The sequence below is a fragment of the Salvelinus alpinus genome, chromosome 30 (genome assembly GCF_045679555.1).
Source record: "Salvelinus alpinus chromosome 30, SLU_Salpinus.1, whole genome shotgun sequence".
Taxonomy (NCBI): domain Eukaryota; kingdom Metazoa; phylum Chordata; class Actinopteri; order Salmoniformes; family Salmonidae; genus Salvelinus; species Salvelinus alpinus.
The window spans coordinates 29,045,494-29,333,851 of record NC_092115.1 but is presented as its reverse complement, the minus strand read 5'-3'; the positions used below and the strand labels follow the sequence as shown (position 1 = coordinate 29,333,851).

General features: G+C 43.8%; 3 protein-coding genes across 16 annotated transcripts in view; 1 reads left to right on the top strand and 2 right to left on the bottom strand.

Annotated features, from left to right (window-relative positions):
* The window catches only part of LOC139560621 (apoptosis regulator Bcl-2-like), a 52,832-nt gene extending 12,669 nt beyond the window's left edge, over window positions 1-40,163 (top strand). Inside the window, exon 2 of one of the 2 annotated variants that reach the window (XM_071377554.1) lies at window positions 38,629-40,163. In XM_071377554.1, coding sequence (XP_071233655.1) covers window positions 38,629-38,763 — 135 coding nt within the window. In that variant the 3' untranslated portion in view covers window positions 38,764-40,163. Of the gene's footprint in view, window positions 1-902; window positions 2,117-38,628 lie in introns of those variants that run through there. The other variant, XM_071377555.1, reaches the window with a different exon arrangement.
* An 8,161-nt stretch (window positions 40,164-48,324) lies between these two features.
* Window positions 48,325-110,575, bottom strand: LOC139559726 (5'-AMP-activated protein kinase subunit gamma-2-like). Of its 9 annotated transcripts, none has more exons than XR_011671816.1 (17): window positions 94,831-95,206; window positions 94,607-94,651; window positions 94,170-94,241; window positions 89,440-89,713; window positions 67,683-67,921; window positions 60,087-60,147; window positions 59,469-59,575; window positions 58,742-58,823; window positions 53,745-53,803; window positions 53,579-53,624; window positions 53,441-53,495; window positions 53,165-53,291; window positions 52,760-52,925; window positions 52,600-52,637; window positions 52,317-52,463; window positions 52,045-52,243; window positions 48,325-49,287 (listed from the first exon to the last, which is right to left on the bottom strand). XR_011671816.1 is itself a non-coding variant. In XM_071375982.1 (17 exons), the coding sequence occupies exons 1-17, from the start codon at window positions 95,035-95,037 to the stop codon at window positions 49,256-49,258; spliced, it is 1,851 nt and encodes a 616-aa protein (XP_071232083.1). In that variant the 5' UTR covers window positions 95,038-95,198; the 3' UTR covers window positions 48,325-49,255. The 9 variants fall into 9 exon arrangements, 7 of the variants coding, with proteins under 7 accessions (XP_071232083.1, XP_071232087.1, XP_071232086.1 ...); XM_071375982.1 differs by having other exon boundaries at window positions 52,150-52,243; window positions 94,831-95,198; XM_071375986.1 differs by having other exon boundaries at window positions 52,150-52,243; window positions 94,863-95,195.
* A 2,578-nt stretch (window positions 110,576-113,153) lies between these two features.
* On the bottom strand, window positions 113,154-263,682 carry LOC139559962 (histone-lysine N-methyltransferase 2C-like). 5 transcript variants are annotated; one of them, XM_071376447.1, is made up of 61 exons: window positions 262,670-263,682; window positions 258,760-258,984; window positions 248,166-248,290; window positions 244,751-244,916; window positions 242,165-242,401; window positions 240,371-240,599; window positions 234,185-234,347; window positions 233,822-233,993; window positions 233,321-233,435; window positions 229,635-229,810; window positions 229,079-229,512; window positions 213,958-214,038; window positions 213,299-213,673; window positions 212,275-213,014; window positions 209,712-209,846; window positions 201,057-201,173; window positions 199,776-199,880; window positions 199,538-199,642; window positions 198,942-199,123; window positions 196,705-196,869; window positions 196,489-196,595; window positions 196,284-196,358; window positions 194,947-195,159; window positions 176,556-176,678; window positions 175,960-176,085; window positions 175,665-175,795; window positions 170,353-170,566; window positions 170,145-170,237; window positions 168,508-168,555; window positions 167,559-167,693; window positions 167,405-167,437; window positions 167,116-167,247; window positions 163,114-163,264; window positions 162,633-162,880; window positions 162,411-162,484; window positions 161,808-162,041; window positions 159,566-161,554; window positions 159,037-159,323; window positions 157,013-158,634; window positions 156,634-156,812; window positions 156,459-156,522; window positions 156,039-156,271; window positions 153,989-155,722; window positions 153,266-153,469; window positions 143,112-143,276; window positions 141,873-142,002; window positions 141,497-141,644; window positions 140,698-140,885; window positions 140,339-140,478; window positions 139,668-140,007; window positions 137,542-137,681; window positions 136,137-136,262; window positions 135,417-135,959; window positions 134,592-135,201; window positions 134,132-134,268; window positions 129,830-129,972; window positions 129,551-129,725; window positions 126,818-126,934; window positions 126,604-126,677; window positions 115,061-115,169; window positions 113,154-114,968 (listed from the first exon to the last, which is right to left on the bottom strand). In XM_071376447.1, the coding sequence occupies exons 2-61, from the start codon at window positions 258,981-258,983 to the stop codon at window positions 114,876-114,878; spliced, it is 15,873 nt and encodes a 5,290-aa protein (XP_071232548.1). In that variant the 5' UTR covers window position 258,984; window positions 262,670-263,682; the 3' UTR covers window positions 113,154-114,875. The 5 variants fall into 5 exon arrangements, with proteins under 5 accessions (XP_071232548.1, XP_071232549.1, XP_071232550.1 ...); XM_071376448.1 differs by having other exon boundaries at window positions 141,873-141,999; XM_071376449.1 differs by having other exon boundaries at window positions 143,112-143,273.
* Between the last annotated feature and the right edge of the window lie 24,676 nt (window positions 263,683-288,358).

Sequence of the window (288,358 nt, the reverse complement as noted above, 5' to 3'; positions counted from 1 at the left end):
CTGGCCCCTGTATAGCTCTTAAGTTTGTGTTGTGTTGTCCTGTCCTGTCTTTGTGCCTTTTTTGTCCTCCTATTTTCACCTGGATAATTTCACTATTTCCTGTCTTTTGTGGCGAGAGTAATTGCAGCTGGTTAAAAGGGCCTTTATTTTGATTGGATAATAAGGTCTCTGAGCGAGACAGACAGACAGGGCCACATACAGTAGACATAATGTTTGGGCCCTGTGTCCACCCACGTGTGGATGAGGTACACCTGTGTTTATTTGTGGGACTTTCAGTAAATAATGAGCGATTGGATAGTGGCGCCCTGGATGGCAGACGACTGCCAACTTCCTTCTGAATTGACACACTTAACCGCAGGGAGTAGTCTAGCTGAGGGGGTGGAGGGCCAAAATGTACTCTGCTAAAATATAACACAGGTCACACCGCTTGTCCAGGCCTACAGTTAACACAGTTGCAACAATAATGGGTTAAGCTTAACATAGGCCTATGTTTTTTGGGTATTTTTTAAAGTCTGGTTCACAAAAGGTTACGAGTTTATTTAAAGACACTGAACTCCACTCTCACTTCTTTTTATTTATTTTTTTATTTCACCTTTATTTAACCAGGTAGGCTAGTTGAGAACAAGTTCTCATTTACAACTGCGACCTGGCCAAGATAAAGCAAAGCAGTGCGACACAAACAACAACACAGAGTTACACATGGAATAAACAAACATACAGTCAATAATACAATAGAGAAAGTCTATATACAGTGTGTGAAAATGAGGTAGGATAAGGGGGGTGAGGCAATAAATAGGCCATAATGGCGAAATTATTACAGTATGGCAAATTAAACACTGGGGTGATAGATGTGCAGAAGATTATATCACTTCTAATTACTACCTTTGTTTTGGGTTTTACAGTAGGAGGAGAGGTAGAGGATGGATGAGAGCACCTGGAAGACCCATCATGAGGGAGTTAGAGGCAGGTGATTGGAGGGTGGGAGACAGGAAGAAGTCACCCTGGCCAGTCCAAACACCACGGACGGGTCGTCTAAGGAGTACTGTGAACCAGGTGGTCTTGTCTAAGGGCAGGTGTTTGTTATAATAATGTAGAACAAATTTGACTGGGTCAGTCCTGGAGAGGGTACTACCAAAATGAGGATAAGGGGGTTGAGCGGGGAGGTGTTGCTAGGATACTGTGCTGCTGTGGGCATATGGTCTGTCTGCTCCCCTTCTTCTCTTCCTCTCCCTTTCCCCCTCTGTTCGGGGATGAGGGGAACAGGGACAGTTGGGAAGTCATTAATCTCCATCAGGGTGACATGTCTGCACAGGATGGAAGGGAGAATCTGTTTCTCCTGCGCCGAGCTGTCAATGGAGACCTGGGTGCATCCCAAATGGAATACTATTCCATAAATAGTGCACTACTTTTGACCAGGGCTCTCGTCAAAAGTTGTGCACTATATATGGAATAGAGTGTCATTTGGTGCCATCGGCCATTCATCCTGACAGATGGGTTTATAGAGTCCATTCTTGCCCATCCAAGCCCCAGAGGACTGCAGAGGTTGATACGTTTTAGGTTGATGTCATGGCGGAATGGGAACGTACAGCCATTAGCCAGAGATGATCGGTGGGGTTTCAGAAGCCTGATACAGCTATCAACAGATCCAGATGCTTTCTAACCATAAATCAACCCCAAAACTATTGTTAAATGTTGGGATGATGTGGACTTGTGGACTATAGGACTGGGGTTGTATAAGGGAGATTTAAAAAGCATGTATGAGCTTTGCCGGAGCAGCCAAATTTACCCCCTCTGTTGTACCCCTCTGCGGAGTGTAGTGCGGAAAGCAGAGTTTGATTGGGCATCAGTCGCTCAACATCTGCCACTCTGTTTACACTCATCATCAGAGAGAAAGAGAGAGAAAGAGTCAGATGCTGTAATCTCAAAAACATTTCGCACTGATAGAGCCAGGTCTCTCTGACATGAATACACCCTGTAAAAAACTGTAATGCATCAAGCTGCAATAGGATTGTGAGTTTGCTCAACATTTGGGCATATAGTTGAACCAACATAGAATTTTATGTTGAGTGAACATACAGTTCAATTTGAGAATAAATTCTATCTAGGGATGCACCGATAAGATATTTTTGGCCGATTCCGATATCCGATATTTTCCTTGCCAAAACATCCGATACCGATAACCGATATTGAACATTTTAGCAGCCTTTTAAGCATTCTAGTATAGTTAAATAGTTGAAACGCACACACACACACACACTGACCAAAAAGTTATTTTGTTGGCATTTACGTATGTCCCCATTACCAGTAAAACATAATCAAAACCTATATTTTTTACTTACTTGCTGTGCTGTTTCGTTGTTCATTTGTTCAGTCATTTCATTCTCAACCAGGATTTCATCATACATGTCAAGCAGTGAAGTTTCAGCTCTGTCTGTCTGTGGCCTCTATTCCACGGTGCGCACCCTCACTGTGTCCATTTCCATCTTGTCCAGCTCAGCTGTGTCTAACATTTCACGTAAACCCTGTTTTCTTGTCTGCATCGAAGTAGCGGTCCTTGTACCTAGAATCGAGCATGGTGGCGACACAGTAAAGAGGCTCAGAGAGAATGCCACCGAATCGCTTGTTCACAGCAGGTATTTCAATGCCATGACAGATGGTATCATGTCTGATGCAGTCACAGTTGACGAGCTTATTTCTCGAGTCAGTTGTCCGAATGGAGCTAGGTGTGTGTTCATGTTTCCAAGTTTCAAACATGTTCTCAAATGCCATTGAAATGGCAGCAGCGGTATGAGAACCAGCACATTCTTGAGCATGCAATACGGCTTTCATCAGTACGAATCCTCATCGACTAACTGTCCTGGCAGACTCAGCATGCTCATGGGGCTGACATCTCTGGTCCAAATGTCAGTCGTGAAGCTAATAGCAGTGACGCCCATAGCAAGTAGCTCATGGATGTGAGTTTCAACAATACTGTGTAACTCCGGTAGGGCAACATCTGAAAAACAGCGCCTACTTGGTAGTGTGTACCAGGGCTCGAGGTACTCGACCATTCGGCGAAAGCCAACATTATCCACGACAGAGAATGGTTGATTGTCAAAGGCAATAAATTCCATTATCTTGGCGTTAATGGATTTTGCCTTTGAGTTGTCTTGCTGAAATGTTCTTACTCTTTCAAATGACTGCTTGACTTGTTGACTGCTCGATCCACACAGCAGACATTGTGGGCTAGGTTAGGAATGCTGTGTTGCACGTGTAGCACTATATTTTTCCGTGGCGTTATTACGTCATCTACCTATGTTATATACAGTGGGGAGAACAAGTATTTGATACACTGCCGATTTTGCAGGTTTTCCTACTTACAAAGCATGTAGAGGTCTGTCATTTTTATCATAGGTACACTTCAACTGTGAGAGACGGAATCTAAAACAAAAATCCAGAAAATCACATTGTATGATTTTTAAGTAATTAATTTGCATTTTATTGCATGACATAAGTATTTGATCACCTACCAACCAGTAAGAATTCCGGCTCTCACAGACCTGTTAGTTTTTCTTTAAGAAGCCCTCCTGTTCTCCACTCATTACCTGTATTAACTGCACCTGTTTGAACTCGTTACCTGTATAAAAGACACCTGTCCACACACTCAATCAAACAGACTCCAACCTCTCCACAATGGCCAAGACCAGAGAGCTGTGTAAGGACATCAGGGATAAATTGTAGACCTGTACAAGGCTGGGATGGGCTACAGGACAATAGCCAAGCAGCTTGGTGAGAAGGCAACAACTGTTGGCACAATTATTAGAAAATGGAAGAAGTTCAAGATGACGGTCAATCACCCTCGGTCTGGGGCTCCATGCAAGATCTCACCTCGTGGGGCATCAATGATCATGAGGAATGTGAGGGATCAGCCCAGAACTACACGGCAGGACCTGGTCAATGACCTGAAGAGAGCTGGGACCACAGTCTCAAAGAAAACCATTAGTAACACACTACGCCGTCATGGATTAAAATCCTGCAGCGCACGCAAGGTCCCCCTGCTCAAGCCAGCGCATGTCCAGGCCCGTCTGAAGTTTGCCAATGACCATCTGGATGATCCAGAGGAGGAATGGGAGAAGGTCATGTGGTCTGATGAGACGTTATTTATGTTTGTGTAGCATAAGGTTAATCAACCAATCAAATTACATGCAAAAACAGGTAGTGAAACAAACAATTATGAAAAATCTACCTGCAAGAGAGCATGCTGGGAAATATGATAATGATGGGCATTGTTTTCAGTTGTTTTGAGCAAACATTAATTATTAATTTTACTCAACAAGCTTGTTCAAATTCGGCTGACTCAAACAGAGTGTGTTGAGTAAACACACTTTAAAACATCAGTTCAAGTTCTCGTCCTTTTGAAGTCTACTCAACTCACATAATAATGCTGATTAAATAATTGGTTTAGTTAGGGCTGGCACAATTACTGTATATCCATGTAACTGACGGTTATGGATGAAGACCATCATGAACAACGGTGATAACCGTTAAAAAAAGGAACGTTGTTGTGTGGAATGAACAGCTGACTGTAGAAGGGATGGCCGGGCATTCGTGCGTTTGAGTCTGTTTCTGCCATAACATGGACTCTTAACAAAGTGATAAAACTTTGTTGCTCCTTGCTGAAACAAACAAACGAGTCTTCGGTTGCCTAGGCAACAAACACCCCCAACAATGCAGCAGCAGCACACATAGAAATAGAATGAATAGAATGAATAGAACTTGGAACCTCTAACCCTGCCAATTTCACTGTTAAAGTCACGGGTACACTCGCAATAGATGTGGTAAAGAGGTCAATCTAACTCGACCAAAACAGTGGAATTGCAATGGAAACCCATATGGGAAAGGGCCATGGGGGAAAGATCCCAAGTCTACTCATTGCCTTCAAGCAAAATTAGTCTACATTTAGGCTATTGTTTATACAGTTGAAGTCGGAAGTTTACATACACTTAGGTTGGAGTCATTAAAACTCGTTTTTCAACCACTCCACAAATTTCTTGTTAACAAACTATAGTTTTGGCAAGTTAGGACATCTACTTTGTGCATGACAGAAGTAATTTTTCCAACAATTGTTTACAGACAGATTATTTCACTTATAATTCACTGTATCACAATTCCAGTGGGTCAGAAGTTTACATACACTAAGTTGACTGTGCCTTTAAAAAGCATGAAAAATTCCAGAAAATGATGTCATGGCTTTAGAAGCTTCTGATAGGAAATTAGGCAATACCTCCGAAAAATAATTGGAGACCTCCACAAGTCTGGTTCATCCTTGGCAGCAATTTCCAAATGTCTGAAGGAACCACGTTGATCTGTACAAACAACAGCACAAAAGTATAAACACCATGGGACCACGCAGCCGTCATACCGCTAAGGAAAGAGACGCGTTCTGTCTCCTAGAGATGAACGTACTTTGGTACAAAATGTGCGAAACAATCCCAGAACAACAGCAAAGGACCTTGTGAAGATGCTGAAGGAAACAGGTACAAAAGTATCGATATCCACAGTAAAACGAGTCCTATATCGACATAACCTGAGAGGCCGCTCAGCAAGGAAGAAGCCACTGCTCCAAAACCGCCATATAAAAGCCGGACTACGATTTGCAACTGCACATGGGGACAAAGATCGTACTTTTTGGAGAAATGTCCTCTGGTCTGATGAATCAAAAATAGAACTGTTTGGCCATAATGACCATCGTTTTGTTTGGAGGAAAAAGGGGGAGGCATGCAAGCTGAAGAACACCATCCCAACTGTGAAGCACGGGGGTGGCAGCATCATGTTGTGGGGGTGCTTTGCTGCAGGAGGGACTGGTGCACTTCACAAAATAGATGGCATCATGAGGACAGAAAATTGTGGGGATATATTGAAGCAACATCTCAAGACATCAGTCAGGAAGTTAAAGCTTGGTCGCAAGTGGGTCTTCCAAATGGACAATGACCCCAAGCATACTTCCAAAGTTGTGTCAAAATGGCTTAAGGACAACAAAGTCAAGGTATTGGAGTGGCCATCACAAAGTCCTGACCTCAATCCTATAGAAAATTTGTGGGCATAACTGAAAAAGCGTGTGCGAGCAAGGAGGCCTACAAACTTGACTCAGTTACACCAGCTCTGTCAGGAGGAATGGGGCAAAATTCACCCAACTTATTGTGGGAAACTTGTGGAAGGCTACCTGAAACATTTGACCTAAGTTAAACAATTTAAAGGCAATGCTACCAAATACTAATTGAGTGTATGTAAACTTCTGACCCACTGGAAATGTGATGAAAGAAATAAAAGCTGAAATAAATCATTCTCTCTACTATTTTTCTGACATTTCACATTCTTAAAATAAAGTGGTGATCCTAACTGACCTAAGACAGGGAATTTTTACTAGGATTAAATGTCAGGAATTGTGAGAAACTGAGTTTAAATGTATTTGGCTAAGGTGTATGTAAACTTCCGACTTCAACTGTACATGTATTTCACTCTATGTTGAGGTAAAAATCGGAGTATAATGGTTTTATGGATGTCAACCCCAACACATGTTCATGACATCATTACCAATCAATTACATTACAGGTAAAAAAAAACACCTTTGAATACCGTCAACGATTTCTGTATGCTAGCTATGCCAAGCATATTATACGATCGGGAGTTAGCATTTAGCAGTCACTTCTTCTAAACCTGAAAAGGGATAACTTCTACATGTTATGCAGCAAAAACAGCCAACTATATCCAAATCAGACTTAACCCAGCTAGCAATGAGGAATCGGCCCAGAAGCGGCCCTCTTCCGGGGGGCCGGAACTGATTGAATCGGCCCGGAATCGGGTGTCGGACTCGGCCCAGAATCAAAATGAATGACTGCCCAGAATCAGCCCAAGTACATCAGGCATTTTCCGTCTACCAGAATTCAGCCGACTTTGCCAGCATCTTACCAGAATCTCCCCAGAAGTGGCCCGATGCAAATTTAAATAAATCTATACAAAATTACCTGATTTACATACAATACATACAAATTATACCCATCCACAAAAAAAACATTTTGTGTCAAAGGAAACACCATACATCTGGTGACCGTGTCAGGCCTGCCATAGGAGTGACTACAGCACGATGGGACTCTCCGCCGGAATCGGCCCAGATCCACTGTGCTAGCTGGAAAGTAAGCAGATTGTGGGCCTGTTAGATCCCGACCGGCCAAACCCTCCCCTAACTCAGACGACGCTGGGCCAGTTGTGCGTCGTCTCATGGGTCTCCCGGTCGCAGTCGGCACAGGTCTCAAACCAGCATTTGTAGCAAAGCAGTTTGCACTGTGATGCAGTGTCTTAGACCGCTGCACCACTGGGGAGGCTCCATCCATAAAGTTTTTAATGCTTATCAATTGCCTTGCACAAAGTATCAAAATACCAAAATACTACACAGGATTCTTAAAGAATTTCATTGAATAAAAAAAAAAAAAAATGTATCACAGAAACAATGAGACAATATGGAAAAATAACGAATCAAATGTTAATGACATAAAGCAGCCCGTGTAATCATCTGCCAGAGAGTAGCCACAATCGGCCTGAGCCCCAAGTAATACATTTGGGCCAGATAACTCTCACCGGAATCGGCCCAAGCCCCAAGTAATACATTTGGGCCAGATAACTCTCTCCGGAATCGGCCCGAGCTCAATCCCCGCATCCTAGCCATAAGTAATACTGCCAAAGGTGGCCCAGACTCGGGCCACATGACGTCGGCCGAGTCTGACTCTCAGCCGAGTGCCCCGACTCTCAGCCGGAATCGGCCCAGATCCACTGTGCTAGCTGGGATGTAAGCACATTGTGGGCCTGTTACAATACATAAATCATGACAGATTTAACGAATATCGACTTTGTTAGATCAGATTTGTTGACTGGTCAATGGAACGTTCCATTGACTCCTTTACCACATCAATGGCTGCCTGGTATTGTGACGCAATAATTTCCATGGTAATGTAGAATGTTCATTCAAATGATGTTAACAGATGTGGCTCATGCAATGGAATGTATTTTTTCAAATGTCGGTTGAGTTGAATTAACAGATTACAGCACACATTTTAGCACATATTTTACTTCCTGCTTTGCTCCTATGGGTACAGTGGTCATCAGTCCACCCATTATGCCATCATTGACTTGAATGGGGATGCCCTTTCTATTAATTATATTTAAATTCCAGTCAGGAGCGGAGGAGAGGAGAAAATGTAGGAAAGAAATGTATATATATATATATATATATATATATATATATATACAGTACCAGTCAAAAGTTTGGACACACCTATATAATAATAGTGAAGACATCAGAACTATGAAATAACACATATGGAATCATGTAGTAAAGTGTTGAACAAATCAAAATATATTTTACATTTGAGATTCTTCAAAGTAGCCACCCTTTGCCTTGATGACAGCTTTGCACACTCTTGGCATTCTCTCAACCAGCTTCATGAGGAATGCTTTTCCAACAGTTTTGAAGGAGTTCCCACATATGTTGAGCACTTGTTGGCTGCTTTTCCAAACCATTTCAATTGGGTTGAGGTTGGATGATTGTGGAGGACAGGTCATCTGATGCAGCACTCCATCACTCTCCTTGGTCAAATATTCCTTACACAGCCTGGAGGTGTGTTTGGGTCATTGTCCTGTTGAAAAACAAATGGTAGTCCCACTAAGCGCAAACCAGATGGGATAGCGTATCGCTGCAGAATGCTGTGGTAGCCATGCTGGTTAAGTGTGCCTTGAATTCTAAATAAATCACTGACAAGTGTCACCAGCAAAGCACCCCTACACCATCACACCTCCTCCTCCATGCTTCACGGTGGGAACCACACATGCGGAGATCATCCGTTCACCTACTCTGCATCTCACAAACTTTAACACATTAACTCAAATGTTTGTCCTTTTGAAGTCTACTCAATTCACAGAATAATGCTGATTAAGCAATTGGTTAAGTAGCCATTTTTACAGTGCACTCTCAGGCCTGTTGAAGTCACTCTCTTTCTCTTTTCTCCTTACTACCCTTTCTACTGCTGTTAGGAGGGGCAACAAGCCCTACTGGGTTTGTCACTGAGTGATAAAGTTGCATATATTTCCCCTGACATGACTTCACTAACTTCTGCATGACGTAATGCTACATAGTAAATCAATCAAAAACATAGAACTGTTTGAAGGACACCTTTTTTTCAATTTATGACAGTCACCCGAGCTCCAGATTAACTCTCTGAGATGAGCTCTCATATATAACCTACACTTTCTATCTAACTGTGAATGGGTATTACTGTTAAAGTGACTGTTTCTATAGTCATGTTTAGGGCATGTTAAGAGTGAGAGGATATGGCCTTTGGTCCTTTGCCTCCTCTCTTCTCCCCCAGGCCCTCCACACCCCTCCTGTCCTGTGCTTATTTCTGGCCCTTCTCAGGAGAGTCATTGGAATGTCTGCAGCTCAGGAACTGACTACATAAATAATGAGAGAGGTCCTGGGTGTAGCTTTCCTGAGTGACCAGAACAGCCAAGGGTGTGGACGGCCCTGGACGGTTTGTTCATTCGTGGACAATCGCTTCAGGCCAGGCCATGAATAGTTCATATACAGACCACCAGAGCAGTAGATTGTGTGTCTGTTTCCGTGTGTGTGTGTCAAGAGCACTATGTATTTAAAACCTCTTGAAGCTAGGGGGCAGAATTTTTATGTTTGGAAAAATAACGTTCCCAATGTAAGCTGCCTATTTCTCAGGTCCAGATGCTAAAATATGCATATAATTAGGATATAATTAGCACAGAGTAGGATAGAAAACACTCTAAAGTTTCCAAAACTGTCAAAATATTGTCTGTGCGTATAACAGAACTGATTTTGCAGGCGAAAACCTGAAAACCTTTATAACCTTTTGATATAAAATAATCTTTATCGAACAAAAGGAACATTTATTGTGTAACTGGGAGTCTCGTGAGTGCAAACATCCAAAGATCATCAAAGGTAAGCGATTAATTTTATTGCTTTTCTGACTTTCGTGACCAATCTACATTGCTGCTAGGTGTTTGTAATGTTTTGTCTAGTGATCGATAAACTCACACAAACGCTTGGATTGCTTTCGCTGTAAAGCATATTTTCAAAATCTGACACGACAGGTTGATTAACAACAAGCTAAGCTGTGTTTTTCTATATTGCACTTGTGATTTCATGAATATAAATATTTTTAGCAAATGTTTTTGAATTTGGCGTTCTGCAATTCAGCGGTTGTTGATGAAAATGATCCCGCTAAAGGGATCCGTGCATCAAGAAGTTTTAACCTGGTTGTTTATATGTCCTTGTGTCTATTGACCTATTGTTCCATTATGCTGTGCTGTTCTGCTCTTAGGCACTACCATAGATTAATAATATATGGGCACCATAAACTCTTGACACTAAATGGATGTCCATCAAATAGAGCCCCAGGGCTGCTGATGTAGTGATGGGGAGATACCTTACACACACACACACACACACAAACACACACACGCTTATTACCTCAAGACCTGGCTTGCAGTATCAGGTGACAATAGAGATCCTTGAAAAATGCAGGGCCATGTGAGAGGCCTCTAAATATAGATGTGCTGCTATTACTGCTATTCTATTACTGCTCCCCTTCGCACTTTAATTGTATGAATTAAACACTGCACGGTATCGTGGCACCACTACCACTAACAACACAGAAACCCTACCTACTTAAAATAATCTATGTGCCTTTAATTAACTATTTGAAGTTGGAGATAAAAAGATTGTTCTATATTTCTAGCTACGCTTGGAACTAGATAATGAGAGGTCTATTGAGACGCAAGTTGACTTTGCCACTGGGCAAACTCCAATGAGTCCCATTATATATCAATGTGGGGAAGGTTGAATGGTTCTGCCCAGTAGCTGGCTACGCAAGATATTTTGGGACCTGTTCCAAAAAGGCTGGCAGGGAAAATGTCAGATTTTTCATTATTTCTAGGGCAACAATGGCTATTGGCTACCGCTGTACAATGTACAATCAATAATGTGTGCCTTATCATAGTCGTTCCATGATCTCTCAGGGACACAATGGCATGAAGAGTGAGCCAAACAGTTGTTGAGGTTCACTGACCAAATAGTAGCCGTTCACACACACATAAAACACACACACACACAGAAGCGGATGTAGTGGTGTGAATCAATAATGTTGTCTTGTCACAGAGTGACATGTGAGCCATGGGGGGGTGGGGAGCAGATGGCCCCATGGCGATACAGCTCCAGCCACGACAGCCCAGTCCAGCCTCCACTGCTGGGGAAATCCCACGAGCCACTGGGCAACACTGGCCATTACCAAACAGCATGGCATTATTGACATTTCCTTGAAATACTGAACAGAGTATGCCTCCAAAAGACATTGGAGTGATTGGTAAATTAACACCGTAGTGTTGTGCAGTACATGGACATCTGAAGAAATCATTTTCTGCTCTTTCTCCATGTGATTTCATGAAATAGAGGAAACTCTCCTCCAGAAAATGGATTATTGTTGATGGCCAAAACTAGGTCAATCACTGACTTTTTAGGTGATTGACTGATTGACTGCTTAATTGATTGATTTGACAACTTGAGAGATTAATGTTGGTGTCATTAAGGAGGATGCATCTAACCTTGCAAAACATTCACCTTCAAGTTGTGTTACACAGGAAGGTTAAATGGAGGCTAGAACGATCCCTTTTTCTCCTTCGGACTGAAAAAAATACAGAGGAAAGAATGTCAATGCTTGTATTAGAAAGACCTTGGGACCGGTAGATGAGCATTTCAGCACTTTTAAGCTGGCAGCTTTGGCATGGTGACAGTAGCAGCTTGTGATTTCTGACGGGCTTTCCCCCCTCCCCCCTCTGGCAGTAACCTCTGATGGCGGCTGATTGGTTTTGAAGTGTGGGGAAAATGATGCGCGTGTGATGTCAAAGAGATGAAAGCTTGCTGGGGCAACGTTCCTACGTACGGTACAGGTACAGTACACCAAGTTATAGTACAGAGATCAGGTAAACTCCACTCACGTAAACTTCTCGTGCATGTCTTTGCTCACCCACAGTACAAGTAGATCCTATCAGATTGAAGAAGAGAACATTCCTTTTGTTGGTACCCTCAGGCTCTTAGAAGATGTCTACTGCATTTAGAGCAACTGATGTGAATCTCTCCCCTATGCTATTGTGAAGGGTCTATATTATGTTAAATTTGCAATATGTAAGTAACTTTTTGGGCAACCCAACCCAATCCTCATAGAAATGTGAGTTATAGATATGTCATTCTAATTGAAAGCAAGTCTAAGAAGCAGTAGATCTGTTCTATGTGCACTATTTCTATGCTTCCCACTCTTAGGTTTTATTTTTGCGTCTTTTAATTTCGGGTTTTGTACACCAGCTTCAAACAGCTGAAAATACAATATTTTTGCTTATAGAAAATATATTTGACAGTGGTTTAAATGGTGCAATGATTTTCTACACTATACTTGCTTGTTTTGCCACTTAAACTGAAATTCGGCGAACTATTAGAATTTTAGAAACCGGGAAATGGCAGAACAATTTCTGCATAGTGCATATTTAATCTAGGACTCTTGCCATTGTCAAGAGGAGGGTGGAGGAGTGGAGGGGATAGACTCTGCCACTGCAGTATTATGATGATGGCAGCACTACCTGTCCCTTCTATGTTACACTGGTCTGTTCAGCATGCGGCTTAAGACACAGAGAAACTTCATACAGCCTTGTTATGACTAGATCCAGTTATGAAGTGCTCCTGTTTGCTTGTTAGGACCAAACAAGAAGAATACGAACAGCCCATAGACACGTCTAGACAGGGTTTACGGCCATGAATATTACCAAGACAAGTTCATTAAGTCAGTAATAAGACCCATAAAAGGGTTTAATTTATATTCTCAGCTATTTTATGACACTTAGTGGTGAGCAGCAGTGTTTCAAAGGAAAAACAACCAATGTAATGAAGAAAGAACCCAATATCCTTTCTCTTTTAAATGTTGTTGACTCCCCAGAGGGCCCTGCGTTAGGTCACAACTACAGAACACTCAGTACAGAACACTCAAGAAACTCATGACACATCTTTTGATTTATATTCTGACTAGAGAAAACACACAGCATCAGTTGGCTACTCATTTGGCTTGTTCTATCATCCCTCTATCTATCCATCCATCCTGACGTTCATAGTGGCTTAATTACAGGACCACAGGGTAAACAGGAGCTCCATCCTCCACCACATCACACAGGCACTGTGGTCCTCTGGCCTAGGGAGGGGCAGCCCTCTGCCAAGCATCCAGACACACAAGCTGCGGGACCAGAAAGAGACAGCTTGTGCCATGCCAGGGCAATGGGTGGCATGGCCCGCGAGAGATGGATGGCTTAATACCAGGGTAAAGGTTTGGCACAGCCAGAAAGGGACGACATATAGGTTCAGGGTAAATGGTGGCAGAATATGGTTAACTGATGCCAAACAGAGTATTGGAACACACTTCTCACTGAGCACAGACGTAAATTCATTGTCTATACAATGGTATGACGTGGAAACAACATTGATTTAACCAGTGTGTGCCTAGTGGGTTGTGTAATGCACTGTATGTCCAACTTGTTTTTCAATGTCAAAAGTCATCTGACACGAGTCATCTGTTTCCTCTCAGTTTCATCTGCTGATAACAAACTGGCAATAATTACATAAACACATTATGACATATAATCAGAAAATTGATTGTGGTCCCAATGCAGTCTCAATTTCAGTTTTCCAAATTTGTCAAGCAATTTGAATTAACACTTGGTCTGAGAAAAGCAAACATTTTAGTTGAGATGTTTTCAGTTTTAGCGCTCTTTATTTGGCCTCTAAATAGACAGCCAATAGGCAGTTTGTTGCCAGTCCATTGACATATCCTGTGGATTCTTATGTGTCTGACAGGGAGCAGGGAGCTGTTGAGAAAATGCTTCAAACCTCACTCTATTGTGAAAGTGACACCCACCCTGTTAGCTAGCTCTCCACACTTCTTCACACCAGACTTATAATGTCACAATAGACCATTTATTGTCCTTCATCAGACGGGCTGGGCCTGTTTCCGTTATGACTCTCTTCACATAGACATTGAAGGTCACTGTCCCGATAGGCTCCTTTAAATTGTGTTATGCTCTCTCCAATGAGTAGTTAATGGAGAAATTGCTAACCAAAGGGAGAAGACTATTCAGGTTTTTGGTTGCAGCAGAAGAAAGTTGCACCAGGGCTAAAGAAATTAGAGTCAAATATGTACTCAGTGTAGTGTGTCTTTCTGTCCTTGCTGCTTTTTATTCTCTTGATACATCAAACCAGACAATCGAGGAGTGTTGGCCTGCCTTAGCGAAGCGATGTTCTTCATGGTAGCTAACTCATCTGAGGGAGGAAGGCAGTAAGACTTGCTTATCTAAAGGGTGAATAGTTATCATATCAGCCCCCTCAGCTCAGACACACAGTGGAGTTGTTTGTCTCCTCACATCAATGCATTTTTCTCATTCCTTTCCCTTGGCCTGGAATTAAAATCAGCTGGTTGCTGAAGACAGAGTGAGAGGGGTAGAGAGAGAGAGAGGTTGTTGAGCTTATGCCTTGTTTCCCAGGCGGAAGGCGAGGGGTATTTTGTTTTAGCAGGGAACATAGAATTTGTTTGCTTTGGCGTTATGGACATCGTTTGCACTGATGTTAACAGAGTTTCTGTCAATATTGGACAACTGAATAAGTATTGCTTTGGTCAAGCTTATGTCTTTCCAGATAGCATAGAAAGAGGGGCGAAGGGCATAGCAAACACTGGGAGGTTGAAACTCAGTCTGAAGATTGTTTTATGTGAAACACATTCTTACTCCCCCATCCCCCCGTTTAACTATGACCTCATGTTCCGAGAAGGAGAGACAGCTTTGTCACGCATTCCAGAATCCCAGTCTGCGGTAAATCGCCAACTTCTGTGGGCAGACCCTCAGCTTTCCGTAATTCCCTTCCCTTATTCCTAGTGCACTACTTTTGACCAGGGCCCGCACTATATAAGGAATAGGGTTCCATTTCAGACCCAGGCCTAGTGAATCTCAGCTCATCTCCTCACCACTTCAAAGCAGTTCCAGAGGGAGAGCCTACTTCATGATGATTATTGTTTTACCTGACAATAACTGGTCATCTGAGATCCTAGAACCTCATCCTAGACGGTGGCCTCTCTCATTTACAGATCCCAAAAGGTGAACCTGAAACCACAGCCTCATGTACACCAGTCACATCAGGTAAACTGCTCCCTCTGCTATCTTGTTGCCAAAACTGACGAGAGATCATTACAGGCTTGCTCTGCATTACAAGACATCGCTGTAATGAAAGGAGACACTCAGTGATACAGCGGCTGTCTATCTTTGATGTTCTAGCTAATACTTTCTCCTACACTGACTTAGAAGTCTCTGTTGGATGATGATCATGTGGGCTACTTACCAAACCTCATAAACGGAGGGGGTATAAGTAACTCACTCTTGATTTCATTTATTATGGTAAGCAAACACCGCACTACCTTTTGAGTGTGTATAAAAAACATACAGTACCAGTCAAAAGTTTTGACACAGCTACTCATTCAAGGGTTTTTCTTTATTTTGATTATTTTCTACATTGTAGAATAATAGTGAAGACATTAAAACTATGAAATAACACATATGGAATCATGTAGTAATCAAAAAAGTGCTAAGCAAATTTAGATTCTTCAAAGTAGCCACCCTTTGCCTTGATGAAATCTTTGCACACTCTTGGCATTCTCTCAACCAGCTTCACCTGGAATGCTTTTCCAATAGTCTTGAAGGAGTTCCCAAATATGCTGAGCACTTGTTGGCTGCTTTTACTTCACTCTGTGGTCCAATTCATCCCAAACCATCTCAATTTGGTTGAGGTCGGGTGATTGTGGAGGCCAGGTCATCTGATGCAGCATTCCATCACTCTCCTGGAGGTGTGTTGGGTCATTGTCCTGTTGAAAAACAAATGATAGTCCCACTAAGCGCAAACCAGATGGCATGGCGTATCGCTGCAGAATGCTGTGGTAGCCATGTTGGTTAAGTGTGCCTTGAATTCTAAATAAATCACAAACAGTTTCACCAGCAAAGCACCCCCACACCATCACACCTCCTCCTCCATGTGTTACGGTGGGAACCACACATGCAGAGATTATCCGTTCACCTACTCTGTGTACACGGCGGTTGGAACCAAAAATCTCAAATTTGGACTTGGACAGATTTCCACCGGTCTAATGTCCATTGCTCGTGAATCTTGGCCCAAGCAAGTCCCTTCTTATTATTGGTGTCTTTTAGTAGTGGTTTCGTTGCAGCAATTAGACCATGAAGGCCTGATTCACGTAGTCTCCTCTGAACAGTTGATGTTGAGATGTGTCTGTTACTTGAACTCTGTGAAGCATTTATTTGGCCTGCTATTTCTGAGACTGGTAACTCTAATGAATTTATCCTCTGCAGCAGAGGTAACTCTGGGTCTTCCATTCCTGTGGCGGTCCTCATGAGTGCCAGTTTCATCATAGCGCTTGATGGTTTTCGCGACTGCACTTGAAGAAACGTTCAAGTTCTTGACATTTTCCATATTGACTGACTTTCATGTCTTAAAGTAATGACGGACGGTCGTTTCTATTTGCTTATTTGAGCTGTTCTTGCCATAATATGGACTTTTGTATACTATCCCTACCTTGTCACAACACAACTGATTGGTTCGAACACATTAAGAAGGAAATAAATTCCAGAAATTAAGTTTTAAAAAGGCACACCTGTTAATTGAAATGCATTCCAGGTGATTACCTCATGACGCTGGTTAAGAGAATGCAAAGGGTGTGCAAAGCTGTTATCAAGGCAAAGGGTGGCTACTTTGAAGAATATCAAATATAAATTATATTTGGATTTGTTTAACACTTTTTTGGTTACTACATGATTCCATATGTGTTATTTCATAGTTTTGATGTCTTCACTATTATTCTACAAATAGTAAACAATAAAGAAAAACCCTTGAATTAGTAGGTCTGTCCAAACTTTTGACTGGTACTGTATATTACAAGCTGTTTGTATTAAATTGCGTAAGCTATCTTTGAATGTGAACTGCATGTGTAGTCTATTTGCAAGCCTCACTGGTTATAGGTAGGCCTACAAACCCTAAACACTCTAGCAGATCATAGCCCACCCTAGCTCGAGCTCACTCCAGCTGTGCCTCCACCCTTTCTCCATGGTATTAGTTTGAGTGTTTAGCTAGCCTGGAGGCCTCCCTTAGTTACAGGAACATATTACAGCCTCTTTGATTTGGCCATGGATCATGGCTGGCTTATTGCAGCAGAGAAACCATACAGCCTCAAACCAGACAGTGATGTCATCTCCACACTTGCCCCACAGGAAGTGATCTCACAGCAAATTATCTACTGAGGGTTTAGCCAGGGGCACCCTTAGCGGAGTTGCTAACACTCGGATGCGTCCGGTTTTCAGGAATACAGCTAATTCAACTTAGCTTCCTTTTCCACTGAAAACCGGATGTGGGAACTCCGCTTATTTTATGCCTGCTAAGTTAGATTAAGCCAGAGAACACTTATTGTTTCCCATAAGTCAGGGGCCTCGAAATAGTGATTTATTTTAGGTGTCCACATTTAGCACTGTTACTGCTTATAAGCTGTGTAATAAGCATCAATGACCATACAAGAGAAGCCTACAGGGGCGGTGTGCTGTGTGGTCTGAAGGACGGACCAGGATCAGAGAATAAGTCCTTAAAGGCATGAGGAGAGTGTGGTGGAGCCCCTGTCACAGGAAATGAACTTCTCCCACAGGGCGTACTTGTCACAACGGAAGCCACAGGCCACCTGGGAATCTTCTAGTTCCCACGGTCTGTGAGGCCGTATCAGGCCCTCCATCTGAACTACACTGGGGCTTGGCCATGGCTGGGGGGGCTCCCACGCTCACTCAGTTGCCACGGTGTTGTGTCAATCATTTTGGATCCAGCCCCCTTGTTGTGCTATCGTTCCTTAAGAACTGAATTTAGGCTGATAGCGAGTTGGCAGGAAATGAGGAGTGCAGAGTGGAACTGGGAACAAGCAGCTCTAGCTCTAGAACCTTGTTTCTAATCATCTCTAGAACAATTTATGACGTCTCGTGATTCAGATACCACACATACCACTTTGGTGTACTAAGTACCTCTTTCAAAGATTGCCTTCACTTGTCCAAGTGAACGATAAAAAATAAAAAATAAGTTAGGCATAATCTTTTCATGCTCCTAACCCAGGCAAAGAGACCATAGTTGACCGATTTTAGGTGGTTCCCATGGTTTGATTGTAAAAGCAAACAGACGTCATCGCAAAGCAAGCTATCAGTCCATCCACTCTGCTGGGCATCCAGCAAAATACACAAAAGTGGCAGTCTTCCTGTACTCATGCCCACACCACCACCCCCAACCTCACTCATCCTCCCCCCTCTCCCGGGGGGAAGTACATGGTGACTCAGCTACCCTGTTCTGTTCCATTTTCTCCTTTCCTCCTCACACGTCATCGCTGGCCTTTTAAACAGCCAAAGCTCCAGAGATGGGGAGATGAGAGAGAGCAGCTTTATTAGATTGGGCAGCAACTGCCCTCAGCCCTGACCTGGCCATCCAGCCTGCTGTTATTTATAGCAGTCGAGAGAGACTAGCAGTGGCATAGCTGCAGGAAGTAGGGGTGCTGGAGGTGCTGCAGCACCCTCTGATAAATTGAAATACATTTGTACAGAAATCAATACAGTTATTCAAAATACTAGAGACACAATTTGGGAAGCAAGCGCCATAGAAATATAATCCATAGAAGGGCCTCGGAATCTCTCACCCTGGCAATTTGACTGGTAAACTCAAGAGTACACTCGCAATGGCTGCCAGTCCTGACTTGATGGGCACGTCCGTTCTATGGATTATGTTTCTATGCTTGCGGATGTCAGTGAACAGCAGCTACAATCGGCTTTTCGCAAATTTCTAAATACAGTCGCGGGAAAAAACGTTGTTTGGAAAGCAAATGCCTATTACTGAAAAGAGAAGACTAGTCTAATCTGTCTGTAGAAACTACCAAAACAGTTTTCATAGTAGCCTAGAGATATTGGCATGAGCACATCACTCATCACCAGTGAGAAAACGTATGCATATTCATGCTATCTTTGTCTTTGGGTGAGTCAGTGTCACTGGAAGGTTTATTTAGTAGCCTATACTGTTAATAGCCTATTATATTTCCACCTAATATTGTATAATCTGTGTCTCCCCTCTTTTCATTGGTGTTTTGCGGGTACTATTTAAAGAAGCTGCCAGTTGAGGACTTGTGAGGCATCTGTTTCTCAAACTAGACACTAAAACAAGGACATTTCGAAGTGACCCCAAACTTTTGAACGGTAGTGTATATATATTTACTGTATATATATACATATATATATATATATATAGGGTCCCAGCTGTCTATGGCACCTCATCACATTGCTGAGGCGCCACTACAGCCTGGGGTTCCCAAGCTGTGCCACAGCCTACCGTTACCGGGATTCCCATAGGGCAGCACACAACTGGCCCAGTGCCATCCAGGTTAGGGGAGGGTTTGGCCTGAGGGCTTTCCTTGGCTCATCGTGCTCTCGCGACTCCTTGTGGCGGGCCAGGCACCTACAAGCTGGCCTGGGGACTTTCCTTGGCTAATCGTGCTCTCGCGACTCCTTGTGGCGGGCCAGGCACCTACAAGCTGGCCTGGGGACTTTCCTTGGCTAATCGTGCTCTCGCGACTCCTTGTGGCGGGCCAGGCACCTACAAGCTGACCTGGGGACTTTCCTTGGCTAATCGTGCTCTCGCGACTCCTTGTGGCGGGCCAGGCACCTACAAGCAGTAGTCATCAGTCGAACGGTGTTTCCTCTGACTCATTGGTGCGGCTCACATCCGTGTTAAGCGAGTAGTGTGTTAAGAAGTAGTGTGACTAGGCGGGTCATGTTTCGGAGCCGATTGAGGAGTTGCAGCAATGAGGTCATAACTACCAATCAGGGAGAAATGTAGGTTAAAAAGCACACCAAAAAATGATGCACTCATATATTTATGTTCTGACTGTATCTTTTTTTTTTGTTGCATATATTTTTTTATATGTGCCTTATTTGCATAAATACCTGGGTGTATGTGCATATATGAATACCTTAACATAAAGGGGAGGAACAGGGATGCAACCACCAAACACTTGCTCTGACTACCTTACCTGCACACACCTGCGCTGTCTAGACTGCCTCATTAATTACTGTTGTCCCGTTCTCTTGCATAATTAAATAAGTGTGTCAATAGCAGGGTACCCTCGGATTAATAATCAACACGCTTGGCTCTAGATTACACCTATCTAAACATACCTTGCATTGTTTGAGAGATCAAACATAAGGTCGCTATAATCGGAAGTTGCTTTCATTTCAGCGCATCTCATTTTAAAATAATTCAACTGTATCAAAATAAAGGTATCTTTCTTCTCTTTCTTGTAATGTAAGTGTCGAGACGGTGCGATAAATCCTAGATTGAGTTTTAGCGTTCTTAAAGATTCAACTGAAAGCCAATGTATCCCATTGAGCCCATTTCAGCCATTACGGGGGGGTGTTTGATTTCATTACAAACATTTCCACGGTCGTAAAGTTAACAGGAAAAAACAACAGGCACAAGCAATACTATGAAAGAGTCGCAGGAGTGAAATGAAATCAATCAACCCAGCAAGATTTAAGTGACAAGTGGGTTTTGCACTCCTCAAACACAGGAAATAGATGGATGAAAAAGACAGATCCTCAGTTTGGTGGGGCATGCACGTTGCTAACCTTTCAGCCACTTCCTGCTCCTGAAAGTCTTCCCCAGTGAGGACAGACAGCATAGGCTCACAGCTGATGCCTTCCTTGTGTTACCTTACTAAGGGGAGGCTTTTAATGTGATGGGAAACGCTTGGTCTAGGTTGTTTGTTTGTGGGATATGTGTTGTATTGGTAAAGCTGAATTCTAGTCTGGAAAATTAGATTGTAGTACATTTGGATGGCCATAATGCTACTGAGAGACATCTTTATATGGTCAGACAGACTATAAGAAAAAGGTATTGTCTGACTTGCCACGCATGTCTTTTATCTGTACTTGTACTGTATATTCAGAGACTGTCTCCCACAGTACCTGTAAATTATATGCTCTCTGAGCTCTGAGCATAGGCTAAGGTGTGCTGCAGAGCGACTGTAAGTCAATCCACCCACCCTGGACAGGAGAACGTGGGAAGCAAACCAATCAGAGAGGAGAAGCTGTCCGTCTGCATCCACCCACACTCAGTCCCCTGGGCCCACATGGTCACACTGCTCAAATATGTCTCATACAATGGGTTCTATAACGATACAGGACCCACTATAATCAAATTATACTGGAGTTCAGTCAAGGGTAATAAAGGTTATTTGTAGAAATACATTAAAAAATATATTTGTACAATTCCAGTGGAATAAATATTGTCGATATAAATGTTTTTCCTCATAATCCTGGACTATCGGACCACCATTTTATTACGTTTGTAATTACAACAAATAATCTACTCAGATGCCAATCAAGTATTATCAAAAGCCACGCTATAAATTCTCGGACAACCCAAAGATTCCTTCCAGACTCCCTCCACCTACCCAAGGACGTTGCAGTACAAAAATCTATTAACCACCTAACCAAAGATCTAAATGTAACCTTGCGTAACACCCTAGATGCAGTAGCACCTCTAAAAACAAAAAAATAACATTTCTCACTTGAAATTAGCTCCCTGATATACAGAAAATACCTGTGGTCTGAAACAAGCTTCCATAAAATTGGAACGGAAATGACGCTCCACCGAACTGTAAGTCTTCCAACTAGCTTTTAAAGACTACTTTTCCAACCTAATTGAGGATAATAAAAACAATCCAAAATGTATTTTTGATACTGTCGCAAAGCTAACTAAAAAGCAGTATTCCCCAAGAGAGGATGGCCTTCTCTTCAGCAGTGATGAATTCATGAACTTCTTCGACGAAAAGATCATGATCATTAGAAAGCAAATTACGGACTCTTTTTTGAATCTGCGTATTTCTCCAAAACTCAGTTGTCCTGAGTCTGCACAGACCTGCCAGGACCTAGGATCAATGGAGGGACTTAAGTTTTTTAATCCTGTATCTCTTAACACATTTACGAAAATAGTCATGCCTCTAAACCTTCCAGTTGCCTACTATTCCAACTAAACTACTGAAGGAGCTACTTCCTGTGCTTCAGCCTCCTATGTTGAACATAATAAATGTCTCCCTATCCTCCTGATGTTTACCAAACGCACTAAAAGTGGCAGTAATAAAGCCTCTCCTGAAAAACCAAAACCTTGACCCGAAAAATTTAAAATAAAAATAATGGATACAAAATGCTCCAGTCTGGTTTTAGACCCCATCATAGTACTGAGACTGCACTCGTGAAGGTGTCTCTCTCTTTGTCTCTACCTCACCTGCTGTCTTGACCTCTGAATGCTCAGCTATGACAAGCCAACTGACATTTTACTCCTGAAGTGCTGACCTGTTGCACCCTCTAGTCTACAACCACTGTGATTATTATTTGACCCTGCTGGTCATCTATGAACGTTTGAACATCTTGAAGAACGATCTGGCCTTAATGGCCATGTACTCTTATAATTTCCACCTGGCACACCCAGAAGAGGACTGGCCACCCCTTAGAACCTGGCTCCACTCTAGGTTTCTTCCTAGGTTCCTGCCTTTCTAGGGAGTTTTTCTAGCCACCGTGCTTCTACATCTGCATTGCTTGCTGTTTGGGGTTTTAAGCTGGGTTTCTGTACAAGCACTTTGTGACATCTGTCCGTGTGAAAAAGGGCTTTATAAATACATTTGATTTGATAAGATAATGAAAGAGCCAGCTATGTCTGTCATCCACCTACCTTAATAGGATCTGATTTCACTCTTGTTTTCTGAGCACTGAACAACATAAATCCAGAATGTGCTTTAGGCCTAGAGAGTTATTCCTCTCCTGACTCCCGTAAAACAATATGTCACATGCATAAAGCGTAGAAAATAGATTTCTCCTGGCCTGCTGGTGGAGTTAAAAGATTATTAATGGAGATGATCAAAATGAGAACTGTCATTGACAGACTCATTACTGGGCTATCACGTTACATGTTCCAGGAGAGAAGGAAAAGACCCGTGGGTGCTCACTGTTTTGTAAACACACCGATGCTGCTGACACATATTTGAATATTTATGAGAATCAGCAGGGCCATTTGCAGGTTATTTTGGAGGCAGGAGAGAGTTTTTTTTAAACCTTTATTTCAACAAGGAACACAGACTGAGACCAAGGTCTCTTTTACAGCTGGGCCCTGCGTATACATGTTTACACATACAGTTTAGGTACAATGATTAAAAAACTAAACAAGACAAACAAAACGATCACAGATAACACAAAAAAATACAGCAACAGATTACATTTACACATAGGTTATTCCCCTAACAGCACAAGAACTTGCATTACACGAAACAGTTACAAGCAATACAAAAATAAAAATCCTCCAATAAATATTTAAAATTTGCGACAGGGGGAAAAGAGTCTCAAGTTTAAGTTTAGTCTGCAAGCTATTCCATAGGCAAGGAGCGTAACAGGAAAAGGCAGCCATACCCAACTCTGTGGAAATCGCATGGACCTCAAGTGTAATCCATGTTGAGACCTGGTTTTGCGCATTGATAAGTGCGCATTGATAAGTAGCATCCAGCGATTTAAGTGTTGATGCCGTAGCATGCATGTAAATAATATCCCAATAATCTATAACAGACATAAAAGTATCTTGTACAATTTGTCTTCTATTTGTAGAGGACAAACATGTCCTGTTTCTATAGAGGAAGCCTAGCTTGATTTTTAGCCGTTTACAAAGTTTGTCAATATGCATTTTAAAAGACAGTTTATCATCCAACCACATCCCTAAGTATATATATGCAGAGACCTGATTAATTCGAGAACCATCTAAGCTCGTAAGTGCAAGTGTATTTTCATCCAACTTTTTGAACCTATTAAAAATCATATAACATGTGTTTTCTTTGCATTTAGAACACATTTCAGCTGTATAAAAGACCCTTGTAATGTCTTATCTGTCTCCAATAGTGACAATGCTTGGTCAGCCGTTGAAGCGATAGAGTACATGACAGTGTCATCAGCATATAAATGAATTTGACATTTTCTTATCTCATCACCGATATTGTTTATGTAGAGCGTGAACAATAATTGACCAAGTATAGAACCTTGTGGGACCCCTTTAACCAACTCCAATGGCTCCGACTGGATGCCGTCGACTCTAACAGCCTGACTCCTATCCTTTAGATAGTCATGAAACCAATGACAGGCATCCAATTCTAGTCCTATTGACGACAGCTTACCCAAAAGTATCGCATGGTCTACAGTGTCAAAAGCTTTAGATAAATCTATGAACAAGGCGGCACAGTACTTTCTATTATCTAGGGCATTAGTAATATCATTTACAACACGTACAGTGGCCGTAATAGTACTGTGTTTAGGTCTGAAGCCAGATTGATTACTAGAAAGAGTATTGTTAACTGTCCCAAAAATGTTTTGTTGCCTATTCACCAATGACTCTAGAATTTTAGCCAAACAGGAGAGCTTAGAGATGGGCTGATAATTATCCAATTCACTACCATCACCTCCCTTGAGGAGTGGTAAAACAAAAGCTGTTTTCCAAGATTTAGGAATCTTTCCTACGACAAATGTTTGATTAAAGATATGTGTCACTACACCAGCAATAATAGGTGAGTAACTTGAGTAAATATGGATCCAGATTGTCAGCGCCTAATGATTTCTTAGAATCTATAGCAGATAGTGCAGATAAGACCTCATCTTCTGTGACTTTTTGAAAATTAAAAAACGGCTTACTGTTTTCCACATCAGCTGAAGGTCAAGGGGCTGAAACAATAGACTGGTCAGGAGCATGTTGGCCATTTTTTCTTTCAAAAAGAAAACCAGCAGAAATAAAATGCTTATTAAAAACATCACAAATTTCAGTTCGGTCACTGATGATCCCAGATTCCGATGTAATTTGCTTCGGCAGGGAAGTCAAGGAGTTTCCTTGTTTAAGTGAGTTAACAGTTTTCCAGAATTTAGCGGGATCACCAGCAGACTCTGTCATAGCATCAAGAAAATACCTAGATTTTGCCTTTTTTATTCCTCCGGTCCATTTATTTCTCAATTGCCTAAAAAGCAGCCAATCAGCTGTTTCACCAGTTTTCCTCGCCAAGGCCCATGCTTGATTCTTTTGCAGAAAAAGGATTTTCAAACCACAGGAGAACCAAGGATTAGTTTGATTTTTTTACCCTAAGTCGCTTTAACGGGACGTGTTTATCAGCCATGAAGGTAAAACTTGATGAAAAGAAAGAGAAGGCTAAAACTGGGTCCATTATGCAGTTTACGAATAAAAGCTCTGAATAATAAAGGTCAAGGCTTACTCTGAGAAGTGTTTATAATTTCTCTTTTGAATTATACGTGGGTAATTTTTTTTGTTGCCTAGTATCTCTGATACATGCAATAGGGCAGTGGTCACTGATGTCATTAGCAAATAACCCACTAGCTATATATTTGTGAGGTGTATTTGTTAAGATAAGGTTTATTAATGGAGATTTTTGGGGGGTCTTTTGGATTAGGACGGGTAGGTATAGTTATTAGTTGAGTAAGATTTAGTTCGTTACAAATGTCTTTTAATTTAAACGATGCTGGCATCAGCCAGTCCAGATTGAGATCTCCGATAATCAATAATTCATAGTTTGCATAATTAGACATTAACTCAACAATTTGCATAGAGCAGATACCGGAGCTGAGGGTGGGCGATAAACTCCCGCTAGCATTAATAGTGCATTATGACCAAGGACCACATTTAGAACTAAGCATTCATACTGTTTCGGAACAGAAGTTGAAATGGACACAGTGACATCTAGGTTGCATTTAACATATATGGCAATACCTCCACCTCTACCCACTCTGTCTGCTCTGTAGACATTACACCCAGCTAACAGAACATCTGAGTCTACCTCTACCCACTCTGTCTGCTCTGTAGACATTACACCCAGCTAACAGAACATCTGAGTCTACCTCTACCCACTCTGTCTGCTCTGTAGACATTACACCCAGCTAACAGAACATCTGAGTCTACCTCTACCCACTCTGTCTGCTCTGTAGATATTACACCCAGCTAACAGAACATCTGAGTCTACCTCTACCCACTCTGTCTGCTCTGTAGACATTACACCCAGCTAACAGAACATCTGAGTCTGGAACAGAGACACATAGCCAGGATTCAGATATAATCATTATGTCAGCATGTGATTGTGAGACCAGTATTTCAATCAAATCTAGCTTTTGGATCAAGGTTCTAGCATTCAAATGAATAATTCCTAGGCCACTATTTCGAGAGCTCATATCAGATGGAGCATTCAAGGTAATATTAGATGAGCGACGTTTCCTCGTGTAGCTACTGACAGGCCTGAGTTGGATGGAGACGAGATTACTTCTAACAATACCCCTCTGCCTGTGCGAGGAAGTGGCAACACGGTACCTTGACAGTAGTGTAACAATAACATAAAGTCCATCAAAAGTTTCATCCATGTTAGCAGCACCTGTAGAGCTATTTAAAGCTATGGGGGGGCAGTCAGTATAGTCTGATGGGGAATCGACCAATTCCGAGTGTCAACCCCCATGCATATATATTGTCAATTCTCATATGCCCTGTATGAGGCTATAGTGAGAGCCAGGTTTGAGGAGAAAATGCTTGTACCATACCTATTCAGATGTAATCCATCCCGGAGAAATACATTTGGTCGATGTAGAAAAGCTGTAAAATTGTCCACATATTGTATGCTTATTGAACAACAATAACCTTTAAGCCAGATGTGTAGCTGGCGTATACGACGGAAATTATTATCCGTAGAGCATGGAGACGGGAGTGGACCTGAAATAATGCATTGTTTACCTGATTTAAGTACAGTATGAATCAGTGATTTAAAGTCCTTTTTAAGTTGCTCAGATTGCTGTAATTTATTATCATTTGACCCTACATGGACAGTGATAGCTGAAGCAGTCGGGCGTTCACTAATGAGTAGCGGGATCATACAGTCAACGTCCTGGATCCGGGCACCCGGGTAACAGATGGTCTCTGCTTTCCTAACAGAACAACAGAATCCGGGGAGGGGCCAGCTGAGTATGAGATCTGCATATAAATGAATGAGAGGGCTTCCTACTGCCTGAGCTATGTTGTTGATGTAAATTGAGAAGAGCGTGCAGCCTAGGATTGAGCCTTGGGGTACTCCCTTGGTGACAGGCAGTGACTGAGACAACAGAATTTCTGACTTTATACACTGCACTCTTTGAGAGAGGTAGTTAGCAAACCAGGCCAAAGACCCCTCAGGTACACCAATATTCCTTAGCCGGCCCACAAGAATGGAATGGTCTACCGTATGAAAAGCTTTGGCCAAGTCAATAAAAATAGCAGCACAACATTGCTTAGAATCAAGGGCAATGGTGACATCATTGAGGACCTTTATGGTTGCAGTGACACATCCATAACCTGAGCGGAGACCAGATTGCATACCAGAGAATACTATAGACATCAAGAAAGCCAGTCAGTTGATTATTGACACGTTTTTCCAACACTTTTGATAAACAAGGCAAAATAGAAATAGGCCTGTAACAGTTAGGATCAGCTTTATCTCCCCCTTTAAATAAAGGACAAACCGTGGCTGCCTCCAAGCAATGGGAACCTCCCCAGAGAGGAGAGACAGGTTAAAAGGTCAGAGATAGGCTTGGCGATGATAGGAGCAGAAGAAAGGATCTAAACCATCTGACCCAGATGTTTTTTTGGGGACAAGTTTCTAGAACTCCTCTAGCACCTAGGACTCAGTGACTGCCTGCAGGGAGAAACTTTGTATCGGGGCAGGGGAAAAAGAGTGAGAAGCTTTTGGGATAGTCGCATTAGAAGGGGTGGGAGATGAGGAAATGTTGGATGGGCAAGGAGGCATGGCTGAGTCAAATAGGAATCCTGACTTAATGAAGTGGTGATTAAAGAGCTCAGCCATGTGCTTCCTGTCAGTAACAACATCATCAAATTTAAGGGACATGGGCAGCTGTGAGGAGGAGGGTTTATTCTCCAGGTCTTTAACCGTTTTCCAGAACTTCTTGGGGTTAGACCCACAGAGAGAGAACTGCTCCTTAAAGTAACTAACTTTGGCTCTCCGGATAGCCTGAGTGCATTTATTTCTCATTTGCCTGAACGAGAGCCAGTCAGCCTGAGTATGTGTGTGCCGAGCCTTTTGACAAATGCAATTCTTGAGGTGGAGTAACTCTGCAAGATCACGGTTGAACCAGGGGTTGAACCTGTTTTTAATTCTCATTTTCTTTATGGGGGCGTGTTTGTTCACAATACCACTGAAAATATCAAAAAAGAAGGCCCAAACGTCTTCGACAGAGGGGATCAAGCTGATTCTATACCATTTTACAGAGGCCAGTTCATGAAGGAAGGCTGTGGTTCCTGAGTTAATTAAGCAATTAACATTCAATCATGTTTAGGGTCATGTATAAAAATGCTGAGCAGGCCATTACTTTGGCCATTATTGTGGCTAGCATGGCTAAACCCCCATAGGATGACAAGGCCCCCATTCACAGGGCACAAGTGGTCACTGAATGGTTTGATGAGCATGACAATTATGTAAACCATATGCCATGGCCGTCTCAGTCTCCAGATCTAAACCCAAATGAACACTTATGGGATATTCTGGAGCGGAGCGTTTTCCACCACCATCAACAAAACACCAAATGATAGAACTTCTTATGGAAGAATGGTGTTACATCCCTCCAATAGAGTTCCAGACACTTGTAGAATCTATGCCAAGGTGTTGAAGTTGTTCTGGCTCGTATTGGCCCAACATCCTGTTAAGAAACTTAATGTTGGTGTTTCCTTTATTTTGTCAGTTACCTGTTTATTGTCAAATCAAATCAAATGTTATTTGTCACATGCGCCGAATACAACAGGTGTAGACCTTACAGTGAAATGCTTACGTACAAGCCCTTAACCAACAGCGCAGTTTTAAGAAAAAATACCAACCCCCCAAAAATACCCCCCAAAAAAGAAAATAAATAAAAGTGACAAATAATTAAAGAGCAGCAGTAAAATAAAAATAGCGAGGCTATATAAAGGGGGCACCAATACAGCGTCAATGTGTGGGGGCACCAGTTAGTCAAGGTAATTGAGGTAATATGTACATGTAGATAAAGTTATTAAAGTGACTATGCATAGGTAATAAACAGAGAGTAGCAGCAGCGTAAAATAGGGGGGGGGTGCAAATAGTCTGGGTAGCCATTTGATTAGATGTTCAGGAGTCTTATGCCTTGGGAGTAGAAGCTATTTAGAAGCCTTTTGGACCTAGACTTGGCACTCCAGTACCGCTTGCCACGCGGTAGTAGAGAGAACAGTCTATGACTGGTGTGGCTGGGGTCTTTGACAATTTTTAGGGCCTTTCCTCTGACACCGCCTGGTGTAGAGGTCCTGTATGGCAGGCAGCTTAGCCCCAGTGATGTACTGGGCCGTACGCACTATCCTCTGTAGTGCCTTGCGGTCGGAGGCCGAGCAGTTGCCATACCAGGCAGTGATGCAACCAGTCAGGATGCTCTCGATGGTGCAGCTATAGAACCTTTTGGAGGATCTGAGGACCCATGCCAAATTTTTTCAGTCTCCTGAGGGGGAATAGGTTTTGTCGTGCACTCTTCACGACTGTCTTGGTGTGCTTGGACCATGTTAGTTGTTGGTGATGTGGACAACCTGCTCTCAACCTGCTCCACTACAGCCCAATCTTGAGAATGTGGGCATGCTCGGTCCTCCTTTTCCTGTAGTCCACAATCATCTCCTTTGTCTTGATCACGTTGAGGGAGAGGTTGTTGTCCTGGCACCACATGGCCAGGTCTCTGACCTCCTCCCTATTGGCTGTCTCGTCATTGTCAGTAATAAGGCCTACCACTTTTGTGTCATCTGCAAACTTAAGGATGGTGTTGGAGTCGTGCCTGGCCATGCAATCATGAGTGAACAGGGAGTACAGGAGGGGACTGAGCACGCACACCTGAGGGGCCCTCGTGTTGAGGATCAGCGTGGCGGATGTGTTGTTACCTACCCTTACCACCTGGGGGCGGCCCATCAGGAAGTCCAGGATCTAGTTGCAGAGGGAGGTGTTTAGTCTCAGGGACCTTAGCTTAGTGATGAGCTTTGAGGGCACTGTGGTGTTGAATGCTGAGCTGTAGTCAATGAATAGCATTCTCACAGAGGTGTTCCTTTTGTCCAGGTGTGAAAGGCAAAACAGTCCTGTAGCTTAGCATCTGCTTCATCTGACCACTTTCTTATTGACCGAGTCACTGGTGCTTCCTACTTTAGTTTTTGCTTGTAAGCAGGAATCAGGAGGATAGAATTATGGTCAGATTTGCCAAATGGAGGGCGAGGGAGAGCTTTGTACACGTCTCTGTGTGTGGAATACAGGTGATCTAGAGTGTTTTTCACTCTGGTTGCACATTTAACATGCTGATAGAAATTAGGTAAAATGGATTTGAGTTTTCCTGCATTAAAGTCCCCGGCCACTAGGAGTGCCACCTCTGGGTGAGCGTTTTCCTGTATACTTATGGCTGTATACAGCTCATTGAGTGCGGTCTTGGTGCCAGCATCAGTTCGTGGTGGTATGTAGACAGCTACGAAAAATACAGTTGAAAACTCTCTTGGTAAATAGTGTGGTCTACAGCTTATCATGAGATACTCTACCTCAGGCGAGCAAAACCTCGAGACTTCCTTAGATTTAGTGCACCAGCTGTTGTTTACAAATATACATACAAATATACATACAAATATACATCGACCCCTTGTCTTACCAGAGGCCGCTGTTTTATCCTGCTGAAAAAGCTTAAAACCCACCAGCTTTTTGTTTTTCATGACGTCGTTCAGGCACGACTTGGTGAAACACAAGATATTACAGTTTTTAATGTCCCGTTGTTAGGATATTGTCATAATGTCATTGTCCTCAGCAGGCATCTCTACAGTAGCATTCTACAGTAGTTATTTTCTTACCATTAAATATTCTCTCTATGCCTAGTTAGCTATGCAAAAAAAATGGTCTTAGTTATTTTGTTGTTACCACCCCAACTTTAATGTGGATTTCTGACTGATCGACAGATAGCTCACATCTTTTTTTGTCACTTTATATAGCCAGGCTATCAGTTTGCTTCTGTGTGTAATATCGATGCTATCCAAGGACTCAGACAGTGTCCCTTGTTCCTGGGCCTGTGCTGCTGACGCTAGGGGATTTTCTGGGTAATGAGTGTGTGTCTGAAAAGTCCTCAGTCATCTGTTTTCCAGCAGGCAGCAGGTCGATGGATGACACCAGAGACGCTACACACGCCGAGCAACCTTGTCGCCGCAGACTCAAGGTTGCCATCTTGTCACCTATTGTGTCTGGATTGGACAGGATAGTATAGGGCTGCGTCTGTTTAGGTTAACAGAACTAGATAGATACATGCAGGATTTCCTGCTTGATCAATAAACAAATGTTGCACAATATTCAATGAGAGATTCTCCCCTATAGGCTTTGTTATGGTTTCTGTTTTTCTGTATTTCTACACTTACCCTACTTTGACTCTTTTTTTTTCTCTGCCCCCCTTCTTTTAGTAAGGGTTTTGTCTTAGATGGATTAGCTTGGGGGTAAACAGCCAGATCCTCCGTAGAGAAGACACTGTAGGAGCTGAGAGGTGTAGTGTGTCTGAGTGTGTCTGCAGTGTACTAAACAGTATGTTTACGGTGTGGTGGTGTAGACCCACAGCATTGGGACACGCTTGGTTTAGCGGCTGTTGCTCTGAAGCCACAATATATAGGCACTTTAATTCATGTCTGAACTTTAACCCACATCCCTCCTCCTCACTCCTCTTATCCCTCCTCCTCTCATCCCTCCTCCTCTCATCCCTCCTCCTCTCATCCCTCCTCCTCTTATCCCGCCTTCTCTCATCCCTCCTTTTCTGTGGTCGTAATGAGGAGAGGAGAACTCCCAAGCTGGCCATAATTAGCCAGTGAGCCAAACAACAGAGATAACTTGCCTAATAATTTATCTGTTTTGGCAAAGGCCTTGCTGCCTGGTGGTGTTTTAATCAACTGTCTGAGAGGGTGGAGACTAGAGGCCAGCCAAGCATACAAGGCTACTCCTTATCTCCCACACACAAGGCAAGTGTAGGCAAATTATCCATTCACAATAACGAACAGGAGAAGCCCAGGATACCCAGGACTGGAGTGGAATTTCGGAATTTCCTGTTCCCCTCTTTGGGAGAGTAGAGTTAAACTCAGTCTAGAGGGACATTCTCTACGAGACAATGCTGCATCTCTGTATCATGAGAAAAGCAAATCAGAGGTCAAGAAAAGACAGCCCTGCTGGTGGGAAAAGTCAATCTCAGGTCGTCAAGCTTATATTATAGCATCAGGAGATGTGGCAAGCTACAGAGGTAACCATGACACTGTGGCTACATGGTGCCGCCCATGCCTGTGGCAGCCAGTGATCCTCTCTTCCCCTCATTTTGTTTCTCTGCTTTTTCCCAGAGAGTGCTGCTGTGGGTCTCCAAGGGATTTGTTACATGACAATGTGAATGTTGTCATCAATATAAAGCAAAAAAGATTTACTGGGTCTGATAGAAGGTTGGCCTGGATTTTTGTTTGATTCTTGGCACCCGTGTGTGTTGATCAACAAAGCACTCTAGGTGAACTTCAGCGCTGAAAGACTGTATGTAACATTGGACTGATTCCCCAGTCACTCACCTCCTTAAGCTAGCAGATGGTCTTGGTGAAGGGCAAACTACTTGTCTTGTTTTTGTTCTTGCATGGATAGCAGAATGATATTTCACAATCTGAGTGTAAGCTAAAGGCCCTTTCCCTGTCTCCTCTGACCTTGCATTTGGCAAAAGGACAGAGAGAGAGAGAGAGAGAGAGAGAGAGAGAGAGAGAGAGAGAGAGAGAGAGAGAGAGAGAGAGAGAGAGAGAGAGAGAGAGAGAGAGAGAGAGAGAGAGAGAGAGAGAGAGAGAGAGAGAGAGAGAGAGAGAGAGAGAGAGAGAGAGAGAGAGAGAGAGGAGAGAGAGAGCGAGAGAGAGAGAGAGAGAGAGAGTGAGAGAGAGAGCGAGAGAGAGAGAGAGAGAGAGAGAGAGAGAGAGAGAGAGAGAGAGAGAGAGAGAGAGAGAGAGAGCGAGAGAGAGAGAGAGAGAGAGAGAGAGAGAGCGAGAGAGAGAGAGAGAGAGAGAGAGAGAGAGAGAGAGAGAGAGAGAGAGAGAGAGAGAGAGAGAGAGAGAGAGAGAGAGAGAGAGAGAAACTGACCTCTAGTTGTTGTTTTTCAACAGTAGTCACATGTTATCTGTAATGGTGAGAAACTAACTGGTGTCTGGGAGCTGACCTAGAGAATTAGAGCATGATGTACCACGCCACGGTCTCATGATGTCCACCTGACTGACCCATCAACTCCATTACCCATCAACCCCTGGTGCTCCCTGTCTCAGGTTATTACACAAAGTACCATTCTGGGGTTTTCTAAATGGAATGTCTAGTCAGTTGTTGCATTTGAATTATCCATTGTTCGGAACCCGACATGTTATATAATTTATTGCTGCTATAGATGCACATTTCGTTTTTGCAATTTTGTCTAGCTATCCATAATATTATCATGCCATGGTCAGGAAGGTATCATGCAACGGCTAGTAGTGGCAACCGGTGGCAACCAGTCTGTGTTGTCGCAGCAAACAGTTTTTCCTGTGGTGGGTAGGTGGGAAAAGAAGGGCAACAGGCAGCCAATGTTTTTAGCAGAGGAGCTGTACTACATTCCTCACAGTAGGAGGTCTGACTGAGGCACCCGCACACTAAATAATACCTGTGCTGAGAAGGATGGAAGGGTGTGTGTGTTGGTGGCTGGATGGGTATAAAATGGAAGCAGTTTTACGGGCGCTGGTCTGTGCATATTTGTAAACAACAGCTGGTGCACGAAATCATAGGAAGTCTCTAGATTTTGCTCGCCTGAAGTAGAGTATCTTATGATAAACTGCAGACCACACTATTAGCCAAGAGAGTTTTCATACTTTTTGTGTCTGTTTATTTACCACCACAGACGGTTGCTGGCACTAAGACTGCACTCAGTCAGCTGTATAAGAAAATAGGCAAACAGGAAACCGCTCACCCAGAGGTGGCGCTCCTAGTGGCCGGAGACTTTAATGCCGGGAAACTTAAATCAGTTCTACCTAATTTCTATCAACATGTTAAATGTGCAACCAGAGGGAAAACAATTCTAGATCACCTGTACTCCACACACAGAGATGCGTACAAAGCTCTCCCTCGCCCTCCATTTGGTAAATCTGACCACAACTCTATCCTCCTGATTCCTGCTTACAAGCAAAAATTAAAGCAGGAATCACCAGTGACTCAGTCTATAAAAAAGTGGTCAGATGAAGCAGATGCTTAACTACAGGACTGTTTTGCTATAACAGACTTTAATATGTTCCGGGATTCTTCCGATGGCATTGAGGAGTACACCACATCAGTCACTGGCTTTATCAATAAGTGTATCAATGACGTCGTCCACCACAGTGACTGTACGTACATACCCCAACAAGAAATCATGGATTACAGGCAACATTCGCACTGAGCTAAATTGTAGAGCTGCCACTTTCAAGGTGCGGGACTCTAACCCAGAAACTTATAAAAAATCCTGCTATGCCGTCCGACGAACCATCAATCAGGCAAAGCGACAATACAGGGCTAAGATTGAATCGTACTACACCGGCTCCGACGCTCGTCTTATGTGGCAGGGCTTGCAAACTATTACAGACTACAAAGGGAAGCACAGTCGCGAGCTGCCCAGTGACACGAGCCTACCAGACGAGCTAAATCACTTCTGTGCTCGCTTCGAGGCAAGCAACACTGAGGCATGCATGAGAGCATCAGCTGTTCCGGACGACTGTGTGATCACGCTCTCCATAGCCGACGTGAGTAAGACCTTTACACAGGTCAACATTCACAATGCTGCGGGGCCAGACGGATTACCAGGCATGTGCAGATCAACTGGCAGGTGTCTTCACTGACATTTTCAACATGTCCCTGATTGAGTCTGTAATACCAACACGTTTCAAGCAGACCACCACAGTCCCTGTGCCCAAGAACACTAAAGCAACCTGCCTAAATGGCTACAGACCCATAGCACTCACGTCTGTAGCCATGAAATGCTTTGAAAGGCTGGTAATGGCTAACATCAACACCATTATCCCAGAACCCTAGACCCAGTCCAATTTGCATACCGCCCAAACAGATCCACAGATGATGCAATCTCTATTGCACTCCACACTGCCCTTTCCCACTTGGACAAAAGGAACACCTACGTGAGAATGCTATTCATTGACTACAGCTCAGCGTTCAACACCATAGTGCCCTCAAAGCTCATCACTAAGCTAAGGACCCTGGGACTAAACACCTCCCTCTGCAACTGGACCCTGGACTTCCTGACGGGCCGTCCCCAGGTGGGGAGGTTAGGTAGCAACACATCTGCCACACTGATCCTCAACACTGGAGCCCCTCAGAGTTGCATGCTTAGTCCCCTCCTGTACTCCCTGTTCACTCATGACTGCATTGCCAGGCACGACTCCAACACCATCATTAAGTTTGCTGATGACACAACAGTGGTAGGCCTGATAACTGACAACGACGAGACAGCCTATAGGGAGGAGGTCAGAGACCTGGCCGGGTGGTGCCAGGTCTCCGATCGTGGACTACAGGAAAAGGAGGACTGAGCACACCCCCATGCTCATCTACGGGGCTGTAGTGGAGCAGGTTGAGAGCTTCAAGGTCCTTGGTGTCCACATCACCAACAAACTAGAATGGTCCAAACACACCAAGACAGTCGTGAAGAGGGCACGACAAAGCATATTCCCCCTCAGGAAACTAAAAAGATTTGGCATGGGTCCTCAGATCCTCAAAAGGTTCTACAGCTGCAACATCGAGAGCATCCTGACTGGTTGCATCACTACCTAGTACGGCAACTGCTCGGCCTCCGACCGCAAGGCACTACAGAGTTTAGTGTATATGGCCCAGTACATCACTGGGGCTAAGCAGCCTGCCATACAGGACCTCTACACCAGGCAGTGTCAGAGGAAGGCCCTAAAAATTGTCAAAGACCCCAGCCACACCAGTCATAGACTGTTCTCTCTATTACCGCATGGCAAGTGGTACTGGAGTGCCAAGTCTAGGACCAAAAGGCTTCTCAACAGTTTTTACCCCCAAGCCATAAGACTCCTGAACAGGTAATCAAATGGCTACCCGGACTATTTGCATTGTGTGCCCCCCCAACCCCTCTTTTACACAGCTGCTATTCTCTGTTTATCATTTTTGAATAGTCACTTTAGCTATACATTCATGTACATACTACCTCAATTAGCCCTACTAACCGGTGCCCCTGCACACTGGCTACCCGGACTATCTGCATTGTGTCCCGCCACCCGCCAACCCATCTTTTACGCTACTGCTACTCTCTGTTTATCATACATGCATAGTCCCTTTAACCATACCTACATGTACATACTACCTCAATCAGCCCGACTGACCGGTGCCTGTATATAGCCTCGCTACTGTATATAGCCTCGCTACTGTTATAGCCTCGCTACTGTATATAGCCTCGCTACTGTTATTTGTCTGTCTTTTTACTGTTGTTTTTATTTCTTTACTTATCTATTGTTCACCTAATACCATTTTTTTTACTTAAAAATTGTGCTGTTGGTTAGAGCCTGTAAGTAAGCATTTCACTGTTGTGTTCGGCGCACGTGACAAATAAACTTTGATTTGATAAATGAGGGGGGAGAGGGGCATTTAAGGAGACAGAGAATGACCGACATGCCTTTTCAATTAGCTCCTTTTTTATTTTGTGCTAATTTCAGCAACAACAAAGAAAATGCTAATAATGACAACAATAGGAGAAATGTCTGTTGATTTAGTGAACAGTATCTGACTAGGAATGGTTGTGTGTTTTGATAACAGAGCACCTAAAGTGAAAAAACTGCTGATCTGATCCTGACTCTCAATGGCCCCTGGCCTTAGGAATGCTACAGGAAGGAAAGGGGGAGAGAAGAGGGAGGCAGGAAATACTTTTGTCTTCCGTAGCCATTTGAAATAGATTGCCTTTTTTAGTCATCCTGTGAGGCTTGGTTTGCTGGAAATATTATCTTACACTCCCTAACAGTGTGACACTATTCATTGAAGATGGCCCAGTTTATCTTTCTATTTGATCAAGGGCAATTTTGAAACAAATATAGTTGTCTTGCTCTACAAATAGTAAATAACATACTTTCTGTAGGTAAATGTAGCCTTGATCTAATCAAGAAAGACTGAAAAGAATTTGGCCCTCAGGGGACTAATAATGTAGAATTGAATTGAATTGAACTTAACAATTGAATTCACCCATAATCAGGTTACCAGCCATACTACAGTAGTGCTCCACTATTGAGGTGATGGGTGTGTGTTTTGTACCTATAATCCATTGTATCTCAAATGAATTGTTTATATGATTATCAATGTTAAGGGAGTCTAGGTTTAGGGTTAGTGCTACTGCTGTAATGACAATGTATTACCGGTCTAGGTTTAGGGGATTACTATAGGGCAGGGGCATAAACAACATGTCCCCCCTTCAGCTCTGAGGAAAACACTACAATACCATGTGTCCTGCACCCCCCAACCCTCAGACCCCTCCTATATACAATGGTGCACTCCTTCTTGGGTTGACCAGTTTGATACAGGTTAATCAAAACCAACCATTTATGGGGTCTTCAAGGGGAATCTCAATACTCTAACTTCCCATCTAGCTGTTCTCACTGTCAAGGCCTGAAGGCTTCTAAAATGGACGTCTTGATTTCCTCATACAGCACATGGGCCATAAATACATTAAGCCAGGGTGAATATCCTACTGTACACGATACGGACAAATGGGATCATTTTATAACAGCCTGTATTCATTGAGATTATGAAGAAGCAGTTGCACCAGTAACAGACTGTTGTAGGACCATGCAGCATCTATGGAGCATCACAGCTGTTATGCAGTGTTTTCCATTAATGAATGACCATGTACAGTATACTGTAGCTTGCATCAAGACATCAATAGGACACAGTGTATGTTTTCATGTGGAGTGTTTGTCTTGGGTTGTGTCCATGAGTACTCTAGGCTGTGTGTGTGCGTTCATTCGTGTGTGTGTGTTTAATAGGGGCCCTCAGAGTTTTGCAGGGGTGAGCACGAGGGGTGTTACGGGTGTGAGGGGAGCTGGTTTGAAATGGATCTGGCTTCCTGCATGTAATAACACTGGAGTTGGATGGCATCCAAGGGGGTTTAGATATGCAGGCACTTCCAAAGGAGACCCCCCAGCTAGCTTTGAACACAAGAATATACACACACACACACAGAGACACACAGACACACAGACACACACATACACACACATACACTGCTTGTATTAACTCTGTCTCTCTCTCTCTCTCTCTCTCTCTCTCTCTCTCTCAGGAGGCCTTTGTTGAGCTCTATGACAGACAGAGGGACTCTGTGTTCTGTTCGTGGCCGTCCATCAAGACCGTCTTCGGCCTGGCTGCACTGGGGGCCGCAAGCCTTACCATCGGAGCATACCTTACACAGAAGTGAAGGAGTTCTCCTTTTCTCGCCCTCTTTTTTTGTCCTCCCTCCCTCTCTTGCTACTTTCTCTTTTCAAAGGCCGCCCTGCCCCCTCCGAGATGATCCCGAATCCCCAACATGCATGTCTTCAAAGCCTCTTTCTCTCTCTCTCTCTCTTTCTCTCCCTGTTCTCGAAAAAACTCCCTCTTTCTTAACCCTCACTTCATAAAACCAAGGCGCAAATCAAACAACAGCAGAAAACAGAGTCACTGCCCACACAGAAGAAAACATGTAATGAAAGCCGCGCCGTTTAACTGTAATCACAGAACGTTTGGAGAGACAACTGAGGGCTTGACAAGAGAGGAGAGGAGGGGCGGGTTGGCATGTGTCGTTTTTGTTGGGCCTGCTTCAGTACTAGTTGTAGCATGAAACCTTTGTGTGCTCGTGTAGATTTGTGTAGCATGTGTCGGTGTGGCAAAAGAAAGCAGATACTGCACCTGAGTCCTCCCTTGAAGGATTTACTAATGGGAGTGCAAGGACATTGATGATTCAACCGCTTGCACCAAGGTGATGGCCCCGACCCTGGTTGTTAGGGCGAGGACCCCTTTTTGAACTGTGTGCACTCGGTGTACCCCCTTCAACCCACCTTCAAAGGACTTCCTCCACACAACAGCAGCTCTGAATGTATAATGGAAGGAGTTCGCCACTAACCAGAACGGTGTGTCTGTCCACCCACCGCTTCTACAGTGCAATATACCAGGAGCATCACTCAACTCTGACCATATAGCATCGTTATACATACATGTATAGATACAAGGTCTCATCAGAACGTCATCTAGGTGCCACAGATGCAGCTTGCTCTGCAGAGATCTGAGAGAGAGCTGTTGGACTGTGCAATAGAGCCTCTTTTTTGCATTTGACCCATATGAAATGTAATAAGAGAGGATAGAGGGAGGCATTGAAGAGAGGATAGAGGGAGGCATTGAAAGAGTGAAAAGCAGGTTAGTTAGAGCTTTTGGCAGCCCAAACCCATGTTTTATCAATCAAATCAATCAATCAAATGTATTTATAAAGCCCTTTTTACATCAGCCGATGTTACAAAGTGCTTTACAGAAACCCAGCTTAAAACCCCAAACAGCAAGAAATGAGATGTAGAAGCACAGTGGCTAGGAAAAACTCCCTAGAAAGGCCAGAACCTAGGAGGAAACCTAGAGAGGAACCAGGCTCAGGGGTGGCCAGTCCTCTTTTGGCTGTGCCGGGTGGAGATTATAACAGAACATGGCCAAGATGTTCAAACGTTCATAGATGACCAGCAGGGTCAGATAATAATAATCAGATGTTACTGACAGAAAGTGAAAAATATTATCCCACCTAGCTGGGTTTCTGGCTTAGTCGAGATCAGAGAGGGATAGAGGGATAGAGGGAGAGAGGGAGAGAGGTAAATACAGAGAAAGAAAGAGAACGTGTGAGAAATAAAAAGAGGGAGCAAGAGAAGAGAGAAAGTCAATGTGGGTACAGAGAAAGAGAACAAGGAGTTTTAGGAACATACAATGCTTGGGGACAAACATAAGAGGCGGATTCATTCCATAGGTTCAGTGACAGTGAGCCTCCCCCTCCAGAAGCTAGACACTCCTCTACAGCCTCATCTGCAGGAAGAACTGACTCTCCCAGAAAGGCATGGATCAGTTTGGCCTCACGTCACTCACTCACTGTGTCAGCATTTTGGATGTCTCTGACTGCCTCTCGTTGAAGTACTCTTTATCTTTCTCTCTATCTCTCTTGGTTTCTCTCTCCCCCTCTTGCCTGTACAGTATGTCTGACCAGAACTCATGGCCTCACCCAAGCCAAGCCATTGCTATAAGTGGACTGAACCAAACCGCCAATTCTCCTAGAACATGTGTCCTCCAGCTGCTGCTGTTGCTGGGCTCTTAGCTAGGGGACAAAGAGGCCCTCCCCACAGGCCACGCTAATGGTTGATTCCACATTTAAGACGACCATGTTGGAGACACAGTAAATCCCAGTGTGCACCTCTCACAGTATCTCGAACCGTATCAAACTCTCACAGCAAGAAAAATCCCTGTTGGACACAGAGACTCTATACTGTGTTGGAGTGAAGTGGTGTCCATTGTATACCCGGTAACTGAGATATTTGAGCACCCTTTGCGAGGTTGGCACCGGCTGGCACAGAGCACAACATCGCTTCAGATGAAACAATAATTTCCAAGAATGTTTTATGTGTTTGTCTAGCGTCTCGGGAAATTCTTAGGGCTCTATTCAATCCGTGTCGCTGAAGCGTTACAGATGGCGTGACAGAAACGTAAAGGTCATTTCTGATTGAGCCGACATATACAGCGTTTACCGTGAATGCAGTCTCCGCCAATGCGGGAACATTACCTTTAAATTTCAATTGGGCTTTCGCGCTGAACTTTGGAGATCTGGATTGAATATAGCCCTTACTATCCATAATATGTACTCTCTTGCTCTCTCTTTCACACACACAAGCACACGCACACACACACACACACGCAAGGGCACACACACACACACGTATGTTTATGTAGATAAGTGTAAAGAGCATGTTGTTGAATCATCTAAATTATGTGTAGACTGTCATGTGTAGACTGTCACTTTTGTTTTAACAAAAAATCCCAAAAGATCTCATTCTTCGTTAATGTCTTCTTACATCAATGCAAAAAAAAAAATGAATCTGAAGTTTTCCCAGAATTAATATTCACTATGTATACCCATATTTACTGTATATCAGAATAGGACAAATGTTACACATACCAACTTCTGATTTTTATTTATTGAGAGGTACCAGAACACAGATATTTAAATCATAGATGGGACAACAAGTTAAGATCATGGAGACACTCAAGTGTCTAGAGAAATTGTATCTTTAGTTTTATTAATGGAACAATACACTATTTGGGGCTGCTATTATATCGAACGTAACATTGAATAGTGGCTTTCTGTGTAAGACGTGTTAATTTTGGCTTAACGCTGCTATACTGTATAGTCCTGATTTAACTTAACTCACAGCTTCAAACTGCCACACAGATACAGTATCGTTATAGAAAGCTGTAAACCAAAGTGAACCTGTAAGTAACATTGTGTTAATAGGATGTGAAGATGTAGCATGAAGAGATAAACACATGCCAATTCACTTTCACTCCTTTGAAAGAATGTCAGAGTCAGATTTTGCAGGGTTGTTGTAAAGACATTGTATGCGTCCCAAACGGTAGCCTACCCCCTTTATAGTGCATTACTTTTGACTAGGGCCCGTGGGGCTCCAGTAAATAGTAGTGCACTATGTAGGAAACCGGATATCATTTGGGGCACAGTAAATATTAGCCTGCTTGGTGTTGTTCATAATGTTTCAGTAGATACTGTAGCACCCGAATGCACCCAACTGTATATATGGTAACCTGTGCTTTAATGATATGTATGTATGGTAATTGTTAACATAATTATGAATTCCTTCTCAAGTGTATGTAGTGGCAGAAAACACATCTTGTGCTTTTTACCTGCTAGATTATATCATCATAACCATGGGCACTATTATTTTTCTATAATAACATTAGTTGTGAATCCCCCTACTCATGATAACCCCTCAATGGATATGTACATAGAAAAATAGAAAAACATTTTTTTCAGTACTGTAGTCTTGTCCAGACCTTTAGATAATTAGTCATTAACTTGTTCATAATTCAAAGATGTGTAATGGTTTCTCATATTCCCTTCTGTAATTCTGTTTAAATGATTGTAGGCGACATGACACCATGGTTGTAGCGTTGTAAATAGAATCCTCAGCCTGTGGCACTTAAAAGGTGAAAGAAAATGCGTTACTATTGTTTACTGCTAAGTATGTATTCACAATAAGCTAGCTGGGATCATGTTGTTCCCAATAAACCACATATTTCCTGCAGTCTGAGATGTGTGTTTCTGCATGTGGTCTGGTATTGTTTTGGATTGTGATATACAGCACACTGAGTGTATAAAACATTAGGAACACCTGCTCTTTCCATGACTGACCAAGTTTCAAGTTTTAATGTCACATGCACAAGTGCAGTGAAATGCCTTTCTTGTAAGCTCTAACCCCAACAATACAGTTATCAATATCAATGTAATACTACAAATAACAAGGTAGAACAAAAACACACAAGATGTAAAAATAAGAACAACACAAAAAAGTAAGTAAGCATACTATATACAGGGTCAGCTCCAATACCATATTTACAATGTGCATGGATACTGTATCGATAGAGGTAGATGTGTGTAGGGTTAAGGTGACTAGGCCACAGGATATATTGATAAACAGAGTAGCAGCAGCGTATATGATGATTGTATGTGAGTGTAGAGTCAGTATAAATGTATGCATATTATGTGTGAGAGCAAATGATAGAGTGAGTGTTTGTATATGTGTTGGAGTATCAGTGTGTGTAGTTTGTAGGGCCCTGTGAGTGTGCATAGAGACAGTGCAAAATTAAGAGTAAAATACAAAGGTCAACTCAGGTGAATCCAGGTGAAAGCTATGATCCCTTATTGATGTCACTTGTTAAATCCACTTCAATCAGTGTAGATGAAGGGGAGGAGACAGGTTAAAGAAGGATTTTTAAGCCTTGAGACAATGGAGACAAGGATTGTGTATATGTGCCATTCAGAGGGTGAATGGGCAAGACAAAATATGTAAGTGCCTTTGAATGGGTTATGGTAGTAGGTGCCAGACGCACTGGTTTGAGTGTGTCAAGAACTGCAACACTGCTGGGTTTTTAACGTTCAACAGTTTTCCGTGTGTATAAGAATGGTCCACCACCCAAAGGACGTCCAGCCAACGTGACACAACTGTGGGAAGTATTGCAGTCAACATGGGCCAGCATCCCTGTGGAACGCTTTCAACACCTTGTAGTCCATGCCCTGACGAATTGAGGCTGTTCTGAGGGCAAAAGGGGATGCAACTCAATATTAGGAAGGTGTTTCTAACATTCTGAATATATTGAAAGATTGGGTTGTATTATATTACATTTATGGAATAACTCTGTGACACATTTTTTTTTTTTTTATTGTCTCAAATATTTCATCCACCATGTCTGTGCACTACTACATCTATCGATCGAGAGAGACAGAGAGGGAGGGAAAGAGAGGGAGAGAGACAGAGAGGGAGGGAAAGAGAGGGAGAGAGAGAGGGAGTGGGAGGGAAAGAGGGAGTGGGAGGGAAGGAGAGGGAGAGAGGGAGTGGGAGGGAAAGCAAGAGTGAGAGGGAGTGGTTGGGAAAGAGAGGGAGAGAGGGTGTGGGAGGGAGAGAGAGGGAGAGTGGGAGGGAGAGAGAGGGAGAGAGGGAGTGGGAGGGAAAGAGAGGGAGAGAGGGAGTGGGAGGGAGAGAGAGGGAGAGAGGGAGTGGGAGGGAGAGATAGGGAGAGGGAATGGGAGGGAAAGAGAGGGAGAGAGGGAAAGAGAGGGGGTGGGAGGGAAAGAGAGAGGGAGTGGGAGAGAGAGGGAGTGGGAGGGAAATAGAGGGAGAGAGGGAGTGGGAGGGAGAGAGAGGGAGAGGGAGGGAAAGAGAGGGAGAGAGGGAGTGGGAGGGAGAGAGAGGGAGGGAGGGAAAGAGAGGGAGAGGGAGGGAAAGAGAGGGAGTGGGAGGGAAAGAGAGAGGGAGTGGGAGGGAAAGAGGGAGAGAGGGAGTGGGAGGGAAAATGAGAGAGAGAGGGAGTGGGAGGGAAAAGGAGAGAGAGAGGGCGTGGGAGGGAAAGATAGAGAGAGGGAGTGGGTGGGAAAGCGAGAGAGAGGGAGTGGGGGGAAAAGAGAGAGAGAAGGGGAGTGAGAGGGAAAGAGAGAGAGAGAAGGAGTGGGAGGGAAAGAGAGGGAGTGTGAGGGAAAGAGAGGGAGAGAAGGAGTGTGAGGGAAAGAGAGGGAGAGAAGGAGTGGGAGGGAGAGAGAGGGAGAGAGGGAGTGGGAGGGAAAGAGAGGGAGAGGGAGGGAAAGAGGGAGTGTGAGGGAAAGAGAGAGAGACTTATCAGAGGTGTGATCATAGTGCTTTTCCCTGTCTGTGTGGCTGTGTGCTGTCTAGTCAGTGCATACGGGTGGCTGGGTCGACATGGCTGTCTGAGACCCACATCCTCCCATTCTTAGGGGCTCTGCAGAGGAACAGCAACCGCACCCCACAAGACATCAAAGCCGACCCTCCGAAACCTAGAGCTTGTCAGTCCTCGCCCTCTCCGACTGCTCTTTCGTGCAGCTAAATGCGACGAGTGTAAAAATCAAATGCCCCGAGGCCTGGCTTTTACACACTCTCCCCTCATTATTCATATCACATTTGTCTTCAAAGGCCAGGGTCATGTGCTCCTTCACACAATTACTGAAAAGCATGATGCAGTAAAACGAATGCTAAGAGAGAAAAAGACAGAGGGGGAGAGAGAAAGAATGAAAGGAGAACTATCCTCTCTCTCCATGCATATAAAATACATGACACTCCGAAGAAGGAGAATTTTAAATCACCCATACACTTTCAAGGGAACGTCCAGTGTGTGTATGTGTGATGGGCTGTCAGTTCAGGAGGGGGCCAGCAAGCCGATAAGCCCTCTTGCTTTAAGGCTACAAGGTATTGGCGAGATTTCATCCTCACTGCTGGTTAGTAGAGGGGGGTAAAACTGATCTAAGACCAGTGTCCAGAAAAAGAATAGTTTTACCTTTGTAGTAAAGTCCAGAAGATCCATTGAGATTACAGTACCATTCTTACTCCACACACAGACTAGCAGATGCCTGTATCTACTGCCTGGTAATACATGGCATGTCATTTCTATAAATAAATACAGTTTTGTTGATGAATTTGGAGCAAAACATCTTGTCTCATTTGGAGTGCCATGAAACGACGTTATACTAACCTTCACCAGTGTGTCTATCTATCATACAATCACATGGTGCTTATGCTGCGTTCATAACCAAGTGGGAAGGTGATACAGTGCCTTTGGAAAGTATTCAGACCCCTTGACTTTTTCTACAATCTACACACAATGCCTCATAATGACAAAGCGAAAAGTTTTTTTGAATTTTTTGCAAATCTATTAAAAATAAAAAACAGAAATACCTTATTTACATAAATATTCAGACCCTTTGCTATGAAACATGAAATTGAGGTCAAGTGCATCCTGTTTACATTGGTCATCCTTGAGATGTTTCTACACCTTGATTGGAGTTCACCTATGGTAAATTCAATTGATTGGACATAATTTGGAAAGGCACACACCTGTCTATAAAAGGTCCCACAGTTGACAGTGCATGTCAGAGCAAAAACCAAGCCATGACGTCGAAGGAATTGTCCCTAGAGCTCCAAGACAGGATTTTGTCGAGGCACAGATCTGGGGAAGAAATGTCTGCAGTATTGAAGGTCCCCAAGAACACAGTGGCCTCCATCATTCTTAAATAGAAGAAGTTTGGAACCACCAAGACTCTTCCTAGAGCTGGCCGCCCGGCCAAACTGAGCAATCGGGGGAGAAGGGCCTTGATCAGAGAGGTGACCAAGAACCATATGGTCACTCTGACAGAGCTCTAGAGTTCCTCTGTGGAGATGGGAGAACCTTCCAGAAGGACAACCATCTCTGTAGCACTCCACCAATCAGGCTTTTATGGTAGAATGGCTAGACAAAAGCCACTTCTCAGTAAAAGGCACATGACAGACTGCTTGGAGTTTGCCAAAAGACACCTAAAGACTCTCAGACCATGAGAAACAAGATTCTCTGGTCTGGTGAAACCAATATTTAACTCTTTGGCCTTAATGCCAAGCGTCATGTCTGGAGGAAACCTGGCACCACCCCTACTGTGAAGCATGGTGGTGGCAGCATAATTCTGTGGGATGTTTTTCAGCTGCAGGGACTGGGAGACTAGTCAGGATCGAGGGAAAGATGAACGGAGCAAAGTACAGAGAGATTCTTGATGAAAACCTGCTCCAGAGCACTCAGGACCTTAGACTGGGGTGTTTCACCTTCCAACAGGACACAGCCAAGACAACGCAGGACAGGCTTCGGGACAAGCCTCTGAATGTCCTTGAGTGGCCCAGCCAGAGCCTGGACTTGAACCTGATTGAATATCTCTGGAGAGACCGGAAAATAGCTGTGCAGCAACGCTCCCCATCCAACCTGACTGAGCTTGAGAGGATCTGCAGAGAAGAATGGGGGAAACTCCCCAAATACAGGTGTGCTAACCTTATAGCGTCATACCGAAGAAGACTCGAGGCTGTAATCGCTGCCAAAGGTGCTTCAACAAAGTACTATGTGAAGGGTCTGAATACTTATGTAAATTAGGTATTTCAATTTTAAATTAATACATTTAATACATAAAGCATTTCTAAAAACAGTTTTTTCTTTGTCATTATGGGGTATTGTGATGTCATTATGGGGTATTGTGTGTAGATTTATGACGAAAAAAACTATTTTATCAATTTTAGAATAAGGCTATAAACCTAACAAAATGTGAAAAAGTCAAGGCACTGAATTACCAGTTGTGAAGTCGTAAATACCAGTTGGATGCATTCACATGCTTTGAACTCGAGAAACGCTGATTGGCTAATGGCCAACAAGTTGCGTCGACTATAAACTGAAAGTACAGCTATTATGCTTGTAAACAAATGAGGGTTCATAAACTATATTAATATTTTTTTTTAATCATAAATAATGTTTTGTTGTTACATTTAACTGCCGAAATGCTGTTATCAATGGTAATTTAATTAATAGGTGACGTCAGAGATCACTTTTTGAGAGAAGTGGGAGCTCAGGGATGATAGACGAGTTAGCCACTAGTAATTACGATTTGGAGTGGCGTTGAAGTGGATTTTCCCAGTCGTATGTGGTAAACTTGGTTATGAATGCAACATTAGCACCTCATACTGCTTATATTACACTGTCATCTTGTGGCTGGTGTTTAATAAATGCTTTGAATTTTTTGGGGAGAATCCTTTGCTTGAAAGCTGAAGAGCTTTTGAGGGGCACCTTGGTGGTGTTTGCTGATCTGTATATGGCCCGAAGATATTTTGTTTACTTTAAATATTAAAATCATGGTTTACACATTAGGAAGTTGCTTCCATTTCAATTTGTCATAGGAGCCCTCCAATAGTTCCTAGCATGAAGCTTCGAAGACAAGAGGGGGAAAACACAAACTGCCATTGGTCTCCTCTGAGCCTCACAGACTAAATATGCTTATGGTGCCATCAAAGTTAAGTGTACTCTCAGGACACGCGTGATGGTCAATCATTGAACAGGTGCAGATATGCCTGCAGTGCAGCTCCTAACCACTAGATGGTGGCAGTGTTCAGACATCCAATGCCACGATGATTATCATTGAAGGCATTATAGCCATGACCGTCAAATAAGTTCCATCAAAGAGCATAAAACATGTGTTATACTGTATGACATTACATGATTCATGTGTATGGCGGTTATCAAAATGTTACATCAATCAATGTATTCAGGATTATCATTATATCAAATGTATTTACCTAGGCACTTTTAATTTGGCTTTCTTGCTAACACAATAAAATATAGTTAAATATGTGGTGAAAATGTACCATAAAAAAGAACATATGCAGCAACACACATTACATAAAAATACAGTGTCATTGTTTATTTTGCTGCTTTTAGAAAAGTAAAGAACAACATTTATAACTGTTATAGTGTCATTTATCGCTTGAACATGTACAGTCCATCTTTGAATACAACATTTTACTGCCACGTTATATTTACAAAAATAATATTAAACTGTAGTCAGTTTAACATAATTTGTTTTAAACTTAGATTTAAAAAAAATAAAGCTTTCTCTGGCACTTTTCTTCAAAATGTTGTTATTTACAGTAATAGAACAGAGATGAGTTTTGTCCGAGTTGTGTTACTCTGGCCACAGCACAGGAGAACAGTTGTGAGCAGTTCAGAATCTGCCATTTTCCTTTGCAAGTACATAAAGCAGGCAAAACACGTCTTAAAATATGGCCTTTTATATGTTCCGTCTCTCTTCACAGCATATTACTCATATAAAAATACAGACCCTTCCACCATTACAAGGTAAAGCATGAAAACCTGCCATTTATCCTAAAGTGTGTATCATCAAGTCTAAGACGCTTTGACCATATCTGTCAATCTTCTTGTTCCTTGAAGGTTTAAAACTTATTGGGAGTGACTAGGCACTGTTGCTGGAACAACGACAGAGCAGTAAGATAGAGAGCAAAACCAAAATATACATAGCTCTCATATACATAGCCACAGACTCCAGACTGGCTCAACCTCACCCTGCGTCATCATTCCACCCTACTATAACCCTCCCACAGTGAATGAAGCCCAGTTCCAATTAGACAGAGAGATGCTGGTCCTCAGGCATTAGAGCCCTTTACATCCCCGTATCAGTCCAGCCCAGCCTTTTGGTTTCAAAGTCTAGAGCATCAATACCAAGGGCTCTGGGCCCCATGTCTGAAGCCATAGAAGTAGAATACTAAGTTTTATGACAGCCTTCAACCTCAGTGGTCCCCACAGCTTTTCCCCTCTCACTCCAGCAGGCCCTCCTCTCTGCAGGCATCTAGGGGAGGAGAGGACAGACATGTGAGGTGAGAACACATCCCACTAGGTCGGTCTCAGATCTTATTGTGCTGTAAAGCCAACTCTTATGGTTGTTGTTATGGCATAGGATTGACAATAGGTGTTGCCTATACAGCACCAACAGATCTGGGACCAGGCTAATGCCCAACATAACAACAGTAGGCTTCTTTGCTTCAGGGAGAGAGTTGTGCAAGATGCTTCATGTTTCTTTCTCATCACGTCTCACATCTGAGTTGATGATGAGTCTTGCTCACTGTACTTTTCATTCTGGGAACTGATGCACCAGCAAATTACAAATGCATTATGACAGCAGCAGCAAATGCATTTCCTTCCAAAGCACAGAAATGCAAACACTTTATCTTACATCAATTATCATTCTTCTTTATTATTTGAAACTATAAGCAGACAAAATACCAATACAACAGAGGAGCCCCCCCCCCCCCCCCCCCCCCCCCCCACGCTGCTGCTACTCTCTGTTATTATCGATGCATAGCCACTCTAAAACTCTACCTACATGTACATAATTACCTCGATTACCATGACACCGGTGCCCCCGCACATTGAAACATTGACTCTGTACCGGTACCCTCTGTATATAGCCTCCACATTTACTCTGTACCGGTACTCCCTGTATATAGCCTCCACATTGACCCTGTACTGGTACTCCCTCTATATAGCCTCCACATTGACTCTGTACCGGTACCCCCTGTATATAGCCTCCACATTGACTCTGTACCAGTACCCCCTGTATATAGCCTCCACATTGACTCTGTACCGGTACTCCCTGTATATAGCCTCCACATTGACCCTGTACTGGTACTCCCTCTATATAGCCTCCACATTGACTCTGTACCGGTACCCCCTGTATATAGCCTCCACATTGACCCTGTACCGGTACCCCCTGTATATAGCCTCCACATTGACTCTGTACCGGTACCCCCTGTATATAGCCTCCACATTGACTCTGTACCGGTACCCCCTGTATATAGCCTCCACATTGACTCTGTACCGGTACCCCCTGTATATAGCCTCCACATTGACTCTGTACCGGTACCCCCTGTATATAGCCTCCACATTGACTCTGTACCGGTACCCCCTGTATATAGCCTCCACATTGACTCTGTACCGGTACCCCCTGTATATAGCCTCCACATTGACTCTGTACCAGTACTCCCTGTATATAGCCTCCACATTGACTCTGTACCGGTACTCCCTGTATATAGCCTCCACATTGACTCTGTACCGGTACCCCCTGTATATAGCCTCCACATTGACTCTGTACCAGTACTCCCTGTATATAGCATCCACATTGACTCTGTACCGGTACCCCCTGTATATAGCCTCCACATTGACTCTGTACCGGTACTCCCTGTATATAGCCTCCACATTGACCCTGTACCGGTACTCCCTGTATATAGCCTCCACATTGACCCTGTACCGTAACACCCTGTATATAGCCTCCACATTGACTCTGTACCGGTACAGAGCCTCCACATTGACTCTGTACCGGTACCCAATCAATCAAGTTTATTTTATATAGCACTTCGTACATCAGCTAATATCTCGAAGTGCTGTACAGAAATCCAGCCTAAAACCCCAAACAGCAAGCAATGCAGGTGTAGAAGCACACTGTATATATATATATATGTATATAGCCTCCACATTGACTCTGTACTGGTACTCCCTGTATATAGCCTCCACATTGACTCTGTACCAGTACTCCCTGTATATAGCCTCCACATTGACTCTGTACTGGTACTCCCTGTATATAGCCTCCACATTGACTCTGTACCGGTACCCCCTGTATATAGCCTCCACATTGACTCTGTACCAGTACTCCCTGTATATAGCATCCACATTGACTCTGTACTGGTACTCCCTGTATATAGCCTCCACATTGACTCTGTACCGGTACTCCCTGTATATAGCCTCCACATTGACCCTGTACCGGTACTCCCTGTATATAGCCTCCACATTGACTCTGTACCGTAACACCCTGTATATAGCCTCCACATTGACTCTGTACCGGTACCCAATCAATCAAGTTTATTTTATATAGCCCTTCGTACATCAGCTAATATCTCAAAGTGCTGTACAGAAACCCAGCGTAAAACCCCAAACAGCAAGCAATGCAGGTGTAGAAGCACGCTGTATATATATATATATATAGCCTCCACATTGACTCTGTACTGGTACTCCCTGTATATAGCCTCCACATTGACTCTGTATTGGTACTCCCTGTATATAGCCTCCACATTGACTCTGTACCGGTACCCCCTGTATATAGCCTCCACATTGACTCTGTACCGGTACCCCCTGTATATAGCCTCCACATTGACTCTGTACTGGTACTCCCTGTACATAGCCCCACTATTGTTGTTTACTGCTGCTCTTTAATTATTTGTTTTTCTTATCTCTTACTTTTTTAAAGGTATTTTCTTAAAAAACGGCATTATTGGTTAAGGGCATGTAAGTAAGCATTTCCCTGTAAGGTCTACACGTGTTGTATTTGGCGCATGTGACAAATACAATTTGATTTGATTCGATTCGATTTTAATCTGAGGGTAGGAGGAAAGGACAGGACATGGCCCAGAGTCAGGACACAGGACACACACACAGCCAAGCCCATACTACACAATAACGAGTTGGCAATACAGGACAGCTCACGAGCACAGGCACGTGCCATCCGCATGTGGATGCCAAGCAGCAAGGGCCAGAGTTTGTGTTTGTGTTCTACCTGTGTGAGAGGTACAGGGCGGGGCAGGACAGGGTGGGGAGGGAGGGAGGGAGCTCAGGGTCCAGGTGTAGGACGAGGGTGGTTAGGAATGCTGAGCGTCTATACCTGCTGGGCTGAGCACCAGGGCCTGCAGGATGTCAGACAAGGAGATGATGCCCTCGATGGCCGAGCGATCATCCACCACCACCAACCGATGGACCTGACACACACGCACACAAAGTTAGAGAGAAAGAGAAAAAGAGAGGAAGAGAGGCGTGTGTGTTAGAACTCACCTCTGCTTTGACAATCCTGTCCACGATGGTCTCCAGTGTGTCCAGCTTGTGGCACTGCATGACCCCCTCAAAGTACTGCCAGCGATGCCTCAGAGCCTGGGTCACGGTGATGTCCAGGTTATTATACGTCTTCTCTGCTGCCAGGTTCTATACACATGATACATAGACACACTCATATGGATGTATTTTTGAAGGAAAATATTCACAATATATTGTTGAGGGGGAAGTCACGTGATTACCAAGCTGTATTAAGATCATCAATATTTAGTAAACCACCACTTACTATGACATCAAATTTGGAGTAAATATCCACCACTTTCCCTGTGAGGATATTGAAACATAACCATTAGGCTTCACCGCGAGAGTTAAACTGAATCTAAATCAATCAAATTACCCTTTAAAGCATCTTTGAACAACAGTTGTCACAAAGTGTTTTCCAGTACCAGATACGTCCACCACAGGCAGGGCAGACACCCTCCTCTCTACGAAGATCTGCAGGGCCTTGATGATGGGTGTGTCAGGGTGGATGAAAGCTATGTTCTTGTAGGTACCGATGCCCAGCTCCCCCAAGGTCTGCTTCATAAAGGCTGGCTTGGGCATCTCGCGCACCTGGAACAACACAACATAGCGAGAGAGACACACTCAGTTTCTATTCACCTTCTTCTCCAACTCCAAGGACAGTGTTCAAGTAAAAGCAGAGTTGTCAGTTTATTGTCCAACTCCAAGGGCAGTGTTCAAGTAAAAGCAGAGTTGTCAGTTTATTGTTTCAAGAAAGACAGTCCCAATGGGACTAGTGTGTATGATCATAAAACCTAACGTCAGGTTGTCAGTAATGGTTTTAGACTTACAAAGAGCTGTAGGAACTTGAGGATCCTCTTGTGTGTGAGGATGTAAAGTGGGTTTCCCGTAACAGGGTCGATGACAGGCAGACGGTGGATCTTGTTTTTGATGAGGGAATACACTGCATCAAATATGCTTCAAAGACAGACAGACATAAAACACACATTAAAAGAAAATGCAGGCGTTTTCTTTGCAGGTATGTATATTCAAACCACATACACGGCAAACAGTCGTACACACATTCACAACTGTATAATAGCCATTGTTATGCAGTAACAACTTACCTTGATTCAGGTGATATGTTCACTAAAGGTTTGAATGTCTCTTGCAAATATACTTCTGTGGAGAGGGAAAACGAGGCGAGTTCAATGTTCGATACATGTCATTTAATGTTATAATATAAACCAGAGCTTGTTACATACCTCTCCACGTCTCAAGCTTATGATCTTCCAACTCATATATTTGCACCTATAAAACAACACAACTGTATTGATATCTAAAAAACACACTAGAGAACTACAGAAATCCATCATAGGTTTCACATGTCGAACAAATATAACGCAAATGGTTTTGTCCACTCAAACTTACCAACGGTGACTTGTAGTATCTGTGTAGTATGATGATGAAGTCTGTGATTGTCAACATTCCTGAAATGAGAAGACATGTACGCCTTTAGAATGACTAACAGTTGTCATGAAGCTGTCATAAAGCATTAGGTTGCTAACGGACTTCATGTCAACAAATCACGCTCGACTGGCTATGACTCATAACAAAACTGACTAACGTCGTATTTAAATCTGGAGATAATTGTTATCTGGGTGGTTCCACCAAATGAGTATACCTTTTGGGCAATATAGCTTCATCTAAATAATAAATATTTCACCAATTCTGTACATTCTGTCATAAAAAGCGCACGTACAACTTAATTAAAAAACACGTTTTCCCATCTCAACAGGTTAAATAAAAATTACTATAGTAAGTGCCTAAGTGCCAAATAAATTGTCCGGGTTGACCGTAACAGGGTTGACAATTTCATCTTAAATCAGCCATGAGTTCCCTCGTGACAGGGGGAATGGAAGCTTGTTATGTGCAACAGGGATGGGCAATTGAATGCAAACTTAACAAAAAAATGTATTAATAAAACATTTGTAGCCTGTCTAGCTATGGGTAACAGGGAGTTGACGTGGTGTGCTCGACCCATTCAGTTTCACACCACAAAACACCAGAAAATGGCCAAAAAGAGTAGAACCAGTTCACCGGTTTTTACACTATAGTTTGACTATTAGATGTTCAATGTTTCTTTTGAAAAAAACATTTTAAAATAAATAATTTCACCATATTAAAAAAAGAGAGTTCAGTTCACGTAACAGGGTTGACATTAAAATTAGGGACAGACATTTCATGTGATTAGATCAATCACTAATCATATGAAATAAATAATAATAATCTTCAGAAATTACATTTTCAAGCAACAAAATAACTAAGGCTTTAGAGTGATGGTGACAAGTTGGAGAAATGTTGGGGTTAAGCGGGTTAAAATCTTCATAGAAGTCACAGAGGGTGCACAGAGGGACATGCCAAAATGGCAATTTAGCAAGTTTTATTGAATTTTATTTATGTGGTCTAAATTCATGTGGTATATAAATCTAATCAAATAAAACTTTATTTGTCTCGTACACATAATTAGCAGATGTTATCGCAGGTGCAGCGAATTGCTTATGTTTCTAGCTCCAACAATGCAGTATACAGTACCTAACAATACAAAACAATACACACAAATAACCCAAAATGTAAGAAATTAAGAAATATCAGAAAGAGCAATGTCAGAGTCCGGAATATATATATATATACATACAGTACCAGTCAAAAGTTTGGACACACCTACTCATTCAAGAGTTTTTCTCTATTTTTACTATTTTCTACATTGTAGAATAATAATGAAGACATCAAAACTATGAAATAACACATATGGAATCATGTAGCACCCAAAAACGTGTTAAACAAATCTAAATATATTTTAGATTCTTTAAAGTAGCCACCCTTTGCCTTGATGACAGCTATGCACACACTTTGCATTCTCTCAACCAGCTTCATGAGGAATGCTTTTCCAATAGTCTTGAAGGAGTTCCCACATATGCTGAGCACTTGTTGGCTGCTTTTCATTCACTCTGCGGTCCAACTCATCCCAAACCATCTCAATTGGGTTGAGGTCGGGTGATTGTGGAGGCCAGGTCATCTGATGCAGCACTCCATCACTCTCCTTCTTGGTCAAATAGCCCTTACACAGCCTGGAGGTGAGTTGGGTCATTGTCAAATCAAATCAAAGTTTATTTGTCACGTGCTGAATACAACAGTGAAAGCACCCCCACACCATCACACATCCTCCTCCATGCTTCACAGTGGGAACCACACATGCGGAGAACATCTGTTCACCCACACCGCGTTTCACAAAGACACGGCGGTTGGAAGCAAAAATCTCAAATTTGCACTCATCAGACCAAAGGACAGATTACCACCGGTCTAATGTCCATTGCTCGTGTTTCTTGGCCCAAGCAAGTCTGTTCTTCTTATTGGTGTCCTTTAGTAGTGTTTTTTCCCCCAGCAATTCAACCATGAAGGCCTGATTCACACAGTCTCCACTGAACAGTTGATGTTGAGATGTGTCTGATACTTGAACTTTATTTGGGCTGCAATTTCTGAGGCTGGTAGCTCTAATGAACGTATCCTCTGAAGCAGAGGTAACTTTGGGTCTTCCTTTCCTGTGGTGGTCCTCAAAAGAGCCAGTTTCATCATAGCGCTTAATGGTTTTTGCGACTGCACTTGAAGAAACGTTCAAAGTTCTTGAAATGTTCCGGATTGACTGACCTTCATGTCTTAAAGTAAGGATGGACAGTCGTTTCTATTTGCTTATTTGAGCGTTTCTTGCCATAATATGGACTTGATCTTTTACCAAATAGGGCTATCTTCTGTATACCACCCATACCTTGTGACAACACAACCGATTGGCTCAAACGCATTAAGGAAAGAAATTCCACAAATTAACTTTTATCAAGGCACATCTGTTAATTGAAATGCATTCCAGGTGACTTCCTCGTGAAGCTGGTTGAGAGCATGCAAAGCTGTCATCAATGCAAAGGGTGGCTACTTTGAAGAATCTCAAATAGAAACTATATTTTGATTTGTTTAACACCTTTTTGCTTACTACATGATTCCATATCAATTATTTCATGGTTTTGATGTCTTCACTATTATTCTACAATGTAGAAAATAGTACAAATAAAGAAAAGCCCTTGAATGAGTAGGTGTGTCCAAACTTTTGACTGGTGCTGTGTGTGTATATATACACTGCTCAAAAAAATAAAGGGAACCCTAAAATAACACATCCTAGATCTGAATGAATGAAATATTCTTATTAAATACTTTTTTCTTTACATAGTTGAATGTGCTGACAACAAAATCACACAAAAATGATCAATGGAAATCAAATTTATCAACCCATGGAGGTCTGGATTTGGAGTCAAACTCAAAATTAAAGTGGAAAACCACACTACAGGCTGATCCAACTTTGATGTAATGTCCTTAAAACAAGTCAAAATGAGGCTCAGTAGTGTGTGTGGCCTCCACGTGCCTGTATGACCTCCCTACAACGCCTGGGCATGCTTCTGGATGAGGTGGCGGATGGTCTCCTGAGGGATCTCCTCCCAGACCTGGACTAAAGCACCCGCCAACTCCTGGACAGTCTGTGGTGCAACGTGGCGTTGGTGGATGGAGCGAGACATGATGTCCCAGATGTGCTCAATTGGATTCAGGTCTGGGGAACGGGCGGGCCAGTCCATAGCATCAATGCCTTCCTCTTGCAGGAACTGCTGACACACTCCAGCCACATGAGGTCTAGCATTGTCTTGCATTAGGAGGAACCCAGGGCCAAACGCACCAGCATATGGTCTCACAAGGGGTCTGAGGATCTCATCTCGGTACCTAATGGCAGTCAGGCTACCTCATGGAGGGCTGTGCGGACCCCCAAAGAAATGCCACCCCACACCATGACTGACCCACCGCCAAACCAGTCATGCTGGAGAATGTTGCAGGCAGCAGAACGTTCTCCACGGCTTCTCCAGACTCTGTCACATGTGCTCATGTGCTCAGTGTGAACCTACTTTCATCTGTGAAGAGCACAGGGCACCAGTGGCGAATTTGCCAATCTTGGTGTTCTCTGGCAAATGTCAAACGTCCTGCACGGTGTTGGGCTGTAAGCACAACCCCCACCTGTGGACGTCGAGCCCTCATACCACCCTCATGGAGTCTGTTTCTGACCGTTTGAGCAGACACATGCACATTTGTGGCCTGCTGGAGGTCATTTTGCAGGGCTCTGGCAGTGCTCCTCCTTGCACAAAGGCGGAGGTAGCGGTCCTGCTGCTGGGTTGTTGCCCTCCTACGGCCTCATCCACGTCTCCTGATGTACTGGCCTGTCTCCTGGTAGCGCCTCCATGCTCTGGACACTACGCTGACAGACACAGCAAACCTTTTTGCCACAGCTCGCATTGATGTGCCAACCTGGATGAACTGCACTACCTGAGCCACTTGTGTGGGTTGTAGACTCCGTCTCATGCTACCACTAGAGTGAGAGCACCGCCAGCATTCAAAAGTGACCAAAACATCAGCCAGGAAGCATAGGAACTGAGAAGTTGTCTGTGGTCACCACCTGCAGAATCACTCCTTTTTTGGGGGTGTCTTGCTAATTGCCTATAATTTCCACCTTTTGTCTATTCCATTTGCACAACAGCATGTGAAATTTATTGTCAATCAGTGTTGCTTCCTAAGTGGACAGTTTGATTTCACAGAAGTGTGATTGACTTGGAGTTACATTGTGTTGTTTAGGTGTTTTGAGCAGTGTATATAAAATTAGGAACTCAGTCGGGGTCTCAACTTGAGTTAGAATAGTAGAATACACAAGGTGCAATTTCAAAACATGGATTTTCATCAGTTTTCCTCTTGTTATGTCACTCACTGACAGTCATTCAATTAGCCCATGTCAGTTAACATGTTTTAGATTGGTAAATTAGTCCAGTGAGTCTAGCCAGCTATCTAAACTTGTAGTAATCATGGACGAATTACCGACAGGGCCTGCAGGGACCCCATTGATTTTGTTAGTCACTCTCACTCAGATAAGTCATGGCAATATGTGTAGAATTGTAGGAAATTAGCTGTAAAACTGCAACAACAAAAAACGTTTTAATTCCGGTGCTTAGTTAATGTGAGTTAATGTGTAGTGGCTAACTGTATAGCTAACAGGCTATGTGTTTATAGATCGACTGAGGTGAATGAAGCTACAGCAACCAATGTGATAATGGCTAGGGTTTTGCTTGTTTTTGCTGTTCTTTGAATTAGCATTTTAAGAATTTTTTAATTGTATAGAAATGCATTAAACGAGCTTCAACTTTCTTCCCGGACCTGACTAAATCTCAGACCCTGGCTACGGCCCTGATATGCATTCATTGGTGAATATAGGTGTTTGCATCAGTGAATGCATTAAGCATGAATGCATTTCATGTGAACGTGTGTCATACACAAAAGGCGTTTCTTACCCACAAAACACTGCCTCTCTGAGTCCCACAGTGGAGCAGCACGCACCCCATTGGCCACTAAGGCAAAGAAAGCCTTCTTCACCTGTGAGAAAAGACCACAATCATACACAAAAACACATGGATGGCAAGGTTCTGAAGGTGGTATTGTACATATTGTACAAATGTGGAAGTGTTCAATTGAAATCCAAATCAAACACTAAAGCATTCTGGTTTTAAGTGGTTTCATACTCAGATAAGGGAACTAAAACCTTGAGTTTAATAGATTCAGTGGCTGATTACTGTTTAACCATTTTATGAGGCAAATCATTAGCACTAGCAATAGCACTGCTCTCCTCATGGAACATTAACCAAACGGTTCTCAGTGCCTTTCAAACCAAGGAGACACTTCAATAGCCATAAGAATGTCCCTCAGTGGACAAACCTAGTAAGATAAACAAAAGCTATACTGTAGCTCAATGTTAGGTTATAGTCAGGCCTACTCAAACGTATTTATACATAGTCTGAATTCTGGGCCTGGGCCTGGGCCTGGCCAGAAAGTGTCTCAGATTGCTGATCTAAGATCAGTTGCCCCGTGTCCATGTAGTCTTATCCATTATGATCTAAAACACAAAAATAATCCTCAATCAGCAATTCTACTTTGAAGCGCTTTTTGAATATGGTCCCTTATCCATGATAGCTCCATCGTGATGTCAAAGTGTAGTCATGTGTAGGAGCTGGGCTTACTTACTTGCAGTCCAGTGTCAAACACAACCAGCTTGGAGCTGGTGGGAACGATGTCATAGCAGCTATGGGACTTCATAAAGCGCATGTAAATATCACTGTCTGGTTCAGCAGCTGTAAAGACAGACACACAAATATTCACACTAAATGTGTATATCGGATAATCTCAATATTCATACTGAATCAATGATGCCACCTCTTGGGCTGGGGGAATCCCTTATTCCAGCAGCACATGCTGACAGGACTGCAAAAGGCTTTGCGCTATCACCAGGCAAAAACTGGGTTATGATCAAAACACATCCTGCATAATAAGACTTAAATGTGAAGGATTGTGATTTTGCAATCAGGATGACACTTGTTGTATTGGTGAAATAAGCAAAACTGGAGTAATTTATCTTATGAAGCGTCATATTCTGCGAATAGCAACCGGTGTCACCAATGTAATGGAATTAATATTCACATTACAATTCACACCAGCACTTTACAAATCAGCATCCTGCATTCCATATTGAGCCCTGGTCTTCAACTATAAGCGAAACAATTGCAAAAACGTCAAATAAATGGCTATGTAACACCATCAAGTAAAATGAAAATGTAGACTAGTCTACTAAGTAAATGCACTTACCAACACCATCATCGTCTAGTTCAAGTTTCTCCAGCATGCCTTCGAATAAACCGTAGAAATTCTGTAAGAATATGAGACAGTCAAGAACGCGCTCCAAACCTACCACAATATGACATCAGTCGCACGCTTTCAGGCGCACAACTACTCGCCGTTTGGCAAAGTTAAGATTAAAATAACAATATACATTCAATAACTGCTGGCACTTTACACCATGACAGAATCATCTATCTTTTTGAGAGACTGACAGTAGGCTAAATGTCCTTGCGCAAAGCCAAAATTAAGAAAAGCAAGCCCCGTCTGTCTGACAATGACAAAATACGTACTGCGTGCAACTCATTAAATTGCCCTTGTCCAAGTTTCTACTGTAGACTGTGGGCAATTCATATCTGGAGCTCTGTGCCTGCCAGTAACTGTAATGGCACATTATTAGTAGACTACACACCCCTTAACTCTGTATTAGTGGAACATTCCTAAATCTATTTTGCTGCAATCAATGCAGCCAATGCCTACAGTAGGATCATACTACTGAATAAAACATAGGAGTGTACAACTCTTCCGGATAAAAACCGACGCAAAAATATTTTTATTTAAAAAAAAACAGACTGACATAGCGTGACAGCGTATCTGCTCGGAAGCATATGTTTTTCTGCGTATTCTCTGGATTGTGAACGACAGGGGAATTCGTTCAAGTTTAATTTATTATTATGATCACGCACTAGAATCCTACATGCGAAACAACCAAGGCTTTTCACCATATTAGGAAATCCCTTATGTTGCCAAGCAGCCAGAAGCCAAGGATTCCCTGTCCTTCTCTATGCCCATAACTTATTTTGCAGGACATTAAAATGCAACAATTTGCACAATAGAGAACTATTTACGTATATGGAAAGTGCATAAAAAAATCCATAAGGCAAGGGATGAATGGGATGAAGTAGGCTGGCTGCTGCACAATTAGCCCAGAGACAGAGGCTGTGCTGCAACAAAATAATCCTATAACAAAATAAGTCTGTGTACAGCACTAACATGCAAATGTCAATGAGGTAAGTTGCCTTCCTCCCTATCCTACAAAACACTTCATCATGGCACGTACCATGAGCCAAGCCATATGCCATACTGGGCTCTTTGTAGCATATGAGGATTCAAAATCCTTTGAAAAAATGTTTTTCTTCATCTCCCCTAGCCCCTTGATTAGACCCTAATCCAGTGCAGTAGAAGAAACAGCCCTGAAAGATCACCCCTGGGATGTCCAACCAACCCCCCAGAGTCACCCTATACCTCATCGTGACACAGCAATTTTCAGCCTAACCCCGCATCAGCACGGGCATGAATCCCATCCCAATCTGCTGCTGCTGCACTGCCACAGGGAAGGGAACGTGCTGTAGGTAAACACGGGGATGTAAATTAGAGATGGAGGGCTGTTTCATTAACACGCTTCCAGATTGGAAGTGGCAGAGAAGTCATTCCTTTGATTATGGTAAGAGGAGAGCCTGGTGTGTGTTGAGAGAGAGAGAGAGGTGAGGAGAGAGGAGAATAGAGACAGCGTGACAAATTATCAATATTAGAGATAGAGAGAGATACTTATGGCTCATATAATCATGAGGGTTAGGGTGTAAGAAGCAACAACAAAACCAAAGATGGTGATGAAATATTGACTTACACTGTCAGGGTAGTGTGTGCTATAGCTCAACCAGACAGACACAGACAGTTACTTGAAGTATTAGTTTTAAAAATATATATCACATCCTCAATCAATCAAATACAGTGCCTCCTGAAAGTATTCATACCCCCCAACATGTCGTTGTGTTACAGCCTGAATTCAAAATGTATAAAAAAAAAAACATTCACACATCTACACACAATACCCCATAATGACAAAGTGAAAATATGTTTTTTGAAATTTTAGCAAATGTATTGAAAATGAAATACAGAAATATCTCATTTGCATAAGTATTCACACCACTGAGTCAATACACGTTAGAATCACCTTTGGCAGTGATTACAGCTGTGAGTCTTTCTGGGTAAGTCTTTATGAGCTTTACAAATGTGAATTGTACAATATTTGCACATTATTCTTTTTTAAATTGTTCATGCTCTGTCAAGTTGGTTGTTGATGATTGCTAGACAGCAATTTTCAAATCTTGCCATAGATTTTCAAGATGATTTAAGTCAAAACTGTAACTAGGCCAATCAGGAACATTCAATGTTGTCTTGGTGTCATGATCGTGTGGAGGAGAGACGGACCAAGGCGCAGCGGGATATGAATACATCTTCTTTTATTAGAACGACGAAGATGAAACACGAAACGAAACACTTATACAAACTATACAAAACAACAAACGACCGTGAAGCTACAAACGAAAGTGCACACATACAAGCTACTTACGTTCAACATAGACAATTACCCACAAACACCTAAAGCCTATGGCTACCTTAAATATGGCTCCCTTAAATATGGCTCCCAATCAGAGACAACAATAACCAGCTGTCTCTGATTGAGAACCAAATCAGGCAACCATAGACTTTCCTAAACACCTACACTCAACCATAGACATACCTAGACACATACACTCAACACAAACCCATACACTACAACCAACACCCCCTATACCATATAATCACCCAAAACACACACACACCCCATGTCACACCCTGACCTAACTAAAATAATAAAGAAAACAAATAATACTAAGGCCAGGGCGTGACACTTGGAAAGCAACTCCAGTGTATATTTGGCCTTGTGTTTAATGTTAATGTCCTACTGAAGGTGAATTTGTTTCCCATTGTCAGTTGGAAAGCAGACTGAACCTGGTCGTCACCGACGCTCGTTTAATGTGAGCGGGTCAAAGGCGCATTTCGTCTTTGAGCAGTCCCAGACGTCCTGATATTTTCAAACAGGTTTGATTTTAATTGGCACAAAATCTGAAACGCTCTTGTAGTGTGAGATATGCAACGACATGTTTTGAGAACGGTGATCAGCAATAGCCAATGACAGCTCACCAGAGAAGAAGGCAGTGAGATGACGTTGCTTCGCTTCACCCAGAATGTGTAGACTCTCGAGCAGGAGTGATGACTACTACTAGTATGTGTTTGTACTTGCCTTCAAACAAAGCCAAAGTGACAAATCGTTACACCTCTGAAGTTCACAAGCAATGCTATTCAATTCAAAATGTTTGGCTAGATATTTCAACGCTGTATGGCAAGCGTGAATATCTGACTGAATGTTTAAGAGGCTGCTTTGAGCAAAAGCTTGTAGCTACGTAAATCGAATCACATCATAGATTTTGCCAGACAGCATGGTATCGAGAATCCTCACGACCAAGTGAACAATCTTGTAGTGTGTGATCACCGTCTGTGCCAGATCGTTTAGTGTGCGCACCAATACGTAGGCAACACACAAAAAACTACAGGAATCACGGTCTCCGCAGCCGATATGAGTAAGACCTTTAGACGGGTCAACATTCACAAGGCCACAGGACCAGACGGATTACCAGGATCTGTACAGCGAGCATGCGCTGACCAACTAGCAAGTGTCTTCACTGACATTTTTTATATTTTTTATCTTTTACATTTTTTTTTCTCCCCTTTTCTCCCCAATTTTCGTGGTATCCAATCGCTAGTAATTACTATCTTGTCTCATCGCTACAACTCCCGTACGGGCTAGGGAGAGACGAAGGTCGAAAGCCATGCGTCCTCCGAAGCACAACCCAACCAAGCCGCACTGTTTCTTAACACAGCGCGCCTCCAACCCGGAAGCCAGCCGCACCAATGTGTCGGAGGAAACACCGTGCACCCGCCCCCCTCGGTTAGCGCGCACTGCGCCCGGCCCGCCACAGGAGTCGCTGGAGCGCGATGAGACAAGGATATCCTTACCGGCCAAACCCTCCCTAACCCGGACGACGCTAAGCCAATTGTGCGTCGCCCCACGGACCTCCCGGTCGCGGCCGGCTGCGACAGAGCCTGGGCGCGAACCCAGAGACTCTGGTGGCGCAGCTAGCACTGCGATGCAGTGCTCTAGACCACTGCGCCACCCGGGAGTTCACTGACATTTTCAACCTCTCCCTGTCCGAGTTTATAATACCAATATGTTTTAAGCAGACCACCATAGTGCCTCTGCCCAAGAACACTAAGGTAACCTGCCTAAATGACTACCGACCCGTAGCGCTCACGCCTGTAGCTATGAAGTGTTATGAATGGTTGGTCATGGCTCACATCAACACCATCATCCCAGAAACCCTAGACCCACTCCAATTTGCATAACGCCCCCACAGATGTAGCAGTCTCTATTGCACTCCCCACTGCCCTTTCCCACCTGGACAAAAGGAACACCTATGTGAGAATGCTATTCATTGACTACAGCTCAGCGTTCAACACCATAGTGCCCTCAAAGCTCATCAATAAGCTAAGGACCATGGGACTAAACACCTCCCTCTGCAACTGGATCCTGGACTTCCTGACGGGCCGCCCCCAGGTGGTAAGGGTAGGTAACATCACATCCGCCACGCTGATCCTCAACGAAGGGGCCCTTCAGGGGTGCGTGCTCAGTTCCCTCCTGTACTCCCATGACTGCATGGCCAAGCACGACTCCAACACCATCATTAAATTTGGTGATGACACAACAGTGCTAGGCCTGATCACCGACAACAACGAGACAGCCTATAGGGAGGAGGTCAGAGACCTGGCCATGTAGTGCCAGGACAACAACCTCTCCCTCAACGTGATCAAGAGAAAGATGATTGTGGACTACAGGAAAATGAGGACCGAGCATGCCCCCATTCTCATCGACGGGGCTGCAGTGGAGCAGGTTGAGAGCTTCAAGTTCCTTGGTGTCCACATCACCAACAACTATTCCCCCTCAGGAAACTAAAAAGATTTGGCATGGGTCCTGATATCCTCAAAAGGTTCTACAGCTGCACGATCGAGAGCATCCTGACTGGTTGCATCACTGCCTGGTATGGCAACTGCTCAACCTCTGACCGCAAGGCACTACAGAGGGTTGTGCGGACGGCCCAGTACATCATTGGGCCAAGCTTCCTGCCATCCAGGACCTCTATACCAGGCGGTGTCAGAGGAAGGCCCTAGCAATTGTCAAAGACTCCAGCCACCCTAGTCATAGACTGTTCTCTCTGCTACCACACAGCAAGTGGTACCGGACTGACAAGTCTAGGTCCAAGAGGCTTCTAAACAGCTTCTACCCCCAAGCCATAAGACTCCTGAACATCTAGTCAAATGGCTACCCAGACTATTCGCATTGCTCCACACCACTGCCACTCTCTGTTGTCATCTATGCATAGTCACTTGAATTAACTCTACCTTCTACCTACATGTACATACTACCTCAACTAACCGGTGCCCCCGCACATTGACTCTGTACCGGCACCTCCCTGTATATATTGTTATTTTATTTTTTACTGCTGCTCTTTAATTACTTGTTACTTTTATCTCTTATTCTTATCCGTATTTTTTGAAACTGCACTGTTGGTTAGGGGTTCGTAAGTAAGCATTTCACTGTTGTATTCGGCGCGTGTGATTAATACAATTTGATTTGATTTGAGGAAAGATGGTCGTTTAAAGTAAGAGGCTCAGCAATGTTAGGATTTTGAAAGTCGTGTAGTGTCCACCCGGCTTAGTGGAACAGCGGGGACTACGAAGAGACACACACAGGCATAGACACACGCATACACACACATGATAACATACGCACATGTACACATGGATTTGTGATGTAGATATGTGGTAGTAGAGTAGTGACCTGAGGGCACACACTTAATGTGTTGTGAAATCTGTTGTGAATGTATTATAATGTTTTTAAAATTGTATAACTGGCTTCATTTTGCTGGACCCCAGGAAGAGTAGATGCTGCCTTGGCAACAGCTAATGGGGATCCATAATAAATACAAATACAGTCACTGTCTACCTCTACTGTACCTACACAGTGGAAATCCTCCTGCATTGTGCCTGTTCCCAAAAACACCAAGAGACAGGGCCTAAACAACGTCAGGCCTGTTGCACTCACTTCTCAGTTGATGAAGGTGTTTGACAGAGTGGTCCTTGCGCAACTTAAGCAGCAGGTGCAGGAGTTTCTTGACTCCCTGCAGTTTGCCAACCAGGCCAAGATAGGTGTGGAAGATGCACTGCATGGTGCATAAAGCATATGATCACATGGAGAGAGCAGTCCGCATTATGCTATTAGAGTTTTCCAGTACATTCAACAAATATCCAGGCCGATCTTCTAGCCCGCAAACCACAGGTCATGCAGTTACATCCTTCCACCATCACCTGGTTCATGGACTACCTCACTGACAGGCAGGGTCAGACAACAGAACCACTCGGTCTCAGAAACCATCATCACTAACACAGGTGCCACAAAAGTGAAGGTTCTGTCACCATTCCTCTTCACCCTCTACACAGCAGACAGCCGGCACGCCCATGCCTCCTGTCACCTACAAAAGTTTTCAGATGATTCAGGAATTGTAGGCTGCATCACGAAGGATGATGACTCCCTACACAGGGAGGAAATATCCTCATTTGTGGCATGGTGCATCTAAAACCACCTGGAGCTTAATGCGTCTAAAACCAAAGAGCTGGTGATATTCAGGAGGAAGGAGTGCATCTCCTGTGATCATCACAGTGGAAAGGGTGGACTCGTAGAACTACCTGGGGGTGGTGATTGACGATAAGCTGCAGTGGAAAGAGAACACCTCCATGGTTTTTCAAAAAGCTCAGTAAAGGCTATTCTTTTTAAGGAAGCTCAGATCCTTTGATGTCTGCTCAAAAATGCTCCAAATGTTTTTTTAATTGCGTTGTGTCTAGTGTCCTGTTTTACAGCGTAATCTGCTTGGGGGGGTAACATCATTAGAGACAGGCTAAACAAAATCATCAAGAAGACTGGATCTACCATTAGCACCCACCAGGACAATCTAGAGCCCATCCTGGATAAGAGGATCCTCTAAAAGCTCAGCAGTATAGAGGCCAACACTAGCCACCTCTACAGTATCTGCCTGGAGCATTGCAGTTTGATGGCAGACAGATTTTTTTTACCCAGGTCCAAAACAAAACTTTTTCGGAAATCCTTTTTACCATATGCTATGAGGCTTTTTAACACGAACACTTCGTTTTTATATTCATTGATGATGTGCTGCTCTTAGTGTCTGTGTTTTCTTGTTGTGTTTTTATGGTGTATTTATTGGTAATATATGTATTGGCTGGTGCAATAAAAATGTTCCTCTGGGGGATTAATAAAGTACTATCTTACCTCTTATCTTAAAGACATTAGTCTTGTTAAACTATGTTGAATTTATTTTCAAAACAACATTTTCCTAGGTCCCTCAAATAAAAAAAACTCAAGCTGGTGTTGTATTTAATAACAATAATCCAAAAGGGGAGGGCATAAAACAATGTGAAAAAGGGGGCCCTGGGGAAAAAGGTTGGGAACCCCTGGTCTAGGAGACTCACAGAAAATCACCTCAGCTTCTCCCTTACACCACTTTTCCTCGGCAACCCTGCAATATTGCTTCACTGCACAATCAATTATCACTGCCACTAACAAACAGCCTAAACCAGCAGTTGGTGTAGTAGGTAGTAAGAGGTATCACTCACTGGCTGTGAGGTAGCTTGGGGCAGTGGGAAGGCGTACGGTATCGGAGAGGACGAGGGCATGGGGGGCTTGGCAGAGGCGGGCAGGCTGAGGCGCTGTCCGGTGTCTGGTGGGGGTGACGAGAGGGAGCGGCCCAGACGTCCAGGGGCACTCTGGTGGACCTCCTGGGGGAACAGCATGGACTGGCTTGGGGCCTGGGTGGGGGTGCTGGGTGGGGTGGGGGAAGACGAGAGGCCGGAGACTGTGGAGGAAAAACAAGGACCAGAGAAAGGATTAGCAGTTAGCACTAGTCTACACAGGCCTGTCATTTATACATGGAGTTTCCCTAGACATCTCCTGTAGTGCTGTTGCTATGTTCACAATCAATCTCAACTCAATTGTGGCCTTTCTGATTGGGATATACTGTACCCTTTCAACAGAGTATGTGCTTGTCACATGATACTGTAATAGTGGAGTGGCTCCCCAAGATATTTTGCTTTTCAGAACAATATTGATTGGAATATCATTAAGTATCCTCATTTATCATCAGCAAAGCTGATGGGTCAATAATACTTGATTCATCCAGATGAATCATCTGAGTTGAGCTTGCTGATGGGATTTTCCATTCACATCATGTGTGGTTAAGTGCTGCCAGGGCCTGGAAACCTGCCAGGAAAATAATTAAAATATCCAGCCCACCCTGTCCCTAAAGAACAGCAATCAATTGATTTCAGTGGATCACTGCAGTGCAAGCAAAGCTTGTGAGTCCTATGACAACTACAGTAGACTTATTTGAATGTACTGCAGGTTGTCAGGAACGGGTTGGACCAACACAGTATCAGAGAACATCTTCGAATACCTAAAAAATGTTTCCAAAGCTGGTTCAAATTTCAAACAAATCAATCAAATCAATGTGAAGAACATCTATATTCTGGCAATTAACAATAGAGTGGAATATAGTTATCAGTCCTTCCTTCCTCTATTTTTTATTAGCTTCATGTACTAATACCACTGTGCCATTACCCAGCCTTGATGATGTGTATCATATCATAAATCAGTGAAGAGATACATGTAACTGCCAAAATAAAGGAAACACCAACATAAAGCATCTTAATAGGGCGTTGGGCCACCATGAGCCCCAGAACAGGTTCAATGCGCATTATAGATTCTACAAGTGTCTGGAACTCTATTGGAGGGATGTGACCCCATTCTTCCACTAGAAATTCTATCATTTGGTGTTTTGTTGATGGTGATGGTAAAACGCTGTCTTAGGCACCATTCCAGAATCTCCCATAAGTTTTCAATTGAGTTGAGATCTGGTGACTGACTGACACGCACACACACACACCCTTTAAACCCCCTATTTTCCTTTGAGACCCCTCTTTCAAAGTCACTGACATCTCTTCTTCTATGGTAGCCAAAATAATGGGCAACTGGCCATTTTTATACATGACCCTAAGCATGATGGGATCAATATACTTTGTATCCCTCATTTACTCAAGTGTTCCCTTATTTTGGCAGTTATCTGTATCTAGTGTACAGTATACCATACAGTACTAACAGTGATATATCATTCAGCCTGGCTATAGTATTGGACAGCTGTCTGAGAGGCTAGCAGGCTCCTGTTCTGGCAGTGTCCGTCAGGTCGAGGCTGCCGCTTGATCACATGACAGCCCTCACATGCCCCTCAGCAGTCACGACCCAGCACGGGGAACGGGTTGACATATGACACCCACACACATGGCCCTGGCCCCACCCTGCTGACATATTTCTGAGGCCATACTTCCAGTGACGTGGGTGATGCGTACCGAGTGGTTCACATTTCCTCCTCTAGACCATGGGACTCTGCTCATCTCCAGTAACTTATCAACAACTTCACTTTGACATTCAAGTCACCACTCACTTATCGAACAATCACCTATAGAACTATAAGTCATAACTGCCTTATGAAGGGACACTGTCGTAACAGCGGAGGTGATTAGGGATTACTTGAACCCAAATGTAAATTGTTGATGCAAACTAAATGATGTTTGATCTGAAAAACAACCACTTCCCAGGTTGCATTACACAGCAGAAACATAAATAAACAGTTTTTTTGCTATATGACAGATTCATCTATCAAATAACTTTGCTTGCATTATTTCTGATTACCATTTTTTTTTTTACCAACCCCTCCACTGGTTGGAGGATCTGGTGGAAAACATTGCAATTCAATATACAGTTGAAGTCGGAAGTTTACATACACCTTAGCCAAATACATTTAAAAACTCAGTTTTTCACAATTCCTGACATTTAATCAGAGTAAAAATTATCTGTTTTAGGTCAGTTAGGATTAACACTTTATTTTAAGAATGTGAAATGTCAGAATAATAGGAGAGAGAATGATTTATTTCAGCTTTTATTTCTTTCATCACATTCCCAGTGGGTCAGAAGTTTACATACACTCAATTAGTATTTGGTAGCATTGCCTTTAAATAGTTTAACTTGGGTCAAACATTTCGGGTAGCCTTCCACAAGCTTCCCACAATAAATTGGGTGGATTTTGGCCCATCCCTCCTGACAAAGCTGGTGTAACTGAGTCAGGTTTGTAGGCCTCCTTGCTCGCATACGCTTTTTCAGTTATGCCCACAAATTTTCTATAGGTTTGAGGTCAGGGCTTTGTGATGGCCACTCCAATACCTTGACTTTGTTGTCCAAAAGCCATAACTTTGGAAGTATGCATGGGGTCATTGTCCATTTGGAAGACACACTTGCGACCAAGCTTTAACTTCCTGACTGATGTCTTGAGATGTTGCTTCAATATATCCACATAATTTTCCTTCCTCATGAAGCCATCCATTTTGTGAAGTGCACCAGTCCCAACTGCAGCAAAGCACCCCCACAACATGATGCTGCCAACCCCGTGCTTCACGGTTGGGATGGTGTTCTTCGGCTTGCAAGCCTCCTTCTTTTTCTTCCAAACATAACGATTGTCATTATGGCTAAACAGTAGAGGTCGACAGATTAATCGGAATGGCCGATTAATTGGGGCCGATTTCAAGTTTTCATAACAATCGGAAATCGGTATTTTTGGACGCCGATTTTGCAGTTTTTTTTTTTTTTACACCTTTATTTAACTAGGCAAGTCAGTTAAGAACACATTCCTATTTTCAGTGACAGCCTAGAAACGTGGGTTAACTGCCTTGTTCAGGGGCAGAACGACAGATTTTTACCTTGTCAGCTCAGGTATTCAAACTTGCAACCTTACGGTTAACTAGTCCAACGCTCTAACCACCTGCCTCACGAGGAGCCTGCCTGTTACGCGAATGCAGTAAGAAGCCAAGGTAAGTTGCTAGCTAGCATTAAACTTATCTTATAAAAAACAATCAATCAATCATAATCACTAGTTATAACTACACATGGTTGATGATATTACTAGTTTATCTAGCGTGTCCTGCATTGCATATAATCGATGCGGTGCGTATTCGCGAAAAAGGACTGTCGTTGCTCCAACGTGTACCTAACCATAAACGTCAATGCCTTTCTTAAAATCAATACACAGAAGTATATATTTTTTAAACCTGCATATTTAGCTAAAAGAAATCCAGGTTAGCAGGCAATATTAACCAGGTGAAATTGTGTCACTTCTCTTGCGTTCATTGCACGCAGAGTCAGGGTATATGCAACAGTTTGGGCCGCCTGGCTCGTTGCGAACTAATTTGCCAGAATTTTACGTAATTATGACATAACATTGAAGGTTGTGCAATGTAACAGGAATATTTAGACTTATGGATGCCACCCGTTAGATAAAATACGGAACGGTTCCGTATTTCACTGAAAGAATAAACGTTTTGTTTTCGAGATGATAGTTTCCGGATTCGACCATATTAATGACCTAAGGCTCGTATTTCTGTGGGTTATTATGTTATAATTAAGCCTATGATTTGATAGAGCAGTCTGACTGAGCGATGGTAGGCACCAGCAGGCTCGTAAGCATTCATTCAAACAGCACTTTACTGTGTTTTGTCAGCAGCTCTTTGCAATGCTTCAAGCCTTGCGCTGTTTATGACTTCAAGCCTATCAACTCCCGAGATTAGGCTGGTGTAACCGATGTGAAATGGCTAGCTAGTTAGCGGGGTGCGCGCTAATAGCGTTTCAAACGTCACTCGCTCTGAGACTTGGAGTAGTTGTTCCCCTTGCTCTGCATGGGTAACGCTGCTTCGAGGGTGGCTGTTGTCGATGTGTTCCTGGTTCGAGCCCAGGTAGCGGTGAGGAGAGGGATGGAAGCTATACTGTTACACTGGCAATACTAAAGTGCCTATAAGAACATCCAATAGTCAAAGGTATATGAAATACAAATCGTATAGAGAGAAATAGTCCTATAATTCCTATAATAACTACAACCTAAAACTTCTTAACTGGGAATATTGAAGACTCATGTTAAAAGGAACCACCAGCTTTCATATGTTCTCATGTTCTGAGCAAGGAACTTAAATGTTAGCTTTCTTACATGGCACATATTGCACTTTTACTTTCTTCTCCAACACTTTGTTTTTGCATTATTTAAACCAAATTGAACATGTTTCATTATTTATTTGAGGCTACATTGAATTTATTGATGTATTATATTAAGTTAAAATAAGTGTTCATTCAGCATTGTTGTAATTGTCATTATTACAAATAGATAAAAATAATCGGCCGATTAATCGGTATCGGTGTTGAAAAATCATAATCGGTCGACCTCTACTAAACAGTTCTATTTTTGTTTCATCAGACCAGAGAACATTTCTCCAAAAAGTACGATCTTTGTCCCCATGTGCAATTGCAAACCGTAGTCTGGCTTTTTTATGGCGGTTTTGGAGCAGTGGCTTCTTCCTTGCTGAGCGGCCTCTCAGGTTATGTCGATATAGGACTTGTTTTACTGTGGATATAGATACTTTTGTACCTGTTTCCTCCAGCATGTTCACAAGGTCCTTTGCTGTTGTTAACTGATTTTGATTTGCACTTTTCGCACCAAAGTACATTCATCTCTAGGAGACAAAACGCGTCTCCTTCCTGAGCGGTATGACGGCTGTGTGGTCCCATGGTGTTTATACCTGCGTACTATTGTTTGTACAGGTGAACGTGGTACCTTCAGGCGTTTGAAAATTGCTCCCAAGGATGATCCAGACTTGTGGAAGTCTACCATTTTTTTCTGAGGTCTTGGCTGACTTCTTTTGATTTTCCCATGATGTCAAGCAAAAAGGCACTGAGTTGGAAGTTAGCCCTTGAAATACATCCACAGGTACAACTCCAATTGACTCAAATGATGTCAATTAGCTTATCAGAAGCTTCTAAAGCCATGACATCATTTTCTGGAATTTTCCAAGCTGTGTAAAGGCACAGAGAACTTAGTGTATGTAAACTTCTGACCCACTGGAATTGTGATACAGTGAATTATAAATGAAATAATCTGTTTGTAAACAATTGTTTGAAAAATTACTTGTGTCATGCACAAAGTAGATGTCCTAACCGACTTGCCAAAACTATAGTTTGTTAACAATAAATTTGTGGAGTGGTTGAAAAACGAGTTTTAATGACTCCAACCTAAGTGTAAGTAAACCTCTGACTTCAACTGTATGTATGTATGTATGTATGTATGTATGTATGTATGTATGTATACATACACACACACTGAACAAAAATGTAAAAGTTATATTCAAAGATTTTACTGAGTTACAGTTCATATGAGGAAATGTCAAAATGAGAAATATGAGAAAAATTCATCTATGGATTTCACATGACTGGGAATACAGTCGGTCACAGATACCTAAAAAAGAAAATGTGCCTCACTGTCACGGATTGCCCCGGTACTGCTGTTCATTCCGTTCACCAGTTCGAGGTCTATGTCACCATCTTTCTAGACGTCACTGAACTGGATCATCACCACCAACCCCGGACTGTCTTGTCTCATTACGCACACCTGGTTCCCATTCCCCCTGATTAGTATGTGTATATACGTGCCCTCTGTTCCCCATTGTCCTTGTTGATCATTGTTCCATGTCCGTCAGCTTGTGTGTTACCGTGCGCTTGTTATTACGGGTCTCTCCCTGTGTATTTATTAGAGGTTTACACCTCGCTCTTTGTTTGGGTCACAGCCCTGTGTTATATACAGTATATCACAAAAGTGAGTACACAACTTCTTTGGTCGACCATGGCGAGGCCTGTTCTGAGTGGAACCTGTCCAGGTAAACCGCTGTATGGTCTTGGCCACCGTGCTGCAGCAATCTTCTTATAGCCCAGGCCATCTTTATGTAGAGCAACAATTCTTTTTTTCAGATCCTCAGAGAGTTCTTTGCCATGAGGTGCCATGTTGAACTTCCAGTGACCAGTCAGTATGAGGGAGTGTGAGAGCGATGACACCAAATTTAACACACCTGCTCCCCATTCACACCTGAGACCTTGTAACACTAACGAGTCACATGACACCGGCGAGGGAAAATGGCTAATTGGGCCCAATTTGGACATTTTCACTTAGGGGTGTACTCACTTTTGTTGCCAGCGGTTTAGACATTAATGGCTGTGTGTTGAGTTATTTTGAGGGGACAGCAAATTTACACTGTTATACAAGCTGTACACTCACTACTTTACATTGTAGCAGGGTGTCATTTCTTCAGTGTTGTCACATGAAAAGATATACTCAAATATTTACAAAAATGTGAGGGGTGTACTCACTTTTGTGATATACTGTATATATACACGTGTTTGCTTTGGGCTTCGTCCCATTCATGTTCATGATGTACGCCATTTTGGATAGTGAAATAAAAAAAACGTTCATATTCCTGCGCCTGTCTCCAATCATTATACAACGTGACACTTACAATGGACCTCAGGATCGCTTCACAATATTGCCATCGATAAAATGCAATTGTGTTCGCTGTCTGCAGATTATGCCTGCACATACCATAACCCCACTGCCACCATGGGGCACTCTGTTCACAACATTGACATCAGCAAACCGCTCGCCCACACAACGCCATACACATGGTCTGCGGTTGTGAGGCCAGTTGGACATACTGCCAAATTCTCTCCAAAAATGACATTGGAGGCAGCTTATGGTAGAGAAATGAACATTAAATTCTCTGGCAACAGCTCTGGTGGACATTCCTGCAGTCAGCATGCCAATTGCACGCTCCCTCAAAACTTGAGACATCTGTGGGATTGTGTTGTGTGACAAAACTGTACATTTTAGAGTTGCCTTTTATTGTCCCCAGCACAAGGTGAACCTGTGTAATGATCATGCTGTTTAATCAGCTTCTTGATATGCCACACCTGTCCGGTGGAAGGATTATCTTGGCAAAGGAGAAAATGCTCACTAACAGGGATGTAAACAAATTTGTGCACAAAATTTGAGAGAAATAAGCTTTTTGTGCGAATGTAACATTTCTGGGATCTTTTATTTCAGCTCATGAAACATGTGACCAACACTTTACATGTTGCGTTCATATTTTTGTTCAGTGTACATATAGCCTCCTATTTCTACAGGACTCCAAGTACGTCGTCAAATCAACCAATCCCTCTAATCTTAATTCCCCCCACAGATATCCACAGACGAACACATTTTCCCTAGTATATTACCATTTTCCCCATTTTATTTTGCAATACATCCTTATATTTTACTGTCTTACGGGGGTCTTGAACCTCTCTACTCGTACCATTTCTACAGAGATTGCCCTAAAAATAAATACTTTACTTTTAAGAGTATAATCATATTTCCCAATTGATTGAGCATGGTTTTTCAGATCTCCTTATAGTATTGTTGTAGGTCCATCTGAACACAGACATGACTTAACCCCTTCTGGACGAAAAGAGATGTTCCATTGATTCTGTTTCCTCGTGGCAGAGTCTGCACAGGGCTGACTGTTCAATGCCCAATATATTGAGCATTATTTCTGTAGCGAATATATATATAATAATTTATATTGAAAAGAATGGATCGATGCGTCAAATGTTGTTTTGTACATCAGTTCATAATCCCGATGCCATGGTATTGGGACAACAAAAATGTTCCCAACTATCTTGAATTTTACGCGGTATAGTTGTCAAACCTCTCGACCTTAAGTGAAACTGATACATTTTACGATTTATACTAGTCATTTTAAGCCATGCATGGTTTTGGATTGGCGGCATACAAACTAATTCACTACCTTCTCATTTGAGTAATTGTTATAATTCTAATTTTATGGCTGTGTATAGAACCCTCTAGTAAACCATACAGCACACACACTGACTTCTGCTTCTACTGCGTTCAAATAAAAGGGACTGAATACTAAATGGCAGTTACATTCAACAGTAAATAGTAAACCTATATGCCATCTACAGAAAGCTCAACTTCATTGAAGAGGATAAATCTGCACAGGCATTCATCGTGTCACAAAAACACACCTGCCCAGTCCAGCTATCTCCACTATCTCCTGACATTTAGCTGGCTAATACCAGCCCTCTCTTCAGTCGTTTTGGTGTCTTATTTTAGCTACGCTGTTGTGGCACATTCCGCAGGAGAAGATAACACAGGGGGACAGCAGGGAGGGAGGCCCTCCTCACCAAACACACAGGGAGGGGAGGGGGAATACACCACATGGGGTACTGGAGTCATCTATACCAGTGTTTCTTAACCTCTCCAGAGGTGGGCAATTCCAGTCCTCCAGGGCCTGATTGGGGTCACAGCTTTGCCCCAGCTAACACACCTGACTCCAATAAATCACCTAATCATGATCTTCAGTTTAGAATGCAATTTGATTAATCAGCTGTGTTTGCTAGGGATGGAGAAAAAGTGTGACACCAATCAGGCCCTCGAGGACTGGAGTTGCCCACCCCTGCGTCTAGTCCATCCGTGTAGACACTAGTCCATTGGATTTTGCAGACTGGCCCCTCAGTTGGTTAACTGAAACACCCAACAATCGACATCTAATTCAGCATGTCAGATTGTGTCGCACTACATTTTGAAAACACTGAAAAGCTTTGTGTATAAAAGGGCAATGGTGAACTAAGATTGTGACGGCATCATATTGGCCAATGTTCTTTCCATTAAGTCTAAGGAGGAAGGCAGGTGTCACAATACTGCTGGGCCTCAACATGAAGCAATCAGTGTTTCTGATCTGCAGTGGTGAGTGGCAGATTTCCCTTAGGAGTTTGAAAGGGGTGACTGGGCTGTCAGCCATGTTGGGTTATGAGACTGGTTTTGAGTGTATCAGCAATATGATCTGACCTGGCTGTCTGATGTACAGTGCATTCGGGAAGTATAAAGACCCCTTGACTTTTTCCACATTTTGTTACGTTACAGCATTATTCTAAAATTGAATAAATAAAGAAAATCCTCAATCTACAGTATGGTGCTATACTGTACGTGCTGTAGTGTAGACAACTCTTCTATTGTTGACATGTCAAACTCTTCTATTATTGTCATGTCCTAACCATAAAAGACTTGGCAACAGCACATACAGTATGGGGCCAGACCAAAATAAACTGAGCACCACATATGGGTTTACACATACAGGTTCACATCATAATGACAGTTGGGCCTTGACCTCTTCCTCCACTGATCCCAGGTCAGACTAGGGCTAAAATTAGGAGCTGTGGAGTTCATGGCAGTGTCACTCAGGGCCACCGTCCGTACGCCCCAAGCATCCAGTGAGATGTCCCAAAGGTAACATTCCTAAAACCCCATGTATCCAGTGTGATGACCCTGTCCCTGACACTCCTGAAGGAGACACCGTCATTTTCATAAAGTTTAACGTTCCAAATCAGAGCAGCGATGATTACAGAGACTAACAGATGTGGGTCAAAAATAACAGCGTCGTATTATCACCCAGCTCAAGCAGCAGGACTATCAATTACCATTCTATGTAGCACGAGAGTACTCTTAAATCACGATGAATTAGATTGAATGAAAAAACATGCAAACATGTTAGTTTACCGTCTCATATCCTCACTGTACAACGTACAATTTCACAAATGTTTTTGAGGGACACCGGCCATTAAGACCTCCGAGCTGTCAGCAGCCCCTATATGTAGCTGCAGTGCCAATTACAAAATGGATGCTCTGTTTTTACTGTCTGGATCAGCAGGGGGTCCGGGTGATGTCTACCTTACTGTACTTGTTACAAAATGGATGCTGTTTATACTGTACTACTACTGTATCAATAGAGGATCCATTTAACTGCTCCGATAATAAACATTTATTTTGATTGTGATTGTTAATCCATGATGGCTGTCTGATACGTCAGACTAGACATCATGTTCTGTCGCCGTCTTCAATTACAATTAAAAGTTAGCCAACAACTATACAGATACAGTGTACAGCCATGACATCTTGTGAGTATACTTGTGTATCTGGTAACACTACGCCATTTTGCAGTGGAATGGTTAGAATCTAAAGAGACCTTGAGGGAAGGATAATATATTCAACATATACTGTCTTCAGTCTTGTGGCCCGTCATACACTGAGTGTACAAAACATTAGGAACACCTGCGTGTATCAAGAATGGTCCACCACCCAAAGGACATCCAGCCAACATGACACAACTGTGGGAACCATTGGAGTCAACATGGGCCAGCATCCCTGTGGAACGCTTTTAGCACATTGTAGAGTCCATGCCCCAACTAATTGAAGCTGTTCTGAGGGGAAAAGGGGGTGCAACTCAATACTAGGAAGGTGTTCCTAATGTTTTGTACACTCAGTGTATACTACGCAGTTAGACACTTTTATAGACAATTGAAGTGGTGTGATCATGTGAACAGCACAAGACATTACCAGGCAGACATGGTGGCTCTGACTGTCGTCTTCCTTCCGCTAGCAGGTCCTGCTCCTTCCGCTTCTTACTCCTCCTCAGGCTGCCAAACCTCTTCATGGACACAAGCGGGTTCAAGCGATGGGTTCAGCACCCAATATGGACCATGACCATCCAGGACAGGGACCGGTCACAACTATTGGGCACCACCACCACTCCCCAGAAGAGTGGCGAGAGAGCTACTCCTGCTACTCCGCCTGATGCATGTTTGTAAATACAATAAAGTTAAAGATCTGTGTCAAAGATGACAAAATCTGTGCCAGAATGAAACTGAAGATCTGATCGGAGAAGGGTTTTTCCTAACCAGTCAGGTGCTTATTGAATCAGTCGTTTGAGCGAGGCTACTCTTCCAGCTCTGGATGGCCTTGTGTTAGTCTTCTGGAAAGAGCTGGACCTTTCCAAGGAAGAAGTGGAGGGCCCTCTTCAGTCGATAGGCTCTTAGATGAAGGATTGTCTTTATTCTCATGAGCAGATCTCCTCTACTGGTTAAGAGATGCCTCTTCTCCGTTCAATTGATGTGTTATCTGTTATTTCGACACGGCCGTCCTTCATGCTTGTATTTCTCGGTAAGTTAAGGATCTGTTCTTTCTGTTACCTCATCGAGAAAATGTCTCATCGAGTCCACAGAGCCCAGCAGAGGCTGCAGGTGAAGTATGCTCCCCTCTCAGGGAATTGATGTCTGTGGCAAATCACACGTTTGCTGGAGAACACGAAGGGAAAGAAAGCTGGAAATTCCACACGTCCTCTGTGAGACGAAGTCCAACACTCCCAAGTGATGATGCACAGTGTAGCACAGCGCACACAGGCAGAATCTCTCTGCCTCCCCTTCAGCTCACTCAATATCTCTCTGGTCTCCTATCTCTCTGCTGAATTTCACTCTGCTCCTCCTCTCGCTCTCCCTGCTCTATTTTGCTCTCCCTCTGCAGAGCCCTAGTAGTGGCGTTGGTTGCTGTAAATTGTCAGGTGCAGCTGTGGGTGGTGTCTCTAATATAGCACGGGTGTCAGCAGACTGTAAAAGGAGGCCTGCCCGGGAGGGCCACACAAAGTGATTGGCTAAGAGTCTACTTCTCGCTGCCCAACACATTCAAATCACCATACCCACATCTGTCTCACTCTGTCTTCGTATACACACTCACACTATATATCTCAATCCAACTAAAGACAGTAAGGTGACATAAGAATTCAAATCCCCATCTACTTATAGTGGAACACCCTGAGAAAGACTTGAAAGATTGTTAGGGTTGTGACGGTAATTGAATAACTGGAACCGCCATGAAAATAAAATAACCGTCAAATACATTTAAATAGTCCTACATTCATTAATTTATATATATATATATATTACCTAATAGCGGGTGTGTTTACTAATGATAATAAGCAATTGTTTTGCTAACTTAGTCTGTCTACATCGCTTCCTCTTTCCAACTGTAATTTGATGTTGAGCAGCTAATCTGCTAGATATGTGGGGGTGTAGAATTGCTAGCCTATAGGCTATTGCTCTTCAGGAAAACATCTTTGATGTGTGGACTTTCATTTATACAATGTACATTTTCATTGCTTGCCAGTAAATAAATAAATTGGTCTTCTTATAAAACAGGTTGGATGTGTCTGACTTCATTAATTATTCAACAGCAATCGGCAAGGTTGTTCTGGCTCTGAGGCCTAAAATGCGTTAATGTTGTGTCAAATGTACAATGTGCCAATCCTATTCAACCGGGCATAAATAGAAAAATATACCAGTTTAATTTGAGGACAAAAATGTTGACAGCTGCGTCATACCGGTTTCAAAATAAATGGGAAGAGATTTTTTGATGTACCGATTCCATGGCACATGGTTGATGAACTGGTACAAAAAACAACACTTGATTCAACACTTTAAATTATTATATAAAATTCTACAACAGACGCCTCCAAGGAAGAAGTGGAGGGCTCTCTTCAGTCGATAGGCTCTTAAGAGTCCTCAACTGGGAGCTTCATTAAATAGTACCCACAAAACACCAGTCTCAACATCAACAGTGAAGAGGCGACTCCGGGATGCTGGCTTTCTAGGCAGAGTTGCAAAGAAAAAGACATATTGCAGACTCTCCAATAAAAATAAAAGATTAAGATGGACAAAAGAACACACACTGGACAGAGGAACTCTTCCGAGAAGGCCAGCATCCTGGAGTCGCCTCTTCACTGTTGACGTTGAGACTGATGTTTTGCGGGTACTATTTAATGAAGCTGCCAGTTAAGGACTTGTGAGGTGTCTGTTTCTCAAACTAGACACTCTAATGTACTTGTCCTCTTTCTCAGTTGTGCACCAGGGCCTCCACTCATCTTTCTATTCTGGTTAGAGACAGTTTGCACTGTTCTGTGAAGGGAGTAGTACACAGCGTTGTATGAGATCTTCAGTTTCTTGGCAATTTCTCACATGGAATAGCCTGAACAAGAATAGACTGACGAGTTTCAGAAGAAAGTTCTTTGTTTCTGGACATTTTGAGCCTCTAATCAATTAGTCTTTTAAAATGAAACGTGGATTAGCTAACACAACGTGCCATTGGAACACAGGAGTGATGGTTGCTGATAATGGGCCTCTGTACGCCTATGTAGATATTCCATAAACATATATATATATATATTTTTTTTTAAATCAGCCATTTCCAGCGACAATAGTCATTTACAACATTAAAAATGTCTACACTGTATTTTACCCCCAAGCCATAAGACTCCTGAACAGGTAATCAAATGGCTACCCGGACTATTTGCATTGTGTGCCCCCCAACCCCTCTTTTACGCTGCTGCTACTCTCTGGTTATCATATATGCATAGTCACTTTAACTATACATTCATGTACATATGTACATATTACCTCAATTGGCCTGACCAACCAGTGCTCCCGCACATTGGCTAACCGGGCTATCTGCATTGTGTCCCACCACCCCCTCTTTACGCTACTGCTACTCTATGTTCATCATATATGCATAGTCACTTTAACCATATCTACATGTACATACTACCTCAATCAGCCTGACTAACCACTGTCTGTATGTAGCCTCGCTACTGTTTTTCACTGTCTTTTTACTGTTGTTTTTATTTCTTTACTTACCTATTGTTCACCTAATAGCTTTTTTGCACTATTGGTTAGAGCCTGTAAGTAAGCTGTATTCGGCGCACGTGACAACTAAACGTTGATTTTATCAATTTGATGTTATTTTAAATGGACCAAAAAAAAGAAGCTTTTCTTTCAAAAACAAGGAAATGTCTAAGTGTCTAAGGTATAATTAGTTACGGAATCTTTTCATAGTTTATGGACTAATCAACGCTGATAGATAGGCTATGGACATGTTGCCTGTAGGCCTTTTTTGTTTTTGTTCTGTTAATTGTTCTGTAAATTGGAGGTAAATGTTTTGGACTTGGTGTGAATAGTTTAGTGCGTCAAAATCGGAAATATGTATTTTTTCGGAATTCCTCTCCAATCTGACATTTCTTAATTAATATACTAGACTAATAATATTTAAAGGTAATAACTTGATTAATAATAATGAATTGCTACTGGTAATAGTGAAGTTGCAGAGAAAAGCCACGTGCTTCTTTTGAGTGTGATACGCGCCAATCCTCCCCCCAACGGTTATGTCGGTGACCGTGTAGATTGGCCTGGCCAACTACTGCATCCCAGAGATTCCCAAACTCGGTCCTCGGGACCCCAAGGGGTGCACGTTTTGTTTTTTCCCCCGGACACTACACATCTGATTCAAATGATCAAAGCTTGATGATTAGTTGATTATTTTAAATCAGCTGTATAGTGCTAGGGCAAAAAACAAAACGTGTACCCCCTGGGGTTCCGGGGACCGAGTTTGGGAAACCCTGCCGTAACCTCAAATTCCATGACAGTCACAGCCCTACCTGTCGTGACTCATGGAGGTTGTGTAAGATCTGTCAACTCCCCAGACCACGTCAACTGCCTAACAGAGAGACAGCTAGGTCAGATCACTGTCCCAGTACTGTAGCTAACTCATTAAGACTGACCTTTAAAGAGTGCTGAGCCAAGTCACAAATTCCCTCAACCATCCTCAGCTGACTAAAGGTAGGCCCCATGGTCTCTCCCTGGGCTGGCAGCTGTAGATTTATCTGATCAGACGGGTTCCACTCAATACACTAACACCCCCCACGACGCCCTGCGATGACCCAGTTAGTTATGACACTATTGACTGCCTTCGCCACTACCCCAGATCCATTCAAAATGGTTATGCAACTGATCAGCCCAAACAAGTCAATAAACAGTTCAGCAGAGCATGAATGAGGAGATGCAGTCAGGGTGTTACCTTTGACTTCCTGTTCCTCTGTTTACCTATGACACCGCCATTGATTTTACGCTTGGCTTGCATAAACTAGGGAGAGAAATACTTCATGAGCATTTCTTCTTCTTTCTCTAGACTTCTCTTCACTTTCAATGTAGTCTCTTTCATTTTATACGATATTGTCATGGGTCTCAGTGAATTGAGGGCAATTTATAAAAACTACCCACTTCCTTAATTTACTGACCATATTATACAGTACGCAGGGGAAGGGGAGACAGAGACAGAACTTGGGAAAGAAAGATGCAGACTGCCTGCCTGCCTGAAGAGCTTGATACAAGTCTGTTTGGGCATTACCGGATAAGGGCATGAAAGAGCTACAGTTGTCTGCCACGGGGAGGGAGTGACAATGTCCAGACTATGGTAAACAACACATGTAAAAAAAAAGCTATAAAACTGGGGGACATTCTGATTATATTTGCGGAAGACAAATGCAGCCAGGATGGCATTGGAACAAACAGGCATCAACCTGATTCAATGACAACATAAATCATTTTTAAATGACCTTGAACGACAAATAGCTTATTATATTATAGCATAAAACCAAAATATGGACCCATATGGACCCATAGAGAAAATATATTATTCTTGACATCCAAAACACATTCATGGTTCCAGCTCCAAACAACTTCTCATAATGTGAGGGATGGAACAGAGCAAGGAAAGAACAGGGGATATAGCACACCCTTGTGGCGACTGGTTGCCATGAACCTTGAAGAGTAGTGTCTACAGTCAGAATATGAGTTTCAGTGTGGTTGGTGACCCATATCAATCTTCAGGAAGAAACAGAGCTTGCCCCAAGCTAAGGCCCCAGATTAAGCATTTCACTATAAACTGCCAAACAAGCCACTTCATAGAGGCTTTTTGCATAGTCACTTTACCTCTACCTACAGGTTAGTCGAGGTACCCCCTGTATATAGCCTCTTTATTGTTATTTTATTGTTTTACTTTTAATTTAATTGTTTACTTTAGTTTATTAGCGATAGGAGCTGGGAAGAATGGGTGAATCCCAGCCAGGGAAAATGATTCACCTTTTAACCAAAGTATTTCTATGCACAACAGACTAGTTTGCATTAGACAATCAACTATACCAGTACTGTCAATGAAGAGCTTAATAAGGGCAATTCCGCCACTTTTCAACCTCATATTCATTATCTACAGCATTGGTTCCCAAACCTTTTATAGTCCCGTACCCCTTCAAACATTCAACCTCCAGCTGCGTGCCTCCTCTAGCACCAGGGTCAGCGCACTCTCAAATGTTGTTTTTTGCCATCATCGTAAGCCTGCCACACACACACTATACGATACATTTATTAAACATAAGAATGAGTGTGAGTTGTCACAAAGAGCTCTTGAAGGACCAGGGCACAAATAATAATTATCAATAATTGTAATCTTTATTTAACCATCTTAAATATAAAATGTTATTTGTTCATCGAAAATTGTGAATAACTCACCACAGGTTAATGAGAAGGGTGTGCTTGAAAGGATGCACATAACCCTGCAATGTTGGGTTGTATTGGAGAGAGTCTCAGTCTTAAATCATTTTCCACACACAGTCTGTGAACAGTCTGTTCATGCTAGGGAGGGCTGAGAATCCACTCTCACATAGGTACATGGTTGCAAAGGGCATCAGTGTCTTAACAGCGCGATTGGCTAAGGCAGGATACTCTTGAGCGCAGCCCAATCCAGAAATCTGGCAGTGGCTTCTGATTAAATTTTCACAGAACCGCTTGTTGCAATTTCGATGAGGCTCTCTTATTCAGATATCGGTAAGTGGACTGGAGGCAGGGCATGAAAGGGATAAAGAATCCAGTTGTTTGTGTCATCCGTTTCGGGAAAGTACCTGCGTAATTGTGCACCCAACTCACTCAGGTGCTTCGCTATATCACATTTGACATTGTCCGTAAGCTTGAGTTAATTTTCATACAAAAAAAAATCATACAATGATAGAAAGACCTGTGTGTTGTCCTTGTTAATGCAGACAGAAAAGAGCTCCAACTTCTTAATCATAGTGCAACGTCTGCTTCCAACTCGCACCCTCAAACACGTAGATCCCCCGAACGCAGATCACCTTCCAGCCCTCTTTCCAAGTCACACCCTCAAACACATAGATCCCCTGAACGCAGCTCACTCTCCAGATCCCAATCACCTGAACTCTAATCAACTTTTGACACACCTGTATGTCATTATCACACACTATTTAGTTCAGTTCTTTGCACCCCATCACTGTGAGGTATTGTGACTTGTCTTTAGGAGCTCTGTTTTTCCTGTGAATGATAAGTGTTTGCCTGCCTCACTAACGACGCCCTTTGCCTATTCCCTGCCTGTACTTTAGCCTATTTACCTATTGCCTGACCTCCCGGAATACGTTACTAGCCTTTTCTCTGCCTGTACTGTTGCCCTTTTGGACCCCCTGTGTATGACCTTCTGTCTGCCCCTGGACCCAGCTACCTGCCTCCTCCTATGGTCCTTTGCAATAAACACCTGCTGCGCCCTGCGCTTGAAACCAGCTCTCGGTCTCCCCTCGTGTTCATGACACAGCCTCAATTTTGTCCCGCACATTGAATATAGTTGCGGAGAGTCCCTGTAATCCTAGACCCAGATAGGCCAGTCGTGTGAGAAACTCGTCATCATGCAAGAGGTCAGACAAGTGAAAATGATGGTCAGTAGAGAACTTTAAGCTAGTCTCTCAATTTAAAAAAAAACGTGTCAATACTTTGCCCCTTGATAACCAGCGCATTTCTGTATGTTGCCTAGTTAAATAAAGATTAAATGAAGGTGTAAAAAAAAAAAAAAAATTCATCGCCGCCCAAAAATACCAATTTCCGATTGTTATGAAAACTTGAAATCTGTCCGATTAAATTGGGCCGATTTCAAGTTTTCATAACAATCGGAAATCGGTATTTTTGGGCGCCGATTTAAAAAAATATAATTTTTTTTTTACACCTTTATTTAATTTTTATTTAACTAGGCAAGTCAGTTAACAACACATTCTTATTTTCAATGACGGCCTAAACGAGGCAGAACGACAGATTTTTAACCTTGTCAGCTCGGGGGATCCAATCTTGCATTGATTACATTGCACTCCACGAGGAGCCTGCCTGTTAGCGAATCCAGTAAGCTAAGGTAAGTTACTACCTAGCATTAAACTTATCTTATAAAAAACAATCAATCAATGACTGTCATTGCTCCAATGTGTACTTAACCATAAACATCAATGCCTTTCTTAAAATCAATACACAAGTATATATTTTTAAACCTGCATATTTAGCTAAAATAAATCCAGGTTAGCAGGCAATATTAACCAGGTGAAATTGTGCCATTTCTCTTGCGTTCATTGCACGCAGAGTCAGGGTATATGCAACAGTTTGGGCCGCCTGGCTCTTTGCGAACTAATTTGCCAGAACTTTACGTAATTATGACAACATTGAAGGTTGTGCAATGTAACAGGAATATTTAGACTCATGGATGCCACCCGTTAGATCAAATACGGAACGGAATAAACGTTTTGTTTTCGAGGTGATAGTTTCCGGATTAGTCAAAGGTATATGGTTTAGAGAGAAATAGTCGACGCGTTATAATTCCTGTAATAAACTTGCGGCTGAATTTGAAAGGGGTTCCTTCGTTATTTTACCGTTCATGTCTTCCATAGAGAATGTCTTGATCTACTTCAAATAAGGTCTGTGTTTCGTGCAGGCTTAAACCGCCTCGACGTTTTGATACCCGTGTAAATCTCACTAGGATAAGGTAACGTTTGTCAACACATTTTCATAAATCCACTCTACAATTTTTTTTATCTTCGCTTATATTTAGCCAATATTGATCAGAGTTACCTTGTCCTATGGATATCTACACAGTTATAAAATTGGCATGGTGATGTAAGCCTACACGAAACACAGACCTTATTTTAAGTTAATCTAAAAATATCCTATGGAATAAATGAAGGAACCGCTTTTCAGATTTTGCTAGGTGTCATGGGAATTATGACTCGCACTTTGGTTGTCAATTCTTACCATGCCCATTATTAAAATAGGATTTCCTGCATATAGAAATTAAAGTTTTTGTTTTCAACATTCATCACAGGTAACTTAAACTATTTTTATTCAAACAGTTGAGAGTATTTGTCTCCTAAGCAGACTCTTCAGTATCATTGTCACTTCAGAGCTGTGTGCGTGTGTGTATTTATGTATTATATTAAGTTAAAATAAAAGTGTTCATTGTTCATTCAGTATTGTTGCAATTGTCATTATTACAAAAAATGTGTGTGTGTGTGTGTGTGTATGATATATATATATATTAATTTTTTTTAAATAAAATTAAAATCGGCCGATTAATCGGTAATCTGCTTTTTTTGTCCTCCAATAATCGGTATCGGTATTGAAAAATCATAATCGGTCGACCTCTAATCTGGACCACCAAACTCCATTTGATGTCACAAAGCTGTCCAGTACTTTAAAAATATTATTTTATGTTGTCCTGGTTTCCAGAAGATGTCTTCCTTAATTGACCCCCATAAACGTAACATATACCAGGAGCTGTGCCAGGCCCGCAACATCTGTCTCATCCAGCTGTAACGCATATAATTCACTGGCTTGTATGCGAAGCAGTAATTGTTTCAAAACATCTCCTGTCATGTCACTGATGCGTCATGAAACAGTGTTTGATGAAGGCATTGTCTGTATAGTTTTTTTGGCCTTTTGTCCCAGCCATATCTGCGGCAGCAGGAAGAATTAAGTCCCCTCTCCAATAGTATCGGTAGCTCACCATATAAGATGCTTTCAGCCACTTCTTATTAATGGTATCTGTTACTTTTATACATGTTTTACTACTCGAAAGTCGTCTTTAATCTCGCTCTACCTGTATTTGACATTGTGTTGTTATTTCGCTGAACACTAGATGGTTTGATTTAATTTTTGGCAGTGAAACGAGGCTACTCGGGCGAGGTGGAAAAAAACCTCACAAATGTATACCCCCGTTGGAAAATATAAATGTACCGTTTTATTTATTTTAAAATATAATTTATTTTGTATTTTTTGTTGTTCATGTGAATCACATTTTTATTTGGCGTACCCCCGATGGTATTGCGCTGTCAGGCATTCCCAGCAAGGGTACGCGTACCCCAGATTGGAATATCTGATCTCCAGCATCATACCAGTGTATACATATGTGGAAATGGCGCATTTCTATTATCTGTGGTTAAAGAAATAAAATGCTTATCGGTGACATCACAGGGTAGGATTAAAAGAAACTGATTTTCAAAACCTGCAATACATTTCTAGACAGAGGGAGGGTATTTTCTTGCTACCCATGTCACCACAAATTTCAGCATTTGAAATTCATGTTTTTAAAATGTTTTAGCTTTTGATGATGTCAGCAGGAATAACTTTTGAACTTAAGATTTTTTTTAGTAGAAATGCATCGTTTTCACATACAGTGCCTTCAGAGAGTATTCACACCCCTTGAATTGTTCCACATTTTGTGTTACACCCTGAATTTGAAATGTGTTATATTGAGATTTTGTGTCACTGGCCTACACACAATAACTCAATGTCGAGGTGGAATTATGTTTTTAGAAATTTGTAAAAATGAAAAGCTGAAATATCTTGAGTCAATAAGTATTCAACCCCTTTGTTATGGCAAGCCTAATACACTACCGGTCAAAGGTTTGGACACACCTACTCATTCAAATACTTTCTATTTTCTACATTGTAGCATAATAGTGAAGACATCAAAACTATGAAATAACACATATGGAATCATGTAGTAACCAAAAAAGTATTAAACAAATCAAAATATATTTTATCTGAGATTCTTCAATTAGCCACCCTTTCCCTTGATGACAGCTTTGCACACTCGTGGCATTATCTCAACCAGGAATTCCCACATATGCTGAGCACTTGCTGCCTGCTTTCCTTCACTCTGGAGTCCACTCTCCTTCTTGGTAAAATAGCCCTTACAAAATTACTACCATTGTTTTGTGTTCTTGACTATGTAATTTTGTAATTATAACAATATAATTTTGTCCTTATGAAAATTCTATTAACATCAGCTAGAAAAAATGTGCTTGGACTCTAGTTCAATGAATCCCAGAGGCCAGCAGCACAATATATTAACACAATCTGACATGCTTGCTTTAGAGTTTCTATTTGTTTCTGTCACTTTCTATATTTTTACCCCAAGAAGTTGGTGACAGCGACACTGATGATACGAGTCTAAACGAGGAAGGAAGCCCATCTGTCTAGTCCTCTAATAATATGGTATGGCCCTCTCTAAACTAAAGACCCAGAATACTCTCAGGACAAGGCAATGAGATTATGTTTGCATTGTTTGCTTTCCAGGAGGGGACTGCTGCCCCATACAGCTCTTGCAGGGCTTTTTAGCACTAATGTGCTGTGACTGTATAGGGTTTTAGTGTTGTGACCATTTTCTTTTGAAGAGCTACCTGTGTTTGCCATGCTATTTATTCCATATTATTACAACAGTGCATCTGCACATAATTCAGCAATAGATAATTCTGTCAGAATCAAATTCTAAGATCAAAATAATGCTGATAACTTCCTGTCTTGAGGTTTTTCCGCATGTAAATACTGGAAACCACAGTCGGCTCTTTGAAATACATTTATTTGTATTACCTTTCCTTGTCCTAGAGAAGAGCTTGATGCTAGAGTTGGACGATGAGTTGGATGAAGAGCGGAAGATACCACTGAAGTTGAGGCGGCAGGGCGACTTGGGCGGTGAGCGGTCCTGGTGGGTGGAGGGGTAGGGGAAGATGGTTCTAGATGAGCCCGGACTGGTCCGAGACTGGGAAGGGGAAAACATAGGACTAGATGGTTGGCTGACACCAGCAGCACCACCCCTCACTAAGAGTCCTTTAGTTAGGCTGGCAGAGTGGCAGCAGACCTCTCCCTGAGATAGAAGAAAGGAGATGAGGGAATTTCATTTACATACACTCAAGCAAATACCTAGTTTATTTGTGTACAATGTGTCACTATACAGCCAGGCGGATGACACCTGGAAATACTATGACAGAGGCTTTATGGACTACAGTCAAAGAAACCACAAAGTTCATCATCATCATAAAATGATTCACAAAATGTCTCTGCTGGATGTATTTTGCATTAGAAATTCCACTCAGGCTCTAAGGCTTGATATCAGCATCTGTAGGAGAGATGTTCAGGGCTTGGGTGAAGCCACTTCTCTTTGTGTGAGATATGAAACCATATGTAGTCAGTGCTATCACATTACAGTGTTTCCCCTTTATTCATTTAGCAGCGACTTCTTGCGAAAGAACGTGTTTAGGCAAGCGAGTCACCTTGGAGAGTTTTATCAGCAGATCTATCAGCTCATTCAAAACACGAGGAAAGACAGGTGGTTCATTCACTACATACAGTATACTCTGGACAGTTGAAAAAAAGAGAACAATCAAATCCTAAGAATTCGTAGAAAAGACTGAGGTTGTTGGGAAAATAAATAAGTGAAAGGACGAAAAGACTGACTCAGACCATGTAAAGACAGTGAGGAAAGAGGAAGCTTGCTTTGCAGGGATCAATTTCCTGTTTTTGATCCGACCATGTCTGGAGACTGTGGGTGGGGAAGTGCAAGGAGGCAGTCTAAGGAGTTGGTAGAAAAAACATGATAGAAAAAGAACGAGGTAAAACCAAATCACTGCCAAACTCTAGCCAGAGCTTGCACAACCAAGAAGTTGTCTAAACATCTCTGACAGTCTTTGACACTTAGCATACTTTCTACTATTTTAAATAAGTCAAACACCCTGTCATAGACTATTCTCTCTTCTACCGCACGGCACCGATAAACCAAGTCTGGAACCAACAGGACCCTGAACAGCTTAAATCGTTAACCAAATAGCTACCCTGACTATATGCATTGACCCTTTTCGCACAAACTTTTGTTTTAGTCATCACATACGCTGCTGCTACTGTTCATTACATATCCTGTTGCCTATTCGGTTATATGCACATACAGTGCATTCAGAGAGTATTCAGACCCCTTGACTTTTTCCACATTTTGTTACAGCCTTATTCTAAAATGTATTAAATAGTTTTCCCCCCTCATCAACCCATATAATACCCCATAATGACAAAGCAAAAACAGTTTAGACATTTTTGTAAATGTATAAAAAAAAAAAAACTGAAATATCACATTGACATAAGTATTCAGACCCTTTACTCAGCACTTTCGACAGCGATTAGAGCCTCACGTCTTCTTCTGAGGTCCTGAGCGCTCTGGAGCAGGTTTTCATCAAGGATTTCTCTGTACTTTGCTCTGTTCAGCTTTCCCTCGATCCTGACTATTCTCCCTGTCCCTGCTGATGAAAAATATCCCCAGAGATGGTTTAGGGATGGTGTCAGGTTTCCTCCAGACGTGAGCCTTGGCATTCAGGCCAAAGATTTAAATCTTGGTTTAATCTAGCCAGCTCTAGGAAGAGCTGTTGGTGGTTCCAAACTTATTTCATATAAGAATGATGGAGGCCACTGTGTTTTTGGGGATCTTCAATGCTGCAGAAAGTTTGTGTTACCATTCCCCAGATCAATGCCTCGACACAATCCTGTCTCAGAGCTCTACGGACAATTCCGTCGACCTAATGGCTTGGTTTTTGCTCTGACATGCACTGTCAACTGTGGGACCTTATATAGACAGGTGTGTACCTTTCCAAATCATGTCCAATTAATTGAATTTACCATAGGTAGACTCCAATCAAGGTGTAGAAACTTCTCAAGGACGACCAATGTAAACAGGATGCACCTGAGCTCAATTTCGAGTCAGGTAGCAAATGGTCTGAATCTTTATGTAAATAAGGTATTTCATTTTTTTTTATACATTTGCTAAAATGTCTAAAAACCTGTTTTCACTTTGTCATTATGGGGTATTGTGTATAGAAAGATGAGGAAAAACGTTAATTTAAATCATATAATATAATTTTCATGAAATGACAAGTCCAATACAGCAAATGAAAGATAAACATCTTGTGAATCCAGCCATCATTTCCGATTTTTAAAATGTTTTACAGCGAAAACACAATATGTATTTCTATTAGCTAACCACAATAGCAAAAGACTCAACCGCATATTTTCACAATTTTTCTACCGCAGAGGTAGCTATCACAAAACCGACCAAATAGAGATATACTTAGTCACTAACCAAGAAACAACTTCATCAGATGACAGTCTTATAACATGTTATACAATACATTTATGTTTTGTTCGAAAATGTGCATATTTGAGGTATAAATCATAGTTTTACATTGCAGCTACCATCAAAAATATCACCAAAGCAGCCAGAATAATTACAGAGAGCAACGTGAAATACCTAAATACTCATCATAAAACATTTATGAAAAATACATGGTGTACAGCAAATGAAAGATAAACATCTTGTGAATCCAGCCAATATTTCAGATTTTTTAAGTGTTTTACAGCGAAAACACAATATAGCATTATATTAGCTTACCACAATAGCCAAACACACAAATGCATTTATCAGCAGCAAAAGGTAGCGATCGCAAAAACCAGCAAAAGATATAAAATTAATCACTAACCTTGACCAACTTCATCAGATGACAGTCCTATAACATCAGGTTATACAATACACTTATGTTTTGTTCGAAAATGTGCATATTTTGAGCTGCAAACCGTGGTTATACATTGTGAATATGTAGCATCGATTCACCAAATTGTCCGGAGATATTTTGGACACTCACCTAATCTGACCAAAGAACTCATCATAAACTTTACTAAAAAATACATGTTGGGCAGCAAATGAAAGATACACTAGTTCTTAATGCAAACGCCGTGTTAGATTTAAAAAAAATAACTTTACCATAACAAACAGCTTATGTTATAGCGACAGCGCCCGCAAATAGGACGGAAAATAGGACTCAACATTTTCCACAGAAATACGAAATAACATCATAAATTGTTCTTACTTTTGCTGAGCTTCCATCATAATCTTGTACAAGGAGTCCTAGGTCCAGAATAAATCGTTGTTTGGTTTTAGAATGTCCTTTTCTCCTGTCGAATTAGCAACCTTAGCTAGCCATGTGGCGCGAACATGCCCATCTTCTCCTGACGCAAAGGAAAATTCCAAAAGTCGCAATAAACGTTGAATAAACTGATACAACTCGGTTGAAAAAAACTACTTTATGATGTTTTTATCACATCTATCAAATACAATCAGAGCCGGAGATATTCACTGTGTATACCGAATGCTTTTCAGAAGCCAATGTTGATGTCCTTCCCGCGCCTAGGTAGAGAAAGGAAATTCTGGTCACGTCATTCCAAGAGCTCTTGTTCGACCTCAGATCAAGCTAGACACCCCATTCCACCTTCCACTGCCTGTTGACATCTAGTGGAAGGCGTATGCAGTGCATGCAAATCCATAAATATTAAGCAATTGAATAGGCAGGCCCTGGAACAGAGCATCATTTTCAGATTTTTCACTTCCTATCTGGAAGTTTGCTGCCAAATAAGTTCTGTTTTACTCACAGATATAATTCAAACAGTTTTAGAAACTTGAGTGTTTTCTATCCAATAGTAATAATAATATGCATATTGTACGATCTAGAATAGAGTACGAGGCCGTTTAAATTGGGCACGATTTTTCCCCAAAGTGAAAACAGCGCCCCCTATTCACAAGAAGTTTTAATCCATTTTAGAATAAGGCTGTAACGTAACAAAATGTGGAAAAGGTAAAGGGGTCTGAATACTTTGCGAATGCACTGTATCTACCTCAATTACCTCGTACCCCTGCAAATTGACTTAGTACTGGTACCCCGTGTATATAGGCAAGTTATCGTTACTCATTGTGTATTTATTATTACATGTCATTACTTTTTTCTATTATTTCTCTATTTTCATTCTCTCTGCATTGTTGGGAAGGGCCTGTAAGTAAGCATTTCACGGTTAGTCTAAACCTGTTGTTTACAAAGCATGTGATGAATAAAATGTGATTTGATCAAATTTAATTTGAAGATTACCTTCCTGTTTGGTTTGATCTGTCAGTATAACCCTGAGCTTCTGCAGAGCAACCTTCATATGTCCAGAAGGACCTCTACCATGACATCTACAAACCCACTGTCATGTGAGATCTATCTTCACAGGTGATTGTCAGACGTCCACCCCCTTCTTTAGCAGTACCACGACACTCCCTCCCCTCAGCCCTTTTCATTACAGCAGAGGGCTCCGGGAACAATGATTGTCTGACTGTCTCACTGCCTGTGTCCAAACACTATGCTCAGATAACTTAAAACTAGAAAAATGAAAGGTAAAAGGTGAGAATCACAACGCTGTTAGTCAAGAGTAACTTCATTGTGTGTAAACATGAGTATGAAGAGAAGACAATTTACCTTAGGAGAGCCATCCTTTTCCGAGCCACCAGACTCTGCATCCAGTATGGGGGAGGTAAAAGCCCTAAGGTCCTACAGAAAGACAGGGAAGGCTTGTGTCAAACTGTCAATGAGATAATACTAAAGGCTGATCACTTAACATTCAGGACATGCCTCAGAAAAACAAACTGGCATGTTATGACATGCAGCATTTCTTTCTCAACACCATCATCAATACGTTTTGTCAACAAGTTAAGTTTAGTCAACATTTTAGCCAATTTTGACTATCTTTGTTACGCCCAGACCGTGATTGATTGGCCCATTTACTGTAATTTACAGGTTTAGGTTCAATCTTTAACACTTTAAAATTTGCTTTCGCCAAGACACGTTAACCTCTAAAAGAGGTTAAACATGTTAAACCACTACTGGGGCATGACATAACCAGGAAATATATTTACCCTATATTCTTCCTCATAGCAAGGATTGGATTTCCTCATACTGTACTGTATTAAAAACAACAACAACAAAAAACAGTTTTAAGTGAGAAGTAGGCATTGGTCTGAAGCCAAAAAAGAAAGGAAACTCACATTAGCATCACAATGCTAATGTGTTTTCCAGCACACAGCTTTGACCTACTACAGTAGCTACAGTAGATTTTAAGTATTGATAGTGTGCGAAGTACCATGTGTACTGGGTGCAATTGAATTGGCATACGTCGTTTCTCAGCTCCACATGGAACAGCTTGCATTTCTCCGTGACAGGAACATGACCACAATCCGCCACTCTGCCATAAAGCAGTGTCCCTGCGCAGTACCATAGAGATGGCGTGCATCGACCTCTTCCTTGAGAATCTGAGAGCGGGTCTCCCCTCCGTTCTAGCAAAACGCATGCAGTAGTTCACACCACCACACCCACTGCCACTTCACGAACCGAAAGGTTCTTTTAAGAGCCACCTAATAAATTAAAATAAGTGTGTGTGTCGGGAGGCGGCTGTCAAAACTATGAACAAAATAATGGTAAAAATGTATCCTACGGGAGGCGAACCCACAATCTTCAAATCCACGGAAGGAAACTCTAACCATTACACTACGAACTCTGTTCCTAAAACATTGACTTCGACAGAGCATTTAGATGAACAGTCTGGAAGTGTTCGTTCCAAAATTATTTTGTTAATTCACTCTGAATGTTTATTGCTCTTGCTTGGTTTAAATATAATAGTCTAAAACAGTTGACTTGTTGAAAAATACAAATTTAATTACATAGCTAACCAAGTTAGCAAGCATGTCATTTTCTTTTGACTGTGCATAGCATCGCACACAATTTAAGCAAGCAGAGAGCGGATTCGATTAATCTGTCCCGGGGTACACCGGGCCATGGCCAGTCACGTCTTCGGGCGAAAGCGAGAAGGGAAGGCAGATAAAGCGTTTTTATCAAAAGCAATACATTTTGCATGTATAAACACAAATCCTACTCATTACTGCACGTGCTTAATTACATCCCTTGTTTTGAGCCAACTTCATCGTCGGACAGAGCGGGGTACCTGGCTCACGCCTGGGAGGCAGCCCTGTTCCAAATCGAATGCAATCGATTTACAACTGGTGCAAACACGCCTACACAGGCGCCCGGGCGAGATTAACTGAACCTCAATGATTCTGATTTTGTTTTTCCCTGGATGCACTGTGACTACTTTTTATTTGTGGATGGCAATTTCAGATTATCTGGGAACACAGTGAAAAAAATGTCTTACGACCCTAATGCTAACGACCCTGTTAAAAATCCGGTATGTGGTTCTCAGTAATGGACTGACAGCTCATGACGAGAGGCAGGGAGTGTGTGTAGCTCCAATCAAGTTGTTTTGGTGTCATATTGGTTTAGATATGATGGTAGGGAGATTTTGATAATTGTATATCAGTGTAGAGCATTCAAGTAGTGCATGCCAATCGTCAGGTTTCAAAGGTGAAAAGGAAATATTTCGTAGCAATAAACCAATATAATTGCATGGAAAAGCAGATGTGTATATACATGTCTAGAGGTATTTTTTAATCCATACATTACTCCTGGAAGGGCACGGGACTGCTCCAACGATGGATCTCATCCAAATAATACCTACATGAGCTGCAGCAACATGCACCAGCACCCGCAATAACATGAGCTGCAGATGTTGGGTGACATTGCCTTTACACAGAAAATGCTAGCTTAAATAATTCAGACCGTTTACTCAGTACTTTGATGAAGCACCTTTGGCAGAGATCACAGCCTCGAGTCTTCTTGGGTATGACGTTACAAGCTTGGCACACCTGTATTTAAGGAGTTTCTCCCATTCTTCTCTACAGATCCTCTCAAGCTCGGTCAGGTTGGATGGGGAGCATCGCTACACAGCTTTTATCAGGTTTCTCCACAGATATTAGATCGGGTTCAAGTCCAGGCTCTAGCTGGGCCACTCAAGGACATTCAGAGACTTGTCCCTAAGCCACTCCTGCATTGTCTTAGCTGTGTGCTTAGGGTCGTTGTCCTGTTGAAAGGTGAACCTCCGCCCCAGTCCAAGGTCCTGAGCGCTCTGGAGCAGGTTTTCATCAAGGATCTCTTTTTGCTCTGTTCATCGTTCCCTCGATCCTGAATAGTCTCCCAGTTCATGCCACTGAAAAATATCCCCACAGCATGATACTGCCACCACCATGCTTCACCGTAGGGATGGTGCCAGGTTTTCCTCCAGACGTGATGCTTGGCATTTAGACCAACAAGTTCAATCTTGGTGTCATCAGACCAGAGAATCTTGTTTCTCATGGTCTGAGAATCTTTAGGTGACTTTTGGCAAACTCCAAGCGGACTGTCATGTGCCTTTTCCATCTGGCCATTCTACCATAAAGGTCCGATTGATGGAGTGCTGCAGAGATGGTTGTCCTTGTGGAAGGTTCTCCCATCTCCACAGAGGAACTCTGGAGCTCTGTCAGAGTGACCATCGGATCTTGGTCACCTCCTTGACCAAGGCCCTTCTGCCCCGATTGCACAGTTTGGCCGGGCGGCCAGCTCTACAAAGAGTCTTGGTGGTTCTAAACTTCTTCCATTTAAGAACGATGGAGGCCACTGTGTGCTTGGGGACCTTCAATGCTGCAGAAATGTTTGGATACACTTCCCCAGATTTCCAAAGTCTGTGCCTCGCAATCCTGTCTCGGAGCTCTACAGACAATTCCTTCGACCTCATGGCTTGGTTTTTGCCCTGACATGCACTGTCAACTGTGGAACCTTATATAGACAAGTGTGTGCCTTTCCAAATCATGTCCAATCATTTGAATTTACCACAGGTGGACTCCAAGGATGATCAATGGAAACAGAATGCACCTGAGCTCAATTTCGAGTCTCATTGCAAAGGATCTGAATACTTATGTAAATATAGATTTTTATATAGATTTGCAAAAATGTCTAAAAACCTGTTTTCGCTTCTGGGGTTATTATGGGGTATTGTGTTTAGATTGATGAGGAAAAAAATGTATGTAATCCATTTTAGAATAAGGCTGTAACGTAACAAAATGTGGAAAAGGTCAAGGGGTCTGAATACTTTCCGAATGCACTGTAATTGCAGCATGCAACAATTCCAAAGATTCTACTGAGTTACAGTTCATAAGGAAATCAGTCAATTTAAATAAATAAAGTCCTCATCTATGGATTTCACATGACTGGGAATACTGATATGCATCCGTTGGTCGCATATACCTTAAAAAAAATTAGGGGTGTGGATAGGGCTGTGGCGGTCATGAAATTTCGTCAGCCAGTGATTGTCAAGCAAATAACTGTCGGTCTCATGGTAATTGACTGTTAATTAACATAAACACATGTAGCATCTCCTAGCTAGCCCACTGATGCAGACCTTTGGAACATCTACATTTTAAAAAGTCTAATAAATCCATGTAATATAGCCTACACCATCACAATAAATCCCTTATTCATTTTAGACAGGTCTAAAAAAAAAAAAAAAAAAAAACATGATATGAAGAAAATGTAGTCTATTTCAGATGAACAGAATAGCATACTGTGAGTTGTCTTTATGTTAGGTCCTGATCTGGCTATGCCAATTGACTGTAGGCTACACTAGTTAATTTATCCGACAAGATTTTCTTAGAATTCTGTGGCATTATTTTATAGTATGAAGAATACAATTGAACAAAGCTGAATAAAATAGAAAATATATTTTTCCCAAACAATGAGGGAGTGCGCACATGCGGATATTCTGTGTTGAGTGGTTAACAAAGAAATAGGTATTCATTCCTCTATGCTTCATTTTGAGTTATTAATGTAACTTTAGTTGTTCTACAAACGTTGGGCTATATGTTTAGATGTTTATACATTGTAAGGCGGCATCATGCGACTCTAATAATGATTTGAAAAAAGTAGCTTGAAAGGCATGAGCTCTGCTTTGTATTTTTCAGGACGTACACACTACATCAGTTACTCATTCACAATTTTACAAGCACTTGATAATGCCTAGAATTTCCCGACTGCACCCCCCCCCAGGCCGTATTGCACCCTAAAAAAATCCATGCCTTTTGTGAGCACAACGGTGATCAGGTCATTCTCACAGGCTTCTAGTGAAGACAGACACATCCGGGACGCAACTGCGCGAGTCCTTATCCGAGGTGGATATTGGAAGAATGGTCCACATTCACTTTTCGTCAGCCAACAAGATGAGTAGACCTAACCAACAGCAAAAGCACTGGCCTATGTCAGTCTACTATCCCCCAGAGTACAAAAATCGACCTATTCTGTTCTGTGCGAGAAATAAATATTGCAAACATAGTCTGGGACAGTTGTGGGATGAGATAGATCCCAAATTAATACAACCGCTAGCATCAAAAAAACTTTTTTTACGCAATGTGGCTGATGCAACAGATTAGAACGTTTAGTTTAACATGTTGATAAATGATTATGCTATTTCTTCACATTATAAGTGCAGCAACGTGCACATGGTAGTAGGCTATAAACTTGAATGTTCCATTAGCGGAAAACACCATTATCAAAAGTGACCGCAAATGCAATTATGCATGTAATGCTTTTATTATAAAAGGTGCATTTTCATGGTGAAAATGTTCTTCCCCAAACTTGAAACTCACGTGCTGCGTATGTATGCCAGTTAGGCTCTACACCCCTTGTAAAGCAGATTAATGTACTTAATTTAATTTGGCCAGTTTAGTTGTGATACAAACCTTATCAAAACAAATAGGCCTATGGGCTAGGCTACATGTTAATGACTATGATTCTAAAAAGTGGCAAAACAAGGCATTGTTTCTTAAATTGGGCATCATTCACAAGTGATAATATATCATTCACAAGTGATAGGCTAATAGCCTCCCAACAGACTATTCTTCATTTAATCTTTACATATTATTATTTAGTGTATGTGTGAAATTTGTTTGGATTTAGAATGGACCATTATCATGCACCAAAAAATACATGTAATCTATGCATTTAAATAACGAATGGAGGACGCTCTTCCCGTGGTTAATTTTCATGCCAGCCAGGTAGGCTATATTCCTGTTGTAAATATAAGCAATGTGCTTAATATTAGGAAAGTTGAGAAATAAATATAGTAGGGCTAGCCTATAGAAAGCTGATGGGATCCTCCTCTTTTTAGTAGAGGCCATCACTCTGTTTTCTTGCGCAATCTTCTGACAAATCAACTGTAAATTTCAGTGTTCCTCAAGGTTCCATTTTGGGACCACTATTGTTGTCACTATATATTTTACCTCTTGGTGATGTCATTCGGAAACATAATGCTAACTTTCACTGCTATACGGACGATACACAGCTGTACATTTCGATGAAACATGGTGAAGCCCCAAAATTGCCCTCCCTGGAAGCCTGTGTTTCAGACATAAGGAAGTGGATGGCGGCAAATGTTTTACTTTTAAACTCGGACAAAACAGAGATGCTAGTTCTAGGTCCCAAGAAACAAAGAAATCTTCTGTTGGATCTGACAATTAATCTTGACAGTCATCTCAAATAAAATGGTGAAGGACCTCGTTACTCTGGACCCTGATCTCTCTTTTGACGAACATATCAAGAATATTTCAAGGACAGCTTTTTTTCCATCTTCGTAACATTGCAAAAATCATAAACTTTCTGTCCAAAAATGATGCAGAAAAATGTATCCATGCTTTTGTCACTTCTAGATTAGACTACTGCAATGCTCAAATTTCTGGCTACCCGGACAAAGCACTAAATAAACTTCAGTTAGTGCTAAACACGGCTGCTAAAATCTTGACTAGAACCCAAAAATGTATCATATTAATCCAGTGCTAGCCTCTCTACACTGGCTTCCTGTTAAAGCTAGGGCTGATTTCAAGGTTTTACTGCTAACCTACAAAGTATTACATGGGCTTGCTCCTACCTATCTTTCCGATTTGCGCCTGCCGTACATACCTACACGTACGCTACGGTCACAAGAAGCAGGCCTCCTTATTGTCCCTAGAATTTCTAAGCAAACAGCTGGAGGCAGGGCTTTCTCCTATAGAGCTCCATTTTCATGGAATGGTCTGCCATATCCATGTGAGAGACGCAGACTCAGTCTCGACCTTTAAGTCTTTATTGAAGACTCATCTCTTCAGTAGGTCCTATGATTGAGTGTAGTCTGGCCCAGGGGTATGCAGCTGAACGGAAAGGCACTGGAGCGACGAACCACCCTTGCTGTCTCTGCCTGGCAGGTTCCCCTCTCTCCACTCGGATTCTCTGCCTCTAACCTTATTACGGGGGCTGAGTCACTGGCTTGCTCGTGCTCTTCCATGCCATCCCTTGGAGGGGTGCGTCACTTAAGTGGGTTGAGTCACTGACGTGATCTTCCTGTCCGGGTTGGCGCCCCCCTCGGGTTCGTGCCGTGGGGGAGATCTTCGTGGGCTATACTCGGCCTTGTCTCAGGATAGTACGTTGGTGGTTGAAGATATCCCTCTAGTGGTGTGGAGGCTGTGCTTTGGCAAAGTGAGTGGGGTTATACCCTGTCTGTTTGGCCCTGTTCGAGGGTATCGTCGGACAGGGCCACAGTGTCTCCCGACCCCTCCTGTCTCAGCCTCCAGTATTTATGCTGCAATAGTTTATGTGTCGGGGGGCTAGGGTCAGTTTGTTATATCTGGAGTATTTCTCCTGTCGTATCCGGTGTCCTGCGTGAATTTAAATCTTTATTTTTCTTTTCTCTCTCTCTCTTCTCTCGGTGGCCCTGAGCCCTAGGACCATGCCTCAGGACTACCTGGCCTGATGACTCGTTGCTGTCCCCAGTCCACCTGGTCATGTTGCTGCTACAGTTTCAACTGTTCTGCCTGCGGCTATGGAACCCTGACCTGTTCACTGCTACCTTGTCCCGGACCTGCTGTTTTGGACTCTCTCTGTACCGCACCTGCTGTCTCTAACTCTGAATGATCGACTATGAAAAGCCAACTGACATTTACTCCGGAGGTGCTGATCTGTTGCCACTGTGATTATTATTATCTGACCCTGCTGGTCATCTATGAACGTTTGAACATCTTGGCCATGTTCTGTTATAATCTCCACCTGGCACAGCCAGAAGAGGACTGGCCACCCCTCATAGCCTGGTTCCTCTTTAGGTTTCTTCCTAGGTTCTGGCCTTTCTAGAGAGTTTTTCCTAGCCACTGTGCTTCTACATCTGCATTGCTTGCTGTTTGGGGTTTTAGGCTGGGTTTCTGTAAAGCACTTTGTAACATCGGCTGATGTAAAAAGGGCTTTATAAATCAATTTGATTGATTGATATAGAAATTATGCGCAACATGAGGTCATGGGCTCTCATTAAGTTTTTGATTAGATTTTCAATTACATTTGCATTGATGTCAGAGGGATTAGAGAGACAATAGAGTGCTGAGTACCAGGCAGTTAGCAAGTTTGGTAGGCTACTAATGACCAGCAGCTGCATCAGAGCTTGGAGAAGCCTAATTACAGTGAATAAACGTCATGTGGTATTTGACTGCCTTTATGACTCGTGACCGCCGGTGTGGCAGTAATATGGTCACCACAACAGCTGAAACATGAGGTGATGGCGGCGGATGAATGGCACGACAATCGGCCTCAGTATTCCGTCACGTTATCTCTGTGCATTCAAATTGCCATCGATAAAATGCAATTGTGTTCACTGTCCGTAGCTAATGCCTGTCTATACCATAAACCCAACGCCACCATGGGGCACTCTGTTCACAATGTTTACATCAGCAAATCGCTCACCCACCTGCCATTGAAGTCAGTTACGATGCTGAACTGCAGTCAGGTAAAGACCCTGGTGAGGACAACAAGCACGTAGATGAGCTTCCCTGAAACTGTTTCTGACAGTTTGTGTGGAAATTCTTAAGTTGTGCAAACCCACTGTTTCATCAGCTGTCCGGGTGGCTGGTCTCAGACGATCCCGCAGGTGAAGAAGCCTGATATGCCGTTCCTGGGCTGGCATGGTTACACGTTATTTGCGGTTGTGAGGCCGGTTGGATGCACTGCCAAATTCTCTAAAATGGCATTGGAGGCGGTTTATGGTAGAGAAAGGAACATAAAATTCTCTGGCAACAATTCTGGTGGACATTCCTGGAGTCAGCATGCCAATTGAGACATCTGTGGCATTGTGTTGTGTAACTCAACTGCACATTTTAGTGGCCTTTTATTGACCCCAAGCACAAGGTGCACCTGTGTAATGATCATACTGTTTAACCAGTTTCTTGATATGCCTTACCTGTCAGGTGGATGGATTATATTGGCAAAGGAGAAATGCTCACTAAAAGGGATGTAAACAAATGTGCAAAAAAAATTCAGATAAGCTTTTTGTGCATATGGAACATTTCCGGGATCTTTTATTTTAGCTCATGATACATGGGACCAACACTTTACATGTTGCGTTTATATTTTTGTTCAGTATAGTTCATCAATGTATCATCATGGTCAGCTATTGAAGTAATCAATTTTGTCTCTGAGGAATCAAAGGGTGCGTTCCTAAATTCACTTTGGCTATCTACTCCGATTTCAGAGCACTCTCATTCGTAAATTCATTGTTTCCAACAGCACAGTTAGTCACAAACGCTCTAGATAACACGTAAACAGCCTAACCACCTCTGCTAGGGTGAGGAAAATGGTCAGAGTGAGGTGTTCTCTCATTTGTGTCTGGAAGTACAGTGGGGAGAACAAGTATTTAATACACTGCCGATTTTGCAGGTTTTCCTACTTACAAAGCATGTAGAGGTCTGTCATTTGTATAATAGGTACACTTCAACTGTGAGAGACGGAATCTAAAACAAAAATCCAGAAAATCACATTGTATGATTTTTAAGTAATTAATTTGCATTTTATTGCATGACATAAGTATTTGATACATCAGAAAAGCAGAACTTAATATTTGGTACATAAAACTTTGTTTGCAATTACAGAGATCATACGTTTCCTGTAGTTCTTGACCAGGTTTGCACACACACTGCAGCAGGGATTTTGGCCCACTCCTCCATACAGACCTTCTCCAGATCCTTCAGGTTTCGGGGCTGTCGCTGGGCAATACGGACTTTCAGCTCCCTCCAAAGATTTTCTATTGGGTTCAGGTCTGGAGACTGTCTAGGCCACTACAGGACCTTGTGATGCTTCTTACGGAGCCACTCCTTAGTTGCCCTGGCTGTGTGTTTCAGGTCATTGTCATGCTGGAAGACCCAGCCACGACCCATCTTCAATGCTCTTACTGAGGGAAAGAGGTTGTTGGCCAAGATCTCGCGATACATGGCCCCATCCATCCTCCCCTCAATACGGTGCAGTCGTCCTGTCCCCTTTGCAGAAAAGCATCCCCAAAGAATGATGTTTCCACCTCCATGCTTCACAGTTGAGATGGTGTTCTTGGGGTTGTACTCATCCTTCTTCTTCCTCCAAACACAGCGAGTGGAGTTGAGACAAAAATAGAGCTTTTTGGTCTAATCAGAACACATGACCTTCTCCCATTCCTCCTCTGGATCATCCAGATGGTCATTGGCAAACTTCAGACGGGCCTGGACATGCGCTGGCTTGAGCAGGGGGACCTTGCGTGCGCTGCAGGATTTTAATCCATGACGGCGTAGTGTGTTACTCATGGTTTTCTTTGAGACTGTGGTCCCAGCTCTCTTCAGGTCATTGACCAGGTCCTGCCGTGTAGTTCTGGGCTGATCCCTCACCTTCCTCATGATCATTGATGCCCCACGAGGTGAGATCTTGCATGGAGACCCAGAACGAGAGTGATTGACCGTCATCTTGAACTTCTTCCATTTTCTAATAATTGCGCCAACAGTTGTTGCCTTCTCACCAAGCTGCTTGCCTATTGTCCTGTAGCCCATCCCAGCCTTGTGCAGGTCTACAATTTTATCCCTGATGTCCTTACACAGCTCTCTGGTCTTGGCCATTGTGGAGAGGTTGGAGTCTGTTTGATTGAGTGTGTGGACAGGTGTCTTTTAGACAGGTAACGAGTTCAAACAGGTGCAGTTAATACAGGTAATGAGTGGAGAACAGGAGGGCTTCTTAAAGAAAAACTAACAGGTCTGTGAGCCGGAATTCTTACTGGTTGGTAGGTGATCAAATACTTATGTCATGCAATAAAATGCAAATTAATTACTTAAAAAATCATACAATGTGATTTTCTGGATTTTTGTTTTAGATTCCGTCTCTCACAGTTGAAGTGTACCTATGATAAAAATTACAGACCTCTACATGCTTTGTAAGTAGGAAAACCTGCAAAATCGGCAGTGTATCAAATACTTGTTCTCCCCACTGTAGCTAGCAAGCTCACCAACTTTAGCCAGTTAGCTTTAGTCCTTGACTGCCATTGTGAGGTCAGAAAGCTTGTATCAACCCTACTCCTCTGACAGAGCTTCCAGTGTGAACTCTGAACACTCCGAGAACGCACCGCTCTGAATTGACAATCTGACAACTCTCTGAATTCACAAAAGCCCAGAGTGCACTCTGAGTGCGCTCTGGCACTCCAGAGTGAAATTACGAACGCACCCAAAGACAACCCATATGATGCTAGCCTGCCAGCACCTTAATTGTGATGCTATGTTTGTGGATTTATCAAAGGCATTTGATTCAGTTGACCATGAATTGTTGCTAGCTAGCTCCATTTTATCTCCTGTGTTGTTCTCAATTTTTATTAATGATTTGGGAAATGGGATGCAACCAGCAAAGTTACATCTACAGTGCTGTGAAAAAGTATTTGCCACCTTTCTGATTTTTTGCACATTTGTCACACTTAAATGTTTCACAAAGATAGCCCAAGTAAACACAAAATGCAGTTAAGTGATCATTTTATTTATTAAGGGAAAAAAGCTATCCGAACCGTCATGGTCCTATGTGACAAAGTAATTGCCCCCCTTGTTAAATCATGAATTTACTGTGGTTAATCACATTTTTTGGAAAGCTGAGTTCAATTTCACTAGCCACACCCAGGCCTGATTACTGCCAGACCTGTTGAATCAAGAAATCACTTAAATAGAACCTGTCTGACAAAGTGAAGTAGGCCAAAAGATCTCAAAAAGCAAGACATCATGCCACGATCCAAAGAAATTCAGGAACAGATGAGAAATAAAGTAATTGACATCTATCAGTCTGGAAAGGGTTACAAAGCCATTTCTCAAGCTTTGGGACTCCAGCGAACCACGTGAGAGCCATTATCCACAAATTGAGAATATTTGGAACAGTGGTGAACCTTCCCAGGAGTGGCCGGCCGACCAAAATTACCCCAAGAGAGCAGCGACGACTCATCCAAGTGGTCACAAAAGAACCCTCAACAACATCTAAAGAACTGCAGGCATCACTTGCCTCAGTTAAGGTCAGTGTTCATGACTCAACCATAAGAAAGAGACTGGGCAAAAATGGCATCCATGGCAGAGTTCCAAGGTGAAAACCACTGCTGACCAAAAATAACATAAAGGCTCGTCTCACTTTTGGCAAAACACATCTTGATGATCCCCAAGACTTTTGGGAAAATATTCGGTGGACTGACAAGACAAAAGTTGAACTTTTTGGAAGGTGTGCGTCCCGTTACATCTGGCGTAAAAGTAACAGCAGTTCAGGAAAAAGAACATCATACCAACAGTCAAATATGGTGGTGGTAGTGTGATGGTCTGGGGCTGCTTTAGGACCTGGACAACTTGCTGTGATTGATGGAACCATGGATTCTGCTCTCTACCAAAAAATCCTGAAGGAGAATGTCTGGCCATCAGTTCATGACCTCAAGCTGAAGCGCACTTGGGTTCTGCAGCCGGACAATGATCCAAAACACACCAGCAAGTCCACCTCTGAATGGCTTAAAAAAACTAAATGAAGGTTTTGGAGTGGCCTAGTCAAAGTCTGGACTGGAATCCGATTGAGATGCTGTGGCGTGACCTTAAAAAGGCGGTTCATGCTCGAAAACCCTCCAATGTGGCTGAATTAAAACAATTCTGCAAAGAAGAGTGGGCCAAAATTCCTCCACAGCGATGTGAAAGATTCATTGCTGCTGAGGGTGGCACAACCAGTTATTAGGTTTATGGGGCAATTACCTTTTGACATAGGGTCATGACGGTTTGGATAGCTTTCTTCCCTTAATAAATAAAATCATCACTTAACTGCATTTTGTGTTTACTTGGGTTATCTTTGTGTAATATTTAAATGTGTTTGATGATCTGAAACATTAAGTGTGACAAATGTGCAAAAAAATAAGAAATCAGGAAGGGGGTAAATACCTTTTCACAGCACTGTATATGCAGATGATAAAGTCATATAATCATGTGCTCCTTCTCTGGTTCAGGCTGTTGAAGAGCTCAAGACTGCTTTTCAGTCACTGCAGGCCTCCCTTTATGGTATCAAACTGGTCTTGAATGTACAAAATTCATGATCTTTACAAGAGCTAGAACTCTGCCAGAATTGTCATTGTCACATCTGGTGGCTTATCCTTTGAAGAAATGTCGTCCTACAAATACCTACAGTTGAAGTCGGAAGTTTACACGTAAACAGCCTAACCACCTCTGCTAGGGTGAGGAAAACACTTAGGTTGGAGTCATTAAAAGTGATTTTTCAACCACTCCACACATTTCTTGTTAACAAACTATAGTTTTGGCAAGTCGGTTAGGACATCTACTTCGTGCATGACAAGTAATTTTCCAACAATTGTTTACAGACAGATTAATTCACTGTATCACAATTCTAGTGGGTCAGAAGTTTACATACACTAAGTTGACTGCCTTTTAAACAGCTTGGAAAATTCCAGAGAATACTGTCATGGCTTTAGAAGCTTCTATTAGGCTAATTGACATCATTTGAGTCAATTGGTGGTTTACCTGTGGATGTATTTCAAGGCCTACCTTCAAACTCAGTGCCTCTTTGCATGACATCATGGGAAAATCAAAATAAATCAATTGTAGACCTCCACAAGTCTGGTTCATCCTTGGGAGCAATTTCCAAACGCCTGAAGGTACCACGTTCATCTGTACAAATAATAGTACGGAGGTATAAACACCATGGGACCACACAGCCGTCATACCGGTCAGGAAGGAGACGCGGTCTGTCTCCTAGAGATGAACGTACTTTGGTGCGAAAAGTGCAAATCAATACCAGAACAACAGCAAAGGACCTTGTGAACATGCTGGAGGAAACAGGTACAAAAGTATCTATATCCACAGTAAAGTCCACAAGTCCTATATCGACATAACCTGAAAGGCCGCTCAGCAAGGAAGAAGCCACTGCTCCAAAACTGCCATAAAAAAAGCCAGACTACGGTTTGCAACTGCACATGGGGACAAAGATCGTACTTCTTGGAGAAATGTCCTCTGGGCTGATGAAACAAAAGCAGAACTGTTTGGCCATAATCACCATCATTATGTTTGGTGAAAAAGGGGGAGGCTTGCAAGCCGAAGAACACCATCCCAATCGTGAAGCACAGGGGTGGCAGCATCATGTTGTGGGGGTGCTTTGCTGCAGGAGGTTCTGGTGCACTTCACAAAATAGATGGCATCATGACGGAGGAAAATTATGTGGATATATTGAAGCAAAATCTCAAGACATCAGTCAGGAAGTTAAAGCTTGGTCGCAAATGGACAATGACCCCAAGCATACTTCCAAAGTTGTGGCAAAATGGCTTAAGGACAACAAAGTCAAGGTATTGGAATGGCCATCACAAAGCCCTGACCTTAATCCTATAGAAAATGTGTGAGCAATACTGAAAAAGCGTGTACGAGCAAGGAGGCCTACAAACCTGACTCAGTTACACCAGCTCTGTCAGGAGGAATGGGACAAAATTCACCCACCTTATTGTGGGAAGCTTGTGGAAGGCTACCCAAACATTTGACCCAAGTTAAACAATTTGAAGGCAATGCTACCAAATACTAATTGAGTATATGTAAACTTCTGACCCACTGGATAATGTGATGAAAGAAATAAAAGCTGAAATAAGTCATTCTCTCTACAATTATTCTGACATTTCACATTCTTAAAATAAAGTGGTAATCCTAACTGACCTAAGACAGGGATTTTTTACAAGGATTAAATGTCGGGAATTGTGAAAAACTGAGTTTAAATGTATTTGGCTAAGGTGTATGTAAACTTCCGACTTCAACTGTAGGTATATGGTTTGATGACAAGTTGTCCTTTAAAATGCATATGGATAATCTTGTGAGTAAGCTTATATTGAAATTTGGTTTTTATTTTCGTATTAAGGCTTGCTTCCCGCTTATTGCTAGAAAGAAGCTTGTTCAGGCCACTTTTCTCTCTGTCATTGATTATGGTGACTTATGCATGCAACCGCCTCCGTCTTACAGAGACTGGACTCTGTTTATCATGCATCCTCCTCCGTCTTACAGAGACTGGACTCTGTTTATCATGCATCCTTGCACTTTATTACAAATGCCAAGTCACTCACCCACCATTGCACCTTGTATCAAATGGTAGGTTGAACCTCACTTTATATGCGCAGAAAGCTACATTTGTATGTGTTCATCTACAAAGCCCTTTTGGGTAAACTCCCTCTTTACCTCTGTAGTCTGGTCTCCGTCACCACCAGCAGTTACCATACCTGCTAGGTGGTTGCTACTTAAAGTCCCCAGGACATTCACAGTATTAGGCAAGACTGCCTTCTCTTCTTGCGCACCAGAGGCATGGAATAGTCTACAATCTATGCTTCATTTAGACATGTTAGTGCCACTGAATGAATTTAAAATATTGATGGAGACTCTGTTATGGAGGAGTGTAAATGTTTTTTTTGGGGGGGCTGGATCATGTTGTATTATTGTATGTTTTAATTCTGTAATGCATTGATTGTTGCTGCCTTCTTGGCCAGGTCTCCCTTGAAAAAGAGACTCTGGGTCTCAATGGGCTTTTCCTGGTTAAATAATAATAAAAAAATAAAAAAGATTTAACACTGTGCTCACTGTTCAGCATTGTTTCAGGTTAAACCAGGCTGATATGATGCTAATGCGAGTAACTTCGTTAACTTGAGCAGAGAGAACATGATGTGAGAGAAACCAGAATAATACTCTGAAATCCAATTAATCATGACTCCTCTGCTCTCTCCTCCGTGTTGGCCCTAGTTATGATGCGGGCACCCATAATGAATCATGACTTAGTGGTTTAGAGCAGAGACCAGATCAGTGTTTCCTTCCAGCTGTTTGCCTAGCTTCCTTTTCTCACAATTTTTGTATATTTTTTTCTTCTTCACATTTGTAAACAACATCAGATATCTTATTGCCCACAAGCCGAATCGTACTCCTGACTTCCATTTGACCATGTTAAAAGTAGGCTAACTAATGACTTGATTAGCCTGTTATGTTTCTAATATTCCAGTTCATGCAAGAATGGAAAAAAACAATGCTGGTTTGTTAAGATATTAATAAAATAAAACAGCAGTGTTGTTTTTGATTATGATGTAATTAAAACATAAAGGGCTATAAAAAAAAAACATGACCTCAAATGTGAGGACTAGATGCTGTCAATTGGAAAAGATGCCCATGTGGATTGACGTACAGTAACAACGCTGATACCCGCGCATACCTAAAGTTGCAATATCTTTTGCAACATTGTGGCCCAAACACACTAACGTAGCCTACTGCATTAATCTCACTGTTATAATAAAAGCCCACATAGTCTGCTCTTGACACAATGCCACAGTAACAAATACCTATAGATCTCACACCACGTATATAATTTAGGAACTTACTGGCATGTTTATGCGTAGGATTCCCTTTTTCTTCGAGGTTTTCTTCGAGTTATCCTTCTTGTTAGACTCCATCACCGTGCTTCCCATTTTCAGACTAATAATGCTATTTTCTTTCTTTTTAACGAGCAAGATCGAGTTTGGGTAAATTGCGTGGCATATGTCATACGTCTTTATCTGAAAACGAAGTTTTAAGTCAAAGTTCTTTCAAATAAATTAGTTCATTTACCAGGAAGTATACCGCACTACCGACGCATTAGGCCTAACTACGGCTGTATTGACATCACCAAGACTGAGCGTGCTGTTTCACCATAAAACATAGGGTGTGCTACAACCTTGACTCAGGGATAAACTTAAAATAGTAAATGTAACCCTGGAACACTCCAATTAGTAGGCTATGATATGTTACGTTTCGTATGGTATGTATTTATTTGTGGATGTCCCTCATTCATGTTGTATGGTATCTTACGAATTACAATGCATATGATATGTTAGGAACTGTAATTCGTACAATATGTACCGATTTGCAAAACGTATGATATTGTTATGAGTGGAGATCCCTATCTTGTTACGCCTATGATTGATGGCTTACTGGCCAATCAGATGAGAGCTCTGTGCTTATATTGTTTGCACACTAGTTTAAACTTCAGATTGCCGGTGTTGTGCCGAACATCTCCACCTGACAGAATCCCCCCTTCGCGTGAACGCGCACGCACCCAGTTCTTCATTGCTGCGACTTGCTTGATAGTTGAGATTTCTGCTCTTCACCCGTTGTCAGTTTAGCCTACATTTCACTGGTCTTAGTAGCAGAAATCATTTTTTATTTGTGTCCTTCAAGGCAGCTGTCAATGATGGCGGTTTTATCGCGGGGTAGGCACTAGTAATGTCTGCAGTTTTCGATTTGGCTATTTGTTTCAAGTGTGTTAGTCTATAAATACATCTCTTTGCCAAAATTCGTCATCTCTCCCATTTCTTATTCGACTAGTAGTTGTTCTGAAATGTTTATTGCTTGCCTACATTTTACTCCCTCGTCTATGTTTAATATAACACACATTTATTAATTTCGGTTGCCAATCCTGACGAAGTTTGTTCTATAGAAAGTATTTGAAACTGGAATTCATCCGTGAAAAGCACAATTCTCCAACGTGCCAATGGCCATTAAATGTGAGCATTTTCCCACTGAAGTTGGTTACGATGGCGAACTGCAGTCAGGTCAAGACCCTGGTGAGGACGACGAGAGAACACAGATGAGCTTCCCTGAAACGGTTTCTGACAGTTTGTGCAGAAATTCTTTAGTTTTGCAAACCCAGTTTCATCAGCTGTCCGCGTGGCTGTTCTCAGACGATCCCGCAGCTGAAGAAGCCGTATGTAGAGGTCCTGGGCTGGCGTGGTTACACGTGGTCTACGGTTGTGAGGCCAGTTGGACATACTGCCAAATTCTCTAAAACAATGTTGGAGGTGGTTTATGGCAGAGAAATGAACATTACATTATCTGGCAACAGCACTTTGCATGCTCCCTCAAAAGTTGAGATATCTGTGGCATTGCTTTGTGACAAAACTGCACATTTTAGACTGGCCTTTCATTGTCCCCAGCACAAGGTGTACTTGTGTAATGATTATGCTGTTTAATCAGCTTCTTGATAAGCCATATCTGTTAGATGGATGGATTATCTTGGTAAAGGAGAAATGCTTACTAACAGAGATGCAGAACGCCTAATTAAATGAATTACACTTTGGACGTGTATACAGAGTTTAATGGCTGTGATTGGAGAAAACTTAGGATGGATCAACAACATTCTAGTTACTCCACAATACTAACCTAAATGACAGAGTGAAAAGAAGGAAGCATGTACAGAATATAATTATTCGAAACATGCATCCTGTTTGCAATAAGTCACTGAAGTAAAACTGACAACATTTTTGCAAAGAAATTAACTTTATGTCCTGAATACAAATCATTATATTTGGTTCAAATCCAAAACCTCAGAGTTCCACTTTTCATTGGCAAGGACTAGGGAGTTTTTTTGGGGATAAAAATAAACGGATTAGAGCTAATAAGCACAGGCAAAATCACAGATGGAATGCAGACTGAACCAGGTTTTCAAGACACTGGGAGACAAATGAACCTTTTAGCAGGACAATAACCTAAAACGCAATGCCATATATACACTGGAGTTGAAGATGGCATTGAAAATATATGGCAAGACTTGAAAATGTCTTTCTAGCAATGATCAACAACCAACTTGACAGAGCATGAAGAATTAAAAAAAGAAAAATAGGTAAATATTGTACCATCCAGGTATGGAAAGCTATTAAGACTTACCTAGAAAGACTCACAAGTTTAATCACTGCCAAATGTGATTTTAACACATATCAAGTTAGGGGTGTGAATACTTATCTAAATTATTTCATTTTCAATAAATTTGCAAACATTTCTAAAAACGTGTTCACGTTGTCATTATGGGGTATTGTGTGTAGATGGATGAGATTTTTTTTATCCATTTGGAATCAAGAAAATACTTAGAAGGCACTGTACATTACCTACCTCAATTACCTCGTACCCCTGTACATAGCCATGTTATTTTTACTCGTTACTGCATTTATTCCTTGTCACTATTTCTTTATCTTTAACTCTGCATTACAAAATTACATGTAAGTAAGCATTTCAGTGTTAGTCTACACCTGTTGTTTATATGAAGCATGTACGAAATAAAATTGTACTTCATTAAGTTACCATATTTGGCCAGTGGGTGTCTTTCTTGAGCAGTGAACTACAATACTCCAGGGGGTTCAGTCCTATGGGTCAGTAAGATGTGTGTGATTTCTAAAAGGCACACAACAAATAATTAAGATGTAAAATAGTTTATTTTGTAAATGCTTCTAAATTCAATTACACAAACTCCAAATCTCATTACTCTGTACACTTCAAAAGGCTGTTTTCAAAAAACATTGACTACTTTACAGGACCAAGAAAAATGTAGCACAAACACACTGGCAGGATGATGTCATTTTATACAAGAGAAGAAAAATATCCAAGAAATAATTTTGTTACAACCATTCATTGAGAAAATATATACAATTGAGTCTTCGGAAAGTTAAAAAAATACATGCCATATACATTACAAGTTCTAAGACTGTCTCCAAAATTTTACAGTCGACTTGAAATTGTGTACGCAAAACATCTTGCATTTTCTAACTATTGTAAGTGGCTTGTGAAGTGTCCATATCAGATACATTTCTCTTTTCAAAATATAGCACCACCAAATGTCCCAACCTTTTCCTTTGCAAGAAACATGATTATCTTTTCCCAGTACACCTTAATTTCAAATCGCCTGAAGCAGTAAGCAATGTTATTGGACGTCTGTACACAATATCTATGTAAAAAAACAACACAAAAACAAGGTGGTATTCCTATGCCTATTTGGGTTAAAAAGAAGTTAAAATTGTGTTTGGGTGGTTTAAAAACCTTATTCACAGTTCTATAAAATCAAACCTGATTAACAGCAAAGATGTCAGAATGATGTCTTTCCCATTTTGAAATTCTGTAACCAATGACTCTTTTCTACACTCGTTAGTCACCAAAAATATTTCTTTTTGAGTGGTCAAAGTACGTGTAAATCACAAAAACACTACACTACAATACCATACTTTTAATAAACCAAAAATACTTTGAATTATTGTGGTTATTTTACAAATTCTGTACAGAATAATCATAATATATACTCTCAAACTGATATCATGACATCCTTCTTAAATAAATTGCAATGACAAAAAAAAAAAACACCCAAACATTGAGAAGGTTAAGGTAGTATTTGGTCAGTTATTCCTATATTTTTCTTTATATACATTTGTACAAAAGTAAGAGCATTTCTTCAATCTTCAGAAAACTATCAGTTTAGCCTTCGTTTTACTGTCTCGTCATTTTGACAATAAAATTCATTCACTCAATAATAAATACAAAACGTCCCCTCGAATTTCACTCAAATCACATGACAGAAACCTATGATAAAACTGACTCATGGAATCAAGTATCTTAAAGTTGTGTGTACGTGTCTCTTTTTTTTTTTAGTGCAAGTTAATATTCCCTTCGCTGTAGTCATTGCTGTACATTCCCCATTCAGTGAATTCTACATTTAGTCAAACTGTTTTACATTTAAAGTTTTAAACAAAAGGGCCTGCCCTTAACAACCAATAAGGTCCGTGACCCACACAGTGCTCTCTTCTCATTCGCTGGTGGATTCTCTTCTGCGCCCTATTGTATATCATCTCACTAATACACAGACACATCCACTCGTTGACAGAGGCCTTGCAATAAAACCCAGGCTCATGTAATATGGCACAAATCACACGTCTATCTGCTGTTGCTTCTTCCTGCTCGCCTCTTTCCAAGCCCTCTCCTGTCCATCTTCAGTCTGTTTACAAACATGGGACTCCATCCATGCATCGCTCTCAGGGCTTACTCAGGTCTTCCACTCGTTCTAAGAAAGGACAGCCTGAAGCACCTCTCTGTCTACACAGAGATCAGGGCATCTGCATAATATGGAAAGGAATGCATTTGTTGTCATTTTTCAGTTGATCCTTTTCCTGCAGTCTGCTGTTCCACAGTGACAGGCAATCTTGTGTTGGCTGTCCACACAGTCAAACTGGTAGTCGAAACACAGCTGGAAAATAATGCAGAGAGAATAGTGATGACAATGCAAACGTCACTCATAGCATAGTAGGAGATTTCCAATTGAAAGGAAAAAGAACACACCTCCTCTCCTTTCTCGATTCTGCGGTTGGAGGTGATGATGATTTTATAACCTCTTTCAAAGGTTACCACCTCAGCAACACAGTTCGGGGTACAAGAGTGATTGATGTATCTGTATAAGAAAACAAACACATTATGACGCAATTTGTTTTTGTGACCAACTTTTTGTTTAGTTTTGTCATTTTTCTTTTTCAGAGGGTACAAAAACAATCGAATAAAAGCATACAAAAGGAATCCCTGACACAACAACCCCCAATTGTTCATCAGGCATCAGTGTTGCCTGCCTACAGTAATCTTAATCTTTTGATTGAGAGATTCAAGGGGCTATCATTAAGTAACATAAGAGATAGAGAAAGCATTGAATATTTAAATTCACGCACTTCAAAATTAATCTTGGAACTTTTCCCTAGTACAATTTAACCACATTATATGAAGGAATGTGCCTACCTGATTTAGGGGACACAATGAAGTTGGGGAGTTGGGGCCAATTTCATCGTACAACATTTCCTTGGTGTTAAATACAGTCTGAACAAATTTAAAATGTATGAATTGATAGTTCGGATTACGGGATGCTGAGGTCATATTTTTCCATATTCTGTTCCAGTTAAAAGTGTGGTTAAGATTAAATTAGATCTCTGGACCATATTTTAATGGCTAGCAAAGAATAAGCTTAGTTTTTCATATTGTTGTATATTGTCTGTGTAGTATATAAAGTTGTTTATATATTATACAGATCAGTCTTTTATATTATAGAGCCCAGATAATTTATGTATAAATCCCATCATTGGATTGTTTGGTAGTTGGGTTTCCCAAGGGACTCCATAGGCCAGCATAGCTGACCTAAGTTGTAAATATAGAAAAAAAGGAGTTGCCTGGTAATGTGTATCCCCCTCCCCATGGACATTTATCATTGCTCCATCGTAAATATATATATATATATACACACACAGTGCATTCAGAAAGTATTCAGACCCCTTGACCTTTTCCACATTTTGTTACATTACAGCCTGAGACAGGATTGTGTTAAGGCACAGATCTGGGGAAGAGTACCAAAATATTTCTGCAGCATTGAAGGTCCCCAAGAACAAATTGGCCTCCATAATTTTTAAATGGAAGATTGGAACTACATAGACACCTCCTAGAGCTGGCGGCCCTGCCAAACTGAGCAATCAGGGGAGAAGGGCCTTGGTCAGGGAGGTGACAAAGAACCCGATGGCCACTCTCACAGAGCTCCAGAGTACCTCTGTGGAGATGGTAGAACCTTCCAAAAAGGGAAAGGGGATACCTAGTCAGTTGAACAACTGAATGCCTTCAACTGAAATGTGTCTTCCGCATTTAACCCAACCCCTCTGAATCAGAAAAGTGCGGGGGCTGCCTTAATCAACATCCACGTCTTTGGCGCCCGGGACAACCATCTCTGCAGCACTCCACCAATCAGGCCTTTATGGTAGAGTGGCCAGACAGAAGCCACTCTTCAGGAAAAGGCACATGACAGTCTGCTTGGAGTTCGCCAAAAGGCACCTAAAGGACTCAGACCATGAGAAAAAAGTTTCTCTGGTCTGATGAAACCAGGATTGAACTCTGTCCTGAATGCCAAGCGCCACATTTGGAGGAAAACAGGCACCATTCCTACGGTGAAGCATGGTGGTGGCAGCATTATGGTGTGGGGATGTTTTTCAGCGGCAGGGACTGGGAGACTAGTCAGGATCGAGGGAAAGATGAACAGTGCAAAGTACAGAGAGATCCTTGATTAAAACCTGCTCCAGAGCGCTCAGCACCTCAGACTGGGGCGAAGATTCACCTTCCAACAGGACAACGACCCTAAGAACAGATCCAAGACAATGCAGGAGTGGCTTCAGGACAAGTGTCCTCTGAATGTCCTTGAGTGGCCACTGACTGGACTTGAACATCTCTGGAGAGACCTGAAAATAGCTGTGCAGCGACGCTCCCCATCCAACCTGATAGAGCTTGAGAAGATCCGCAGAGAATAGAGGAAACTCCCCAAATACAAGTGTGCCAAGCTTATAGCGTCATACCCAAGAAGACTCAAGGCTGTAATCGCTGCCAAAGGCAAAGGCGATTACATCTTCAACAAAGTACTGAGTTAAAGGGTCTGAATACTTACGTACATGTGATATCAGTTTTTTGTTTTTAATACATTTGCAGAAATGTCTAAAAACCTATTTTTGCTTTGTCATTGTGCTATATTGTGTTTAGATTGAAAAAAACTATTTAATACATTTTAGAATAAGGCTGTAAAAGTAACTATATACACACACACACACAGTGGGGAGAACGATTTTGCAGGTTTTCCTACTTACAAAGCAGGAGTGGGCCAAAATCCCTGCTGCAGTGTGTGCAAACCTGGTCAAGAACTACAGGAAACGTATGATCTCTGTAATTGCAAACAAAGGTTTCTGTACCAAATATTAAGTTCTGCTTTTCTGATGTTTCAAAATACTTATGTCATGCAATAAAATGCAAATTAATTACTTAAAAATCATACAATGTGATTTTCTGGATTTTTGTTTTAGATTCCGTCTCTCACAGTTGAAGTGTACCTATGATAAAAATGACAGACCTCTACATGCTTTGTAAGTAGGAAAACCTGCAAAATCGGCAGTGTATCAAATACTTGTTCTCCCCACTGTATACATTTGAAGTCGGAAGTTTACATACACCTTAGCCAAATACATTTAAACTCAGTTTGTCACAATTCCTGACATTTAATCAGAATAAAAATGTCCTGTCTTAGGTCAGTTAGGATCACCACTTTATTTTAAGAATGTGAAATGTCAGAATAAAAGTAGAGAGAATGATTTATTTCAGCTTTTATTTCTTTCATCACATTCCCAGTGGGTCAGAAGTTTACATGCTACCAAATACTAATTGAGTGTATTGCATTTAAATTGTTTAACTTGGGTCAAACGTTTTCGGGTAGCCTTCCACAAGCTTCCCACAATAAGTTGGGTGAATTTTGTCCCATTCCTCCTGACAGAGCTGGTGTAACTGAGTCAGGTTTGTAGGCCTCCTTGCTCGTACACGCTTTTTCAGTATTGTTCACACATTTTCTATAGGGTCAGGGCTTTGTGATGGCCATTCCAATACCTTGACTTTGTTGTCCTTAAGCCATTTTGCCACAACTTTGGAAGTATGCTTGGGGTCATTGTCCATTTGGAAGACCCATTTGCGACCAAGCTTTAACTTCCTGACTGATGTCTTGAGATGTTGCTTCAATATATCCATATAATTTTCCTCACTCATGATGCCATCTATTTTGTGAAGTGCACCAGTCCCTCCTGCAGCAAAGCACCCCCACAACATGATGCTGCCACCCCCGTGCTTCACGGTTGGGATGGTGTTCTTCGGCTTGCAAGCCTCCCCCTTTTTTTCACCTAACATAACGATGGTCATTATTGCCAAACAGTTCTAATTTTCTTTCATAAGCCCAGAGGACATTTCTCCAAAAAGTACGATCTTTGTCCCCATGTGCAGTTGCAAACCGTAGTCTGGCTTTTTTTATGGAGGTTTTGGAGCAGTGGCTTCTTCCTTGCTGAGCGGCCTTTCAGGTTATGTCGATATACGACTCGTTTTACTGTGAATATAGATACTTTTGTGCCTGTTTCCTCCAGCATCTTCACAAGGTCCTTTGCTGCTGTTCTGGGATTGATTTGCACTTTTCGCACCAAAGTATGTTCATCTCTAGGAGACAGAACGCATCTCCTTCCTGAGTGGTATGACAGCTGTGTGGTCCCATGGTGTTTATACCTGCGTACTATTGTTTGTACAGATGAAAGTGGTACCTTCAGGCGTTTGGAAATTGCTCCCAAGGATGAACCAGACTTGTTGAGGTCTACAATGGATTTATTTTGATTTTTCCATGATGTCATGCAAAGAGGCACTGAGTTTGAAGGTAGGCCTTGAAATACATCCACAGGTAAACCACCAATTGACTCAAATTATGTCAATTAGCCTAATAGAAGCTTCTAAAGCCATGACATCCAAGCTGTTTAAAAGGCACAGTCAACTTAGTGTATGTAATCTTCTTACCCACTAAAATTGTGATACAGTGAATTATAAGTGAAATAATCTGTAAACAATTGTTGGAAAATTACTTGCCAAAACTATAGTTTGTCAACAAGAAATGTGTGGAGTGGTTGAAAAACGAGTTTTAATGACTCCAACCTAAGTGTATGTAACCTTCCGACTTCAACTGTAGGTATTTGTAGGATGACATTTTTTCAAAGGATAAGCCATCAGATGTGACAATGCTACCTTCTCTGGCAAAGTTCGAGCTCTGGTAAAGATCATGAATTTAGTTTTTTGTACATTCAATACCAGTTTGAGACCTTAAAGGGAGGCCTGCAGTGACTGAAAAGCAGTCTTGAGCTCTTCAACAGCCTGAACCAGAGAAGGAGCACATGATTGTTTGACTTTATCATCTGCATATACAGTGCTGTGAAAAAGTATTTGCCCCCTTCATTTCTTATTTTTTTGCACATTTGTCACACTTAAATGTTTCAGATCATCAAACACATTTAAATATTACACAAAGATAACCCAAGTAAACACAAAATGCCGTTTTTAAGTGACTGTTTGGCAATAATGACCATCGTTATGTTAGGTGAAAAAAGGGGGAGGCTTGCAAGCCGAAGAACACCATCCCAATCATGTGTCTCCTAGAGATGAACGTACTTTGGTGCGAAAAGTGGAAATCAATCCCAGAACAGCTAGGACCTTGTGAAGATGCTGGAAGACACAGGCACAAAAGTATCTATATTCACAGTAAAACGAGTCGTATATCGACATAACCTGAAAGGCCGCTCAGCAAGGAAGAAGCCACTGCTCCAAAACCGCCATAAAAAAAGCCAAACTACGGTTTGCAACTGCACATGGGGACAAAGATCGATTTTGGAGAAATGTCCTCTGGGCTTATGAAACAAAATTAGAACTGTTTGGCAATAATGACCATCGTTATGTTAGGTGAAAAAAGGGGCAGGCTTGCAAGCCGAAGAACACCATCCCAATCGTGAAGCACAGGGGTGGCAGCATCATGTTGTGGGGGTGCTTTGCTGCAGGAGGGACTGCACTTCACAAAATAGATGGCATCATGAGTGAGGAATATTATGTGGATATATTGAAGCAACATCTCAAGACATCAGTCAGGAAGTTAAAGCTTGGTCGCAAATGGGTCTTCCAAATGGACAATGACCCCAAGCATACTTCCAAAGTTGTGGCAAAATGGCTTAAGGACAACAAAGTCAAGGTATTGGAATGGCCATCACAAAGCCCTGACCTTAATCCTATAGAAAATGTGTGAACAATACTAAAAAGCATGTGCGAGCAAGGAGGCCTACAAACCTGACTCAGTTACACCAGCTCTGTCAGGAGGAAACAAGAAATCAGAAAGGGGGCAAATACTTTTTCACAGCACTGTATGTACATGAATGTATAGTTAGTGACAATGCATATATAATAAACAGAGAGTAGCAGCAGCGTAAAAGATGGGTTGGGGGGGCACACAATGCAAATAGTCCGGGTAGCCATTTGATTACCTGTTCAGGAGTCTTATGGCTTGGCGGTAAAAACTGTTGAGAAGCCATTTTGTCCTAGACTTGGCACTCTGGTACCGCTTCCCATGCGGTAGTAGAGAGAACAGTCTATGACTTGTGTGGCTGGGGTCTGACCATTTTTAGGGCCTTCCTCTGACACCGCCTGGTGTAGAGGTCCTGGATGGCAGGCAGCTTAGCCCCAGTGATGTACTGGGACGTACGCACTACCCTCAGCAACCAGTCAGGATGCTCTCGATGTTGCAGCTGTAGAACGTTTTGAGGATCTCAGGACCCATGCCAAATCTTTTTAGTTTCCTGAGGGGGAATATACTTTGTCTCTTCACGACTGTCTTGGTGTGTTTGGACCATTCTAGTTTGTTGGTGATGTGGACACCAAGGAACTTGAAGCTCTCAACCTGCTCCACTACAGCCCTGTCGATGAGAATGGGGGCGTGCTCGGTCCTCCTTTTCCTGTAGTCCACAATCATCTCCTTAGTCTTGGTTACGTTGAGGGATAGGTTGTTATTCTAGCACCACCCGGCCAGGTCTCTGACCACCTCCGTATAGGTTGTCATGTCGTTGTCGGTGATCAGGCCTACCACTGTTGTGTCGTCTGCAAACTTGATGGTGTTGGAGTCGTGCCTGGCCATGCAGTCGTGGGGTAACAGGGAGTACAGGAGGGGACTGAGCACGCACCCCTGGGGGGCTGCAGTGTTGAGGATCAGCGTGGCAGATGTGTTGCTACCTACCCTCATCACCTGGGGGCGGCCGGTCAGGAAGTCCAGGATCCAGTTGCAGAGGGAGGTGTTTAGTTCCAGTATCCTTAGCTTAGTGATGAGCTTTGAGGGCACTATGGTGTTGAACGCTGAGCTGTAGTCAATGAATAGCATTCTCACATAAGTGTTCCTTTTGTCCAGGTGGGAAAGGGCAGTGTGGAGTGCAATAGAGATTGCATCATCTGTGGATCTGTTTGGGCGGTATGCAAATTGGAGTGGGTCAAAGGTTTCTGGGATAATGGTGTTGATGTGAGCCATTACCAGCCTTTCAAATCACTTCATAGTTACGGACGTGAGTGCTACGGGTCTGTAGTCCTTTAGGCAGTTTGCCTTTGTGTTCCCGTGCACAGGGGCTATGGTGGTCTGCTTGAAACATGTTGGTATTACAGACTCAATCAGGGACATGTTGAAAATGTCAATGAAGACACCTGCCAACTGGTCAGCACATGCCCGGAGCACACGTTCCGGTAATCCGTCTGGCCCCGCTGCCTTGTGTATGTTGACCTGTTTAAAGGTCTTACTCACGTCAGCTACGGAAAGCGTGATCACAGTCGTCCGGAACAGCTGACGCTCTCATGCATGCCTCAGTGTTGCTTGCCTTGAAGCGAGCATAGAAGCGATTTAGCTCGTCTGGTAGGCTCGTGTCACTGGGCAGCTTGCGGCTGTGCTTCCCTTTGTAGTCTAATAGTTTGCAAGCCCTGCCACATAAGATGAACGTCAGAGCCGTTGTGGTATGATTCAATCTTAGCCCTGTATTCATGCTTTGCCTGTTTGATGGTTCGTCGCAGGGCATAGCAGGATTTCTTGTAAGCTTCCGGGTTAGAGTCCCGCACCTTGAAAGCGGCAGCTCTACCCTTTAGCTCAGTGTGAATGTTGCCTGTAATCCATGGCTTCTGGTTGGGGTATGGACGCACAGCCACTGTGGGGACAACGTCCTCAATGCACTTATTGATAAAGCCAGTGACTGATGTGGTGTACTCCTCAATGCCATCGGAAGAATCCCGGAACATGTTCCAGTCTGTGATAGCAAAACAGTCCTGTAGTTTAGCATCTGCTTCATCTGACCACTTTTTTATAGACCGAGTCACTGGTGCTTCCTACTTTAATTTTTGCTTGCAAGCAGGAATCAGGAGGATAGAGTTGTGGTCGGATTTACCAAATGGAGGGCGAGCGTTGTACGCGTCTCTGTGTGTGGAGTAAAGGTGATCTAGAATTCTTTCCCCTCTGATTGCACATTAAACATGTTGATAGAAATTTGGTAGAACTGATTTAAGTTTCCCTGCATTAAAGTCTCCGGCCACTAGGAGCGCCGCCTCTGGGTGAGTGGTTTCCTGTTTGCTTATTTCCTTATACAGAGTGCGGTCTTAGTGCCAGCATCTGTCTGTGGTGGTAAATAAATCTAGAGACTTCCTTAGATTTCGTGCACCAGCTGTTGTTTACAAATATGCACAGACCGCCCTCCCTCGTCTTACCGGAGTGTGCTGTTCTATCTTGCCGGTGCAGCGTATATCCCGCTAGCTGAATACCCATGTCGTCATTCAGCCACGATTCCGTGAAACATAGGATATTACAGTTTTTGATGTTGCGTTGGTAGGATATTCGTGATCGTTCCTCGTCTAATTTATTGTCCAATGATTGCACGTTGGTGAGTAATATTGACGGTAACGGCAGCTTTCCCACTTGCCTTCTGCCCGTCCTCACGAGGCATCCCGCTCTGTATCCTCTGTACCTGTGTTTCTTCCTCTTGCAAATAACGGGGATGTTGGCCCTGTCGGGTGTTTGGAGAATGCCCTGTGTGTCTTGCTTGTTGAAGAAAAAATCTTTGTCTAATCCGAGGTGAGTGATTGCTGTCCTGATATCCAGAAGCTCTTTTTTTGCCGTAAGATACGTTTGCAGAAACATTATGTACAAAATAAGTAAAAAATTACACGAAAACACCCTACATAACAACACAATTGGTTGGGCGCCCGTAAAACTGCTGCCGTTTCTTCCGGCTCCATTTTAACAATTCAAGGTATTGGAGTGGTCATCACAAAGCCCTGACCTCAACCCTATAGAAAATTTGTGGGCAGAACTGAAAAAGCATGTGCGAGCAAGGAGGCCTACAAACCTGACTCAGTTACACCAGCTCTGTCAGCAGGAATGGGCCTAAATTCTCCCAACTTGTTGTGGGAAGTGTGTGGAAGGCTACCCAAACGTTTGACCCAAGTTAAACAATTTAAAGACAATGCTACCAAATACTAATTGAGTGTATGTAAACTTCTGACCCACTGGGAATGTGATGAAAGAAATAAAAGCTGAAATAAATCACTCTACACTATTATTCTGACATTTCACATTCTTAAAATAAAAGTGGTGATCCTAACTGACCTAAGACAGGGAATTTTTACTAGGATTAAATGTCAGGAATTGAGAAAAACTGAGTTTAAATGTATTTGGGTAAGATGTATGTAAACTTCCGACTTCAACTGTACATACATACATACGTTCCCTGCAATTACGTCTGCATCCCTGTACATGTTGCTAATAAACTCAATCTAATCTAAAATATTGGTAAGGATTCCACATATTGACCATTGGGGGAATGCAAAAGGTCGCCCTCCAGATCACAAGGCATTATTGTGAAATGCTGGAGTATGTGCATGACATTTTGATTCCCAGTTACCTTGTTTTTACATTTGGTGCCAAATACAAATTGTGTGAGCAATAATAGGACCAAAGTATAGCTTACATTGTTTAAATCAGTGAAGACCAACTCTTCCAGGAGATAACATATTCCAGCCAAGGAGCGGAAGAATTATGTTTTAACCAATATATATATATACAGAGTGTACAAAACATTACAAACTGCTCTTTCCATGCCAGACTGACCAGGTGAAAGCTATGATCTCTTACTTATGTCACTTGTTAAATCCACTTCAATCATTGTAGATGAAGGGGAGGCTACAGGTTAGGATTTTTAAGCCTCGAGACAAATGAGACATGGATTGTTTATGTGAATATTGTGTAAGGTGAATAGGCAAGACAAAAGATGTGCCTTGAACGGGATATGGTAGGAGGAAAAAACTCACTAGAAGGCCATCTGATCTCAAAATGCAGTAAGGTAGTAGGTGGCAGACGTTTTGTGTCAAGAATTACAACGCTGCTGAGTTTTTCACGCTCAATAGTTTCCAGTGTGTATCAACAATGGTCCACCACCCAAAGGATATCCAGCCAACTTGACACAACTGTGGGAAGCATTGGAGCCAACATAGGCCAGCATCCCTGTGGAATGCTTTCGACACCTTGTAAAGTCTACGCCCCAACTAATTGAGGTTGTTCTGAGGGTGGGGGTGCAACTCAATATTAGGAAGGAGTTCCTAATGTTTGTACATTCAGTGTATATTATATGACTTCATCGGTGTTGCTCATTTTATAAAGTAATGGACAGCTGTGTCTATCGCTATACAGACACAGCTGGCCTCCTGGCCTGGGACTGCGCTGCTGGTGATTATGGCTATATGCGTCTAAAATGTCATAGCCTTGCCCTTGTATGTCAATTTTTGCACAAAATATACACTCATATTCCTGGAAATACAATTTTAAGTTTGGTACAGACAGTCCTCCTACGTATTTTCAGTCTTTTAGTTCTGTATCTATGGATGTGACCCAGTAGTTTGTTCTAAATGTTCCATTGCCATACTGCCTGGCAACATTCTTATCCCTTGCTTGCTAGCTAGCCAACTACGGCTAACTTACAGTCACGTCAAATAGTGCAGCCAGAATAAGAGCAAAATAGCCGCATTTGCATTTGTTTAAGATGTTTTCTAGTGATATTTATTTGCATACATCCATAAAGATGAGCTAATGAGGTGCGATTTCGCCTGGCATAGAAAATGTGCTCACTCGTCAGACACTTGTTCAGAGGAGCTAGCCAACACCACAGCTACAGTAACACAATAATTTCAAATTGAAGCTGGAAAGACCGCAAACTACAGTAGCTGCTCTTCGTTTCTTCTTACCTTTTTTTCAATTGACATTTCTTTGTATATACTGTATATCCATAAAAATGACGCCAGGTGATTCATGATTTTGACTGGCTGAGAAACGTTGCCTGTCTGTTTCGTCCCGACACGTTCATTACTATGGGACAGCTGTAGATCGAATTTAAATATTGAAACAATGTTGCAAATGTCGAAGAGACAGACAGCAAGGTTTATACAAATATCCGCTGTTGAAAACTAAATGTTAGTCTAAAAGAAATGTGAGAATGTCTAAATGCTTTTTATAGCGAAGATCAAGTTTATAGATTGCTTGGCTGATGAGACAGTGGATTGCGCAGTCAGATGGAACAGAGAAAATAGACATTTTAACATCATAGGTTTAGCCGGTGGTAACTTTTGAAATAGACACCGGCTGGAATGTGGTTTTAACAAATCAGCATTAGACCCACCCATTGTATAAAGTACTTTAATCATATGAATTAAATTTGAGCCAATTCCCATATGTTCCAAAATAGACCAGATATGAGCTTTCTAGTTTATCAAAAGCTGTTTCTGCACCGAGAGATAAAACATCCCAAGGAGCTGTTGTTTGTGATGAAGCATTTAAGATATGTAATAGTCGATGGAGATTATGCGAGGATAAACGCTTTTTAAGTAAGCAAGCATCGAGATAAGATGACAACGGTTTAATATCTGTGTTTATAAAAGATAGGGGCGATAATAAGAATACTGGGTGGCATCCTTACCTTTTTTTAAATAAAAGCTAAATTAGTGCCATGTTCACATCTCTGCTAAATTAACCTTTGTGAACGGCTATATAACTCATTACCAGCCATAGTGGACCTAATTGATTCAAAAATGTTAGATAGCATGAATTATGTGGTATTGTGTGTAGATTGATGAGAGGGAAAAAACTAACTGCGCAATCAGGGGAGAAGGGCCTTGGTCAGGGAGGTGACAAAGAAGGTGCTTCAACAAAGTACAGAGTAAAGGGTCTGAATAGTTATGTAAATGTGATAGTTCAGTTTTTTTTATAGTGTAGATTGATGAGAAAAAAACAATAACGTAACAAAATGTGGAAAAAGTCAAGGGGTCTGAATACTTTCCGAATGCACTGTACATACTGAGCCCTGTGAATTATTTCACAACCATCCTAACATTGAGTGACACATAAATCAGGTAAGGTTAGAATGTGAAATCAGGTTGAATGTGACTATGTAAAGAATTATGCTTACCTTGCCAGACCTCCTGTCTGACTGGCATCAACAACACGTTCACTGTCGATGCGGAACATGAACACTCCATGATTCTGTAGAGGGAAAAGTAACCACTTAGACCAACTGAGTCATCAGATGAGAGAATACAGCAAATATGTATTATTCAGCCTTCAAAACACAGTAAGTACAGTTACTAGAGCCTTAAGTTAAAAAAATAAGAAAAGATTTGCACCTGAGACTTGTAAGTCCTTTGCTTCTTGATGGCCACCTCATTGCGGAGGACGGTTCCATTGTATTCAATCACCATGGTGTTCTTCTCTATGTCCCTGGCTGCATACAGCCCCAGGCCCTGTGGACAAAACCAGAAAATGTGTCTACAGTACGTTCAACAGTAAGAGTCCTTTTACTCTCATGCTGTCATACTTCAGTCTTATATTCACTCTGCTACTTAAGAACAGGAATGCAAGAGTGCTGAGTAGGGTTGGGCGGTATCCAGATTTTCATACGGTCTTACCATTTCTATACCATACCGGGGTTTTCACACACAAAACTATAAACCAACATGGATCTTGATCCAAGAGGGGATTGAATGTCTCTGCTGTAACCAAGAAGCTTGATCTTACCATCTAGCCACTTAGCTAACACGTTAGCAAAGCAAATGCATAGCTGGAGCCTGGGCTGGATATCATTTATTTGGCACATCTACAGTGCCGTGAAAAAGTATTTACCCTCTTTCTAATTTTTGCATATTTTTTACACTTTATGTAAGCACATATTCAACAAAAACCTAAAATTAGATAGAAGGAACCTGAGTTTTCAAATAAAATAATGTGATACTTATTTTATTTATTTAATTAACAAAGTTATGCAACACTTAAATGGCTAAAAAGTAACACTTTTCACATTTTGGAATGGCCTATTCAAAGTTCAGACCTAACCCCACTTCATGCTTCAAATAACCCACAAATAATCGCTGAGTTAAAGCAATTCTGCATGGAAGAGTGGGCCAAAATTCCGCCACGGTGACGTGAGAGACTAATCAACAACTACAGGAAGTGTTTGGTTGGAGTCATTGCAGCTAAAGGTGGAACAACCAGTTACTGAGTTTAAGGGGACACTGGTTGTTGCAGAACTTTGTTTATTAAATAAGTATGTAACTGTTGTGTTATTTGTTCACTCAGGTTCACTTTATCTCATATTTGGTTTTGGTTGAAGATCTAATTACATAAAGAGAAATTGATAGGGGGAACATACAGTGTGGAGAACAAGTATTTGATACACTGACAATTTTGCAGGTTTTCCTACTTACAAAGCATGTAGAGGTCTGTAATTTTTATCATAGGTACACTTCAACTGTGAGAGGCGGAATCTAAAACAAAAATCCAGAAAATCACATTGTATGATTTTTAAGTAATTAATTTGCATTTTATTGCATGACATAAGTATTTGATACATCCGAAAAGCAGAACTTAATATTTGGTACAGAAGCCTTTGTTTGCAATTACAGAGATCATACGTTTCCTGTAGTTCTTGACCAGGTTTGCACACACTGCAGCAGGGATTTTGGCCCACTCCTCCATACAGATCTTCTCCAGATCCTTCAGGTTTCGGGGCTGTCGCTGGGCAATACGGACTTTCAGCTCCCTCCAAAGATTTTCTATTGGGTTCAGGTCTGGAGACTGGCTAGGCCACTCCAGGACCTTGAGATGCTTCTTACGGAGCCACTCCTTAGTTGCCCTGGCTGTGTGTTTCGGGTTGTTGTCATGCTGGAAGACCCAGCCACGACCCATCTTCAATGCTTTTACTGAGGGAAGGAGGTTGTTGGCCAAGATCTCGCGATACATGGCCCCATCCATCCTCCCCTCAATACGGTGCAGTCGTCCTGTCCCCTTTGCAGAAAAGCATCCCCAAAGAATGATGTTTCCACGTCCAGGCTTCACGGTTGGGATGGTGTTCTTGGGGTTGTACTCATCCTTCTTCTTCCTCCAAACACGGCGAGTGGAGTTTAGACCAAAAAGCTCTATTTTTGTCTCATCAGACCACATGACCTTCTCCCATTCCTCCTCTGGATCATCCAGATGGTCATTGGCAATTTTCAGACGGGCCTGGACATGCGCTGGCTTGAGCAGGGGGACCTTGCGTGCACTGCAGGATTTTAATCCATGACGGCGTAGTGTGTTACTAATGGTTTACTTTGAGACTGTGGTCCCAGCTCTCTTCAGGTCATTGACCAGGTCCTGCCGTGTAGTTCTGGGCTAATCCCTCACCTTCCTCATGATCATTGATGCCCCACGAGGTGAGATCTTGCATGGAGCCCCAGACCGAGGGTGATTGACCGTCATCTTGAACTTCTTCCATTTTCTAATAATTGCGCCAACAGTTGTTGCCTTCTCACCAAGCTGCTTGCCTATTGTCCTGTAGCTCATCCCAGCCTTGTGCAGGTCTACAATTTTATCCCTGATGTCCTTACACAGCTCTCTGGTCTTGGCCATTGTGGAGAGGTTGGAGTCTGTTTGATTGAGTGTGTGGACAGGTGTCTTTTTTACAGGTAACGAGTTCAAACAGGTGCAGTTAATACAGGTAATGAGTGGAGAACAGGAGGGCTTCTTAAAGAAAAACTAACAGGTCTGTGAGAGCCGGAATTCTTACTGGTTGGTAGGTGATCAAATACTTATGTCATGCAATAAAATGCAAATTAATTACTTAAAAATCATACAATGTGATTTTCTGGATTTTTGTTTTAGATTCCGTCTCTCACAGTTGAAGTGTACCTATGATAAAAATTACAGACCTCTACATGTTTTGTAAGTAGGAAAACCTGCAAAATTGGCAGTGTATCAAATACTTGTTCTCCCCACTGTACCTTTCACAGCTCTTAACTTAGTTATAAGCAGTGGCGTAGCATGCACCCCCCCGCAGCCCAGGCCTAGTGCTGAACTTAGAGGATCATGTCCCCGAGACCCACCTGGATCTTGGAAGCAGCGAGATAGACGTTGGCCCTCCACTCACTCTTCATCCAGCGGTACTGAGAGGACCTGTGGTGCACCGTGGGGGGCTTGGTGTAGGGGACACCTCCCTCTCCCTGGGCTGTGTTCTGGCACCTGGAGGTGGTACTGGTGTTTCTGGATACTGGCTGGGGCCTAGGAGTGAATGTGTGTGTATATTCTGTTATAAAGATAACTTGTGCTAAACCAAAGTATATTAAATCCACAGACTTGAAACAATGTTAATTCATCCACAATACCTTATGACAACAGCAGTGAATGGGGAGCTGGTTTTGGGCATGGCGCGGGCGCTGCCAGAAGGGTTGAAGATCAGGGGCAGCTCCATCAGAGGGTTACGTCCGTAACGGAAGGTGTACCTGTCACAGGCCTCCACCCCTGGGAGCTGGAACACAACCAGCAGCACAGGGAAATGAGACTGGAACACTCCTCCTCACTTCAGTGTCTACAACAGAGGTCGACTGATTAATCGGCATGGCCGATTAATTAGGGACGATATCAAGTTTTCATAACAGTCGGTAAATCGGCCTTTTTGGACGCCGATTACATTGCAATCCACAAAGAAACTGTGTGGCAAGCTGACCACCTGTTACGCGAGTGCAGCGTCAAAAGGACTTTGTGGCTGCAAGGAGCCAAGGTAAGTTGCTAGCTTGCATTAAACTTATCTTATAAAAAAACAATCAATCTTCACATAATCACTAGTTAACTTCACATGGCTGATGATATTACTAGGTTAACTAGCTTGTCCTGTGTCGCATATAATCAATGTGGTGCCTGTTAATTTATCATCGAATCACAGCCTACTTCAACTTCGCCAAACGGTTGATGATTTAACAAAAGCACATTGCTGAAAAAAGTACAATCTTTGCACAAATGTACCTAACCATAAACGCCTTTCTTAAAATTACACAGAAGTCTATATATATATATATATCTTTTTTTTTTTTTTTAAAACCTGCATATTTAGTTAAAAGAAATGCATGTTAGCAGGCAATATTAACTGGGGAAATTGTGTCACTTCTCTTGCGTTCAGTGCAAGCAGAATCAGGGTATATGACATAACATTAAAGGTTGTGCAATGTAACAGCAATATTTAGACTTAGGGTTGCCACCCGTTCGATAAAACACGGAACGGATCCGTAATTCACTGAAAGTAAACGTTTTGTTTTCGAAATTATAGTTTCCGGATTTTACCATATTAATGACCAAAGGCTCGTATTTCTGTGTTTATTATATTATAATTAAGTATATGATTTGTTATTTGATAGAGAAGTCTGACTGAGCGGTGGTAGGCAGCAGCAGGCTCGTAAGCATTCATTCAAAAAGCACTTGACTGCGTTTACCAGCAGCTCTTAGCAATGCCTGAAGCACAGCGCTGTTTATGACTTCATGCCTATCAACTCCCGAGATTAGGCTGGCAATACTAAAGAACAACATAAGAACATCCAATAGTCAAAGGTACAGTTGAAGTCGGAAGTTTACATACACCTTAGCCAAATACATTTAAACTCAGTTTTTCACAATTCCTGACATTTAATCAAGAGTAAAAATTCCCTGTCATAGGTCAGTTAGGATCACCACTTTATTTTAAGAATGTGAAATGTCAGAATAATAGTAGAGAGAATGATTTATTTCAGCTTTTATTTCTTTCATCACATTCCCAGTGGGTCAGAAGTTTACATACACTCAATTAGTATTTGGTAGCATTGCCTTCAAATTGTTTAACTTGGGTCAAACGTTTCAGGTAGCCTTCCACAAGCTTCCCACAATAAGTTGGGTGAATTTTGTCCCATTCCTCCTGACAGAGCTGGTGTAACTGAGTCAGGTTTGTAGGCCTCCTTGCTCACACACGCCTTTTCAATTCTGCCCACACATTTTCTATAGGACTGAGGTCAATGCTTTGTGATGGCCACTCCAATACCTTGACTTTGTTGTCCTTAAGCCATTTTGCCACAACTTTGGAAGTATGCTTGGGGTCATTGTCCATTTGGGATGATGTTCTTCGGCTTGCAAGCCTCCCCCTTTTTCCTCCAAACATAACGATGGTCATTATGTTCTATTTTTGTTTCATCAGACCAGAGGACATTTCTCCAAAAAGTACGATCTTTGTCCCCATGTGCAGTTGCAAACTGTAGTCTGGCATCCTTATGGCGGTTTTGGAGCAGTGGCTTCTTCCTTGCTGAGCAGCCTCTCAGGTTATGTCGATATAGGACTCATTTTACTGTGGATACACATACCTTTGTACCCGTTTCCTCCAGCATCTTCACAAGGTCCTTTGCTGTTGTTCTGGGATTGATTTGCACTTTTCGCACCAAAGTACGTTCATCTCTAGGAGGCAGAACACGTCTCCTTCCTGAGCGATATGACGGCTGCGTGGTCCCATGGTGTTTATACTTGCGTACTATTGTTTGTACAGATGAACGGGGTACCTTCAGGCTTTTGGGCATTTCTCCCAAGGATGAACCAGACTTGTGGAGGTCTACAATTTTCTTTGAGGTCTTGGCTGATTTCTTTTGATTTTCCCATGATGTCAAGCAAAGAGACACTGAGTTTGAAGGTAGGCCTTGAAATATATTCACAGGTTCACCTCCAATTGACTCAAATAGTGTCAATTAGCCTATCAGAAGCTTCTAACGCCGTGACATTTTCTGGCTGTAAACAATTGTTGGAAAAATGACTTGTGTCATGCACAAAGTAGATGTCCTAACAGACTTGCCAAAACTATAGTTTGTTAACAAGAAATTTGTGGAGTGGTTGAAAAACGAGTTTTAATGAATCCAACCTGTGTATGTAAACTTCCAACTTCAACTGTATATGAAAAACAAATGGTATAGAGAGAAATAGTCAACGCGCCATAATTCCTATAATAACTACAACCTAAAACTTCTTAACTGGGAATATTGAACCACCAGCTTTCATATGTTCTCATGTTCTGAGCAAGGAACATAAACTTTAGCTTTTTTACATGTTACATATTGCACTTTCTTCTCCAACACAGTGTTTTCGCATTATTTAAACCAAATTGAACATGTTTCATTATTTATTTGAGACTAAATAGATTTTATGTATTATATTAAGTTAAAATAAGTGTTCATTGTTCATTTAGTATTGTTGTAATTGTCATTATTACAAATATATATATAGAAAAAGCCGATACGGATTAATCGGTTGATTATTTATTATAAAAAAAAAAAAGTATATATAAAAAATATATTTAAAAAAAAAATCGACCGATTAATCGGTATCGGCTTTTTTTGATCCTCCAATAATCGGCATCGGCGTTGAACAATCATAATCGGTCGACCTTTAGTCTACAATATATACTGAACAAGAATATAAAATGCAACATGCAACAATTTCAAAGATTTTACTGAGTTAGAGTTCATTTAAGGAAATAAGCACATTTAAATACATTTATTAGCCCCTAATCTATGGATTTCATATGACTGGCAATATATATATGCATCTGTTGGTCACAGGTACCTAAACAAAAAAGGTAGGGGCATGGATCAGATCACCAGTCAGTATCTGGTGTAATCACCATTTGCTTCATGCAGCGCAACATCTCCTTCGCATAGAGTTGATCAGGCTGTTGATTTTGGCCTGTGGAACGTTGTCCCACTCCTCTTCAATGGCTGTGCAAAGATGCTGGATATTGGCTGGAAATGGAATATGCTGTCGTACAAGTCGATCCAGAGCATCCCAAACATGTCTGGTGAGTATGCAGGCCATGGAAGAACCTGGAAATTTCCAGGAATTGTGGCTAGATCCATGTGACATGTGGCCGTGTGAGGTGATGGCGGCGGATGAATGGCACGACAATGGGCCTCAGGATCTCGTCACGGTGTCTCTGTGCATTCAAATTGCAATCGATAAAATGCAATTGGGTTTGTTGCCTGTAGCTTATAGTCTGCCCATACAATAACCCCACTGCCACCATGGGGCATTTTGTTCACATCAGCAAACCGCTCGCCCACACGACACCATGCACGTGGACTGCGGTTGAAAGGCCGGTTGGACGTACTGCAAAATTCTCTAAAACGAAGTTGGAGTGGGCTTTTGGTAGAGAAAAGAACATTCAATTATCTGGCAACAGCTCTGGTGGACATTCCTGCAGTCAGCATACCAATTGCTCGCTCCCTCAACTTGAGCCACCTGTGGCATTGACAAAACTGTACATTTAAAGTTGCCTTTTATTGTCCCCAGCACAAGGTGAACCTGTGTATTGACACTTGTCAGGTGGATGGATTATCTGGTCAAAGGAGAAACGTTCACTAACAGGATTTTAACAAATTTGAGCACAAAATTTGAGAGAAATAAGCTTTTTGTGCGAATGTAAAATTATTGTATTTCAGCTCATGAAACATGGGACCAACACTTACATGTGGCGTTTACATTTTTGTTCAGTGTAGTATGGTGTGAGCATTTTAACAGTCGCTCATCTGAATAGGTAGCTCTAGACATCTATAGTATCATTTGAGCATTGATAGTTTTGTATAAATCGGAATTGTTTGAATATAATACAACAAAGAACAGATACAAACCGATTCAGTGATCTTGGTGACTGCAGAGACTGTAAGTCCAAACAGGTCCTCTCCCTTCAGATAGACAGGGAAGAGTTTCAGAGTTCCTATTTCAGTCCTCTTGTCAGCAACAGGTCCCAGGACCTTATCCCACACTCCTGATAAGACAGGAAACAGCAGGGTTATGGATCATAATATATTATAGGGACTCCTACAGAACACATTTACAATAGTAAAAGAGAATCTGAAAAGCAAACTGAACAAGACAAGCCTAGTCCAAGCCAACCCAGATACATGAATGGCAGAGGCTACATCCATAAACAAGGCTAAATCTAAGCATGTCATAAAACCAATCTAGCTAGCCCACCTTACTAGACAAGCCTAATCTAAACCAGCCCTAAAACAAAACATTTAGCCCAGCCCACCTTTAATAGACAAGCCTTATCTAAACGAGCCCGAACACAAATCCATCCCAGCCCACCTTTGGCGGTGGAGTCAGTGAGGACCAGGTCCTTGTATCCCTGCTCGATGACGCGGACACGGAACTCCGGCTGCTCCTCCCTCTCCTCCACAGAGCACAGGTAGCGGCAGCGACGGTTGCCATGGCGCATGCTCCAGTAGATGCGGCAGGCCTCGTAGCCCACGGGGAAGATAGCGGAGGTTGAGTGGAAGGCGGCCATCTGGGACGGGGTGAGCTGACCCACGGCGTGGAGCACCAAGCTGCCCACTCTGAAGGTGTAGCCCAGCTCGGGCTGCTGCACGGCGCTGGCCATCTGCCTCACCTCGTCCCTCTGGACGTAGACGCGGCGGAACACCGCGAAGCAGCGCAGCTCGTGCTCCAGGACGAGTCCAGAACCACCGTGGGCGGAGCCAGAGCCTCTGGGCCTGTGGGCGTGGCACAGCATGGTCTTGTCCTTGAAGAAGGTACAGTGTGCCTGCAGGGCGCAGGTGAAGTGGTAGATGTTGGTGCAGCGCAGGCGGTGGCAGCCGCTGGTGGCGCCCATCTGTTGGCAGTAGGCACAGCGGACCGCTGAACCCCGCCGCAGCGCAAGCTCCACGTTGATCAGGGCGCCTGCCTGCGTCTCGTACACCTGCACAACAAAACAATGTTAACATTGCACACACAACACAACTTTAATAAAAGGGTCACAATTGTAGTGGTTGGTATGGCAGTTAAGATCTGAAACCAGCAGTCTTCCCCCCTTTAGACAGTTCTGCCCCTCCCACTTATTTATTTACGCCTGACCGAGGACATGAACCTTGCGGTTACCAGTCCACCACCTCGCTTAACCTCTGGGTTACCTACCTCGGTGGACCACAGGGCACAGTTGAGGTGCACCCACACGTCCAGGTCCAGGTTGAGGAGTCGGGCAGGGCCATCGGTGACCCCGTCCCCCAGCTGGTGACAGAAGCAGCAGCGGCGCTGGTCCCTGAGACTGGCCCCGGGGCGGAGAGACGCTCCCAGCTTCCTCAGCAGCTCGTCTATCTGGTTCTCGTCAGGGAGCTGGGAGCTTCCTCTTGGCACCACCACCTGCACTGTCCACTTCCTCCAGCGGAGACCCTTGTGTCTCTTCCCCTGGTGCCAGCCCTCCTGGTGAGCCCTGGGGCCCCGCGCCTTCAGTTTCACAGTCACTTTGATGGTGTCTGACTTGGCATCTGTCTTAGGGGTCTTAGGGGTGTCACTGGCTGGGGGGAAGGGAATGGGTGGGGTAGAGGGAGGGGACTGCTTGGGCTGGAGCTGAGCCAGACAGTGGACATCCAGAGAGGACATGTTGTTGCTGTACTGGTGGTGGGCTTTAGACAGGCTCTCTTTCTGGTCTGAGTCTGGAGACAGGAGGGCCACCGAGTCCTGCAGAAGACATGAATGACAATAATTTAATGTCCTGCAGCAAATAATAAAAGTTTACCATTTATATTTGACACACCGGTAGAAAAACTGAATACAACAAGTACTGTATACGGATTACCTACACAGGTCAAGAAAGTCAAAAATAAATTGCCTCTGGGAATCAATAAAAACACAAACCTTAGTATCTGTAGTATTTCTGGCCTGTGAGGAGGAAGAGGAGGAGGTGGAGGCAGAGTAGAGGAGGAAGCAACTGTGGCTGCAGAATACCAAGTTCCCCTCGGAACGCAACAGACCTTCCTGTTCCTGAAGAGAAGAAAGGCATGTCAGGAGATGGAGTGAGGAAGAGAGAATGAGATAATAATAATACATTATATTTATCCACTCTTCAGGGACACAAAGCTACTTTACAATTGTAAAAAGAAAGGGATAGTTTGGGATTTTGGCAATGAAACCCTTTATCTAGCCTACTTCCCCAGCGTCAGATGAACTTGTGGATATCATTTTTATGTATCTGCGTCTAGTATGAAGGAAATTAGACGTAGTTTCACGAGCAATTGTTATCTTGCATTAGCACAGTGAATGGAAGTCAACAGGAACAACTAGCACGCTATCCATTACCATAAACTTCCAGTCATTCAGTTAACACTAGTTAGCAATTACGCTAACGCAAGTTAGCAACTTCCTTCAAACTGAACGCAGAGATATAAAAATGGTATCTATGAGTTTATCTGACTGGGGAAGTAGATAAAGGACCTCATTGCCAAAATCCAGAACTATTCCTTTAAGCTCATAATCAAAGTGAGACATCAAAGGTCAAATCAATTCCTATACATAAACCATTATCGATACTAAAAGGGGTTATTAATTCTTGCCCATACCATACCAAATAGCTCCAATATTCAGATGAATCAGGGTTTAACCATTTGTGAACTCCCCAGACTGCAGTCTAAGGGCATGCTACCGCTTAACCCACTAATTGCACTGAGATAGATTTCACTACAATTGGGTGGGGGGGGGATTAGCATAATTAGAGGCTCTACAGTACGTGTGTGTATGGACATAATGTTCTTGGATGTGTGTGTGTGTGTGTGTGTGTGTGTGTGCATTCATGCTTGTGTGTGTGTGTGTGTGTGTGTGTGTGTGTGTGTGTGTGTGTGTGTGTGTGTGTGTGCCTAAGGGCATAATGTGGATTAATCTACCGTTTGAAGTGAGGTCTGAGCCTCTAGTCATGGCTTGTCTGTGCTCTCCTGCCCCCTGGGGGGGAACAGACTAACGCAACAGTAATCCATGGCTGACTGGTGGAGAGGAGAGCTTTTACTGGGTTGGCCAAGAAGATAGTTAACCAATTCATAGAGATCATAGCTTGGTTGGGTAAGATCCAACAAGGTAATTGATCAAATTATCTATTTTGACAGATCATGTGGACCATTAGATTGATATAGAGATGATTATCTGATGTGGATTGCCACAAGATTGCTGTTTCTATGTATCGCAATAGACAACCGTCTTTGCAACGTATGGAGTTCAGCGTGATAAACACGTAGCACAACTTGACCACATGAAAGCGCTGGCCGTACGTTACCTGTTTGTGCACTGGAAGGTCTTTGATGGACTTGCAGACTCCATTTCCCAGCACCACCACCTTGCAGTGACAGCACCACTGGGGCTTGGAGCCTGGGCTGCCGGGGGCTTTCTGATGAGTGCCTCTGACTGCAGCTGGACCTGACGCACAGCAACAGTACTCAAATAAGACACAGCTCCTACAACAGTAGATGCTTGAACAGGCCAGCGCAGCACAGCATGGCTTAGCTCAGCTCTATTATACTGAATAAAAACATAAAACGCAACATGCAACAATTTCAAAGATTTTACTGGGTTACAGTTCATATGAGGAAATCATTCAGTTGAAATAAATTAATTAGGCCCTAATCTATAGATATCACATGACTGGGAATACAGATATGCATATGTTGGTCACATACCTTAAAAACAAATGGGCTATGGATCTGTTCACGGTATTTCTTTGCATTCAAATTGCCATCGATAAAATGTAATTGTGCTGCTTGTCCGTAGCTTATGCTTGCCCATACCATAATCCCACCACCACCTTGGGGCACTCTGTTCACAACTTTGACATTGGCAAACTGCTCACCCACACAACGCCATGCACGTGGTCTGCGGTTGTGAGGCCGGTTGGACGTATTGACAAATTCTCTAAAACGAAGTTGGAGGCAGCTTATGGTAGAGAAATAAACATTACATTCTCTGGCAACAGCTCTGGTGGACATTCCTGTAGTCAGCATGCCAATTGCACACTCCCTCAAAACTTGAGACATCTGTGGCATTGTGTTAAGTGACAAAACTGCACATTTTAGAGTGGCCTTTTATTGTCCACAGCACAAGGTGCACCTGTGTAATGATCACGCTGTTGAATCAGCTTCTTGATATGCCACACCTGTCAGGTGGATGGATTATCTTGGCAAAGGAGAAATGCTCACTAACAGGGATGTAATTTGTGTTCAAAATTTGAAAGAAATAAGCTTTTTGCACATATGTAACATTTCAGGGATATTTTGTTGCATTTATATATTTGTTTCTCTTACTGCACAAAAGGAATAGGTTTGTTACGTCAAATAAATGAGGGGCGCTCTGCTGCGGTCTTGTTTTGGACAAGCTATACATTTTAAGCGCCTGATTTTTTACAAACATTTTAGAAGGCAGCTCGTCATAACATTTGAGAAGGCAGCTCGTCATAACATTTGAGAAGGCAGCTCGTCATAACATTTGAGAAGGCAGATCGTCATAACATTTGAGAAGGCAGCTCGTCATAACATTTGAGAAGGCAGCTCGTCATAACATTTGAGAAGGCAGCTCGTCATAACATTTGAGAAGGCAGCTCGTCATAACATTTGAGAAGGCAGATCGTCATAACATTTGAGAAGGCAGATCGTCATAACATTTGAGAAGGCAGCTCGTCATAACATTTGAGAAGGCCGCTCGTCATACTTTATGACCTTAGATGGGCATGATGCTAATTGTCTTAGATGAACCACACAATTGGTCAGGAGATAAACAGCTCCTAATTATAAGACCGCCAAGACAATTAACACCAGGGGTGTCCACTTTCCTGTTCATCTGGCTGTTTGTGGTCTATGGCTCTAGGCAAACTGACCACATTCATTATGCCTGTGTTCTGACACTTTGACAGCAGCGCTAAGCAGGTGTATGTGTACGCGCACCAGTGAGGTCGCGGCCCAGGAAGGATGATTAGTCAATTTTATTAGCTGTGCGGATCGTTGTGTGAGATCAACATGGACAGCCTTCAATTCCTGGTGGGCCAGACACACACAGCCTTTAGGCTGCAGACAGAAGGATAATGATGCACTGGACGAAGAAACGGACCGTTTGTAAATATTGTTAAAAGAGGCTAAGTATGCCGATGGACGATGAGTGGGAAAACAATTAGATAGAGATGTATTTGTTGTCTTGTGCACCTCTAGGTGCAGTGACGTCGTGCTTAAAAAACGATATTATATTATTCATATCAGAAAAATAAGTCTAAAAAACAAACAAACTGGTGTGGATGGACATGAATTTCGTCAGTGTCTCATTTCAAGACGAGCGCACAAGAGCAGCAACATCTCCCCTGTTATGTCAGTATTTGGACAAAGGGGCGATAAGGTGCAGGGATGTAGCCCAGTCGCTCACCTGGTCCGTCAGAATGGAAGCGGATGTGCTGCTGCGGATGTCCCTGCTGCTGTTGCATCATCATCCCCTGCTGTGGTCCTCCACCTCCCCGGGACCTAATGAGCTGGCCTGGGGCTCCTTGAGGGTGCGGGCCCCCCATGTCCCCAGCACCACCACGGCCCGGGTATATCATTGGGGCGCCTGGCCGCCGGTGCTCAAGATCTCCCTGGGGGCCCCCCCTCAGGCCGCTGAGCATGGCTAGGGGCCCCCTATCTGGGCCAGGGGGGCTGCTGACCTCATAGCTGCTGGGGATCTTCACACACAGCAGATCTGAGATGGCTGCTACCACACCAGTAACGTTCTGGGAGGGGGAAAAACAATGTCGTAAAAATGTATGTAACGGCTATTGCCACTCAAAAGCCAATGGCAGAAATGGAGAGCAGTGCATGACTCGCGGACAAAGAATTGGCTTCAGCTTCTACAATTAAGCATGGTGAGATTTGAATCCTAACATATCTAAACAGTAGTGAAAGGACTGAGGTGCATTTGAGAGGAAAAAAGAGGAATAAAACTACTCCACGAACTACATTGTTCAAGCGCTTAAATAAAAATAAAAGGATCTAAACCATTTCCCCCATGGTGACATTCTCTGAGAGCAGGAGGAAGTGAAGCCAACAGAACAGAACCCTCACCTCTGCGGCAGCTGGTCTCAGGGTGATGGCTACAGACACCAGGCCTGGCTTAGTGTCGTTAGATGCTGGGCCAAAATGGGAGCCGAAGAACATCCCAGAAGGCTCCGTCTTGAGCTCCGTCTTCAGCCTAACCTCTAACCCTACAGGAAAAGTAATAGACACACCCGGGAAAATATTTTAAAGGATATTTCATTAATACTTAGTCCTGCCATTGATACTGTAAAGCAGTTTGTGACAATGTAATGTAAACAGGGCTTTATAAATAACCTGATTGATGATGGAGTACGTATAGTAGTTAGAAAGGCACATCTCTCTGTTTACAGTTTATTTCCAGTTTAAACAAATGACCAACATGTTACCTTTCCCCCAGGGTGCTGGGAGCATGGGGAGGACGGGGGAGAGACAGGGGGACCGAGGCTCCTGCTTCACCAATGACAGGTTTGGGTAGCGGCTGATCTCCATGCCAACCACACTTTCAGGAGACGAGGACGGGACGAAACTGTCTGGTGTGTCCCGATCCTTACAATGCTCTTGTCCCAGCCTGTTGCTGTGACAGAGAGGGAGGGGGTTGAGATAAAAATTTGTTAGGATTTACACAAAAATCATTGCATTCATAATTCTAAATTGTCTTCATCAGGATTTCCTAAACTGAGAACATTGTGAAGAGATTGTTTGAGTCTGAAAGCTTGTATGGTATATCTACAGCCTAGTCGGAATACCCAGATAAAGGAAAGTGCATGTTTTTTGACAAATAGCCTATTTTCACAAAAATATCATTGCATTAACAACTGAAATTGTCTTGAGGCTTCCATAAGGTGAGAACATTGTGTAGAAATTGTTGTGGAATCTGTGAAAGCTTGTATCACATACATGTTCCACAGCTTTAGTCTGAGTACCCAGATAGAGGGTAATGCATGTTTTTAGATACATACCAGTATACAATTTGTGTCTACTGTCTATGAAGTGCTATTCAATTGAATTTTTGTTGTCCCAGTAGGGAAAATAATTTTGTGGCCAAGTATTTACAGAATATACTCTACTCACAATGACAAGTTTATAAGGTAATATGGCATCTTTAAGACTGATGTAAAGCATGCAAGCATAACCAAAGACATCACTTCTCATTTCTCTGTTCTGGGGAGCAGAGGCCTTCCTTACCTGAGTTCCTCCTGGTTGTTGTGAGGGGGCGTGGGGAGGGAGGCAGGCACATCCACAGTTTTAGGTCCCTGAGCGATGGCCCGGGCCAGCAGGTCCTCCTCGGTCCTGAATGGGACATGGAGCGGCTTGGGGACCAGACCTTTAGACACTTGAAGAGGAACATATGAATGAGACATTCAGATTGGTCCTAACCATAGAAATAGAATCCCTTGACATGAATGTAAATGTTTGTTCTAGGAGTTAGGCTTTATGTCTACGGGAATGTCTGCTCTAGGAATGCTTTGTCTAGGGTCCTAACAGCATGACACTATATAAGAAGAACACAGGAATATGCCATTAAACCCTAGTCACCCCTGACCCCTGTCCCAGTACTCACCCATAGCAGCAGCTTTGCTGGCCAGTTCTTCTGTAGTGGCAAAGCCATTGATCATCTTCTGTCGGTTCACAGGTGGAGGAGTCGGAGGAAGGGAAGCCGGCGGGGTGGGGGGGTTGCTCAGATTGTTCTGCTTTGAATAAATAACCCAAGGAATACATGTCACCATACTACAACAGGGAGGGATCTGGCATATGGCAGAGTGGTCTCGTGCTACCACAAATCACTGCTTCAAAAAGGCACCAAAGTCATCCTTCAACTTCATATTAATAAAACCTGTGCCTGGGGCTGGTCTAGTGGGTAGTGCCACCGCCTTTAGCACATGCAGTGCTAAATGTTTGCGTAGGATCACTCCATCTCCCCTTAGCTCATTCAAAGTCCAGTTGAATATAAAAACAAGAAGAGAGTGGTATTTTAAATTAAGATGAAGATTTAACTTTGGTTGGTAGGCTTGGGTGGTATCCAGACTGTCATATCGACCTTGTGCCATACTGGGATATTCTGTAATACCGGCGCTGTTTTCAAACCCCACTGATACTCTGTAATCGGAAGGTTAGCGATGCTAACAAGTACATGTAAAATCCCATAGAGAATGCTACTGAGCACACTGAACATTTTGTACAGTTTATGACCTAAAGTATACAAGTAACTCAAAAATGCTATTCATAGTTCGCTGCACGCTCAAAACAAATATTAGCCAGCAAGGCTCTTGAGCCAGGAGGGGATTCAATGCTGTTACCAAGAGAATGCTTAATTTTGGAAGAAGCTAGCTAACCACTTAGTCAGATAGCTAATTAGTTACTAAATTAGCAAACGAAATGCACAAATGCAGAGCATTTAGCACATTTTAGACAATTAACTTAATTGTTATCAGATATCTAGCTGGCAAACATTTAGTTGTGGATTCCATACTATATTTAGATCACCTGGTGCATGCTGCACAAGAGTGAGAGACTCAAGGCTCCGATCTCTAGTTGTCTGCTTGTAAACAAACACCACATGACATGTGACTGGGGACTACCGTAAGCTTCATAATAATGTAACAGGTGACATGAGGAATGCAATGTTCTTTATCGCCTAATATATTCCACAAGTTGACTGCAGGAATTTACTTAAAAAGTAGCTACAAATGTAATAGTTTCAACATTATTGAAAAAACATCCAGTGGCTTTTTCCAAATACCCCGGTATATAGTATATAGGGTATACCGCCCACGCCTAGTGGTTGGAGCTGAGGCCTCACCTTGTAGGCTAGCTGGGAATAGTAGTCGGAGACTCCGTCCAGAGCGGCGCTACCGAAGGTCCCAGACAGATGGTTCTCCCCGTTGAGCTGGCCACTGCCATAGGGGGCGAAGTGGGCAAAGTTCACACCTATCAGGGGCTCTATGAGGGGCAGAAGGGACAGCTGCTGTAGGAGGAAAAAGAAAAGAGGAATAGAAAGAGGGGAGAAAAAGTGAGGAGGAAGAGACATGAGGTGTAACTATTTATTTACTTAATCCTTACTTTACACAGTTTGCGTTCAGTAGAGCACACTGTAGCTAAACTTCTTGAAACAAAAAATGAACGTTTTTTATATTTTTTATTGGATCACATTTTTATTTTTTCCGTTATTTTACCAGGTAAGTTGACTGAGAACACATTCTCATTTACAGCAACGACCTGGGGAATAGTTACAGGGGAGAGGAGGGGGATGAATGAGTCAATTGTAAACTGGGGATTATTATGTGACCATGATGGTTTGAGGGCCAGATTGGGAATTTAGCCAGGACACCGGGGTTAACACCCCTACTCTTACGATAAGTGCCATGGGATCTTTAATGACCTCAGAGAGTCAGGACACCCGTTTAACATCCCATCCGAAAGACGGCACCCTACACAGGGCAGTGCCTGTTAAGTTCATGTTTTAAGTATCCCTATATTTCTGTTATTACGGGGCTATCACTCAGTCAAGAGTGCGCATGCGCAGGAAGTTCGTTGTTGAACCTGGCCTTGAGTGTAATGGCTACCTTGTAGTGTGTTCATATAGTAGAGTAAACTTTGTTAAACTGGAACCTTGTCGTTGTGTCATTTCGAGTTAACATTGGTAGCAGAGGATGGCTTCTAACTACAACGTGCCACCTCGCTTCGACGAGAAGAGGTCGTATGAAAGTTGGAAAAATGAACTGGGAATCTGGACACGCGTTACTAATCTGGACGCGAAAAAGCAAGCACTTGCGGTGGTATTATCGCTCGAGGGAAGAGCGAGAGATACAGCACTGGAAATATCCGTTGAGGATTTGAACAAGGATGACGGTATGGGAACTTTGATCACAGCACTGGATTCTGTATTTCTTAAAGAAGAGAAAGACCGTGCCTACGAGGCATATTCAAACTTTGACAGTGTTACGAGAGATATTTCGGTTGCAATGGCGGACTACATCATTGATTTCGAACAGAGGTACAATAGAATGCGCAAGTACGACATGGTTCTCCCAGATGCAGTGTTAGCTTTCAAGTTGCTAGATACTGCCTGTCTAGATGGTAGGGAGAAACAGTTGGCTTTGACTGCTTGTACTGTGCTGACTTTTGCATCTATGAAGTCGGCACTAAAAAGAATATTTGGTGAGAAGACGTCTGTCGCGCCAATAACAGATGGAATGCAAGTGAGTGACGCAGCATATTACACAGAGCAGCACAGAAAAGGCGCCAACAAGTCACGGTCTCAAGACAACCAGAAGAGGGCGCCATTTCCCGGCACAAATCCACTGGACACATATGGAAGGAGATCAAAATGTGCAATTTGTCAAAGCACTTACCATTGGGTTAAAGACTGTCCTCATAAAAATGAACAAGTTAAACTAACAGAGGAAAATGTAAACACAGAGATAGAGCAGTGTAACATTACACTGTTTTCAAATGAATCTGATACTGAGATTTTTATAGTTGAATCCTTAGGATCTGCTGTGATTGATACTGCATGTACACGGACAGTGTGTGGTGCAAAATGGCTTGATAGCTATGTCAGTGAACTAAATATGAAAGAAGTACAAAATATGATTGACACACCAAGCAAAAGAGCTTTCAAATTTGGAGATGGGAGAATTGTCCATTCTACCAAGAGAGTTAAGATACCAGCAAAAATTGGTCAGACTAAGTGTCACATTGAAACAGAGGTGGTCCCTACAGATATCCCCTTACTATTAAGCAAAGCTTCCCTCAAGAAGGCAGAGGCTGTACTAGACATAAAAAATGACAAGGCAGTGATGTTTAAACAACCAGTGACTCTTGAACTTACTACCTCAGGCCACTATTGTGTAAACATTTTAGACAAAGACATCACAGAGTCCATGCAAAAATGAGATTCTGACAGACACAGAGCACATGGAGATTCTGACAGTCACAGAGAACATGAGCACTAAAGAAAAACACAAAGTATTGCAAAAGCTTTACAAACAGTTTGGACATGATACAGTTGACAGACTTCAGAAGTTACTCAGCAGTTCAGGGAATAATGATGATGAGAAGTACGAAACTGGAAACAAAGTGTACTACAAACGAGTTGACTGTCAAGAGTGGAAAGGACCGGGAGTAGTCATTGGTCAAGATGGTGTGGTGATATTTGTGAGGCACGAAGGCATGATTGTCAGGGTGCATCACTCAAGATTGCGGAAAGTAAATGATCAACAAGATAGAGGGGCTGTAGCTGAGAATCAGTCTCCTAATGAAAATGACAAAAAGGACACAGTAACAGACACAAACCTACCAGATGTCACATCCAATGATATGGACACTGAAACTGACACAGGAAATGGAGCAGAGACCTTTAACCATGCCACAGGTAATACTATTGAGCGTTCAAATGAGGAAAACATTCAACAACAGCCATATGTGTTAAGAGAACATGGTTGTTCCAATCTGAAAACAGGACAAACTGTTAAATACATGGACAGAGAAAGTGGTATTCCACATACAGCAACCGTCATTGGACGAGCAGGAAAAGTAAAACACAAGAACTGGTACAACTTGCAGTACTCTGAACCAGCTACACTTTCTGGTACAACAGGGTCAGCTGACCTGTCACTTGTAGATAATATCAGAATTGAATCAATGGAAAATCGAGAAAAACAGAATGACATTCAAAATGATGATGTACTTGAAACAAAGGACGTGTCATTTGACTCAGCTAAGCTAGATGAGCTCAGTAATTGGAGGAAAAATGGAGTGTTTGAGGAAGTCAAAGACATTGGCCAAAAGTGCGTATCAACAAGGTGGGTGTGTACCCTTAAAGAATCCTTAACTGGAATAGTGCCCAAAGCACGTCTAGTGGCTAGAGGTTGAGGGGCTGGCTGCTAAAGAACTCCCAAAAGACACACCGACATCAGAGTCACTCAGATTGCTGATGTCAGTGATCTGCCAGAAAAAATGGAAACTTAATTCCATAGACATCAAATCTGGATTTTTGCAGGGAACAGAGCTGTCAAAGGACATTCACATCCGACCTCCGCCCGAAGCTAAAAGTGAAGGAACACTGTGGAAACTAAAAAAGTGTGTGTATGGACTGGCAGATGGATCACTCTACTGGTACAACAAAGTCAAGGCAACAATGCTGAATACAGGTGGAAAAATGTCACAAGTGGATCCTGCAGTCTTCTATTGGCTTGATCAAGACTGCAATGTGACTGGAGTACTTGCCTGTCATGTTGATGACTTTATCTGGGGTGGCTCACAGACCTTTGCTTCAACTGTGATTCCACACCTCAAAGCTGTTTTCTAGGTTGGCCGTGAGGAGCATGATCATTTTTGTTATGTTGACAGAGTTTATTACAGTTGATGGAAAAATACTGATGCAACAGGAGAGCTATATCAAGAATCTTCAACCCATCCACATGGATTCTTCAAGAGCCGTACAAAGGAATTCCCCTCTATGTGGAATTGAAGCTGGTCAATTGAGGTCAAAGATAGGACAAATTTTATGGGCTGCGAGACAGAGTAGACCTGGTTTGATGGTTGCAACTTGGCATCTAACACAAAACACGCCACTGTACAAACCATTCATGAGGCAAACAAAGTTGTTCGTAAACTGAAATCACAACAAGTGACTTTAATGTTTCAGCATGTTGGAAAAGATGACTCTTTGAAAACTGGTTGTCTTCAGTGATGCTTCGCTAGGTTATCACTGGTGGGACAAAATGGCACTTCCTACCTGTAGTTTGTGTCACTGACAACTACTCATTAGTTGATGCTGTGAAGTCAACCAAGTCTGTCACAGAGAAAAGACTTTGAGATTAGCAGCATCAAGGAACTTATTCAAGCACATAGAATCCAGCGGATTCTGTGGTCGACCACAAAGGAACAGCTTGCTGACTGTCTGACTAAAAAGGGAGCATCCGGTCTTGTGCTCCTACAGGCTCTCGCTCCTACAGGCTCTCAGTAATGGAAAGTGGCAGCTTGAGTAATACAAATAAAAACTGTCACACAACCCATTTGTAATGGGGATCTTGAATAATACTTGGACATTTAATTATGTTGTTGATGTTTTTTTTTGTCTTTAAAGAAAAGGGGGAGATTGTTAAGTTCATGTTTTAAGTATCCCTATATTTCTGTTATTACGGGGCTATCACTCAGTCAAGAGTGCGCATGCGCAGGAAGTTTGTTCGTTGTTGAACCTGGCCTTGAGTGTAATGGCTACCTTGTAGTGTGTTCATATAGTAGAGTAAACTTTGTTAAACTGGAACCTTGTCGTTGTGTCATTTCGAGTTAACAGTGCCCAGGGGCATTGGGATATTTTTTAGACCAGAGGAAAGAGTGCCTCCTACTGGTCCTCCAACACCACTTCCAGCAGCATCTGGTCTCCCATCCAGGGACTGACCAGGACCAACCCTGCTTAGCTTCAGAAGCAAGCCAGCAGTGGTATGCATCCAGATAGTCCCTCCCTGTTTCAGTTTTTTTTCTTTTCTGTTTGACACCTAATAAACACAAAACATTTTAATTTACAGCAACAACCTAGGGAAGACTTTCAGCCAGGGGAAAGGAGAGGGGTTGAATGAGCTAATGATGATTATAGTCGCGACAATAGTTGGGATTGGTTGAATTTTAAAGTTTAAATTCATATCTCCCTACCATCATATCTAAGCAAATATTACATTAATGTCGATGAAACTTTGCAAATCAACTTGACTGGAGGTACACAACACACTCCCTGCCTATCGTCATGATCCATTCAGAGAACCACATTGGATTTATAACATGGTCCCTAGCATTAGGGAAAAAATGTAATGTCATGCTGCGACCTAACTCAAGATCTAGGCGTTGGATAAAAACGAGACTACAGGGACCATAAAATGACCATTAGACTAGCCCATTCTGTACTGTTTTTGGCTAGCCCATGTCTACTTTGCAGCGTTAGGCAACCTTCCCCCTGACAACCAATGTATACTACTGGTGAAAGGTTTTAGAAAATCTACTCATTCAAGGATTTTTCTTTCTTTTTATGCTTTTCTACATTTTAGAATAATAGTGGAGACATCAATACCATTAAATAACACATATGAAATCATGTAGTAACCAAAAAAGTGTTAAATCAAAATCTATTCTTCAAATAACCACCCTTTAACTTAATGACAGCTTTGCACACTCTAGGCATTCTCTCAACCAGCTTCATGAGTGTGCCTTCTTAAAAGTTAATTTGTGGAATATCTTTCCTTCTTAATGCGTTTGAGCCAATCAGTTGTGTTGTGACAAGGTAGAAGATAGATAGAAGATAGCTCTATTATGGCAAGAACAGCTCAAATAAGCAAAGAGAAACAACAGTCCATCAATCAATATGGAACATTTCAAGTTTCTTCAAGTGCAGTCGCAAAAACCATCAAGCGCTATGATGAAACTGGCTCTCACGAGGACCGCAACAGGAATGGAAGACCCAGAGTTACCTCTGCTGCAGTGGATAAGTTCATTAGAGTTACCAGCCTCAGAAATTGCAGCAAAAAATAAATGCTTCACAGAGTTCAAGTAACAGACACATCTCAACAACAACTGTTCAGAAGAGACTGTGTGAATCAGTCCTTCATGGTCGAATTGCTACAAAGAAACCACTACTAAAGGACACCAATAAGAAGAAGAGACTGCTTGGGCCAAGACACAAGAGCAATGGACATTAGAACGGTGCAAATTTGTACTTGTCTGGAGTCCAAATTTGATATTTTTGGATCCAACCGCCGTGTCTTGTGAGACGCTGTGTGGGTAAATGGATGATCCCTGCATGTGTATTTCCCACCGTAAAGCATGGAGGAGGAGGTGTTATGATGTGGGGGTTCTTTGCTGGTTACACTGTCTGTGATTTATTTAGAATTCAAGGCACACTTAACCAGCATGGCTACAACAGCATTCTGAAGCGATACGCCATCCCATCTTGTTTGGGCTTAATGGGACTTGTTTGTTTTTCAACAGGACAATGACTCAACACACCTCCAGGCTGTGTAAGGGCTATTTGACCAAGAAGGAGAGTGATGGAGTGTTGCATCAGATGTCCTGGCCTCCACAATCCCCCAACCTCAACCAAATTGAGATGGTTTGGGATGAGTCGGACCGGCAGAGTGAAGGAAAAGCAGCCAACACATGCTCAGCATATGTGGGAACTCCTTCAAGACTGTTGGAAAAGCATTCCAGGTGAAGCTGGTTGAGAGAATGCCAAGAGGGTGCAAAGCTGTCATCAAGGCAAAGGGCGGCAAAGTTGTGGCAAAATGGTTTAAGGACAACGAAGTCAAGGTACTGGAGTGGCCATCACAAAGCCCTGACCTCAATCCTATAGAAAAATGTGTTGTCAGAACTGAAAAAGCGTGTGCGAGCAATGAGAACTACAAACCTGGCTCAGTTACACCAGCTCTGTCAGGAGGAATGGGCCAAAATTCACCCAATTTATTGTGGGAAGCTTGTGGAAGGCTACCTGAAACATTTGACCCAAGTCAAACAATTTAAAAGCAATGCTCCCAAATACTAATTGAGCGTATGTAAACTTCTGACCCACTGGGAATGTGATGAAAGAAATAAAAGCTGAAATAAATCATTCTCTCTCCTATTATTCTGACATTTCACATTCTTAAAATAAAGTGGTGATCCTAACTGACCTAAGACAGATCATTTTTACTAGGATTAAATGTCAGGAATTGTGAAAAACCGAATTTAAATGTATTTGGGTAAGGTGTATGTAAACTTCCGACTTCAACTGTAGGTGTCCTTCCTAACTCAGTTGGCGGAGAGGAAGGAAACCAGTCAGGGATTTCACCATGAGGCTAATGGTGACTTTAAAACAGTTAGAGTTTAATGGCTGTGAAAGGATAAAACTGAGGATGGATCAACATTAGTTACTCCACAATGCTAACCTAAATGACAGAGTGAAAGAAGCCTGTACATAATAAAAATATTCCAAAACATGCATCCTGTTTGCAATAAGGCACTAAAGTAAATCTGCCAAAAATGTGGCAAAGAAATTAACTTTATCTCCTGAATACAAAGCGTTATGCTTGGGGCAAATCCAACAACACCTCACAGAGTACCACTTTTCACACTTTCAAGCATCATGTTATGGGTATGATTGTAATCGGCAAGGACTAGGGAGATTTTTAGGATAAAAATTAATGGATTAGAGCTAAGCACAGGCAAAATCCTAGAGTAAAACCTGGTTCAGTCTGCTTTCCAACAGACAATGGGAGACAAATTCACCTTTGAGCAGGACAATAACCTAAAACACAAAGCCAAATATTCCAAGATGACTTTGAATGTGCCTGAGTGGCCTAGTTACAGTTTCGACTCAAATCGTCTTGAAAATCTATGACAAGACTTGAAAATGGCTTTCTAGTAATGATGAACAACCAACTTGACAGAGCTTGAAGAATTTAAAAAAGAATAACGTGCAAATATTGTACAATCCAGGTTTGCAAAGCTCTTAGAGATGTACACAGAAAGACTCACAGTTAGAATCACCTTTGGCAGTGATTACAACATGTAATGACTCAGGGTTGTGAATACTTATGTAAATTAGATATCTGTATTATTCCATTTTCAATAAATTGGCAATAATGTCTAAAAACATGTCTTCACTTCTTCATTATGGGGTATTGTGTGTAGATAGGTAAAAAATAATAATAATAGATTTCATACATTTTAATGTCAGGCTGCAACAACAAAATGTGGAATAAGTCAAGGAGTATGAATAGTTTATGAAGGCACTGTCTATGAAGTGAGAGGAATGTTCTAGTGGTGTAAAACTCCCTGCAAAATTCCATAATTACCTCAGATATATGAACACAAATAGCACCACTCCAATTAACATGCCTGAGGTATTACTCACATTTTCAACTCTGCTGTGGTGGCTATGTGTTTAGTTGAAGTCTGTGTGTAATTTGTCCTTGTTTATGGTTTACAGCGATTATCGGGTATTTCTAATTGAAGTGTGTTTTGAAAGCCTAGATTTCCATTAAATTCATTTTCTACAATTATTCTTCCCACATGGGAATAAAACTGACAGCAATTACTTACCAAAATGACAGTAATTTAACTTTGACAAAGCACCGAGTAAATTGTAACTCCAAAGAGCTGGTTGACTGTTTTATAATAACCTTTGGTAAGAAGAACATTATAATTTATGTCTCATTTATCAATGAGATGCACACAGTATGGTGTAGCAGCACCCAGTATTCAACGACAATTTGTTTCAATGAACATCATTTTCTACATTTCATATATGGTTCTATGCCATCAAAATGTGGATAGCAGTATGCAAATCAAACTGTGTAGTTTCTATTCCATTTAACTACAGCCATTTATGAAGACATTATATGATCAGACTTAATGAATGAACAGCACCATGGGGGGGGGGGGGGGGCATAATTTGCTAGTCCATAATCACTATATATACACAAAAGTATGTGGACACCCCTTCAAATTAGTGGACTCTGCTATTTCAGCCACACCCATTGCTGACAGGTGTATAAAATCAAGCGCACAGCCATGCAATCTCCATAGACAAACATTGGCAGTAGAATGGCCATACTGAAGAGCTCAGTGACTTTCAATGTGGCACCGTCATAGGACGTCACCTTTCCAACAAGTCAGTTTGTCAAATTTCTGCCCTGCTAGAGCTGCCCAGGTCAACTGTAAGTACTGTTATTATGAAGTGGAAACGTCTAGGAGCAACAACGGCTCAGCCACAAGCTCACAGAACGGGACTGCCGAGTGCTGAAGCGTGTAGAAATCATCTGTCCTTGGGTGCAACACTCACTACGAGTTCCAAACTGCCTCTGGAAAGGAACGTCAGCACACTGTTTGTCGGGAGTTTTATTAAATGGGTTTCCATGGCCAAGCAGCCGCACACAAGCCTAAGATCACCATGTGCAATGCCAAGTGTCGGCTGGAGTGGTGTAAAGCTCGCCACCATTGGACTCTGGAGCAGTGGAAACACATTCTCTGGAGTGATGAATCATGTTTCACCATCTGGCAGCCCGACAGACTAATCTGGGTTTGGCGGATGCCAGGAGTACGCTACCTACCCCAACACTAGTGCCAACTGTCAAGTTTGGTGGAGGAGGAATAACGGTCTGGGGCTGTTTGTCATAGTTCGGGCTACAGCATACAATGACATTCTAGACGATTCTGTGCTTCCAACTTTGTGGCAACAGTTTGGGGAAGGCCCTTTCCTGTTTCAGCATGACAATGCCCCCTTACACAAAGCAAGGTCCAAACATAAATGCTTTGTCGAGATCAGTGTGGAAGAACTTGACTGGCCTGCACAGAGCCCTGACCTCAAACCCATCGAACATCTTTGGGATGAATTGGAACGCCGATTGCGAGCAATGCATAATCGTCCAACATCAGGGCCCAACCGCACTAATGCTTGTTGCTGAATGGAAGCAAGTCCTCGCAGCAATGTTCCAACATCTAGTGGAAAGCCTTCCCAGAAGAGTGGAGGCTGTTATAGCAGCAAAGGGGGGCATAACTCCATATTAATGCCCATGATTTTGGAATGAGATGTTCAACAAGCAGGTGTCCACATACTTTTGGTCATGTAGTGTATTTGGCTATGATACATGTAATGGTATCAGCATACACACACCAGGGGCACCGTCCTATCCTATCTGTAATTAGTTAGCTCTGTGGTCAATGCATCACAGCACTGCTAAAGATTGAGTAGTGTAAAGAAATATCTCTGAAGGGAGAATTCACCTCCCCTCAATGCGAGATACATGTGAGTACATGTAGCCTTTCTGCATGCTGAATGTGGCCTACCGGTGTAAGAAGTAGTCTATACTCTGAAGTGTGTTTAGAGAATCAACAGTGCTCCTTTTACTATTTCATCATTGGCTTCTTCTCTGTCGCGGACTACATACTCCCTAGTGTTATGTGATGTTTAGGTATATCCCCTACCTGTTTTAGCTGGGTCATTAGTACATCTGTGCTACAGTGCACCAGTTGCTTCTCCTCCCCCTCTTTCTTCCTCTTCCTGTAGCGAGAGGCGGGCCTCTCCCCTCCCTTGGGGGTCCTCTTGTTCCTGCCTTTCTTTTTCTCCTGTCCTGCTAGCAGCGGTCCTGGGAACTCTGGCAGGCCAGACATCTGTCCGTCTGAATACGCCTGGGAGAAGGTAGATAAAGATGACTTTATTGTCCATTTAACAGAGGAACTGATAAGACAGCAGTGTCGCTCTCATGACCAAGCACAACAATATCTATAAAAATAAATAAACATCAAGAAGGATGATAACCGTCAATAAATAAATAGTCAAATGTCAACTCTTAAGCCTTTTGGGTATGTCTGAGTGTTTTCAAAAAACATTTAATCAATCATGACTCAGCCTAAAATACTGCGTCCTACTATGACTCACAGCAGTTTGTCGCAGGCAGCGAGAGACACGACCCATCTGACTGATTCACTGAGCCTGCTTGGCTGTGACTCACACTGGCTGCTCATCTACCTACATAGCAAGCTAGCGATCACTGACTCAATGGAGGCTGGTCGAGGGAGAAATCGGAGGACAGGCTCACTGTAATGAATGGAAAGGAACTGTTCCATTCAATCCATCCCAGCTGTTGCAATTTAGCCTCCACCAGCCTCCACTGCCGTGTCTTATCTGCCAGACAGAGTGAGACTCACCCCATTGCTGTCCATGGAGCTCTGCCTCAGCAGCAGGGCCTTGCAGTCCGTAGCCACCTCCTCCTCCTCAAACCTCAGGCTCTCGTCTGTCCGTTGGTGGGGAAGCCCTGGTCCATTAAGAGGTGTCTGCTTGTTCTTCAACAGGTGTTTGAGGAGCTCGTTATTACCCCCAGACTCCCCCTTGGCTCCCCCACCGTGCGAGGGGCTCTGTGCTGCAGGTCCACCCTCCTCCTTTACTATGCCCATCCCTGAGCACATGTTGGATGAGGCGCACTCGGTGCTCTCAGTCTGCTCCAGCTTGATGTTGCTGAGGATGCGCTCCTGCTCCAGAGCCTGGGCCCTGGCGACATCTGATGGGAGGCTGCTCATCCCTCCAGGCTGCCCACCACCACCCACCCCCAAGCCTCCTCCAGAGAGCTGCCTTTCCAGCTCAGAGTGGCTGTGGGTAGAGGTGGAGGAGCCCAGTAAGGGGGACCTGGAGAGGTCCTGGTCCCCGAAGAGGTGGGCGTTGTTCCTGGTGGGTGTGGAGGATGTGTCCGACCGGCAGGGTGTCAGAGGGGCTGTGAGGTCAGAGTGCGGCGTGGACGGGGTTTTAACGGAATCTGCGTCGTCGTTGTCTTTCTTCTTCTTTCTGTTCCTCTTCTTCTTCCCCTTCTCTTCCGGGATGATGTTGGAGTAGAGCTGGATCAGAGACTGACCCGAGCCGGGGAAGTTGGAAGGCAGGGGTGTGATGGAGGAGTCTCCGCCAAACGGGGGGCCTTCTCCGGGCATCTGAGGCATCATGCCTGGCCCACTGAACCTCCTGGGTTTGGGTGGACCCTGGGAGAAGTTAGCTCCCTGTAGACCCATGGTATCAGGCCCAAAACCACCAGGCCCTATGTCCTGAGGAAGCATCCCGTTACTCATCATGGCCCTCCGGTCACCGCCTTGCATGTAGACCCCAGGAGGAGAGCCCATCCCTGACTGCATGGACTGCTGCTGGGGAAACATCGGTCCCAACTGCTGCTGCTGTTGGGGTAGTTGTAGCCTCTGTGGCTGCATGAAGTCCTGGGGCAGCTCGGCATTGAAGAACGGCATCTGTGAGATGGGCGCCATGTTCCCACCGTCGGGCCCCAGCAAGCCTTGCTGTTCCATCTCCATGCGTTGTTTCAGTGCCCGTTGGCGCTCTACCTCCTGCATCAGCTGGACCCTCTGCCTCTCCTGCTGCTCTCTCAGCCTCTCCCTGCGCTCTCTCTCCTGGAAGCCCTCACTGAACGGGTTGTTGTCGTCAAACTTCAAACCAGAGCCCTGTGGGGTTGTGACCCCACCGGGTTGAGTCTGAGGTTGGTTTTCTATGGGGATCTGCTGGGGCATCTGGGGAGGCATCTGCTGGGGCATCTGGGAGGGCTGTTGAGCTGGGTTTCCCATGGGAATCTGAGGGGGTATATTGGGGCCACCAATGGGCATGGGAGCTCCAGGATGCCAGCCTGGTTGGTTGGTTATCGGCATGTGTTGTGGAGGGGCGTTCGGCTGGCCTGGATGTAGTGGCACCTGATGCATCATGGGGTTCATAGGTGGCTGTTGGTTCATGGGAGGCCCGCTTGGTACCTTGTCACCAGGGACACCCTGCATTGGTGGCATCCCTGGCACAGTCGCTGGCATCACAGTGGGAGGCATGCCACTGCCACCCTGCTGCTGCTGCTTCACTTGATACTCCTCGATCAGTTCGGCGTGCTCTTTCTGCTGCTTCCGGATCTGAAAGGACAAGAACCAAACACAATTCATGAGCAATTAGGCAAACTCATGACAATGCATGTCTCAAACCCCAACAAAGACAATAACAATTAAATGTTTTCATTGGCATCATTTAATGCATATTCATGATCATTATGAGGAGCATTGAAATTATGTCTGAATAACTGAAGAAAGAATCAACATTTTTGACAAGGGGCTCAAAACATAGCTCTCCAAGCAAGGGCAGTTTGAGAGTTGAACTGAGAGCATAGTGCAAGGGTGAGAGGAAGTGCTGATGGAAAAAGGTGAAAGAAAGAGTGCCCTCAGCAGCATTTACCTGCTCCAGCTGTTTCTGGACTACACTCTGCTGCTCTGTGACATGTTTGAGCTGCTCTGCGTCCTCCTCAGCAAACTCCCTCCCAGCCTTCTTTGCTGTGCGCTGCTTGGCGCACAGGGCCTTCTTGGCCTTCCTGTGGGCTCCGATCTTCTCCTCCAGAAACTTCTGCTGCATCTGGAGCAGCTGCTGGGTCTCCTGGAGCCACTCCTCGTACTGAGCCTTCTGAGCATTATCTGAGGGAGAGATAACAGAGAGTGAGTTTAATGACATATTTTGAACAGCATTTTTTTTTTAAACACCCTATGGGCTAAGCCAAAAAAATATCTTAGGGGAGACAGAATTTTATTTTATGCCATTATTATTGAACTTTGACTCGTAAATCAAAAGATGAATTTACTGACAATTTGAAATGGAACTTACTGACAAAATCTGATCCAAAACTCGGAGGGTTGGGCCTTGCCACCGCGGGTGTCAGCTTGCCATCCTGGTTTTGAAAGAGACAAACAAATTGTTGTTATAATTTGTGTTTCCTAGTATGGTTTGTGTATGAAAGATGACTTGAGAGAACTGATTTGGTGATAAGAGGTTCAGTTACCTGTCCAACGGCCTGTGGAGGAGCAGAGGAGCTTTCAGGACACGGTGCTGCAGCACCAGGTGGAAACCTGTTCATGACCATCGGTGTCATTCCCATGTTGTTTTGAACCATGACTTTGTTGATGCCTTTCAGAGCGACCATCTTTGCTTTCATAATAGGGTCAGTGATTGCGTCAAAATCTGCAGACAAAAAAAGATGTGCGGTCAGCAACTTGCCCATTACTAAAGACAAATGTCCTCAATGATTTATTTTATAGACAAATTACTCTATGCATACCACTTATATTCATACTATTTATTTCTCATACAAAATGTGAAGGTAAATAACTTGTTTGAACTGGAATAAAAGCATTTAGCCTGAATGAAAAACATCTAGTTACCGATGTTGGGGAAGAAGGAGTCACTGGAGGAGCGTTGTCGGATCATGGCCTGCATCTGCCTCTGCTGCTGCTGCTCCTGCCTCTCCTGGTCCAGCAGGTCCTGTAGGAGGAGGGGCTGCTCCTCCAGCAGCAGGGGTCTGTGCCCCCCTGGCCCCACCTGGCCCAACGTCTGGACCAAGAGGGCCTGCTGAGCCGGGGTCAACCCACTCTGGTCTATCTCAAAGGTAGACATGGATGTTTCTACTTCTCCCCTGCTAGTGGGATCCATGGTTTGGGAGTTGTTCTGAGCATCTTGGTTTGGCTGTGCCATAGAGTTACCACTGCCTTGATTGTCAGAGGAGGAGTCCTCTGGCTGCTGCTTGATTAGTAAGCTAGAGAGGACTGGGGTGGAGTCAGAGAGCACTCCTGATTGGTTGTTAGTGTTTCCGTCTGCTTGCTGGTCCGTCCTGTCATTGGACGACTGGGACAGGTTGTCTCCGTCTACCATTTTGATCTTCTGCTTCGAGGGCAGAGAGGAAGCGGCGCTTTGTGTACAGCTCACTTCCTGTTTGACGTCAGCTGACGAGGAATACTTCTCGGCCGTTCCCTCTGACTTCCCCATTCCAGATGTTAAATTAGAGAAGGAAGATGCAGCACCACCACAGCTAGAGTGGAAGTTCCTCTTCTCAGACAAAGCCTTCTGGAAGTCTGAGGCATCACTGTGGTCTTCCATGGGGTCACTAAGCTCCAACTCCTCGTTGAACATGTCCTTCTTGATATCGTTCAGGTCAGGGTCGGTGTACGCGATGATGTCGAACTTCCCTGATGTCAGGAAGTCATCCAGGTGCAAATCGTTGGTCTCCAGGTCCAGGTCTTTGCCGTCTTCTTCTTCCGGATCCAGGTTTAGGTTGTCCAGATCGGCATCGACCAGGTCCTTTACCTCCACGTCTTCCAGGTCTTTGACAGCCGATTCGACGGTGTCCAGTTTCTCCTCCACTCCATCGTGGTTGTTAGCCATGGAGACTCCCTGATCATCAGTGTGTCCAACAGATGGCCCTGGCGTCATCATGGAAGAAGCTGACATACTCTGGGACTCGTTCGAAGCTGGCTGGCTCATGGACCTCATCAACTGGGCTTGCCTGGGCATGGTGCCCCCTTGCATCTGAGCCTGCTGCTGCTGGTGGAGGTTCTCCATGCTAGAGGACAGCTGGCTCTGGCCAACCTGCTGGCTCACCATGGAATCCATCATCATCCTGGGGCCATCTTGGTTCATACCTGGAGGGAACCTGAACTCAGGCCCTCCCATGAAACCAGGAGGCCTTTGGGGCTGGAGGTTGGGATCCATGTTGGGACATTGATCCATAGCGTTGGGACCGAAGGGGAGGCGAAGTCTGCTGTCAGGGGCTCTGTGTCTCAGCTCGATGAAAGGCTGACCCATGATGTTGTGCTGCTGCATTGGCAGGCCGCGAGGAGGGAAATGCTGTGGCAGCCCCAAAGGGTTGGGGTTGCCCCCCACGGACTTGGCCATGTCCACGGACATAGAGCGTCTCATCCCCGGGTGGATGTCCTGCATGGGGTGGGGGCCTCTGAGGAAGAACTCCTGTCCTCCGTGAGGTCCTGGCCCACCAGGTGGAAATGCAAACCTGAGAGATAGAAAATAAACATATTTTAATACATATTCCTGTGCTGAATTTTCTCAGACATTCTCCACATTCAATCTAGAGAGACTAATTTTGTTTTCTCTTAGATTACAAATTTCATGAGTCATATAAAAGATAGTCTTATTTAATGTCCCCCACGACTGTGGATCGGTCTCCGTCCATATCTCCGACAGCACTGGGACAATTTTGACAAAACTTGGGTGAATGACTTGTCTTGCCATAGAGATCCAGCATTTACAAAATGACACTGATTGGCCCAAGGTGGAAGCTATAGTAATGAACTGAAATGTAATTACACGCGATATCTCAATTGGCGTGGCATCATTCATGGGGGACGACATGTTTACTGTAACCTCTGTAAGGACAGTAATTCCAGTTACTAACCTTGGCCCCTGATGTCTGATATTAGGATCCCCAGGATGTTGTCCTCTGGGGAACTGGCCCTCATTAGGGAAAGGGCCACGCTGGTCCCCTGGGAAGGGTCCAGGGAACCTCATGGGTCCTTGCCCAGGGTAGGGTGGAGGGGGCCGACTGAATATCTCGCACTGCTGTCCGTGGCCCTCATGGGGCCAGGGTCGAGGGGTGCCAGGGGCCATGTTACCAGCGTTCTCCTGGCGGATGGCACTCCTCTGCTGCTGCTGCTTCAGGATCAGCTCTCGGATGCGTTGACGCTAAATAAAATACGAGTAGTCAGACCTCCAACTAGATAATTCATGCCTGAACTCTACTGAATATTTGTTTGAAAAATTAAAAGTGATAGAAATGTATAAGCTATTAATCACCATGGCTTCCAGCTTGCCAAGGGATAAAACATTTTATTTAAGTGAATACTGAAGCGGATGAAATTAATCTCTGAAAGATAATGCTTTAAATAAAGATAAGAGCAGTTAAAAACAAGTGTCAGTCCTCCTACCTGTCTGAGTCTCTCCTCACTGTCGGCCAGGGAGACACTCTGAACCTCAGAGGAGGTTCCAGGCATCTGGGAGGGTCTTTGCAGCTGTCCTCCAGGGTCCTGGCCTTGCTGCTCCTTCATCTCCAGTCTTTCTGCTGGCTGTAGACAGGGGGGGATGGGTGCCTGCTCATAAGGATCATGGACAGGCGTCTGGTTGGGACGTCTGGACGGTGACGGAGAGAATCCATCATCGGCCATCCCACCGTGATGCTTTGGTGTCTGTGACCCAGGGTGCGGGAAGGGAGCGTCTTGGGGCCTAACGCCTTGAGTGGAGAAAGGGTCCTGCTGGTTCCCCATGGGACCAGGCCTCTGCCCCTGCAGTCTGCCCAGCCCGTCAGGCCCCATCCCTGGCCGGGGGGTTCCTGGAGCTTGGGCGTACGGGTCACTCAGCATCGGCCTGGGGGTCTGGGAGAACATGTCACCACTCATAGGCCTGGGGGTTCCAGGTTGGCTAGCATAGGGATCCATGGGGGCTACCCTCTGGCTGCCTGGGGACTTGGAGAACCTCTCTCCCATGGGGGGCCGAGGGGTACCAGGTTGCTGGGCGTAGGGGTCCATGGAGTGCCCGGGGGACATCCTCTGACCAGGTGCTTGGGGGTGTGGGTGAGGGAACTGGTTCATGCCAGGGCCAGGAGTGTTGGGCTGCTGGGAGTAAGGGTCCGAAGACTGACCGTAGTTGTCGTGTGGGCGAGGGGTTCCTGGAGGTCGAGCGTAGCTGGACTCAAAGAACGGTCTGTTTCCAGGAAGTTGGCAACTGGGGTCATTCATGGGTCGAGTGGTACCTGACATCTGAGCATAGGGGTCTGAAGAGGGTCTTGGGTTTCCAGGGGGCTGGGTGAAGGGGTCATATGTGAAGTGGTCGGGCCTTGGGGTAGAGGGAGCATGAGCGTAAGGGTTTCTGTTAGGTAACTGTGCTATTGGGCCGGGCTGGGGGAAGGGGTGGCCCTGGGGATGGTGCTGGGCCATCCTGGGTGGACTGGTGAAACTGTCGTGGGGTCGTGGAGTAAGAGAGGCCTGAGAGTAGGGGTCTCCCTGCTGAGAGAATCTGTCTGACAGGTGTCCCATTGGTCTGTTGAAGGGGTCCTGGGCCTGGGGCGGAGGCATGGGGGTCTTGAATAGAGACTGAGGGACTGAGCCCTGCTCGTTGCTTCCCGGGATGGGAGCTAACAGAGGTCTAGAGTAAGGGTCTGACAGGATCATCCTGTTTTGAGCCATCCGTTGGTAGGCCTCTTGGCGGATCATGGGTCTGGAGTAAGGGTCTCCCCGCACTGGAGAGCCCATCGGGGGCCTCCCCTGAGGACCCTGGTTGACTCTGGGTGGGCCCATAGGCTTTAGGAAGGGGTCCATGTCCGCAGCAACAGGCCTGGGTGTGTCAGGGGGCTTGGCATAGGGATCCATCTCCCTACTCATGGAAGTGGGCGAACCAAAAGCCTCATGAGCGGGAGATGTGAGCCTCCCTCTGTCCTGCTGATCCATCAGAGAGGTGGGAGACTTGCCAGACTCCATGGACATTCTGCGGCTTGCGCCGGATCCTAGAGTTGGAGGCCTGGGGGTGCCCACCATCTTAGCGTAAGGGTCACAGGGAGAGGAGGGTCTGGAGCCGGAGGAGCCAGGGGAGAACACCTGGGGGGACTGGGGCTGAGAGGATCCCCCTGAGGGAGGGGGAGGAGGTGGCCGCAGAAACACGTCTTCGGGGGGCCCTGAGGTGGGCGTCCCTGTCAGTTGATGTCGGAGGAAGCCCTCTTTACCTCCGGTGCTGTGCTGCATGGGGGACATGCTGCCGTTGCTGCCGTGCTGGGAGGAAGGGCTCTGGTTGCCGCTGTTGTTACCGTCTCCCTCCGACTGGCTGCCTGACTGCTGTTGCTGCTGCTGCAGCTGCTCGTTCTTCACCTGCTCCAGCTTCTGGGTGGCTTCGATCTTGGCTTGCTGCCTGCTTTTCTGTCTCATTTGCTGTCGTAAGAACAGGATGAAAAGGCAAAACATGTTCAGTTTATTCAATAGTGACTTCACAAGCAATGCATGTTTGCTTTGCAGCCTAAATTACAAAGACAAAAAAGAGACTATTTGACTAATGTATTTTTTTGGGGGGGGCCTTCCTAAACTGCATCTCACCTGGTTGCATCTCACACACACTAACCTGCCTGCAGGCCACACTACTACAGGCCACACTACTACTACCTCACTTCTCTGAATACAATCTTACCTGTCTAAACTTCCACTCTTGCTCATGCTCTGACTCTTTGGGTTTCAAAGGGTCCTTAAAGAGCAAGTCTGTGTCTAGAGGTATGTTGGGGTCAAACACCTCGTCGGGGAGTTGCAGTGAGACGGGAGGCTGCTGGGACAGGGGAATCTGCTGCGACTGCTGCCTCTTCAGACTCTCGTTGGACATCTGGACCTTGTTGATGCGCAGAGCAGCCCGGTTGTCCCTTGCCTTTTGCTGCGGAGAAAAATCAGTCGCAGACAAATACACACACACATAATAAATAATTTCAGCTGGTGCCATAGAAACCTTTGGAGACGATTACGAATAGTTTTTTATTTTCTTCCAGTCATTATTTGATCAAGTGCAGGTCATTAAAACATGGCCTCTGCCAGAAATGACAGGTTCTGTAGTGAGGTTAACACTGAAAACTGAGGTTCTTCTGTTAAAGCGGCAATACGTAGTAGTCTGACTCATAAAATCAATACCACATCAAACTAAAGTTTAATTAAGGGACACAGAGATATTACAATATCTTCACATGTTCAATGCATGTCTGTCTACTGGGGACAATAAGTAATTTAAGCAGAATGAAATGCATCTTACCACATATGGGGCCCTGTCTTGAGAACTTGCTTTCCTCCATAGCTTTGCAATCTGTTTGACTCTTGTAGACCAGTCTGTAGAGTGCCGAAGGAAGATAATTTTTATATATGACTAAAACAGACTGCAGCTCAAAAAGGACATCTGATTACATCTTCCACTGTAATTTAAGTCATGATAACTGCTGGATATGCACAGAGGTGTAACTGGGAAACACACACACACCTGGGAACTCATCCTTAAGGCTGGGGAAGTTGACGTTGGTGTAAAGGACAGGGGCTACAGTTGCTAGCTCCCCCAGCGTCTCCTCCTTCTCCCACTTCAGTGTGCTCCTCTGGGCGTTGGACATGGCCTCTGCCTCACCCCCCTCAGGCCCAGGAGGAGGGGTGAGGCCTGGGCCTCCATGGACAAGAACAGGAGCCCCCTGCCACGGACTCACCGCCTCTCTGGCCATCTGATTAAACGTCCTGTCCCTGCAGGAAGGACACAAGTACAGGGATTTGAGTGATATACAAAAAAACATGTAGTCATCATTATCATTGTTTTGTAGACAACTAGAGCTCCCTACGGTAACTACAGTCACTAACAAAGTTTGCAATTTGATTTGGTTAAACCGAGTAGTTTGTATGGAGATGACTTAACGTTCAATACAGTTTGTCAGATCATTATGTGCTTTCCACAGCAAGGTAAGATTTGCAGTTAGTACCTTGGATTGTCAGTAAAAGGCATGCGGTGGAGGGGAGAGAAATTGTCTGGGATACAGGGTCCTGCTCCGGGATTGGACGGATTCAGAGGGAATCGTTGGTTAGGTCCCATCAGCCCGTTCATCATTGGCATCCGTGGAAACATGGCATTCCCTGTATGCAAAAACAGGATTATATCAAAGGGACTGCATTACTGTAGGAAAACGATGCTCATGTGATGAGCAACCTCTTCTGAAACATGAAGACTTGCATTGGCGCTCTGAACTAATGCCTAGGCTTTAGCTCATCGGGCTAACCGTATTGAGGAACACAGAAAATAAGGAAATCAGTCTATTTAAATAAATGACACCCTAAACAATGGATTTCACATGACTGGGCAGGGTTGCAGCCATGGGCCTTGGAGGGCATAGGCCCACCCACTGGTGAGCCAGCCCCCCGAACCCCCTCCTCTCAGACAGTCCAGGTGAAGAAGCCGGATGTGGAGGTCCTGGACTGGCGTCACTACACGTGGTCTGTGGTTGTGAGGCCAGTTGGACATACTGACCAAATTCTCTAAAACAACATTGGAGGCAGCTTATGGTAGAGAAATTAACATTCAATTCTCTGGCAAAAGCTTTGAGGAACATTCCTGCAGTCAGCATGCCAATTGCACGCTCCCTCAAAAGTTAAGGCATCTGTAGCAGTGTGTTGTGTGATAAAACCGCACATTTTATAGTGGCCTTTTATTATCCCCAGCACAAGGTGAACCTGTGTAATGATCATGCTGTTTAATCAACTTGTTGATATGCCACACCTGTCAGGTGGATGGATTATCTTGGCAAAGGAGAAATGCTCACTAACAGGGATGTAAACAAATTAGTGCACAACCATCTGCCTCCTGTGTCTGCATCTGGGTCTCGCCTTGTGCCTTGATACTATACTCCTGTTGTAAAGAGAAGCAATGTGCGAATATTAGGAAAGTTGAGAAATAAATATAGTAGGCCTAGCTAGGGCTGGGCGATATGGCAAATCAATTATCACAATATTTATATATTTTTTACATTCGATAACGATAATTATCACGATATTAATCAAATAATGTTTAAAAGGTGCATATCTGCTTCAGACTCAAGAATGCCTAATGGCTGAACAAACCACTAGACAGGTAGCCTAGTGGTTAGAGCATTGGGCCAGTAACCGAAAGGTTGCTAGATCGAATCCCCGAGCTGACAAGGTAAAACTCTGTCGTTCTACCCCTGAACAAGGCAGTTAACCCACTGTTTCCCAATAGGCCGTCATTGTAAATAAGAAGTTGTTCTTAACAGACTTGCCTAGTTAAATAAAGGTTACATTTTATTTTTATTATGTGAGTTACACATAAAATTATACTTTAAGGAAAATTGTTTCATGTTTGTGGCCAGGGAGCACGTACCTGGCGTCAATTAAATTGATAAGCCTCTTGAAACCTTCCTTTTCGACTGTGCTAATTGTTAGCATGTCCTTAGCAATGCAATGCATAATAGCATTTGTGATGTCTTTGTCTTTTCGATGTTTGCTTGTAGGGCATAAACGCTGTCAGTGTTGACTGCTTCGGGCAAACATCCCTAGATTGGCTGGTGCTTGAGGGGCGTTTATCAATACCGTGGCGCAAACTGAAACTTCCTGCATTTTTCAAAGAGTGATTTTGCTTCAGATGTTGAAAAAGGTTTGTCGTATTACCAGACTTCGTAGCCATCTGTCTACGGCACAATTTGCACCGAACATTGCTCTGCTCTTTGTCGGACTTCAAAAAGCCAAACCACATGCAAATTACTGAAACAGTTTAACCCTTTTTATCAATAATTTCTTCATTGTAATTTCTGCTCCTTCTCCATGGCTATCACTGCCACTGTTTTCGCCTACATCACAAATTTTTCGTGGTTAATAGTGGCTACTCCATCACTCGAGGTGCTAAGTGGTTTTTAGTAGGCGTATACCTCTCCACGTGCATATGGTCACTTCTCTGCGCGTTCCTGCTGCGTCAGAGGTGAAATGGACTGCTGTACCTAATTATTCCATATCGACATTATTGAAAATTATCGAAAATGAATCTAAGCGTTTTTATATCGTTATTGAGGGAAGTAATTACCTCGATAATTATTGATATATCGCCCAGCCCTAGGCCTAACCTATAGAAAGCTGATGGGATCCTTCTCTTTTTAACCTGTTGAGGATAGAGGGCGCTATTTACACTTTGGGGGAAAATCGTGCCCAATTTAAACGGCCTCGTACTCAATTCTTGCTCGTACAATATGCATATTATTATTACTATTGGATAGAAAACACTCTCTAGTTTCTAAAACTGTTAGAATTTTGTCTGTGGGTAAAACAGAACTAATTTGGCAGCACACTTTCTGACCAGGAAGTGGAAAGTCTGAATTCGATGCTCTGTTCAAGGACCTGCCTATAAATGGGCATGATACGTATGACTATACGTGCACGTCATACACGTTCCCCTAGATGTCAAGAGGAAGTGAGAGAAGAAATTAGTTGATTATCTTGGTCTGAGATGGAATGAACCCTCTTGGAATGACGTGTCCTCCATTTTCGGTTTTCTGGAAGGCGCGTGGAGGGACCCGTAATTGCCTTCTGAAAAGCTGTCGTTACATGCGAATACTATCTCCGGCTTTGATTTTATTTGATACATGTCACAATATCATCGTAAAGTATGTTTTTTCAATATAGTTTTATTAGATTATTGAAATTTTTTCGGGACGTTAGGCGTGTTGCGTTGTCTGTGTTTGTTGACGATGAAGAGCTTTGTGCCACTTGGCCAGTGTGCTTGCTAATTCAAGAGGGAAAAACGACATTCTAATACCAAACAAAGACGGTTCTGGACAAAGGACCCCTTGTACAACATTCTGATGGAAGATCACCAAAGGTAGGACCCATTTTGTGATGCTATTACATATATCTGTCGAACTGTGTACTAGTAGTTTTGCGCCCATGTTTTGGGCATCTCTCGCCATAACGTAAGCCTTATGTCGTTATGAAGATATTTTTAGAATTCTAACACTGCGATTGCATTAAGAACTGATGAATCTATCGTTTCCTATACAACATGTATTTTTTTGTAATGTTTATGAATAGCTATTTGGTCAGAATAGGTGAGAGTCTAATAGAAATATCCGCACATTCTGGGAAAAAGATGCTACGTTAGCATAATGGATAACCACTGATTTCAGCTCTAAATATGCACATTTTCTAACAAAACATAAGTGTATGTATAACCTGATGTTATAGGACTGTCATCTGATGGAGCTGATCAAGGTTAGTCAAAAATTATATATCTTTTGCTGGTTTGTTACGATCGCTAACGTGCCTATTGCTATCGCTAACGTGCCTTGATGAATGAATGCGGTAGTGTGGTAGGCTATTGTAGTAAGCTAATATAATGCTATATTGTGTTTTCGCTGTAAAACATTTAAAAAAATCGGACATGTTGGCTGGATTCACAAGATGTTTATCTTTCAAATGCTGTATTGGACTTGTTAATGTGTGAAAGTTAAATATTTCAAAAAATATATATTTTGAATTTCGCGCTCTGCCTTTTCAGTGGAATGTGGGAGGAGTTCCGCTAGCGGAACCCCTGGCCTAGACAGGTTTAAGAGGCCATCAAAACTGTGTTCTTACATAGCCTATATAAATGTTGTGCAACATGAGCTCATGGGCTCTCATGAAGTGTTTGATTGGATTTTCGATTACATTTACATTGATGTCAGAATGATTAGAGGAAAAATAGAGCGCAGAGTACCAGGCCATTAGCGACTGTCAGTTAGCAAGTTTTGTAGGCTACTAATGAACATCAGCGGCATCAGAGCACAGTTTTGGAGAAGCCGTGGTCACGTGGCATTTGACTGCGGTCATGACTTGTGAATGCTGGTGTGGTAGTAATACGTCCCCGTAACAGCCCTAGTCTTATCAAAACGTCAGAGAAGAGCGAAATACTGCCAGTATCTGCTACAGGACTCTGATGAGAGTCGTACCTGCGTGAGGGTGTGCCAGGCTGGTTCCTGGTTCCCCAGGTGGGCCGTGGGGTTGAGGCATCTGTGGTGGATGGCTGGTGCTGGGGCTCAGGACGGCAGTGAAGAGGTCCTCCACGTCCTTCCCTTCCAGCTCTACAGGGCACAACAACATAGAGACAGTAGTTAACACTAATACAGACAGTAGAGTTAAAACTGATAGACAGACAATAGTAATGTTCAGTTATGTATAACCCTGGTTCTCTGAATGAGGGAAACGATATACAGTGATAAGAAAAACGTAATAACCAACCTGGTATTTTGTATAGTTTGCTGAGAATCGATTCTGATGCCAGAAGAAAAAGAAAGGACACAGATGATTCATCTGATCAGAGTTATACCAAGCAGTGAATTGAATATGAAGGGGCTAAAATACAGACGTGTTGACCACCAGGTGTTGAACCTACCGTCAGCCATCTCCAGCTCTGGGCTGAAGATCCCGTCCAGATGTTCATCTGGGAGTGTACGGGGAGTCCGGCGGCCAGACTGAGAATGGGCTCGCGCTGGGGAGCGGTCTGTCAAGTGCCCAATGTCCAGACCAGCTGAGAAAGCACACACAGAGACACACGAGCAAAAATACACATCAAAAACTATGCATGGTACACTCACTTCAAAGCTAGACGCAATCAGAACTTTATCTGGCTAATAAGCTTTGCGACTCATTTGAATAACAGGGGGATATCTACATTGTGTGCAAATTAAATTAAGATAATCAGCAACGGTGCAAGCTTAGCAGAATTACTCATGATGACTATCTTTTGAGTTTAATCTTTAAATCTACTATACATCTACTCGCATCTAATCTACTCTCAAAGAAACACATTACAACCATCCATCCATCAACGTCAGGACGACTGCTGCGAACTGTGAGCCACCAAGGCTTTTTTTGAGGTGAAGAAATACTAAGTGCACTTTAAGTTACATAAAAGTAGTGATTACTGAGAAAGAACCAAGGATGCAGAATTTTATTGGCCTCAGTGGAGTTGCTAAGAACCTATTCTTCACCAATCACCGAACAGGGACGAGAGAGACGGAGACATTCGCTGTCACCACAAATTGGAAGGCCACTCACCAAGGCCTCTCACTCCCTCTAAATAATCTGCCTCTAAATTGCTATTTTTCTGTCCTTGACCATTTGTTTCGGTGACAATTTGAATCAGTTTAGCGTTTCTGTCAGTTAGACTTGAATTTGTACTTCACAAACAGAACCGTAACCAAACAAAGGATTGGAAAACCTTTTGTGTGAGAGGCCATTGTAGACCAGGTGAAATGTAGAGTGAGAGGGTCAGAGAGCACACGCGCACACAGTAACTCAAAGAGAATGTACTATTGCTATTAAGGCCATGGAGCCCTTACCAAAAGGAGGAGGTGAGGAGTCGACCTGGAAAGGGCAAAAATCAAGACCTGCAGGAATGGAACCGAAACCAAGACACAAGATGAGTGAATAAAACAGAATACTGGAGACAGAGCAAGCAAATCAAACTGGAAATAAATGCATAAAACACACTTGAAACAATGACAAATAAAGATAAAACTAAAAAAAGGAATAAAATAATTTGGAAAAGTATGTGACAAATATGTGCTGAATAAAAATGTATTTGAGGTAAGGATAAATTGGTGAGAATTTATCCCATTTTGAAAAGACAGACAGCAAGACATCCCAGGCTGGCAGTAAACTCTCCCCACTATGACAGCCTCAGAGATGTATATATCAACGATGTCACTCTTGCTGCGGGTGATTCCCTGATCCACCTCTATGCAGACGACACCATTCTGTATACATCTGGCCCTTCTTTGGACACTGTCCAAAGAGCTTCAATGCCATAGAACACTCATTCCGTGGCCTCCAACTGCTCTTAAACGCTAGTAAAACCAAATGCATGCTTTCAACCGTTCGCTGCCCGCACCCCCCGCCCGACTAGGATCACTACTCTGGACGGTTCTGACCTAGAATACGTGGATAACTACAAATACCTAGGTGTCTGGCTAGACTGTAAACTCTCCTTCCAGACTCATATCAAACATCTCCAATCCAAAATCAAATCTAGAATCGTCTTTCTATTTCGCAACAAAGCCTCCTTCACTCACGCCGCCAAACTTACCCTCGTAAAACTGACTATCCTACCGATCCTCGACTTCGGCGATGTCATCTACAAAATAGCTTCCAATACTCTACTTACCAAATTGGATGTAGTCTATCACAGTGCCATCCGTTTTGTCACCAAAGCCCCTTATACCACCCACCATTGCACCCTGTATGCTCTAGTCGGCTGGCCCTCGCTACATATGCGTCGCCAGACCCACTGGCTCCAGGTCATCTATAAATCTATGCTAGGTAAAGCTCTGCCTTATCTCAGCTCACTGGTCACGATAACAACACCCACCCGTAGCACGCGCTCCAGCAGGTATATCTCACTGGTCATCCCCAAAGCCAACACCTCATTTGGCCGCCTTTCCTGCCAGTTCTCTGCTGCCAATGACTGGAACGAATTGCAAAAATCGCTGAAGCTGGAGACTTACATTTCCCTCACTAACTTTAAACATCAGCTATCTGAGCAGCTTACCAATCGCTGCAGCTGTACATAGTTCATCTGTAAATAGCCCACCCAATCTATCTACCTCATCCCCATATTGTTTTATTTACTTTGCTGCTCTTATGCACACCAGTATCACTACTTACACACCATCATCTGCTCATCTATCACGCCAGTGTTAATCTGCTAAACTGTAATTACTTCGCTACTATGGCTTGTTTATTGCCTTACCTCCTCACGCCATTTGCACACACTGTATATAGACTTTCTTTTTTTCTATTGTGTTATTGACTGTACGCTTGTTTATTCCATGTGTAACTCTGTGTTGTTGTTTCTGTCGCATCGCTTTGCTTTATCTTGGCCAGGTCGCAGTTGTAAATGAGTACTTGTTCTCAACTAGCTTACCTGGTTAAATAAAGGTGAAATAAAATTAAAAAATTTTAAAGATCAGTGACATACCAGAGTCACCAGTCTGTTTCCCCAGCATCCTCAGGAGGTCTGCATCCGTGTTGAGAACCTCAGACAGATCCACTAGAGGTTCCTCAGAGGGCTCTGTGGATGAGAAGACATGCAGACATGACAGTCAGAAACCATGGCATGGATCAATGGACAAGTGTGTGGTTTGTGCGTGCGTCTGTGCCTCCATCTGCATCTGTGTAGTACATACGTGATCCTGGTGGTCCGTCTGGTCTGGACGAGGCTGAGGCGGCACTGAGCAGGGGATCTGAGGATGGGTCCAGGATGCTGGTGGTGGGATGCTTCCTGTCCCCCTGGGGCCCGGTTCCAGCTCCAGCTTGGCCCTCCTCTAGCAGCCCAGACTCCACCGCTTGCTGCCTGCTCTGCTTGCTCTTATCCAGCAGGTCCTTACCGAAGAACGCCTCCTAGAAAGGCACACAACACGGGTCACTTCTCCATAGACCCACCATATTTCAGGATAACTGTCAACCTTTATCTCCTCCCACCCCATGGGACTTTCATCAACAAGCACAGTGACATGATCCATCCCTTCAAATACTTCATATACAGTGGGGAGAACAAGTATTTGATACACTGACGATTTTGCAGGTTTTCCTACTTACAAAGCATGTAGAGGTCTGTAATTTTTATCATAGGTACACTTCAACTGTGAGAGACGGAATCTAAAACAAAAATCCAGAAAATCACATTGTATGATTTTTAAGTAATTAATTTGCATTTTATTGCATGACATAAGTATTTGATCACCTACCAACCAGTAAGAATTCCGGCTCTCACAGACCTGTTAGTTTTTCTTTAAGAAGCCCTCCTGTTCTCCACTCATTACCTGTATTAACTGCACCTGTTTGAACTCGTTACCTGTATAAAAGACACCTGTCCACACACTCAATCAAACAGACTCCAACCTCTCCACAATGGCCAAGACCAGAGAGCTGTATAAGGACATCAGGGATAAAATTGTAGACATGCAACAGGCTGGGATGGGCTACAGGACAATAGGCAAGCAGCTTGGTGAGAAGGCAACAACTGTTGGCGCAATTATTAGAAAATGGAAGAAGTTCAAGATGACGGTCAATCACCCTCGGTCTGGGGCTCCATGCAAGATCTCACCTCGTGGGGCATCAATGATCATGAGGAAGGTGAGTTATCAGCCCAGAACTACACGGCAGGACCTGGTCAATGACCTGGAGAGAGCTGGGACCACAGTCTCAAAGAAAACCATTAGTAACACACTACACCGTCATGGATTAAAATCCTGCAGCGCACGCAAGGTCCACCTGCTCAAGCCAGCGCATGTCCAGGCCCGTCTGAAGTTTGCCAATGACCATCTGGATGATCCAGAGGAGGAATGGGAGAAGGTCATGTGGTCTGATGAGACAAAAATAGAGCTTTTTGGTCTAAACTCCACTCGCCGTGTTTGGAGGAAGAAGAAGGATGAGTACAACCCCAAGAACACCATCCCAACCGTGAAGCATGGAGGTGGAAACATCATTCTTTGGGGATGCTTTTCTGCAAAGGGTACAGGATGACTGCACCGTATTGAGGGGAGGATGGATGGGGCCATGTATCGCGAGATCTTGGCCAACAACCTCCTTCCCTCAGTAAGAGCATTGAAGATGGGTCGTGGCTGGGTCTTCCAGCATGACAACGACCCGAAACACACAGCCAGGGCAACTAAGGAGTGGCGCCGTAAGAAGCATCTCAAGGTCCTGGAGTGGCCTAGCCAGTCTCCAGACCTGAACCCAATAGAAAATCTTTGGAGGGAGCTGAAAGTCCGTATTGCCCAGCGACAGCCCCGAAACCTGAAGGATCTGGAGAAGGTCTGTATGGAGGAGTGGGCCAAAATCCCTGCTGCAGTGTGTGCAAACCTGGTCCAGAACTACAGGAAACGTATGATCTCTGTAATTGCAAACAAAGGTTTCTGTACCAAATATTAAGATCTGCTTTTCTGATGTATCAAATACTTATGTCATGCAATAAAATGCAAATTAATTACTTAAAAATCATACAATGTGATTTTCTGGATTTTTGTTTTAGATTCCGTCTCTCATAGTTGAAGTGTACCCATGATAGAAATTACAGACCTCTACATGCTTTGTAAGTAGGAAAACCTGCAAAATCGGCAGTGTATCAAATACTTGTTCTCCCCACTGTATATATAGATATGTATTTTACTAGCGTCAGTGGACTCTCTCCCTCTCTACCGGTGTAGATAGATCCATATCCATCTCCCCATCAGCAACATCTTATCTCGCAGAGGACAGACATCACGTGACTGCTGCAGCCTCCCACTATGCTGGGACATTAAAAGCCTAGCTAACCAACTCAATAATTAATCCAATGTGCTCTGTGTTGGGAGTCGGGATCCTTTATGTTTTCCTCGGTCTCTGTGCCCTCCTGCTGTTGAGTACAGACCAGTAGTGACAGATGCCCATGGCTTAATGCACCTCCTCACATCTCATCTGTTCTGGCCAACACAAGGTGACACAGGGCTCTGGGTTTGAGACGAGAGAGAGCAGGAGTGCGAGCAAGCAAGAGAGAGGGAGCGAGGTAGTCTAGCGTTCATATGTTGAACCCCCAAAACAAAAGGATGATCAGAGTAGAGGATTTTAGCTATCCTCTAAGGACAAGTCCTGGCAGCCTTCCCTCCCACTTTACGAGAGCACACAAACGGGGCTTCTGCCATCTCCAATGGTCTATCTTTAAGTGGTTGTCAGGCAGAATGCTGAGTATTCTCAGACCTCTCATTGGGGGAGGTAAACTACATTTTATGAAGATGCAATATGACGTTCCAGGCTATCAGTGTGCTCCTGCATCTATGAATGGTTGCCTCATAAAGAAAGTGGTTGACATTTAGGTTGGCAGCTTATTCTGACAATTACTTATCTGCATATGGAGGTCCTTAACATGTTTTTTTGTTGTTGCAGCAGGACGATCTCTACTCCAAACACTGTGCCTGGCACCAAGTGGTGCTTTTGCCTAATTGTACCCTTACAACTATGCCAGGGAATCATGGCTAAATATATTCCCTCAGTTATAACAAAAACTAACTGACAGATCTTCCAAATCCCATAAACCCCGAGACAAATGTCAGCCAAAACGCACTGTTCCTTCAGAAAGTATTCACACCCCTTTAATTTTACCACATTTTGTTGTTACAGCCTACATTTTCTATTGATTAAATTGAGATTGATCTACACACAATACCCCATAATGTCAAAGTGGTATTATATGGAGTCAATAAGTATATAACCCCTTTGTTATGTATGGCAAGCCTAAATATGTTCAGGATTTAAAACGTGCTTAACAAATCGCATAAATTGCATGGACTAATTCTGTGTTCAATAATAGTTTAATACGATTTTTATGGACAACCTCATCTCTGTATCCCACACATACAATTATCTGTAAAGTCCCTCAATCGATTAGTGAATTTTAAGTACATATTCAACAACAAAGACCAAGTAGGTTTTTCAATGCCTTGCAAAGAAGGGCACGTATTGGTAGATGGGTAAAAATAAAATAGCAGACATTGAATATCCCTTAGAGCATGGTGAAGTTACGGTAATAATTACACTTTGGATGGTGTATCAATACACCCAGTCACTACACAGATACTCAGTTGACGTAGAGAAAGGAAAAGATTTCACCATGAGGCCAATGGTGATTGGTTGTTTTTTTCTTAGTATTATCTTTTACCAAACCTATTGTGTTATATTCTCCTACATTCCTTTCACATTTCCCCAAACTTCAAAGTGTTTCCTTTCAAATGGTACCAAGAATATGCATATCCTTGCTTCAGGGCCAGGTTACAGGCAGTTAGATTTTGGTATGTCATTTTAGGGGGAAATTGAAAAAAAGTTATACTGTGGTAAAGAAATTAACACTTTATATTCAGGACAAAAAGTTATGTTTTGGGCAAATCCAACCACTCAGGGATTTCACCACATGGCCAATGGTGATTTTAAAACAGTTAGAGTTTTATGGTTGTGATATGAGAAGACTGAGGATGGTTCAATAACATAAAGGTTAAACAAATATTAAGAAATGTGTAGTTACTTCACAATGCTAACCTAAATGACAGAGTGAAAAGAAGGAAAACTGTCCAAAGCATACATCCTGCTTGCAACAAGCAGTGGTTTAAAGTACTTAAGTAGTACTTTAAAGCATTTTTTCTTAAGTAGTTTTTTGGACAGTTTTTTTTCTTCTGTACTTCACTATTTCTATTTTTGACAATTTTTACTTTACTACATTCCTAAAGAAAATTCTGTACTTTTTATACCATACATTTTCCCCTGACACCCAAAAGTATTTGTTACATTTTGAATGCTTAGCAGCATAGAAAATGGCCCAATTCAAGAGACCATCCCTGGTCATCCCTATTGCCTCTTATCTGGCGGACTCACTAAACACAAATGTTTGTTTTTAAAATGTCTGAGTATTGGTGTGACCCTGGCTACCCGTATAAAAAAAATATAAAAAATTGCGCTGTCTGGTTTGCTTAATATAAGGAATTTTAAATTATTAGTAATTACTTTTGATACTTAAGTATATTTTGTCAACTATATTTACTTTTGATACTTAAGTATATGTAAAACCAAATACTTTTAGACTTTTACTCAAGTAGTATTTTACTGGATGACTCACTTTTACTTGAGTCATTTTCTATTTAAGGTATCTTTACTTTTACTCAAGTATGAAAATGTTGTACTTTTTCCACCACTGGTAACGAGGCACTTAAGTAATACTGTGGTAAAGAAATTCACTTTTTGACCTGAATATAAAGTGTTGTGTTGTTGGATTTGCCCAAAACATATCACAGAGTACCACTCTTCGTATTTTCAAGAATGGTGGTGGCTGCATAATGTTATGGGTGTGCTTGTCATCGGCAAGGACAAGTGAGTTTTTTCAGATAAAAGGAAACGGAATACAGCTACACGCACAGGCAAAATCCAGAGAAAAAACTGGTTCAGTCTGCTTTCCAACAGACACTAGGAGACAAATTCACCTTTGAGCAGAACAATAACCTAAAACACTAAACCAAATATACACTGGACTTGCTTACCAAGACAACATTGAATGTTCCTGAGTGGTCTATTTACAGTTGTGACTTAAATTGGCTTGAAAATTTATGGCAAGACCTGAAAACGGCTCTCCGGAAATGATCAAAAACCAACTTGACAGAGCTTGAAGAATTAAAAGATGAATAAATGGGCAACTATTGTACAATACAGGTGTGCAAAGCTCTTAGAGACTTACCCAAAAAAGACTCACAGCTGTAATCGCTGCCAAAGGTGCTTCTAAGTATTGACTCAGGGGTGAAAATACTTATGTAAATGAGATCTGTATTTCATTTTCAATAAATGTGCAAACATTTCTAAATACATGTTTTCACTTTTGTCATTATAGATTTAATCCATTATGAATTCAGGCTGTAACACAAAATGTGAAACAAGTCAAGAGGTACGAATACTTTGAAGGCACTGTAGATGTGGGACCGACCTGCAGGTAGGTGGGAAAGGCCTCCTCTAGCTTGGTTTTCTTCTTCCTATATCGTTTCTTGATCTTCTCTGGGATATCTGGCCCAGGTGGCGTCTCATCCACAGGGTTATCAGGCAGCATCTCTCCCCAGCCTGCAGTGGGCACCGAAGAGTAGGTCAGAACCTGATCCTTTCAAATATAGAATCTGCATATGCATGCTTGGTCATTTTATTCGACAACTTATTTTCACGAGGAAGAAATAGGATATTCAGACAAAAGCAATTGATCACGCATCGGTAGATGTGTGGGAACTCACCCTCCTCTTTTCCTGTGGGGGGTTCAGAGACCGAGCCAGACGAATCCTTCCTGCTCAGGGATCGTTTGGCCTTGCCTGGGCCCTGGCCTGGACGGCTCCGCTGGCGCACCATGAAGCCACCGATGCCTGAGGAGGAGATGAACCAACAATGAACCAACACATAGCCACGGTAAGATTGCCGGTTCCAAGAAAGCAAAGTATCCAAATTGTCATAAAATATAACTTGTATTAGATCTGTTTTATTAGGAAATGACTGTTGGGAGGACCGAGAACACATGGGGTTTTATCTTGGTGTTTCCATAGAGCACACCTCAATGCTTTCACGAGAGGGAAACATCTTCAACCTAGATTTTTTTTTTTTTAAATGTAAACTTTATTTAACTAGGCAAATCAGTTGAGAACAAACTGTTATTTACAATGACGGCCTACACCGGCCAAACCCGGACGACGCTGGGCCAATTGTGCGCCGACCTATGGAACTCCCAATCACGGCTTGGCTGGCTGTGTGTTGAGGGCTATGGCTAGCTACAGCGCTGGGCACGTACTGCACCATTTCAAGCTCCAGAGGAGCTGTCTCCTCCAATCAGGTGCCCTACCCGGCCGGTATGGCTTCCTCTTCCTCTTTTTGCTGCCGTCTGCCCCCTTGGACTCATCTTCTGCTGGCTCTCGCTCTGGGCTCGAGTCCGACTTCCCCTCGCAGTCCAGAGAGAGGTCCGCATCTGTGAGTGGGGGAGAGAGAGAGAAGGTGAGACACAAACACAGAAAGAGAGAAACAGAAAGAGCGAGAGCGCGACACAGAGAGAGCGCGACACAGAGCGGCGAGGGCGACACAGAGCGGCGAGGGCGACACAGAGCGGCGAGGGCGACACAGAGCGGCGAGGGCGACACAGAGCGGCGAGGGCGACACAGAGCGGCGAGGGCGACACAGAGCGGCGAGGGCGACACAGAGCGGCGAGGGCGACACAGAGCGGCGAGGGCGACACAGAGCGGCGAGAGCGACACAGAGCGGCGAGAGCGCCACAGAGCGAGAGCGCCACAGAGCGAGAGCGACACAGAGCGAGAGCGCGAGAGCGACACAGAGCGCGAGAGCGACACAGAGCGAGAGCACGAGAGCGCCACAGAGCGAGAGCGCCACAGAGCGAGAGCGCCACAGAGCGAGAGCGCCACAGAGCGAGAGCGCCACAGAGCGAGAGCGCCACAGAGCGAGAGCGCCACAGAGCGAGAGCGCCACAGAGCGAGAGCGCCACAGAGCGAGAGCGACACAGAGCGAGAGCGACACAGAGCGAGAGCGACAGAGCGAGAGCGACACAGAGCGAGAGCGACAGAGCGAGAGCGACAGAGCGAGAGCGACGCGAGAGCGACGCGAGAGCGACGCGAGAGCGACGCGAGAGCGACACAGAGCGAGAGCGCGAGAGCGACACAGAGCGAGAGCGACACAGAGCGAGAGCGACACAGAGCGAGAGCGACACAGAGCGAGAGCGACACAGAGCGAGAGCGACACAGAGCGAGAGCGCGAGAGCGACACAGAGCGAGAGCGCGAGAGCGACACAGAGCGAGAGCGCGAGAGCGACACAGAGCGAGAGCGCGAGAGCGACACAGAGCGAGAGCGCGAGAGCGACACAGAGCGAGAGCGCGAGAGCGACACAGAGCGAGAGCGACACAGAGCGAGAGCGAGACAGAGCGAGAGCGACACAGAGCGAGAGCGACACAGAGCGAGAGCGACACAGAGCGAGAGCGACACAGAGCGAGAGCGCGAGAGCGACACAGAGCGAGAGCGACACAGAGCGAGAGCGCGAGAGCGACACAGAGCGAGAGCGCGAGAGCGACACAGAGCGAGAGCGCGAGAGCGACACAGAGCGAGAGCGCGAGAGCGACACAGAGCGAGAGCGACACAGAGCGACACAGAGCGAGAGCGACACAGAGCGAGAGCGCGAGAGCGACACAGAGCGAGAGCGACACAGAGCGAGAGCGACACAGAGCGAGAGCGCGAGAGCGACACAGAGCGAGAGCGACACAGAGCGAGAGCGCGAGAGCGACACAGAGCGAGAGCGACACAGAGCGAGAGCGACACAGAGCGAGAGCGCGAGAGCGACACAGAGCGAGAGCGCGAGAGCGACACAGAGCGAGAGAGCGAGAGAGCGACACAGAGCGAGAGAGCGACAGCGAGAGAGCGACACAGAGCGAGAGCGAGAGAGCGACACAGAGCGAGAGAGCGACACAGAGCGAGAGAGCGACACAGAGCGAGAGAGCGACACAGAGCGAGAGAGCGACACAGAGCGAGAGCGCGACACAGAGCGAGAGCGCGACACAGAGCGAGAGCGCGACACAGAGCGAGAGCGCGACACAGAGCGAGAGCGCGACACAGAGCGAGAGCGCGACACAGAGCGAGAGCGCGACACAGAGCGAGAGCGCGACACAGAGCGAGAGCGCGACACAGAGCGAGAGCGCGACACAGAGCGAGAGCGCGACACAGAGCGAGAGCGCGACACAGAGCGAGAGCGCGACACAGAGCGAGAGCGCGACACAGAGCGAGAGCGACACAGAGCGAGAGCGACACAGAGCGAGAGCGACACAGAGCGAGAGCGACACAGAGCGAGAGCGACACAGAGCGAGAGCGACACAGAGCGAGAGCGCGAGAGCGACACAGAGCGAGAGCGCGAGAGCGACACAGAGCGAGAGCGAGAGAGCGACACAGAGCGAGAGCGAGAGAGCGACACAGAGCGAGAGCGAGAGAGCGACACAGAGCGAGAGCGAGAGAGCGACACAGAGCGAGAGCGCGAGAGCGACACAGAGCGAGAGCGACACAGAGCGACACAGAGCGAGAGCGACACAGAGCGAGAGCGCGAGAGCGACACAGAGCGAGAGCGACACAGAGCGAGAGCGACACAGAGCGAGAGCGACACAGAGCGAGAGCGACACAGAGCGAGAGCGACACAGAGCGAGAGCGCGAGAGCGACACAGAGCGAGAGCGCGAGAGCGACACAGAGCGAGAGCGCGAGAGAGCGACACAGAGCGAGAGCGCGAGAGAGCGACACAGAGCGAGAGCGAGAGAGCGACACAGAGCGAGAGCGAGAGAGCGACACAGAGCGAGAGCGCGACACAGAGCGAGAGCGCGACACAGAGCGAGAGCGCGACACAGAGCGAGAGCGCGACACAGAGCGAGAGCGCGACACAGAGCGAGAGCGCGACACAGAGCGAGAGCGCGACACAGAGCGAGAGCGCGACACAGAGCGAGAGCGCGACACAGAGCGAGAGCGCGACACAGAGCGAGAGCGCGACACAGAGCGAGAGCGCGACACAGAGCGAGAGCGCGACACAGAGCGAGAGCGACACAGAGCGAGAGCGACACAGACCGAGAGCGACACAGACCGAGAGCGACACAGAGCGAGAGCGACACAGAGCGAGAGCCGACACAGAGCGAGAGCCGACACAGAGCGAGAGCCGACACAGAGCGAGAGCCGACACAGAGCGAGAGCCGACACAGAGCGAGAGCCGACACAGAGCGAGAGCCGACACAGAGCGAGAGCCGACACAGAGAGAGAGAGAGCGCGACACAGAGAGAGAGAGAGCGCGACACAGAGAGAGAGAGCGCGACACAGAGAGAGAGAGCGCGACACAGAGAGAGAGAACGCGACACAGAGAGAGAGAACGCGACACAGAGAGAGAGAGCGCGACACAGAGAGAGAGAGAGAGAGAGCGCGACACAGAGAGAGAGAGAGAGAGAGCGCGACACAGAGAGAGAGAGAGAGAGAGCGCGACACAGAGAGAGAGAGAGCGCGACACAGAGAGAGAGAGAGCGCGACACAGAGAGAGAGAGCGCGACACAGAGAGAGAGCGCGACACAGAGAGAGAGCGCGACACAGAGCGAGAGCGCGACACAGAGCGAGAGCGCGACACAGAGCGAGAGCGCGACACAGAGCGAGAGCGCGACACAGAGCGAGAGCGCGACACAGAGCGAGAGCGCGACACAGAGCGAGAGCGCGACACAGAGCGAGAGCGCGACACAGAGCGAGAGCGCGACACAGAGCGAGAGCGCGACACAGAGCGAGAGCGCGACACAGAGCGAGAGCGCGACACAGAGCGAGAGCGCGACACAGAGCGAGAGCGCGACACAGAGCGAGAGCGCGACACAGAGCGAGAGCGCGACACAGAGCGAGAGCGCGACACAGAGCGAGAGCGCGACACAGAGCGAGAGCGCGACACAGAGCGAGAGCGCGACACAGAGCGAGAGCGCGACACAGAGCGAGAGCGCGACACAGAGCGAGAGCGCGACACAGAGCGAGAGCGCGACACAGACCGAGAGCGACACAGAGCGAGAGCGACACAGAGCGAGAGCGACACAGAGCGAGAGCCGACACAGAGCGAGAGCCGACACAGAGCGAGAGCGCGACACAGAGAGAGAGAGCGCGACACAGAGAGAGAGCGCGCGACACAGAGAGAGAGCGCGACACAGAGAGAGAGAGCGCGACACAGAGAGAGAGAACGCGACACAGAGAGAGAGAACGCGACACAGAGAGAGAGAGCGCGACACAGAGAGAGAGAGCGCGACACAGAGAGAGAGAGAGAGAGCGCGACACAGAGAGAGAGAGAGAGCGACACAGAGAGAGAGAGAGCGCGACACAGAGAGAGAGCGCGACACAGAGAGAGAGAGAGCGCGACACAGAGAGAGAGAGAGAGCGCGACACAGAGAGAGAGAGCGCGACACAGAGAGAGAGCGCGACACAGAGAGAGAGAGAACGCGACACAGAGAGAGAGAGAGCGCGACACAGAGAGAGAGAGAGCGCGACACAGAGAGAGAGAGAGCGCGACAAAGAGAGAGAGAGAGCGCGACACAGAGAGAGAGAGAGCGCGACACAGAGAGAGAGAGAGAGCGCGACACAGAGAGAGAGAGAGCGCGACACAGAGAGAGCGAGAGCGCGACACAGAGAGAGAGAGAGAGCGCGACACAGAGAGAGAGAGAGAGCGCGACACAGAGAGAGAGAGAGAGAGAGCGCGACACAGAGAGAGAGAGAGAGCGCGACACAGAGGGAGAGAGAGAGAGAGAGCACGACACAGAGAGAGAGAGCGCGACACAGAGAGAGAGCGACACAGAGAGCGACAGAGAGAGAGCGACAGAGCGTGAGAGCGCGACACAGAGAGAGAGAGCGCGACACAGAGAGAGAGAGCGCGACACAGAGAGAGAGAGCGCGACACAGAGAGAGAGAGCGCGACAGAGAGAGAGAGCGCGACACAGAGAGAGAGAGCGCGACACAGAGAGAGAGAGCGCGACACAGAGAGAGAGAGAGAGCACGACACAGAGAGAGAGAGAGAGCGCGACACAGAGAGAGAGAGAGAGCGCGACACAGAGAGAGAGAGAGCGCGACACAGAGAGAGAGAGAGCGCGACACAGAGGGAGAGAGAGAGAGAGAGAGCACGACACAGAGGGAGAGAGAGCGCGACACAGAGAGAGAGCGACACAGAGCGACAGAGAGAGAGCGACAGAGCGTGAGAGCGCGACACAGAGAGAGAGAGAGAGAGAGCACGACACAGAGAGAGCATGACACAGAGAGAGCACGACACAGAGAGAGAGAGCACGACACAGAGAGAGAGAGCGCGACAGAGAGAGAGAGCGCGACAGAGAGAGAGAGCGCGACAGAGAGAGAGAGCGCGACAGAGAGAGAGAGCGCGACAGAGAGAGAGAGCGCGACACAGAGAGAGAGAGAGAGCGCGACACAGAGAGAGAGCGAGAGAGAGCGCGACACAGAGAGAGAGAGCACGACACAGAGAGAGAGAGCGCGACAGAGAGAGAGAGCGCGACAGAGAGAGAGAGCGCGACAGAGAGAGAGAGCGCGACACAGAGAGAGAGAGAGAGAGCGCGACACAGAGAGAGAGCGAGAGAGAGCGCGACACAGAGAGAGAGAGCACGACACAGAGAGAGAGAGCGCGACAGAGAGAGAGAGCGCGACAGAGAGAGAGAGCGCGACAGAGAGAGAGAGCGCGACACAGAGAGAGAGCGAGAGAGAGCGCGCCACAGAGAGAGAGAGCGCGACAGAGAGAGAGAGCGCGACACAGAGAGAGAGCGAGAGAGAGCGCGACACAGAGAGAGAGAGCACGACACAGAGAGAGAGAGCGCGACAGAGAGAGAGAGCGCGACAGAGAGAGAGAGCGCGACAGAGAGAGAGAGCGCGCCACAGAGAGAGAGAGCGCGCCACAGAGAGAGAGAGCGCGCCACAGAGAGAGAGAGCGCGCCACAGAGAGAGAGAGCGCGCCACAGAGAGAGAGAGCGCGCCACAGAGAGAGAGAGCGCGCCACAGAGCGAGAGAGAGCGCGCCACAGAGCGAGAGAGAGCGCGCCACAGAGAGAGAGAGCGCGCCACAGAGAGAGAGAGCGCGCCACAGAGAGAGAGAGCGCGCCACAGAGAGAGAGAGCGCGCCACAGAGAGAGAGAGCGCGCCACAGAGAGAGAGAGCGCGCCACAGAGAGAGAGAGCGCGCCACAGAGAGAGAGAGCGCGCCACAGAGAGAGAGAGCGCGCCACAGAGAGAGAGAGCGCGCCACAGAGAGAGAGAGCGCGACACAGAGAGAGAGAGCGCGACACAGAGAGAGAGAGAGCGCGACACAGAGAGAGAGAGAGCGCGACACAGAGAGAGAGCGCGACACAGAGAGAGAGCGCGACACAGAGAGAGAGCGCGACACAGAGGGAGAGAGAGAGAGCACGACACAGAGAGAGAGCGAGAGCGACACAGAGAGAGAGCGCGCGCCACAGAGAGAGAGCGCGCGCCACAGAGAGAGAGAGCGCGCCACAGAGAGAGAGAGCGCGCCACAGAGAGAGAGAGCGCGCCACAGAGCGAGAGAGCGCGCCACAGAGCGAGAGAGCACGCCACAGAGCGAGAGAGAGCGCGCCACAGAGAGAGAGAGCGCGCCACAGAGAGAGAGAGCGCGCAACAGAGAGAGAGAGCGCGCCACAGAGAGAGAGAGCGCGCCACAGAGAGAGAGAGCACGACACAGAGAGAGAGCGCGACACAGAGAGAGAGAGCGCGACACAGAGAGAGAGAGAGCGCGCCACAGAGAGAGAGAGAGCGCGACACAGAGAGAGAGAGAGCGCGACACAGAGAGAGAGAGAGCGACACAGAGAGAGAGAGAGCGCGACACAGAGAGAGAATCAAAGGACTCATATATACAACATTGGAAAAACGAAACAAAATCCCAAAGCCGACTAAATTGCTATCTGACCCTAAACAGAGAATATGAATTGGCTGAATATCTCTACTCTGTCAGAGATACGAAGCAGAGACAGATCCTTACCAAGTACAGGCTGAGTGACCACCGATTGGCAATAGAAACCGGCAGACATAAAAAGACATGGCTACCCAAAGAGGAGCGTGTATGTGGTCACTGCACGACAGGGGAGGTAGAAACAGAGATGCACTTTCTCCTTTACTGTGATAAATATTCCTCACCAAGAGATTCATTATTCACAGAAATGACTACATTTATTCCAAATTTTAACTTATTAAACCCAGAGGAAAAACTAAAAATACTCATGGGCGAAGGAGCAATGGCTCCTCTTGCAGCCAAATATGTATTTGCCTGCCATAGCTTGAGGGACACTGAATAATAACATCTGCATAGTAAGCAGTAACTTACTTATTATGACTGTTATTGTTATTACTGTTATTGTTATTACTATTTTTATTGTTGTTTATCATTCCAAATAGTAGTGGTATGGGGGGTAATGGTAATGATAGCAGTTTAATGATGGTGGTGGTGGTAGTGGTGGTAATGATGATAGTAGTTGTAGTACCGATGTAATGGTGAAGATGACCGTTATTTAGTTATAAGTTAGTTATAGTTTTTTTTTTTATTACAATGTATATTGTATACATTGTTGCTTTGGCAATATTGACACAATGTTTTTCATGCCAATAAAGCAGCTTGAATTTGAATTTGAGAGAGAGCGCGCCACAGAGAGAGAGAGAGAGAGCGCGCCACAGAGAGAGAGAGAGAGAGAGAGCGCGCCACAGAGAGAGAGAGAGAGAGAGAGAGCGCGCCACAGAGAGAGAGAGAGATAGAGAGCGCGCCACAGAGAGAGAGAGAGATAGAGAGCGCGCCACAGAGAGAGAGAGAGAGATAGAGAGCGCGCCACAGAGAGAGAGAGAGAGCGCGCCACAGAGAGAGAGAGAGAGAGAGCGCCACAGAGAGAGAGAGAGAGCGCCACAGAGAGAGAGAGAGAGAGAGAGAGAGCGCGCCACAGAGAGAGAGCGAGCGAGCGAGAGAGCGAGCGAGAGGCCGAGAGAGCGAGCGAGAGGCCGAGAGAGCGCGCGAGAGCCCGAGAGAGCGCGCGAGAGCCCGAGAGAGCGCGCGAGAGCCCGAGAGAGCGCGCGAGAGCCCGAGAGAGCGCGCGAGAGCCCGAGAGAGCGCGCGAGAGAGAGCGCGAGAGCCCGAGAGAGAGCGCGAGAGCCCGAGAGAGAGCGCGAGAGCCCGAGAGAGAGCGCGAGAGCCCGAGAGAGAGCGCGAGAGCCCGAGAGAGAGCGCGAGAGCCCGAGAGAGAGCGCGAGAGCCCGAGAGAGAGCGCGAGAGCCCGAGAGAGAGCGCGAGAGAGAGCGCGAGAGAGAGCGCGAGAGAGAGCGCGAGAGAGAGCGCGAGAGAGAGCGCGAGAGAGAGCGCGAGAGAGAGCGCGAGAGAGAGCGCGAGAGAGAGCGCGAGAGAGAGCGCGAGAGAGAGCGCGAGAGAGAGCGCGAGAGAGAGCGCGAGAGAGAGCGCGAGAGCCCGAGAGAGAGCGCGAGAGCCCGAGAGAGAGCCCGAGAGAGAGCGCGAGAGAGAGCGCGAGAGAGAGCGCGAGAGAGAGCGCGAGAGAGAGCGCGAGAGAGAGCGCGAGAGAGAGCGCGAGAGAGAGCGCGAGAGAGAGCGCGAGAGAGAGCGCGAGAGAGAGCGCGAGAGAGAGCGCGAGAGAGAGCGCGAGAGAGAGCCCGAGAGAGAGCCCGAGAGAGAGCGCGAGAGAGAGCGCGAGAGAGAGCGCGAGAGAGAGCGCGAGAGCCCGAGAGAGAGCGCGAGAGCCCGAGAGAGAGCGCGAGAGCCCGAGAGAGAGCCCGAGAGAGAGCCCGAGAGCCCGAGAGAGAGCCCGAGAGGGAGCGCGAGAGCCCGAGACCTGGACCCGCGGGGCGTTCGCCAGGGTTGCCATCTGAGCCCTGCACTCGTCAATATTTACATCAACGAATTGGCCACTATTCTAGAACAAGCCTCAGCCCCTGGTGTTAGTCTCCACAATTCAGAGGTTAAATGCCTGCTCTTCACAGATAACCTGTGTGCCTGCTGTCACCCACAGCACATGGCCTACAGCAGAGCCTGGACCTGCTAGAGCAGTACTGCCAGACCGGGCCCTGGCAATAAACCCCAAAAAGACTAAAATAATGATTTTCCAGAGAAGATCCAGATCTCAGGGAATTGGACCAAAGTTCTCAATTGGTACAAAATATACAGAGTACTGCACACACTACAATTACTTAGGTTTAAAAATATGTTAAACTGGACACCTTAAATGAGGCAGTGAATGAACAGAGAGAAAGCACGCAGGGCATTCTACGCCATTAAAAAAATATATATATAATAATTGAAATACCTATTAATATTTGGCTAAAATTAATCAAATGTGTCATTGAACCAATTGTACTTTATGGCAGCGAGGTGTGGGGTCCACTTGCAAAACAAGATTTAATCAAATGGGACAAACACCCCATTGAAACCCTGCATGCAGAGATCTGTAAGATTATCCTACATGTCCAGAGGAAATCTAAAAACAATGCATGCCAGGCAGAATTAGGCCAATATCCACTAATAATAAAACTCAAAAAAGAGCAATTAAGTTTTGGAAACATCTAAAATACAGTGACCCCCTCTCATATCATCACCAGCCTTGCCATTGAGATGGGTAGACACAGGAAAACCTGGCTCCCTGTAGAGGAAAGGCTGTGCAACCTGAGACAGAGCTGCATTTCCTGACAAAATGTAAAAAATATAAATAATTAGTGTCATTTCTCCAAATTTGAAACGCTTATTCAAGGTTTCAAAGACCTCTCTGATGAGAGTAGGCTACCCGTCCTGTTGGGGGAGGACGCAGAGAGCTGTGGGTTGGCGCGCACTACATTGCTGCCTGCCATAAGATGAGGGACAGTGTCTGACAGTCCAATCAACCTGCACATGTCCTCTACTGTATGCTTATTGTTATTGTTTTCTTTTTCCTGAACCAAGATGGCAGTGCAGACGTGGTTTGTCGTTCTCTCGTGTACTTTTTGTATATATTTCAATTTATTTTCAATCTCTTTTCCATTTTAAAATTAAATATACCTTCCGGTAACCCGCCTCACCCAATGTGATACGGATCCGCTTGATTGCCCCCCCATCTATCTTCAGAGTTCATTCTGTTAGGTGACCTAAACTGGGATATGCTTAACACCCCGGCAGTCCTACAATCTAAGATAGATGCCCTCAAGCTCACACAAATTATCAAGGAACCCACCAGGAGACAACCCTAAATCCGTAAACATGGGCACCCTCATAGATATTATCCTGACCAACTTGCCCTCCAAATACACCTCTGCTGTTTTCAATCAGGATCTCAGCGATCACTGCCTCATTGCCTGCATCCTCTATGGGTCCGCGGTCAAACGACCACCCCTCATCACTGTCAAACGCTCCCTAAAACACTTCTGCGAGCAGGCCTTTCTAATCGACCTGGCCCAGGTATCCTGGAAGGATATTGACCTCATCCCGTCAGCCGAGGATGCCTGATCGTTCTTTAAAAGTAATTTCCTAACCATCTTAAATAAGCATGTCCCTTTCAAAAAATGTAGAACTAAGAACAAATATAGCCCTTGGTTCACTCCAAACCTGACTGCCCTCGACCAGCACAAAAACATTCTGTGGCGGACTGCACTAGCATCGAATAGTCCCCGCGATGTGCAACTTTTCAGGTAAGTCAGGAACCAATACACGCAGTCAGTAAAGCAAAGACTAGCATTTTCATTCAGAAATTTGCATCCTGTAGCTCTAACTCCAAAAAGTTTTGGGACACTGTAAAGTCCATGGAGAATAAGAGCACCTCCTCCCAGCTGCCCACTGCACTGTGGCTAGGTAACACGGTCACCACCGATAAATCCATGATAATCGAGAATTTCAATAAGCATTTCTCTATGGCTGGCCATGCCTTCCTCCTGGCTACCCCAACCCCGGCCAACAGCTCCGCACCCACCGCAGACACTTGCCCAAGCCTCCCCAGCTTCCTCCTTCACCCAAATCCTGATAGCAGATGTTCTGGAAGAGCTGCAAAACCTGGACCCGTACAAATCAGCTGGGCTAGACAATCTGGACCCTCTCTTTCTAAAATTATCCACCACCATTGATGCAACCCCTATTACCAGTCTGTTCAACCTCTCGTATCGTCCGAGATCCCTAAAGATTGTAAAGCTGCCGCGGTCATCCCCCTCTTCAAAGGGAGTGACACTCTAGACCCACACTGTTATAGACCTATATCCATCCTGCCATGACTTAATAAACACATCACTGACCATTTCGAATCCCACCGTACCTTCTCCGCTGTGCAATCCGGTTTCCGAGCTGGTCATGGGTGCATCCCAGCAACACTCAAGGTACTAAACGATATCATTTGAAAATAAAGGAGAGCCGCACACTCTAGGAGCTCAGATGCAAAAATGTAATATCCAACGTTTCGACAGCCAAGCTGTCTTCATCAGGGTATAAACACAAACACTGCGGGATGAATCGTTTATATAGTGTCAAAAGACACACAGGTGTCTGTAATCATGGCCAAGAGTGGCCTAATATCATTGGTTAATTCTCAAATATTAAAATGGCATACAAAGAACAGCATACAAAAAATAAATGGATAGCATACGATCATAGATTCATTTTAGACTACACAAGCTTACAAACAATTACAATGGCAAAGTCACAATAATCACAAGAATGGCTTCAGATCAAAGTCTACGTTGAGACTGAAGGGAGCAAGGGTCTTTAAGTTAAAGATCCAGGCACCTTCTCATTTTAACAATAAATGATCAAGGTCACCCCCTCTCCTAGGGAGGGTGACACTAAACGATATCATAACCGCCATCGATAAAAGACAGTACTGTGCAGCCGTATTCATCAACCTGGCCAAGGCTTTCGACTCTTGTAAATCACTGTATTCTTATCGGCAGACTCAACAGCCTTGGTTTCTCAAATGATTGCCTCGCCTGGTTCACCAACTACTTCTCTGATAGAGTTCAGTGTGTCAAATCGGAGGGCCTGTGGTCCGAACCTCTGGCATTCTCTATGGGGGTACCACAGGGTTCAATTCTCGGGCCGACTCGTTTCTCTGTATATATCAACGATGTCGCTCTTGCTGCGGGTGATTCCCTGATCCACCTCTACGCAGACAACACCATTCTGTATACATCTGGCCCTTATTTGGGCACTGTGTTAACTAACCTCCAAACGAGCTTCAATGCCATACAACACTCCTTCCGTGGTCTCCAACTGCTCTTAAATGCTAGTAAAACCAAATGCATGCTTTTCAACCGTTCGCTGCCCGCACCCGCCCGCCCGAATAGCATCACTGCTCTGGACGGTTCAGACTTAGAATATGTGGACAACTACAAATACCTAGGTGTCTGGCTAGACTGTAAACTCTCCTTCCAGACTCATATTAAACATCTCCAATCCAAAATCAAATCTAGAATCGGCTTTCTATTTCGCAACAAAGCCTCCTTCACTCACGCCGCCAAACACACCCTCGTAAAACTGACTATCCTACCGATCTTCGACTTCGGCGATGTCATCTACAAAATAGCTTCCAATACTCTACTCAGCAAATTGGATGCAGTCTATCACAGTGCCATCCTTATTGTCACCAAAGCCCCTTATACCACCCACCACCGCGACCTGTATGCTCTAGTCGGCTGGCCCTCGCTACATATTCATTGCCAGACCCACTGGCTCCAGGTCATCTATAAGTCTATGCTAGGTAAAGCTCCGCCTTATCTCAGCTCACTGGTCACGATAACAACACCCACCCGTAGCACACGCTCCAGCAGGTATATCTCACTGGTCATCCCCAAAGCCAACACCTCCTTTGGCTGCCTTTCCTTACAGTTCTCTGCTGCCAATGACTGGAACGAATAGAATTGTATTTTATATCGCTGAAGCATGAGACTTATATTTCCCTCACTAACTTTAAACATCAGCTATCTACAGCCCATCTGTAAATAGCCCATCCAATCTACCTACCTCATCCCCATAATGTTTTTATTTACTTTTCTGCTCTTTTGCACACCAGTATTTCTACTTGCACATCATCCTCTGCTCATCTATCACTCCAGTGTTAATTTGCTAAATTGTAATTACTCCACTACTATGGCCTATTTATTGCCTTACCTCCTCACGCCATTTGCACACACTGTATATAGACTTTCTTATTTACTGTTCCCTTGTTTATTCCATGTGTAACTGTGTTGTTTGTGTCGCAAAGCTTTGCTTTATCTTGGCCAGGTCGCAGTTGTAAATGAGAACTTGTTCTCAACTAGCCTACCTGGTTAAATAAAGGTGAAAAAATATATAAAAAAAATAAATAAAATTGTTCAATGTATGGTTATTTTGACCCTTGGTTATTGTTGTTAATGTTGTCCCGTTGACAATTTTGATTCTTATTTTCATATTGCAAATATCCAAAGTAAGCTTTGACAATATGTACATTGTTACATTGAATTGAGAGACAGAGAGCGAGAGAGAGCGCGACACAGAGAGCGCGACACAGAGAGCGCGACACAGAGAGCGCGACACAGAGAGCGCGACACAGAGAGCGCGACACAGAGAGCGCGACACAGAGAGCGCGACACAGAGAGCGCGACACAGAGAGCGCGACACAGAGAGCGCGACACAGAGAGCGCGACACAGAGAGCGCGACACAGAGAGCGCGACACAGAGAGCGCGACACAGAGACAGAGAGCGCGACACAGAGACAGAGAGCGCGACACAGAGACAGAGAGCGCGACACAGAGACAGAGAGAGCGACACAGAGACAGAGAGAGCGACACAGAGACAGAGAGAGCGACACAGAGACAGAGAGAGCGACACAGAGACAGAGAGAGCGACACAGAGACAGAGAGAGCGACACAGACAGAGAGAGCGACACAGAAACAGAGAGAGCGACACAGAAACAGAGAGAGTGAGAGCGACAGAGACAGAGAGAGCGACACAGAGACAGAGAGAGCGACACAGAAACAGAGAGAGTGACACAGAAACAGAGAGAGTGACAGAGGTCATCTGCCTTTGGCCTAAAGAGCAGGAACCTGGACTTCACAAAAGAAATCGAAAATACAGACATCCTACAAGAAACATAAAGAGGAGACAGACCCACTGGTTGCCCTCTAGGTTACACAGAGCTGGTAGTCCCATCCACCAAACTACCAGGTGTGAAACAGGGAAAGGACTCGGGGCGTATGCTAATTTGGTATAGAGTAGATCTAACTCACTATTAAATTAATCAAAACAGGAGCATTTTAGATTTGGCAAGAAATTCAAAAGGAAATTATCTTAACAGAGAAAAATGTCCTCCTGTGTGCTACCTATATCTCCCCACTAGAATCCCCATACTTTAATGAAGACAGCTTCTCTATCCTGGAGGGGGAAATCAATCATTTCCAGGCCAAGGGACATGTACTAGTCTGTGGCGACCTATATGCCAGAACTGGACAAGAACCTGACTCAGCACACAGGGGGACAAACACCTGCTTGGAGGTGACAGCATTCCATCCCCCATATGCCCCCCTAGGCACAACATAACCAAATAAAACAGGTCACAACTCCTGCAGCTCTGTCACACGCTGGGTATGTACATAGTCAATGGTAGGCTTCAAGGGGACGCCTATGGTAGGTACACCTATAGCTCATCCCTTGGCAGTAGTACGGTAGACTACTTTATCACTGACCTTAACCCAGTCTCTCAGTGTTCAGTCAGCCCACTGACACCCCTATCAGACCACAGCAAAATCACAGTCTACTTGAACAGAGCAATACTCAATCATGAGGCATCAAAGCCAAAGGAACTGAATATTATTAAGAAATATTATAGATGGAAGGACTGTAGTGTGGAAACCTACCAAAAAACTATTAGGCAACAACAAATTCAATCCCTTTTAGAAAACTTCCTGGACAAAACTTTCCACTGTAGGAGTGAAGGTGTAAACAGTATATTTCACCTCTCAGCTTCCATTAACATTTCAATCAGAAAACCCAAAGAAAATGAACAACATTGACAAATGCTTTGATGAGGAACGCAAAAACCTAAGAAAAAAAATGGAGAAGCCTATCCAACAAAAAACAGAGACCCAGAAAACCTGAGCCTTCACTATGGTGAATCACTAAAACAATACAGAAATACACTACGGAAAAAAGAAGGAACAGCACGTCAGGAATCAGCTCAATGTAATTGAAGAATCCATAGACTAACCACTTCTGGGAAAATGGAGCACACTAAACAACAACACGAAGAGTTATCTATTCAAAATGGAGATGTATGGGTAAACCACTTCTCCAACCTTTTTGTGGCCCTATAACAAAGAACAAACAGCAAAAACATATACATGATCAAATACAAATCTTAGAATAAACTATTAAAAACTACCAGAACCCACTGGATTCTCCAATTACACTGAATGAACTACAGGACAAAATACAAACCCTCCAACCCAAAAACGCCTGTGGTGTTGATGGTATCCTACATGAAATTATAAAATATACTGACCACAAATTCCAATTGGCTATACTTCATAAACTCTTTAATATCATCCTTGGCTTTGGCATCTTCCCCAATATTTGGAACCAAGGACAGATCACCCCAATCTACAAAAGTGGAGACAAATTTGACCCCAATAACTACCGTGGGATATGCGTCAACAGCAACCTTGGGAAAATCCTCTGCATTATCATTAACAACAGACGCATACATTTCCTCAGTGAAAACAATGTACTGAGCAAATGTCAAATTGGCTTTTTACCAAATTACTGTATGACAGACCAATTATTCACCCTGCAGACCCTAATTGACAAACAAACAAACCAAAATAAAGGCAAAGTCTTCTCATGCTTTGTTGATTTCCAAAAAAGCTTTAGACTCAATTTGGCATGAGTGTCTGCTATACGAATTGTTGGAAAGTGGTGTTGGAAGAAAATCGTCCAACATTATAAAATCCATGCACACAAACAACAAGTGTGCGGTTAAAATTTGCAAAAAACTAATTTTTCTACAGGGCCGGGGGGAGTGATATAGTGATGCAGCTTAAACCCCACCCTATTCAACATCTATATCAACGAATTGGCGAGGGCACTAGAACAATCTGCATCACCCTACTAGAATCTGAAGTCAAATGTCTGTTTGTTGATGATCTGGTGCTTCTGTCCCCAACCAAGGAGGGCCTACAGCAGCACCCAGAGCTTCTGCATAGATTCTGTCAGACCTGGGCACAGACAGTAAATCTCAGTTAGATAAAAATAATGGTGTTCCAAAAAATTTCCAGTTGCTAGGACCACGAATACAAATTCCATCTAGATACCGTTGCCCGAGAGCACACAAAAAACTACACATATCTCGGCCTAAACATCAGCGCCACAGGTAACTTCCACAAAGCTGTGTACGATCTGAGAGACAAGGCAAGAATGGCGTTCTATGCCATTAAAAGAAACATAAAATTCGGCATACCAATTAGGATCTGGCTAAAAATACTTGAATCAGTTATAGAACCCATTTCCCTTTATGGTTGTGAGGTCTGGGATCCGCTCACCAACAAATAATAACACCAAATTGAGAGACTGCATGCAGAATTCTGCAAAGATATCCTCAGTGTATAATGTAAAGCACCAAATAATGCATACAGAGCAGAATTAGGCCGATACCCGCGAATTATCAAAATCCAGAAAAGAGACGTTAAATTCTATAACCACCTAAAAGGAAGCGATTCCCAAACCTTCCATAACAAACCCATCACCTACAGAAAGATGAACCTGGAGAAGAGTCCCCTAAGCAAGTTGGTCCTGGGGCTCTGTTCACAAACACACCCCAGGAAAGCAACACAATTAGACCCAACCAATTCATGAGAAAACAAAAAGATAATTACTTGAACATTGGAAAGAATTAACAAAAAAAGAGCAAACTAGAATGCTATTTGGCCCTAAACAGAGAGTACACACTGGCAGAATACCTGACCACTGTGACTGACACAAACTTAAGGAAAGCTTTGAATACGTAGAGTCAGTGAGCATAGCCTTGCTATTGAAAAAGGCCCCCGTAGGCAGACCTGGCTCTCAAGAGAAGACAGGCTATGTGCACACTGCCCACAAAATGAAGTGGAAACTGAGCTGCACTGTAAACACAACCCATATTTAGATTTTTGTATTTTCCCTTTTGTACTTTTGCACATAATATGAACTTGTGAGTGTAATGTTTACTGTCAATTTACTGTTAACATAATGTTTCCCATGCTACTAAAGCTCTTAAAATTGACATTTAATTGAGAGACCGAGAGAGAGCCAGAGAGAGGTGATAAGGAGACAGCCAAGGGGCAGTGCAGTCTGCAGAACGGACTAACAGACCCCTCTACCCCCAAGCTACAGCACCCAGGGTCAATCCCATTTCAACGCCAGTCAACTTCAAGAGATTAGCCTAATTGAAATTGTGGATTTTTCAATTTGTGGAATTTAGCCCCACAACTCTACTCCACCACCTAACCGTCTGCTGTCAGCACCATGGGAATTTAGGAACGTGAAGGACAATTGCCGTTTCAGAGGGTCTTAATCTGTGTCCTGGGAAACTATCCCATAGTGTTTTCTAACAGGCTTGTTGTATTTAGGTCAGTTAACCTATATTTAAGCAGGGAAGTCCGTTAACTTCTCTAGGATAGGGGGCAGCATTTTCACTTTTGGATAAATAGAGTGCCCAATTTCAACTTTCTTCTACTCATCCCCAGAATATAAGATATGCATATCATTAGTAGATTTGGATAGAGAACACTCTGAAGTTTCTAAAACTGTTTGAATCATGTCTGTGAGTATCACAGAACTTATGTAGCAGGCAAAACCCAGAGGACTAGCCATTCAGACGTTTTTTTTTTGAGGTCACCGTCTGTTCAATGAGTTTTCATTGGGATACTAGATTTCTAATCAACCTGTTTGCAGTTCCTACCGCTTCCACTGGATCTCACCAGTCTTTGGAAATAGGTTGAAGTTATTCCTTTGTTCAATGAAGAAGAACGGCCATCTGGATTCAGTGTAACGTTATGTGTACTGTTTGAGAGTTGCGCAAGACTAGAAAAGCATCGTTAGTTTGTTGTCCTCCTGTATTGAAAACAGATAGACCCGTCTTCAATTTGATCGATTATTAACGTTTACAAATACCTTAGGTTGTATTACAAAAGTAGTTTGAAATGTTTTGGCAAAGTTTAGAGGTAATTTTTGAGATATTTTGTAGTGACGTTGCGCAAATTGGAAGCTGTTTTTTTCTGGCTCAAACGCGCCAAATAAATTGACATTTTGGACATATATGGACGGAATTAATCGAACAAAAGGACCATTTGTGATGTTTATGGGACATATTGGAGTGCCAACAAAAGAAATTCGTCAAAGGTAAGGCATGATTTATATTTTATTTCTGCGTTTTGTGTTGCGTCTGCAGGGTTGAAATAGGCTACACTCTCTTTGTTTACTGTTGTGCTATCATCAGATAATAGCATCTTATGCTTTCGCCGAAAAGCCTTTTTGAAATCTGACATGTTGGCTGGATTCACAACGAATGTAGCTTTAATTTGGTATCTTATATGTGTGATTTAATGAAAGTTTGATTTTATATAATTTTTTATTTTATTTGGCGCTCTACATTTTCCCTGGCTATTGGCCAAGTGGGATGCAAGCGTCCCACATATCCCAGAGAGGTTAAGAACACATTCTTATTTAAAGACAGGCACCTCTGTGGTCCTCCATGTCCTCATCCCGGGAGTGTTCTGACAGCAGGTCCAGGGGGGCCTGCAGCACTGCAACACTGTTCTGGTTGATGATCTTCAGCTTCAGCTTGGGCTTGGGTTTCCTACGCCGCGACGCAGGTGCCGTCAGGCTCTTGAGCTGACACAAGCCTGACTCCGTAAGACACACGCCATCCTGAGTGTACGTCCTGACCAAGTCTGAAAGACACACACACACACTCCACAAGGTTATGGTGCTGTTTGAACATCCTAGATGAACTGGAATGTGTGGAATGTATAGTACTGTTCAATGGGATTAAAACAAGGTTTCATTAAGTTAGAGCTAGAAAGCATCTCAGAGAAGAAGAAATGTCTCGATCTCCAGACAGAACAAATACTAAAAGCATATGGCAAATAGAAATCAAAACTGGATGGTCTTCAGCGATAGATGGGAGGAGTTGAGGGGAGCTTAAGGGTGGGACTGAAATATACTGTGCCGGGAAAATGTATATAGTATGTATAAGCTGGAAGTAGAAGCCTAAGTGTTGTAGTCCATTAGTTTACTCCAATTAGGGGAGGGGTGGTGGGATTAGGGGGAAATAATAAAAGGGGGGGGGATAATATATATATATATATATATAGATAAAAAATAAAAATAATAAATATAAAATATATATTTATAAAAAATATATATGGGGGATTGTAAATAATACAGACAATTACATTGATAGAAACCACTATCTATTTGCAATATTAAAGTTGATACACCCACAACAAATATACACTACCGTTCAAAAGTTTGGGGTCACTTAGAAATGTCCTTCTTTTTGAAAAAAAGGCTACTTTTTTTTGTCCATTAAAATAACATCAAATTGATCAGAAATACAGTGTTAATGTTGTAAATGACAATTGTAGCTGGAAAGGCATACAGAGGCGTACATAGGCCCATTATCAGCAACCGTTGTTAGCTAATCCAAGTTTATCATTTTAAAAGGCTAATTGATCATTAGAAAACCGTTTTGCAATTATGTTAGCACAACTGAAAACTGTGTGCTGATTAAAGAAGCAAAAAAACTGGCCTTGTTTAGACTGGTTGAGTATCTGGAGCATCAGCATTTGTGGGTTTGATTACAGGCTCAAAATGACCAGAAACAAAAAACGTTTTTCTGAAACTCGTCAATCTACTCTTGTTCTGAGAAATGAAGGCGAGAAATTCTCAAGAAACTGAAGATCTCGTACAACGCTGTGTACAAGGACATTTCTAAGTGACCCCAAACTTTTGAACGGTAGTGTATATATTTGTTTTATTAAATAAATAGCAAAAGCAGACTTATTGTTCTTACCCATGTCTTTAGCTTTTGTGAGAATCTGCGTCATAACTGCCGGTTCAATGGACTCTCTGGCCTTGGACACAGGCGCTGTGGATGCAGTGAACACACACACACACAAAAGCCAATGAGTAATTGGCTGCAATACACGAGATACCTGAGAGGGTCCGATACAGTAGCAAGGACTCAGAAGGCTATACTGTATGTAGTGCTTACTTACCCTTGGAGGCCTTGTGGACTCGGCACATGGTGCAGTCAAAGCTGCTGTCTGCTGCTTTCTCCACATCCTCCTCTGAATGGAGACCCTGGCAGGAACTATGTATCCACCTATCGGAGAGGAAGGAGAAGGGGTTGGGGTTTCGGTTACCATGATTCAAAATAACAGAGAATAAATATAGGTTACGGCAGGCTTAGCTAGTACTGTAGCAATGCCCACCTGTCGCATTGGCGGCACTGCACCACGATCTCTCCCTCGCTGTAGTCCTGGAGACAGAAGGGGCACGTCGCCAGGCTGCCACAGGGGGCGCACTGGGTGTAATTATTCTGCCACTCACACCTCAGGCCTGGCGAGGTGGCACCACACTGGGTACAGGACACACACCTGCAGGAGGAAACAGGGGAGGGGAGAAGGAGTGAGGACAGGTGTCAATGAACAGTTGAGTACATTTAGGTGGATGTACATTAAGTACAGTACATTGAGAAATAATAAACTAGGTCATTCATGGAGAAAAGGGATAGGCTTTTTGTGTGATGGCAAATAAGTTGTTGTTGTTGGTACTAGAGGTCAACCGATTCTGATTTTTCAACGCCGATACCGATTATTGGAGGTCCAAAAAAAGGCAGATGCCGATTAAATCGGCCGATTTTATATATATATATATATATATATATATATATATATATATATATATATATATATATATATATATATATTTGTAAAAATTTGACAATTACAACAATACTGAACACTTATTTTAACTTAATATAATACATCAATAAAATCAATTTAGTCTCAAATAAATAATGAAACATGTTCAATTTGGTTTAAATAATGCAAAAACAAAGTGTTGGAGAAGAAAGTAAAAGTGCAATATGTGCCATGTAAAAAAAAGCTAACGTTTAAGTTCCTTGCTCAGAACATGAGAACATAAGAAAGCTGGTGGTTCCTTTTAACATGAGTCTTCAATATTCCAAGTTAAGAAGTTTTAGGTTGTAGTTATTATAGGACTATTTCTCTCTATACCATTTGTATTTCATATAACTTTGACGATTGGATGTTCTAATAGGTACTTTAGTATAGCCAGCCTAATCTCGGGAGTTGATAGGCTTGAAGTCATAAACAGTGCAATGCTTTTATGCATTGTGAAGAGCTGCTGGCAAACGCAGTAAAGTGCTGTTTGAATGAATGCTTACGTGCCTGCTGCTGCCTACCACCGCTCAGTCAGACTGCTCTATCAATTCATAGACTTAATTATAATAACACACAGGAATACGAGCCTTAGGTCATTAATATGGTCGAATCCGGAAACTATCCTTTCGGGGAAAAAAAGTTTATTCTTTCAGTGAAATACGGAACCGTTACGTATTTTATCTAACGGGTGGCATCCATAAGTCTAAATATTGCTGTTACATTGCACAACCTTCAATGTTATGTCATAATTACGTAAAGTTCTGGCAAATTAGTTCGCAACGAGCCAGGCGGCCCAAACTGTTGCATATACCCTGACTCTGCGTGTAATGAATGCAAGAGAAGTGACACAATTTCCCTAGTTTAATATTGCCTGCTAACATGAATTTCTTTTAACTAAATATGCAGGTTTAAAAAAATATACTTCTGTGTATTGATTTTAAGAAAGGCGTTGATGTTTATGGTTAGGTACATTTGTGCAACAATTGCAAATGCGCTTTTGTTAAATCATCCCCCGTTTGGCGAAGTTGGCTGTCTTTGTTAGGAAGACGCACAGTTCGCAAAGAGCCAGGCGGCTCAAACTGCTGCATATACCCTGACTCTGTTGCACCGAACGCAAGAGAAGTGACAATCATGTTAGCAGGCAATATTAACTAAATATGCAGGTTTAAAAATATATACTTGTGTAATGATTTTTAGAAAGGCATTGATGTTTATGGTTAGGTACACATTGGTGCAACGACAGTGCTTTTTTCGCGAATGCGCTTGTTAAATCAACCGTTCGGTGAAGTAGCCTGTGATTCAATGATAAATTAACAGGCACCTCATCGATTATATGCAACGCAGGACAAGCTAGATAAACTAGTAATATCATCAACCATGTGTAGTTAACTAGTGATTATGTTAAGATTGTTTTTTATAAGATACGTTTAATGCTAGCTAGCACCTTACCTTGGCTCCTTGCTGCACTCGCATAACAGGTAGTCACAGCCTGCCACGCAGTCTCCTCGCGGAGTGCAATGTAATCGGCCATGATCGGTCTCCAAAAATGCCGATTACCGATTGTTAAGAAAACTTGAAATTGGCCCTAATTAATCGGTCATTCCGATTAATCGGTCGACCTCTAGTTGGTACTTTGACTTCTTGCTTAGATACATCAAATACTGACGTTATACCATATAAGGAATAGGGGGGCATTTGGGACACAGCCACGTTATCATAATAGGAAGAGGTTGAGGGGATGGACAGATGAGTCAGCTACACACCATTTGCACTTCCAGCTGTCCTTGGGAACGTTCTGCAGCGGAGGGTCCAGGCAGTAGGTGTGATAGCTGATGTCACAGTCGTCACACAGCAGCAGACGGCCCGGGTCGGTGGCCTGGCCACACGCCTCGCACACTGTACACTCCAGACAGCGCCACCCTTTATTCAACACCACCTTGGTGATCTGGGAGGAGAGGACAGGGTCAGATGTGGTGTGTGAGTATATTGGCAAAAGTCCAAATTGTGTGCGCTTATCTCTTTAAGAAGGTCCTATAGTAAAGGACATTGATATATCACTGTGCTGCCGAGCTACACTAAAGAGTTTTGTTTGCAGTAATTAGCAGCATTAAGAGATAAGGATGGAACCAACTTGAGCTGAGCTTCCTGTGATTACAGAGTTTATATGGCCCGTTTAATCCAGTTGACACTCACATATTGAGTCAGTCAGTCACAGCCAGGTTAAAATCTTTGAAATCAATAGATGATTAACCCTAAGGCCAGTCATTTGTGGGGTTCCCACGTTTTCTACTCGTATGTAGTATCAGAATCTTCAGTAAGATCTCAGAGAAAATGCCACAGTAAATGCCGGGGTACTTACCTTGATGCCAACACAGAAGGGGTGGTAGCACTGCCCACACTGGGCACAGGCCAGAAGACGACCCTCTGCACCCAGCCCAAAACTCCCACACACCACACACATGTCCTGAGAGAGGAGAAACAAGTGGAGTTTACACATGATACTAGAGAATCAAAGTTTAACTGTAATATGGTAAGAGAAACTAATCGAATAATAGAGGTACAGGAAATGTATCAATGGTACACAAACAGATGCCCACCTGTTTCAATGTGAAGCTGTCGTTGCTGGAGAATATGACCACGGTGTTGTGCATGGCATTCTCCTCTTCCTCCTTCACCTGGTATGGTGATTCCATGGTGTTGACCTGTATGTTATGAAGCATGAGCACAAATACACCATTAGATAGATAGGATTGAGTCCTGTGATATTCCCTACATGAAAGTGAAGTGTTTCTCTGTCTCTAAAACAATATTGCAGAGGTATGCATCTCTGTTTATGGCGTAAATTCTTACAAGTTATTTTACAGCAAGTGAAGTTGTCAGCATTACAAGAGACTGACTGGATAGGATTATTGATTAGCATTTGCCTCTGACACGAATGTTGTGTCACGCTTTGGTATGGAGTAACATGTCCACTGGGATGAGTCTGTTTTTGTGCTGCAGCAAATAATCTATCCACAACATATGATTACTGTTTACAATACACCAGGAAAACTAGGAGGTTTATGGGTAATAAATAAGGCTGGGAATTGCCAGGGACCTCACGATACGATATTATCACGATACTTAGGTGCCGATTCGATATGTATTGCAATTCAAACGATTCCATATGTATTGTGATTGGATATTGTAATTTTATTGCAATTTGATGTTCGAAACATATTGCTTAGTATATGTCTGCAGCAGAGACAAGAGAGGGCATTAGAACATTTGTTTTGATCAGTGCTGTTGGCTCACTATTATTTTTTAAAGATGGCAAACAAGCTATAGGATGAAAAATACTGAAGTTCTAGCGCAGGTACAGCCGACTAGCGCTAGCTAACGCTACCCAGAAAAACGATACTTGGAGCCAAAGTATTTTTATAAAATGTTTGATTTAACCTCCATTTAACTAGGTAAGTTACATCCCTGTTAGTGACAATTACTCCAATGCCAAGATAATCCATCCACCTGACAGGTGTAGCATATCAAGAAGCTCATTAAATAGCATCATTACACCTTGTGCTGGGGAACAAATTCTTATTTACATTGACGGCCAACTCCGGCCAAACCCGGACAACGCTGGGCCAATTGTGCGCCGCCCTATGGGACTCCCAATCATGGCCGGATGTGATGCAGCCTGGATTTGAACCAGGGACTGCAGTGCCTTAGGCGCTGCGCCACTCGGGAGCCCCAGTATCAATAACATAACATCCAAAATAATATTGCGATATGTAACTGTCAATTTTTCCTCCCAACACTGGTAATAAAACTGTCTTTCAGTTAATTGTAATGGATTAGTGTGAACTAAAGAGATCAGATTGAAAGGTGACATAGCTTACCCCAGGGTTGACTGTGGGACTGGCTCCATTCTTCCCTCTCGCTCGGCCCCGACCCCCTCTGCCCGACAGACCAGCCCCTCTGGGTCGCCTCCTCCCGGGGAAGCCTGACCCTCGACCCTGCAACAGAAACACACACTTCAGGACTCCTTCTCAACACACACCGGATCACACACACAGAAACACACACGAAAACAGTCGCAAGAGTAGTGTTCACAGTCAGATACAGAAAAACACACACACAGGTCCTCGCTTGCTAGACTGTGATCGATGAAGTCAGCTTAATTAAAAAGTTGGCCATAGGGGACTTATTCTCCTCCGCCCACTGTAGAGCTGTTGAGCTATGAGGCTGCTGGTATCTAGTGAGGTAACAGGAACAGCAGCTCGGTCTACTTTACAGAGGTAATGTCCTTTCCCATCCAGTGGTGTTTTCTTGGATGGTAGGTAGAACATTACAAAGCCTACGCACGGATATGAAATGGTTTCATATCCATAGTCATATTTAACACATCTTAGAATAGCTCTTAATTCAAGCTAAAAAACAAATTGATGCAGGGCGAAAAAGCTGCCATTTCTGATTTTTATTTTCTTTATTCAGCTAGAGAGGCATACTACAAAGCAGGATCGATGAGTTAGTCAGCTAACTTTGATTAAAAAAAAAATAATAATAATAATAAACTGATTGAGGTTCATTAAGATAGCTAAACTTCTATACTGAACAAAAACATAAATGCAACATGAAGTGTTGGTCACATGTTTCATTAGCGTAAATAAAAGATCCCAGAAATGTTCCATAAGCACAAAAACATATTTCTCTCAAATTTGTTTCTGCACAAATTGTTTACATCCCTGTTAGTGACAATTACTCCAATGCCAAGATAATCCATCCACCTGACAGGTGTAGCATATCAACAAGCTGATTAAATAGCATCATCATTACACCGGTGAACCTTGTGCTGGGGACATTAAAAGGCAACTCTAAAATGTGCAGTTTTATCAGACAACAAAATGCTACAGATGTCTCAAGTTGAGGGTGTGTGCAATTGCATGCTGACTGCAGGAATGTCCACCAGCACTGTTGCCAGAGACGTGAATGTTCATTTCTCTACCATCAGCTGCCTACAACGTCATTTTAGAGAATTTGGCAGTATGCTCAACTGCCCTCACAACTGTAGACCATGTGTAACCACGCCAGTTGAGGACCTCCACATCTGGTTTCTTCACCTGCGGGATCGTGTGAGACCAGCCACCTGGACAGCTGTTGAAACTGAGGAGTATTTCTGTCTGTAATAAAACCCTTTTGTGGGTGGACTATGCCCTCCCAGGCCCACCCATGGATGCACCCCTGCCCAGTCATGTGAAATCCATAGATTAGGGCCTAATGAATTTATTTCAGCTGAATTCCTTATATGAACTGTAACTCAGTAAAATCGTTGAAATTGTTACATGTTGCTTTGATATTTTTGTTCAGTATATGTGTTGTTTGTTGAGTCAATTAGAATGTGCCCATGTTAACTTCTCTAGGGTAGGGGGCAGCATTTTCACGTTTGGATGAAAAGCATAACCAAATTAAACTGCCAGCTACTCATCCGCAGAAAATAAGATATGCATATTATTAGTAGATTTGGATAGAAAACTCTGAAGTTTATAAAACTGTTTGAATCATGTCTGAGTATAACAGAACTTATTTAGCAGGCGAAACCCCGAGGACAAACCATTCAGATTTCTTTTTTTTTTTTTGGAGGTCACTCTTTTCAATTAGTTTTCATTGGGAAACCAGATTTCTAAGCGACTTGCTTGCAGTTCCTACGGCTTCCACTGGATGTCAACAGTCTAGAGAAATTGGTTGAGGTTATTCCTTTGTGTAATGAAGAAATACGGCCATCTTGAAGTCGAGTCACTCTAGGTGTCCTGTGAGATAGAAGCGCGCATGACCAAAAGGTATGCTACGGTTGGTTTTAATCCTGTATTGAACACAGATCATTCCGTCTTCAATTTTATCGATTATTAACGTAAAAAAATACCTAAAGTTGTATTACAAAAGTAGTTTGAAATTTTTTGGCAAAGTTTACAGGTAACCTTTGAGATATTTTGTCGTCACGTTTGAGCAAGTTGGAACCTGTGTTTTTCTGGATCAAACTCGCCAAATAAATGGACATTTTGGATATATATCGACGGAATTAATCGAACAAAAGGACCATTTGTGATGTTTATGGGACATATGGGACATATTGGAGTGCCAACAACAGAAGCCCGTCAAAGGCATGAATTATATTTTTATTTCTGCGTTTTGTGTCGTGCCTGCAGGGTTGGAATATGCTTATCTCTCTTGGTTTACAATGGTGCTATCCTCAGAAAATAGCATCGTATGCTTTCGCCGAAAAGCCTATTTGAATTCTGACATGTTGGCTGGATTCACAACCAGTGTAGCTTTAATTTGGTATCTTTCATGTGTGATTTAAAGAAAGTTTGATTTTATAGTAATTTTCATAGTAGCCTGCATTTCTCAGGCTTTTTGCCAAGTGAGACACTCAGATTTGTTTTATATAAATATGAACTTTACCGAACAAAACATACATGTATTGTGTAACATGAAGTCCTATGAGTGTCATCTGATGAAGATCATCAAAGGTTAGTGATTAATTTTATCTCTATTTCTGCTTTTTGTTACTGCTCTCTTTGGCTGGAAAAATGGCTGTCTTCTCTTAGGCTCATACCTAACAATCGTTTGGTGTGCTTTCGTCGTAAAACCTTTTTGAAATCGGACACTTTGGCTGGATTTACAACAAGTGTAGCTTTAAAATTGTGTAAAATACTTGTATGTTTGAGGAATTTAAATTATGGGATTTCTGTTGTTTTGAATTTGGCGCCCTGCAGTTTCACTGGCTGTTGACGAGGTGGGACGCTACCGTCCCACATACCCTAGAGAAGTTAAGCTTATCTTTAAAAAAAAAAGTTTTTTCAGAATATTTAGCTGGCTAACCCATTGATCCTGCTTTGTAGGGTAACCCTTCAGTCTCCACATTCCACAACTCAACAGTACATAGGCAGTCCAGCGGTGACAACACAAAACCCATTTCTCCAAATAAGACACCTTGACGTGTTCATCTTTCTCAGTAATAGGATCATCTCTCCTGCACCATTTTGAGAGACTAGTGCTGAGCGATTAGTGCTTTTTGAGGTCGGTTCGTTTTCGGTTTGATTATATAAATGTGGGTTGGATGCCGTAACACAGAATAAAACAATTAAAAAGTCCCATGATGGTAGTGACTGCTCATTACTGATTATCACTTATTAACCATAATTTATTCACATTACCTTGATAAAATATTTCAGTTCTGTATATTACATCTGTTTTATTTGATGACTTTATTATTTCTTTCCAAGTCATCTCACCTCTGTAGAGCTGCTACCTATGCTGTCTGACAAAAATCACTATTTGTGACCCGATTCAGGAAACTAGGCGTATGTCGCAAGTCACGACTTAACAGTAGAGCCGTTTGAACGTAAAACATATTTTATCAAAATGCATTTATTGGCAGAAATGCCTTCTCTAACATGTGAACTTTCATGTGCCTTAATATCAAACTTGTATGCCATCTGTAAATACGAATAAAATTGTTAAAATACGAGCCTAGTTGGTTTAGCCACAGAAAAAGTGAACAACCTTCACGCTGGCCATTATTGGCTGAGATAATGAGTGGGCTGGATATGCCAAGAGATGAGTTTGGATTGGTCTGCCATATAGCACGTGTCTGTCTATAGGAACTCATCGGAATGTTTAGGTAATCGCGTAGAAACGCGGTAAAAAAAAAATTTATCGGGTAGTAAAACTGCATAAACCTAATGTCAAGTTATAGTGTATTGTTAGCTAGCTAACGTTAGCTGGTTGGCTCGCTAGCTAACGTTATGTGTATGCTCTCCACTTTCTGGAGGACCCAGTTTTGAAATCAGTGGAATTTGAGCATGATAGCTAAGGAGATGGAGAAAACACCAGTCTGGATTACATCTTTGTAAGGGCAACCATGCATGGCATCAGGCAGGAGACGCGTCCAACCATGATCTATACGGGTAAGAAAGTCTAGCAAGCTACATTTTCAGATATGACATGTTTCTAATTTTGACAGAAAGTGGTTTAATTTCAAATGTACTGTTAGCTAGCTAACGTTATGAGTATGATCTTATTCTTCGTATCTCAAGATTAATTTGCTTGACTAGTTATAGCCATTGAATCAGGTTGGTTAGCTACCTGCAGATTCATGCAGGGTAGTAACGTCATGAGTTGTGATTATGGTCCATTGTTTAGCTAGCTACATGTCTTAACAAAAGACTCCACTATGCAAGTATCCATTTCAATAGCATTTCACTGCAACTGTTGATAGATGTACTAGCTGGTAAATTCGATCTGGCTATCTACTCCGATTTCAGACCAAGGGTAAGATAGTCTAGCTAGCTACATTTTCAGATATTACGCGTTTCTAATTTAGACCAAGCATTTTCATTTCAAGTTAAAGTGTACTGTTAGCTAGCTAGCTAACGTTAGCTGGCTGGCTAGCTAACTAGCATTACGTCATGTGTTGGGATTCATTGTTTACCTAGCTAGTTAGCTAGCTACATTTCTTAACAAAAGACACTTGTCTTAGTGTGCCAGAGCGCAGAATAACTGATGAATTTTTGAACACTCAACACCCGTTGAATATGTCCGGTGTCTGTAAATGTCAGCAACAAAGGGTAATTAAAATGTTGCCAGCAGCAGTTAGTCACAAATGCTCTGGATAACCAGCTCTGCTAGGGTGAGTAAAATGATCAAAGTGGGGTGTTCTCTCATTATGTGTCTGGAAGTGGCTAGCCAATGTTAGCCAGTTAGCTTGGGTGCTTGAATGTCGTGAGGTCAGAGCTTTCGGATCAACCCTACTTATTGGCCAGAGCGTCCAGTGTGCCCTCTGAACACAAAAAGCTCTGAATTTACGAACGGTCAATCTGACAGCACAGATGCAGTCACCAACGCTCTGGATAACATAACAGCCTAACCAGCTCTGCTAGGGCGAGTAATGTTCAATGAGCTGTTCTCTCTCTCTTAGATGTCTGGAAGTAGCTGGCAAGTTAGTAGAGAACGCTCAGATCAACCCTTAAAGAGAAAGGTGGGGCTAAGGCTTAAGAGGGTGTGAACAGTGCTGAATGGGTATAGAACAGTGGTTCCCCAACTTTTTATAGTCCCGTACCCCTTCAAACATTCAACCTCCAGCTGCGTGCCTCCTCTAGCACCAGAGTCAGCCCACTCAAATATTGTTTTTTGCCATCATTGTAAGCCTGCCACACACACACTATACGATACATTTATTAAACATAAGAATGAGTGTGAGTTGTCACAACCCAGCTCGTGGGAAGTGACAAAGAGCTCTTATAGGACCAGGGCACAAATAATAATAATTCATAATTTAGCTTTTTATTTAGCCATCTTACATATAAAACTTTTGTTCATCGAAAATTGTGAATAACTCACCACAGGTTAATGAGAAGAGTGTGCTTGAAAGGATGCACATAACTCTGCAATGTTGGGTTGTATTGGAGTCTGTGTTAAATCATTTTCCACACACAGTCTGTGCCTGTATTTAGTGTTCATGCTAGTGAGGGGCAAGAATCCACTCTCACATAGGTACATGGTTGCAAAGGGCATGAGTGTCTTAACAGCGTGATTTGCCAAGGCAGGATACTCTGAGCGCAGCCCAATCCAGAAATCAGTTGCTTCTGATTAAATAAACTTTTTCACAGAACCGCTTGTTGCAATTTCGATGAGGCTCTCTTGTTCAGATATCGGTAAGTGGACTGTAGGCAGGGCATGAATCCAGTTGTTTGTGTCATCCGTTTCGGGAAAGTACCTGCGTAATTGTACAGATACCAACACATCTTGACCACCAAAGTCCATTTGATGTCACAAAGCTGTCCAGTACTTTAAAAATATCCTCTCCTGTTGTCCTGGTTTCCAGTGGTTTGTAGAAGAGGACGTCTTCCTTAATTGACCCCCCATAAACTTAACGGACATATAACAGTCGCTCAAAAACACGCGTGGCTTATTTTTCAAATTGGCATGTTTTGTTTCTAAACGTCTGCGCAAGAGTGAAGGTTTCATCGAGTTGTGAGATAGTACTTTTGCACATATAACACACTGTGGCTGCAAAAAGGCACTACTCCCAATATAAGTGAACCCCAAATCAATGCAGTTCTCATCATATTTGCGCCTCTTCAATGGTCCAATGTCTCTGTCTGTTGTTCGGTGCTTTCCCGGGTAAGGGGGTAGTAGCTCTTCGTCTGCATCAGATTCACAACTGTCGGTGGCCATGCTAGCTGGGCTAGCAACAAATGTAGAATTACTGATGCTAGCATTGGATGTGCTCATGGAAGCAGAACAACTTGTGTCGTCGACAGGTGCAAGTGTAGTACTGCTGGTATGCATCAGTACAACCAGTAGAGCTGGTATGCATCAGTACAACCAGTAGAGCTGGTATGCATCAGTACAACCAGTAGAGCTGGTATGCATCAGTACAACCAGTAGAGCTGGTATGCATCAGTACAACCAGTAGAGCTGGTATGCATCAGTACAACCAGTAGAGCTGGTATGCATCAGTACAACCAGTAGAGCTGGTATGCATCAGTACAACCAGTAGAGCTGGTATGCATTAGTACAACCAGTAGAGCTGGTATGCATCAGTACAACCAGTAGAGCTGGTATGCATCAGTACAACCAGTAGAGCTGGTATGCATCAGTACAACCAGTAGAGCTGGTATGCATCAGTACAACCAGTAGAGCTGGTATGCATCAGTACAACCAGTAGAGCTGGTATGCATCAGTACAACCAGTAGAGCTGGTATGCATCAGTACAACCAGTAGAGCTGGTATGCATCAGTACAACCAGTAGAGCTGGTATGCATCAGTACTACCAGTAGAGCTGGTATGCATCTCTATGGACACGGGCCTTACTTGTTTTAACCATTTATCAATTTTTGAGCAAACGGAATGAGCAGCAGCTACGCTTGGCTACAAACGGACCGTTAGTGGAATACCTGCGAGAGAGTAACAGTTCATGTGATTGGATGTTAATTATTTGACTAGACTACCTGTATTTGACATTGTGTTATTTCGCTGAACACTAGATGGTTTAATTTTATTGTTGGCAGTGAAACGAGGCTACTCAGGCGAGAAAAAAACCTCACCCAAATGTATAGCCCCGTTGTAAAATATAAATGTACTGTTTGGAAATGTGAATCACATTTTTATTTGGCGTACCCCCGACGGCATTGCGCGTACCCCTGGGGGAATACCTGCTATAGACAAAGAAGGTCTCTCCAATAGTAGTACTAAAACATTGAAGATGATTTTCTCAAAAGTGAGTTTACAAGTTGATCAACTTGCAAAGCAGAATTACTTTCCCATTGTTTCTCTATATCCCCTCACGATCATGCATTCTTCTTTCTCTTCTGTAGCAGGCGTAAAAGAAACACAGACAGGACAAGTAGATGCGCAGTGGATTATGGTCATTGTAGTTAATTACCACATTTTATGCACTAAACTATGTGGCTTATTGGAAACTACAACTCCCTACCACATTGCAAAGTTCAGACTGGATCTAATTTATCTTTAGAGAAACTGTGCAATGCGTGCATTGAGCTCACAAAAAAAAAATAATACATGGAATAAAAAATTATTGAACCTACATCGGTTAATTAGTTGTAAAAAAAAAAAGAAGAAAAAAAATGTTGGTTCAATCGCTCAGCACTATGAGAGACAGCCTTTGTAACACAGCAAGTGTCCAGGCTCTTTGTCCAGGCTGTTGACAGAGGACCTCTCTAATGTTATTCTGGCCATTTGAACTCCATTATGCTGTCAACACATTTCCGGTGCTGGTGGCTGCTGGGGCCTAATCACTACTGTCAATCTAGTCTACTTTCTGTGAATCTTCCCCCAAATCTCTCCTCCCCGATTCCCCAGTCCAGTCTCTTCACACCCCCCAGCGGTCTGACATCCTGATTGACACACAGTATGGTGCTGCTTAACCTGCCCAAAATCCATGCCAAGACCCAGCAATTACCACCTCACTTAGCACCAGTGTGTAACACGAATGTCACCATGGCCACAGATTGCAGCATCCACTTGGGCAGGCCTAAGTGCCCACACAGCCCACTTAATAAAAATCCCCATCTCCATCCCGCCCCAAACTCAACCACAAAAGTATTACACAAACAAAACAAACAATTAAACAAACAAGTTAAACCTTGTGCCTCAGGCTGCAAAGGAAGGCCAAGATACATCATTGTGAATTGGGTTAATATTACAAGTGCATGTGCAAAGCCTAGCAAGAGATCCTCTCTAGTGGATAAAAATAAACATTTTGCCATTAAGGATGAGTCGTATTAGGCTACCACAGATTCTCATTCACCGTTCCCTTATTAGCCTGTCAATGTGAATTCACCACAGTCTCCTCTCCTCTGGAGACACAGTGATAGTTGAATGATTCATTGTGAAAGTCCAACATTAACATAGTGACATCAAGCATCACTCTGCCAGTGCACTTCACATAGCCTAAGGTAAGCAGAAGACTGCTGTGGCATGGCCTAGTGGTGGTTCTGGAGGTCTGGTCCCCAGAGAGAGCCGTTATTTACCACTCTGATGCTCCAGGCAGGGCTGCCGCAGCCGGACGAGAGCTGCCTGGTCTTTGGGACGTTCCACCCCTCTGGCTGGTCTGGAGACCAGGAGGGGGAGCTCACACTGCTATGGGGGCTCCCATGCCATGCGCCCTAAGGTACAGGTAGGGGGGCCGGGTTGGGTGGGTGAGAGAGGGAGGGATTGAGGGGAGAAGGAGGGTGACAAAATGCAGCAACTTAAAAAACAAAGCCAGAGAAAGATGAAAACATAACAGACAGATGCAGTGAGTTTAAAAGGCTGGTGGCTGAAGAAGCTTGCTGGGACCATTCAACACACCCCAAGTAAGAGATATGGAGCTAATAATGACGCTGTTATACATTCTGACTTGGGGCAAAAAGCCAGGATGATATTATGATGCACATGATACTTTCTATATTGAAGCCAATCCAAGATATCTTTCATGCATACGAGTTGAGGCATGTTGTTTCTAGCTAGACGTTCAGAGAGCGCTTGCAAAGGTGAAGCAGAATCGTGTTAGTCGGCGCAGCAACCTTGAATTCAGACAACACCGCAGCCTTCGTCAAGGCAACAGCACCATGCAACAGCAGCAGAACGGGGAGGAGCAAGAGACCACAGCATCCTCTTGCCATGGCAACTGCATGTCACTGCCTCACTCATATCGCTGGCTTGTTGACAAAACAACACCTGGTTGCGTCAGACAGCACGACTGACAGTGCATGCCTCTTCCGAGACAGAAGCATAAAGACTTGAAGACAATCAAATCTGACTACACAGGATTCCACTGTATTCAAATAGCCTACATTTGATCTCCCCCAGGCCTGATCTAACAAATTAGTCTGTCTACACACAGCGTATATTTAAGCAATAGGATATATCTGGAAAGAAATACACAACGTTGCAATGCTAAACTCTCCTCAGCCTCATCCATAATATATCATAGCCATGTGTATGATTCATATCCCAGTATAATTAGGATTTGACCCAACCCGCATACTGTGTCTCTGATTAGTAGCTTGATGAAAGTGTGTGGGGGGGGGGGGTAACAAAGCCCTAATGAAGGTATTCTAAGGAGAATGAGAACAGGCTTGTAGCCATCATCAGAGAGGGACTGCCTTCAGCACATCAAGCATGTACTAGGAATACCATGGAAATTGGATACTAGTCTAGGACAGGTGAAACAGCGTGCTTGAAGTTATACTGTAGGATTGCATATGGGGATGTATATAAAGTAGCCTGTTAGTATTGTCAATACATGTTGGCAGTGTGCTCCTATAGGGCAGTGGGGCAGTGTGTGTACATAAGGTGGTGGGTGTTTGCAGAATGGATCAGAATGAACAGGCAAAGTGTAGAGGTGGGGTATGGTGTGTAAGGTTCTTGGTAAGCGGTGTTTGCATATGGCCTAAGGAATAGGCCGTACTAATATTCAATTCTCATTCTGAGGTGTGGGAAATTAACTATTCTTCAGACTCACCATCAGTATTCTTCAGACTCACCACCAGTGAATCCCAAACCAGCCCCTCTCACCTCTACCAACTTGTTCGGAGAGCCCCCCGTTGTCACGTGTTGCTGACAAAAGTTGGAGGGTGACATATATAAAGTGGCGAGGGGATCAATAAACCCATCAACTTCGGGACACACTGGCGACTTGAATGATGCAATTCGTGTTCCAAATGTAATATAAAACGAGCATGAAATTCTAATGAACAAATTCCCCCTATGGTTTCACAAGATATAAACCTCAGCAACAGTTAGGCTACCTCCCAAATGAAGTGGTTATTTCACTTGTTTTACCTGTCAAGTCTCAAAATCAGACACAAACAAACACGAGTCAGATGATTAGTCATGCCTCTCAATTCTTTTGTATGATGTTGTGCAAACTCCAAACCAACCGCGGTGCCTGTTGGGATAGCACTTCACTCTGGAGACCGCAGTGGCTATCTGAGGGTCTAATTAGCCCCTACACCCCCAACTTTGGGACACTCCTGCATATGGTGGAGGCGAGCATGAACGCGCAAATTGAGGGGGAGGGGCTATTTGGGATTCAGCTCAAGTGAAAACTGAGGCGGGCGGGTGAGAACAGCCGTGGTCTCTGCTGACGATACAGTTTGGCCAATAACCCGACATCAAACACACAGGACTCAACGGTTCTCAACTGCCACAACTGGCAAGTTCTCTGGGTTAAGTGTCCTCTGCAGCAGCAACACACGTTTTAATCATATTCCAAACCACTGACATCATAGCCAATCCACCGCTCTGGGGCAGAGCACTCAGAAAGCTTCTCCTCCTCTCATCATTCAACACACTCAACCACAGAATGACCGACCTAGAGGATCACACAATTATGGTTCCTCTCCAGAGATTTCAACCTGGGATTTTTTAGATGCTCTTTGAAAATAAAAGACATAAACCTAGATAATACATAAATAATACATCAATTATTACACAAAAAAAGAGATTCTGAAACAGATTTTGAAGCCCTTGGATACAACCCTAAGAAAAACACATCAAGATTTGGATCTAAGACAAGAGCACCCACCACCCACCAGCACCATGCATTACCTGCTTCACCCTGGGTCTGCCTGGGGAGAACTTCCTCTTGGAGATGGCTGGCTTGCCCATGCCGATCTTAGGGGTGAGAAGTATGAGGGTGGTGGAGGGGACACTGCTGCTGTGTTCCCCCGCGGCAGGGTGGGCGTGGAGGGGAGGCTCCCTAGGAGAGGGCCCCATGGTCCTAGGGGAGGAGTGGGTAGGAGAGGCAGCCATCTCTGCCAGTCTTTCCATGGATGTCTTGTAGGGCTTCTCCTCGATGGGGGGACTGAGGTGGGAGAGGTTAGGCTTGCTCTCAGTCTCGGGGGTGGTGTCCATCTCGTCCAAGGCGCAGGCCCCCTCCAAAGCCCCACCAGCCAGTACCTCAGACATAGGTTCCCCTTTCCTCTCCCTCCTAGCCTTCACTGCTGTCTCCAGACTAGAAGGACCTTCCACTTGTTCTACTCCTGAATTATCAGAAGCTGACACCTCCATGGGTTCTTCCTTGATGATTACGGACGCAGTACTTGGTTCTTTGGTGGTGGTGGGTGGGGTCATGGTCATGATGCCCTCTGTGCTGGGTTTCAACGCCCTGTTTTCAGAGGAGGGTTCTGTCTTTACTGGCTTGGTCAGTCCTGTTATATCATGTGGCTGCTCTGGCTCTCTTGACACCTGGGCTGGCAGGGGTTGTTTCTCAGGCTCCTGCTTGGTCAGCCTGGGAGACTCAGGACTCTTTGTTGAAGGAACATGGGTCTCCGCTGCTGGTTGCATTTCTACGGAAATTAACAGAGATAAACAGACATCACATCACACGACCCGTCAGTAAAATATCATAATGAAAACCAACAGATGACAAAGGCTGTACCATTTGGAATCTAAACCAATATTTTCACATAAGAGAAGTCGCCTTAGATGGTGAAAGGCCCATTCAAAAACGATCGATTTTATGTTGTGAGGGCATTAAAGTAGAAGTAGAGAAAGAACTATAGGCTGAGTAAAAGCAGAACAAATATTCTTGATACATTAATGGACTAGCAAAACAGGCTATGAACCTAACCTGGATGTAACTGGCTCAGGTCCTTGTTGATAGAGACCTCATCAGTCCCTTGCTCCACAGCAGCTGCTCCTGAATTATCAGAAGCTGACACCTCCATGGGTTCTTCCTTGATGATTACGGACGCAGTACTTGGTTCTTTGGTGGTGGTGGGTGGGGTCATGGTCATGATGCCCTCTGTGCTGGGTTTCAACGCCCTGTTTTCAGAGGAGGGTTCTGTCTTTACTGGCTTGGTCAGTCCTGTTATATCATGTGGCTGCTCTGGCTCTCTTGACACCTGGGCTGGCAGGGGTTGTTTCTCAGGCTCCTGCTTGGTCAGCCTGGGAGACTCAGGACTCTTTGTTGAAGGAACATGGGTCTCCGCTGCTGGTTGCATTTCTACGGAAATTAACAGAGATAAACAGACATCACATCACACGACCCGTCAGTAAAATATCATAATGAAAACCAACAGATGACAAAGGCTGTACCATTTGGAATCTAAACCAATATTTTCACATAAGAGAAGTCGCCTTAGATGGTGAAAGGCCCATTCAAAAACGATCGATTTTATGTTGTGAGGGCATTAAAGTAGAAGTAGAGAAAGAACTATAGGCTGAGTAAAAGCAGAACAAATATTCTTGATACATTAATGGACTAGCAAAACAGGCTATGAACCTAACCTGGATGTAACTGGCTCAGGTCCTTGTTGATAGAGACCTCATCAGTCCCTTGCTCCACAGCAGCTGCTCCCACTGAGACGCCTGGGAGAGAAGCAGTGAATTATAGCAGTGAGAGACCAACCTGAAACCCACCACCACCAACTGTTCATTTGTCCAGACTCAGCCTCTTACAAAATGACAGATTATGTGGGTAAAGATTGGAGTCATAATTTTCATCACAGGATATGGACATAATTAAACATTAATGGAGTGAAAATTATAGACAAAAAGAGGGAGAGAGAGAAATAGAGGGGGAGTGAGAGTGAGAAAGAGAGACGGTTGTTACCGATTGTCCTGTTAGTGACATTTTGATTTGTATTTTTTTTTATGCTGTTGTTGCTAATGAATCATTTCCAAAGTACGCTTTCGCAATATGTACATTGTTACGTCATGCCAATAAAGCAAATGAAAATTGAATGTGTGAGCGAGAGAGAGAGAGCGAGCGAGCGAGCGAGAGCCAGAGAGAGAAATAAAAAAGTAGGCTAATACAGGCAGAAATATTAGATGCCCAGCAGGCTTATTGGCAGTGAACAGAGTCAGTTTTAACTGGGCATTATTTCAAATCCCACTCCTAGTTCCAACAGCCAAAGACGCATAGCTTTGATTTGTAACGTCAATCCTAGCTAGCAGTCTTTGATTGCGGTGGCTGTCCCTCTCACACACAGAACTGAACCACTGAGACTTGCAGATTCCTAGCCAAGTGCCCTCAAAGTAACCCAATAATCCATTACTAAGTCATGAATCTGTCACATAAAAAGCCCTAATTTCCTCATGGAAAAGACAGTCATCCATCTAGGCCAACACCAGATAGGAGGATTTTATAAACTCAATATTGGCTGAGGTTAACAGACCTGAGCTGCAGGCTGTTAAACACCTCAGGTTTCTCAACTCCAGCTGCTGCACAAAAAAAGTAAACTGGAGAACAGAGCCTGCGGTGCTCACTCAAAGAAAGCAATGGTTGCCCAAACGTGGCAATCCAAGCAACGTTAGAAAACAATGGACTGCGTGTAGCTACAATCAAATTTGTAAGCATCATCAATGAATTCTTACACACATAGTCCGGTAGCTCATCCCGCCTATCCTCAGAATTCCTGCTGAGAGCTTTAGACAAACTACAAACAGTTCCTCACATTTCACAAGTTCCCACAACATCCCCGCTCTGATGATCCCATCCCAACAAACACACAACGTGCACCTGCTGAGCATTTCTCCACTAGGAAAGGACTTTGAGTAACCATGACAACCTGCATATCAAGGTCTGAACTCTGATGACTGTGCAGCTCACAACACAAGCATATCTGGGCCTCAACACCCAGAGAGTCAATTACGAGATGAGTGAGCATTTCAAGCATCCTTGTATCCTTCGTACAAACACTACAGAGGGGTTGTGTTATCATTATCAAACCCTTACTGCTGATTACTGTCATCATGAACCCTTACTGCAGATTGTTATCAAATCCTTATTCCCCTTGTCTCCTTGCAGAAGGAAGCGATTGTAGACACACACACACAGCTCTATTTTACACAGATAAGCCATCATCGTGTCAGATTTAATTTGTGTACACACCATGGATCTGACAGTAGGCGGTATATCTGTCATTAGATTCATGATAAGCCTGCTGCTGAGCCCTGAGTGGATGAGAAGGATCTGGACAGGTATCCACAGCTCATTTTAATGACCTTAATTAACTTTACACTGGGTGGCAGGCGGGCCAGGAGGAAATTGGCTTGTAGTGCCATGATCCTACAAAGCCAATGTTTAGCTAGCCTATGCAACACCACAGCTAGCATATAGCCCAGCACCAAACATACACATAGGCCTGAAAGGACATTTGGTAAACCTGTCTGGGAGCAGTGATTGGATACGTAGCCTACATTGTGAATGACTTCCCTCATCTACTGAGGACAAGACAAGAGCATCAAACATATGCCAAAAGCTGTCAATGTGACATTTGAATGGATGACCAATCAACAGAGAGTGTAGAGTTGATGACGTTTCTCTCTACAGGTGTAAGACAGCAGGGGCAGTGAATGGAGGAGAGGATGTAGGTGCCAGACCGTAGACAGGAGGCGTGTGGCGGCTGAATTCAGAGCTAAACCAACCATCTAGTATGACCTAGTGCTATAGCCCTTGGTGTTCAGCCTCAGGCCTCTCGAGGGAGGCTCCGCTCCTCCAATCAATGGAGATGAAATGCTAGTAGATCAAGGCCCCTAGAGATTCTTTACCATCACACAGGCCTAATCACCAGCCTCTCTCCACGCAGCCAGCAGCTCACACAGCAGCAGCACAATAAAACAAAAGCACTGCTGCTTAGGACAGGAGCCACACACAGACATACAGGAATCCAAAGTTGTTCGCTCCCCTTTGTGTGTGTGTGTGTGTGTGTGTGTGTGTGTGTGTGTGTGTGTGTGTGTGTGTGTGTGTGTGTGTGTGTGTGGGTGTGAGTGGGAAAGAGGGAATAAACTCAGGGGTGTTTATAACAGCCACATAGGCGCTGGATCAGAATCTTGGACAACTCGCTGCCTGGTTATCTGTCATTAGCACCGCTCCCCTCCCTCCACAACAGACGGTGGACATCCAGGTTAGAACCCACAGTAATATACCCTGCAGCTCCTTCACCTGCTACATTAATAAGGGCATCGATGACATCTTCCACACAGTGACTGTACATACATATCTCAACCAAAAGCCATGGATTACAGGCAACATCCACACTGAGCTAAAGGCTAGAGCTGGCACTTAAGGAGCGGGACACTAATCCGAACGCTTATAAGAAATCCCGACACGACCTCCGTTGAGCCATCAAACAGGCAACGCGTCAATACAGGACTAAGAGTGAATCCTATTTTGCCGCTTTTGACGCTCGTCGCATGTGGCAGAGCTTGCAAACTATCATGGATTACAAAGGGAAACCTAGCCGCAAGCTGCCCAGTGACTCCAGCCTACCAGAGGAGCTAAATGCCTCCTATGCTCGTTTCAAGGCAAGCAACACTGAACCATGCATGAGAGCATCAGCAGTTGAGGACGATTGTGTGATCTCGCTCTCTGTAGCCGATGTGAGTAAGACCTTTAAACAGGTCAACACTCACGAGGCCGCGGGGCCAGATGGATTACCAGGATGCGTACTCAGAGCATGCGAGGACCAGCTGGCGGGTGTCTTTACTGACATTTTCAAACTCTCCCTGAACCAGTCTGTAATACCTACATGTTTCAAGCAGACCACCATTGTCCCTGTGCCCAAGAACTCAAAGGTAACCTGTTTAAATGACTATTGCCCCGTAGCACTCACATCTACTATATAAATGGCGCCGGAGGGGGTGGCTGCCGTTTTACGGGCTCCAAACCAACTGTGCTATCTTTTGTGTTTTCGCATTGTTTATAACTTATTTTGAACATAAAGTTGCTGCTACCGTCTCTTATGACCTAAAATAGTGTCCGAACATCAGAACAGCAATTACTCACCTCAAACTGGACAAAGATTTTTCTGTAATGAGTCTGACGCGAAGGATATACTGCTTCCCGGACAATAGGACCAAATCCCAGTCATTCGGGTGAAGAAAAGATGGAGATACAGGGGATGAAGGTCGGTGTGCCTTGTGAGGATTCGTAGGCGAGTGAGTAAATCACCACTACGATCGGTTCTACTGACCAACGTGCAATCACTGGAAAACAAACTGGATGAAACAAACGGTCGAGACTATCCTACCAACATTACATAAAAAATGGTCATATCTTATGTTTCACAGAGTTGTGGCTGAAAGACGACAGATAATATAGAGCTGGCTGGGTTTTCCGTGCATCGGCAGGACAGAGCAGCTACGTCTGGTAAGACGAGGGGCGGGGGTGTGTTTCTATTTGTCAATAACAGCTGGTGCCATGTCTAATATTAAAGAAGTCTAGGTATTGCTCGCCTGAGTACCTCATGATAAGCTGTAGACCACACAATCCACCAAGAGAGTTCTCATCTATATTATTCATAGCTGTCAATTTACCACCACAAACCGATTTACCACCACTAAGACCGCACTCAGCAAGCTGTATAAGGCCATAAGCAAACAAGAACATGCTCATCCAGAAAGGCGCACCTAGTGGCCGGGGACTATAATGCAGGCAAACTTAAATCCATTTTACCCAATTTCTAACAGCATGTCACATGTGCAACCAGAGGGAAAAAAACTCTATACCACATTTACTTCACAGACAGAGGCGCATACAAAGCTCTCCCTCGCTATCCATTTAGTAAATCTGACAATAATTCTATCCTCCCGATTCCTGCTTACAAGCAAAAACTAAAGCAGGAAGTTATAGTGACTCGCTCAATATAGAAGTGGTCAGACAACGCGGATGCTAAGCTAAAGGACTGTTTTGCTAGCACAGACTGGAATATGTTCAGTGTTTCATCCAATGGCATTAAGTAGTATACCACCTCAGTCACTGCCTTAATCAATAAGTGCATCAACGATGTCGTCCCCACAGTGACCGTACGTACACATCCCAACCAGAAGCCATGGATTACAGGCAACATCCGCACCGAGCTAAAGGCTAGAGTTGCCGCTTTCAAGGAGCGGGACACTAAAAAAATCGCGCTATTACTTCTATGCTCACTTCAAGGCATGAAAACACCAGCTGTTCCGGACGACTGTGTGATCATGCTTTCCGTAGCCGATGTGAGCAAGACCTTTAAACAGGTCAACATTCACAAGGCCGGGGGCCAGACGGATTACCAGGGCGAGTATTCACAGCATGCGTGGACAAACTGGCAAGTGTCTTCACTGACATTTTCAACCTGACCAAGTCTGTAATACCTACGTTTTGAGCAGACCATCATAAACTCTGTGCCCAAGAATGCAAAGGTAACCTGCTTAAATGACTACTGCCCCATAGCACTCACGTCGGTAGCCATGAAGTGCTTTGAATCACTCGTCATGGCTCACATCCCAGAAACCCTAGACTCACATACTGCCCCAACAGATCCACAGAGAACACAATTTCAAATCACACTCCACACTGCCCTTTCCCACCCAGACAAAAGGAATGCTATTCATTGACTACAGCTCAGCTTTCAACACCATAATGCCCACAAAGCTCATTATTAAGCTAAGGATCCTGGGATTAAACACCTCCCTCTGCAACTGGATCCTGGACTTCCAGACTGGCCGCCCCCAGGTGGTAAGGGTAGGAAACAACACATCTGCCACGCTGATCCTCAACACTGGGGGCCCTCAGGGGTGTGTGCTTAGACAACAACCACTCCCTCAATGTGAACAAGACAAAGGAGATGATGGTGGACTACAGGAAAAGGAGGACCAAACACACCTCCATTCACATCAACGGGGCTGTAGTGGAGTGGGACGAGAGTTTCAAGTCCCTTGGTGTCCACATCACCAACAAACAATCATGGTCCAAACACACAAAGACAGTCATGAAGAGGGCACGACAACACCTTTTCCCTCAGGACACTGAAAAGATTTGGCATGGGTCCCCAGATCCTCAAAAGTTATACAGCTGCACCAGAGAGAGCATCCTGACCGGTTTTATCGCCGCCTGGTATGGCAACTGCTCGGCATTCTGTAAGGCGCTACAGAGGGTAGTGCGTACGGCCCAGTACGGCCCAGTACATCACTGTGGTCAACCCTCCTGCCATCCAGGACCTATATACTAGGCGAAGTCAGAGGAAGGCCCAAAAAATGTCAAAGGCTCCAGCCACCCAAGTCAAAGACTGCTCTTTCTGCTACCGCAAGGAAAGCGGTACCGGTGCGCCAAATCTAGGTCCAAAAGGCTTCTAAACAGCTCCTACCCCCAAGCCATAAGACTGCTGAACAATTAATCAAATGGCCACCTGGACTATTTACATTGACACCCCCTTTGTATTTACACTGCTGCTAATCACTGTTTATTATCTATGCATAGTCACTTTACCCCTACCTACAGTGGCAAGAAAAAGTATGTGAACCCTTTGGAAATACCTGGATTTCTGCATAAATTGGTCATAAAATTTGATCTGACTTTCATCTAGATCACAACAGACAAAAACAGTCTGCTTAAACTAATAACACACAAACAATTATTCGTTTTCATGTCTTTATTGAACACACCGTGTAAACATTCACAGTGCAGGGTGGGGAAAGTATGTGAACCCTTGGATTTAATAACTGGTTGACCCTCCTTTGGCAGCAATAACCTCAACCAAACGTTTTCTGTAGTTGCGGATCAGACCTGCACAACGGTCAGGAGGAATTTTGGACCATTCCTCTTTACTAAACTGTTCCAGTTCAGTAATATTATTGGGATGTCTGGTGTGAACTGCTCTCGAGGTCATGCCACAGCATCTCAAATCGGGTTGACGTCAGGACTCTGACTGGGCCACTCCAGAATGCGTATTTTCTTCTGTTGAAGCCATTACTTCTGTGTTTTGGGTCGTTGTCCTGTTGCATCACCCAACTTCTGTCAAGCTTCAATTGGCGGCCAGATAGCCTAACATTACCCTGCAACATGTCTTGATAAACTTGGGAATGCATTTTTCCGTCAATGATAGCAAGCTGAGGCAGCAAAGCAGCCCCAATCCATGATGCTCCCTGCAACATACTTTACAGTTGGGTTGAGGTTTTGATGTTGGTGTGCTGCACCTTTTTTCTCCACACAGTGTTGTGTGTTCCTTCCAAACAACTCAACTGTAGTTTCATCTGTCCAAGGAATATTTTGCCAGTAGCGCTGTGGAACATCCAGGTGCAGTTGTGCAAACTTCAGACGTGCAGCAATGTTTTTTTTTTAACAGCATTGGCTTCTTCCGGTGTCCTACCATGAACACCATTCTTGTTTAGGGTTTTACGTATCGTAGACCCGTCAAGAGATGTTAGCATGTTCCAGAGATTTCTGTAAGTCTTAGATGACACTCCAGGATTCTTCATAACCTCATTGAGCATTCTGCGCTGTGCTCTTGCAGTCATCTTTGCAGGACAGTCACTCCTAGGAGAGTAGAAACAGTGCTGAACTTTCTCCCATTTATAGACAATTTGTCTTACTGTGAACTGAGGCTTTTGGAGATACTTTTGTAACCCTTTCCAGCTTTATGCAAGTCAACAATTCTTTAGGTCTTCTAAGATCTCTTTTGTTTGAGGCATGGTTCACGTCAGGCAATGCTTCCTGTGAATAGCAAACTCAAATTTTGTGAGAGTTTTTTTAAAGGGCAAGGCAGCTCCAACCAACATCTCCAATCTCGTCTCATTGATTGGACTCCAGGTTAGCTGACTCCTGACTCCAATAAGCTTTTGGAAATGTCATTAGCCTAGGGGTTCACATACTTTTCCCAACCTACACTGTGAATGTTTAAATTATGTATTCAATATAGACAAAACTAAAATAATTTGTGTGTTATTAGTTTAAGCATGTGGGTTGGGTTGAGGTTAGACAAACTATGTTTGTCTATGATCTTCGATGAAGATCAGATCAAATGTGATGACCAATTTATGCAGAAATCCAGGTAATTCCAAAGGGTTCACATACTTTCTTGCCACTGTACATGTACAAATTACCTCGACTAACCTGTAACCCCACACATTACTTTAGTTTATTTAGCAAATATTATCTTAACTCTATTTCTTGAACTGTGTTGTTGGTTAAGGGCTTGTAAGTAAGCATTTCACGGTAAGGTATATGTTGTATTCGGCGCATGTGACAAAGAAAATTTGATTTGTAGCCATGAAATGCTTTGAAAGGCTGGTCATGGCTCACATCAACACCATCCGAGACCCAACAGATCCATAGATAACGCAAACTCGATTGCACTCCACTCTGCCCTCTCCCACCTGGACAAGAGGAACACCTATGTGAGAATGCTGTTCATTGACTACAGCTCAGCGTTCAACACCATAGTGCCCTACAAGATCATCACTTAGCTCCAGACCCTGGGACTGAACACCTCCCTGTGCAACTGGATCCTGGACTTCCTGACGGGCCGCCCCCAGAGAGTGAGGATAGACAACAACACATCCGCCAAGCTCACCCTCAACACAGGGGCCCCTCAGGGGTGCATGATTAGTCCTAGGGCTGCACGATTTGGACAAAATATAAAATGCACTTTTTGGCCAGATATTGCAATTGCGATTATGAATTGCAATTTTCAAACCAGTATCAGGGTAGAGAACATCACTTCTAAAATGATATCATATGAATTAATACATACTGTGCTAACTGAATACAAAACCAAATTAAAAATTTTTCCAACATTGTTATAGGCTACATATGATAATAGATAGGATTATTACAACTACATATATTAACAAACACATTTTTTAAATAATCAAAATATTGACTTTAATCGCAGCAGTAATTAATGAATTAATAACATGAGTTCCCATCTCCTATTTTACCATTATGAGTTCTTAAATAACCTAAGTTAATTATTTATTCAGGCATCAATAAGCTGCAGATGGAATAGGAAGCTTATGATTGTGTAATTATGTATAAGTAGGCTTAATCATTATTATAACTCAAATTAAAAATCACTTTGATTTATACTTTTTTTTAAACGCAAAGTGCCTTTAAAACATGTAACATACAGTGAGGGAAAAAAGTATTTGATCCCCTGCTGATTTTGTACGTTTGCCCACTGACAAAGAAATTATCAGTCTATAATTTTAATGGTAGGTTTATTTGAACAGTGAGAGACAGAATAACAACAAAAAAATCCAGAAAAACGCTTGTCAAAAATGTTATAAATTGATTTGCATTAAATAGATTTGCTCCTAATCTCAGCTTGTTGCCTGTATAAAAGACCTGTCCACAGAAGCAATCAATCAATCAGATTCCAAACTCTCCCCCATGGCCAAGACCAAAGAGCTCTCCAAGGATGTCAGGGACAAGATTGTAGACCTACACAAGGCTGGAATGGGCTACAAGACAATTGCCAAGCAGCTTGATGAGAAGGTGACAACAGTTGGTGCGATTATTCGCAAATGGAAGAAACACAAAATAACTGTCAATCTCGCTCGGCCTGGGGCTCCATGTAAGATCTCACCTCGTGGAGATGCAATAATCATGAGAACGGTGAGGAATCAGTCCAGAACTACACGGGAGGATCTTGTCAATGATCTCAAGGCAGCTGGGACATAGTCACCAAGAAAACAATTGGTAACACACTACGCCGTGAAGGACTGAAATCCTGCAGCGCCCGCAAGGTCCCCCTCAAGAAAGCACATATACATGCCAGTCTGAAGTTTGCCAATGAACATCTGAATGATTCTGGTTGAAAGTGTTGTGGTCAGATGAGACCAAAATGGAGCTCTTTGGCATCAACTCAACTTGCCGTGTTTGGAGGAGGAGGAATGCTGCCTATGACCCCAAGAACACCATCCCCACCGTCAAACATGGAGGTGGAAACATTATGCTAAGGGGGTGTTATTCTGCTAAGGGGACAACTTCACCGCATCAAAGGGACGATGGACGGGGCCATGTACCGTCAAATCTTGGGTGAGAACCTCCTTCCCTCAGCCAGGGCATTGAAAATGGGTCATGGATGGGTATTCCAACATGACAATGACCCAAAACACACGGCCAAGGCAACAAAGGAGTGGCTCAAGAAGAAGCACATTAAGGTCCTGGAGTGGCCTAGCCAGTCTCCAGACCTTAATCCCATAGAAAATCTGTGGAGGGAGCTGAAGGTTCGATTTGCCAAACGTCAGCCTCCAAACCTTAATAACTTGGAGAAGATCTGCAAAGAGGAGTGGGACAAAATCCCTCCTGAGATGTGTGCAAACCTGGTGGCCAACTACAAGAAACGTCTGACCTCTGTGATTGCCAACAAGGGTTTTGCCACCAAGTACTAAGTCATGTTTTGCAGAGGGGTCAAACACTTATTTCCCTCATTAAAATGCAAATCAATTTATAACATTTTTGATAAGCGTTTTTCTGGATTGGTTTGTTGTTATTCTGTCTCTCACTGTTCAAATAAACCTACCATTAAAATTATAGACTGACCATTTCATTGTCAGTGGACAAACGTACAAAATCACCACTGTTCCACGGTAAGCCGTCATTGTAAATACGAATTTGTTCTTAACTGACTTGGCTAGTTAAATAAAAGGTTACATTTAAATGATAAAAATCTGCTGCATTGACCATGCAGACTGAACAAAAGTATCTCATGGTCAAGCAACAACAAATGCGCTCCTTGAGTGACAGGTGGGACTAGGTCTGTGTGGAAAGCGGCATGGAGAGAGAGAGAGCGAGTGGAGAGGGATAAATCAAGTAGTGGAGTAAACTTTAAAAACAGACGTTACACATAGCGTATCACATTTAACAAACCAAACATTGAAATACCGTTATAGAAGGTAAAGTAAAAACCCAAACCGGTCCGTGCATCAGCATAGTACAATATACAATATAGTAAAATACGGTATACCGCCCGGCCCTAGTACTGAGTACGACCCAGTCAATCACTGGGGCCAAGCTCCCTGACACCCAGGACCTCTATACCAGGTAGTGTCAGAAGGCCATAAAAATTGTCAAAGACTCCAGCTACCCAAGTCACAGAGTGTTCTCTCTGCTACTGTACGTCAAGCGGTCCCGATGTACCAAGTCTGGAACCAACAGAACCCTGAACAGCTTCTATCCCCAAGCCATAAGACTCCTAAATACAGTGAGGGAAAAAAGTATTTGATCCCCTGCTGATTTTGTACGTTTGCCCACTGACAAAGAAATGATCAGTCTATAATTTTAATGGTAGGTTTATTTGAACAGTGAGAGACAGAATAACAACAAAAATATCCAGAAAAACGCATGTCAAAAATGTTATAAATTGATTTGCATTTTAATGAGGGAAATAAGTATTTGACCCCTTCTCAATCAAAAAGATTTCTGGCTCCCAGGTGTCTTTCATACAGGTAACGAACGGAGATTAGGAGCACACTCTTAAAGGGAGTGCTCCTAATCTCAGTTTCTTACCTGTATAAAAGATACCTGTCCACAGAAGCAATCAATCAATCAGATTCCAAACTCTCCACCATGGCCAAGACCAAAGAGCTCTCCAAGGATGTCAGGGACAAGATTGTAGACCTACACAAGGCTGGAATGGGCTACAAGACCATCGCCAAGCAGCTTGGTGAGAAGGTGACAACAGTTTCTGTGATTATTCGCAAATGGAAGAAACACAAAAGAACTGTCAATCTCCCTCAGCCTGGGGCTCCATGCAAGATCTCACCTCGTGGAGTTGCAATGATCATGAGAACGGTGAGGAATCAGCCCAGAACTACACAGGAGGATCTTGTCAATGATCTCAAGGCAGCTGGGACCATAGTCATCAAGAAAACAATTGTTAACACACTACGCCGTGAAGGACTGAAATCCTGCAGCGCCCGCAAGGTCCCCCTGCTCAAGAAAGCACATATACATGCCCGTCTGAAGTTTGCCAATGAACATCTGAATGATTCAGAGGACAACTGGGTGAATGTGTTGTGGTCAGATGAGACCAAAATGGAGTTCTTTGGCATCAACTCAACTTGCCGTGTTTGGAGGAGGAGGAATGCTGCCTATGACCCCAAGAAACCATCCCCACCGTCAAACATGGAGGTGGAAACATTATGCTTTGGGAGTGTTTTTCTTCTAAGGGGACAGGACAACTTTACCGCATCAAAGGGACGATGGACGGGGCCATGTACCGTCAAATCTTGGGTGAAAACCTCCTTCCCTCAGCCAGGGTATTGAAAATGGGTCGTGGATGGGTATTCCAGCATGACAATGACCCAAAACACACGGCCAAGGCAACAAAGGAGTGGCTCAAGAAGAAGCACATTAAGGTCCTGGAGTGGCCTAGCCAGTCTCCAGACCTTAATCCCATAGAAAATCTGTGGAGGGAGCTGAAGGTTCGAGTTGCCAAACGTCTGACCTCTGTGATTGCCAACAAGGGTTTTGCCACCAAGTACTAAGTCATGTTTTGCAGAGGGGTCAAATACTTATTTCCCTCATTAAAATGCAAATCAATTCATAACAGTGGGCAAACATACAAAATCAGCAGGGGATCAAATACTTTTTTCCCCCACTGTAGCTTAGTTAACCAAATAGCTACCCAGACTTTCTGCATTGACCCTCTTTGCACTAATACTTTTGACTCATTACATATGCTGCTGCTACTGTTTATTATCTATCCTGTTGCCTAGTCACTTTACCCCTACCTATTAGTGTTGCACGGTATACCAAAACATCTGTACTTTTCAGTATTCAAATTTGTCACATTTAGTACTTCTTTCAAATGTGTCTCACTTCATATACGGATTGAGAGGATCAAATGTCTAGTAATTTGTCTAAATCTTCAAGGGGGCAGTAGCTAGCTAGGATACTTGGCTTGCAGCTGACACATCGCGAGCGACTTTTGAGAAGCAAGCGAGAGAGGAAAAATGCCGACATCATGGCATCTTCAAACGAAAACATACCTCCACGCCCGCAGCTCGTTGACAAAACTGTCTGAAGACACTTACTATGGTAATAGGTGTTAAAGCAGTGCAGTGCCAGGGAGGTGTTATTTCCAAAACGACATAAAAACTACTTTAACCATTGTAACGTTGCCGTTAGTCTACTAGCAACTACATTTAAATTATTTTTGAGTGACAATGACATGAACATACACTATATATACACAAAAGTATGTTAACATCTCTTCAAATTAGTGGATTCAGCTGTTTCAGCCACAACCCGTTGCTGACAGGTGTATAAAATTGAGCACACAGCAAAGAAATCTCCATAGACAAACATTGGAAGTAGAATGGCCTTACTGAAGAGCTCAGTGATGGGGCCTCCCGAGTGGTGCAGCAGTCTAAGGCACTGCGCCGCAGTGCTAGATGCGTCACTACAGATCCGGGATTGATACCAGGCTGTGTCACAACCGGCCGTGACCGGGAGTCCCATAAGGCGGCGCACAATTGGCCCAACGTCGTCCGGGTTAGGGGAGGGTTTGGCCTGGGGGGCTTTACTTGGCTCATCGGCTCTATCGACTCCTTGTGGCGGGCCGGGCGCCTGCAAGCTGACTTCGGTCGTCAGTTGAATGGTGTTTCCTCTGACACACTGGTGCAGCTAGCTTCCGGGTTAAGCAGGCGGGTGTTAAGGAGCACGGCTTGGCGGGTCATGTTTCGGGAGGACGCATGATTCGACCTTCGCCTCTCCCGAGCCCGTTAGGGGGTTGCAGCAATGAGACAAGATCCTAATTATGCTGGACATGACATTTTTAACAATGCTTTTTTCCCCAAAAAAACTATTTAATTGCATCCGCCGTGGAGCCCAGTTTCATAATAGTGCTATATGTCGCAGCTGCTTTCCATAGTTTTGAAGTAATCACGTAGTAAAAACAGGCCTTATTTTAGAGCATTTTTCACCTTGCCAGGTCCTATTAGTTCTATTGAGCACCAACTCACCTTCCGAATGTTCTATTCCCAGTTTATTGTTCTACGTCACAATGCCTGCTTTGCTATTGTTGGCAATGAGACCTGCCCACGTTGTTTGTAGTTAAAATGTAAACAACAAAAAATGGAACTCAAAATGGAACTCTGAGGTGGTTTCATTGTTTACTATAGGTAAATACAGGTATGTCTGTCTATTTTGCCAAATATATCGCAATGTATATATCTCGATTTTTTCAAGACGGACACCATTTTAAATCAGGATAATCTCCTCTTTCTAATTACATAAGGTTGGGCAGTGTACTCTGCTGTCATCGATCGCTAGACCAGAAATAGTCAAAGGTTGCAATTTTTTCCCTACTTCCTCGTTATGCAGACATAAGCACACTTGGCACCATCAAAGGTGCGGATGTTTACTTTCTACACAAGTTATTATTTTTCAGTTTCGTCCTAAGAACAGATTGTAGTGGTAAAATAAAAAGGGATACATTTTTTGGTGCCATTTAGGCAAAATGGAATTCTAAGCATCACTCCAGTGATGCTTAGAAGTGAGAGGCTCTGCGATCGTTCAGTTCCATTCATTTGCTATGGGCTCGCGCTAGTGTTCCAGCTTAGCCAACGTTCTTTTGACATTTTTCAGCCTTGGGTGAATTTTGACTCGTTCTATTGTTCAGCTTATCGTGGATCGCAATTGAATATCACGAAATCGGGGACAAAAACTACTAATACCTTCGGTATGTGAGCAAGAAGCTCTGTCGCCCATGGAAACTGTGGCGAAGAAAAGCATTGCTGCTAAGGTATAATAGATGAGGAGGAATCCAGGCCAGGGTCGTGCTCAAGAGAAGACACATTCTGCAGGGAAGTGACACAAGGGTAGTTCTACTGAAAGCCTACTTCTAATTCTGAACTCATTGTAGAATGTATTAATTCTGTCAAATAACAGCAGACTTTTGTTTTCCATTGCAAAACATCTTGCTACGGTGTGCCATATTGAACACCTCCCAGTAGGTAGGTGTTCTGTTCACACAGGTTAGTCTCTAGCCCAGTCCTCAAAACAAGGACAGAGACCATCTCCCCAGGAGCATCAATGGGAGAATACAAAGTGCTTTTTCACTCCAAAAGAATTACAAAGACAATGCTTTCATGGCTTTAATCTTGTGATAATGTGAGCCCATCTGGTTATTGATGCCTTAGAAACAAAGCCCCTGCTGATGAATGGCTGTCAGTCTGATGTGAGCCATGGCAAAGAAAGAGAGCAGACAGAGCAATGCTTCCCTCTGGTCTTCATCCAGGCCAGACCGCCTTCATCTACACACAAGGGACTTATAACTTCATCAGTGATACTGCTGCTCGACTGTGGCCAAACCTAACACCTGCATGGAAAGGAATTGTGTGTGCGTGTGTGTGTGTGTCTAGCCCACAGAGTTACACTGTCTGGCATTCTGTACCCGAAAGCCTGCCTGGTCTGTGAGTTTGGACACTAAAAAAGCCAGACTAGCGGTTTTCATGCAACCTTTCAATCCTGAGGTAATAAGCCATGTGACAAACAAATCTCTCACACTCTAATGAGTCCACCTGCCAAACCACTCGAGAGCATTAAAGGAGAATGATAGGGGGAAATAATGTTCAACCACAACACACAGTTGGCCTCTGTGTGTAGACACAAATAACCCAGTCAGACAAAAGAGGAACTTACCGGGCTGATGGTCTGATGTACCCTGCTGTGGCTGCCTCTCCTCATGGCCGTTCTCACAGACAGCGGCGGTGGCTTGGATAGGCTTTGGCTGGGGCTCTGGTTCTGTATCCGTGTGCATTGGAACTGGTTGTAATTCCGGTTCTGGATCATTATGCACTGGAGGAGGAGACCTCAGCTGCTTCAGACGAGGTTCTAGATCGGTGTGCATTAGAACCACCGGTTCTGAGTCTGTGTGGCTCTGAGTAGCAGTCTGTGGGCTCAGCTCTAGGCCTCCAGTGTCCTTCTCCGGCACCACCTCCTCCTCCTCCTCTACCTGTGGTGGGGCCTGTTGTGGTTGTGACCCAGTAGGCCTGCAGCTTGAACACACATAGCCCTGGCTGGGCTGGATGTCTGCATGGCCTGACGACTGGCGCTCACACTCCAGGTGAAGCCATCTGGAAGCAGGGGGAGAGGAAAAATGAAGATTAAGGACATCACACATCAATGGAAAAAGAGACCATGCTAAAACAATGGAGAAAGAAAATAGAATGAACAACGGGACTGTGTGTGTTAGTACCTTTTACAACTGTGGCAGGACAGCAGGTCTTTGTGGTGCTCTGGGTCCAGGATACAGGCACATAGCGTACAGCTAAGGCTGGGGTCCTGATGTTGGACACAGGTCTCACACAGCAGACTGGTGTGGTGCCACTGACCGCTGGTCCTGGTGCCACACTGGACACACACTCTGCAGTTCTGGAGGAGGGAGAGAGATAGACAACTGAAACTGGAGCAATGATACTTTGTTTTGTTTTTATTAATCTCCAAGAAGACTCAGATGAGGCTTCAGTCTGAACTAAAGTGCTTGGGCGAGACGCAGCAGCTTCAAGAGTGGAGGAGAGAGAGAGGAGCGAGTTAGACGGCGCAAGAGAAAGAGCGAGAACAGAGCAAAAGAGAAAGAAAAGCAAGAGGGGGTTGGGTGCTGTGTGGGCTGTGTTCCTTCTGTGCTGCCGAGTCAGACTGAGAGGCAAAAGCTAAGTGAGTGTGAAGATGTTCCGCCACCTGGCCGGCGCCTCACTGGCTGCTGCGGTCTGCAGTCAGATCTCCACCCACCACCACCACCACCACAGCTGATAGGCCACCCAGACAGGCAGTGCGTACCACCTGCTCCGCCAGAGGAAGGGGCCACAGGCAGGGGATGATGACGCATACGGTTTGATTTCCCCGCCGCGCACACACACTACTACACACACGGGCGCTGTAGCCTTATCTGAAATGATACAGGGTCTGAGGCTAAACGGCAGCCTTTAAAAGAGCAGACTGTGAGTCATTTCTTAACCACAGGAAGCACAGATACAACCACGGAAAAAATGTAATATTCTCATCAGGTAGCTGAATTTCTCAATATGAACTGTGGGAGTTTTAAACCTCTGTTCATACGTATTGACAAATAAAAGGAACAGACAACCCTTTTATTCCATTTCTCATTCTATACAGATTTCTTCCCCCCGTGCCATCTACAGCTTTTCATACCATACAAACTCAGCAAAAAAAGAAATGGCCCTTTTTCAGTACCCTGTCTTTCAAAGATAATTCGTAAAAATCCAAATAACTTCACAGATCTTCATTGGAAAGGGTTTAATTTCCCATGCTTGTTCAATGAACCATAAACAATTAATGTACATGCACCTGTGGAACAGTCGTTAAGACACTAACAGCTTACAGATGGTAGGCAATTAAGGTCACAGTTATGAAAACTTAGGACACTAAAGAGGCCTTTCTACGGACTCTGAAAAACACCAAAAGAAAGATGCCCAGGGTTCCTGCTCATCTGCGTGTACGTGCCTTAGGCATGCTGCAAGGAGGCATGAGGACTGCAGATGTGGCCAGAGCAATATATTGCAATGTCCATAATGTGAGACGCCTAAGACAGAGCTACAGGGAGACAGGACGGACAGCTGATCGTCCTCAAAGTGGCAGATCACGTGTAACAGTACATCCGAACATCACACCTGCGGGACAGGTACAGGATGGCAACAACTGCCCGAGTTACACCAGGAACGCACAATCCCTCCATCAGTGCTCAGACTGTCCGCAATAGGCTGAGAGAGGCTGGACTGAGGGCTTGTAGGCCTGTTGTAAGGGGCAGGTCCTCACCAGACATCACCGGCAACAACGACGCCTATGGGCACAAACCCACCGTCGCTGGACCAGACAGGACTGGCAAAAAGTGGTTTTGTCTCACCAGGGGTGATGGTCAGATTCACTTTTATCGCCGAAGGAATGAGCATTACACCGAGGCCTGTACTCTGGAGCGGGATCGATTTGGAGGTGGAGGGTCCGTCATGGTCTGGGGCGGTGTGTCACAGCATCATCGGACTGAGCTTGTTGTCATTGCAGGCAATCTCAACGCTGTGCGTTACAGGGAAGACATCCTCCTCCCTCATGTAGTACCCTTCCTGCAGGCTCATCCTGACATGACCCTCCAGCATGACAATGCCACCAGCCATACTGCTCGTTCTATGCGTGATTTCCTGCAAGACAGGAATGTCAGTGTTCTGCCATGGCCAGCGAAGAGCCCGGATCTCAATCCCATTGATCACGTCTGGGACCTGTTGGATCAGAGGGTGAGGGATGGGGCCATTCCCCCCAGAAATATCCAGGAACTTGCAGTGCCTTGGTGGAAGAGTGGAGTAACATCTCACAGCAAGAACTGGCAAATATGGTGCAGTCCATGAGGAGGAGATGCACTGCAGTACTTAATGCAGCTGGTGGCCACACCACATACTGACTGTTACTTTTGATTTTGATCCCCCCTTTGTTCAGGGACACATTATTCAATTTATGTTAGTCACATGTCTGTGGAACTTGTTCAGTTCATGTCTCAGTTGTTGAATCTTATGTTCATACAAATATTTACACATGTTAAGTCTGCTGAAAATAAACGCAGTTGACAGTGAAAGGACGTTTCTTTTTTTGCTGAGTTTACCTGTAATATACAGCAGAGGACAGGATTATTATTTAATTTTTAAAGGGCATGTTCTGCCCCATGAACTTTTAGGGGGCATTTTGAGGCGTTTATGACATTTTCATTTGTGGGGGGGGGAAAATAAACTTAAATAACGAATGTGGAAATGTTTCTAAAGTCGTGTATTGGCAAAAAAGCACACATTTACTCAATTAATGTCATTGTAAAATACTTTATATAATTATTATTAATTTAAAATCACATATGTAAAAATTCACATTATTTGTGGTGTTAGTTGCCTAAATGTGATGCCTAACAATTGGACACACCAATGATCAGTATTAAAATTCAGCTATTCGTAACACATAAATAAATATAATTACAGGACAACTAAGTAATTTATGGAACAAGGTTGATCTATTCCTCTGGTGGGCCTTCGAGAAGATCATTCGGTCCGTCAGCGTGCTGGTATTGAGCTGGATTCTCCTGTCCCTTTTTACACTACTCATTAGTGAAAAAGCCCATTCCACCTTGGCTGAAGCAAAAAAAAAATATATATATTTTTTTTAACTAGTTTAAGTGACAAATGAACTAAACTGACCATGCGCTGCTTTGTGACTGAGGCTCTCATATTTTTTTAGACTGAGTCCATGTCACACAAAAATCTAAAGCGATAGCCCCGCGAAAGCTCTTAGATGTCTTTTGTACCAAAGTTTCGTGGCAGGCTTTGCATAACATTACAGTGGCAGGATCTTGAATGGCCTCGACCCCCACCCAATCAATCTTCCATACCTCGATGGTAGTGTTTTTTTTACTGTGGTTTTGACGGTTGACTTGCTCAGTGGTAGAGGCTGGCGGTGGGTCATTATTATTAACATATTTTTCTACTTCTGCTGTCGTTGATGTTTGCGCCGTCGTTTTTCAAATTAGAAATCGCTCAATGCCAATAAAAAAATAGTTGAGAAAGGGGAGCAGGTCTGCTTACCGTGGACAGATTGACAGGAGTGAACTCCTTCACTTTTCCTCTTCCCCTGTTATTATTACCCGAGGTGCCCAGGCTGTGCGATATGGGGGGGAAGGGGCTTGATCTCGCTACTGCAGCCGGTGTATAGTTTTAATTTGTGATATCTTACAATACATTTAAGGGCATTTATTTGCCCTCGTTATGACAATTTAGGGGGCATTTAAGAAACTTTAGTGGGCATTTCTGCCCCCAGTCCTCGTTAAATTACGACCCTGATACAGCACCTTACACTATATAGTCTATCTTTCACAGTATTGTAGTGTCTTCCACATACTTTACACCTCCATCCGTTGGTAGGGATGTCGTCGATGGCCGGTTGCAGGCAGAAGGTGTGGTAGCCTTTGTCACACATGTCACACACCAACATCTTATCGTCCTCCCCTGGGTTCCTGCACACATGGAGAAGGACACTTGAGGATTGTACATATATTCTTTGGCTCTATGGACTCTATACGTAGCCCCTTGTGCACTAATCCTCAAAACTAACGACTGCTGCAAAGTCACAGCTAAAGGGTCAATGTGTTGGTCTAATCTGTATTGCAGAGCCGATCTGAACTTATCGCCGGACTCGGTTGCTAACAGTAACCAGGCTGTTTGAGGTACGAGACGAAAGAGCAGTGCCTGAGGGTGCGTTACCCACAAACCACAGTGGAAGCACAAACAAAATCACACAGTTTCCACCTCCGTGCCTGACGGCCACCGACACACAAATCTCAATACAGGGGCCAGGTCAGGTGTGTGGGTGGACGGATGGGGCGGTTGGAAGGTGACTCACTTGCATGTCTGGCAGACCTTGCACTCGGGGCACTGCCAGCCGGCTCTCCTCAGCGGAGTCACAGCCATGTCCAGGCAGGCCCCGTGGTAGTGCTGCCCACAGCTGGTACAGAAGAGCTGGTCAGGGAGCTCCCCAGGGCTGTCACACAGTGCACAGATAAAGTCGTCTGGAACTAAGAGGGGGAAGGTAAGAGGGGGAGGAAAGGAGAGAGAGTAAGAGGGAGGGAGGGAGCGGGGGAGAGAGAGAGAAATGGAGAATAGAATGGGGATTGTGAGTAGCTAGTGTCTAGAGTTTTTCCTTGGTCCTACTTATGACAGCATTACTTCAATTATTTCAAGTGAATTATTAGAATGCTGGACTCACATCTGCTGATGGCCAGTTCTATATGATCTGGACAGAGGAGGGAGAGACTCCTGATATCCTGAAAAGTCCCTGCCGCCCCCGCACATGGGAAATGGTACAGTCGAGCACATCCTTCAGCACAGCACTTGATGGAGGCTCCAAGGCGCTTACAGTACGCACAGTGCTAGAGAAGGGGGAGACAAGAGAGTCAATCAAATATATTTATACTGAACAAAAATATAAAACTCAACATGCTAAATGTTGGCGCCATGTTTCATGAGCCGAAATAAAAGATTGCAGAAATTTCGATACGCAAAAAAAACATCTCAAATTTTGTGCACACATTTGTTTACATCCCTGTTAGTCAGCATTTCTCCTTTGCCAAGATAATCCATCCACCTGACAGGTGTGGCATATCAGGAAGCTGATTAAAACAGCATTATCATTACACAGGTGCATGTTGTGCTGGGGATAATCAAAGGCCACAATAGAAATTGCAGTTGTGTCACATAACACAATGCTACAGATGTCTCAGGTTGAGGGAGCGTGTACAATTGGCATGCTGACTGCAGGAATGTCCACCAGAGCTGTTGCCAGAGAATTGAATGTTCATTTGTCAACCATAAGCCGCCTCCAACGGCGCTTTAAAGAATTTGGCAGTACTTCCAACCGGCCTCACAACCGCAGACCATGTGTAACTATGCCAGGCCAGGATCTCCACATCCGGCTTCTTCACCGGTGGGATCGTCTGAGACCAGCCACCCCGACAGCTGATGAAACTGTAGGTTTCCACAACCAAAGAATTTCTGCAGATACTGTTCGAAACAGTCTCAGGGAAGCTCATCTGCATGCTCGTCGTCCTCACCAGGATCTTGACCAGAACTGCCGTTCGGCGTCGTAATTAACTTCAGTGGGAAAATGCTCACCTTTGATGGCCACTGGTACGCTGGAAAAGTGTGCTCTTCACTGATGAATCCCAGTTTCAACTGTACCGGGTAAATGGCAGACAGAATGTATGGTGTTGTGTGGGTGAAACAGGAAGCTATCACATAGCCAAAAACATGGTTCCTATTTACACAGTCAGCAAAGATGGCTTCAAGATCCAAGATTCCTATTTACACAGTCAGCAAAGGTGGATTCAAGAAGATACAAGATTCCATCTCGCACATATCCACTATCCCAACACTATAACAAAAATAAGGGAGATATTGAAACATGTCGCGTTGAATGACTGGACCAGACTTCAATGCTTCAGACACTAATGCCACCTTGCAATCGGTAGGCTGTGTGTGTTACATGTTAAAGACACTTACTTATCATTTCAATTATAATAATGATTGAGCCTACTTATACATAATTACACAATCATAAGCTTCCTATTCCATCTGCAGCCTATTGCTGCCTGCATAAATAATTAACTTAGGTTATTTAAGAACTCATAATGGTAAAATAGGAGATGGGAACTCATGTTATTAATTCATTAGTGCGGCGCTTAAAGCACACTATATTTTGATGAGCGTGTAAAACATTTGTTTGTTAATATTAGGTGTAATAATCCTATTATCATATGTAGCCAGTAACAATGGTGGAAACAATTTGTTTCATTTGGTTTTGTATTCCGTTAGCACAGTGTGCATTCATTCATACGATCTCATTTTAGAAGTGATGTTTTCTACCCTGACACTTGTTTGAAAATCACCATTCATAATCGCAATCTGGCCCCAAAAAATTGCAATTAGATACTGTATTTTGTCCAAATCGAGCAGCCATAGGGCTAAGCACGCACCCCTGATGGGCCCCGGTGTTGAGGCTGAGCTTGGCGGATGTGTTGTTGTCTCTCACTCTCTGGGGGCGGCCTGTCAGGAAGTCCAGGATCCAGTTGCAAAGGGAGGTGTTCAGTCCCAGGGTCCTGAGCTTAGCGATGAGCTTAGAGGGCACTATGGTGTTGAACGCTGAGCTGTAGTCAATGAACAGCATTCTCACATAGGTGTTCCTCTTATCCAGGTGGGAGTGGGCAGTGTGGAGTGCAATAGATATCGCATCATCTGTCGATCTTTATGCAAATTGAGAGGGTCCAGTGTGTCTGGGATGGTGTTGTGAGTCATGACCAGGCTTTCAAAGCATTCCATGTGCAAAAAGTCCCTCAGGGTTGTGGCGACAACAACATAACACATTTATTCAATCATTTGAAGAATAACCATCCCATTCTTTAATATTGCATTGTAAAACAATTTCTTGTTTTTTAAGCACCTGACAGCAGCAATGCCCCTCAGCCACAAAGCACTTCATGGCTACAGGGCGATTGTCATTTAGACAGGTTATCTTGGCATTCTTGGGCACAGGGTCTATGGTGGTCTGCTTGAAACATATAGGTATAACAGACGGTCAGGGAGAGATTGAAAATATTAGTGTAGACACCTGACAGCTGGTCAGCGTATGCTCGGAGTAGATGTCCTGGTAATCCGTCTGGCCCCGCGGCCTTGTGAATGTTAACCTGTTTAAAAGGTCTTACTCACGTCGGCTACGGGGAGCGAGATCACACAGTCGTCCGGTACTCACTGGGCAGCTTGCGGCTGGCTTTCCCTGTGTAATCCATGATAGTTTGCAAGCCCTGCCACATCCTGTATTGACGTTTTGACTGTTTGATGGCTCATCAGAGGTTGTAGCTGGATTTCTTATAAGTGTCAAGGTTAGTGTCACCGCTCCTTGAAAGCGGCAGCAGAAGCCTTTAGCTAAGTGCGGATGTTGCCTATAATCCATGGTTTCTAGATACAGTGGGGAGAACAAGTATTTGATACACTGTCGATTTTGCAGGTTTTCCTACTTACAAAGCATGTAGAGGTCTGTAATTTTTATCATAGGTACACTTCAACTGTGAGAGACGGAATCTAAAACAAAAATCCAGAAAATCACATTGTATGATTTTTTAAGTAATTAATTTGCATTTTATTGCATGACATAAGTATTTGATACATCAGAAAAGCAGAACTTAATATTTGGTACAGAGACCTTTGTTTGCAATGACAGAGATCATATGTTTCCTGTAGTTCTTAACCAGGTTTGCACACACTGCAGCAGGGATTTTGGCCCACTCCTCCATACAGACCTTCTCCAGATCCTTCAGGTTTCGGGGCTATCGCTGGGCAATACGGACTTTCAGCTCCCTCCAAAGATTTTCTATTGGGTTGTCCACTCCAGGACCTTGAGATGCTTCTTACGGAGCCACTCCTTAGTTGCCCTGGCTGTGTGTTTCGGGTCGTTGTCATGCTGGAAGACCCAGCCACGACCCATCTTCAATACTCTTACTGAGGGAAGGAGGTTGTTGGCCAAGATCTCACGATACATGGCTCCATCTATCCTCCCCTCAATACGGTGCAGTCTTCCTGTCCCCTTTGCAGAAAAGCATCACCAAAGAATGATGTTTCCACCTCCATGCTTCACGGTTGGGATGGTGTTCTTGGGGTTGTACTCATCCTTCTTCTTCCTCCAAACACGGCGAGTGGAGTTTAGACCAAAAAGCTCTATTTTTGTCTCATCAGACCACATGACCTTCTCCCATTCCTCATCTGGATCATCCAGATGGTCATTGGCAAACTTCAGACGGGCCTGGACTGGCTTGAGCAGGGGGACCTTGCGTGCGCTGCAGGATTTTATTCCATGACGGCGTAGTGTGTTACTAATGGTTCTTTGAGACTGTGGTCCCAGCTCTCTTCAGGTCATTGACCAGGTCCTGTCGTGTAGTTCTGGGCTGATCCCTCACCTTCCTCATGATCATTGATGCCCCACAAGGTGAGATCTTGCATGGAGCCCCAGACCGAGGGTGATTGACCGTCATCTTGAACTTCTTCCATTTTCTAATAATTGCGCCAACAGTTGTTGCCTTCTCACCAAGCTGCTTGCCTATTGTCCTGTAGCCCATCCCAGCCTTGTGCAGGTCTACAATTTTACCCCTGATGTCCTTACACAGCTCTCTGGTCTTGGCCATTGTGGAGAGGTTGGAGTCTGTTTGAGTGTGTGGACAGGTGTCTTTTATACAGATAACGAGTTCAAACAGGTGCAGTTAATACAGGTAATGAGTGGAGAACAGGAGGGCTTCTTAAAGAAAAACGAACAGGTCTGTGAGAGCCGGAATTCTTACTGGTTGGTAGGTGATCAAATACTTATGTCATGCAATAAAATGCGAATTAATTACTTAAAAATCATACAATGTGATTTTCTGGATTTTTGATTCCGTCTCTCACAGTTGAAGTGTACCTATGATAAAAATTACAGACCTCTACATGCTTTGTAAGTAGGAAAACCTGCAAAATCGTCAGTGTATCAAATACTTGTTCTCCCCACTGTATGTACGTACGGTCACTGTGGGGATGACGTCGTCAATGCACTTCTTAATTAAGCCGCTGACTGAGGTGGTAAACTCCTCAATGCCATCAGATTAATCCCAGAACACATTCCAGTCTGTGCTAGCGAAACAGTCCTGTAGCGTAGCATCCACTTCATTGGAACACTTCCGTATTGAGCGCATCACTGGTACTTCCTGTTTGAGTTTTTGCTTCTTAGCAGGAATCAGGAGAATAGAGTTATGGTCAGATTTGCCAAATGGAATGCGAGGGAGAGCTTTGTATGGATTTCTTTGTGTGGACTAAAAGGTGATCAAGTGTTTTGTTGCCTCTAGTTGCACAGGTGACATGCTGGTAAAAATGAGGTCAAGCGGATTTCAGTTTCCCTGCATTAAAGTCATAAGGAGTGCTCTGGATGTGCCTCCAGGACAAAGTGCTTTTACAGTAACATGCTCTAAACCGAGAGTCAGATTAAAATTGATACAATATGGTAATCCAGTCCCTTACAGCATCTACAGACAAAATGAAAAACTCCTACAACAAAGGACAAAGAATTTCAAAGGAAGACCTCTAAAGTATTGTCCACAGAATGCAGTATTGCTCATGCAAGTCCGTGGTTCCCCCATCCTTTCATGCTTCCTTTAAAACGATCCATCAATGCTCTCAGTGCTTCCAGATCAAAAAGGTTCCCTTTGTCACACTATGATTAGCCCATTGATGCTAACACTTCCCTTCCAGAGTGTCATATCATATGCTAATGGTACTTCAGATTCCCTCAGAAGTTATTCCCCAAACACACTGAGTCATGCCTCCTCTCATCTGCAATGATCTGAACAAACTGACCAGGCGAAAGCCAGCCTACTGATGAGCTTCGACCATATTGCTATCACTCTTCAAGTCTTTTCCAACCATTGCAGATGAAGGCGGATGAATGTTTAGACACTTGAAAAGGAGCTGGTGATTTTCTGATGGTCTAGCAGGCAAGGGGGGTGCCAGACAAATGGGATGTGCCCCAAATGGATCCCTATTCCCTGTAGGCCCAAGTCAAAAGTAGTGCACTATATAGGGAATAGGGTGCCATTTGGAACGTAGCCACCCAGTCAGGGGTCTGTGAGTTGTGTTGGTGCTAATGCTACAGTAGGCACCGAGCTAAGCCACCATGACTCTATACAGCCTTCACTGTTGAGTGGCATGACCTTTTCCATTTCACAGCTGAGAGAGGAGAGAGCAGCGCTGCCAGGGGCGACCTTTACCAGCCGGCCTGATCCATCACCTCACCAGTCTCCCTCCCTCGTCCTCTCTCTATCAGTCTCTCACTGGAACACCCCCTTCCTGCTGCTGTCATTCATTACAGGCACCATGTTAACAGTGTGTCCATAGTGAATAAGAGTTAACGCATATTCATAAGCCAGTGCAAAGTGCTACTGTATTTACTGTAGACACTGACAACTCATGAGACAGTTAAAATCCTATTCTCTAGAGCAGTGGTATTCAAAGTCGGGGAACACAAAATTAAGAGTACAGAGTATAAAAACTTTGAGAAAGAGAATTTGAAAAATACAATTTTATTGAGTAAATGCATTTATTGGTTTCTTTTCATGTTGATAAGAGACGAAAATGCAATGAATTGAAAGTCATTTGTTTATGTAACAACCTTACATTTACAGACTTTAAGGTTAAGGTTGTGTCATTAGATTTAGGGTGGGCTTGCAAGAAATTCTTGGGGGGGGGGGGGGAAATGGGGTCCACAGAAACTCTGGCAGAAAAAAATTGGGTCCCCGCTGAAAAAGTTTGAATACCACTGCTCTAGTGTATAATCCCATTCACTTTATAGACATGTTTCATCAGTGGAATGTGGGCTGCTCACCTCTGTGCTACCTGAGTCGATGGATCTGTCCACGTTGAGCAGTGATTGTCCCTCGCCCACGCACACACCCTGCGACCATAACGCACAGCGGTGATGTGCCCAGCACTGCCCCGACTCCTCAAAGAGAGACTGGATGTCCACGTCTCCTGGGAGGCCCACATGAGCCAGCTCATCCCAGAACCTGCTGGCCTTGTCTGGGTCTGGTAACTCCCCATAGCTCTCAGCTCCACTGGAAGAGAGATGAGCAAAGACAACTGGAGATGAGGCAGAGGTAGAAAGAGTTGATGAAGCAAAGTGAGGCAACCTGGGAGGAGAAGACCGTAAAGGATTAAGGAGAAGAACTAATGCAGAGAGGAGAGGAGGGAGAGAGCAGAAGAGGAGAAAGAGGGGGTGGGAGGGGGTCGTATTATTTGGCTGTGACACACAAGAGGCTGGCTGTTCAGTCTCATAAAATCTGCTGAAAGGGAAGCGGTTCCCAGAGTCCATGGCTTGCTCTAGTGAGCCGCAAAGCATGCGGAAAATGTGGCGAGAGGGAATTAGCATTTATAAGGACCCTAGTTGGTTTCAGTACACAGTAAACACACAAACAGCCAAAAATGGAAAGACTGAGGTCTAGGATGATGATGATGGAGGAAGTTAGAATCATATTCCCTGTATAATGCCTTGTCATTGTTATGGCTCTTCTGACAGGAGCTTATATATTGTGCAATATAGGTTTAGTATTCAATGCACCTTATGGAACAGTGTGGACTATGAAGAGACACACGATAAAAAAAAAACACTAAACACACGTGGATTATGTGTTGTAGATATGTGGTAGTAGAGAAGTGGCCTGAGGTTACACACTTAATGAGTTGTGAAATCTGTTGTGAACGTATTGTAAGGTTTTTTAAATTGTATAACTGCCTTCATTTTGCTTGACCCCAGGAAGAGTAGCTGCTGCCTTGGCAACAGCTAATGGGATCCATAATAAACACAAAGCCACCATCCTTTTGTTTATATCGTCCTCCTCCCTCATCCTCTGTTTCTCTCCCTCTCCCCACCCGCACTCTCTCTCCATGGACCAGTCAAGTCTAGAGACCCGATGACCAATCACACTGCTCCAACACAACAATGCTTGGCTGGCATTAGCCTGCTGCCAGGGGAGTTGCGGTGTGTGTGTGTGTGTGTTAGTGCTCTGCACATTACGTCACAGGGACCCCAGGGAGATGCTCTATTGGCTCCAAAAGAGCCAAAACAAATTAGGCAGCTGTCCAAAACCTTTGTTGGCATAGTGCACAGTACGCACACACACAAATGTACAGAGCGCAAGCACACACACTGCAAACGCTCACGTGTTAGTGTTACTCTACGTGGCATCGTAGGGCCCCTGGTGACCACAGTAGGCAGAAAAGGCTTGCTAAGGTGGAGCAGAGCGGCACCAATTTAGCCTTCAAGAGCAGAGTGCTAGCGTTCATATACGCACTCAGACCCTTCCTCTGAAATACACAAAGCACTTATTCCACACATCAACTCTGAGATTACAGATCTCAGCTGCCAGCTAAATCACGTCATATAACGATGCTGCACACACATCTTCGTTTGATACTGTTTTCGTGTTCCTTTGTTTTTATGCTCATGTGTCATGTTTCTCACTCAAAGTCTGTGCGTCTGTATTGGACAGCAGCAGCAGAGCCCAGCTCTCGTTTTCACCCAGCTCATTAACCGGCTACAGAGGCCATCACAGATTTCACCGTCCCTGCTCAGCCAGACCAGCTCCGCTGGCCAAACCCTTTGCCAGCCAGCTCTACTTACTTCTGTGTGTCCCTCTGTCCTGAGCTGACCTCTCCGGCCGAGTCACTGGGCTTAGTTGTTCTGTCACCACCGCTGTCGGCGCCGCCTTGGCCTTTGCTGGCCTTCCTGTGGTCGCTGGAGTGGCCTACTCCGCCTGTCGCTTTGCGCTCGTGTCCAGGCGAGGAGTCAAACACTCGGAGATCCCCCTGACCCAGCAGACTTCGGCCGTCACAGTAACAGAAGGCACAGAGCTGCTCACTGAGAGAGAGAGAGAGAGAGATGGTTAATTATATATGGGACATTCAGCTATGCATGCAGTGCGTAAAAGTAGGAAAATGTATGAACTCACTACAAGTCGCTCTGCATAAGAGCATCTGCTAAACGCGTCTGCTAAATGACAAAAATGGAAATGGTCACTGGCTGGTCGTGAATTAATTATCTTTGGTATTGCCTGGTCAGGTGCAAGCAAAGCAAGTATACAGTCGTGGCCAAAAGTTTTGAGAATGACACAAATATTATTTTCCACAAAGTTTGCTGCTTCAGTGTCTTTAGATATTTTTGTCAGATGTTACTATGGAATACTGAAGTATAATTACAAGCATTTCATAAGTGTCAAAGGCTATTATTGACAATTACATGAAGTTGATGCAAAGAATCAATATTTGCAATGTTGACCCTTCTTTTTCAAGACCTCTGCAATCCGCCCTGGCATGCTGTCAATTAACTTCTGGGCCACATCCTGACTGATGGCAGCCCATTCTTGCATAATCAATGCTTGGAGTTTGTCAGAATTTGTGGGGTTTTGTTTGTCCACCCGCCTCTTGAGGATTGACCACAAGTTCTCAATGGGATTAAGATCTGGGGGTTTTCCATGCCATGGACCCAAAATATCGATGTTTTGTTCCCCGAGCCACTTAGTTATCACTTTTGCATTATGGCAAGGTGCTCCATCATGCTGTAAAAGACATTGTTCGTCACCAAACTGTTCCTGGATGGTTGCTCTCGGAGGATGTGTTGGTACCATTCTTTATTCATGGCTGTGTTCTTAGGCATAATTGTGAGTGAGCCCACTCCCTTGGCTGAGAAGCAACCCCACACATGAATGGTCTCAGGATGCTTTACTGTTGGCATGACACAGGACTGATGGTAGCGCTCACCTTGTCTTCTCCAGACAAGCTTTTTCCGGATGCCCCAAACAATCAGAAAGGGGATTCATCAGAGAAAATGACTTTACCCCAGTCCTCAGCAATCCAATCCCTGTACCTTTTGCAAAATATCAGTCTGTCCCTGATGTTTTACCTGGAGAGAAGTGGCTTCTTTGCTGCCCTTCTTGACACCAGGCCATCCTCCAAAAGTCTTCGCCTCACTGTGCGTGCAGATGCACTCACACCTGCCTGCTGCCATTCCTGAGCAAGCTCTGTACTGGTGGTGCCCCGATCCCGCAGCTGAATCAACTTTAGGAGACAGTCCTGGTGCTTGCTAGACTTTCTTGGGGGCCCTGAAGCCTTCTTCACAACAATTGAACCGCTCTCCTTGAAGTTCTTGATGATCCAATAAATGGTTGATTTAGGCGCAATCTTACTGGCAGCAATATCCTTGCCTGTGAAGCCCTTTTTGTGCAAAGCAATGATGACGGCACGTGTTTCCATGTAAATAACCATGGTTGACAGAGGAAGAACAATGATTCCAAGCACCACCCTCCTTTTGAAGCTTCCAGTCTGTTATTCGAACTCAATCAGCATGACAGAGTGATCTCCAGCCTTGTCCTCGTCAACACTCACACCTGTGTTAACGAGAGAATCACTGACATGTCAGCTGGTCCTTTTGTGGCAGGGCTGAAATGCAGTGGAAATGTTTTTGGGGGGATTCAGTTCATTTGCATGGCAAAGAGGGACTTCGCAATCAATTGCAATTCATCTGATCACTCTTCATAACATTCTGGAGTATATGCAAATTGCCATCATACAAACTGAGGCAGCAGACAGTGAAAATGTATATTTGTGTCATTCTCAAAACTTTTGGCCACGACTGTACACACATACTGTACACACACAAGGCAATATATTATTACAACAAAAATCTGTCGGAATTGAAAGTTACACATAGACCTTTGATCAACCTATACTCAATCAACTGATCAAGCCACATCCATGTATTCGAGGATCCAAAACAGAGGATCTCGAGCCACCATAGAGAGATGTGCCGAGAGGTTGGGAGTCAGTGAGGGAGGGAAAGTAAAGCGAGCCAGGCAGATCAGACCAGCGCAGGCAGCAAATATTTATCAGGTTGGTTTCTAGAGGAGATAGGCTTGTTAATAAGATTAATACGATCCCTGGCGAGATTCTGCCTGTCTGGCCTGACTGCCCCTCCATCAGCAACATCGACAGTGCAGTCAGTCTGGGAGATTGATTACAACCTTTAACAGAGTGACACCTGGGGGGGTGCACGTGTGTGTTTGTGCATTAATGAGAATAGCAGAGAAGCCCATTTGCCGAACGCATGTATACTGACAGACGGACCTATACATATCTCATTAACAAATATACAAACATACAGACAGACAGCATACAAACATATGAAGACTTGACATAGGCCTCTCTGACTGACCTGCTTTTGGCTCCTCGGGTAGTAGCAGGGCCAGCGGCGGAGGGTTCGGCCGCATCCCCAGTCTGAGGGCTCTGGACGTGGGGAGAGTGGGGCTTCTCCTCGGCCTCCCCCGGACCCTCAGTGGTAACCACCTCCACACTGTTCACCTGCTGCTGGGCTGGAGTATCTGATGGTGCAAAGACACAGAGGATGGGGTTTAGAGGCAGAGAAGCATGAATGTCTAGGCATAGAATCTAACCGGTACGTTTCCATAGATTCCTATGAGTCATGTATATTTGTGCCCTGAAGTGATCATCCATCTACCAAATGTCAGATCAGATGTGAATACAGGCATTAAGTCTCTGACCGACACAGAGGACTAGACGGTTGTCTTCAGTTCCAGGCTATTTGCTCCAGGTCAGAAACAGAAACACCCTTTGGTAGAGAAAGGGATGATGGTGGGAATATGGAGACCATATGCTGGAGCGCTGATTGCAGTAAACCCAAGGGGAGCCCACAGGCAGGTTTCCAGTCACATACGACAATAACAACGTTGACAAAAACACCAATTACTCACGTCACTTCAGACAAACAGAACAGAGGGTTATTAGAAACCTGAATAGTGGCCATGGCCTTTTACACAGACACTTTGAACATTGGACTATAATTGGACGTCTGACAAGTAACCTCTGAGTGGTTTGGGTTGAGTTTTGACATGTCTGTGGCTGGCCTGTACTTGTAGTTACATTCCATCTATTGGTGGTTTGTAATTTTGATGAGCATTTAGCGAACATGTCAATGCCACTGGCAATTAGGGGTTAAATAGATGTATTTAGTCCCAAAGGTCAAAGGTCTTCTCCAAGGTACATACCGTATGTTCATTGTTTAGGTTTGAAGGTGAGCAATGTATTAATAACCTATTGAGACAATTACTATGGCAACAAGCATGAAAGGAAAGGTAAAGTGACCCAAACACATGGTGTCATGAAAGGAGAGCCAGACAGACACAGGAAGGATTGGTACTAAAGGTCATGTCACGACCTCGGTGTTGACTTTTTCTGTTCTTGAACTCAGTTGTGCACACAAGTCAAGGGCCAAGACTATTGTAAAGACACATTGTGAGTGAAGACCCTTTAGTTCCAACTGGAGAAAGCAGACAGTAATGCAGTCTGACTCCGTTCGCCTGCACACCCCTATTGGAGCTCTAGAAGCCAGTCGGTGAGATAAATAACAATAGTGATTGTGTAACTTGTTCATAAAAATTGGGAACTTCGACCCAAAAAAATCTATACCCATTGTTAAAGCAAGGTAAAATAACATATCCCACTCCCAAATGCATGCACACACCCCCTCTGAAACACCTACAAGGTCTAGGGCAGAGAGAAGAAAAATCACTCCAACTATATAGCACCGTCCAACAACAGTGCATTCGTAGTATTCAGACACCTTTTCCACATTTGTCAAGTTACAGCCTTAATTTAAAATTGATTAAATTGTTTGTTTTTCATCAACCTACACACAATACCCCATAATGCAAGAAAAGGTTTTTAGAAAGTCTGCAAATGTATATGAAAAAATAAATAATTATATCACACTTACATAAGTATTCAGACCCTTTACTCAGTACTTTGCTGAAGCACCTTTGTCAGCGATTACTGCCTCGAGTCTTCTTGGGTATGTTAATACAAGCTCGGCACACCTGTATTTGGGGAGTTCTCCCATTCTTCTCTTCAGATCCTCTCAGCTCTGTCAGGTTGGATGGGGAGCGTCGCTACACAGCTATTATCAGGTTTCTCCATAGATATTAGATTGGGTTCAAGTCCGGGCTCTAGCTGGGCCACTCAAGGAAATTCAGAGACTTGTCCCAAAGCCACTCCTGCGTTGTCTTGGCTGTGTGATTAGGGTTGCTGTCCTGTTGGAAGGTGAACCTTCGCCACAATCTGAGGTCCTGAGCGGTCTAGAGCAGGTTTTCATTAAGGATATCTGTACTTTGTTCCATTCAACTTTCCCTCGATCCTGACTAGTCTCCCAGTCCCTGCGACTGAAAAACATCCCCAAAACATGATGCTGCCACCACGCTTCACCGTAGGGATGGTGCCTGGTTTCCTCCAGATGTGGCGCTTGGCATTCAGGCCAGAGAGTTCAATCTTTGTTTCATCAGACCAGAGAATTTTGTTTCTCATGGTCTGAGAGTCCTTTAGGTATCTTTTGGCGAAGTCCAAGCGGGCTGTCATGTGCCTTTTACTGAGGAGTGGCTTCCGTCTGGCCACTCTAACATAAAGGCCTGATTGGTGGAGTGCTGCAGAGATGGTTGTCCTTCTGGAAGGTTCTCCCATCTCCACAAAGGAACTCTAGAGCTCAATCAGAGTGACCATTGGGTTCTTGTTCACCTCCCTGACCAAGGCCCTTCTCCCCCGATTGCTCAGTTTGGCCGGTCTTGGCAGTTCCAAACTTCTTCCATTTAAGAATGATGGAGGCCACTGTGTTCTTGGGGACCTTCAATGCTGCAGAAATGTGTTGGTATCCTTTCCCAGATCTGTGCCTCGACACAATCCTGTCTCGGAGCTCTACGGACAATTCCTTCAACCTCATTGCTTGGGTTTTGCTCTGACAACTATGGGACCTTATATAAACAGGTGTGTACCTTTCCAAGTCATTTCCAATCAATTGAATTTACCTTAAGTGGACTCCAAGTTGAAGAAACATCTCAAGGATGATCAAAGGGTCTGAATGCTTATGTAAATAAGGTAAAGTCATGATGGGGTATTGTGTGTAGATTTAGGAGGGGTTAAGAAATTATTTTTTTTAAAGTCTAACGTTACAAAACGTGGAAAAGGGAAGGGGTCTAAATACTTTCCAAATGCTCTGTATATAGATAGCCCAAGTCCATGACAGCTCTGAGCTGTATGGGAACTGGGGGCAGGTCACGTGATGTACACACATAGAGAAGCATCTAAATGGGCTGGGGGAGAGTGATGGGATTTTGAAAAGCTTTTAGAGGGCATTAGCCTTGGGCTCCCTCCTGCTCTGCACCTCTCTATGCCAATCTCAGAGCAGGGAGAGAGAGAAGGGAGAGGAGAGAGGGGAAATACGGAGAGGAGAGGGCAGAGGGAGAGTAAAGAGAGGGAGAGAGTCAGATATACTCATGAATTTTTGTGTCTCTGTGTCCAGTAAGAAGAAAGTTACAGGCAGTTTTGCGAGCCAATGCTAACTAGCTTTACAACAATGACTGGAAGTCTTCGGATATCTGCATGCTCTCATCCCTCACTCTCTTCACTCTCCAGGATTGGGGGGGAACCACTCCACTGCCTTCTGAGAGCTCCTATGAGACACTGTATACTTTGAGCAGCCAGGATGTGTCAGCTCTCAGCTCAGTTGGAGTTCAAAATAGACTATATAGGTCTCACATAGGGGAGGGAGAGGAAGACTGACTCACCTGTTGCGTCATGAGGGGGGCTCTCTGAGGTGGCTGCCTCCGTCCCGTCCATGCTGCTGCTGTCCTCCTCCTCCTCCTCCTCCTCCTCCTCCTCCACCACAACCGCTCTCCCTCTTGCACGCCCCCTGGGAGAGCGAGCGAGAAAGAGAGAAAGACAAGGACGCAAACTGGTGAGGGCCCAAAAAGGTAACAATGTTTGCACGTAAACCCGCAAAAAAATCTGTGTAAACTACAAGAAAATGTCCCCATTTTCAGAATAGCAAAATATTACTAACAATGTAAAACCAGTATAGTATCGTGATACCACAGCTGTGGTCAATGGAGCGACCTCTGACCTCACGTTTTAGAGGCCCTCTTGGCTGCAGAGACTAAATATTGCTGTTTTAAAGCAAATTTCCTGCAATTCTACCCATTTTGACATGGCTTATGCCATGTTCTTATGCTATCTGAGTGACTCATAACAAAATCAATGTGGGCCCCATGCCATGACATTTTTTGAAATTTTAGATTCTCCCCGTGTATTTTTTTATTAATTAGAGGAAACACTGTACTTTTCACAGTATAATGTAAAAAGCTGTACTACAGAAAATAGCTGAATTGCTCATATCCAAAGGCCGACCTGTGATTTGCCAGTTAGAATGTAGAAAATAATATAAATGCAAAATTATCTCCATGACAATGATGTGCATTTTGATTGTACAGTAAGAGGAAAACACACTAGGCCTATAGGAAACCATCTTCAGCCTACACACTCTTCCTTCCTTACACACACACTTCTTTCTCTCTCCCGCACACACTGCTCCCAAAAGTTAGCCACCAAAACAGAATTTGACAAACACCAGATTCATCTTAAAATTACATTGATTAGGCATATGCATCCTACCTTTGAAGCATCTGAGTAGGCTATCTATCCCTCTGTTTTTCTTGTGCCACCCAAATGTGTGCAGAGACAAGGTGTACCATGTTACCTGGCTAGCTAGCTAACAACAATTCCCGGTAGTCTGCAGTATTCCATGCATTTCTCTCTCCTGTACTTGACCCAAAGGACAAAGTACTCTGCTGTATTTCGTAGGTCGGTTCGGGTTTGCACCTCGTGCCCTTCTTTCTGCCTCGCTTTAACTCACCATCCGCCCTCTTCCAGTCCTCCGACATGATGACTTCCATCCGCGTGGTAAACTGGTCATGTCTTTATACCCGTCGCAAGACCAACTGGTTAATGCTTATTTATAAAACCCTCTTAGGCCTCACTCCCTCCTATCTAAGATATCTACTGCAGCCCTCATCCTCCACATACAACACCTGTTCTGCCAGTCACATTCTGTTAAAGCTCCCCAACGCACACACATACCTGGGTAGCTCGTCTTTTCAGTTCGCTGCAGCTAGCGACTGGAACGAGCTGCAACAAACACTCAAACTGGACAATTTTATCTCAATCTCTTCATTCAAAGACTCAATCATGGACACTTTTACTGACAGTTGTGGCTGCTTTTCATGATGTATTGTTGCCTCTACCTTCTTGCCCTTTGTGCTGTTGTCTGTGCCCAATAATGTTTGTACCATAATGCTACCATGTTGTGTGGCTACCATGCTGTGTTGTCATGTGTTGCTGCCTTGCGATGTTGTTGTCTTAATTCTCTCTTTATGTAGTGTTGTCTCTTGTCATGATGTGTGTTTCGTCCAATATTTACACTACCGTTCAAAAGTTTGGGGTCACTAAGAAAGGTCCTTGTTTATGAAAGAAAAGCAAATTTTCTGTCTATTAAAATAACATAAAATTGATCAGAAATACAGAGTAGACATTGTTAATGTTGTAAATGACTATTGTTGCTGGAAACGACTGATTTTTTATGGAGTATCTACATAGGCGTACACGAGGCCCATTATCAGCAACCATCACTCCTGTGTTCCAATGGCACGTTGTGTGTTAGCTAATCCAAGTTTATCATTTTAAAAAGGCTAATTTATCATTAGAAAACCCTTTTGCAATTATGTTAGCACAGCTGGACTGCTTGTAGGCCTGTTGAAAGGCAGGTCCTCACCAGACATCACCGGCAACAACGTCGCCAATGGGCACAAACCCACCGTCGCTGGCCAAGACAGGACTGGCAAAAAGTGCTCTTCACTGAGGAGTCATGGTTTTGTCTCACCAGGGGTGATAGTCGGATTCGCGTTTATCGTCGAAGGAATGAGCGTTACACCGAGGCCTGTACTCTGGAGAGGGATCGATTTGGAGGTGGAGGGTCCGTCATGGTCTGGGGCGATGTGTCACAGCATCATCGGACTGAGCTTGTTGTCATTGCAGGCAATGTCAACGCTGTGCGTTACAGGGAAGACATCCTCCTCCCTCATGTGGTACCCTTCCTGCAGGCTCATCCTGACATGACCCTCCAGCAAGACAATGCCACCAGCCATACTGCTCGTTCTATGTGTGATTTCCTGCAAGACAGGAATGTCAGTGTTCTGCCATGGCCAGCGAAGAGCCCAGATCTCAATCCCATTGAGCACGTCTGGGACCTGTTGGATCGGAGGGTGAGGGCTAGGGCCATTCCACCCAGAAATGCCTGAGAACTTGCAGGTGCCTTGGTGGAAGAGTGGGGTAACATCTCACAGCAAGAACTGACAAATCTGGTGCAGTCCATGAGGAGACGCACTGCTGTACTTAATGCAGCTGGTGGCCACACCAGATACTGACTGTTACTTTTGATTTTCACCCCCCCCCCCCTTTGTTCCAGGACACATTATTCAATTTCTGTTAGTCACATGTCTGTGGAACTTGTTCAGTTTATGTCTCAGTTGTTGAGTCTTGTTATGTTCATACAAATAGTTACACATGTTAAGTTTGCTGAAAATAAACGCAGTTGACAGTGAGAGGACGTTTCTTTTTTTGCTGAGATGTATGTATGTGTATATACACTGCTCAAAAAAATAAAGGGAACACTTAAACAACACAATGTAACTCCAAGTCAATCACACTTCTGTGAAATCAAACTGTCCACTTAGGAAGCAACACTGATTGACAATAAATTTCACATGCTGTTGTGCAAATGGAATAGACAACAGGTGGAAATTATAGGCAATTCGCAAGACACCCCCAAAAAAGGAGTGATTCTGCAGGTGGTGACCACAGACCACTTCTCAGTTCCTATGCTTCCTGGCTGATGTTTTGGTCACTTTTGAATGCTGGCGGTGCTCTCACTCTAGTGGTAGCATGAGACGGAGTCTACAACCCACACAAGTGGCTCAGGTAGTGCAGTTCATCCAGGATGGCACATCAATGCGAGCTGTGGCAAAAAGGTTTGCTGTGTCTGTCAGCGTAGTGTCCAGAGCATGGAGGCGCTACCAGGAGACAGGCCAGTACATCAGGAGACGTGGAGGAGGCCGTAGGAGGGCAACAACCCAGCAGCAGGACCGCTACCTCCGCCTTTGTGCAAGGAGGTGCACTGCCAGAGCCCTGCAAAATGACCTCCAGCAGGCCACAAATGGGCATGTGTGGGCCCTCATACCACCCTCATGGAGTCTGTTTCTGACCGTTTGAGCAGACACATGCACATTTGTGGCCTGCTGGAGGTCATTTTGCAGGGCTCTGGCAGTGCTCCTCCTTGCACAAAGGCGGAGGTAGCGGTCCTGCTGCTGGGTTGTTGCCCTCCTACGGCCTCATCCACGTCTCCTGATGTACTGGCCTGTCTCCTGGTAGCGCCTCCATGCTCTGGACACTACGCTGACAGACACAGCAAACCTTTTTGCCACAGCTCGCATTGATGTGCCAACCTGGATGAACTGCACTACCTGAGCCACTTGTGTGGGTTGTAGACTCCGTCTCATGCTACCACTAGAGTGAGAGCACCGCCAGCATTCAAAAGTGACCAAAACATCAGCCAGGAAGCATAGGAACTGAGAAGTTGTCTGTGGTCACCACCTGCAGAATCACTCCTTTTTTGGGGGTGTCTTGCTAATTGCCTATAATTTCCACCTTTTGTCTATTCCATTTGCACAACAGCATGTGAAATTTATTGTCAATCAGTGTTGCTTCCTAAGTGGACAGTTTGATTTCATAGAAGTGTGATTGACTTGGAGTTACATTGTGTTGTTTAAGTGTTCCCTTTATTTTTTTGAGCAGTGTATATACACACACACACACACACACAGAAATAAAATACTAGTTAATTTCCATAGCGGACACTAGCTAAATGTTAACAAGCGCAAGCTAACATTAATTGCAAGGACAGGCAAACCCTCAACCTTCAAATCAGAGCAGCGCTACAATTAACAGTTGAGAAATAAAAATAGCTATTTTTTTAATCTGGCTACGAGCACGTATATCCTACCAACGGGACATTAAAAACTGTAATATCTTATGTTTCACCGAGTCGTGGCTGAACGACGACATGATTAATATACAGCTGGCGGGTTTTCAGCTTTTTCGGCAGGATAGAACAGCAGCCTCTAGTAAAACAAGGGGCGGCGGCCTACGTATATTTATAAAAAACAGCTGGTGCACAAAATCTAAGGAAGTCTCGAGGTTCTGCTCGCCTGAAGTAGAGTATGTCATGATAAGCTGTAGACCACACTATTTACTGACTTGCCAAAACTATAGTTTGTTAACAAGAAATTTGTGGAGTGGTTGAAAAACGAGTTTTAATGACTCCAACCTAAGTGTATGTAAACTTCCGACTTCAACTGTAAGTAAGCTGTAAGGTCTACACCTATTGTATTCGGCATATGTGACAAATGCAATTTGATTTGATTGGAGAGGAAGCAGAGCGCACGTTAAGCTTTGCTGAATAGGCCTAATTGGGCCTGCTTGGGGGATATGTGGCCACATTATTATAGGACGACTTGGGAAATTGATGATCTGCAACAGAAAGCGCATCACAGTATCAGAAATAAAAATACAGCCAGGCTCGCCTGCCACTGACCCTTTCTAGACCTAATAAACTGTCAAGAGTAGACCCACAACTGAAAGGGCATTTACGCAGTTATTCACATATTGAAATAGCATTTTCACTGCAGCCTATTGTAGAATTGTGTACTCACTTGAAAACAATAATGCAATTATTCATGGTGTTGTAGGCTAGTCTAGGTAGGATGATTGTACTGTCCCTAAACAAGATCAATAGGGGAGCTTTTTGAGCAGCGGGCTCACTGTTATTTAATGCGCAATGACACACCCGGCCTCTCCTCTGCCTATCAGCTATACTCTACAAATATTATTTGTTCTTGTGGATTCTTATTGAAATTGGTGCAACTTTGAATGATTTTGTGTGTGGTATGATTGCTAGTTAGCCTATTGCAGATCTCGACAAACAGTAACGGTTAGCAGGCATAGGTGTGTTGTGACAGCCAACACAGCACCGATTGAAACGCTGCTCGTCTAATCAGCATCCAAACAACCAGTTTTATAAAAAACATTATTTTGTAATGGGATTGTTTTTTGGAGCTGAGATAAATGTTTGCCGTTTTAAAGCTAGTATTCTGCAATTCTGTGCATTTTGCTATGGCTAATGTGATGTTATTAGTACCACTAAATTAATTTAGAATGTTCTATTCTCCCTGACTGTTGAGCTTATATTTTGGTGATTGTTAGTTCTCAAAGATTATATTTTTTTTAAAGGACTGCGTAAAGAACTGCAACCCTGATGGGTTCTTCACACAACAGTTTCCTGTGTGTATCAAGAATTTTCCACCACCCAAAGGACATCCAGCCAACTTGACACAACTGTGGGAAGCATTGGAGTCAACATGGGCCAGCATCCCTGTGGAATACTTGACACCTTGTAGAGTCCATGCCCCAACAAATTGAGGCTGTTCTGAGGACAAAAGGGGAGGGTGCAACTCAATATTAGAAAGGTAGTCCAAATGTTTGGTATATGCAAAGGTCAATTATCGTTTCTACATACTTCACATCTGGTTTTAGTCATTTAAGTTAACACTGAAAGCATTTTTTTTTTTTTTTTTACAGTTTGGACTTGTGCAACCCAAAAAGAACGCTTAGGCAGCCCGCCCAAGGATTACAACGGCAGGGGAAAAAACATGACTGATTCTTAAAAGGGAGGCACTGAGGCCGCTGGGCAAGGAAAGGCGAAGTAGGAGGAGTGGTGAGGTAGATTGTGGGTACAAGCTGCTGGTACGGTGGTGGGCAACGGGAGAGGGCAAGAATGAGCATGATTCTCCCTCCCTGCTTTCAATGAGCTTGAATGTACAAACATCAACATCAGACAGAAACCTGGTAACCATTTAATATTATAAACTGAGTGGTTCGAGCCCTGAATGCTGATTGGCTGACAGCCGTGGTATATCAGACCGTATACCACACGTATGACAAAACATTTATTTTTACTGCTCTAATTACATTGGTAACCAGTTTATAATAGAAACAAGGCACCAAGGGTTTTTGATATATGGCCAATATACCCCGGCTAAGGGCTGTGTCCAGGCACTCCGTGTTGCGTTGTGCATTAGAACAGCCCTTAGCCGTGGTATATTGGCCTGGCCATATACCACATCTCGGGCCTTATTGCTTAAATATAGATTGATAGTAGCTAGCGAGATCATCCAAACAAGAACTGTGAGGTAAATATGCTACTGAGAATGCCTAGGACTGGGATATCTTCTTTCCAACTAAATTCTCCCATCATAGATCAAACCAGGGAAGCATATGAGAACCAAAGCCAAGCCCATTACTCTCAGTCCCAAATGGTATGACACAATTATTATGGCCTAATCGAAATGTAACTGCTGAACATAAGCAAGCCAAATTTTAACCCAATGGGAGAATACATCACGTAAAAACAAGCCAGTGATTTATAACACGACAAAACACAAACATGCGTTGATCAATCTGGATGATGAGAGGTGTAATATGGCCAGAGGTTGTGCTTCAGACAGACACACGCTGGAAATGAACAGAAAAGCCATATTACTTCAGCTACTACAATCAGGAGGACATTGAACCCGTCAGTTTTATTGTTATTGTCCATCCCTGTATGTTTGTGAAGTGTATACAGGCCTACAGACCTAGACTAGCACGCAAAACATGTATTTGGATAATATATTCACTTAATCAGGTTAAAATCATTAAGCTACCACCTCCTAAACAAGCTGCTGGTCAATGACTCTTGTCCAACTACCAGTGGAAGGCGGACGGAAGACAATTCGGCATTTTATGCTTCTCACGATAGATGGAATTTGGCCCTACTCAGATCACATTCGACCTCCTGTTGGGTGGCTCAAGAGACTTTACTACACGTCTCACACAATCACTAGCCTACCCCACCCTTCACATCACACACACCATCGCAAGCCTACCCCACCCTTCACCATCACTAGCCTACCCCACCCTTAACATCACACACACCATCGCTAGCCTTCCCCACCCTTCACCTCTAAGCTATGTCTCCTTTGATGATGATGATGGCAACTTAGCTGTAAGTGACACTAGGGCAGAGTTAAAGACACATAGATAGTTGCTACAGTCAAAACTCAGACCTGCAAACAAGGTGATGTTACCTTTTCCTCTTTTTATTGAAATGAACAGTCTGCAGAACAAAGTAAACAAACATCAATGGAGAGTGCATAAACAGCGCACACACACACACACACGGAGAGATCTGTCAGTGTCAGGATCCTCCAGTAGGAGTTCTGTCTTAACCCAATCTGAGGGCCACGTCGAGGTGATAATTGTCATGGATACAGATTAAACAGCACCACGTACAGTGAGCCCACTAGGTGGGAAGAGCAAACAGTCTAAATGAGCGCAGCCAGCATTTTGCGGGGGTAGTGGGGAGGATGCAGGGGGAGGGGGTAATTTTCGATGCCACTGGAGAAAGTACACACAAATCGGCCAGTTTGCCAAGTCAACTCCTCCCTCCAAATAACTTCCCACTCCAGATAAGAAGCAACAAGATGGAAGCCTAAATGTCACAGTTCAAGCCTCTGCATTGGGCAGGAAAAAGTGAAGCAAAAAAACAGCCATACTAACAGAAAGTACCAAATCAATAAATGAGTCCATGAGGCCCAAAATAAGCCCAGCTCTAACAGCGACGAGAGCTCCATAATGTTGTAACCCACGACCTCAAAGCCCAGCAGAATCCCAGTGATGACGGCACAGGGGTGTAGAGTAGACAGACACCAGGATAAATAAAAAAATGCATCGCTGTTCCCAGACATCTCCAGCTCCTCTCTCCCTCTGTCACTGTCTGATAGGAGAGAGGCCGTAAGGGGCTTCTCTGGTGCCCAACGTCTACAGCAGATAGATACGTCAGTTTGAGTAAAGATAGATACGTCTGTTTGAGTAGAGTCCATCTGACGTAAATGAATGTCTGATATCAGCCATATTCAGAAGATTGGTAGTACATACACACGAGCCATAAAGTCAACCTGTATTAAGTTGATGATGCATCTGATCTGACCTACCTTCACTGGCATGGAATATCACTTTCTCCACAATTACTAGGGTTTTCTGATTATTCACCAAGGTATTAATGATAAATACACTTTATGAGCAGCAGGTACATAAGAATATCTGACATTTAGGTCTAGTACAGACAACTGTATACCGTCATAACCCTGTCTGTGACCATTGCGAGCATGCTGTGCCTATAGCGCAGTGTCCTTATGCTCTCATATAGCCTTTGAAGTGTAGTCTTTTCTTTTGCCTTTTCTTGAAATGGCAAAAAACCCTAAAGGTCTGGAACACCCAACTCCCCAACTTCTCCCCATGATCCCACCACCAGGAGAAAGAAAAAAAGAGAAGGAGGGTGAAAATAATGCTGTGGTAAGTAGTTCCAGCTCTCAGGGAGCCGACAAGAAAACCTGGAACAGATTTCCCTATTCTGGACTGGAGTGGTGGATGACTGGGTGATTCAACGCGGTATCCAATCAGTCAACAAAATGTCTAACTTCTAAGAGAAGCCTATTGTGTCCTATTTACATCAAAATAGTTCCCAGTTGATACATGCTGCAAAGACAATACATTATCACTAGCTCTAGACTACATTTGTTCATTCTCCTGATATGAACACTTCAAATCTTACAAAAACAACATACTGGTATTGAGTCATCTGAGATATATACATGCAAGCTTCCCCTCCCCCTCGATGAAAGGTGCTGCCTGAGATGCAAGTATCGGTAATAATGCATACTTCCCTCCACCGTCCCATGGGTCTTTAGCATTATCACCGCCAAGAGTGTCCCAGAAAACTGATGCACTGTCTCTCATACAAACCCAACTGACCATAATAACACACTGATAACCTGACCAGCCGCCCAGTGCTTGATACTGGAACCAGGGAGACCTTGGAAAGAACCAAGTGAGGACGTCAGCGCATGCTGGGAAATACAGCCCAACCATATAGCAGGCATAGGCTATGTATTCCTTGGATCACTTGCATGCTGTAAATAATGGGGCAAATGACATGTAGGCCTACACCCATGCTTTGCCACTCCCACCAACCAACCTATCAGCTAATGCGACCTAGACAGGGAATTGTCTCGGCTGTCCTTATAGCCATGGCATAAACATATAATTTGGATGATTGATTGATAATAGATTGCTCACACACTCCATCTCCTCGATATCCTAATATGGTGACCCCAGATCAAATTAGTCAGAGTTGGATAAATTGTAGGCATCATATTAAACAGCTCGGCTCTCTGAGCTGCATTATGTGTTGCCATGGATATAACAAATGAGGCAGGTTGGTACTGCTGCATACAATAAAACCGTGGAAAGGGTTTGTGCTTGAGTTACCTGTATTTTTTAATTTGTTTAGCCCCCTATGCATAGAGTAGCTCTGGATAACGGTCTGCAAAATTAGATCTTTGCCTGATGAACAGATTTGGATAGTATCTGTGTAATGTTTATACACATTTTGGGGAAGGGGAATAGAACACCACAGTATGAGTCATAACACCCATAAAACCTAGCGGTTAAACTGGGAAATGGTTCCAATCTTATTTCTACCATTCATTTTTCCCATAGGGGATTTTAGAAACACTTACAATAAGAGCTGTGTTTCGTGTAGGCTTACACTGGCATGACGTTTTGATAACAGTGTAAATCTCTCTAGGACAAGGTGACTTTGATCAATATATTCACCTGTGTTTACACCCCAAAAATGTAAGCCATATTAGAAGATAATTAGCATATCATAAAGAACTACAAATACTATGATGATATGGGCGAGACTGCCGAATCGAGGCAAAGGTAAGAATCTTTGGATTAACTATCTAATGTTAATTCAAATGTAGTAATTAATAAATTGGCTACATTGCTTTAAATTGACAATTCCGTGAACGGTCTTGTTAAGTTTTAAATTGACACAATACCTGTTAGCAAAGGGGTCAGCTAGAGATGACATGCAGGAGCTTGCAGGGATTTGTAGTTTTGCATGACGTCTAATTTGATGCTAATTACCATTTTCAAATCTGAGAGTAAATAGAGACAAATATATTGATAAAAGTGTCACCTTGTCTGAGAGACATTTACATGGTTATCAAAAAGTCACGCCAGGGTAAGCCCTGATGACTCAGGCAAGTCTATGTGCACTGTAAATTACCAATAGAATTGTGAAGATATGGAGGGTAAACAACATACTTCTTCCTGGTCTTGGATGGTGCCTGGGGTGCAGTGGTGGTGGTGGTTGTTGTTGTTGTGGTGGTGGTGGTGGTGGTGGTGGTGGCAGCAGCATCCTTGCGCGGCCTGCCCCTGGGGCGCTTGTCTGTCTGGGCAGGGCTTCCTGTGGACGTGGCCCCTGCACTGCCGGAGAGCAGCGAGGGTCCCTGGTCAGAGGGCTCCACAGTCTTATCCTCTGATGACATTCTTCTCGGGGGAGGGAGAGAGAGGCATCAGTGCACAATCATGCCTGTTTGAATATGTGGTTTGGTTACTTGACGTACTTTGGAATCAGTGTATGAATAAGATGTGCCGCTCTCCAGGACAAGTTATCACATTGCCTTGATCAAATGTTGAATATATTCTACACAATTGATTATTAAAAAAATGGGCAATCTGCAGATGCTACATCCATTTTTAGACATAAATGAATGTACCCATTGATTCTTGAAGAACAAAACTTAAATGCCTCAACTGTCGTACCCCATCAGAACCCAAAATATAAGCTTATTTTACTCCAATGTTTGTAAACAAAGTACACTGAACAAAAATATAAACTCAACATGTAGTGTTGCACATGTAGTTGTCACAACACAATGCCACAGATAACTCAAGTTGAGGTAGCGTGCAATTGGCATGCTGACTGCAGGAATGTCCACCAGAGCTGTTGCCAGAGAATTCAATGTTAATTTCTCTACCGTAAGCCACTTCCAATGTCATTTTAGAGAATTTGGCAGTACGTCCAACTGGCCTCACAACCGCAGACCACGTGTATGACGTTGTGTGCGCGAGCAGTTTGCTAATGTCAACGTTGTGAACAGAGTGCACCATGGTGGCAGTGGGATTACAATATGGGTAGGCATAACTACGGACAACGAGCACAATTGCATTATATTGATGGCAATTTGAATGCACAGAAAAACCGTGACGAGATCCTGAGGCCCATTGCCGTGCTATTCATCAGTCGCCATCACCTCATGTTTCAACATGATAACGCATGGCCAGTTCCAACAACTTCACACAGCCATTGAAGAGGAGTGGTACAACATTCCACAATCAACATCCTGATCAACTCTAAACGAAGGAGATGAGGACTGGTTCTGATCCACCACCCTACTTTTTTTATGATGCATATCTGTATTCCCAATCATGTGAAATCCATGTACTTATTTCCTTATATGAACTATAATTCAGTAAAATCTTTAAAATTGTTGCATTTATAGTTTCCTTCAGTATAAATGTAAACACCATAGTATCAAAACATGGTTAAAACACATTTTTGTCATAGTCAGTTCTGGCATCCATAGCCTTTTTGAATTTGAGAGTGGTTACATTTCCCAGGCTCATCCCTCAGCTTATTACCAAAACAGGGGTGGCATATCTTTTTCCAGATATGATACTCTTGAGGAAATGCCTAAAACTTACCTCTGACCTATCTACATGTCCTTCAAAATCACTTATCAGCTGAAGCAATGTTCAAGCTATTCGTCAGTGTTATCAATGTAAGAGTTCACATACCTACTCTCTCCTTTCCTGAGCTACCTACCACCACACTGTGACCTCATGTCTCTGTCTGGATGATCGTTCGTCCTTCGATACCTTGCTTGTGTTCTTGCATTCCTCTCCTATCAGCCTCCGAAGTTTCCTCTACTTACCACTGAAATAAGCCTGCTCTATTTGTTTGTTCCACAGTGGATTAATTAGTTTGCTCCAATGTGGTTCTCTGTTCAGTATCATATTGTAACAGTATGAGAGGACAATGTAAACCAGTAGGCATATTTGTTTTATGACAAACACTGAGAACAAAAAGTCATAAGTGTATTGACTTTTCAGCTCAGCCTGACTGTCTGTTGAAGATGATGTCATCCTGATCTTTTAATGGGCTTGTCTGACACCCTGTTCTCTCAGACAGTTGAGGGACACTGCCAATGGGAGACTCTCTCTTCCGGCACACTGTCTCTTCTTGGAACTAGCCTACTACACAGGATCCATGGTTGACTAGACAGGATGCAGCTAATGCCAGAAGTGCCTTATTTGACATGATCTGCATTCCTGCTACCCATGACCAGGATCCATCCCTCCACTGCACCGTATACTGCTGTGTCATCAGGGGGACCTTGCACTGATTTTGAGATTGTGATCAACTAGCTACCTGTGTGAGAGCTGAGTCTTTTCCAAAACACAGCTTGATGTTATTCGGTGACTGAGCCTATATTTGACCTCTTGTGGCATCCAATGCAGTCTTTGTGTGGGAAGTTTAGCTAAGATTAGATGTAGTCAATGGGAGAGAAAAAAAACAAATGACACAGTATCAACAAATTGAGCTTGGGGTTGTTCCAAATCGTGTAGGTTGCTGCAAAATATGTAGACCTTAGATGAGCCCCCTTGATTGGATGGTCTTTGGTAAGCCAATTGCCTAACGTCTATATTCCATTCTTCCCAAAGGTAATCACAGCAGACCTTAATGTGGTCTGTGTCATACACAAGCAAGTAGGCTGATACATTCTGTGCCCTATAGAGCAATAGGCTTGAAAGCAAGTTTGAACAAGTACACGATAGAAACATAAATAGATAAAGTATGGATTCACGATAGAAACATAACAAATAGATAAAGTATGGATTCTGGAAAGACAAAGATTCACTATAGCCCTACTCAGCCTATGACCATAAGGAGGAGGCACAAGTGGGTGGCCAAAAGCTGGGGCGTGAAGTAGATCAATGACTGGATAAAAAAAGTGGAATAAAATATAGTGTAGTGATCAATTATAGTAAACATACTAAACATATACACTTCAAAGTGAATCTTAATGTTTCATATTAGTTTCTACAGAGATAACTACATTAGAATGGAAGAACATTGGTTTCATAAGGCAGTGGGTTGGGTACCCCAGACACACTGGGCTAGCTAGCTACCTTTGTTAAACTAGCGTACAGCACAAAGCAAATGCATGCTCAAGTCAGCCAAAACAAGCTAACTAGCTAGCTAGCCATCCTAGGTTCTTTGTAGTCTTTGTTTGGCTATTGCATGGCATTGCAAATGAGCAACAATATGATGTGCCTACTAATAGACTAGTGATATCCCACTTTGTGGGATACAGAGATATAAGATGATCAAGGTATTTGATTACTGATAAATGGGATGCAACTGCCTATATCGCCAGCAAAAGTATCTGAAAGACTAGTTAGCTAGTAACGGTAGGTAGCTACCATTAGCTAAGCCATTGGAAATGTGAGTTAGCGTTAGTCAACATCTACATAGTGTTGATATGCAAGGCTGCCTGATAGTTTTAACAATTAGCTACCATTAAACTTCAAAGTCAAGTAACTTTAGAAGTCATGCATGATTCCACAGCTACCTACCCGGTAGCTAACGTTAGCTAACTAGCGTGTGGATAAAAGGTTTTGGCTAGCAAATCAACTAGCTAGAGCCAACTCGCTACATTTCCCAAATACAGAAGTTTGCCAACTATGTAGATAGCTATCTAGTTTAGTAGATAGCTATCTAGTTTAGTTAGCATTATATTTGGTATGAGACGACCTCCAAAATAAATATACTGAGATCAAAACGAGCGTAGCTAACTTAGCTGGTCAACTTCTAGTTTACTGTTAGCTAACAGGTTCGCTAGCTACATAACATTACAGTATACATAATCAACAGCGGTGATTCAAAGCACACGTTAGCCTTGCATTTAGCCACAACTGAGGCATTCACGTGTCTAAATGTATTTTCTAACAGAAAATGTGTCTAGTTTGGCTGATTCGCTGTGTCGAAGAACGTTCGGACCAAACAAGGCGGCGAAAAAACACTAGGCTCGAGCGGCCGCTGCAAATCCGAAATTTATGTAGCAAGCTAGCGAGTACATGAAATAGCTAGGTAGCTAAAATAACTTACCTTTAAAATTATGTATAGTAAGTTATCTTCTTCATGTCCAAAATTTTAAGAGATATAGTTATATCACTTTGTAGTGTATTTGTGAGGAATAATGATAACGCCAACTGTCACTCAGCTAGTTAACGTTAGATAAGTTAGCTAGCTCAGTCTTCTGTTCTGTACGATAAGTAGCTAACTAGCTAGGTGGCCACGCCAATGTTAGCTACGAAAGCAATACCACCGCTGTTAAAAAAAAAGCATGAACGCATACATCAATAATCCGATGTTTAACATCACCCATTTGAAAAAAGGATGCAAAATGTAAATCCAGTAGAGATCAGCTTCATTGCAAACGCATGATGGATCACTTTCTTTTCTCCAAATGACAGCTGTCGTCGCACAAATAAAATGTTCAGCTAACTGCCACACTTAATCCTTTACTAACTATTATTATTATAGGGGGAAGATGTAGCCAATATCCATAATCCAAAACAGGCACAAATTCCAAGTAGTCTTCTTCAAGAACATTTCACAAAATCTTCACAAGAAAAGCAATGCTTTGGACAAAAATAAACGATGCAATGGCTAGTTCCTCGAGCTAGCTTGCTGGCTCACGAGCGTTCGCTTTGCCAACTGGTTCTATTTTCTTTAGCCGCGACAGAAAGCAAGATGCCTTAGCTGGCGTAGCTGACTAGCCGGAAAGACTAACATGAGTGTTCAGATAAACAAAAACATTTTTTTTTACTCTAACTATGTCAAAAAACACGAAATGGAGAGTTCTACCTGGTCAAAAAAAATTAAAGTTGTATCGTACTCTTTACGGTGGCCATGTTTAAGTGACACCAAATAATAACTCCCGACTGTAGGACTCCCAAAAATATAGGTCGAAAATATCGCTGTAAAAATCGAAGAGGTACACTTGGAGATGTAATGGTTTCTAATAATATTTTACTATTTTCACTAGTATTAGAAACCAAAACCGCAAATGATGTTAAATGCAATATCCATAGGTTTATAAAACAATTTCTTCAAAATACTCCCTGACCCTGCGGAAGAATATGGGCATTTAATAAATACGGTAAAGTGTATCGGTTACTTCTAAAATGTGGCATTCGGATGGAACGGACTGCGGCGGGCCTTGTAGTTTAAAGGGCAAATCAGCCACTTTTCAACCTCATATTCATCATCTCATAAGTCGTTTTGTGGAGTATCTGTACATTACTTTAATATTTATATTTTTGCCAACTTTTACTTCAAACCAAATCAAATTGTATTTGTCACATGCGCCAAATACAACAGGTGTAGACCATACAGTGAAATGCTTACTTACAAGCCCTTAACCAACAATGCAGTTCTAAGAAAATACCCCCAAAAAGTAAGCGATAAGAATAACAAATTATTAAAGAGCAGCAGTAAATAACAATAGAGGGGGTACCGGTGGTACCGAGTCAATGTGTGGGTGTACCGGTGTCGAGGTAATTGAGGTAATATGCACATGAAGGTAGAGTTATTAAAGTGACTATGCATAGATAGCCATTTGATTAGCTGTTCAGGAGTCTTATGGCTTGGGGGTAGGAGCTATTTAGGAGCCTCTTGGACCAAGACTTGGCGCTCCGGTACTGCTTGCCGTGCGGTAGCAGAGAGAAAAAATCAAATCAAATCAAATCAAATTTTATTAGTCACATACACATGGTTAGCAGATGTTAATGCGAGTGTAGCGAAATGCTTGTGCTTCTAGTTCCGACAATGCAGTAATAACCAACAAGTAATCTAACCTAACAATTCCACAACTACTACCTTATACACACACAAGTGTAAAGGGATAAAGAATATGTACATAAAGATATATGAATGAGTGGTGGTACAGAACGGCATAGGCAAGATGCAGTAGATGGTATAGAGTACGGTATATACATATGAGATGAGTACTGTAGGGTATGTAAACATAAAGTGGCATAGTTTAAAGTGGCTAGTGGTACATGTATTACATAAAGATGGCAAGATGCAGTAGATGATATAGAGTACAGTATATACATATGAGATGGGTAATGTAGGGTATGTAAACATTATATTAAGTGGCATTGTTTAAAGTGGCTAGTGGTACATTTTTACATAATTTCCATCAATTCCCATTTTTAAAGTGGCTGGAGTTGAGTCAGTATGTTGGCAGCGGCCGCTAAATGTTAGTGGTGGCTGTTTAACAGTCTGATGGCCTTGAGATAGAAGCTGTTTTTCAGTCTCTCGGTCCCTGCTTTGATGCACCTGTACTGACCTCGCCTTCTGGATGATAGCGGGGTGAACAGGCAGTGGCTTGGGTGGTTGTTGTCCTTGATGATCTTTATGGCCTTCCTGTGACATCGGGTGGTGTAGGTGTCCTGGAGGGCAGGTAGTTTGCCCCCGGTGATGCGTTCTGCAGACCTCACTACCCTCTGGAGAGCCTTACGGTTGTGGGCGGAGCAGTTGCCGTACCAGGCGGTGATACAGCCCGACAGGATGCTCTCGATTGTGCATCTGTAGAAGTTTGTGAGTGCTTTTGGTGACAAGCCGAATTTCTTCAGCCTCCTGAGGTTGAAGAGGCGCTGCTGCGCCTTCTTCACGACGCTGTCTGTGTGGGTGGACCAATTCAGTTTGTCCGTGATGTGTACACCGAGGAACTTAAAACTTTCCACCTTCTCCACTACTGACCCGTCGATGTGGATAGGGGGGTGCTCCCTCTGCTGTTTCCTGAAGTCCACAATCATCTCCTTTGTTTTGTTGACGTTGAGTGTGAGGTTATTTTCCTGACACCACACTCCGAGGGCCCTCACCTCCTCCCTGTAGGCCGTCTCGTCGTTGTTGGTAATCAAGCCTACCACTGTAGTGTCATCCGCAAACTTGATGATTGAGTTGGAGGCGTGCATGGCCACGCAGTCGTGGGTGAACAGGGAGTACAGGAGAGGGCTCAGAACGCACCCTTGTGGGGCCCCAGTGTTGAGGATCAGCGGGGTGGAGATGTTGTTACCTACCCTCACCACCTGGGGGCGGCCCGTCAGGAAGTCCAGGACCCAGTTGCACAGGGCGGGGTCGAGAACAGTCTATGACTAGGGTGGTTGGAGTCCTTGACAATTTTTAGGGACCTTCCTCTGACACCACCTAGTATAGAGGTCCTGGATAGCAGGAAGCTTGGCCCCAGTGATGTACTGGGCCATTCGCACTATCCTCTGTAGTACCTTGCGGTCGGAGGCTGAGCAGTTGCCATACCAGGCAGTGATGCAACCAGTCAGGATGCGCTCAATGGTGCAGCTGTAGAACCTTTTGAGGATCTGAGAACCCATTCCAAATCTTTTCAGTCTCCTGAGGGGAATAGGTTTTGTCGTGCCCTCTTCACGACTGTCTTGGTGTCCTTGTACCATGTTAGTTTGTTGGTAATGTGGACGCCAAGGAACTTCAAGATCTCAACCTGCTCGACTACAGCCCCGTCGATGAGACTGGGTGCGTGCTCAGTCCTCCTTTTCCTGTAGTCCAAAATCATCTCCTTTGTCTTGATCACGTTGAGGGAGAGATTGTTATCCTTGCACCTCACGGTCAGGTCTCTGACCTCCTCCCTATATGCAGTCTCATCGTTCTCGGTGATTAGGCCTACCACTGTTGTGTAATCAGCAAACTTAATGATGGTGTTGGAGTCGTGCCTGGCCGTGCAGTCATGAGTGAACAGGGAGTACAGGAGGGGACTGAGCACGCAACCCTGAGGGGCCCCTGTGTTGAGGATCAGTGTGGCGGATGTGTTGTTACCTACCATTACCAATTGGGGGCGGTCCGTCAGGAAGTCCAGGATCCAGTTGCAAAGGGAAGTGTTTAGTCCCAGGGTACTTAGCTTAGTGATGAGCTATGAGGGCACTATGGTGTTGAACGCTGAGCTGTAGCCAACGAATAGCATTCTCACATAGGTGTTCCTTTTGTCCAGGTGTGAAAGGACAGTGTGGCGTGCAATAGAGATTGCATCATCTGTGGATCTGTTTGAGTGGTATGCAAATTGGAGTGGGTCTAGGGTTTCTGGGATAATGGTGTTGATGTGAGCCATGACCAGCCTTTCAAAGCATTTCATGGCTACAGACGTGAGTGCTACGGGTTGGTAGTCATTTAGGCAGGTTACCTTAGTGTTCTTGGGCACAGGGACTACGGTGGACTGTTTGAAACATGTTGGTACTACAGAGTCAGACAGGTAGAGGTCGAAAATGTCAGTTAAGACACTTGCTAGTTGGTCGGCGCATGCTCGGAGTACACGTCCTGGTTATCTGTATGGCCCTGCGGACTTGTGAATGTTGACCTGTTTAAAGGTCTTACTCACATCGGCTGTGGAGAGAGTGATCACACAGTCGTCCCGATGCTCTCATGCATGTTTCAGTGTTGCTTGCCTTCGAAGCGAGCATAGAAGTTATTTAGCTCGTCTGTTAAGCTCATGTCACTGGGCAGCTCTCGGCTGTGCTTCTCTTTGTAGTCTGTAATAGTTTGCAGGCCCTGCCACATCCGACGAGCGTCGGAGCCGGTGTAGTACGATTTGATCTTAGTCCTGTATAGACACTTTGCCTGTTTGATGGTTCGTCGGGGGTCATAGAGGGATTTCTTATAAGCTTCCAGGTTAGAGTCCCACACCTTGAATGTGGCAGGTCTACCCTTTAGCTCGGTGCGAATGTTGCCTATAATCCATGGCTTCTGGTTGGGGTATGTACGTACAGTCACTGTGGGGACGGCGTCATTGATTCACTTATTGATAAAGCCAGTGACTGATGTGGTGTACTCCTCAATGCCACCTGAAGAATCCTGGAACATATTCCAGTCTATGCTAGCAAAACAGTCCTGTAGTTTTGCATTGCTTCATCTGACCACTTTTTTATAGACCTAGTCACTATTGCTTCCAGCTTTAATTTTAGCTTGTAAGCAGGAATCAGGAGGATAGAATTATGTTCAGATTTGCCAAATGGAGGACGAGGGAGAGCTTTGTACACGTCTCTGTGTGTGGAGTAAAGGTGGTCTAGAATTCTTATCCCTCTGGTTGCACATTTAACATGCTGATAGAAATGAGGTAAAACTGATTTAAGTTTCCCTGCATTAAAGTCCCCAGCCACTAGGAGCGCCACCTCTGGATGAGCGTTTCCTGTTTGCTTATGGCGGTATACAGCTCATTGAGTGCAGTTTTAGTGCCAGCATCGGTCTGTAGTGGTATGTAGACAGCTACGAAAAATACAGATGAAAACTCTCTAGGTAGATAGTGTGGTTTACAGCTTCTCATGAGTTACTCTACCTCAGGCGAGCAAAACCTCAAGACTTCCTGTAACGACGTTCGTCTGAGAAAGAAGGAGAGGACCAAGGTGCAGCGTGGTGTGTGTTCATGACTTTTAATAACACTGAACACTAGAACAAAAAATAACAAAACAGTCCTGTCTGGTGCAGACACAAAACAGAAAACAACTACCCACAAAACACAGGTGGGAAAAGGCTACCTTCGTATGGTTCTCAACGATAGACAGCTGCCTCTGATTGAGAACCACATCCGGCCAAACACATAGAAATAGACAACATAGAACAAAAACATAGAATGCCCACCCTGACCAACCAAAATAGAGACATAAAAAGGATCTCTAAGGTCAGGGCGTGACAGTACCCCCCCGCTCCCAAAGGTGCGGTCTCCGGCTGCAAAACCTATAGAGGAGGGTCTGGGTGGGCATCTATCCGCGGTGGCGGCTCTGGTGCGGGACGTACCACGCTGCACCTCGCCGCCGACCCCGGACTGGGGACCCTCGCAGCGGGCCCCGGACAGGAGGGCGACTCTGGCGGCTCCGGACAGGAGGGCGACTCTGGCGGCTCCGGACAGGAGGGCGACTCTGGCGGCTCCGGACAGGAGGGCGACTCTGGCGGCTCCGGACAGGAGGGCGACTCTGGCGGCTCCGGACTGCGGATCCTCGCTGGCGGCTCCGGACTGGGGATCGTCGCTGATGGCTCCGGACTGGGGGTCGTCGCTGGAGGCTCCGGACTGGGGGTCGTCGCTGGAGGCTCCGGACTGGGGGTCGCCGCTGGAGGCTCCGGACTGAAGGGTGTCACTGGAGTGGAGAGACACACAGGAGGCTTCGTGCCATGGATCATCACTGGAGGCCTCTTGCCATGGATCATCACTGGAGGCTTCTTGCCATGGATCATCATTGGAGGCTTCTTGCCATGGATCATCACTGGAGGCTTCGTGCCAAGTATCATCACTGGAGGCTTCTTGCCATGGATCATCACTGGAGGCTTCTTGCCATGGATCATCACTGGAGGCTTCGTGCCATGGATCATCACTGGAGGCTTCGTGCCATGGATCATCACTGGAGGCTTCTTACCATGGATCATCACTGGAGGCTTCGTGCCATGGATCATCACTGCAGGCTTCGTGCCATGGATCATCACTGGAGGCTTCTTGCCATGGATCATCACTGGAGGCTTCGTGCCATGGATCATCACTGGAGGCTTCGTGCCATGGATCATCACTGGAGGCTTCTTGCCATGGATCATCACTGGAGGCTTCGTGCCATGGATCATCACTGGAGGCTTCTTGCCATGGATCATCACTGGAGGCTTCGTGCCATGGATCATCACTGGAGTGGAGGGACACAGGAGAAGGCACAGGACTCACCAGGCTGGGGAGACATGCAGGAGGGTTAGGGCTTAGCACAGGCACAGGACTCACCAGGCTGGGGAGACATGCAGGAGGCCTCTTCCTTGGCCGAGGCACCGGATACACTGGGCCGTGGAGGCGCACTGGCGGTCTCGAGCGCAGAGCTAGCACAACTCGTCCTGGCTGGATACCCCCTGTAGCCCGGCAAGTGCGGGGAGCTGGAACAGGCCGCACTGGGCTGTGCTAGCGAACCGGGGACACCGTGCGTAGGGCTGGTGCAGGATAACCCGGGCCGAGGAGACGCACTGGAGGCCAGATGCGCTGAGCCGGCACCATCCCTCCTGGCTCAATGCCCACTCTAGCCCGGCCGATGCGAGGAGCTGCGATGTAGCGCACCGGGCTATGAGTGCGCACTGGGGACACCTTGCGTGTCACCGCATAACACGGTGCCTGCCCGGTCAATCTCTCCCCACGGCAAACACGAGGAGTTGGCTCAGGTCTATGACCTGACTCCGCCAAAATCCCCGTGTGCCCCCCCCCCCCCCCAAAAAAAATTCTGGGTCTGCCTCTCGTGCACGCCTCCTCGAGCCAACTCCTCGTAGCGTTGCCGCTCCGCCTTAGCTGCCTCCAGCTCCTCTTTTGGACGGCGATACTCTCCCGTCTGTGCCCAGGGTCCCTTGCCATCCAGGATTTCCTCCCATGTCCAGGAGTCCATTACACCACGCTGCTTGGTCCTTTGGTGGTGGGTAGTTCTGTAACGACATTCGTCTGAGGAAGAAGGAGAGGACCAAGGTCTATTCCATTTGCACAACAGCATGTGAAATGTATTGTCAATCAGTGTTGCTTCCTAAGTGGACAGTTTGATTTCACAGAAGTGTGATTGACTTGGAGTTACATTGTGTTGTTTAAGTGTTCCCTTTATTTTTTTGAGCAGTGTACTTTTTACTCCCTACATTTTCCCTGACACACTTATCAAGAGAACATCCCTGGTCATCCCTACTGCTTCTGATCTGGCGGATTCATTAAACAAAAATGCTTATGTCTAAGTGTTGGAGTGTGTCCCTGGCCAGTGGCGGTTCTAGCTTGTATAGCACCCTGGGCGAACCCCCCCCCCCCCCCCCGACCCCCAAAAAGCACCATTCTGCACTAACTGTCATTTTTATTCATACATTTGGAACACAAATAAATAATCATAACATTTAAAACTATATATATATATATAAATAATACTTACAAAAATAAGACTCAAAAATATTTTTTAAAAGTAACAAAGACAAGTAGAATCAAATGTGTTGATTTGACACTCCAGCATCAATACATTACCAATCCCACAACACTGTCAACCAAGAGTCAAGACTAAACCAATTCACCTTGGTGGTGTGCAGACTGGTTTTATATTATTCTTAAAGATTTCGCACAAACCAGAAAAAAATTCAACAATATGTCGGTGAAACTATATATTAACAGTATTATGAATGAATTGTGGTTTATTTGGTAGTATTTCGTAGTGTGACTGATTTTATTAATTGCATTAGTACTGTACAAAGTTAGAGGAGTGCTATTTGATAGATTCCCTCGTTCCCTCTACCTTGGGCTTCCAGTGGGGAGACCTGAGGTCAACCTACCCCTGCCCCATTTATACCTTCACTTTTACTTTTGATACTTAAGTATATTTAAAACCAAATACTTTTAGACTTTTACTCAAGTAGTGTTGAAAAGGTTGAAGGTTGAAAAGTGGTGGAGATACTCTTTAACCATAGCACTAGTAGGCTACAGGCCTGGGCTGCATACTTTTGTTTCAGACAGGGTAGGAACCGTTTCCCAGGGGACCCTAATTAGTTGATAAAATCGCCCAGGCTACACCGGTTTAGTGTTTAGATAAGATCTAATGACTTATGCAGAGTGTATTGGGTCATTGCTGCACAAGTGTATTTCTTTGAAGGCAAACGTTTTGGGACCATGCTGTTTGGGATGTGGTCAAATGTGCTCACAAGGTATATTAACTTTATCATCAATGTTTGTTTATTCAAGTTTGACAAAATCCAAATTAAATTGTGTAAAGTTCTGCATTAATGTATTTTGTTTTCAGTTGGTTGCAGGTTATTCCATGTGTTTTGAGAACATCAGATGGGGGTCCAAACAGGCATATACTATTGAATCAGACCTTCAGAACCAGTAAGATCCTATTTCAAAAAAGCTAATCATATACATGAATAAAAAAATATATATTTTTATTTTTTATATCTACCTCAGACTGTTCCCTATAGGCCTGTTTTAATGGGCCTAGAACCTGTGGTTTGAATAGATGTTACACTAGCACTACCATACCGGAGTCAAGCATCAAAGTTATTGCTTAGTTAGTGTAATCAGGTGTGTTGATATAATACTTGGCTGAAAAAGCCTGCACACCCTGTGGGTTCCAAATTGGGTGCCCATAGGCAATGTCTGGTCAATAGTATAAGGATGGATTCAGTTCTTTTGACTTTGTGATAACAGTTAAATAGATAAATATTGCCACCATGTGGTTGTACAAGTATGGTCTACTCTGTTAGTCTCAGTCCTATGGCCTCGGTATAGAGTATAGATAGAAATGTGAAATCTAAAGCTGTTATCATTCATAAATATAACCAGCTATCAGGATGTATCAGTTTGACATGAGAGGTCTGCAGTCAGGACACAGACATAGCCTACAGAGAGATCAAAGGTAAAACAGATGATGGCTGCGTCTGATTTTACAACATTTTAGATGTATGGTAAAAAGTCTCACATTTTATGTCACATGTGCCGAATACAACTGGTGTAGACTTTACAATGAAATGCTACTTTGAAGAATCTAAAATCTAAAATATATTTTGATTTGTTGAACACTTTTTTGGTAACTACATCATTCCATATGTGTTATTTACTATTGTTCTACAATGTAGAAAATACTGAAAATAAAGAAAAACTCTTGAATGAGTAGGTGTGTCCAAACTTTTGACTGGTACTCTATGTGGTGTGTGTGTGTGTGTGTGTGTGTGTGTGTGTGTGTGTGTGTGTGTGTGTGTGTGTGTGTGTGTGTGTGTGTGGGGGGGGGGTTTGTGTGGGAGTGCCAAAGTGGTCTGTGTGAGTGTATACATACACTACACGACCAAAAATATTTGGACACCCGCTCGCCGAACATCTAATTCCAAAATCATGGGCATTAATACGGAGTTGGTCCCCCCTTTGCTGCCATAACAGCCTCCACTCTTCTGGGACAGATTTCCACTAGATGTTGGAACATTGCCGCGGGGACTTGCTTCCATTCCTCCACAAGAGCATTAGTGAGGTCGGGCACTGATGTTGGGCGATTAAGCCCGACTCGAAGTTGGCGTTCCAATTCACCCCAAAAGTGTTCGATGGGGATGAGGTCAGGGCTCTGTGCATGCCAGTCAAGTTCTTCTACACCGATCTCGACAAATCATTTCTGTATGGACCTCGCTTTCTGCACAGGGGTATTGTCATGCTGAAACAGGATAGGGCCTTCCCCAAACTGTTGTCACAAATTTGAAAGCACAGAATCATCTAGAATGTCATTGTATGCTGTAGCATTAAGAATTCCCTTCACTGGAACTAAGGAGCCTAGCCCGAACCATGAAATAGAGCCCAGACCATAATTCCTCCTCTACCAAACTTTACAGTTGGCACTATGCATTCAGGCAGGTAGCGTTCTTCTGGCATCAGCCAAACCCAGATTCATCCGTCGGACTGCCAGATGGTGAAGCTTCATTGATCACTCCAGAGAACGTGCTTCCACTGCTCCAGAGTACAATGGCGGTAAGCCTAACACATTGCGCATGGTGATCGTAAACTTGTGTGCAGCTGCTCGGCCATGGAAACCCATGTCATGAAGCTCCCGACAAACAGTTATTGTGCTGATGTTGCTTCCAGAGGCAGTTTAGAACTCGGTAGTGAGTATTGCAACAGAGGACAAATTATTTTTACGTGCTACACGCTTCAGCACTCGGTGGTCCCGTTCTGTGAGCTTGTGTGGCCTACCACTTTGGGGCTGAGCCGTTGTTGCTCCTGGACGTTTCCACTTAATTTGAAGCGGTGTCCACATGCTTTTGTATATAGTGTATATAGCATGTATAATCTAGTGAGGGTTTCTGTAAAGGGTCAGTGCAAGATAGTAAATTAATGGTTACCCGGACTATTTATCAGTCTAGTAGCTATTTGAAAGTAGTGGTGTAAAGTACTTAAGTAGTACTTTCAAGTATTTTTACATAAGTAGTTTTTTGGGGTATCTGTACTTTACTATACTATTTATATTTGGTACAACTTTTACTTCACTACATTCCTAAAGAAAAGAAAATACTTTTTAATCTATACATTTGACACCCAAAAGTACTCGTTACATTTTGAATACTTACAGGACAGGAACATTGTCTAATTCACATACTTATCAAGAGAACATCCCTTGTCATCCCTACCGCTTCTGATCTGGGCGACTCACTAAACACATGCTTCATTTGTGTTGGAGTGTGCCCCTGGCTATCCGTCTGCTTTGCCGTCTGGTTTGCTTAATAGAAGGAATTTGAAATGACACTTAAGTATATTTTAGGAATTCCATGTACTTTTCATACTTTAGTATATTTAAAACCAAATACTTTTAGACTTTTACTCAAGTAGTATTTTACTGGGTGACTTTCACTTTTACTTGAGTCATTTTCTATTAAGGTACTGTATCTTTACTTTTTACACAACTGTTTAAAAGTCTTATGGCTTGGGGGAAGAAGCTGTCTTGAAGCCTGTTGGTCCGAGAGCCAATCCTCCGGTACTGTTGCCAGACGGTAGCAGAGTGAACAGTCCAGGAATCGCTGAAGAATTCTAACATTTACCTGGAGCTAACTCTGCAGATTGCACTACTGGGTGATTTGAAAAGTCATAGTCAATTGATCAATAATATAATAATACCTTTAGCAATAACATTTATCTTTAATTTACAATCTGTAGAAACTATGAGAGTAGAAAGGTTCAGAACCTTTGTGAAACATTACAGCACAGTTGAAAAATGTATGGCAAATAGAAATCCAATATGGATGGTGTTAGGTGATAGATGGGAGGGGTTGAGTGGAGCTGAAGTGTGGGACTAATAACACGATAACTAATGTAAAATATACTTTTTCCTTAAAATGTATATTAGGTTCAGAACTTTTGTGAAACAGCACAGTTGAAAAATATATGGCAAATAGAAATCAAACTGGATGATCTTCAGGGGTTGAGGGTAGCGGAAGGATAGGAGTAAAAACAAACAAAAGATAACTATTGTAAAATAGATGTGTCTGGAAAATATATATATAGTATGTGTTGTGTATATAATAAGTGTTGTTATTCATTAGTTTACTCCAATTAGGAGAGGGGTGGTAGGGTTAGTGGAAAATACATTTTAAAAAGATGTGTATATATAAAAAAAAGTCCTTCGTGACGTGGACGCCAAGGAACTTGAAGCTCTCGCCCCGCTCCACTACAGCCCGTTAATGTGGATGTCGATGTGCTCTCCCCTCCTATAGTCAACGATCAGCTCCTTGGTCTTACTGACGTTGAGGGAGAGGTTGTTGTCCTGGCACCACAGTGCTAAATCTCTGAAACTCTTCCCTGTAGGCTTTCTTGTTGCCGCCGGTGATCAAGCCTACCACCGTCGTGTCGTCGGCAAACTTTGAGGGTACTATGCTGTTGAATGCGGATGTCACGCCCTGGCCATAGAGAGGCTTTTATTCTCTATTTTGGTTAGGCCAGGGTGTGACTAGGGTGGGCATTCTAGTTTCTTTATTTCTATGTTTTCTATTTCTTTGTTTTTGGCCGAGTGTGGTTCCCAATCAGAGGCAGCTGTCTATCGTTGTCTCTGATTGGGAATCATACTTAGGCAGTCCTTTTTCCCTCTTTCATTTGTGGGTTCTTATTTTTGCATTGGTTGTTATTTTGCCCTGCAGAATGTCACGTTCGTATTTTGTTTTGTTGTTTGTCGGTGTTAAATAAATAGAATGAACACGTACCACGCTGCGCTTTGGTCCACTTCTTCCCATGACGTTCGTGACAGTGGAGCTGTAGTCTATGAACAGCATTCTCACATACATTAGTTATTTCCCCTCTTGTCCAGGTGGGAGAGGGTAGTGTGAAGTGCAATTGAGATTGCGTGTCTGAGAGGATGGTGTTGATCTGTTTCATGACCAGCCTTTCAAAGCACTTAATAATTACAGATGTAAATGCTACAGGGAAATAGAGATTTAGGCAGGTTTCCTTGGAGCTCTTGGAAACAGGGACAATGATGGTCAGCTTGAAACATGTTGTGATTACAGACTGGGACAAGGAGAGATTGAAAGATAAGGGCTTTCACGCAAGACGTGTTGTATTCCTCGAAGCGAGCATAAAAGGCAGTTAGCTGGTTTGGGAGTTTTGTGTCACTGGGCAGCTCACGGCTGAGTTTCCTTTTTTAATCCGTTATAGTATGTGACAAGCCCTGCCACATACAACGAGCTTTGAAGTCGGTGTAATAGGATATCACCTTCCTCCTATATTGTCCGTTTGCATGTTCGATGTCTCGTCGGAGGTCCTAGCGGGCTTTCTTGTATGTGTCCATGACCATGTCTTGTTCCTTGTAAGTGGTAGCTCTAGCCTTTAGCCCAGCATGGATATTGCCTGTAATCCATGGTTTTTGGTTTGGATACATATAGTCACTGTGGAGATGTTCACTTATTGATGAAGCTCGTGACTCTTGTGGTAAACTCCTCAATGCTATCGGATGAATCCCGGGACATATCCCAGTCTGTACTAGGAAAGTAGGTAACGACCATATAATTAGATCTCTATGGTAATGACACTCATTTGAACAGAACTGGCAGTTGAGATCAACAGTTGTAGAGCAGCATGGTAGTAAAGTGAGAGGGACCTGCAGTGCTGGGTGTAGCTTTTTACAGCCCTCAGGTCAGAATACATTTTCGCAGCTAAACACCACTATTGTACTAATTACCTTAGATACAGTGCTCATATGTTCCTCTTTACATACAACATACTGCATAATATACGCCTGCTTGTATGACCTCTTCGTTTGAGGTAGGGGGCAGTATGACACCATGTACAACATTAAGTGAGCTGAAGACCATACAGGGTAACAGCATTTAGGGTAGGCACTCCCTCTTTGTATCTAGACCATGGGGCTGGAGAAGTGTAACCACTCTCAAATTCATAGACAGAGCTATGCATGCAAGGACTAGTTTAAACAATTTTTGCCCCTGTTGCTGCACTTGTCATCCCTGGACCGTCCTGTATTTCAGCACCTTTTTTGGTGTCCCAACTTTTCTTTCTACAAAAAATGTCATTTTGTCAGCAAGACGCATCAATTCATTCAGGCTACAAGAGTGTAGACCCAATGACAATCACCGCATGTCATTACACTTTTTGGTGTTTTGTAACAGATGTCTCTTTCCATTCATCAAATGGAGCTGGTGCACAGTGCAACTGTTTAGATGCTGGAATTATTTTGGAGTGGACAAACATGTACAGGTAGCCTAATTTTCAGCCGGGACTCATAGACTAGATGTAACATAGTAAACGGAAATCCGGGACACTCAAATTAGTATGATATGTTACGTTTGGTAGGGTTACATAAGATAAGGATACTAAAGGTAAAAACGAGGGGTGGATGGGTGAGTGTATAATGTGAACGTAGAGTAACCCAAAATGAGGGATGGGTGGGTGTATACCATGAATGTCTAGCAGCCCAAAGGATGCATGTTCGATTCTCATCAAGGACAACTTTAGCATTTTAGCAACTTATCAACTACTTTTTAGCTACAACACTTTGCAACTACTTAGCATGATAGCTAACCCTTCCCATAACCCTTTTAGCTAACCCTTCCCCGAACCTTAACCCTTTAACCTAACTCCTAACCCTTTACCCTAGCTAACGTTAACAGCTAGCTAACGTTAGCATTAGCCACCTAGCTAACTTTAGCCACTAAATTGGAATTCGTAACATATTGTACATTTTGCAAATTCGTAACATATCATAAGAATTGTAACATACTATACAAAATGGATGATGGACAACCACAAATTAATGCATACACTACCTGACCAAGTATGCGGACACCTGCTCGTCAGACGTCTCATTCCAAAATCATGGGCATTAATATGGAGTTGCTGCTATAAACAGCCTCCACTCTTCTGGAAGGCTTTCCGCTAGATGTTGGAACATTGCTGCGGGGACTTCCTTCCATTCAGCCCAAAGGTGTTCGATGGGGTTGAGGTCAGAACATTATTCCTCCTCCACCAAACTTTACAGTTGGCACTATGCATTTGGGCAGGTAGCGTTCTCCTGGCATCCGCCAACCCCAGATTCATCTGTCGGACTGCCAGATGGTGAAACGTTATTGAACACTACAAAGAACTCCTTTCCACTGGCTTGTGTTTGGCAGCTCGGCCATGGAAACCCATTTCATGAAGCTCCAGACGAACAGGTCTTGTGCTGACGTTGCTTCCAGAGGCAGCTTAGAACTCGGTAGTGAGTGTTGCAACCGAGGACAGACAATTTTTTGTGCTACGCGCTTCAGCACTCAGTGGTCCCGTTCTGTGAGCTTGGGGTGTCAAAAATGGTGAAGTATGCGCTGGGAAAAGTGGAGTCTTTCAGAGTGACCAAGAGTGGTCTTATTTTGATTCATTGTATTTCTGAAGAACAGAGGAAGATTGCAGTAGGCCTCAAAAGAATCCAGACAACAGAAGTTTTGTGATTTGGACTTCGGAGTAAAGCACCTGTCAAAGGAGTCATCTCAGGGGTGACGACAGATGTTCAGGTCGAATACCTGAAGAGAATTCCTGGTGTGGTTGATGCCCGGACTCTGACCCGCTGGGTGAATGGAGAAAAATAAGAAAGTTTGTCAGTCCTGTTGTTTTTTGATAAAGAGCATCTACCTACGCATGTGAAGCTTGGTTATTTAAGATAAGCTGTAAGAGCTTTCATTCCCAAACCACTGCAGTCTAAGAACTGTAAAGGATTTGGCCATGTTTCAAGTGTGTGATGACGGATGGAGTATACTGAAGAACGGTGTGTAGAAGGACGACGGTGTTGGAATTTTGTTGGGGATCATGATCCTGAGTTCCTGGAGTGCCCTGTAAGGGTGAAGGAGATTAAGGTAGAAAAAGTTAGCGCGACCAATCAAATCTCCTATGTGGAGGCAATTTAAAAGATTTGAGAAAACAAGTGATGCTACTGAAGATATGGTAGTGGATGCACCACAGCCTTTAGTAAATATTTTTTTGCCAGTCAAAAGATATCCTGTGTGTTAAAAAGGGGGATTTTGGGGCGTTCATTGCCACAGTTATAAACAAAGTTATTTATGGTAAAAAAAATGTTTTTTAATTAAATGTATTAATGATATAATGAATATAAACAGTGGAGTTGTCACATATGCAGCTAACAAAAATATATGGGAATGTCTGCTCAATCCAAACTTACAACCAACTGATTGCAGCATTACCACAAAAATGGAGGAGGCAAGTGGAAAAGGGAGAAGGTAGGGAACTTGTTTTACTGCCATAAATTAAAGATACAAATTGGCTGAAAGGAATTGGAATAAATAGAAAAATATACCAGTTTCGTTTGAGGACAAAAATGTTGACAGCTACGCCAGACAGGTTGCAAAAGAAATGGGAAGAGATTTGATGTACCGATTCCATGGTACATTGTTTATGAACTGGTACAAAAAACACTTGATTCAACACTGAGTTTTTCAATTAAAATTATTATATAAAATTCTTGCCAAAATATATGACCTCCGAACAGGGGTGGTGGTGGATGGGTTAATAATGTAAAAAAAAGTATTATTTATGTTTACAGACATATTCAATCTCTCCCTATCCCAGTAAGCTGTTCCCACTTGCTTCAAGGTGTCCACCATTGTTGCTGTACCCAAGAAATCGAAGGTCACTAAACTAAATAACGCCTGTAGCACTCATTTCTGTGCCAAGATTATGCAAAGCTGTCATCAAGCCAAAGGGTGGCTACTTTGAAGAATCTTAATTTTAATCTTAATCTTAAACTTTGAAGAATCTTGGATTTGTTTAACAATTTTCTGGTTACTGCAAGATTCCATAGGTGTTATTTCAAAGTTGATGTCTTCACTATTATTCTACAATGTAGAAAATTGATTTAGACCTGGGAAACCAGGGATGTGAGGGTTAACACACTTACATGTCTTACTCACGTCGGCCACGGAGTACGAGAGCTCACAGGCTCTGTGTTATCTGTGTTATCCTCAAAGCGGGCAAAGAAGGTGTGTAGCTTGTCCGGGAGCAAGACGTCAATGTCCACAACGTATCTGGTTTTCCCTTTATAATCCGGGACTGTTTGGAGTCCCTGCCACATAGGTCTCGTGTCTGAGCCGTTGAATTGCAACTCCACTTTGTCTCTGTACTGATGGAGGGCATAACTGGACTGTTTGTATTGGATCATATTCCCAGTCACCTTGCAATGGTTAAATGTGGTGGTTCGCGCTTTCAGTTTTGCACAAATGCTGCCATCTATCCACGGTTTTTGGTTTGGATAAGTTTTAATCGTCACAGGGGGAAACAACATCTCCTATACACTTCCTGATTAACTCAGTCACCGTGTCAGTGTATATGGCAGTGTTATTCTCAGAGGCAACCCGGACATGTCCCAGTCCGCGTGATCAAAACAGTCTTTAAGCAAGGATTCCACTTGGTCAGACCAGGATTGAATAGACTTTAGCAGGATTACTTCCTGTTTGAGTTTCTGCCTATAGGAAGGGATGAGCAAAATGGAGTACTGCTGTTAGAACTTAGTTTTCCTCAGATTTACTTTATTAAAGTCCTCAGCTATAATAAATGCGGCTTCAGGATATGCAGTTTCCAGTTTCCACAAGGTCCAGTGTAGTTCCTTGAGAGCCGTCATGTTATCGGCTTGAGGGGGAACATACAAGGCTCTGGCGATAACCGAAGAAAATTCTCTAGGAAGGTAATGCGGTTGGCATTTGATTGTGAGGTATTCTAGGTCAGGTGAGCAAAAGGACTTGAGTTCCTGTACGTTACCACAATTACACAATGAAACATACACCGTCGCATTTCTTCTTGAAATGACGCAGAGACGTGACTTCAACAAAAATAAGGAAACTGTATTGGGGGTTCTTCTTTCAACTCTCTCTGAGGCCGTACAAACAAAGGCCCGGGTAATGGCTATCAAAAAAATAAAAAATAAGGTAACAGTTTGTACCAAAGGCCAATCCAACAACTTGAGGCGAACCTATAACTGTGACTAATAGTGTCCTGGAATTCACCATAGTCTCCAGCTCATAATCACTCTCCTCCTCTGTCCCTTCAGTCAGATCCTTATGAGAGCACAAACAATAATTAGTCAATTGGCCTCAGGTGAGCTCATCAGCAGTGGCTGTACTGTGGCCCACCTCCAGGAGAGGGCACAGTTGGACCACTTGATCCGGCTGATCCCTCACACAAGTAATATACTCGGAAGCGGTGGCTGGTGTGCACGCCTCCTGAGTCGGACTAAAAATCCACTCCGAATACCTCTTCTCCGCCGGTGGTGTCTTGGAGCAGCCTCTGGGATACTACTGCACTGTTGTAGCTAGGAACACAAGCATTTTTGCTACACCAGCAATAACATCTGCTAAATATGTGTATGTGACCAATAAAATACATCTTCTCCGCCGGCAAAGTCTTGGAGCAGCCTCTGTTAGATACTACTGCACTGTTGGAGCTAGGAACACAACCATTTCTCCACACCCGCAATAACATCTGCTAAATACACTACCGGTCAAAAGTTTAAGAATACCTACTCATTCAAGGGTTTTTCTTTATTTTTACTATTTTCTACATTTTAGAATAATAGTGAAGAAATCAAAACTGGGAAACAACACAAGGAATCATGTAGTAACCAAAAAGTGTTTTATATTTGAGATTCTTCAAAGTAGCAACCATTTGCCTTGATGACAGCTTTGCACACTCTTGGCATTCTCTCAACCAGCTTCATGAGGTAGTTGCCTGGAATGTATTTCAATAAACAGGTGTGCTTTCTTAAAAGTACATTTGTGGAATTTCTTTTCTTCTTAATGCGTTTGAGCCAATCAGTTGTGTTGTGACAAGATAGGGTGGTATACAGAAGATAGCCCTACTTGTTAAAAGACCAAGTCCATATTATGGCAAGAACAGCTCAAATAAGCAAAGAGAAACGACAGTCCATCATTACTTTAAGACATGAAGGTCAGACAATCCGGAACATTTCAAGAACTTTGAAAGTTTCTTCAACTGCAGTTGCAAAAACCATCAAGTGCTATGATGAAACTGGCTCTCATGAGGCCCGCCATAGGAATGGAAGACCCAGAGTTACCTCTGCTGCAGAGGATAAATTCATTAGAGTTACCAGTCTCAGAAATTGCAGCCCAAATAAATGCTTCACAGAGTTCAATTAACAGACTCATCTCAACATCAACTGTTCAGAGGAGACTGTGTGAATCAGGCATTCATGGTCGAATTTCAGCAAAGAAACCATTACTAAAGGACACCAATAAGAAGAAGAGACTTGCATGGGCCAAGAAACCGGAGCAATGGACATTAGACCGGTGGAAATTTGTCCTTTGGTCTGGAGTCCAAATTTGAGATTTTTGGTTCCAACCACTGTGTCTTTGTGAGACGCGGTGTGGGTGAACGGATGGTCTCCATATGTGTATTTCCCACCATAAAGCACGGAGGAGGAGGTGACACCGATCCTGTAGAGGTTATGGTGTGGGGGTGCTTTGCTGGTGACACTGTCTGTGATTTATTTAGAATTCAAGGCACACTTAACCAGCATGGCTACCACAGCATTCTGCAGCAATACGCCATCCCATCTGGTTTGGGCTTAGTGGGAATATAATTCGTTTTTCAACAGGACAATGACCCAACACACCTCCAGGCTGTGTAAGAGCTATTTTACCAAGAAGGAGAGTGATGAAGTGGTGCATCAGATGACCTGGCCTCCACAATCCCCCGACCTCAACCAAATTGAGATGGTTTGGGATCAGTCGGCCCGCAGAGTGAAGGAAAAGCAGCCAACAAGTGCTCAGCATATGTGGGAACTCCTTCAAGACTGTTGGAAAAGCATTCCAGGTGAAGCTGGTTCAGAGAATGCTAAGAGTGTGCAAAGCTGTCATCAAGGCAAAAGGTGGCTATTTGAAGAATCTCAAATATAAAATAGATTTTTATTTGTTTAACACTTTTTTGGTTGCTACATGATTCCATATGTGTTATTTCACAGTTTTGATGTCTTCACTGTTATTCTACAATGTAGAAAATCGAAAAAAATAAGAAAAACCGTTGTGAGTAGGTGTTCTAAAACGTTTGTGTATGTGCATGTGACCAATACAATTTGATTTTGTTAAGTTAAATCGCCTTGAAAGGTATGAACAAAGGATCCAATTCAGGAAAGTCGTATTCCTGGTCTAAAAGCGAGTGAGTTACCGTGTCTCTGATATCCAGAAGTTCTTTCCAGCTGTATGTAATAATGCAAAAACATTCTGGGCTAGTAACGTGAGAAATATAATTTAAAAAAACAATACTGCAAAGTTGCTTAGGAGCCTGAAACAATGCAGCCATGTTTGTCGGGGCCATCTTTGGATACTGAGACAGAAGGGGCGCTGTTTCCCTCGCTCAGACTCAGATGATTCCTCCGGTGAGATTCAGCCACTTGCATATTGATGGAATATTATGAAAACACAGAAATTAATTTTTATATATAATTTTTTTATTGGTCAAATATTTGGGGAACCTGGCTTCCCTTGTCATCCATGAATACGCGCAACTGCTAGGGGTCGGGACAGAATGGCGATGGAAACAGGTTTTTATTAAGAAAAGGCACATATCAGAGCTCTACAGCAGCGTTGTCAAACTCATTCCATGGAGGGCCTAGTGTGTGCTGTTTTTTGTTTTTTCCTTTCAATTAAGACCTAGACAACCTGGTGAGGGGAGTTCCTTGCTAATCAGCGACCTTAATTTATCAATCAAGTCAAGAGGGGCGAAAACCGGCAGACACTCGGCCCTCTGTGGAATGAGTTTGACACTGCTCTACATAAAGGTCTCAGCCTTACATGCTGACCAGACCGGACATGTCGCGTGCGCGAGCGTCGGAAAATAAGTTTAGAAATCCATGTTATTAAATTATTGCCCCCACACTGCTCGCGCGCGCCAACGAGCGTCTGCGATGCCAAGGGCTAAAATAGAACTCCTTTCTATTTCTGACGCAGATCGCGCTGAAAGTCCTGCCTCTCCCATCTCCTCATTGGTTTATAGAAGCAGGTACCCACGTGCCATCTCCTCATTGGTTATACCCACGTGGGTGATTGAAAGACAAACTGTTTTGCCAGTCGTCGTGGTAATACTATGAAAGTTTAGATGCCAATCCCCATATAAGTTCAAAGATGAAAAAGCCTGGAAGGAGGAGAGATGACTAGAAACGATTCGGTTGGCCGTTTTATGTGTAGATTAATTGTCGGAGTAGAGGACCTTGTGCATTTCAGGTAAAATAACAACTCAACGTTTATATCCCACGACAAATTAGCTAGCAACAGCAAGCTAGCTAAATAGGACAAATTAGCTAGCAAGTGCAAGCTAACTAGCTAAATTGCCATACATGTTTAATGCTTTTCGACCTGTCCCCAAATTAATGTTATTGGTTCAGAGTTTGTTTTGATATTTTAACCTGCGTGTCGTGATCGCGTTTGGTGTAGGGGGAAAATAAACATTTATGCACGATAGCGCACGATGGCGCAGCAGGTTTGGGTTCTGTGTTACAGCTCACGTGTGCTCTCCCCAACAGAGTGAGAGCTGCACACCTTTAAGTCTTTAGGCAGTCAATTAGTGGGCTGCCGCACCATCATTAGAGGAACAGTGCTCAGCTGGAGCTTGTTTCCATAGCCAGCGTTCCTTGTGCTGGCTAGACTTGGCCTAGCTGCACCACAATTCCTAATCAATCAATACTTTTTCCATTCAATTTAAAATGGTTAATATAATAAACTTCATGGATGCGTTAAACACAGGCAGCCCAATTCGGACCTTTTTTCCACTAATTGGTCCTTTGACCAATCATCTCAGATCATTCACATCAAATCTTTTTCAGAGCTGATCTGATTGGTTAAAAGAACAATTAGTGAAAAAAAAGATCCGAATTGAGCTCCTTGTCTAAACTCAGTGGCAAAACACTAATCAGAGAGAGATAGGGCAAGAGGGAGAGAGAGAAAGCCTTTTGAGGGCCCTAAGCACCTCGGGGCAAAACATTTTAGTGGCCCTTGTCATGACGGCAGAGAAAAGTTTTACAGTTTATTTCCTGTAATTCCACACATTTTCCCATGGGGAATAGATATTTTTTTGTTAGTTTTACAGCTAATTTCCTGTAATTCTACACATTTTGTAATGACTTATGCCATGTTAACATTTAATATGATCAATTGGGGCCCCATAGAGGTCAGAGCCCCTGGGCACATGCCCTGCACTACCAGTCGGTATTCGGCCATGATTTACTGAAAGCTTAAATAGCTGGCTAGATTAACAATCTATTAATTGTTAGCTGACATGGTTAATACAGTGACTGTCAAAGACTGACGTAACAAGGGGAAAACTGCTGATGCACATCAAAATAAAAAAATTCCACCTGGTGTATTCTATTTTTCTTACTCCTTTGAGACTCCGACCACATGTCGCTTACGCCTGGAATGTGCCCTGGATGGAGAGAGAGGGACATTTGTTTGTGATGAGGTAATAGCTACTGGAGCTACTGTAGTGCCAGGTAAACATACGGATAATGGTTAGCAATATAATAGTGGACAGCCTGAACATGAAACCAGACACTCCGGTGCTTCCTGCTGTAGAAAGACTGAGCATCATAAGGCAGATGTCACGACTTCTGCCGAAGTCAGCCCCTCTCCTTGTTCAGATCGACGTCACCGGCTTTCTAGCCATCGCTGCTCCATTTTTCGTATATCCATTTGTCTTGTCTTGTTTCCATACACACCTGGTTTTCATTTCCCCAATTAAGCTACTTGTATTTAACCCTCTGTTTCCCATCATGTGTTGTGTGTAATTGTTTTCATGTTAGGTGGTGTTAGTTTACGCGCTCTACTTTTATGTTCCGTTTTTTGAGCGTGTAGTGCTCTCGTTTTTTTGGAACTATAATATAGTGTGCCTGTTCATTAGAATCTGCTCTCCTGCACTTGACTTCGCCTCCAATACACCATCCTGACAGCAGGGCCCATGGCAGAGTGAACAGACTGACAGAGGAAAATGTGTTCATATGTCTGTTGGGAATCGGATGCAGAACATTTCTGTAACAAATGTTTTCTTTTTTGTGGGGTGGGGGTGGTGTTACTTACATTTAAGTATTTTGGCTTGCTCATTCTCCCTCTGAATGGCACACATGCACAATCCATGTCTCAATTGTCTCAAGGCTTAAAACTCCTTCTTTAACCTGTCTCCTCCCCTTCATCTACACTGACTGAAGTGGATTTAGCATGTGACATCAATAAGGGATCATAGACATGTCCGGGTTGTCTCTGAGAATAACACTGCCATATACACTGACACGGTGACTGAGTTAATCAGGAAGTGTATAGGAGATGTTGTTTCCCCCTGTGACGATTAAAACTTATCCAAACCAAAAACCGTGGATAGATGGCAGCATTTGTGCAAAACTGAAAGCGCGAACCACCACATTTAACCATTGCAAGGTGACTGGGAATATGATCCAATACAAACAGTCCAGTTATGCCCTCCATCAGTACAGAGACAAAGTGGAGTTGCAATTCAACGGCTCAGACACGAGACCTATGTGGCAGGGACTCCAAACAGTCCCGGATTATAAAGGGAAAACCAGATACGTTGTGGACATTGACGTCTTGCTCCCGGACAAGCTACACACCTTCTTTGCCCGCTTTGAGGATAACACAGATAACACAGAGCCTGTGAGCTCTCGTACTCCGTGGCCGACGTGAGTAAGACATGTAAGTGTGTTAACCCTCACATCCCTGGTTTCCCAGGTCTAAATCAGTCCATGATTAGAGGGGAACAATGAAAAAATGCAGTGGAACTGGCTTTGACGTCCAGAGTTGAGTTTGAGGGTTCTAGGGGGCAGTAGCGGTGAATGGATAAAATCACTGGGGAAGCAAAACCAAACCAATTTTAAAAAGCCATATAACAATCTACACTATATACAGTACTAGTCAAGTTTGGACACCTACTCCTTCCAGGGTGTTTCTTTATTTTTACAATTTTCTACATTGTAGAATAATAGTGAAGACATCAACTTTGAAATAACACCTATGGAATCTTGCAGTAACCAGAACATTGTTAAACAAATCCAAGATTCTTCAAAGTTTAAGATTAAGATTAAAATTAAGATTCTTCAAAGTAGCCACCCTTTGGCTTGATGACAGCTTTGCATAATCTTGGCACAGAAATGAGTGCTACAGGCGTTATTTAGTTTAGTGACCTTCGATTTCTTGGGTACAGCAACAATGGTGGACATCTTGAAGCAAGTGGGAACAGCTTACTGGGATAGGGAGAGATTGAATATGTCTGTAAACATAAATAATACTTTTTTTTACATTATTAACCCATCCACCACCACCCCTGTTCGGAGGTCATATATTTTGGCAAGAATTTTATATAATAATTTTAATTGAAAAACTCAGTGTTGAATCAAGTGTTTTTTGTACCAGTTCATAAACAATGTACCATGGAATCGGTACATCAAATCTCTTCCCATTTCTTTTGCAACCTGTCTGGCGTAGCTGTCAACATTTTTGTCCTCAAACGAAACTGGTATATTTTTCTATTTATTCCAATTCCTTTCAGCCAATTTGTATCTTTAATTTATGGCAGTAAAACAAGTTCCCTACCTTCTCCCTTTTCCACTTGCCTCCTCCATTTTTGTGGTAATGCTGCAATCAGTTGGTTGTAAGTTTGGATTGAGCAGACATTCCCATATATTATTATGGACAAACTTGCATCGATTATCATGTTACCAGAATAAGACCCTCAATATTTACTGGAAAGGAGCATCAAGATCACCATGCACAAGTTCATCATCATTTATTTAATCTGTAATTTAATAAACAGCATGCTTTCCCGACGAGTCGTAGTGGGAGAACCACACGTCATATGATGGTTACGATTTCAATATTTGAAAGCATGTCCACATTTCTCGCATAATTCATTTTACCGACACAAAAAGATCCCATCTTGTCTAGAGTATTTTGTTTAGTCGACATTCGGAAAATTTACTGAAAAATGTTCTGTTTCCATCTGGCCTGTCATGACATGTTTTATCCGACATGTACTTTACTCACATAAACAGGTCGGATAGAAATACAGTTAGTGTCATGGAAAGACGAAGAGCAGGTGTTCCTAATGTTTTGTACACTGTATAATAATTCAATGTGTTAATTTTAGTACAAGATTTAGAGGTTTAGGGTCTTCCCTATAAGCAAGTTCATGCAATGTAAACAAACAACTCTTTGATCAAATATGAATGCATTTTCATGCTACAGGCAGCAAGAATAGCCAACCAACTCCAACATTTCCAACCAACCTCTGGTAAAGTTTCCAGTTTTCACAAAATTATTTTATTCATTCTCGGAGAGTACACTGTACAGTATCACCTGCCTCTGGAACATTTTTGATAATTTCAAGGGAAATATTAATGAATGTGATTATTTTGGAAATTGCGAACTTAGCTATGATGTTCCACAGAGACCCACCCACCCACTCCTTGTGATGATTCCTTTTGACTGTAAATAACTTTAAAAACTCTTTCAAGGAGTTGATTTAGAACTCTCCCTGGCAGTGTAAGCATGTGTGTTCATGTCTCTGTTAAGGGAGAATATATTTTGGACATTTTCATAATAGTGATAAGAATCCTCTTCTGCTGTTTCAACTGTAAATCAATCAAATCAATTTTGCAATAGGAATGCCAGTGTGGAATACAAAAGCTTCTAACTACTGTTAAAACATTATTAACCTCCCTCAAATGGTAGGCTAATAAATACTATAAATTATACAAAAAA

Coding starts and splice junctions, on each gene's coding strand:
- LOC139559726 (XM_071375982.1), bottom strand. CDS start 95,037: ATGCGTTTTGCTAGAACGGAGGGGAGACCCGCTCTCAGATTCTCAAGG. Junction 94,652..94,830: donor AATTGCACCCAGTACACATG/GTACTTCGCACA, acceptor TTTTTAATACAG/TACAGTATGAGGAAATCCAA. Junction 49,288..52,149: donor CCTGGTGCTCAGCCCAGCAG/GTATAGACGCTC, acceptor CTCCTCCCCTAG/ATGCCTGCAGAGAGGAGGGC.
- LOC139559962 (XM_071376447.1), bottom strand. CDS start 258,983: ATGTCATCAGAGGATAAGACTGTGGAGCCCTCTGACCAGGGACCCTCG. Junction 196,359..196,488: donor AGTCCACAAGGCCTCCAAGG/GTAAGTAAGCAC, acceptor CTGCATCCACAG/CGCCTGTGTCCAAGGCCAGA. Junction 156,272..156,458: donor TTTTGGATCAGATTTTGTCA/GTAAGTTCCATT, acceptor TCTCTCCCTCAG/ATAATGCTCAGAAGGCTCAG.